A 288,358-nucleotide genomic window follows, 5' to 3' on the forward strand; every position below is an offset into this window, starting at 1 on the left:
AAGATCAAAGAAAGGAATAGTAGTCATATGTACAAAAATATTTCTAGTAGCTCCTTTTATGGTGGTGAAATTTGGAAATTGACAGGATGCCCGTTAACTGGGAATGATTGAACAACGACTGTAGTATATGATTGTGATGAAATTCTAATGTACTTTAAGAAATGCTAATTATGATAAGTTGCAGAATGATTATGATGAAATACTAGTGTGGTGTGAAAAAAAACTGATGAGGGTGGTTTCAGAAAAACCTTGGTAGACTTATAAGAAATGATGCAAAAATAAAGTGAACATAAATAAGAAAATATTGTTCAGAGTAACAGCAATATAATAATAATAACAAACTTTGATCAATATCATGATCCATAACAATTCCAAAAGATTCATGAAGAAAAATGGTATTGATCTCCAGAGAGAGAGAGAATTGATGAACTCAGTGAATACTGAAGCATAATTTTTCTTTTTTTATTTTTCTTCATATTTTGCAGCATGCATGGATAATATGAAAAATGTTTTGCATTATTTCATATGTATATTGATATATTGCTTCCTTTCTCAATGGTTAGGGGAGGAACTGGAAGGGAGATAAGTTTAAATAAAAATTTAAAAAGTATATAAAATAAATATTTTTAAAAGAGGTAAAATATCTTCACCCTAGTATCTGAGACAATTGACAATCTAGTTATAGTCTTTTCTTTTACCCCTTTTAACACTATACATTTACCCATTAACTTTGTTATCAGCACAATGGTGAGAAAAAACAACATGATATAACATAATGCAATAAAGAAGTTACATGGAGTCAAAGAAAATGAATATAAGGTGAAGGTCTGAATCTAGGTCAAAAGAAATGAGTCACAAAATGACTGTTTTGAGAGAAAAGAGCTTGGGGCTGTAAAGAAACCATAACTTGATTAAAATGTCTTTGGGGAACAGAACGAATATAAAAGGAATAAAATACCATATTAAGACAATTATTGTCTTTAAAAGTGGATATTGAGTCTCTTCTCAATATAGGAAAACTCCTAAAGAATTATATCCAACTCTCTCTCAGATATCTCTCAACCAGGTAATTGAGTAAGAAACAATCTCTGGAATATATAGAATAAATAATCATAATAATAATATTAAAGATATAGTATGAAAAAGGCATACTCACATTCCAATAGGAAAATGAGTCAAGAAAGACAGGAAGTTAAATATATTCTTTTACATTTTAACATTCCTTCTTAAATGTTGAATTTCAAACTTCCTCCCTCCCTCTACATCTCTCCCTTTCCCATTGAAAAAGCAAGCAATATGATATCAATTATACTTGTAAAGTCATACACAATATTTTTCCACATTAACCATATTACATAAAAGAAAAAATAAAGTGAAAAAAAAATTTCCTCAGAATTCATTAGTTCTCTCTCTGGGAGTTTAAAACCTTTCCACCCCCTCATGAATCTTTTGGAGTTGTCATGGATTAAAATATTGATCACATTGATTGTTAATTCTTTCCAACTTGATCATCATTACAATATTGCTAATATTACAATGATCTTATGGTTCTTTTCACTCATTTCGTGTCAGTTTATGTAAATCTTCCCACATTTTTCTAAATTTATCCCCTTTGTCCTTTTTTAACAATGGAATTCCATCATAATCATTTACTACAACTTGCATAAGTATTCCCAGATTGGAGGGAATCCCCTTAAATTCTAATTTTTTTTTACCAAGACAAAAAGAGCTGTTAGAAATATTTTTGTACATAAGGGTCTTTCCTACTTCAGGACACAGGCATAGTAGCAGTATGGATGGATATTAATAGCTTTGTAGCCAGTTTTGACATAGCTTCCATTATGAATGGTCCAGTTAGGAGTTCCACTAATGATTTTTCAGTGTTCCTCTTTTTCCACATTTCCTCCAGCATTTTCCTTTTCTGTCAAGTTAGCCAATCTGACAGGTGCAGTGTGGTACATCAGAGTTGTTACAATTTGCATTTCTCCAACTATTAGTGATTTATATTTTTCCTGTGACTTTTAATAACTTTGCTTTCTTCTACTGAAAACTACCTCTTTGTCCTCTGTCAATTAGGGAAATTTTCTTAGTTTTCTAATTTTGGCTCAGTTCCATATATATTTGAGATTAAAATGTTTATTAGAGGAAACTTTTCCCCAGTTTCTTGCTTTCCTTCTAACTTTGACTTCCTTCTAATTTTGTTTGTACAAAAACTTTTCAAGTTTGATGCAATTAAAGTTAACCACTTTGTCTCCTGTGATTTTTGTTGGTTATAAACTCTTTCATTATCATCTAGCAGGAAATATTTAGATGATCTCCTAATACGCTTATGATGACAACTTTTAAGTCTGATTCAACTATTCATTTAGATCATATCCTGGTATGTGGTATGAGATGTTGGTTTATTCCTGAGTTTGGGTCAGAGAGTTTTGCAGTTTTCCCTAGATGTCTTCATTAAATGGCAAATTCTTACCCCAAGGCTTAGAACTTTATATTGATCAAACACTAGATTACTGAGCTTGCTTCTGTATGTTATGTGTTCAATCTATTCCACTAATGAATCATTCTATTTTTTTTATCTGATACCAATTCATTTTCATGATTCCTACCATGTAATATAGATTGAGATCTGGTACTGCTAAGCTGCCTTCTTTCACTTTTTAACATAAATTCCTTTGATATTCTTGATCTTTCATTCTTCCAGATGAATTTTATTTTTCAGATCCATTAAATAATTCATTGGTTGTCTTATTGGTACAGAACTGAATGGATATTTTAATTTAGATAGAACTGTCATTTTGATCATATTGGTTTGGCCTATCCATGAGCAATTAATATTTCTTCTCTTGCTTAGATTTGCTTTTATTTTTATGAAAAGCATTTTTGTAATTTTGTTCCTGGGTATGTCTTGGCAGGTAGGAATCCCAAGTATTAAATAATACCTACAGCTAATAAATTGAAATTATCTATTTCTCCAAGCTGGCTTTTCTCAGTAATCTATAGAAATGTTAATGATTTATTTTATATTCATATTACATATATATTTTATATTTTATTTTTATTTTATATACTGAAACTTTGCTGAAGTTATTTTAATTGCTTCAACTTGTTTTTTTTAGTTGATTCTCTAGGTTCACCTGCAAAGAGTGATAGTTTTGCTTCCTTGCTGTTTATACTTATTTCTTCAATTTCTTTCTCTTGTAATTGCTATAGCTAGCCTTACTATTACAATAACAGTACTGAATACAGGTGAAAATGAACATGCTTGCTTCACCCCTGATTTTACTGAAAGATTTCTATTTTAATCTCCATTAAAGATAAAACTTGCTTTTGATTTTAGATAGATATTACTTATCAGTTAAAGAAGAACTCTATTCCTGTACTTCTTGGTATTTATAAAATTACAAATGAGCGTGTATTTTGTCAAAAAAGCTTTTTTTGTATCTTTTGATATTATCACTTAATTTTTTTTGTTACTGATTTGATCAATTTTGCTTATAGTTTTTCTAATATTGTCCTGCAATCGTGGTATGAATCCGACTTGCTCATGGTATATATCATCTTTTTTGGCATATTGCTGCAGGCTACTTTTTAGTATTTCAATTAAACGTTTGCATCAATGTTCATTCAGGAATTTGGCCTATAGTTTTATTTCTCTTTTATTACTTTACCTCGTTTAGGTATAAAAACTATATTTGTATTATAGAAGGAATTTGTTAGGGTTTTTCTTTACTTCTTTTTTTTTTTAAAAAATAATCTATATAGCTGGAGAATTGCTTGTTCTTTAAGATTTGATAGAATTTACATGTAAATTCATTCTAGAACTGGGGACTTTTTCTTAAGGAATTATTATGGCTTGCTTAATTTTTTTAAGTATTCTATTTCCTTTTCTGTTAACTCTTTTTTTTGCTAAGTTAGTTTTTGTAACTTAATTTAAATCTGTTAATTTTCTTTGTAAGTATTCAAATATTTCATTTCAATTGTCCATTTATTGGTATATAATTCAGCAAAATAGCACCCAGTCCTATGCAGAGTGCCCACAAAGGGATCCTATGTAATTTTGTTCTGATCCAAACAACCCCCTTTCTGTCTATAGATGGTGAGAACTCTTGGTATTGTTATTGCTGCTGATACTGCTACCACAGCCCTTAAACTACTGTGCTCCTGGTCAACCTCTACCCCGATGTCATAGACTCCTCTTTGAACCTTCTAAATTTTCCTAGACTGCAAAAATATCTCAACTTAACCATTTTTAGTTATGCTATTTAAGAATTCAATTTGACATGTTATTATAAAATTGTTTGGAGGGAAACAATGAGAGAATTTGGCCATTTCCCTCTTGACTCCTTGCTGGCTGTTAAATTAAAAAAAAATTCAAACTAGCTGCTCAGTATCAAATAAGGTGTAGAACAGAAAGAAATCTAGAGGTCATAGAAGAGTTCTTTAAAATAACTTATATTTTGCCCATATTAGCAAGAAATTTCAAGAGAATTAACAGTTTGCTGAGAAATGACAATAAGCTAAATATAATCTATTTTATTTGTCAGAATTAGGCATTAATGCAAGGAGAGAACTTATCACAATTTTAGACTGCAGAGAAATTAACATGATTTAGTTAACATGAAGCAGTCACCTCAGAAAAGTTCTAAGTCACCATGAGATTTAGAAGGGAAGAATGTTATAGAGTCACAGAAGATCTGTGTACTCATTTGAGTCTGCTGCTATTGTTTCTCCTCTGAAGCAAATCATGTGACCTGTCTATTCCTAAAATTTATGATCCATTAAATAGGGATACTGACGCCTGTACTACCTCATAGAATTGTCGCTGGAATAAAATAATGTATATAAACATATTTTTGACATTCACAAAGTCCTATACAAATGCATGGAATTGCTATGATTTATATTTTATATTAATAAGTTAATTTCATTTGTTATCCTATTCATGTTACATCTGCGGGTCTGGGACCCTCCCATTGATGTTTCTATTTACTGACTGTTTTTCTTTCAGCTGCTCTGTAGCATGGACAATTCCTATGAAATTCCTTATCCCCTGTTATGAATTAAGTACATTGTCTTTCTAAGGTCTTCTAGGATTTAAACCATTTGCTATGAAAATGGGGCAGTTAGATGGTAATGCACTGGCCCTGGAATCCAGAGGACCTGAGCTCAAATTCAGCCTTAGACACTTGACACTTAATGATTTTGTGACCTTGGATATGTAACCCAGATTACCTCTCATCCAGGGCCATCTCCAGTGATCTTTATTCATATCTGGTCACTGGACTCAGATGACTGGAGGAGAAAGGCTGGTGACTTATTGCTGCACCTTCCTCACTCAAATCCAATTCATGTTCATGTCATGACATCACCTCCCTAACATTAAGGTCTTCTTCAAAAAGAAAAGGGCAATATCGTGAATAAATAATGTAACAAAAAAAGAGGAAGAGCTATTGCAATGCCACAGAGCCTCACAATAAAACTTGTAGTTTCTCTGGTCTTTTCTCAGTCAGTTCTGAACTTCTGCACTGACTATTAATTATGTGGGTTTTCTTCCTTTTATCTAGCAAGAACCCTTGATCCTGAGCATATTCTTTTCCCTTGAGGTTTCTGCCTTTAATATTAATTTTGCTACTATTCCTCCAGATTCAAAGAATAGCAAAAGATTGATCAATGTATTTTAGAGGTCAGGACAAACCAACCAAGACAGATCAAGTTAGATCAGACCCCTAAATTTTCTTTAAAATGGACCACCTTTTTATTAAAGATTTAAGTTTGGAATACTTCAATCCTGCAGTTATTGCTGAGATTTCTCTCTCTCTCTCTCTCTCTCTCTCTCTCTCTCTCTCTCTCTCTCTCTCTCTCTCTCTCTCTTTGTTGTTCTCAGAAAAATTCAAATACCCCAACTCTTCCCTCAAGGTAAGGTAAGGTAACCATTGGGAGATCAGACCAGTCAAAGGAAAGAAAGTTTGAGGAATAATAGCAAGTATGACTTTGGCTATAGCAGTACTTACTATGTAATAAAAGGAGAGGAAATTCTTTCAACAAGAGTAGATGGGAATGAATATTTTCTGTGACAGACTGATAGAGTGACATTCTAAGTACAAGCTGGTAAACATATGGTTGACTTTCATCATCATCAAGATCATTTATTGTCTAATTATGAATATCTCTATTTTATTACAAAATTATTACCAGATAATTATTACAAAAATAAAAATAAGATCATAGATCTTATTCTCAATAATAATATTATATAGCACATTAAATTTTCAAAGCACTTTCACAAAATTCTATTGAGGTAGGTAGCATGTGGACATTATCATTGCAATTTTATAGATAGAAAGTGAAACTCAACTCAATCAGTAATTATTGTGACTTCTATATGGTCAAAGAGTTATTAAGTGTCAGAGACAGAATTTGAAACTAGAATTTGAAATTACTCTTGACTGTATTCACCAAACCATGTTGCTTAATGTAGGCCATTTTCTAAAACTAAAGTAATGAATTATTTTAGGAGGCTTTAGAAAAGTTCCTTTGTGCATAAGGATAAAACAAAAATATGTGCAATGCATTGGCTTTACAGCCACAGTTTTTGTATTTGGAAGAATCAAAATAATTTGATGTAAAAACACTTAAAGTAGTTATATATTTAGAGCTTACAGTACCTTCCTGGATTTCTCCTTTACACTGAGCCAAATAAATTGCCTCAGTCCATGCAGCAGGAAGATCTACATGACTACCCACACCTAGGCTGTTGAGTCCTAATCTTCTCTGTATGAGGGAAAAGTAAAATATAAAATATGAAGAGTTTGTTTTAGGCAGGGGTCAATCACAAAATGTTGCAGTTATTGACAGTTATATCTATAAAAATCTTTCATTTTTCACCCCAGAAGAATAAAAATTATTGTTAGCACTTATTATCTATAAAAATTATATTTTTAAAGCATTTGTGTCTTTGAAATAATCTTTGACAATCCTCAGATCATGTGCTATATATGTATGGCTACCTTCATTATTTTTGTTTTTATATTTTCAACATATTTTATTAGTGTTAAAATCTGATATTCTTCATCTTTTGAAATTATCACTATTATTGCTGACAATGATTTATCAAAATGTAATATAGGTCAGTTAATCACTGGAGTCATTTAAGTTTCATTTGAATCTTCTTAGGGTAAATTATACACCTGTTTTAATGTATTTATATTACATGTTGATATAGTTCTTATCTTTTCCTAATTTAATATTTTGGGTGAACATGTTGAATTGAGAATAACTACTAATATAATAAGTTTCTTAAAACTTTCCTGTGATTTCTTAAAGTTCCTAAATTAAAAAAAACCCTTTATAATTTCTGCTAAATGTGCTCTCATTTTCTTCTTGATTTTAAACGTAAGTCAAATGAAAATTTTATATTTGATATTCTAAAATCAGCTTTGTCAAAACTATACATTTATGTGACCATGGGCAAATAATTTCCCCTTCAGTGCAAGAAGGGCTTGAATGAGCTCTGAGATACCTATGATAGCAATTGCTTTCTTTTAAATACACTATTTTAAAGGATTTGTTAATTCTTAAACATAATTTTAGAATAATCCAGGACTAACAGAATCTAATGAAATAAGAATGGAAAAAATATTATATATTTAGTAGGAAAACAAATATTTTGTGTTAATTATCATTGTGGAATAAATGTCAAAGAGACAGAGAAAAGTAGTCATCTAAACTGGAGGGATTAAACTTGTCTAGAGTGATTGCAATGCCCATCAATAACCTACCCATTTCTTATTTGCTCTTAGTTGATCATATTTTAACTAACTTAATCAGGGCAAGTTTAAGAACATTTCCTTAAGTCCTTAGACCTTGAGATGGATGATATTATTTTTTTTACTTTTGGCAAGGCAACGGGGTTAAGTGACTTGCCCAAGGCCACACAGCTATGTAATTAAGTGTCTGAGTCCGGATTTGAACTCAGGTACACCTGACTACAGGGCTGGTGCTGTATCCACTGTGTCACTTAGCTACCCTGAGATGAATGATATTCATAAACAGGAGAGACTATAGAAATGAAAATATAAAAATGGGACAAAGGCCATATTATAAGATAGTGAGATAGCTTCTTGCTCATGTGAATTGGAAATTGATAGCAGGCAATTCAAGCAAAAGTCAGAGCAAAAACATATTGGAGGCCAGAGAAAGAGACTAAAATTCCTCTTTAGAACAAGCAAACTGAGTTTGACAGGAAAGATAGTGTTGTGGTTGAAAAAGGTTGAAATTTAACAGGCTGAGAAGATAGCAAGCCATATTCTGAGTGTCAATAGTTAGAACCAGAAGATTTAGAAGGTATGATATAATCTGGTCAGATCTCCTTATTTTATAGAAAAGGAAATTGAATCCTAAAAAAGCCAAGTTATTTAATCAAAGTCACATAGCTCAAAACAGAAGAGCCAGGATTTAAACCTAGATTCATCAAAATTTCCAGTACTCCTTTTGACAATGAAGTTGACACTCACATTTCAGAGCTAGCTCAGTATTTGGGAATCTCTGAAAGAAAATATGTGAGAGAGGAGGTATTAGACTGACTAACAAACTGAAGGTCTACAATCATTGTGCTGACCTCATTGTTATACGCCAGTGAAACCTGAACAGTTTATTTAAATTTAAATCACTTCCATCACTTAGGAAGATTCTAAAGATCATCTGGCAGTAAAGATACCAGACACTAAGGCCCTTTCTGGGGCTAAACTGCCTAGCATTCCAACAGTGCTGCAGAGAGTTTATCTAGGATGGGCTAGGCACCTTGTTAGCATGACAGATATATGCTTGCCCAAAAGACTATTTTATGGAGAAGTCACACAGGGCAAGCACTTACAAGGGGTCAGAAGAAGCGATACTGAGACAACCCTGAAGGTCTCATTGAAGAACTTTAGAATTAATTGTATAACATGGGAGACACCATCACAGGACCACTCAGCATGGCATGCCCTCAACAAAGGAAATGTGATATGTGTAAGTTTAGAATACCCTCCCTGGGTGTTCACATGGACTATTTATGCCCAACCTGTGTTAGAGCATTCCAAGTTTGTACTGGTCTGATCAGCCACAGTCAGACACACTGTGATTCGTCTCAAAGAGTTGTCATTTTCATCTTCTTCAATAATGAAGGGCAAGAATCAACTGAGTTATACTAGGAGTGCAAACTATACCAACCGAAGTTTCACTGTATGTAAATACTGTATTTTTAACAGGTTTCTTCAGAAGGTCCTGACATGAGACAACCTAACATTAGTCAATATCTTTATCTTCCTCTATTCAGGAAGATGTAGTAAAATACCTCAAGACAGCTTGGGAATTCTTCTAGTATTCTGGTGGGTTTAATCTCCCTTGAATTCTTGATTAATCTCTTGACCTTAATGGAACCACTTCTAAATGGCTAATTGTGTAGTCTGGTAGTTTAAGGAAAACCTATTTTCCCCTAATAAAAACTAATTGTTTGTACATTTTCGTCTCAAAAATGTTGTATTACATTATCAGAGATATGTCACTGTGATATCACCATGCTAGCTGTGTTATAGGATGATAGATTTTAGAGGTCGAAGGGATACCAGAGATCTAGTTCAATGCTTACATTTTAAAGTTAAAAAAACAAGGGATAAGAGAAGAGGAATGACATGAAAAGTAGTAAATGGCAGAGTCAGGATTCAAACTCAAGTTCTTCATATTAATAGTTCTTTCCACTGAAGAAAAAATATCAGATTAAAAAGACCTATATGATGGCCTGAATGCAAAGACATTTTTTTAATTTGATTCTTTGAGCTAAGCAACAATTACTACCAATGAATATATATTCTCTTTTGGTGAAGAGTCTGTACCTAATCTTTTTACTTTTTATAGACAAGGACTCACTTTAAAAGCTGTACTGATACAAATCATGTGCTCAACTTTACATATTTAAAGTTGATGTCACTAATAAATTACTTTCTATCATTATTCTATGAAATTCACATAAATAATTTAATACTGAATAATTTGGTTATAATCTTTAACTCTGATAATCTTTATTCCTGATAACAAGCAAATAATTATTCCAAATTTTTTCTTCCAGGTTTTGAATCATAGGTAAACTGTCATAAATGGAAGACAAAAATGAAATAGATTATATGAAATTACCTTGCATCTAAATAGTATTTTTCTAGCCTTGTCCATTAAGTGCTCCTTAGTCTCCAAATTTTCTGTCTCGTTGAATTTCATGATGAATTCTTTTGTGATTACCAAAGGTTTTCTAAATAAGTAACAAAAATATGAGCACAGCTATCATTGGTGATTTCTAAATAATCAAGTGCAAACATTAAATATAACACATTCCTAGAAAAGATATTTCATTTATCAAAATGAGCAAGTAGATCAATAATCTAGAATTCTAAAAAGTCATAAAAATTAGAAGTTAAAGTAGTATTAATGATTGTAAAGAGATGGAAAATTCCCATTCTCCCTTTAGTTAAGAGAAATTACAAAATAAAATGTCAAAAAGTTAAAATACAAATTAATTCAAATACATAAAAAAGTTTTCTGCAGCAAAAACAAACTGCCAGGTAAAAATGAAATAGAAAAATATTGTCTCTGATAAAAATCTGACAACCAAAATTTATAAGCAAATAAAATCTCTTTAATAGAAGATAGAGGAATTTTCTAATACAAAAATTATTTAAAGGATTGTCGTCATTTAGCCATTTCAGTTGTATATGACATCATTTGAGGTCTTATAGATGAGAATTTGAGGTAAACAGGGTTAAAATGATTTACCCATGATAAAATTCAATGGCAATATGGCTGCAAGGAAACAAGTATATTATTACACTATTGGTTGAACTATAAATTGGTTCAAAATTTTCTTTCTTTTTTTTTTTTTTGCAAAGCAGTGGGGTTAAGTGATTTGCCCAAGGTCAAACATCTAGGTAATAATTATGTGTCTGAGACTGGATTTGAATTCAGGTGCTCCTGATCCCAGGGCTGGTGGTTCTATCCACTGCACCACCTAGCTGCCCCAGTTCAATATTTTCAAAAAACAAAATACAATTTTCTAATGAGTTACAAAAATTTCATATATTTTGACCCACTAATATCAATACTAGTGTGAAGTGAAAAAACATTTTTGACAAGGATAAAGAGAACTGCCTAAATTATATACACCAGTACTAGTTATAAGAGCAAAAGAAGAAGCAAAATATGTTTCAATAAATGGAAATGACTAATCAAATAACAGTGTTCAAATGTATAGAATATTACTGAACCATAACAAATAATGAACAGAAATAATTCAAAGAAATATATGAAGCCATATGAACTAAAAGATGGTGAAGTATGTAGAACCTAAAGAAGAGTCAACACATTCCAATAATAATTCAAATGATTAGGGTATAATATATATAATAAGTAAAGACAACACTATAAAAACAACGAAACCTAGATAAACATAAAAGTTAATAAGAAGTCATGGAAGCAAAATATATTTTTATTATCAACTTATTTAATTTAAAACTTTAGTAAATTGATTGAATGACAATTTAGTCAATATGGGGACTCTTGGAAGACACAAATCACAACCAAGGTATTATGGGTTAATTCAAAATATGTGCTTAGTCCATCAAATTCAAGGTGTTTGTGTGTCTGTGTGTGTGTGTGTGTGTGTGTGTGTGTGTGTGTGTGTGTGTGTGTGATTCAATTTCCAACCAAGCTGAATCACGGAGGGACAATTTTTTGCTTCATGCTGGGATTTGTTGAAAGAATGATGACATGTCCCTAATATATTTGTGTAAAACACAGAGATGGAGCATGTGAAAAAAAATCTTTATAGCAAGTTTCCTGACAAAGGTCTCATTTCTCAAATATGTACAGAATTGAGTCAAATTATTTTAAAAATAAGTACTACTACCCAATTGATAAATGGTAAGTGGATATGAATACATAACTTTCAGATGAAGAAAACAAATCTGTCTATAGAATATGAAAAAATGTTATAAATCATTACTGATTAGAGAAAAGCAAATGAAAACAATTTGGAGGTACTGTCCCACACCCATGACTGGCTAATATGACTGACAGTAAGGAAAATGAAAAATGCTAGAGAAGATATGGAAAAATCTGTATACTAATTTACTATTAATGAAGTGGTCTATTAATTCAACCATTTTTTGGCAAGGGTCTCCAAACTTTTGGCTTGTCTGGACTATATCGCCCAACAAAAACATGTCAAGGAATGAGCATAGAATTTAATTTTTATTTTTAAGTACAATGTAAAAATATTACTAATGAGTATTTTCCCTAGTCTATTTATTGATTTTGAACTTACAAGTTAAAATTGGCCTCTGTTCCTAACATTCAGGAGAGGAGACAAAGCTTTTTTTACAGTGCTGTTCTTAGAATTAGTACTGAATTTTAAGAAAAGCTGAATGCTGCAGGATAGATGTCTTTAAAGTTTAGCGCTGGAGAAGACTGAGAGTCCCTTGGCCAGCAAGGAGATCAAATCAGTCAATTCTTAAAGAGTTTAATTCAGATTATTCATTGAAAGATAAAATATTGTAAATGACTTTTAAATACTTTGGTATATAATAAGAAGACAGAATTCGTTGGGAAAAACCCTAATGCTGGAAAAGATTAAAGGCAAAAGGAAACTGATATGGCAGTGGGTAAGGTTGACAGATTCAGAACATTGGGGAAGACAGAAGAGTTTTTTGGTCTATAGATGGTCAATGGAGTCATGAAGAATCACACCTGACAGAACATCTAATAAAAACAATAAAGTCTTTCCAGATTTTTTCTGAAATCATCTCCCTCATCACTTCTTACTTCATTTCCCATAACTCGTTTAGCCACTACCCAATTTATGATCACCACTTCAATTTCCAGATCTTAACCACCATAAAAAGAGCTGCTACAAATATTTTTGCAAGTCTATTTCTCATTGGGACATAGAACAAGTAGCAACACTGTTTAATCAAAGAGCATTAACAGTTTATATTCCGTTTGAGTTACAATTTTTTTCTTCAAAATGGTTGAAGGACTGGAATTCATAAATCCATTAACAGTGAATTAGTGTACCTATTTCCATATCTAATATTTGTCATTTTCCTTTACTATCTTATTAGTTAACTTAATGAGTTTGACGTGGTACTTCAGAGTGTTTCAATTTGCATTTCTCTAGTTATTAGTGTTGTAGATATTTTCTATGACTATAGGTAGTTTTGCTTTCTTCTATTGGAAAAAAAATGCCTGCTCATTTCCTTTACTTATTTACCAATCGTGGAGTAACTTATTTTGATAAATTTGATTGTTTCATATATATATATACATATATATATATATATATATATATTTGAGAAAGAAGATATTGATCAGAGAAACTTGCTGTAAATTTTTCCCCAGTTTCCTGATATATCTTCTAAATTTGGCCAATTAGTTTTGTGTAAAATCTTTAATTTCATGTAATAAAATTATCCATTTTATCTCCTGTTATACTTTCTATCTCTTATTTGGTCATAAACTCTTTCTTTATCTGTAGATCTGACAGGTAAATTATTTCATATTCTCCCAAGTTACTTCTATCTTGCTTTATGTTTAAATCATGTACAAATTTGACCTTCTCTTGATGTACAGTGTGAGAGGCTGATCTATGCCTAGTTCTCTTGTAAGAAGTCTGGTGACGGCTTTCTGGTTTTCTCAGCACTTTTTTGTCAAATAGAGAGTTCTTGTCCCAAACTTGTAACAACATGGTCATTTACTATTGTGTATTGTGTGACTGATCAGTCACTTTATTTCATAAACAGTACCAGGCTGTTTGATGTTTAATGCTTTTGTAATATAGTTTGAAGTCTGTTAGGCTGTCTTCCTTCACTTTTTTGATTCCTTTGATGTCCTTGACCTTTTATTCTTCCAGATTAATTTTTTCTTGCTCTGTAAAATAATTCTTTGGTAGTTTCGATAGTATAAATTGGATAAGTAAATTAATTTAGGTAGAATTATCATTTTTATTACATTGATTTGACCTCTCCATGAACAATTAATATTTTTCCAGTTATTTGGATCTGCATTTTTGCAAGGTTTTTTTTGGTAATTGTCTATCTAGACACACTCCCAAAGTATTATCTGTAGTTATTTAGTTGATTCTCTTATATCATCTGCAAAGAATGATATGCTAGAAAGAATGTTACCTCATAGCCTCTTCTTTCTTCAATTTCTTTTTCTTGCCCTATTGTGGTAGTTAGTATTTTGAAATTAAATTTTTTTTTGTACAACCAAATCCTTTACAGTTAAGATTACAAAAGGAAAAAATAACTTGAAGCAATTTTTGAAAGCAAGTTTTCTGGGAACCAAGATGACAGAATAATGGCAGGGACTCTGGCAAAAGCTCCCCCCAAACAACTCCAAATACCTTTAAATAATGACTCTATCCAAATTCTGGAGTGGTGGAACACAGAAAAAGACTGAGTGAAACAATTTTACCACCCAAGACAACTTGGAAGATGTACAGGAAACCCTACCAGGGTTAGAAAAGGCTCATGGTGCAGTCCAGTCTGTGCTGAAACAAACCAGCTCCAATCATTAAGGAGTAGCCTGTGGGGCATCTGGGTCTCTGAGGATGCCTGGATCCATGGCAGGGGAGGTGGCAGTTTCCAATCCTCTCAGTCCAGGGATTTTCAAGGACAACTTGAAAAATCAGCGGGGAAAACTCTGCTGCACCAGAGTGAGAGTGAAGCCCAGCCCAGCGCAGTTATCAACACAGAATCAGTCCTGGAAACTAGGAGCAGGCCTGGGCAGCCACCCAGCATCCTCAGTTCATGGAGTTAGGGAGATTGCAGAGGTTCTTTGCTCTCCCTGAGACAGGAATCCATTGCTTTGCCCGTGTTCAGTTCCAGGTTGAGTCTGGGGCCCAGACGGTCATAGTGGAGCAAGGACCCTTCTCACAGCTCCAGGGCAGAGGGGAGTGATTGTGATCATCTACAGACCAGAGCACAGGCAGAAGAGCAGTAAGAGCCTCTCATAAGACTTTGGAGGAACTGAGGTGTCTGGGAGAGGAGTGTCCTTGAAAATAGCTGCAAAAATCCTCAAAAGCTTGGGAGTGTTCTCCACACTGGAAGCAGAGTTCCACCTTAACAAATAGTTAAATCAAATCATAGGCTGGGGAAATGAGTAAACAACAGAAGAAAAAAAATCTGACCATAGACAATTACTTTGTCCTGTGGAGGATCATAATACACATTCAGAAGATAACAAGGTCAAAATTTCTGCACCCAATCCTCCAAGAAAAATATGAATCCTCAAGCCATGGAAGAGCTTAAAAAAGATTTTGAAAATGAAGTATAGGAGGTAGAGGAATAACTGGGAAGACAAATGAGAACAATGCAGAAAAATCATGAAAATCCAAATCAGCTACTTCTTTGGTAAATGTGATACCAAAAAATATTGTAGAAAATAACATCTTAAAAACTAGTTTGGGTCAAATGGAAAAAGCAGTCCAAAAGTCAAGAAGGAGAAGAATGCCTTAAAAAGCATAATTGGTCAAATGGAAAAGAAGATACAAAACCTCTTTTTTTTTGTGCAAGGCAATGGGGTTAAGTGACTTGCCCAAGGTCACACAGCTAGGTAATTATTAAGTGTCTGAGGCAGGATTTGAACTCATATCCACCTGACTCCAGGGCCAGTGCTCTATCCACTATGCCACCTAGCTGCCCCAAACCCTCTCAAGAAAATAATTCCTTCAAATGTAGAATGGAGCTAAGGGAAGCTGATTACTTTGTGATAAATAAAGAAACAATAAAACAAAACCAAAAGAATGAAAAATTAGTAGAAATGTGAAATACCTCAGTGGAAATACAGCTGACTTAGAAAACAGATCCAGATGAAATAATTTAAAAATTATTGAACTACCTGAAAGTCAAGACCAAAAGAAGAGTCTAGATGTTATTTTTCAAGAAATTCTCTTAGGAACACTGCCTTGATATCTTAGAATCAGAGGGTAAAAATAGAAATCGAAAGAATTTACCAATGAGCTCCTGAAAGATGTCAAAATGAAAACTGCCAGAAATATTAAAGCCAATTTTCAGACCTCCCAAGTCAAGGAGAAAATATTTTAAGCAGCCAAAAAGAAACAATTCAAATTTCTTGGAACTAGTCAGGATAAAACAAGATTTAGCAGCTTCTATATTAAGAGCTTTTAGGGTTTGAAATATGATGTTCTGGAAGGAAAAAGCTAGGATTACAACTAAAAATCAATCACCTAGCAAAACTGAATATACTCTTTAGGGGAAAAGATGAACATTCAATGAAACAGGGGACTTTCAAACTTTCCCGATGAAATGACTAGAGCTGAACAGAAAGTTTGATCTTCAAGTACATGCCTCGGGTGAAGCATAGAGAATGCAGATGGGAAGAGCAAATTAAGAGGGACTTAATGATGTGGAATTGTTTGAGTTCTTGCATGGGAAGGTGATACAGATAACTCATTTGAACCTTCTTATTATTAGAGCAATTAGGAGAACCATAAATGTACAAGAAACAGGAAGGAGCTGAATTAGAAGGTATATTAAAAAGATGGAATTAATGAGAGAAAAAGGAATGTACTTTGAGAAGGGGAAAGGAGAGTTGGAATGGAGTAAATTATTTCTCACAGCAAAGGCCTGAAAAAACTTTAGCAGTAGAGTGGAAGGGGGAAGGTGAGAGTGTGTCTTACTCTCATTGAAATTGGTTCAGAAAGGGAATAACATGCTATTATTAATAACAATTAATTGGGGTATAGAAATCTATCTTAATTAATAACAATTAATTGGAGTATAGAAATCTATCTTATCCTAGAGGAAAATAGGAAAGGAAAGGGACAGGTGGGTGGGGGAGTGTAGGTGATAGGAGGGAGGGAAGGTCATGGGAGAGACTAGTCAGATGTATAAAGTTGGAAAAAACAAAAATAAAATATTTTTAAAAAGAGTTTAAAAAAGGCAAATTCCACTGAGAAAAGCACATGGCAAGAAATAGGGTATATGGACTAAATAAAGTAGGAGGGGAGTAGGTTATAAGGAACTTTGAATGTCACACAGAAGATTTTATATTTGATCCTAGAGGTGATTGATTGTTGACTGTTTTCTTTTGTTTCAGACTATGGTTGGAAGTCTCTATCATAAGTCAGGCAAAAATATGTTTATAAACATATAAACATTTATATACATAGAAATGTATATGAAATATGTTTATTAAAAATGTTTATAAAAATTTGGAATGGATATGTCTTTAAATTTTGCCATCTCATATTTCTTTTGATCTGCTGTGATTCTGCTTTTCTCATAGAGTACAGCATCCTCTTTGATGCCAGCATGCCAAACTGGACAGTCCTGTAACCAGTGTTTTTCCATGTCTCACAATTACTTTCAAAGTTTTACAGAGTGACCTTGTAATGATTCTTCTGAACTGCATGGGAGCACTTATGAGTTTTTCATAAAATAGTCTTTAAGACAATGGTATGTATGTGATATTTGAATAACACATTCAGACTATCAGAATTGCATTCTGTGCAGTAGAGTTTGAATGTTTGGTAGATCAGCTCAAGAAAGAACCTCAGTGTCCAGTACCTTATCTAGGCAGCTGATCTTTAGAATCTTCCTAGGTTAATTCAAGCAAAAGTGACTAGTTTCCTGGTAAGATACTGGCATACTGCTTAGGTTTCAGAGGCAGACTACAATGAAGTCAGTACAATGGATTTACTGTAGACCTTCAGTTTGGCATATAGTTTAAAACTCTTCTCTCCCGAACTTTTCTTCAGTCTCCCAAACACTGAGTTAGTTCTGGCAATGTATGCATCAACCTCATCATCTATATGGGCATACCTAGAAAATATACTGCTAGAATAAATAATAATAGTATACACAGCAATCAGAATTTCTCCATTTGCTGTAATCAATATTACCACATATAATTGGTGAGGTGTTGGGCTGGTGGAGAACCTCTCTTTTCTTAGTGTTATCCATCACAAATGACACAGTACAAATGACAAATAATCAACACCTTCTCTTGCATCTCAGCCTCAAAGGCTGCACTGAGTGAAAACAAAAAGTCACATGCCAACTCTCCCTCCACCTTAGTCTCAGCTAATAGCCTTTTCAAGTTAAATAATTTCTGCTTAGTGAGGTAGTTGAACTTGATGTCTTTTTTCTTCTTTGTTGAAAAAATCCAGCATCATAAAAACATCATGCTAAAAAGCATGGGAGCAAAAACACAGTATGAGAGTATAGTCCAGTAACCAGAACCCACATGAGAATGACATCATAGAACTGGAATATTGTACTAAAGAACTTCAGGCAATTGAATTTTTCCTTCATCTCCCAGAAGTTCTTGACAGTATTAAAGGTCTTGGTCAGATCAATGAACACTGTATACAGAACTCTGTTTTTGCTTCTGGTATTTCTCCAGGCAAACCTTGTCAGTCTTTTATATAATACCATTTTATAGTCTGCTGCTTGCATGGAAATTATAAGTTTTGCAATGAAAGTTCTTAAAATCTATTAACCAGAAGGTTTAATTCTGATAGCCATGAAGATCTTCCTTACTAACATAAGTGTTTAAATGCTTTAGAAACAATATGAATACTTTGTTTAGTTGTTTTTTTTTTTCAGTCATGTTTCAGTCTGACTCTTCATGACCCCTTCTGGGTTTTCTTGGCAAAGATACTGGAGTGGTTTGTCATTTCCTTCACCAGCTCATTTTATAGCTGAGAAAACTGAGGCAAACAGAGTTAAGTGATTTTCCCAGAGTCACAGAGCTAATTGGTGTACCTAAAGTCAGATTTGAATTTAGGTTTTATGGATTCCAGACCCAGAATTCTATTCATTATGCCTCTTAGCTGACCAAACATGACTACAACACCTCACAAATAATACTTTTGAACTAAAATGAACTACTATATTTTCCCTACACACAAAATTCTGTTTTTTTGTATTTGCATATATATCATGCCTGGAATGCTCTTTGTATTCAACTTTATCTCTTATAATCCTTAACTTTATATTTTTTAGGTTTTTGAAAGGCAAATGGAGTTAAGTAGCTTGCCCAAGGCCACACAGCCAGGTAATTATTAGATGTCTGAGGCAGGATTTGAACTCAGGTACTCCTGACTCCAGAGCCAGTGCTCTATCCACTGCGCCACCTAGTTGGCCCTAATCCTTAACATTAAAGTTCTGCTTCCTGAAGGAAGTAATAGGGAAATTAGGAAATTTGAGTACAGGGTGATGGAAATCACTTTAGTGACTGAATAGAGAGGATGGGTAACAGTGGGGAGAGATTTGAGGCAGTCAGACTTACCAGCAAATTACTGGAAAAATTCAGGCATGAGGTGATGAAGGATGCACTAGAGGGGTGGGAGTGTCAGAAGAGAGAAGGGAACATTTGGGGGACATTGCAAAGGTGAAATCAAGAGGACTTGGCAATAAATTGAATGGAGAGGAGTTGGGGAAGAGAAGAGATAATATGAAATCAAGAATAATAATTTAGGTTGCAAGTCTGAGGACCTGGGAAATTGATATTGCCTTGGAAGTAATATGGAAGTTAGGAGGGTTTAGGAAGAAACATAATGAGCTCAGTTAGAGACATATTTAGCTTAAAATATCTACTGAACATCCAGTTGTAGATGTTAAAAAAAAGTTGGAATTCTAGATTGGATGTTATAAAAGAGATTAGAGCAGTATACACAGATTTGAGAATTATCAGAATGGATGTATATTAGTTGTACAGACACATCTCTGTGATAGATGTACATAGATGTACTATATATGCAAAATATATCTATGTAATGGTATATAAATACAAACAAAATATTTCTATGTAATAACTTATTGACTACATAAATATCTGGCATACTTCTAAAAAGAAAAATTTCAAGAGTAATATTACTAATCTATAGAAGATGAAAATCTCAGATTGTGAAAGCTATCTGAGAATCTGTGAGAGGAGATGTAATTATCTAAATGCCTTCTTCAAATACCCCTAATTTAAGAATATTTGGAGGACAAGGGTGCAGAAGGATTTGAACAATAATTGGTGTAAAAAAATTCCAGAGGTGATGACTCCATCTTCTGATATAATAAGCAACTCTTAGGAAACAGATATAAATCCTAAAATAAGGGGAACAAAATCATATTTAATGTTTAACTTCCATAATCCAAACCTCTGCAAAGGAGGTAAGTTAAACCTCATTTCTCTTTTTTGGGATCATTCATGATGATCAAAATGATACTACATTCAGTTTTAATTTTTTATATTTGTTTTTTCCATTTATATTTTTATATTATTTATGTATTGTTTTCCTGATTATGCATATTTCATTTTGCATCAGTTAATATGTATACTTATGATTATTCATTCTTTCATGTTCACCATTTCTTATAAAATAGTAATATCCAATTGCATTTATTTACTCTACTGTTTCAATCATTCTCTAGTTGAAGGACATCCATTTTGTTTCCAGCTCTTTGCTGATACAAATAACATTGTTATTTATATATTTATACTGTTGCATATTTTACTTCTATGGGTACAAGTCTGCTGTGTGGGATTTCTCGATCAAAGGAACCATGGGATATCTGGTCTCAAACACTTAATAATTACCTAGCTGTGTGGCCTTGGGCAAGCCACTTAACCCCATTTGCCTTGCAAAAAAACCAAATAAAAAAAGGAACCATGGGTGAATGGAAATTAAATCCAATATGTATTACTTGTTTGTATGTAAACTGCTCAGATAGCTTTCTTGGACCTCAATTTCCTGATATATATATATATGTATATATGTACATGTATATATATATAAAATATATATAACAGATTTGTGTTTGTGTGTGAGTGAGTGTGTGTGTGTGTGTGTCTGTCTGTCAGTCTGTCTGTTTTAAATAGGTACCTCTGATCTTGTGAGGTGAGAATTAGCTACTTGTTATTGGCTCTCACCTTCATGTAGGCACTGTCACTTTTTTCTAGCTCCCCCTTTCAGAGAGACTTTCTCTCTAACCAACTCCTTTTCACCCTGAGTAGTAGTAGAAAAACCATAGATATTTTTTGGACTTGAAAGCAGTTAGGTCTGAATTCTAATCCTCTCTCAGACACTTACTAGTTATGCAGTCCTGGTCAAGTTATTTTTACCTCTCAGACTCAATTTTCTCATTTCCAGAATAGAGGGCTGAACTAAGTGACCTTTAAGATCCATTATAACTCTAAATCTATGATCTTATGATTTACATTTACCCCCTTAATAAGTGTCTAAGTATGTACTGCCATAGAAATTTCTAGGCACAAATTAGAATTGAAAAGCCTATAGTAGTTATTTAAACACATAAACACATTGCCTTTTAGTTATTATTATTATTATTATTATTATTATTTTAAATAGTGATGAACTAAGTGATGCTAAAAAGTGATACTAAGGCATTTTCATAGTTTATAAAATAATTCACAAAGGATGGTATTTCATAATCATTTTAGTTCTTGAATTTTCAGTGGAAAATGAATAATATTTGCCCTTTTTGAATAGTGTGACCATTCCTACTAGAATTAGAATCCTTACTATATTATATAGAAAGATAATGGCTGTATTTACAAAACAAGAAATACTAGATTTTTAAAAATTCAAAATTACCTTGGACTTTCAATTTTTACTTCAGGCACACTTTTTGAATTTTCTTTCAAAAGTTTTTCATGGTAAGACGTTGATACTACTCCAAATCTGTTTATATTAGGTATCTTGCAAAATGGCATATTTTCAGGTAATCAACCTAAGGTAAATTAAGGAAAGATTTCTGAAATAAGAATGTTTTCTACATGTCTACATGACTGAGAGAAGGACTAGTACAAACCAATGATGCAATTCCTTATGTGAAATTGTCTTGGGAATCCTGCTTCTAATCTATACTACTAAGTATCTCAGAGACTTTGGAAAGCACCCCCTCTTAGAAGTTCAGAGAGCTAGGACAAGCGCATTATACTGGCTATGGACAATGTTATCCTCATCCAGAGGAAGAAAAACAAAGAAAACACACACAAAAATACCCAGCCCTCCAGAATCTGATGAACTTTATAAAAATCATCTCTTATGTATCTCTTTCCCTTAATCCTAATTCTTCATATCGAAAATAATCTGTAAACATGTTTATTAAAATACATATATATGGGGTGGCTAAGTGGTATAGTAGATAGAGCACTGACCCTGGAATCAAGAGTACCTGAGTTCAAATCCGACTTCAGACACTTAATAAATACCTAGCTGTGTGGTCTTGGGCAAGCCACTTAACCCCATTGCCTTGCAAAAACTAAAAAAAAAAAATATGTATATATAATGCTAACCTGTCAGTTCACTGCTGAGGGGAGGGCAGTGGGAAGAAAGGGTGAAAGGAAATTTTTTAACTTAAAAAATATACATGTGCATATGAATGACAATAAAAAAGGACATTGACAAACCAGAAAACCTCCAAAGGAGAGGAAGTTAAATGATAACAAGCCATAATGATCAATTGAAAGAACTAGAAATATTTAGCTTAGAGAAGATCTGGGAAGGAGGAGACATGATAGCTGTCTTCAGATATTTAAAGAAGAAAAACATTTAAAATGCCCTTCAATAAGATATACCAGTATGTGTATAAAAGTTTTCATCTTAATAGTTTCTTAATACCTCTAAATTCCTACTCTGATTCCTTCCTGAGATGTTACTGGGGTTCAGGTCATAAGATAAACATGATTGAGAGATTAGAAATTTCCTTTGATTCCCTGGATATTTGAAACTTCTACAAAAACACAAATTATGCTCCAAAGATAAAGAAGCTTAAGCTGTCTTCATGATACACACCATTCATCCAAAAGATGACTTTAAAAAAATCTTTTAGAGTGAATTCAATCAGTAATTCTCCCCCCACCCCCCACATAAAAGGTGATCACAGCGGCATTATCTTACCCTCCCACTCTTCATTCTTTCCAGAGCTGGGTGTAGATACTCTAAGACCAGAGCAGAGGGCCAGTCATCTTTGTAATGCTTCAGACTTACCTAACTTTAATCACTGGATGGGAGTTATCTCAGTCAAATGGTGACCTGGGAAAGGCCTAGCTTAAAAAGGTCAAGGTCTCCCATTGCATCTGCAGTCATCTCCAGTCATTATGATCTATATTTGGTCACTGACTGCAGATGGCTCTGGAGGAGAAAGTGAGGCTGGTGACCTTGCATAGAACCCCCTCATTTAAATCCAACTCACTTGCTTGCTATGGTATTATCTCCCTGATGTCATACTCTTCTTTGTGAACAAAGGATCATACTCTTCTTTGTGAACAAAGGATAAGGACTCCACAGTAGCAGCACTTTTAGGTCTATACACCAAAAAGTGCAAAGAGAAAGAAAAAGGACCTGTATGTTCAAAAAATATTTGTAGCAAGCAGTTATTTTTGTGATGGCAAAGAACTGGAAATGGAAAGAATGCCCTTCAATTGGGGAATGCAACTTGAAGTTGCACGTGATTGTGATGTGTTATAATAATGAACATGGTGATTTCATAAACACCTTGAAAGACTTACATTAACTGATGCAAAATAAAGTGAGCAGAATCAGGAAAATGTTGCATATAGTAATACTGATGTTGTATGATGATTAACTTAAATGAATTAGCAATTATTAGCAATAATATAGTGATATAAGACAATTCTGAAAGTTTTAAGAATTTTTAAGATGAAAAATGCTATTCATCTCCAGAGAAAAAATTGATGGAGTCTGAATTACAGATTAGAAGAGTTTTTTTACTTTATTTTATTTTGATCTGTTTACTTCTGCAATATGGTTTTCATGGAGGAAAAAAAAACAATTGATCCTTTCGGTTAAAATGTAATCATGTGTGTCAAAGTTCCTTTTATACTTTAAATGACTGTATTTGCATATGAAAAGGCCAATAATGCAGCTAAAGTGGAAGAAATGACTATATTATCTCTTGGACCTAACTTTGTCTCTGTGCCTTTTTTTGTTTTTCTGTCACTTTAGTTACAGTGGAGAATGAAAATTGGAGAACCCTATCAACAAACACGTTTGACAATTATTGATTAAATGACCAATTACCAGATTTATAGTCTTCAGAGATATCAAAAATTGGAGGTATATGGAATGCTAAACAAGTACTTGGACCAGAAATTTGAGTAAAAAGACAGTAGTAAACCTAAGGATTCTAGGTTAGCTGGGATGACCATACTTTCTGTTCTAAAAAGCTATGTACCTATAATTGAGAATCTCGTTCTCGAGATATAAAATACTTCATGAGGAAAACCTTTGTAGGAAACAAAGCAAGTAAAGCTGAGGAAAGTAATATTTTAGAATAGTTTTTTCTAGTTTAGTTTTGTTAGCTCTAGACAAGGGTTATTTACTTTTTCTATTAGAACTATAACAGGGAAAGGTCTATGGGCTTTAAAAGAACTGGCAATGTACATTCTTACTTTGAGGAAGAAGTAGCCAAGGATTTAATCTAAACCAGAAGCTGGAAGCACTGGAGCAGCATTAGTTGAAAAGTATCTGGATGGGGTTTTCTAAAATGAGCAATACAAAGAAATAGAAGAAAGCAATAGAATAAGAAAAAGAAGAGATTTCTTCCAGAAAATTAGAGCTATCAAGGGAATTTTTATGTAAAAAGGGACATAATAAAAGACAAAAAATGGTAGGGACTTAACAGAAGTAGAAGAAATGAAGCAAAGGTGGTAAACATATATAGTAGATCTACATAAGAAAAGTCTTGCAATCACTAATAACCATGATGGCTACATCTAGACCTAGACATTGTTGAAAATGAAGTCAAATGGGTCTCAACAAGACTAGTGGAGTGATAGAATTCTAGCTTGACTATTTAAAACTCCTAAATGAAGATGTTACAAAAGGACTGTACTCAAAATATCAACATGAAAAACTCAGTAGTGGCCACTGGACTGGAAATTGTTCATTTACATTCCAAACCTAAATAAGGACAATGCCAAGAATATTCAAATTACCAAGCAAATGCCCTCATTTCACACACTAGCAAGATAATATTTAAGACTCTGTAAACTAATTTTATGCAATATATGAAATGAGAATTACCAGAAGAGCAGTCTGGATTTTGAAAAGACAGAGGAACTAGAGACCAAATTGCTAACTTTTGTTGGATTATGAAGAAATCAAGGGAGTTCACAAAAAAACATCTACTGCTTCACTGACTACACTAAAGCTTTTACCTTCATGGATAAAAACAAAATTTGGCAAGTCCTCAAAGATATGGGAGTATCAGAGAATCTTATTTGTCTCCTGATAATCCTGTATGCAAGCCAAGAATCAAGTTAGAACTGAATAGGGTTGTGAACTGATTGGTTTATGATTAGAAAAGAAGTAGGACAAGGCTGTATATTGTTACCTTTTTATAACTGACAAGCAGGGCACATCATGAGAAGGGCAAAGCTGAATGAGCCAGAATTAAGGTTTCTTGAAGAAATATCAATAATCTCAGATTTGCAATAATACCACTGATAACTGAAAGTGAGTAATTAAGAAGTCTTTTGATGAGGAAGAAAAAGGAGAGTATAAAAGGTGTCTTCAATTTTAGCATTAAAAAAGGTTAAAATCATGGCAACTGAGGTATATTACTTCCTGTCAAGCAGAGGGAGAAGAAATGAAAGCATTGTCCAATTCTATATTCTTGGTCTCAAAGATCACTGGTGATGGCAACTGCAGCATCTGAAATTAAAAGGTACTTGCTCCTTGTAAGAAAAACTATAACAAATCTGAACAGCAGATGACAAAGCAAAGATAAAAGTCTGTATAATCAAAGGTATGGTTTTTCCAGTATGAGAATCGGACTATAAGGAAAACTGAACACACAGAATCAATACTTTTGAATTGTGGTGTTGAGGAAAACTTTTGAGAATCTCTTGGACAGCCAGGAGGTCAAATCAATCAATACTTGAAGAAATTAATCCAGGCTTTTCACTGAAATGTCAACTCTGAAGCTTAAATATTTTGACCACATAATGAGAAGACAGGGCTCATTGGAAAAGACCTTGATTTGGGGACAAATTGAAAGCAAAAAGAAAAGGCAATAGCAAAGAATGAGACCGGTTCTGTCATGAAAGCAATGAACCTGAGCTTGGAAGTCTGTGGGCTTCAGGGGATGATGGAGGGTTGGGCATAATTTAACATTTGAACAACCACCAGCAGCAATTAGACAATATGCAAAAATTGTGCAGCATGACATTTAAGCAATCCTAAGGGGAAATTTGCATTTCTAAATACTTTCTTCAGCAAAATAGGTAAGAACAGAGAGATGAATTGAGCATGCAATTTTTACATGAGAAGTTATAAATTAACACCCCCTAAAAAATAAAAGTAGGAATTGTGAAAAAAAAAATTGAATTGACAAATAAAACTAGAAGCTTAGGGAAAGGGTTGATAGAAATGTAATTTTCACATAATCTGATTAATAAAAAGAGAGAGAGGCAAGACTCACTATTTGTATCAACCTGATATTTAATAAAAGAAACTATTAAAGCTCTTTTTCCAAATTACATGACAAAAATGACAGCTGAGGTGATATGGTTGAATATTTACAAAAAATATGAAATACCCAAATAAATGGAATTAGATGGTTTAAATAACAATATCAGAAAATGAAACTGTACAAGACACAAATTAATCCTCTGGTGAATTCTGGCAACTATTCAGTGAACAATTAATCACAATATTATGTGACCTATTTTCAATATCAAGAAAAGAAAGAAGTCTTCCATACTCTATGATAAAATTAACCTCATACTTGCAGTGGGAATAAATATGTTAACTTAGATTAAGCAACTTCATTTTGTTTTTAAGCCTCTCTCTCTCTCTCTCTCTCTCTCTCTCTCTCTCTCTCTCTCTTTTCTTTTAATTAAAAAGTCATTGCATAAGTAGTTTTCTATACTAAAAAATAATAGTTTGACAATGATACAATGACAGATCACCTAAATCTGGTGTGTGTATTTCAAATCTAGTAAACAAATGATATACTTTGTTAATGAAATTAGAAACCTGAAGTTTTGATTTATAGTTTCTTTTCATCATAAGTTTAGATAATAATCAGAATTTCTCTAGTAACTTGTAGTCACTCTTCACCAGAATCACTAAAACTTACCAGCAGTAGTAGCTGTCAACCTTCTCCTGGGTCAAGACCAAAGCAGACTACTGCATTCCCCAAACTCAAAAATTTGAGCATACTATTTTTGTTTCAGTTGTAGCACTGATGGATAAAGACATGTCAGAATATCACCTCAGAGAGTGAAATACAGCTTCTGATTGGAGAGAAACTGGTGAGCATCAAAACATTGTCAAGATTCAAGTCAATTTATTGCACCAAGAATTTGTGATTTATTCCTAATAAATAATTGTATCAAGTGTGTCTAATCTGTGATCTGCCCATTAAAGGGAGGATGGGGAGATCAACATTTATTGTTATGTTGGGTTGCATTATATTCATGAATGGTTGTTGAATTCTGTGTGGTACCATTGAGGGGTTTTTTGTTGGATCATGTGGTCCAGAAGAGCTAAAAGTTTGGACATCACTGCTCTAGATCATCATGGATATCCAAACTTTTATCCCTTTAGGGCTACACTGTCCAACAAAAACTTGTCAAGGATCACATATAGAATTCCATATTTTATTTATGACTATAATGTAATCCATATTATTTATGAACATAACAATAAAATGTAATACAACAATTATAGTAATAAAACATGTACATTTAAAACAAAAAATAAGAATATAACATTTTTAATGTGAACACTGAATCTGCTTTTTTAATAACAGTGAATCTATATCTGCTTTGATAGAGGTTGTAGCAATGAGAATAATAGTTTCAAGATGTTCATCTGAAATTTTTGTTCTATTTTTACTTTATATATGCTTCATATAGGAAAAAAATTATTCACAAATAAACATACTCATCCAAAACAGAAGTCATGAATTGGGCATGTTTGTGAAATGCCAGATATTTTCTTTAGGCAGGTATAACCTTAGAAAAATCCAATAAAGACACTGGATAGATTCAAATGTCAAGATTTTTCATTAAGTTGCATTTCTTATTGCAGCTGTATACATTCTATTTACAAGTTTGTAGGCAACATATTACTGTCAACCGAGAACAGAATAGCAAATATACTGAAATGTAGTTGGTGCTTTCTAAAAATCTTGAAATCTATTCTAAAAATCCTATTATTGGGGTTTGATGCAGAATACTTTGAGAAAAAATTCTCTGATTTAGGCTGTCTCCCACTCAAGTCGGCTTTATTGGACATTGAAAGGCAATGGGCTAGACTAAGAGAGGCACCAGATCCAAAGATGAACTCTGGATGTCAGAAGAACTCCAGATAAGCCAGTGCCAGATTGTGCTGACAAGGGGCAGTTAGAAAAGGCAAAACTTAAAATAAAATCATAAGCATTTTTTGTTAAGGTACTCTTTTTATATCAAAAGGGGCCCTAGTGAGGCTAGGGGCAAAAGGTACTGATAAGTGTGTGGGTAAAATTAGTAATAAAGTCATAATGTAAAAAAGATAAGGGCCTCAGGCAGACTACAGTCTACAAGAAATAAAATAAATGTAAAAGGGCAGATGGTGCTGATAGGGGGCAGTTAGAAACAGCACAGTTTATAATAAAATCTAACTAGAGTGCTGGTCTCAAAGAGGAGCCTCAGAGTAGACAGGGTTGAGGGGTCTTATAACTGTAAACAAAGTAACAATAAATGCTGCAAACAATAAAGTGGTCTGTGGCAATTTTGATGAGTCCTATAATACTTTAAAATAAAGATTCTAACTCCTATGTGCATGTCTTTTGTTAAAAAAAAAATCTGGTGGTCTGTGAGACTGCACAATGTTAGTTACATGAAAAAAGTCAAGTTGTGTTAGCCAAGGGTTATGTTATACATAATGTGTCAATATTAGCACATGTGATTATCATTCCTTCATTTTCTAATCATGTGACTTGGGCTGCATGAATGGGCTTTCAGGCCCCTTGGGTTGGGCACTTAGACTTTAGATTAAAAAGTTTCACTTCATGCATTGATGAGATTGTCTGTATTAGCATATCTGTATAATATATATCAATTGGGCATGTGCCCTCTAGCCAGTAAGAAGACAGTAGATCTAATGAAAATCAATATGCAAATATTAAATAAACAACAATTAAATTACAATATATTAAAATAAACATGCATTATAATTATGATAGATATATACCATGAATGCAAAGTTGGTTCAACATAATGAAAACTAAAAATAATAGTTTGCAATAATAACAAAAATAATAAAATTTATGATTATATTAATACTAAAAAGGCCTTTGATAAATTTTGATACCTGTTTTTGTTAACAAACATTGCAAAATTCAATAAAGTAGATCTTTCATTAATAAAGACAATACTATATTTAATTTTTTTTTAGTTTTTTGCAAGGCAATGGGGTTAAGTGGCTTGCCTAAGGCCACACAACTAGATAATTATTAAGTGTCTGAGGCTGGATTTGAACTCAGGTACTCCTGACTCCAGGGCTGGTGCTCTATCCACTGTGCTACCTAGCTGCCCCAATACTATGTATTTAAAACCAAAGTGAACATTATACATAATAAATGAGAGACCTTGCCAATAAACTCAGAGGTAAATCAAGGATGCCAAATATTCCCATTACCATTTAAATACTAAATATGCTAACTATAGCATCAAGACAAGAAAAAGAAAAAAAAGGAAGTAAATACAGTCAAAGAAGAAATTAAATATTCACTCTTTTTCATATAATTCTATCCTACAAAGTAGTAATCATCATTATTACTCAGTTCTTCTTAAAACCAGAGAGAATCAATCAGTATAGAGATAAAGTACAAAAGCCAACAAATAAGGTAGCATAATAAACCCAACGATTTCAACTACATTAGTAAGAACTCAGTATTTGTCAAAACTGTTGGGAAAACTGGAAAACAGACTTGGTAGAAACTAGGAATAGACTAACTTTTCACTCCATAAACCTACATAAGCTTCATATGAATATATCAGCCATAAGAGGTAATATCAGAAATAAATTAAGTGGGTGGCTAGGTGGCGTAGTGGATAGAGCACTGGCCCTGGAGTCAGGAATACCTGAGTTCAAATCTGACCTCAGACACCTAGCTCTGTGGCCTTGGGCAAAGCCACTTAACTCCATTGCCTTCCAAAAAAAATAGGGAAATAAGAAAGAAATTGTCTAATTGTCTTTCAGATTTATGGACAGGTTAAACAGTTATGCTCAAACTAGGGAGAGAGAAAATTATGGAAGATAAAATAAACAGTTGTGGTGACAGAAAAGTTTTGAGGTCATGTCTAGGTGTAATATGATTGCCAAATGACTTCTTGTGTCAGCTTCTGCTAGTCTGGTTTTATATGGTTACTTCTGTAAGGGACATCAATCCTGGACCGGTTGTAAAATCTGCCTTAAACTCCTACTTTCAGATTTCTGTGGCTCAGTCTGCTGATCTTTTGTAATTCCTAAAGTCATAAACTTTACTCCCTTTACCTATAATGGAAAAGAGCAGAGGCCTGTTTCTTAGGGCCCCTGTGGCTTCAAGAGGGAGAAGGTCCCAAGATCTCTCTCCTTAAACCATCCTCTCACTGGACATCTAAAGAAAGTAATTATGAAGAAAGTAACCAAGATAACTGAGGCAATAAAGACACAAAAGAAAAACCACTAAGGTCTTTCAAATGCCTTCCTAGTCAATCAAAATTGCTACCTTGTCACCATATGGTTGATATATCAACCAAGTATAGAATATCTGCAAATGATCCACATTCAGTCTAAGGTACTTTTTCAAATTGTTGTGATTATCCTGGAAACAATGTTCTTCCTTTATCCAAGTCCCATAAACTAATCAAGTTCATGCATTCTGCTGATGTGCCAAACCCGTTACATTTGTTATATCAAGAATTGGAAACTACTAGTACCAATCAATTGCTGAATGACTTAACAAGTTGTAATAAATTAATATAATGAAATATTATTGTACTATGTGAAATGATGAAAGGAGTGATTTTAGGAAAATCTAGGAAGACTTTTATGAACTGATGAAGTTTGTTAAGCAGAAAGAGAATAACTCATAAAATAACAGAATAAAGTAAAACAACTTTGAAAGAATTAGAATTCTGATCAATGCAGTGGCCCATTATCATTGCAGACCAATGATGACTTATAATTCTAGAGAGAAGAGGTGTTGAAACAAGATGCAGAATAAAATCTATATTTTTGGACATAGACCTGTGCAGTAATTTTTTTTTTACCTATTAGTTGTATCAAGTGGTTCTTGACTGCATATTTCTGAATTTTGTTCTTCTTGTCATTTTTCCCTTATTAGGAGCAGGGTGAGAAATGGAGAGGTTTAAAATGGAAAGAAAAAGGGAAGAAGGTTACTAAAGCATATTTTAAAAAATTTGCAGAAGCTCAGAAAAAGCAAAGAAATTAAAACATCTTTTTAAATTATATTGAATTAAATATTATGAATTTTGTATTTTAAAAAAGCTATACATAAATTTCATAAATAATACTCTTTTCTGTTCTACAGTATATATATATGAAAATGTGATCTGGCTCAGACCTTTCTTTTCTGTCTGATATCAAACTCAAAATGTAGTTACCTTTATGTTCTTAATATTTTCACCTAAATTACTCTTGCCAGAATCTTCCCCTCCCCCTCTCAATGATTACCGATTCTTCAAGGTTTAGTTTAAATATCAGTTTTTCTTGATTCACTAACTGAAAATGATCACATCTGATCCAAGATCTTCCTGTGAAGCTATCATATTCTATTTTATTCCTTTTACCTGTATGCATTTCCCTCACATTTAATAGCACTTCCACGTAATCACATCTTCCTTGTGAGTAGTTCCTGCCTTTCTTTTTGCTTTTTTCCCCAGTGCAATGTTGCCTCTAATGGTGAAGGGAAGAAGGAATGGTGTTAATAAATAAAAACAAAATTAGTGTGTCTCTGTGAAAAAAAAACAACTGACAACTATTAAGGTTCAAAGAACACTGGTTTTTGAATTCAGAAGGCTTGGATTCTCAGCAAACTGTGATGCCTATTTTATTTTTTGTGACTGAACAAATCACTTCAGTTTCTTTATCAGTACAATGAGGCATTTGTACTAGCTGGTTCCATCAAGCCACCAAACCCACCTCAGAGTGCTTTTACACAGCAGATAAAGGTGTGTAAAGTGGCAGAAAAAAAGTTTTGGATGGTCCTTATATTGCTTATAATACTTTTTCTTTTTACCCAAGACTTGAACCCGCTATCTTTCCCAGATTGTGCAAGCTACAGCCTGCATTCATCTCTCGGGGCCAGGCGGTTAGGGAGAAGGGCGAGGTGGAGGACAGACCTGGCCCCCCAGAGCACCTGACCCAGCCCCTCAGTCCTCTCAGTACCTGTCCACCTAAGTGACTGGTGACTGGCCTAAGAGCGGATAGTCCCTTTCAGGCAACTTTTCTTTTGAACAATTTTTCCGTTCACCTGCCCGGAGTTGACCACTCACAATTGCCAAGCTTGGTTGCTAAAGGGCGCTGTTCGGTCCGGGGGCGAGTTGGGGGGAGAGGGGGAGGGGAGGGGCTCCATGCCGTTGAGATCAGAATACCAGAATGCAAGCTTCCCCATAGGCTCTTATCCTAGAGAAAGTAGAAGCCAACCGACTCACGTGAGGGAAGGATAGAAACGTAACTCTCTTTGCGAAACTGACCTTCATCACAAGTCTTGGCCTTTGACTTTTTGCTACAAAAACCTCCTACTAATGGCTTCTTTGTTAATCTATGATTGTGTATATCATGGATATACGTTGGAAAATGCATTTCTGATCTAGTGCTTTCCAGGGTTTGACTGGCAAGAGCCAACTTGCCAGTGACTATTTCATTGTTATTCCAGAGATAACCAGGTGGGACTTAGATTTCTGGTATTGTGCATCATAAAGCAGTATGCTTTCCCACTGATCATCATGTTGAATAATTAATTAGATTTTGGAAAGTATATTTACAAAGCAAGTACTGTTGTTACATACACATTCTAACCAAACTTGCTGGAACTTATATGGGGGTAAATGCCCAACCCTCAGTTACAGATAGTTCTTTTCTCCCAGGAGTCAGCACGATGGTGCCCTTGGCTTAGGGGACCCTGCTGAGCTCCATGGATTTTCCATGATGCTTCCTATTGAGTGTCTTAAGCTGCCTTTCTGGTTTGTCTAGTTCTCTCAGTGTGTCTCATAGATCACAAGGGAAAAGTTACCTAGAAACACTTCCTTTGACATTCTTACTGATACAGATCTGAATTTCTGATCTTTTGACCTTTTGAAGTTAACAAAATCATCACTTGGTCACTGGTAGGAAAAAGGAGAAAAAATGCATTCTTTCACTGACAAAAAAAGGGCAATTTCATCTTAGAAGTTCTATTTAATCCTCTCTAGGCTGCCCTGCTGTTTCATGTCCATATGTTTTCTGCACGATCCCTCCAGCTGGTATGTTCTTTGTCCCTCAGATTCTCTTTTAGCTCCCTTTTATGTGTTGTCTTCCTCTATTAAAAATGTAAGCTTCTTGAGGTAGAAACTATCTTTCTGCTTCTACAGGTAGTCCAGTGTTTAGGAGAGGTCATATATTGGGGGGGGGCTGGTTAGAGTGGACAAAGTTTTAATCTCTCTTTAATCTGAACTGGTTCAAATAAGGAAGAACATCCATATATACCATATATATGCATATATATATATATATATATATATATATATATGTATACACACACACACACACACGTACACACACGGGTATAAAAATATATCTTGCTAAACAGAAAAGGATTTTGAAAGTGCATAAAAATGGTAATGGGATAAAAGGAAGAATGGATTAAAGGAAGCAGTAATAAGAAGAAAAACAAATTTTTGAGAATAGATGGCAAAAAGAAAGAAAAGGGCAAACAGAAGAAACTAAGATGGAGAGAAATGCTCAGTAATCATTGTGAATATGAATGGGATGAAGTAAAAAAAAATCAGAGAACAATTAAAAGAAGAACAATTAAAAGAAGTAGAAACAGAAGTAGATAAAATTATAGGAAGCCAGAGTCCAGCAGAATTTTTTTATAAGATATATACTTTAAATTGACAGTTAAAACAAGAGGTTACAGCAGCACTTAATATAATTCAGCTGAAGTTAAAAAAAAAAGATAAGGTTAGCCTGAAAAAGCAGTGATAAAAAACAGACTTGATTAAAAGAGACAAGCAAAGAAATTGCATATTGCTAAAAGGTACAACAGACAGTGAAGCAATTTCAATATTATATATATATATATATATATATATATATATATATATGCACCAAATGACATAGTATCTAAATTTTGAAAGGAAAATTTAAGTATTTCAGAAGAAAACAATTAAACTATGCCAATGGAGGACCCAAACTTTCTCCTCTCAGAGCTAGATACATCTAACCATAAAATAAGAAAGAAATTCAAGAAATTAATAGAATATTAGAAAATATAGATATAACAGACCTCTGGAGAAAAAACTGAATGAGAATAGGACTATTCCTTTTTCTCAGCAACCAATGGCACCTTCACAAAATCTGATCATGTATTAAAGCATTAAAAACCTCACAACAAATGTACAAAAATAGGAATGTTAAATGTACTAGTTTTAGACCACAATGCAATAACAATTACCTCCAGTAGATTAAAGATTATCTCCAGTAAAGGAACTTGAACATATAAATTAAAAATTAATTGGAAATTAAATAACCTAAACCTAAAAAAATGAATGGATCAAAAAACAAATCATAGCAATAATCAATAATTCCATTAAATATAATAACATCAATGAGACATGCCAAATTTGTGAGATATAGACAAAAAAAGCAGTATTCAGGGGAAAATTTGTATCTCTAAACAAATAGATTATTGAAACAGAAGGGCAGATCAATGAACTGGAAAATGGAACTAAAAAAGCTAGAAGAAAACCAAATTTAAAATCTAGACTTACAAAGCAAAGTAGAAATCCATGGGAAAAATTAATAAAATGAAAATTTTAAAATACTGAACAGAAATAAAAAGGTGGATGGCACCACCAATGAAAATTAAATTTAATCAATCATTAGAAGTTATTTTTTCTAATTATAAGCTGGAAAAACTGACAATCTAAATTAAATGGATGAATATTTAAAAAAAGATAAAGTGTCAAAATTAAGAAAAGAGGGAGACAGCTAGGTGGTGCAGTTGGCAGAGAACCAGCCCTAGAGTCAGGAGGACTTAATTTAAACTTGGCCAGTTGCCTCTCCCTCCCCAAGAAAAAAAAAATATTCTTGTTGTTTTTAAATAGCATTCAACTCTTTTTGATTCTTTTTGGAACTTTCTTGGAAAATATACTGGAGTGATTGCCATTTCCCTCTCCAACTCATTTTACAGATGAGGAAACTGAAGTGTCTGAAACTGGATTTGAATTCAAGTCTTTTTGACGGCAGGCTCAGAAATTTTTTCACTAAGTCACTTAACTGCTTAAACAAGAACAAAAATTGCCAACAGAAAAGGAAAAAATATATACCTATAGAACCCTATTTTAGAAAAACAATTAAACAACTCTTAAATAAAATCATTATTCTAAAAATATTTAAGGAATGATTAAAATAATATAACATAAAATATTTGGGTACAAAAAGGTGAAGGAGTTCTACCAAATATGTAGATATGGTACATGATTTGATACCTAAATCAGGAAGAGCAAAAAGAAAGAACACTATAGATATATTTCTCTAATAAATATTGATGCAAAATATTTTTCATTAAAATTCTAGCAAGGAGATTATAGCAACGATCATATGTAATGATTAGGTAAGAGTTTTCAAGGAATAGATGCAAAAAAAGCTTTTGACAAAATACAACACATATTACTTTTCAAAGCCACTGGAAAGCACAGAAATAAATGGAATCTTTCTTGAAAGGATAAGTAGTATTTATCTAAAACCCAAAGCTACCATTATCTTTAAAAGAGATCATTTAGAAGCCTTCCCAATAAGACTGTCCATTATCACCCCTTTTATTCAAGATAGTTCTAAAATTTTTAGCTATAACAATAAGACAAGAAAAAGAAATTGAAGGATTAAACATAGGCAGCTAAGAAACAAAACTAGAGTGTGAGATGGCATGATGTTATAATTAGAGAACTCTAAAGAAGCAACTAAAGCATTAATTAAAGCAATGAAAAACTTTTATCAAAATTGCATGATATGATATAAACCATATAAATTATAAGCATTTCTATTTATTATCACCAAAACCTAGGAGGAAGAGATAAGAAAAAAATTCAATTTGAATTAACTGCAGACAACATAAAATATACCTTCCAAAACAAACCCAGGGTCTATATGACCACAGTAAAAAAAAAACAAAAAACCAAAAAAAAAAAACCCAAACAAACACGTTTCATACAAATAATGACTTTTATAAACAACTGAAGAAAAAAATTGTTCTTGAGGAGGCCAAACCAATAGAAACAAAACGACAATTCTACCTAAATTTATTTATTTATTCAGTTCCATACCATTCAAATTACCAAAGAATTATTTTATAGAGAAAGATAGAACCACAACAAAATTAATTTAGGAAAACAAAAGCTCAAGACTGTCAAGGGAATCCATGAAAAAAAATGTGAAGGAAAGCAGTACAGATTTCAAATTATATTACAAAGTGATATTCATCAAAACAATCTTGTATTGGTTAAGCTATAGAATGTTGGATTGAGAATAGTCTAACTACATGATACACATATTAGATGACCATAGTGATCTAGTTTTTTGGTAAGCCCAAACAACCAAGTTTTTGAAGCATTGACAAAAATTGCTGAAGACACTACAAAACAGCTGGACAGCTATAGATAGTGAATAAAGCAATTGTCTTGCAATTAAGAAGACATATTTCAAGAGTCCAAATCCACCCTCAGACTCACAAGTTGTGGGACCTTGGACAAGTCACTATTTGCCTCAGTTCCCCATCTGTAAAATGAAATGGACAAGGAAATGGCAAACCACTTCAGTATTTTTGCCAAGAAAAGACAAATGGGGTCACAAAGGGTTGTCTATGACTAAACAGCAACAAAAGCATCCCATACCACATAGAAAGATAAGCTCAAAATAGTTACATGATTTGGACTTAAAGGACCATATCATAAACAAAATAGGAGAATATGGAAAATTTTAGCTGTCATATCTGTAACCAAACAAGATATAAAGAGGAAGATGAGAAGTAAAAGGGATAATTTTGATTATATGAAATTCAAATTTTTGGCACAACAAAACCCATTTAGCCAAAATTAGAAGGGAAGTAAGATGTGGAGAAAGTAATTTTTTTCTGGGAAGTAGCTTTTATAAAGGCAGCATTTTTAAAAACAAGTCATTATGCAGTTGATAAATGGTCAAAGGAAATGAGCATACAGTTATCAGCAAAACAAAGCTATCAATAGTCATAAGGGAAAAATACTCTCAATTACTATTGATTAGGCAAATGGAAATCAAAACAGCTCTGAAGTGCTCCTGCACATCTATTAGATTGGCTAACATGGCAGAAAAATAGGAACATTAAATCATTTCTGGTGAAGTTGTGAATTGGTCCAAAAATTCTGGAGAACAATTTGGAAGTATAACCAAAGGACTAAAAAACTGTACATAGCCTCTTGACTTAGCAAATACTCTTTGACCTAGTAATACTACTCACCACTACTACCTAGTGCTGAAGGAGTCACGCTGATTAGTGGTAGGGACATGATCCTAGAGAGAGATGGGTTGAACACTTCTATAGTGTTTTTAACAAACTGTCCTCAGTCAATGCAGAAGCCATTGACAGTTTACCTCAAGTTGAATTTAATCTGTCCCTTGTTGAAGTTCAACTGAAGAGAAGGTTTTGAATGTCCTTTGGCTCCTTTCATGTGATAAAACACCTATTCCTGATTTTATTCCAGTTGGATTTACAAGATGGGGGTTCAGTGATGTTTTCCAAGCTATATGGCATGAAAAGATTTTCATCCAAAAATTCAAGGATGCCTCCATTGTCCATCTCTAATAGACTGTCCTGTGACAATCACAGGGGTAAAATTCTGGCCAGAAGGCTTTTCCTTCAACTGGAAGATGGTCAATGACCTGACAGAGGGTGTGGCTTCAGAAAAATATCAAGGAACACTTGATATGGTATTTGCTGCCCAACAACTCCAGGAAAAATGCCAGGAACAGAACATTTGTAAATCTGACTTTGTGGGAAAGTTCCTGGAGAAGTCCTCTCAGGGTTGAGAAATGTTTTTGTCAAGAAAAGCTTGCATTACAGAGGAGGCTCAGAGTCACTTACTTATGATAATTATGATAACACTATTTTTGCAAACTGGAAGAGCATTCTGACAATAGACGTGACTTCATTTTAGTTGAGATAATTATGAAGGTCCCAAATTACCTCACCATCTTGTGGGGAAAATATTATGAAAAACATTTCATCTTTTCTTTGTGTCTGTTGTTGGGGTAAATTTCAGTGAATAGATTTGCCCCCAAAAGCCCAGCCCATAGGCTAAAGGGGAGGACAGTTAGGGAGAAAGAAGGGGGGAATTGTTTAAAACCCAAAACTTGCTGTGTGACTCTGATTTGAGTGTGCCCTCTTGGGAGAGAGTAAAAATAAAACATTATTTTTTTGCTCAAACCCAGTCTAGGAGAATTTCTTTTAGGGTTAATTTATCCCATACAGTTTTGGTGCATTGGCCAGGAAACAATCCCCTCCTTAAGCCTCACCTGGACACAGATATGAGCAGGCACCATGCCCGATACTGTCAGCACCTTGTGATTTAGTCCCCAGGCAGATCCCTTGAGGAGCAAGGGAAGAATTCCAAAGAGAAACTTAGTTTGAGCAAAACTGAAAGCCAGAAGACCTCCTGAGGCAGCAGTGCAAGGCAGATGTCCCTGCCATAGAAGAAGACCCAAAGACAGCACCACAAGTTCATAAGTTTGTGTGCATAAGCCTAGGAAGCAAAACTCATAAGTCTGGAATTTAACCCAGACAAGACCAGTGAGTTCCTGGGTGACCTGACCCTCACCACACTCAGACAATTCAAAACTGCAGATTGAGTCTGTATTGTGCAAAAACAAAAAGAAAAAAGGCAGGGGTGGAAATACACCCAAATGATTAATACAATTTGAATGGAGAGATTCCAAAGTTCAAGTGGTTAGAGGCCATAGGGAAAAGTCAGAAGTCCTGAAAAGCCTGCTGAAATAATAATGGGGAAGAAATACCAAAGTAAAGAGGGAAAGTATGGAAAATGATTAAATACTGTTGATTTTTTCTATCCCAGCTTCTTCTCTGATATTCTGTGCTGCCAGAATGCTTTTTCCCTCTCCTCCTCCTCCCTCTCTCTGCTGCTTGCCTGCTTACAGTCCGGGCTTTTAGCTCTAGACTTTGGAGTCAGCAAAAAGGGGAATTAATTAAAAGGATGAATTAATAATATGATAATAAAAGAGAATAGTTTTATAGAGACCTGGGAAAACATAAAAATGAAAGTATTCCCAAATGAGAAAGGTATGTGTTAAATAAACAAATCATGAAAGAAATGCTATCTGACATTGAGAAAATTTCAAGGAGGAAAATTCCAGGAAGACAAGTGAGTCAAGTGCATTCTAAACTATATAATCTGATTATATAGAAACGCTAGAAAAAAGGAAACAGAATAAATCCAAATTTAATCTATGGCTACATTATAGCTTCAGGAGTTTATTAATATAGATTCTGATAATGTTAGTTATTACAGAAAATAATAGGACAACTAAGAATTTAGGAACAGAAGATTCCCCCTCCCTGTAGAAAAGATTTAGGGTTGTCCCCTTATGAGAGAGGAATTTGTTTTACTCTAGTTGAAGAGGGGGCAGGGGATATACTAATTAGGCTGTGGGATTTTTGAGTGGCTGTTTTGCCTTCTCAAAAGTTATATCAGTTATTAAGAAGTGTTAAATATTAAAACCTTTGAATGGAAAGGTATATTATAATGTGGTCTATGTAGCTGTGAAAATAAAGTTCTAAATAAGAACAATAGGAACAAGAATCAAAAGGAGCTAATGGAAAATTAATAGTGGAACAGTATATTGAAGGAAAATGTAAGTTGTTCTGTCTGAGTAATGGTTTCTGGAAGAACTAGGAAGGGTTAATTGAATAGAGTTCAAGGGAAAATGAAAAGGCATATAGAGAAAGTGGGGGTTTTTGAACCATTTGTGAAGTATGAAAATTGGTTAAAGCATGTAGAAAGAAGGAATGAGCAAGTTTGACTTTGAATAAGTACAAAGATGGAGTTTGGGAACGTTGAAAATTGATTTAAAAGAAAAGATGTAAGAAGAGGAAAAATGTAGGGAGCAGCTAGGTGGCCAGCTAAGTAGCAAAGTGGATAGAGCACCCACCTTGGAGTCAGGAGGACCTGAGTTCAAATCCAGTCTCAGAAACTATACTTACTTGGCTGTGTGACCATGAGCAAGTCACTGAATCCATTCCTGTAATAAATATTTTTTTTGTTAAAAAGAGTAAAAGAATAGAGAATTATAAGTTTATGGGGATATGTTTTTAAATAACATTAGGGATAATTTACAAATTGCATTAGACTGTCACTTTTGCATTATCTGGCAGTGAATTGATTGGAAAATAATAAACCCTATAACATGAAATGTTTGATATGAAAACAATTACTAAGTAAATATTAATTTTTGATTGTCTTATTGTTTCTCCAATTAGATAATTTTATAATGGGCTAATCTTCTGTACAAAGTAATTTGAAAATACATGTTACTGAATTAAGGATTTTGTAAAAATATACAATTTTGATTATGATATGATAATATTCCTAAATGTTTTAATTTTAAGAAATATTGATTAATAAGGATAAAAATCTCTTTTAAGTTAAAGCACTGAGAAGTTGCACTGATAGACTTCTGGCCAAGATGGCGGAGAGAAGACAGGCACAGTTCTAAAGTCTCCTGATCTCTTCCCCATCTATCACATAAAACATACCTCTTAAAAGAAATCCAACCCACAAAACCCAGAAAGAAAAGCCAGGAGAAAGAACATCTACCTCGGAATTTGTCTCCTGCCGCAGCTTTGGCCAAATTTGGGAGGGTGAGTTTGGGCTCAGAGGGAGGATCAGCCCCAGATCAGCCAGATTAACAGCAGAATTGAAACCAGGAGTCAGAGGGCCCAAGAGCAGGACCTTCTGGATCAGAGGTGGGACTGGAGGACAGGGGCTTGGGTCAGCAGGACAGCACAGGTGCTGGTGTTGGTGCTATTCCCCTGGAGCTTGGGGACTGAGCTGCGGGTAGAGTTCTGGTGCAGGAGAGCTGCAGACACCATCTCTGGGCTCCTCTGGTCTGAGGAACTCTGAGTCCCATTACAGCTTAGACCTCATCCCAGAGCAAACATATGCAAACTACTTCTGCCTCAGGCCCAGGTGTGTGAGCAGAAGAACCAGCCCAGTTGAGGAATGTCCTCAGGCCAGGGTAAAGCCCACCATTGATTGAAGGCAAAAGAATTGAATAGCTCCAACTCCTCCCTTCAAGCAAAGGGAGAAGACCACAGCCAAGGTCACAGACACCCCAGAGAAAGCAACCAACATTTCCTACTGGCCAGCCAGAGAAACTGCACTCATGGAGTAAAGCCTTAAGGATCCCAAGCCCTAGTGAACCAGCCCCACCCAACTCAAGGTCTTAGCAAAATGAAGAATGGTCAGCTGAAAGGTGGATCTATAGAACAATTCCTGGAAGGGAAAGACCCTAACTCAGAGAGACCTGGAACCTCTGAGGAGAATACAATCTGGTCTCCAGCACAGAAAGACTTCCTTGAAGAAATAAGGAAGGAGCTTAAAAATTTGGGAGAGACAATTAATACCTTGCAACAAGAAAACAAAACCTTAGAAAGTACATTTGGACAATTACAAAATGAGAATAAATCTCTCACAGCATCAATTGGAGCAATACAAAATGAGAATAAATCTCTCAGATCCTCAAATGGGCAAATGCAAAAAGAAATTAATTCTCTCAAACTTCAATTGGTCAAATGGAAAGCTCTTTCAAAAGTAGAATTGACCAATTGGAAAAGGAGTTGCAAAAGGTTAATGAAGAAAACTCCTCCCCCCCAAAAAAAGAATGGAGTCTACAGAAACTAATGACTCCATGAGACAGCAAGAGTCAGTTAAATAAAATCAAAAAATAGAAAAAAATGTAAAATGCCTCATCAACAAAACCACTGACCTCGAGAATAGATCGAGGACAGACAACCTGAAAATTATAGGACTTCCTGAAAAAACTGAAGAGAAAAAAAGCCTGGACTTAATACTACAGGATCTAGTGATGGAAAACTGCCCTGATATCATGGAATCAGAAGGCAAAGTAGTTATTGAAAGAGTACATCGATCCCCACCAGAAAAAGATCCTAAAATGAAAACACCAAGGAATGTTGTGGCCAAACTGCAGAACTATCAGATAAAAGAGAAAATCCTGCAAGCAGCCAGAAAGAAACAATTTAAATATCAAGGAGCCACAGTAAGGATCACTCAAGACCTGGCTGCATCAACATTAAGGGATTGAAGGGCCTAGAAGGAGATATTTTGAAGAGCAAGGGAGCTTGGAATGCAGCCAAGAATCTACTTTCCTGCAAAGTTGAGCCTTCTCTTCCAGGGAAAAAGATGGACATTTAATGAACTGGAAGAATTCCAAAAATTTCTGATGAAAAGACCAGAGCTAAACAGAAAATTTGGACATCAAACAGGAGGTTCAAGAGACACATGAAAAGGTAAAAAAAAAAAGAATTGCATTGATAAAGATAAGAAGAATTTTCAAACTTCTAGATTTTTGAAAATAAAAATAATTTCATTTATTTGGGATATGAGTTAGAATATATGATTATTAAGAAAAGTATAAAGAAAACATTATAATCAAAAAAAGAGATTTTTAGAAACACCTGATCTTAAAAAATTTTCTGTGTTGCATTGTTCCAGGGAGTAAAAGGAATATAAATGAAATTGAAATGTGTTATGCATAATTAGCAAACTGTATTAAAACAGATTCAAATTAAACTTTTTGAGAATTTAAAATTGTGTTTTAATAACAAACAATAAATGAATTGTGGTTTCATCTATCATATTTGTAAAAATTTATTATGAGAAAACTAGAGAAATCCTTGCCAACAGTGTATTTCTCTCAAGGTCTTTTTTTGGCCCAGAGAGTTTATAAAAAGCTTTTATTTTTGACTTTGTGTTTATAAAAGGGAATATTTAAATGTAAGATCAAATAGCTTACTTAATATGTAAGAAGAAGAAAATGTATCTATTTGAGATCTTGCTCTATTTAAATGTAAAATGGCATAGGTAAAAGTTTACATTGGGGTTTTCAAATTATCATATGTGTAAGACTAAATTCAAGGAGAATCTTATTTTCTTTTTGAAGATAGATGTATATTTAGAATAAGAAGTAATTAAGCTTATGAAACAAAAATGTGTGTAACAGATATTTGGTTATAAGGTTAACTTTAAGAGAATGATATGTCAGCATAGAAACCTTATGTTTCATGTAGGTTAAGAGTTAAATGTTCAATTTTAAAGAAGCAAAATGGTAAACTCAGAAGAATTGTATATAAGAGATTAGGAAGTATATCTTAACTGGAAGATACCCTTTCCAATAATATTGAATAAATGTGAGGCACATTGAAAAGTGATTGGGAAATTGAAAAACTATTGTAACCCATAGTTATGTAACTTATTGATGAGTAAGATGATGAAAAGTTATGTGATCTACTTCTGTAAGTAAAAGCTATTTTATTGTAATGTTGTCAAAGCCTGGGATTAATAATTGATTGCTTTGTAGGGATAATAAAGGAAAATATCATAAGTCATGTTCTTCTGGGATCTTTGAAATTTTTAAAGAATGTATTGGACCTTATCCTAGATCTGTAGTTCCAGGAATACATACAATAATGGAAAGAATGTTTTGTAAAATCTAGCAATTAATTTGTTACTCTTATTTCTGCTTTGCTACAACTGGAATCAATATGTTGAAAAATTTAGAATCCCTTAAACTGTTATAAGAGTTTGAAAGAATTCTGAAAAATCATGATTTATATTTCAAACTTGGCTAATAATTAAACATATTTATTAATAGAGTATTATTTGCCAATTATATTTATGTAAATTGGGATTATGTGGTTATGATTATTGTGATTATACAAGCATATATATATATGTGCATATATATAAATGTATCTTTGGAGCAAAAGCACCTAAGTTACATGGGAAAGATTAAAAATAATGATAATAAATTGAGGTTTTCTGTGACAATTTCTTGCTAATTGTCATGTGAGAATTCTGGAGATGATTTCCTAGGCAAAGGGGGGTATTTATCTATTATATAATACAGCAAACTAGAAGGAAGGGGGTCTAGCCAAGAGGTCCCTGAGATACCATCTTTATCTAGAAATAAAGCAGATATGATTTCAGACAAAGGGATGCAGATCCAGAAATCAGAAATTAATGTCTTCAGAGGGACAGACCTAGTTGAATTATAGAACACACTTGTGAAGTTTTTGTATATCAAGGAATACTCAGAAGCCCAGCCAAAAAACTAAAGGGAGGAGAATTAGGGAGAAAGGGAGGAGAAAATTCTTTAAAACCCAAACTTGCTTGGGTTTTTAAAGCAAGCACTCTGACTTGAGTGGAGAGAGAGACAGAGAGAGAGAGAGAGAGAGAGAGAGAGAGGAATTTCTTTTAGGGTAAATTTATCCCACACATGAACAAGGTCTTTAATACTATCAGTCATGAAGACTCATAGAAAATTATTTCAAAATTTGGTTGCCCAGAGAAGTTCATCAGTATTGTACATCAATTTCATGATGGCTTCACCAGGAACTTTCCTACCCAATACCTCTGTCTCTCTCTCTCTCTCTCTCTCTCTCTCTCTCTCTCTCTCTCTCTCTCTATATATATATATATATATATATATATATATATATATATATATATATATATATACATATACGTTTTATACCTGACATCTTCTCACACTATCCTTGATAATCCTCTCTCTTCCTGTCCTGTCCAGATGTTTTCAGCCATGTTACCAAATATGTTCACTGTGGATAACTTCAAGGTCAGTTATTACCCAGTCTTCAACTTGAAAAGGCTGCCAGCCAAATCTAAAGTGGAAGGAGTGATAGTACATGATTTTTTTTTGTTTGAAGATGATTGTGCACTCAAAGAGGCCTCTGAAGCTGAGATAAAACAAAGGGTTCTCTTCTTTGCTGCTTGTGCTAATTTTGGTCTAACAATTAACACCAAAAAAATAGAGGTGCTCCATCAGTCAGCATTGCACATTTGTATGTGGAATCATGCATTATGGCAAATGAAGAAGTTTTCAGTACTGTGGACAAGTTCACTTACCTTGGTAGTGTCCTTTCCAGGGAGGTACACATTGATAATGAGGTTGACACATTCATTTCAAGAGCTAGCTCAATATTTAGGAAGCTCTGAAAGAAAGTGTGGGAAAGAAAAGGTATTAGACTGACTACTAAATTGAAGGTCTACAGAGTCATTGTTGTTGTATACCTATGAGACTGGACAGTCTACCAATGCCATTGTCTTAGATCACCTGACAGGAAAAGATACCAGACACTGAGGTAAAACTGCTAAACATTCAAATCTTCTTATAGAGAGCACAACTAATATGGCCTGCCCACATAGTTTGAATACCAGAATTATGCTTGGCAAAAAGACTTTAATGGAGAGCTCATATGGGACAAATGTTTATAAGGAGTCAGAAGAAGCAAAATACAGGAATACCTTGAAGATCTCTCTTAAGAACTTTGGAAATTTTTATGCAGTATAGGAGACTCAGGCACAGGATCACCCCCATCAGAGATGGTCTAAGAACAAGGCAGAATTGAAGTTGTTCAAAGGAAATTTGAGGGGCAGTTAGATCGCACAGTAGATTAGAGCACCAGTCCTGAAGTCAGGAGGACCTGAGTTCAAATGCAAAAATAGCACATATATAATGAATGTCTCAGCACACACAAATCAATTACTGTTAATTGCTTCATCTTCCAAAAATATAACAAAAAATAAAATGGAATTGGAATAGGGGCAATTATATTCTTAGAAAAACAAATCTTGAAATGTAAAAGCTTAGAAATTCGAAAAGAATGATAAACTAGGAATCAGAACACATGAGGTCCTATTCTAGTTTTGTCACTTATTACCAGCTTACATGGTTGGCCTAGTTTCTCATTTGTAAAATAAGGGTATTGAATTAGATGATCTTGGAAATTCCATTTGAATTCTATTCTATAGCCATTCTTCAATTTAATTAAACCATTGCTTCGCTTCATTAATTAAAGACTCTAATGATAGAAAACTGTTTCCAACAGTCTGACAAATTTTTCTTTTAAAATTTAATGATTTTTCTGAAGTTTTACCAATACCAAACTTGCTAAAATATAAATAATATGTATATTTTAATATCATTTTGACAGTTGTAGAACAAAGTCTTTTCAGCATAAACAATTGAATGAATGAATGAACAAATGAACAAAATGAAGTCTATTATTAATCTAGTCTTCAGCAATTTAATAATTTACAATATAGTAAGTTTCCTAGTGACAAGAGAATATGTAATCACAAATATGTATAAAGGTCACAGTAGTAGAGATTGGCAGACATGAAATTTGAAACCATGGCCCTTTGAATCAGTTAATCAATTTATCACATACATGAAGCACATAGAGGATATCATGTTGGCTCAATTTCCATTTTTCTTAAGTGATACTTTAATGACCTTACATACTAACTTAATTGACTGAGTTATTAGGAAGGCCAAGAGTTCAATATTTCTGTATTTTCTTAGAATATTATGATGGAGACAGCCTTCATGAACCAAAAAATAGAATGGTACAAAGAATTTTATTATCCCATCAATATTTCATTGCAAATGGTCAAAGTTAAGGATAACAAAATCATGCCAGGATCTGGCCTTAGAACTAGAAAATTCATTTATTTAATACATATATATTATTATATAGTATATTTTATGCTATATGTATCTTCCTTAAAGAATGTCAAGGTCAAATATAAAATCATTATTCATCCTAAAATATATATTTTGTTCAATATATCTTACCTTAAGTGAAGATAATGAATTTGTCCATAATATAATAACATACCCAAAGAGATTAAGTGAAATTTCAACTTATATTCAATTCCTAGACTTATGGAACATGATGGTATATTGTATATGGTATATTGTATATATTGTATATATTGGTATATTGTATATATATATATATATATGGTATATTGTATATATATATATATATATATATATAAAATGGTATATTGTATATGTATACATAATATACAAATGGTATTGCAAAATGGTATATTGTATATACAAAATCGTGTATATAATATATTGTATATACAAAGTTCTCAAATTAGATTTTGAAAGCTAAAAATGCATTTTGGCAACTGGAAATTCAGAACTTAAAATAGCTAAGAAGATATGAAGATGTGTCATCTAATTAAAAATTGAAGTTGAAAGAGACATACTATGGAAACTTACCAATGGGAGATGACTTGTTTGAAAAATTGGTTCAAAAAATGTATTAACAGAAATCTAGATTATTTAAAATATTTTTTGTTCTTTTTTTTAACTACCTGAGTCAATGACAGTTTGTCAATATAATATTATGGATGACCAATATAATAAAACATTTCTATCTATGAGAATCATTAAATCATTAAAATGCACCTAGAGTGGGGATATAGAAATGAGGCATGCAAATAAGTAGTTTTTCTAGAAAATTCCATTCTAAGAAAGCTTCATCTAAATGAAATCTAACATTAAGTTAAGGCAGCTTAAAACATTTTGATTTTACATCTCATTAGATAGGTATAGGTGCTGTTAAAAAACTCAATAATCTAGGTAATTATCTCAGTTCTCAATTTTATTTTTCATATTGGATATAACAAGTTCAAAAACCATTTGCTGTCCATATGCAATTTTTATGGTTATGAAACTTATCATCCTGAGTTCAAATGTAGCCTCAGTCATTTTATTAGCTTTGTGACCCTGGACAAGTCTCTTAACCCTCTTTGTCTCAGTTTCCTCAATTATAAAATGGGTTGGAGAAAGAAAAGTCAAATCACTCCAGTATCTTTGCTAAGAATGGATTCACAAAAAATCAAATGCAACTGGAGTATATAACAGGGTTATTGTTCTTCATTTGAATTTTAGTAACTGGAGTTTTAAATAGAAATTGCTTTACTACTTAAATTCAATTGTAAAGTAGAGCCTTAACTCCAGAATATCTTTTTTATTCCCAAGGACAGCAAGAAATATCAAAATTTCCCACGATGTTTTCTAATGACCAAGAAAACAAAACTGTGAAAAGTCAGTTCTAATTGGCTTTTCATTGTAAATGCTATAGTATATTTATGGATAATAAATTTCTTCCTGGGACATTTTCTATCCAAGACAATGGATATTTTGAGTGGATTCTAGAACCACATACTGTGACCTGTAGGAAACAAGCATGTATAACATATATATATATGTATATATACATATATATACATATATATATATAGCTGTAATCATAGATTAATAGTTTCATATTAATAAGAAAGGAAGAAGATTCCAATAAAAAGTTCTTGGATTTTTTTTTTGAGGTGGGGAATTAATGTGTGGGAAGAGGACCAGAAAGTTCTAAATATGTCCTTTCATCTCTTTTACTTTTTTCTTTCTTTTTTAAAAAGTGAATAACATGTATATGGAAAAAAGTTAATTTGTTGCTGCTACAGTCCCCAGCTGAAGAGAATAAAGATAAACACTCCTCCCTTGACTACAAAACTCAATCTTTCTTTCTTCCCAGATTACTTTTCCTTGTTTGTCTCAATGACATTATAAAATGAGAGACAAAAGGGATTATAATTGAAGATGTTTGAAAGTTGTAAAAGATCATCTTCTTTTAATATTAAGCAGATCTATATCTTCTCTAACCTTACTATAAGGCCAAGCTTCACTCTTCAAGGACTGGGGGGCGCAGAACCCAGGGCATTTGATATGTTATCTAAGCAACGATCCTGCACATGCTGCCAAAATACAGCTTAATGCTAAATTTGATTCTTCGTGGGAAATAAAAAGTGAAGAATTTCCATATGAACTACTTTGAGAATTCAGGAAAACCTATGGAAACTATGGCAACACTAGAGGTTGGGGTGGGGGTGGGGGTGAAGGTAGAGGGTCTGGGGAAGAGAAAAGCATGGTAGGATTAAACCAAGCCACCTTCTCGGTACAAGCCGGGGCCCAGGGGCAGAAATGTCCGAGGCGCTGTGTTGCCTACCCTTTTTTGCCTCGCGTGGCTGGGGCTGCAGCGTCCGCCTGGAGGAAACTGCGCCCGGCTCCGAGGACAGCAGGATGGTCGCCCGGACCCGGGAGTCCTGCAGAGCGGACCTGTGGAGGCGGACGCCAGGGCTGCAGCGCCAAACAAAGTTGCAAAGAGACCCCCCCATTCTGTGTTGAAGCTGGGGAAGGCAGTCGGTAGAGTGATGAAAATCCAAGGGGTACTTAAAAACACTAATAAAGTGTAACAATCACTTCCACTCCAAGCAGAGCAAGGCGACTCATCCCCCGGGCCACCGCGATCTTGCCGCCCCCTCGCCCCCTTCCTCTTGGCTTTCGGAGCCAGCTCTCCGCAGGTCCCTTTCTGGCGCCTCGACCCCCTTCCAAAATCCGCTTGGTTGGTTTTGCCTTCCCGGAGGAGACTCCCCTGGAGATAAAACCCGAAAGAACACACACCCGAGGAAGTGGGGAAAAACAAATACCGATTGCAGCTGTAGAATAAAAATGACTAAGCAAAAAAAAAATTCTTAAAAACTTAAAAATAAAAATTAAGTACCGGAGCAGGAACAAATTAATACTTTTTCCTTATACGTGTTATTCACTTTTCAAAAAAGAAAGGAAAAGTAAAAGAGATGGAAGGACATATTTAGGACTTTCTGGTCTTCTTCCCACCCATTAATTCCCAACTGAAAAAATCTTTAAAAATAAAAATCCACGGGGTCAAGCGGATTTCCTCGCGGGAGAGGCAATGTTTGAACAATAACAACAAAACCCCCTCCGTGGGGAAATGTTCAGATTCGCCTTCTGGTTTCTGGAGTCACTAGTGGAATCGCGTTGTCTGAGCCGTAGTAGCGGGAGCAGCGGGGCAGTGACAGATGAAGAGCCCTGAATGCGAAGGAGCCAGGTCACAGCATGGAAAGGGAGAGCAGGGAAGGGTCTGGCGTCCCGGCGGAGCGCTGTCATCCCGGGCCAGGAGGGCATGAGCGAATACGGGGGTCGGAGGAGGGGAAGGGCAGGGCAGGGCGGATCGGGGCGCGGGAAAGAACTAAGGAAGAGATGCGGAGGCCAGAGAGCAGCTTGAGAGAAGCTGTGGCTAGGGAAGCGAAGCCTAAGGACAGCGAAGAGATGTGGCAGGAAAAAATGAGCATCAGCAGGAAAGTTTGGTGCACATGGGTGGCGGAGAAAATGGGGAAGGAAAATGAATGGCGGGAAAGAAGCGGTTTAGGGTAGAATAGGAGACTGAAGAAATGTCTGGGAGTAGGAATAGGAGATGCACGAGCGTCACTTTACTAGTAGCAGAGGCGGTAAGAAACACGTCAGTTCTCCCTAGTTCCTTTCAGCTACCTACCAATAATAATAATGATAAGTAATAATAAGTAATGATGATGATGATGATGATGATGATGATGATGATGATAATAAAACTGCCTCAGGGATATGGATTAGAAGATTTAGGAACCGCAGGAAAACCCCTTTCTTCTCAGAGCTACCCTTCCTAGTGTTATCTGCTGTCCCGTGATGGTGGTCCCTTTGGATCGGCGTTTTCACCATTTTCAGCCTTTTGCCCAGGTGGAGCAAGTGTGAAAAGTAAGGGAGGATATGCACAGAAGCGGCAGGAAAAGTTCCTGGCCAGTGAGTCCTGCTTCGGGTACCAGTCAGAGGCCAGTCAGCACTCTTCTTGCAGGTTTGAAAAAGCCACCAGGGGGCGGACGTGAGACTGAGAAACTCCAAGAGGCCCGGGAGCCGTGTGGAGGGTGGGAGGGAGGGGAGAAGCGGGATGGGGTAACGGGAAAGAGAAGAGCGAGTCTACAAACACGAGGGAGATGGGGAAAGAAACGGAGAAAAAGGAGAGGCAGAGAGAGAAAGACACACACACACACACACACACACACACACACACACACACAGACACACAGACACACAGAAGTAGGCCATGTGCTTTTTGCATTCTTGGCTATTTCAGAAAAAAAAAAAACCCAAAACAACACTGTAGGCACCTAGGAAAGCATGGTTCTCTGAAACAAGACAGTGTAAAGTAATGATAACTGGAGAATTTAGCCCCCCAAATCTGCTTTGAGTCTTATATATATTTATATACATTATATACATATATGTTTGCATGAACATGTCACACGTTTTCATTTTATATGTGCATACACACATAAGTTGGAAGTTTCTGTTTTTTCTTGACCTCAGTTGTTCAGATCTGTGATTCAGGATGCTAAATTTGGTGTGATATCTTGAAAAGGAAAATAAACTGTAAAATAGTGGTCCCTACTTTTTATTTCTTAAGATGGTGGGATGAGACATGTATATGTGTATGTGTCTGTGTGTCTGTGTGCATGCATATGTGTGTGCGTGAAAAACATTTTTTAAAAGTATAAGCAATTTGTGGAGACTAACATTTATTTATTCTTCTTTTTTTTTTTTACAAAGTGAGTTTAAGAAACTTAGGATAAAACAGTACTATTTTAACAATAAAATTTCAAAACAAACCAAGACCTTTCAAGAGCTGGTAGCACAGTAGGAAGTCTTGAGTTCAGATTCAGCCTCACTTTCTAGTTGTATGACCTCATCTTGTCTCAGTTTACTCTCCTATAAAATTTGAGTTATTATGATGATCATTTGATATAATTATAAAACATTTAGCACAATGCTTGGCCCATGGTAAGCATTATATAAATCTTAGTTCTATTACTACTTATAGAAGCATCCATGCATAGTAAGTAGGTTTTATTCCAGTATCTCATATTGGATATTCTCCTTTTCCTCTGTCATCAAACATTTCTCAGCAACCTGTTTCCAATCACCTAATCCCACACAATATTTATTCTTCATTCTGACCTATATTGTGGGTCACTTTATTCATTGCCTAAACTGTGCACATCCTGTCTCTGCCTACCCCTATTTCAGAACTAGAATTTACACACTTCTTCTAAAGTGTAACCTCAAACAATCAATCAAAAAGCAATTACTAAGTGTACTAGAAACTTCCTAAGGGTTGGAATACAAAGAAATACAAAAAGAATCCTTAAACTCTAGAAGCTTACATGCTTACATACTGATGAACCTCTGCTAGTATGAAGGGCACATGAAATAGAATGGAAAGCACTTACCAAACTTAAAATGCATTAGTTAAATGTCTCTCCTAGAAGGAGTAGTGGATAGAGCCTGGGTCATGGAGTCAGATGGATCTGAGTTCAAATTTGAGCTCTGCCAGCTCAGACACTTGACTCTAGTGTCTTACTGTGATTTTGGGCAAGTTACTTAACCCTCACCTCTAGGGTCATCTCCATTTACATCTGGCCACTGGAGCCAGATGTATCCTAGGAGAAAGTGAGGCTGGCAATTTTGCAGAACCTCCCCTCACTCAAATCTAATTTATATGCATGTCATGGAATCACCTCCCGGATTTCATGGTCTTCTTCAATGAAGGACCAACTAAAAAAAAAAAAAAAAACCAAACAAAATGAAGGACAGAAACTGTTTATTCCCAGGTCATTCTTTTTATTCTCTCTGAATATTCACATCCAATATGTGCATTTGTACTTCCTGAGATGATGCTTTGTGTTATTTTATTTGCCATTGCTTTATTTACCCAATTAGATTTAGGACCAGAAAATGTCTTTTATTTCTTTCCCTTTCTATCCATAATTCAAACCTTGTATTTCTTTTCTTTTTAATTTAATATTTTATGTTTCCTCATGTAAAAACAATTTTTAATTCATTTTTAAAACTTTGAGTTCTAGGTTCTTTCTTTCCTCCTTCTCCATGTCCCTTCATTGAGAAGACAAACAATTCAATACAGGCTATGTGTAGCCATGCAATGCATTTACATAACTGTCATATTATGAAAGAAAACAAAGGGGAAAAACCCTCAAGGAAAAATTTAAAAAGTAAAAAAACGTATGCTTCAAACTGCATTCAGCCATTTATCGGTTCTTTCTCTAGAGACGGATAGCTTTTTTCATTATAAACCTTTCAAAGTTGTCTTGGTTTATTTCAATCCTTGTATTTCAAAACAATAGATATAGTAGATATTTCCTGATCAACATGAAAGCTAAGCAGGAAATAATAAAATTTCATTTTTCTTGAGTGAGATGCGGTCAATTGATTAAAAAGAAATAATACTTGATTGATTGAATTGAAGTATTGCCATATTAGTGATGCTGGAAACAATTTTTGTAATTGGAAAAGGAATAATACAACTATGTGTCTATTGAATTTTCTTTTTATTTTGTTTTCTTAAATTTTGTTTATTCTTTGATATAAATTATACATATAAAGTCAGGCAAGCATATTTCCATATTAACTTTGTGGCAAAAAATAAAAATAAAAATCAAGAAACATGAAAGTGAAAAGGGTATGCTTTATTCTTCACTCAGTTCATCAATTCTCTCTCTGAGATAAGTAACATTTTTCATCATAAGTCCTTCAGAATTGTCTTGGATTCCTGCATTGATTAGAGTAGCTAAATCTTTCATAGTTGATTATTGTTGCTACTGTGTACAATGTGCTCCTCATTCTGCATTCTACATAATCTCATATAAATCTTCCCAGATTTTTTCTGAAGCTGTTCAGCTTGCCATTTCCTATAGTGTAATAGCATTGCATCACAATCATATACCACAACTTGTCCAACCCTTCCCCAAATGATGGGCATTCCCTCAGTTTTCAGTTCTTTCCCCTCATAAAATGAATTGCTAAAATTTTTTCATACATATAGTACCTTTTCCTTTTTCTTTAGTATTGTTGGGTCAAATGAGTGGTAGTTTTATATATCCATAGGAAGAGTTTCAAATTATTCTTCAGAATAGTTAAACCAGTTCACAAATCTGCCAACAGTACATTAAGGTTTTTATTTATTCAAATCCTTTCAGTATTTATTATTTACCATTTTTATCATATTAGGCAACCTGATAGTGTAATACTTAAGCTATTTTAATTTGCATTTGTCCAATCACTAGTGATTTAGAGCATTTTAAAAATATAATTCTTTATAATTTTGATTGAAAATTGTTCATATCCTTTGACCATTTTTAAATTGGGGACTGAATTTTGTTTTTTATAAATTTGTCTCAGTTCCCTATAAACTTAAGAATGAAGCTTTTGTTAGAGAAACTTGCTGTAAATTTTTTTCTCAGTTTATTACTTTCCTTCTTACAAAAGAAAGTAAGACTACATCTATAAAGACTACATTGACTACATTTTGTTTGTATATGTTTGTGTGTGTGTTGTGTGTGTGTGTGTGTTTGTGAACTTTTAACTTTCATGGAGCTAAAATTATCCATTTTTTCAATCTCTTGTTCATTTCTAACTTTCCTAAAATTATTTTCAGTCTATTATTTATTGTTTATTTTCTAATTAGTTTATTTTATGGTTTGGAGAGGGGTGAAATGAGGTCTCCCAACTAGTATAGTTTTATTGTCTTATTACTGTGGTTACTAATTTAACTTTTTTATGTAAGAATTTGAATGCTATGCCATTAAGTGCATTTGCATTTCAGATTAATATTACTTCATTGTCTATGGTATTTTTTGGCAAGATACAGTTTCCCCATTTATCTGGTACACTACATAGGACACTCTACAGTCTCTAATCTATATCTATCCCTCTCCAACCACAACATAAATTACAATCTCTCTATGCCATAATAATGTATTTTTATGAGTAACTAGATTAAAAAATATTCATCATCTTGAATGATCACATGGTGTTCAATCCTTTGAATCTGTGTTGATCACCTGATAAATTTGCCATTTGTTGAGGGAAAGCTTACATGCCCTCATCATAGCCTTTGCCATAATAAGACATAAAAATGAGACCTTATAGAAAATAAAACAGATTTTAATAAAAGCAAGCAGGGGGGCAACTAGGTGGCGCAGTGGATAGAGCACCGGCCCTGGAGTCAGGAGTACCCAAGTTCAAATCTGGCTTCAGACACTTAATAATTACCTAGCTGTGTGGCCTTGGGCAAGCCACTTAACCCCATTGCCTTGCAAAATCTAAAAAAAAAAGTAAGCAAACATAACCATATATCTTCTCCATACAGATTGCCTTTTCTTCCATCTCTTCTCTAACATTTCCATTGAAGGAATTATTAATGCCTACAAACATGTCATGTTACCTTCTTCCTCAAAAAACTCCAAAAAGCTATCTCAAAATCATTTTCATAATTGAACAACAAATAATTAAATCTTATTTTCTAGAAAATAAACTATCGGGGTGGCTAGGTGGTGCAGTGAATAGAGGACCAGCCTTGGAGTCAGGAGTACCTGGTTTCAAATCCTGTCTCAGACACTTAATAATTACTTAGCCATTGGGGCGGCTAGGTGGCATAGTGGATAAAGCACTGGCCTTGGAGTCAGGAGTACCTGGGTTCAAATCCAGTCTCAGACACTTAATAATTACCTATCTGTGTGACCTTGGGCAAGCCACTTAACCCCACTGCCTTGAAAAAAAAATCTAAAAAGAAAAAAAGTAAAAGAAAATAAACTATCCACTGAGTTGAATTGTTTATCCATATATCCAAATGTTTATCCATGTAAACCAATACATTTTTGTAGTTTCATTAAAAATTAAATCTATATCTTTTGAACATCCATTTTAATATAGGATCTAACATGAAATAATTGAAAATGGGGAACAGGAAACAAACTTTTCCATAGTAGAATAACTAAAGCCATTTAATCATAGAGGAAGAGAAAATGCAGGTGTATTTTCAAAGCATGAGTTAACGGCAATGTTGTTCTTTTGTCTTCTGTGCCATCATAACTTTTTTTTTTAAGTTTTTGCAAGGCAATGGGGTTAAGTGACTTGCCCAAGGCCACACAGTTAGGTAATTACTTAGTATCTGAGCCCGTATTTGAACTCAGTTACTCCTGACTCCAGGGCCAGTGCTCTATCCACTGCGCCACCTAGCCACCCTGCCATCATAATTTTTAAAAGTTTATTTAATATTTTGTTTTCTCTCAATTACATATTAAAACAATTTTTGACATTCATTTTTAGAACTTTGAATTCCAAATTCTCTCCTTTTTTCTGCACCCCACCTCCATTGAGAAGGCTAGTAATTCAATAGAGATTATACATGTATCATCATGCAAAGTATTTCCATAATAGTCATATTGTAAAAGAAAATATAGCTTAAAAGAGCCCTCAAGAAAAATAATGTTTAAAAATGTATGCAGTCTGTATTTAAACAACATCAGTTTTTTTTCTCTGGGGATGGATAGCATTTTTCATAGTAAACATATCAAGAGTTGTCTTCGATCATCATATTACTTAGAGTAGCTAAAATCATTCACAGCCTATCATCTTTTAATATGCTGTTACTTTGTGCCCAGGACATTTCACTTTGCATCAACTCATGTAAGTCTTTCTAGGTTTTTCTGTGATCATCCTTTCTCACAGAAGAATCGGTTTCCATCATACTAAAATTTGTTTAGGCATTCCTCTATTGATGAACATTCCAATTTCCACTTCCTTGCCACCAGAAGAGCTGTTTTAGATATTTTTGTACATATAGATACTTTTACATTTAAAAAAATCTCTTTTGGATATAGAACTAACAGTGATATTGTTAGGTCAAAGAGTATGCATGGTTTTATAACCCTTTCTATAGCCCTATAGCTCTTTAGAATGGTTGAATTAGTTCACAGCCCCATCAACAACGCATTAATGTCTCATTTTTTACAATCCCTCCAAAATTTTTACCTTTCTTTTTTTGTCCCATTAGCAAATTTAATAGATGGGAGTTTTAATATCACAGAATTTTTTAAATTTGTATTTCTCTAGTTAATAGTGAGTTAAGAATATTTTTATATGATTATGGATAGCCATATAAATTGGGGAATGACTTTATTTTTACAATTGATTGCTTTATAAGAAAAATGTTTAACTTTTTTCACAGTTAGTGTAAGTTTCCCTCTGTTTATTCTATTCCCTCTCCCTTTTTACCCTGTTCCTCCTCAAAAGTGTTCTGACTACCTCATCACCCAATCTTCTTTCCTTCTCTTATCCCAATCCTCTCCTACTTTTCTATGGGATAATATAGACTTCTATACCCAAATGAGTGTGTATGCTATTCCCTCTTTGAGATAATTCTGATGATAGTAAGTTCCACTCATTCCCCCTCACTCCCCCCCCCCATTCTGCTTCACCATAAAATCTTTTTATTGCCTCTAAAGTGATATGATTTATCCCATTCTAGCCCTTCATATATATATATATAAATATATTTAAATATATGTGTAAATAAATATATTTAATTATATGTGTAAATATATATTTCCATAGATATGTAAAACTATAGTAGTTTAAGAGGAAGGGTATCATACTGAAGATGATGCTTGTTAAAGAGAGGGATTCTGAATCAGAGTAGGAGTCAGAGATGAGAATGCTTTTTAATTCTGTGGTAAAGTCAGTAAAGACACAGATATGGGAAATGAAACATTACACTTGAAGAACAGAGCTCTCTTTGTCTGAAGAACAGAGCCCTATTTGTCTAGATCAAAGATTATGTTTAGGGAAGTGTTATCCAGACTATTGTATAGAAAAATTGACTGGGGAGGGGGCAGGCTGCAGACCATAATTTAACAGGTATTTGCTATGTACCAGACATTGAGGCTATTAAATACAAGGAGAGAAAAGACAAGTCCCTGTCCTGGAGGAGGTTGCATTCTAATAGAGGAAAAGAGATGGACTGGCATGGTGGCAATCCAGAGAGTCCAAAGCAATGCCAGGAAAGGAAAGTAGAATGAGTGACCTGACCCTTTCTCTAAATGGAGTCCAGAAAGGAAATCACTAATGGAATAAAGGGATTGTGGGGGCAGAGATTCTAGGGTAAGAAGGAAACTGAGGAATGGTGACAAAATCTAGAGGATCAGAAAGATAAAAGAGGGACTTATACAGTAGTCACTGAATAGGAGTATCTCATGATTAGATCTCCATTTAAGGAAAATTATTAGGACATTACTGTGCAGGAAAGACTAGAGTGGGAGGAGATTTTGAGTCAGGGAAACCATTGCAATAACCTAGGTGAGAGATTGATGAGGGCCTGAACTAAAGTGGTAATCGCATAAGTGAAGAGAAGGGATCAGATGGGACAAATATTGTGGATATAAGAAACAATAGAATTTGGGAACTGATTGGCTATACAGCCTAAGGGAGAGTGAAGAGATCAGGATAAAACTGAAATTGCATACCTTGGGATTCTGAAAGACCAATGGTTCCTTCAATAGAAAGAGGGAGAAAGAAAGGGTTCAGGGGAAAATGAATTAACTCTTAGTTGTCATGAGTTTAAGATGTGTCTGAAAAATCAAGTTTAGAACTAAGCCTGAGTTTGGAATCCCCTGGGAATCTTCTACAGAGAAATAATAGGTAAATTCATAGGAGTATTATGTTACTAAGTTAAGATATTAAAAGATTTCCCAGGACAGAACCTTAAGGAATACTCCCAATCTGAAAGCTTCATCTAGATGAGGAACCAGCCAAACTGACCAAGGAAGAGTTGTTATATGGGTAGGAGGTGTACTGGGAGAGTAGTGCTGTGATAACCTAAAGATGAAAGGGTGGAGGAGGAAGGGTAAGTCAACAGTGTCAAATAAAGTAAATGGACTAAGAAAGATTAGGATTGGGAAAAGAACTTTAAATTTGGCAATTAAGAGATTATTGTTAATTTTGAAGAGAATAATTTGAGGTTAGTGATAAGGTCAGAAGACAGATTATGGGGGATTGTGGAGTATGAGAGGGAAAGTGAAGGCAGTAGGCAGTAGTTACTCCCTCCTCCCAAGGAATTTAGTGGAGAAGGGGGAAAGAGTTATATAAAGCATGATAACCTGAGGAATGAAAGAGTCTTGTGAAGATCATTTTAATGAGAGAAAAGATCTAACCATGTTTTGCAGGACACAAGTCATTAGTCCATAAGGAGAGGTTCAAGATTTGAGATAGTAGAAATAATTGAGTATACAATATGCTAAAGAAGGTGGGAGGGAATGGGATCAAGCACATATTGTAGTGGGGGATTGACCTTGACAAGAAGGAAGGTTACCTCTTTGTTAGAGACTGAAGGAAAGGTGATAGTGGGAGATAATGTCAAGGAGTTCTGAGGTAAAGAGAATAAGAAGAGACATAGGTTTCTTTTTCCAGTAAAGAGGTATAGATCTAAGGTGGAAAGAAGGGGAGGTTGACAACTGAGAGGCTTAAGGAGGGAAAAAAAAAGATTGGAACAGATTCTGTTGGGAGAGAGATAGGGTGTCAACTAAAGAAGAATAAAATTACTGCCTTGTTTCATTGAAAGCAGAAATCATATATGATAATATGTGTAATTTTTCTAGTCAAATTGATTTGAAACTTTTTTCATTTGTGTTCAGTGCCTTATGAATGAGAGTGGAGGAGGTAGATAGTGGGAGTAATCCACAGTTTAGGTTAGAAGTTAGAGAGGAGGGGAAAATGAAGTCAGAGAAGGGGTAATAGTTTGAGAAAGTGCTGAGAGATGGAGAGATTGTAGATCTTGATGAGGGCAAAAAACAGGTTGAGTGGAGAAGCTCAAGGATAAGTGGAAAGATGGATTAGGATCAGATAAGGAATATCAGTTTCTAATTAAATGGAACATACATGGTTAATGGCAAGATCCATTGTTCACTGTTCCTGTATGTGACTGAGAAAGAGATGACAAGTAGGGCCTAGATTTAAGGGAGCTGAAGAAATGAGAATAGAGATTGTTCAGGGATTATCTGCATTGAAGACTTTTAGCATGGGAATGACAGCTAAATGTAGTGACCTTCAATCAGGAGGCACATGTTCCTGAGATCAAATCTGGCCTAACACTAACTAGCTAGAGGCGTCTGCCATTTCCTTCTCCAAATAAATTTACAGATGAGGCAATTGAGGGAAAAAAAGGGTAAGAGCCTTGCCCAGGTACATATAGCAAGTAAGAGTATGAGGTCACATTTGAACTCAAATCTTTATCTACTCTGCCACCTAACTGACTTCTTTTTGTACTCTATTCCTAAATAAATATAGGGAGTAAAGAGGTTGGAAAATACAAATTCTAAACTGTTTTTTAATGATTTCATATTTTATTTTTTTATATTTTTTCTTACCCCAGCTACATGCAAAAGCAAGTTTCAGCATTTACTTACAAAACCTTAAATTCCAAATTCTCTTCCTCTAACACTACTTGTTCCATGGAGCAAGCCAGTTACTTGGCTAAAAATGTGTAGCCATGAAACAAATTACTACAATAGTCATGTTGTAAAAATAAACACAATCCCTCCCCTCTCACAAAGAAAAACCTCATGAAAAATAAAGTGGAGGAGGGAGTAGAAGAATGTGCTTCAGTCTGTATTCAGAAACCATTACTTCAGTATTTTTCCCCCACAGTTACTATTGCTACTATATTTTACTCCATCCTATTTCCCCCACCTTCATTTATTATATATTCTCTCTCCTTTCACTCTGTTCCTCCTCAAAAGTGTGTTGTAACTGACTATCCTCCCCCACTCTTCTATCATCTAAACCTCCCCAATTCCTTCCCTCTGTCCCCTTTCTCCCATACCTTTTCTCTCTTATTTCTATACCCACTTGAGAGACTATGCTATTTCCTTTCTGATCCACTTCCAATGTGAGTGAAGACTTATTCACTTCCCCTCACCTTTCCCTTCTTTCACTCCATTATGAATGCTTTTTCTCACCTCTTATATGAAATAACTTAAACCATTCTATCTTCTCCTTTCTCTGTCTCCCAGTATATTTTTCTCTTAATTCCATCTTTTTAATTATTATACTTTCAAATTCAACTCTGCTCTGTGCCTTGTCTATATATGCTCCTTCTAACTACCCTAATAAATAAGAAAGCTCATATGAGTTATCAATATCATCTTCCCATGCTCCTGCATTTTACAAGCAGTTCCCTCATAATTTGCCCTTTCTGTCCCCATTCTCTATGCTTCAACTGAGTCTGTACTTGAAGATCAAACTTTTTGATCAGCTCTGGTAATTTCATCAGGATTGTTTGAAAGTTCCCTATTTCATTGAATATCCATCTTTTCTACTGAAAGAGTATATTCAGTTTTGGATAGTTGATTCTCAAGCTTTTTTCCTTCTGGAATGTCATATTCTAAGCCCTATGAGCCCTTGATGTGGAAACTGCTAAATCGTGTGTTATTCTGATTGTAGTTCCATGATATTTGAATTGTTTCATGTAATATTTTCCCCTTGACTTGAGAGTTCCAAAATTTGACTGTAATATTCCTGGCAGGATTCATTTTGGAATCACTTTCAGCAGAGAAATGGATTCTTTCAATTTCTATTTTACCTTTTGCTTCAGGATATCAGGGCAATTTTCTTGGATTATTTCTTGTAAAATGAAATCTAGGTTTTTTCTCTTTTTTATGATTTTCAAATAATTCAATAATTTTTAAGTGATCTCTCTGGAATCTGCTTTCCAGGCCAGTTGTTTTTCCAGTTAGATATTTCACATTTTAATTCTTTTGGTTTTATTGATTTTCCACAAAATTATAAGCTTCTTTTAGGGTCCATTCTACATTTGAAGGAATTATTTTCTTCAGAGACAGTTTGTATCACCCTTTCTCCATCTGTCCAATTCTGCTTTATAAAGCATTCTTCTTTTCATTGTTCTTTTGGACTGCTTTTTCCATTTGACTCAAACTGTTTTTAAGATGTTATTTTCTTCAGTACTTTTTTTTTGTAATTCCTTCACCAAATTACTGACTTAGTTTACATGAATTTCTGACCTCACTCACATTTCTCTTTCCAATTTTTCCTCTATTTTCCTTACTTAATTTTCAAAATCTTTTTTGAACTCTTCCATAACCTGAGACCAATTCATATTTTTGGGAGGTTTCAGATATAGAAGCTTCGACTTTGTTATATGCAGAGTATATTTTGATCCTCCATTTTGCCATTTTGGCTCTACCTCCCCTCATGTTTACTTATAAATGTGATCTATTAAAAAAAAACTTTCAAGTCATTTGACCATTAGAATATCATATACTTTTAGATCTAGTACCCAGGATTTTTTTTGCTCATGTTTGTAAGGGAGTCAAATGATTTTTAAAATTATTCCTTACTCTACTTTCTTCTTCATTTTTTTTAATATCAGAGATTTCAGATCTATTCTTCACTATTTTTTCAATCTCTGGATTTTTCATCAAATCTTTGGATTTTTTCAATCTATTATTTCTTGGTGTCTCCAGGAGTCAATGATTTATTTATGTTACTTATTTTGGTTTTCTGGGAATCTGTTACTTAAAAGTTTTCATTTTATTTTCTATACACTTTATTTCAGTTCTTTCCTCCATAGCTATCATTTCATTTTTGATCTCTAGCTACATTTCTGCTGCAAGTAGTCCTTATGGAAAATTCATTTTTCCTCCTTTGAGTTGCCACTTTAAGTTATAACAGTTATTTGTTACTTCTTTGGGGTGATTCTGTAGATTCACAATTATATACACCGATTAGTGTTTGATTTATTCCTCTCTCCCACTTTAATTCTTGAATTGGGACTTTGACCAAGAAGAGTAGGCAACTTTGTATGATCTCAGCTATGCTGAACTATACCTTCTGAGGTTAGGTTCCCATAATTTTTATTTATAGCCCTTGTTCTTCAGAGATCACTGTGAGGTCTCAGAATATTGAAGCTTCTTTACCTGGACAATTCAGATGTGAATGGTGCCACATTATTTTCTGCCATTCCCCAGGTCTTGCAAGGTTAAGCTGTGGAGGTTTATCATTATATTGGGGCTTTCTATGCACCTTGGTGCTTTCTCATCTTCCTGAACTTTTCTCTGGGGCCCTTTGCCCTGTGTCTGCCAGACACAGTCAGACATATCTCATTTTATCTCATCTCCTCCATCAGATTACACTCTTTGGCATCCCTATTCTATCATTTACCCTCAATATTTTCTTGTTTTCTTTCTCTTTCTTTACTGTCTCTAAAGTCATGTTTCTCCCATGCTCAAAAATTCTTCATCTGATTCTTCCATCTCCACTAACTGAATATCTTTTCTCCCCTTTGTGGTTGAATTCCTAGAAAAGGATGTCTAGTCAGTACTACCTCTCCCTCCCTCCCTCCCTCTCTCCCTCCCTCTCACCCTCTCTCCCTCTCTCACAATCCCTTACAATGTCTTTCAATTTCATCATTCCAGTGAAACTACTCTTTCCAAAATTGTCAATGATCTAATAATTGTTAATTCTATGACCTTTTTAACATCCTCATTGTCTTCTCTGATGTCTTTGACACTGTTGAATACTTTCTTCTATTTGAAGTTTTTATTTTTTTTTTAATTTCTCAAGACATCATTCTCTCCTACTTCTCTTTCTACATATCAAACTGCTCCTTTTCATCTTCTCTGCTGTAGCCTAATCTGGATCATGCTTTCTAATTAGGGTTCTACCCTGGCACTTTTTTCTTTAAAGTACTTCTTTTAATTATCTCATAAATTTCTTTATCCAGATGATCCTTAAATCTACCTGCCCCTTGCTACCTTGTCCTTGACTTCTATTTTACAAGTCCATTTGCTTTTCAGACATTTCAAATGTCAAATTGTCTTTTAGACATTGCAATGTCCAGTAGACATTTTAAAACTCACTATATGTTTAAACCCGAACTCATTATCTTTCCCTCTAAACTCTTCTCCCCTCTCTACTTTCTCATTACTTTCAAGGGCAGTCCTATCCTTCTAATCCCCAAACATAGGTGTCATTCTAAACTTTTCACTATCTCTGTTGCTAGACCCCTTCAATTTCATTTTTGTAGCATCTCTTTTTTTTAAGGTTTTTCCAAGGCAAATGGGGTTAAGTGGCTTGCCCAAGTCCACACAGCTAGGTGATTATTAAGTGTCTGAGACCGAATTTGAACCCAGGTACTCCTGACTCCAGGGCCAGTGCTTTATCCACTATGCCACCTAGCCGCCCCCATGTAGCATCTCTTGAATATAATTCCTTCTTTCTTCTGATAATGCCCCTTAGTATACACCTTATCTCCTCAAGTTTAGAATTTTACAATAAGACTAATGAAACTGCCCACCTTAAGTCTCTCTCCATTGTAATAATCCTCCACTGAGTCATCAAATTGATTTTCCTTAAGGGGAGCTCAAACTATGTAATTCCACTACTTAATAAATTCCAGTAACTACCTGCAGTTACCAAGTTCAAATAAAAAAATTCTTTGGAACATTCAAAAGTCTTCATAACATTTCCAATCTTCTCTCATCCTGATCCTCAACATATATTGTTTAGTGACAATAACCTCCTTACTATTCCTCAAAAAAGACACTCCATTTCTCAGTTCTGGATAGTTTCACTGCCTCACATGCCTAAAATGCTCTCCCTTATCTCTTGTCCCTTAGCTTCCCTAGCTTCTTTTACATCCCAACTAAAATCTCATCTACTAGAATCCTCTCCTACTCTCTTAATTTTAGTGTCTTCCTTCTTTTAATTACTTCTTTTATCCTATGTATTGCTAATTTATACATATTAATTTGTTTCCCTTATTAGAATATGTAAATCTTGGAAAAAAGACTGTCCTTTTCTTTTTTTTGTAACACATGCACCTCCTCCTTTTCTTCCTCCTCTTGCTTTTCCTTCCTCTTTCTCCTCTTTCTTCCTCCTCCATCTTCTACTTTTCTTGCCCTCTTTTTCTGCAACTCACATTTTCTCTTTTTTTAATTTTTAATTTTTGCAATTGTATGTAAAAATATTTAACATTCATTTTTAAAAAGGACCACCACCTCTGATGAGAGGACTGGGATACTCAATTAGATTCCTTCTCATGACTCCAAGAAGCTATATCATGAGCCATCCTCTGCCCTTGGTAGACAAACTAAACAAGATTAAGGGCAATACACAAACCTATTTATTGAGGTAGTGGGATCTCTGCTCTAAGCATGGGAAGACTTCTTCCAGAGAATGGACAGAGAACAGTTTGTTCTAATGGCAATGAAAGCATCACTGTGGAGACTTTGGTCAGACATTACCACCTACTCGAATAGTTCCATGAATCATCTCCAGGATCAAATACAAATCCTCTTTTGGAGTTTAAGATCACCTATACCTCCTGAATTCTCCTCTCAACTATTCAGTCTTCTTACACCTTATAGCCAAGCTACTCACATGTCCATTTTGATTCAGTGATAATAGTTTCCTTGATGTTTCCCACACAATGTGCTTCACTTGATTCTGGACACTGCCTGGTTGATCTTCATTCAATAATTCTCTCTGCCTCATCCTCTTCCAGCTTCCTTGAATTCCTTCAGGCACCAGCTAAAATCTTACCTTCTACATGAAGTCTTTCCCAATCCCCCTTAATTCTTATGTCTTCACTTTGCTAGTTATTTTTTAATTTATCCTGTATAAAACTTGTTTGTATAGTTTTTGCATGCTGAAACCATGTCTCCTCCATTAGATTGTGAACTTTTGGGGAGGGCCTGATTTTTATCTTTTTTTTGTATCCCCCAATGCTTGATAGACATAGAAGGTGCTCAATAAATGTTTACTGACTGACTTTGGTTACAGTGAAAATATATATCTCTTTCTACATCTTGAACTCATAGCCTCTCTGCCACAAGGGATAGTATGCTTTATTGTTTGTTCTCTGGAATTGTTGACCAGTGTTCTTAAGTCTTTCAAAATAGCTTTTCATTATTTTTTTTGTTATTCTGGTCATTTCATTATAGATCAGTTCATGTAACTTTTTTGTCATTCCTTATATTACAATCATATTAAATTAATTATAATCTGTTCAACTATTCCCCAGTTGACAGGCAACCTCTTTACTTCCCAGTTCTTTACTATGGCAAAAATTTTCATACATATAATTTTCCTTTTCATCTGATCTATTTGTGGTATAAATTCAAATTAGTTGAGCGAAGAGTATACAAAGGTTAATGACTTTTTGGGTACAATTCCAAAATGCTTTCCAGAAAGACTAGACCAATTCATAACACTGCAGATGGATGGTACAGCCTCTCCAATGATGATCATTTTTTGTTGCTTAATTTTGCCAGTCTAATGGGTAATGCAGTAAAGCATCAAGATTTGTTTTTCCCTATTTATTACTAAAAGAATTTTTTTCATATGGTTGTTGATAGATTGGATTACTTCCTTTAAAAATTTTCTATTCATAGTCTTCAAGCATTTATCTAACTTCTAAATTTAAATCAGTTTTTATATTTTATAGAATTTATGAAAAATCTTGCTGCAAAGATTTTTTCCAGTTAACTGATTTCCCTTCTAACTTTAACTGACACTGATTTATATTAAGTAATTTTTGTTGCTGAAGAAATGAAGATTCCTAGCAAGAATGCTCAGAAGTCATAAGATTTTTAAAAGTCCCAATGATCAAATATTTTGAGAAGTATTTTAAAACTGAAAAATTTATAATATTATAGTTGTTGAATTCAGAGTCCATTCAGAATATTTTTTCCTACTTTCAAAAATAGAGGCCATGTTTAACCACTATTTTATCAGATCAGGAATGCAAATTAATTCTCTTAAATAACGTTCTTTTGCTGTGTAAAGATACATAGTAGCTACAACTTAGATGATCTCAGTAAGTGTAGTAACTCATGTTTTTAAAGAATGTGATCTGTAATCTTACAAATTATATTACAGATTTGTAACAGCAAAAAAAATTGCAAAAAGTTCATTGTCATCTTTGAAGCTGAGACTCAACTATTTTTTTATTGGTATGACTCAGTAGGCAAATGAGTTTATCTGTTTGACTCTATTCCTTTGTCAATGAGTTACATTATATGAGCAGGGGCCCATAGGATACTCTTCTTCAACTGTTCTCAATGAAGCATACATTTATTTTTGCAGCTAACACAATGTTTTTGCCAAAAAACAAGGGGAAATACCTCAAAATAACATGTGACTTTGGTTGTCATCATCTTAGTTAAAGCTTGTCCTTCTACTTCATGTTTTGTCATTCTCAATCCAGGGAGACATAAAGTCTATCAAACACAGACACCCACACCCACACCCACCCATCCACCCATCCACACACACACACACACACACACACACACACACACACACACACACACATATACACAAACTCCACCCATTTGGTTCCAGAATGCTGACCACTGAGAGGTACCTCTGCCAGTTGACTGTGACAGTTTGGCAGTTGGGAAGAGGAATGAAACCCAGGCTCAATTCCCCTGATCCCCTCTGCTACTGATCATCTGAACAAATCTTGTCTTAAATGATACAGACTTTCTTGACCTTTCAAATGAGCTATATCTTTCCCTGAAAAGTGAAATCTCACCCTTTCAATCTTGTTCATTTCAGTCTATTTAATTCTTTAAAATCCGACATTGATGATTCAAGATTTCCCTTGACCTTTGTGGAAGTGGTACTTGTGTCAATACTCCAGGCAGTTTTGAGTGTGAATGTTTTGAAGGCTATGAAAGCAGGTTCATGATGATGAAGAACTATATGGGTAAGTATGGTTGGCTTGCTCTCAAAACCTGAAGCAAAAGTATCATAGACTCATTATCTTGACCCTTACCTATATCAGAGAATGCTTGCCGCATAACTGTGGACCAAGATGTACAATAAATTGATGAAACAAAAAATATGTTTCTTGCTCTTAACTCACTGAAAACTTGACATCTCAGTGGGAATAAAACAATATTAGATTTATTTATTCATAGACAATCAAACATCAACAAACCAGGTTCTCCCAGTTTTGTATTAAAATTTATAATGTTTTATAGGAATTATTATTCCTCTGACCCAAAGTTTATGACACCTTCAATTTTGGATTATTATAACTATTTGTGTAACATTTTAGTCCACTTTTCAGGGCACTGTAATTAAACATTTCTATTATCTGACCTCTTCAGTGGATATTTATTGGATAACAATTATCTTTTCCTAAAATTTTACATTCATTTAGTGAAACTAAAAATTAACATGAAGAAAGCAAAATCTATTCTTCTAATACTTGGTGCATATATCTTTCCTTGTTTAGTTTGTAATACTTTTTCATTCACCTCACCTTCCCCCCCCTCAAGCTACTGCATTTCTTAATATTTTAGTGATTTTCAGTTATTGTAGAAATTTTACTAGTTACTAGATTCTTCCAATTTTAGAAGATAAGAGGGCCTATCAGAAGTGAAAATTATATTTTCAGATACTTATTTCTTTCATTCTTCTATATTTACTTTTCAGACATTAATGAATGTGAACAAAACTCTCTACTTTGTAGAGATGGGAATTGTGTGAACACAGAAGGAAACTCTGAATGCAACTGCTCACTTGGACATGAACTGTCATCACCCCATGAGGATTTTGTGGGTGAGTTTGTAATCATAGTCAGAAAATGAGGCTTCCCATAATGCAGTTTACATATTTGTTACCCAAATTCTCTATTCCTACATTAACAATAATTTGGTTTTGGCCTAGTTCCAGGAAGAAAGACTGAGGAAAGAAAGCCATTTAGGCTAGTCATTTAACTACTCTGGTCTTCAATTTTTTCATATGCTGATAAGAAACTTAGACCAGATACTTCTTAGGTTACTTTTAGTTCTAAAGCTGGTTTTTGTATTTTCATGCTTCATTTATTTGTGTGTCATCCTTAAGTGTGGTTCATACTAATCTTCCCTGAAGGGTTCCAATTTTAGTATGTGCTGTTGAAATGAGCACTGGATTTTTTTAAAATAACATAATTTAGGTTTTAGTTATCTTAATATTATTACATCCATTTTAGATTTGTTTTACAAATTATGTTTTATTAGAAAAGAAAAACCTTTCTAATGTATACAGATTCCAAAATTCTAGAAGAGAGATTATACTGATAATATTTTCAAGAATTTTATTTGCTTAACTCATGATCTTGAGAAAATGTTTTACACACCCTCATACACATACACCTAAAAATGCTCCCTTTGCTTCCTTGCTCTCAATACACACCTGTCAAATGAGATGTTTGTGAAATGCTTAGCCTTTGGGCAATTAATAAGTTATTTTTCTCTTTCTTTTCCAATATCATCAATTTCTAAATTTTTCAGTCTTTATTATTAAAATTAAGAACAAATGTTTTTGTGTGTACATCTTCTTTTGTCTCTGCTATTCAGGTTTTTTGCTGACCTTTGGCTGTTAATAAGAAATGGAAGCACAAACACACACACACACACACACACACACACACACACACACACACACACACACCTGATATTGAGAGCATTGATGTGTCCCAATAGCAGTCGCATTATTTTGTGTCTGCCTGCTTTAACTCTGCAGACATTCAATGAATTACTTTATTATCCACCAAGGCAGTATACTATTTAAATCAATCATTAAGTGAACTTTTTAAGTCAACCACCAAATAGTCTCATCTAAGAAGGCTAAAAGTCTGCATTATCTCAACTGGTCACCAGAGGGCACTAAGACTACAAACTTCCTCATCTATTGAGCTGAGCAACTTAATATGATGCTGCTTGGGTTCCATATTTATCCAGTGATGTGAAATATTACTCAGAATATTTTTTAAAAAAGGAAATCTAAGGCTCCACCTATATCAAAGCAAAATTCTTAAAAATTTGATGTGTATGCCCCTAGACATTTCAACTTCTCATTTAGTGTTGGGAGACTAAGAGCTCTTAGATTTCCAGATAGCTTCTAAGTAAATCAGGGAAAACAACATAAGAGCAACTGTCCTCCCTTTGCTCCCTTTGGTCCAGTTAGCTGGTTGACTCTAATGGACTCAAAATTAGCACCAATCAAGACTGTAGCACTAAACTTAGGCATTCTCAGTCACAAGTCAAGAGTCTTGAGAAGGTACCATTTGTGGAGGCTCAAGATTCTATTGCATCTATAAACCCTATAGTCAGATGCCTACATATCTATATGCCATTTTCCTGTCCTTTACTATCTTTTTTGGTCTGCTGTAAATGTACTTCCCCTAAACTCCATGACTCAGCACCATCTTTATGTCTCTATCTTCACCATACCATGACCACTGACCCTAAATTTCATAATAATTTAGAATATCCTAAAGGTTTAGACAACTGGTTATATTATTTGTCAAAAGCAGGTAAGACTGAGCATGAGTAGTGAAGGAAACATCACATTACAACAACCCTCTAGTTTTTGAAGAATGACATAATAAACTATGGGATCTTTATGCCATTCTTAGAGATTATTTTAAGTGAATTATTGCAAAATATTCACATACTATATAGAAATAGAACTATTTTTTTGTTTCACAGATGTAAGCGAATGTTTTCTGAGTGATAATCTATGTAGAAATGGAAAATGTGTAAACGTGATTGGACCATTTCAGTGTGTTTGTAATCCAGGATATCTAGCAGCTCCAGACAGGCAAGGCTGTATGGGTAAGAAGTGGGCACAGAAGTAAGTGTCCTTAAATTCGTATTTCTCAAATAAGTAAAAGGAGCTTTTGCCACTAAATAGAACAAGGCATTTCCTTAAAAATGAATGAGGTCCATGAAAAACAATCATATTTCTAAGTCACTGAGCTCTCAGGACTTTTCAGAAACATACTTGTATATAGTATTCTATGATTTTCCATTGTAATAAGAAACAATGAGAATCCTTTCACTATCTTTTGAGTTTTTTATTGACATCTTTTATTCATTAACCTTTTAATTACTAAATATTTTGATGTAATTTACTTCTGCTCTGAGCTTATTAACTAAAAGTGAAGTTTTAATATTAGGAGGTGAGTAACTCCACAAGGCAACATTTCTTTCTTTGCTCTGGAGTCATAGATCTAAACTTTCAAGAGTATATTTCTTTTTTTATTTCATTGATCTTTCTAATTATTTTTCCTGATTTCATTAATTTTGGGGAAATAAGGGAAATTTCAAAAAGAATATTCTGAAAAGCAGCTATTCCTTTGTATAGTCAAATATCAACTTAGAATAGTTAAAGAAAAAAATCATATTGAGAAGTGAGTAAAAATTCAGGATGAACTGTAAAATTATTTTTAAAAGGCAAACTTCTTCAGAGAAGTACTAACAAATAATACAGTTGAAATGTTCTTTTACCAGATATTGATGAGTGTAGGATAATGAATGGAGATTTTAATATCCAGTGTACTAATTCAGAAGGCAGCTATGAATGTATTTGCAGTGAAGTATATAACTTGATGCCAGATATGAGGACTTGTGCAGGTAAGAAAACAAAACACAAGCACTTTCTCCAGTTTTGGTTAATTTTCATTTAAAGTTTGTTAAGCACCAGTAATACAAAAACAATGAAATAATCTCTGCCTCCAAATACCATCCATTCTACTATGTATACAAGTAAATGCCAAATAGACACACAAAGCAGTTCCAAAAGGAGGAAAAAAGAGGTTTATGATCAGCAAACACCCTGTATGTATACATACATATGTGAGTATGTGTGTACTTAAGCTGTCCTTTGAAGTAATATAGGGGTACTAAGAAATGTTGGTTAATGAGGGAGTACATTCTAGATCCGGGGACCACTTTGCTAAGGTGGAAAAACAGAATATATAAGGAATGAATAGCTGGGCAATTTGACTGAAATTGATTCTGAAGGGCATAATGAGAAATAAGAATGAAAAGGTAAGTGGCCTTTCCTGGCCAATCATTGTTTAAGGAATTCTTATTTTATCCTCGAGCAATGTAAGTTGCTGAATATTTTTTGTTTAGCAGGAAAGTGATGAAATCAGATCTGTATTTTAGAAATATTTGTTTGCCAGCTGTGTGGAAAATTGATGGTGAGGGAATAGATTGGAGGCTAACCAAATAGAACTGTTGAGAATTTGTAGGGATTGTGTAAGTGGAGGAGATAGGAGCAGATATAACAGATATTTGGAAATAGAATCTTAAGGAATAAGATATTCAGTGAGGAAGAGGAAAAAGTCAGAACAATCTTCAGGATGTGTGAGTGAATAAAAGGAAGATAATAACCTCAAAAGAATTTGGAGAAAGGGAGGATTTGTACCAAAAAAGGAGAGAAAAGAAAGAGTATATATAAATTTAATTTTGGAGATAATTGAGTTTGAGGTGTCTTTAGTACATCCATTTGGATTATTGAACAATTAACAACTTTGGACTGGAGTTTTGGAGAGAGATTTGGATTTGATATAGATTTGTACTCTACAGTGGGTTTTGTATTTATAGAAAGAATGGAAACTGGTAATCTTTGATATTTTCAAAAATTACTTTTATATACTGCAGTTTTTATTTCTTTAGATATTGATGAGTGTGAAAAAAATCCTGGTATCTGTGATGGTGGCCAATGTACTAACATTCCTGGTGACTGTCTCTGTTATGATAGTTTTGTGGCTCCCATGGCCATGAAAACATGCATTGGTGGGTATTCAAAGAATAAAATTTTAAGCTAGATATTTTATAAATAAAGTCATAAAATATCTAGCTTAAACAAAGGGTCCATGCTGTGGTAATGAGGAACTCCAAATTTTAGGCTACTCCTCTATCAGTAGATATATAGACCATTTTCCACCTTTTATGCTTTCTAACTTATTTAGAATCTGCCAGAGCTTGCACTCGGAAAGTAGTCTTTCAGATCTCAGGTGGGCTTTATGTTAAAATTAGACATTAGAGTAGGACTTTAGTAGAGGATACTAATTTAATAATTGAGAAATGTAAGGAAGAGTTGAAGTGTTTAGGTTATTTGTGTCCTTTAATTTCTCAATCACTGTAAAACTATCTGGGATATATATATATATATATATATATATATATATATATATATAAACATATTTTTTATTTCATGAACTTTATGTACATATATATATATTATATACAACATTGTGCTACACAAAATGAGTAGTTAAAGTATATTTTAAATGTTAGCAGTATTTTTGATTTCTACCATTAATGATCAGTTGCAGGTAAAAGGTATTTCAATATATGTGGTGATAATCATAGGTAAATGTTAACCAATACAATTATAAAACCTTATAGATGTAAATGAATGCCATTTAAATTCTAACATCTGTGTATTTGGAGAAAACACAAAAGGATCCTTCATTTGTCACTGTCAATTGGACTATTCAGAAAAGAAGGGAAGCATTGAATGTGCAGGTATGTATTAATCATGTATTATTTCATTTTTGTTTTTACATTTTACATTGCTGTCATCCTCACTGTCCTATTACATTGCTTATGCTAGGTAAACACAAATGGACTGCAACTAAAAACTAGATCACAGTATAAATGAAGTACAGCACATCCTTCTGTCTTATTACTTCTGAAAATTCATGCAGTTGACTTGATTAGTGGACTGTCACAGGATGAGTTAGCTGGGATACTATGTACATAAAGCACTAACTCTGATGTGCCTGGATCTAACTGCTTCAGTAAGATCTGTGTGTCATATCATTCTAATCATATCTAATCTTATTATATTAAGCACAATTCTAATTTTGTTAACTTTTAACAAACCTACATGGAGAAGGTATAATGAGGATAATAATATCACTCCACTATTTTAATAACTATGGGAGATATTAACACATGTTCATATTTTATTTTAAATTATGCTGATAACATTTAATTGGAATAGTGATTTTTCATAGAAATTTTATTTTAAAGTTTAAGTATTATACTACATTATCTTAACTTTTATTAACAAACTATTGTTTCTTAATATACTTGAGTGTGACTTGATTTTCACCACCACAATATACTTATTTCATGTTTAACTCTATAAGAAAGTTTCAAATGCAATTGCTGGGAAGGTTGGGTTGAAAATGGTATCAGGTGTAATGGTGAATATGCAAGCATGAGTATCAATTACTTGGAAGCAAAGTTACATTTAGTTGAATATAATGTTCTTTGCAGTTGCAATAAATGCATGGTTAAATGGTTAAAATGTTAACTTTTTAGTTAAAAAAAGTTAATTCCTATGACAAATTTCAAATAATTTGAAGTATCGAGACAAGATGTAGCATTTTATTGAGTTAAATTTGGATGTGTTTGCTTTCCTAGAAGGTGAAGAACTATATTTTTAATTGATATTTTATTTTTCCAGAGACATGTTATGTTCAATATTTACCCATATGCATATGTATATTTTTAAGTTACATAATTTCATTCCATTCTCCCTTCCTACCTTCCTTCCCTCAATAGTGAACAGTTAGGTGAAATACATATACATTTGTGTTAAACTTGTTTATAGAATAATCATTTTTGGTATGATGAATTATGATTAAAGGAAAGAAATATGTAAGAGAAATATTTTTAAAAAGCGAATATAGTGTTCATCAGATTCTGAAGGATTTTTTGATTTTTGTTTATTTTGTTTTTCTTCCTCTGAATGGGGATAGCATTGTCCATAACTGGTCTAATAGGAATATCCTAGCTCTCTGAACTGCTGAGAGGAACTGCATCCATCAAGATTTATCAACTCACAATGTTGTTAGAATGTGTAGAATGTTCTCTTGGTTCTGCTCCCTTCAGTCAGCATCAGATCCTGTAATTCACTCCATGCTTCTCTAGAGTTCAATCATTTATGGTTTCTTATAGAACAATAGCATAACATTCATATACCATAATTTGTTCAACCATTCCCCAGTTGATGGAAATGCCTCAATGTCCAATTCTTTGCCACTACAAAGAGACCTGTTATAAATATTTTGGAAATATGTAGGACTTTTCACATTTTTATGATTTCTTCTGGATATAGCCTTAGTATTAGAATTTCCAGGGCACAGGGAATGAACATTTTTATTGCTCTTTGGGCATAGTTCCATTATACTCTCCAGAATGGTTGGATTAGTTCAAAACTCCACCAGCAATGCATTCATGTCCCAATCCTCCTAACAACCTCTCCCAACATTGACCAGTTTGCTTTTTTGTTATCTTAAACCAATTATATAGGTGTGTGGTAATACTTCAGAGTTGTTTTAATTTGTATTTCTCTAATCAATAATGATTTGGAGCATTTTTTCTTATGATTATAGCTTTAATTTTTTTTGAAAACTGTCTGTTCTTATACTATGGCCATTTATCAATTGGGGAATGACTTGTAATCTTATAAATTTGATTCAATTCTCTACATATTTTAGAATTGGGACCTTTGTCAGAAATCCTAGTTGTGAAGATTGTTTCCCAACTTTGCTTTCCTTATAATTTTGGAAGCATTGATTTTATTACTGAAAAAAATTAAATTTAATATAGTCAAAACCAAACATTTTGCAATTTATAATATACTCTATTTCTTGCTTGGACATAAATTTGTCCCCTTTTAATATATCTGAGTTAGAATGTTTCTTGGTCTGTTAATTGATTTATGATGTCACACTTTATGTCCAAATCCTATACCCATTTTGACCTTATTTTGTATAGGGTGTGAGATGTGGGTTTATTTTTGCCATACTATTTTCCAGTTTTACCAACAAAAATTATTGGGAAATGGTGAGTTCTTATCCCATGGGTTTATCAAAACAGTAGATTACCATAGTCATTTACTATTGTTTCTTTTGAACCTATCCTAATCTGCTGATCCATTACTCTTAACCAGTACTGGGCAGTTTTGATCACTGCTGCTTTAGTCACCATCCTTTACATTTTCATTCATCAGTTCCCTTGATATTCTTGACCTTTTGTTGCTCCAGATGGATTGTTACTACTTTTTTCCTAGCTAAGTAAAATAATTATTTGATAGTATCATTGGCATGGTACTGATTAAGTAACTTAATTTGGGTAGAACTGTCATTTTTATTATATTATCTCAATGAAACCCCGAGCAATTGACATTTTTCCATTTATAGAACTGATTTTATGCTTTGCAATTGTGTTCATACAGTTTCTGGATTTCTTTTTAGGAGGTAGATTCCCAGGTATTTAATGTTGTCTTTGGTTACTTTATTTTTTTAATTTTTGGTTTTTGCAAGGCAATGGAGTTAAGTGACTTGCACATAGCTAGGTAATTAAGTGTCTGAGGCCAGATTTGAACTCATATACTCCTGACTCCAAGGCCAGTGCTCTATCCACAGTGCCTCCTAGCTGCCTCAAGTCTATGGTTACTTTAAATGGAATTTCTTTTTCTCTCTCATGCTCTTGGATTTTGTTGTTCATATATAGAAATGCTGATAATTTATATGAGTCTATTGAGATAATCTTATGGTTTCCTTTGGCTTTGCTTTTGATATGTTCAATTATCTTTAGTATTTTACTAATATTGAATTATCCCTTCCTACCTGATCATGGTGTATTATCCTGTAATCTCTTTGCTAAAATTTTAAGATTTTTGCATCAATGTTCATTAGGAAGTTTGCTCTATAAATTTGTCTTTTTTGGTTCTTCCTGGTTAGGAATCAGCATCATATTGGTTTCATCAAAGGAATTTGGCAGAATTCTGGCTATTTTTAAAAATAGATTATACAGAATTGGAATTAATTGTTCCTTAAATGTTTGGTGGAATTCACATGTAAATTCATGTGGATCTGGAGACTTTTTCTTAGGGAGTTTATTATTGATTTCTTTAATTTCTGAAATGGGGTTGTTTATTTTGTTTCCTTTTCTTTTAATCTGTGCAGTTTATATTTTTGTAAAAACTCCATTTCACTCAGGTTGGCAAATTTATTTGGCATACAGTTGGATGAATTATCTCTTTAATTTCCTCCTCATTGGTGGTTAGCTTACCCTTTTCATTTTTGATAATGGTAATTTGGTTATCTTGTTTTTTTTTAATCAGATTAACCAGAAGTTTGTCTATTATATTGGCTTTTTCATAAAACCAACTCTTTATTTTATTTATTGATTTGTTCTTTTTCTAACTTTTTTTGTTGCAAAACCAGTTCATTGATCTCCGCTTTATTGTATTCATTTAAACATTTAGAGATATAATTGTCTTGGCTGCATCCCATAAATTTTGGTATGATGTCTCTTTATTACCATTTTCTTGGATTTAATAATTTATTTCTATGATTTCTTTGATCCACTCAATATTTAAAATTATTTACTTTTCAATTAATTTTGATTTTATCTTTCTGTGACACTTTATTACACACAGTTTTTATTAAATCATGATCCAAAATGTATGCATTTATTATTTCTGCCTTTCTGAATTTGATTATTGACAATAATACGTGGTCAAGTTTGGTATAAGTACTATTGCCTACAAAGAAAAAAGATATATTCTTTTCTATCCCTATTAAGTTTTCTCCAGTGGTCTATCATATCTAAGTTTTCTAAGATTTTACTCACCTCCTTAATTTCCTTCTTATTTGTTTTGTGATGAGATTTATCTAGTTCTGAGAGAGGGAGGTTAAGGTCCCCTATTATCAAAGTTTTGCATTTTTTGCCTCCTTGTCATTTACTCAGCTTTTCCTCTAGGAATTTGGATGCTTTACCACTAGGTGTATACATATTTAATAATGATATGGCTTCATTACTTTTAGTGCCTTTTAAGAAGATGCAGTTTCCTTTCTTATTCCTTTTAATGAGATCTATTTCTTGCTTTTGTTTTATCTGAGATCAGGATTGATACCCCTGATTTTTTTACTTCAGCTAAAGTATAATATATTTTGTTCCATCCTTTTCCATTTTCCCTGTGTGTATTTCTCTGCTTCAAATGTGTTTCTTGTATAGAACATATTGTGCAATTCTGATTTTTAATCCATTGTACTATCCACTTCTGTTTTATGAGAGTTCATCACTTTCACATTTTCATTTAAGATGACTAGTTCTATATTTCCCTCCATGCTATCTTTCCTCATTTATATTTTTCTCTTCTCTTTCCTCTTATTCCTTATCATCATAGTTTTACTCCCTTTAACTTTTCTTTTAAAACTTAGCTCCATTTATTTTTACTTATCCTTTGCCTTCCCTTTTACTAGTCCCTACTTCTTCCCCCTCCCCACTTCCCTGTAGTCTAGGATAGATTTTTAAACCCAAGTGGGAATGTATCACATCCCTTTCTGGGTCAAATCTATTGAACAGAATTTACTCAGTGTTCACATCCTCCCTTCTTTCCCTCTAATATAATATATTTGTGTGCTTCTTCACCTGGTATTATTTATCAGTCAAGTAATAACAATAACAATAACAATAACAATAATAATAATAATAATAATAATAATCAGGTTCCATCAAAGCTTGATAAACTCAAAGTACTATTGATCAAAGTACAATCATAGATTGATTGATTGATTATTTGACAAGAAGCATTGCCTCAAAGTCACTAAGTACTCTCCCCTCTTCTATTTCCTTAGAAATATACTTCTCAAGAGCCTTGAATTATATCAAATTATAATTTTTTTACCTTATGTCCTTTTCTAGTACCCTTCAAAGATACACAATCCTCATTAGCCAAAATATCATCCAAAACCAAATCATTTCATGAACCATTTGTACCCCTCCCATCTACCCTCACTCCCATCTTTAGCTCTCCAAGGGTTCTTAAACCCTTGTTAACTGCCCCTAAAGTCACATCTGATTTAATTAATCAAATCTCAAAATGAACCTGACAATTGATTACAAAATATGGGAGACACTGGCTCAGTCAGGCCTGCCCAACATAGGATACTCTCATTAGAGAAAGTGCTAAACATTGTGAGCAAAGCAAAATCAAAATAGGTCAAAGGAAACTGATACATATAAGTTTAGAGCAAGCACCTCTCCTTTTCATCAGGAGTTTTTGTCTCAAACATAGTGAGGTCATCTTCACATTCTTCAATGAAAAGATAAGAGCCTACCATACCCATATCTTCTAAATCCGATCTCTTCTATTATATTCAACCCTTTAACCATCTTAAGAGAAATACAATTCTCAAGAATTACAAATGTTTTATCTTCCCTTATTAGGGTTGTATACAATTTATAGTCTTAAGTATCATTTGTTTTGTTTTCCTTCCTTTTTGATTTACATTTTGATGCTTGTTCAGTTCTGGTCTTTTTTTAGGGGGGGGGGATTTTTCTTATTTTGTTGAACATCCATCATTTCCCCCTCATAGTATGTGCTGAATTTTGCAATCCAAGGTCCTTTTCCTCTGATATATGGTATTCTACATGCTCCAGTATTTATTTCAGTAGTGAAACTAGTAAATACTGTGGAAATCTGATTGTATTTCCTTTGTATTTAAATTGTTTCCTTTTGCTGCTTGCAATATTTTCCCTTTTATTTGAAAATTCTGGAATTTAGCTATAAATGTACTTGGAAGTTTTATCCTGGGATTTCCTTCTGGAGGAGTTCTGTGTATTCTTTCAGTGGTTATTTTGTTGTCTTCATCTAGCAGATTTGGTCCCTGATAATTTCCGGATTCATCTTTGCATCTAGAAGTCCAATTATTCATAAATGATCTCTTCTGGATTTATTTTCAGGTTGTTTATTTTTCCTAGAAGGTATTTTATGATTTCTTCAGTTTTTTCAGCCTTCTTATTTTGTTTGAAGAAATCTTGTAGTCTCGGAGAATCATTGCTTTCTTTTTGTTCAATTCTAATTTTAGGGTTTTATTTTCTTCAATTAATTTGTGTGTTTCATTTTCCAGTTTGTCAGGTTTTTTTGGAAGAGTTACATTCTATTTCTAGTGGGTTATTTTAACTTAAAGGAGCTGATTTCCTTGGTCAATTTTTCATAATTTTCCATTATGACTCATTTCTTTTTTCTTTTTTTTTTTCTCCTTTGGCTTTTAAGTTCTTTTTAAAACTCTTCTATGAGTTTTTGGATTTGAGTCCAAATTGAGACTACCCCTGTGGGTAATTTTTCACTGTTTTCTTTTTTCTGAGGTAGTGTTATTAGCTTTATCTACATAGTAGCTTTCTATAGTGAGCACTCTTAGCTTTTTTGCTCATCTTGAAATGTCTAAGCTCCAATTCTGGATTATAGGGAGAATAGACCCAAGCTTTCTATTCTAGATTGGGTTTTGCTCCTTGGTTTGTCATTGGCCAAGATGTTGCCTATACAGTCCAGGCCTTGCCTTTACAGAGCTTTATTTCTTCCTTTATGTCCAGGTTCTGCCTATACATTGGTTTGTTCCCAACCCAGTCTTATCTTTTGTCCTGATGTTCCCAAGGTTCAGACTTTGGGTTGGGACCCTTCCTGTTGGCTTGCTATCTAGTTGCTAGGACCTCTGCAGTTGTCAAGATTTGGACTGCACTGTAGGAAAAGCCTTTCACCGACTTTCCCACTCTCCTGCCTGGCTAGTCTTTACTTCCCTTTTCCCCCAAAAGAGTCAGACCTTCACTGAAGATCTTGTATGATGTCTACCATTGAATTCTTCTTTTGATCTTGTCTTTTTCTTGGTGAAATTTGTACTTTTAATGTCTATGCTAAGAGGCAGACACATTCATATTTAAACTTATCAATTCTTTTTAATTCATCTGAAATGTTTTATCAACAGTTACCTAGATCATTTTGAAAGAACGTTAAAACTAATTGATTTTCCCCATTCACAAATGATGCACTTACATTGAATGTATAGAAAATAAACATTATTTCTATTGATGATATCATTCAATTTGGTTATATCGCCTATGCTGCCTTTTGTACATGCAAACTACTTAAATATTTGCCAAAAATAAATTATTAACTTCCTAGGGCTCACATCACTGTCATTACAAAAATGAGATGCAGTGTTTGCTATTCTGTTTTTTGTTGTATCTCCATTTTTTTTTATCAAACTAAACACCTTTATCCCTTTCCTACATTCCTTCTCACTTTTATCCATGTACTTTCTTTAATCCTCCTATTATCTATTCAGAATCATTCACTTTTATTTGTTTCTTTGTCATCTCACAACAGTTAAAAATAAATAACTATATATTATTTAAATGAATGAATTCCTTCACCCAATATAATGAAAATTATTAGGGAAGTAAATAATTCAATTAGAAAATGTCTTCATCTTGGAACAGGAAGAATTCAACACCTTTGTTATTTTACATTTTTATGCTTGATTTAGACTTTTCATACAGCTCATTTTTTTATAATTATTCAGGAATTTTCTATGGGCATTGTGGGATTATGTGCCAATATTTTTTAACAAGTTTTGCATGCTACATGCAAAGTATAATCAAAAATTATTTTCCCATTTAAAAGTTCATATTAAGTTCAAATTTCATTTTATTTTGCTTATAAATGTTCTACTATATTTTATTTTGTTCTCTTGGTATATAGATCTGAATGAATGTTGTGCTGCAAGACCCCAGTGTAGTCTTAATGCTCAGGGTGTGAATACACCAGGTTCATACCACTGTGCTTGTTTGGAAGCATTTGCTGGAGATGACTTTACTTGTTTAGGTTAGTGAAATTTCAAAGATATTTTCCAACATCTTTTAACTGGAAAACAATTTTTCTAATTTATTCCATATTTTGAAACATTGCAATGAAATAAAATCAAAAGCCTATTCTAAGGAACATTTTTAATGCTTATTCAGAGTTCCTAATATTTTTTCAAACATGAAGGTTCCTTTTTAATATCAAAATAATATTTTTCATTTCTTTAGTATAATAATTGCATTGTGAATAAACTTCTAATTTAGAAAATACAAGTGCAGAAAAACCACTATGAATTATTTTCATGATTTTTCATTTTATTATACCAGATTATATATATGAATATTTTTTTGAAAAAAGTAATTCATATTATCAGGTTAAAAAAGATGTTTTAACTTCTGCATGATTTTGTTGGAGCTAAATAATGATTGAAGTGATAATACTTATATAACCTTTATAATAAAGGGTGATTTTTCTTTTTGTTTTTTTTTTTTGCAAGGCAAATGGAGTTAAGTGGCTTGCCTAAGGCCGCACAGCTAGGTAATTATTAAGTGTCTGAGACCGGATTTGAACCCAGGTACTCCTGACTCCAGGGTTGGTGCTTTAACCACTATACCACCTAGCTGCCCCAATAAAGGATGATTTAAAAAATATAATTTGTTTAAAGCCATGGGGTTAAGTGACTTGCCCAGGGTCATAGAGTTAGGTAATTGAGGTCAAATTTGAACTCAGGTCCTCCTGACTCCAGGGATGGATGGTGTTCCACCCAAAGTGCCACCTAACTGCCCCATCAAGGAAGATTTTTGATTTTACTCTTCAGTAAATTCCAATGGCTTCCTATTGTCTTTGGTTTGGCATTTAAACTACTCAAAATTGATACCATTTATAATTTTTGGAGTTGTCTTATATTTTAACTACTTTTAAATCTACAACTGTACTGTCTTACTTGCTGTTCCTTGCACTTTTCACTCCTCTCTCTGTCCATCATTTTTGGAATGCTCTTTTCTCGTCTGCAAAATGGAGTTTGAGTAAGTGATCTTTTGAGTTTCTTTCAAATGCTAAATGCTAAATCTATAATCCTATGATCCTAAGTAGCCTTTTAAAATAATACCCACTTTAATTGAATTCTATTTAACCTTTCTTTAAGGGGATACACTTATCTTCAATTTTTTTAAAAAGTTATGATACCACATATAATATCTAACATTAGTTATAATATGATAAATGCAAAGTGATATAATTCTTTCTTGCTCATTGTAATTTTAAATATTGAAATGCTTAAAATTGTAGTAGTACTAATAATCCAAACTTGGTAATTTCATAAAGAAATAAACACCATATTTTATAATAGTACCTGAATTATTTTGAATTATTTACAACATATTTCAGTGAAAAATTGTTATCAATAAAGTGACAATAATAAATTTGATATGAAAGAAAATAGCAAATATATGAAATATACTTACAACTCCTCCAAGATAGAATTATTTTCCCTGAAGATTTAAATGCTGTATGTCATAAGTTCAATTGTCAGAATAAATGGTTTGACAAAGGAACAGATTGGAGGAATAAAAACATAGTTGCATAATAAAACATGAAAAGTCATGACAGTTTTACAGCAGTTGCATCCCTTTCTTTCATAGACGTTGATGAGTATACAGAAAACCTTAATCTTTGTGAGAATGGACAGTGCTCGAATATCCCTGCCACATTTCATTGTGAATGTGAGATGGGCTTCCTTTCCAGTTCTGACAGCAAATTCTGCCAAGGTCAGTCAGCAGTATTCCAATTCCATTTTAAAGTCTGAATTTGTTATGATGAAGCAAACCAAAAACGAAACAGAAATCTGATGTACCTCAATCTGGAATTATGCTTTACAAATAATGCTTTACATTTATTCCAGCATGGATTATTTTGCATTTTAAATAATGATGAAGCTTGCATTCATTTCTCTTCAAATTTTCCTGAATTGGAGCCAATTTGATTCACCCTTTGTTGCTAGTTTCATTTCATTTTATCATTTTTCATTTGCAGTAGCATGATTGTTTTGTTTTAATTTAATAGAAAAAATATTCTACTTTTTTCATGAATTGAAATGTAATCTATACTAAACACTAGCCCAATCTTCAAAATCTTGACTGCTTATTTTAGATTACATCTTCAGCTTTCATGTGATCATGTGATTTCCAAGTCTCATTTAGCCTTATGCCTTTTGACTAATTAATCATATTTTTCCTTTAAATTTTGATATCAGTTCTATTTCCTAGAATGGAGTTTTTATATTGTATTCTGATATTTTTTCCAAGGAATAGGATTTCAATTTTCATTTAAATTATATGCATAATGCATATACATGCAATGTAGAAGGGCTTTTCCCCCCAGAATTTTACAGGATATTGGCTACTGGAATTTTTTTAAATCAATTTTTTACCCCAGTCTTTTGATACATTTTTTGCCCCAGTCTTTTTTTTTTAGATAATTCAGGAAAGAAAATCTCAATATCTGAAGGAAATTCATTTGTTTTAGGAAGTATTTGTTGAATGATATTTGCAATTCTTGTATATGAAGTTCTTGATAAATTAAGTTGTTCATAGACAAACTGTAAATATGGCTTATTATACATAACTATAAAAATCATTTTGACCATTATATGTCAGTGGAAAGTGAAATTTATTTACTTTTTATATGGTTTAGTTTCAGTTACTAGCAAATAAAATATAGAAAAATCTGTGTAATTTAAAAATGACTGACTTTTTGCAAGAAAGCATTTTGAATGTCTGTTACTAAAGTGAGCTGCTCAACACAATTTATGCCTACCTTCTCATTTTAGTGTAATTAACTAAATCATTTTAACCCCTTTGTGAATAAATTATTATGAAAGACTAGTAGCTAATCTCAAAGTATGACCAACTGAAGAAATCCATTTAAGATATTTTTAAATTGTAAAAAAATTGTTTTATAGAAGTTTACCCTCTTCCTTTACTCATGTGTAGACAGATATGCATATACATCAGAAAAAAAAAACATAGTTATAAACTAATTTTGAAGTAGGCACAGAAAAATATCCTTGGGTTAATTGATAAGCAACAAATTAAATTTCTAGGTACAATTCAACAAAAATGTTTTGAAGAAATTTGAAATGATGGGATAGAAGGGACTCTCATCTATGATTTTAGAAACTAAAACTCTTAATGTATGCAATCATAAAATCTATATATCTAATTATTATTGTATATAAGGCATTCTATTTTTAGTTGACTGCAATATAAACAAAGCTAAATAGCAAAAAGAGTTGGAAATTAAATTTAGAAATTATAATTTATAATTTTAAATATTGTCCAAAGAAGTTTTTGTTTTTGTTTCATATATTTGTTCATTCATTTAACAGATATTTTTTGATCATTTTATGTACTTTTAGTAAGGACTTTTTGAAAATTGTGAATACATGTGTGTGTATATATATATATATATATGTATATATATATATATATATTCTATTTAATTTTGCTCTAAGCAAACATTGTTTTCCTAATTTAACACATGATTAATTTTTTGGTAATTGATCATTATTAAATTATAATTGCAGATAAAATATTCAAACATCTTTTTTTCCTGATAAATAATTTAGTTTTACAATTGGGGAGAAATCTGAATAGATTAATAAAATACACAATAAATTTATATTATCACCAAATTGTATCTATTGCCACCGTGGTAAAGAAATAATGCAATAATATATATTTATTTACCTTTAGATATTGATGAATACACATTCTAGAATATTCATATATTTGGAACATATAAAAATTTTCAGGAATGTTTCACAGTATCTGTGTGATGATGACTATGAATTATATAGTTTGTCAGTTGTTTAAAAATAGAAATTTGTTCTAAAGACATAGTTGATTGTTTTAACTGGTGTTTCTGAATTCATGGACCTATATTTAAGAAATAATAACAATGCAATTACATAAATCTTTTACTTTTTCACATCTTTTTCCCCATATGACAACTCAGTGAGGTTGGTATTGCTTTTTAGTAGATGAAATTCAGGATAGAATACATGGATTAGAATAATAATGATGATGAGAATTCTCCCCACTCTTCTCAACTATTTGGTTAACTATATTTTTAAGTTAATTATTTCCTGTTTAAGAAAAAAAATTACTATTTTTATGGATTATATCCTCATTTTTCTTAATGTTGTAACTCATATTTGGCTGAAGATTAATCAGTATAAATTTTAGATTTGGAATCCATTACTATAAGAATGCTTCAAATAATATTCCTTAGTCAATATGTAGCTATCTTAAAATGTCCTTTAAGTGAATGTTTCAAATAATGTTGACAATTTATTAAGCATATCTATGTGCCAGAAAAAATGTTCTAGGAATACAAAGAAAAGCAATAGCATGTCCCTGCCCTTGAGCAGCTCAGATTCTGATGGGAAAGACAAAATGTAAATAAAGGGGTCCATAAAAGATATATACAAAGTTGATAGAAAATAATCTGGTTGGGTGGACATGAAATTGCAAGAGACTTCCTGTTAAAAGTGAAATATTAAGTCAACAAGCATTTATTAAGCATTTACTGTGGACCTGGTACTGTGCTAAGCACTAAATATTCAAAGAAAAGCAAAGGGAAGGCAGGGAAATTAAAAAGGACAGTTGAACATTCCAGGTCCACCCTATTTGTTTCACTAAGAACTCAAGTCTTCCTTAGAACAGGTTTAGTAATTGATCTACTTCACCATCAGCTGCCTCTAGAGTAAAGGGAGAGTTTGTAGAGAAAGATGTCTGAATGATATATGTCTATACATATCTATGTGTTTGTATATATCAGAGTTCCCTAATATTAAGATAAGAGTTGAAGTGGAGAGCAAGACTATAAAGAAAGGCTGTGAACTAATTGAGGAAAGAAGAATAATGCCCTGAGGTACCAGGATCTTATTTATTAAGATAAATTTGGATAATAAAAGCACTAAAGGAAGAAATACTGCTAATTTATTTTGGCAGAGGTAGAATCTCAAAATGACAGTGGAGAACAAGGAGTCTTACTCCAAAAATTTACAAAGCATAATATTAAGCTTATTCAAGAAGACTTTAAAATATTTTTTCATGAAATTATAGAAACAAAATCATATTTCTTTTAATATTACATATTTGATACTTCAAACTGTTTATTAGCCAGCACAAAAGTTTTTTGAAATCTTCTCTGTACCTTTTCTTTCCCATTCATTTCAAACTCTGAAAATAATTTAAACTGATTTGGAATATTGGTCTATGTGGTATATTTAAAAATTGAAAATTGTATTAAAATGCTTTTCTTCTAGATGTTGATGAATGTGCTTATCCCATCAATTACATTAATGGTCTCTGTGTCAACAACCCTGGTCAATATGATTATAACTGTCCATCAAACTTCCAGTCAAATCCAGCTGGTATAGGTTGTGTGGGTATGTATAATTTATGAGAAAAATAAACAAAAATCATTTTTTTCAATTTCCTTAGAAATGAATTCTAATGTGTTCATTTTGGACTTAATTTTGAATATTTATAATTTAAATTATTTTCCCTATTCTTTTTAGCTCATAGTCAAGATTATTAAATATGTAACAATGGCCATCATTTTCCTATCCCCTTTGGAGTATTTAATATTTCCTTTATTCATGTAAGAGAGGTAGAAAGTTAAGGAAATAATACTTGTGAAGTGATTTATTTTTATAAAATCCCTTCATTTATATATTTCAATCTCAATTGATTCTTATTAGAACCATCTAAAAGGATGCAGGGACATGTTTTCATTTTTATTTTCTAAATGAGGAAACTGAGGTTCAGAAAGATATCCATGTCCTTATCCATGTCAACAGCCTTATAAAAGAACCTAAAACCTTAAATAGAATAGCTTATCCTCAATAGAGAGCTTTATCTTTTACATCCCTTTGCCTCTGAATGAGATAATAAGATGAAGTAATCAGGAAAATGTTGACAAAATGGACAAGACGTTGGTTCAGAGAAGGAAAGGATAGAATTATGTTAAAATTGAATTATAGTAATTAAAGATAAGAAAATAGAATTATATTAAAATATAAAATATAACTTTATAAGATATAAAGATACAGATGTAGAAATATATGTGTATATACATATATATGTAATGAAAAGAAAATTTTTTTCCTTCAACATTTCTGTTTGGCCCTTAAAAAGTTTTATTCAGTCATTCATTCTATCTATTCTATTCCTATTTGTTTTTTTTACCTGGTAGAGTTTTTTTTAGCTAAAATAAAAGGAATTCATTAAGAGGTCACGAAAGATGTCTTCCTGCCTTTGCAGAACTGCTGTTTCCTTCTCTCCTCAATACTTTATTCCCAGTTGATTATGGTGCAATTTATCTTGATGTGAAAAAAATACTTTCTACCATGAATCACAAGTTAGAAACATTTTAGAATTTTTAGTTAATGGGTAGTTATTTTAAAAATTTACAAAGATATTTTAGACATTGCTAATGTCATTTTTAGTTTCCATTTTTCAAAGTCATTACATTCATTGAACTCTCTCAAGGTTTATATAAGATGTTTTTCCTGTGAAAGATATGAGAGAGTTCCTTTCTGAAGTACAAGGTATTAATGTTCTCAAGGAATTCCAGGATACAAAAGGAACAAAAAGTATGGTAGAGATAATTTGAAGAAGCAATATTCTCACTGATTTTATTGTAGAATACTAAGGAAAAAATATATTAAAAGTTCAGGAAAAAACCTCACATATCAGAATCACATATCACATATATTATATAAAAGCATAATACGGCAGTGACTTGGGACTTTCACTGTCTAAAATCAGTTTGATTTTAGTCTCCAAAAAGAGTAAAGTATGTAATAATTTTCTGAGGTTCCCAAATGAAAATTTCATCCTTTAAAAGATAGGCAACAAATAAGAAACAGTCATTAAAAATTATAAGGTTAACAGTGGAAACAACCACCCCAATTTTGGATTCTATTTCTGAGGAAAGAAAAGCAAGATAATAGTCTTGATTTTAGGATTATATGAACAAAAATTTTTTCAATAGAAATCAATCCAAAATAAAAAAAAATCTACTTGTTACAACTAAAACAGGGTAAATAGGATAAAAGAAGAGCCAGTACTACTGGTCAGAATGAATGGAAGTTGAGCCTCTCAACTCATATTTTGTTTGTTTTTCTCAGGCAAAAATTATCTATTGGAGGGGAAAAGACATAAAAATATCTAATATGTTGAAACCCAAAGTAACTGGCAAGTATTACTCTGAGATCACCATTAGTGTCTTTGCTGGAGAAGAGCATATGCTCTTAGTTTTAATTATAAGAAGAGAGTTGAGAATCCCAAACTGCAGGATGCAGATTTTTTTTTAAAGGAGTGAAGTTAAGTGACTTGCCCAAGGTCAGCCAGCTAGGTAATTATTAAATGTCTGAGGTTGAATTTGAACTCAAGTTCTCCTGACTCCAGGGCTGGTGCTTTATGCACTGTACCACCTAGTTGCCCTTACAACTTAACTTTTAAACCTGACAAAATACCAAAACATATTTAGAGAATAGTTACTAGTCATCTAGAAAAGAAAATGATTATAAATGACCAGCATGATTTCATCAAATATAATCATTCATATTAATAATTTTTGACAGAGAAGATTAAAAGCTTTTAGGAAAGCATATAACAAAATCCCTTGTGCTTTGGAAAAATGAAGAATTGTAGGTTAGATCATAACCTAATTTTGTTGAATTGGTTGAATAGGAACTGGTTGAATAGAATGAATGTCCCAATGGTTTGATGTAACCTGGAAAGAATTCTATAGGATTGACCAAAGATCTTCAGAGAACAAAGAATGCATTAATATACCTGATGAGAAAATTAGAGAAAAGACATAGAAAAAGATTGGGGGCAGAGAGAGGTGTCTAATAGGTTATAAATTGTGTTTCAAAACCAGGATATTGTCATCCAAAATAGTAATACAATTTTAGGCTAATGGAAGTGCTCCAGGATTAGGAAAGTGCTAATCCTGATCTATTCTGTCTCTGTCAAACCTTGTTTGGAGTACATGTTTAGGAACATTATATATAACAAGTTATTAACCTCTAGAGAAGGGGCAGCTAGAATGATTAAGGCAATTCATTGACATTCAAAGGTAGATTTAAAGGAATTCAAGCTAGATTGGGAATTAGTCCTAGAGAACAGACATTAAGTGGAGTTGAAGAATTATTATATGAAAGAGGAAATAAGTTTGTTCTATTTGACTCCCACTAAGATTAATGCCTTCATGTTATATGCTCAGTGTAAGGAAAAACATAATAATAATAATAATAATAATAATAATAATAATAATAATAATAATAATAAATATAACAACTATGTATATAGTAGATGCTATTTTTTCCAAGTACAATTATATTAGATGATTTAAGAAGTCTTTTCCAACTTCTCAATAAAAGAGGTATTAATTTATGCAATATTCCTTTCTCCAGTACCAGTAATTACAAATTCCTATATTTTTCTACAGATAATCAAGTTGGTAATTGCTATATGAAATTTGATCCCCACGGGGAAGGGATTCTGTCCTGCAATAGTGAGATTGGTCTTGGAGTTAGTCATTCCTCATGCTTTTGCTCTCTGGGAAAGACCTGGGCAAATCCTTGTGAGAGTTGTCCACCTGTCAACAACAGTAAGTATAAATTTATTTTTTAATTTTATATAAATGTAGCAACTTTCATGTTTGAGATTTTAAGAATGGTTTAAACTGAGACAGATCTCTGTGCTACATGACATGTATTAAGCAGAGACATGCTAGCTGTCAATAATTATGCCTCTAATTATGCCAAAGACCCACAAACACAATCTCTCTAGATGACATCATGGGAATGAGATCAACATGATTGGTTACAAAGCTGAAGCACAAGGAAAAACATAATTATTGGTTGGAAGTTTGGTAATGGAGGATCTCAACACCTCCCCCGCCTTTTTCTCTCATGAGACTAAAAAAGATAAGATGCACTTAATGTTTGAGTCCAGGTGTGAAATAGAAATCCATATATTTGGAGAGCAAATGATATCCTTGAGGGATAGTTTAGTGGAACAAAGTCATGTCCAAATCCCTTTCTTTTCACATGCATTTTCTAAAGTCAGTTAAATTCCTTGAGTAGGAGAGCTGAATCTTTAAACTTTACCCATTACAGGCCAGTTGAATTCTAAACTAAGTGTAGAGACAAATAACTATGACTTAAGGAGTTACAGGACAAAGTTAACTGTAAATAGATAAATAAGAAAATGATACTGAAATGAGCTTAAAATTCTCACAATATTTTGGAGACAGATTCCTGCAGGTAGCCAACACTACCAAGAAATTTTTGAAAAGGGGGGAAAAGGGAATCCAAAAAGTTAAATCTAAATTTTAGTCTTTGTGTGTTTTGAATGAGTATATGAATGTCAAAGAAATAAAATTAGACTGTTGTTAAGAGTAACTTCATGTTTCAGTGAATGATCTGGATTTGAAATGCATTTTAATTCTCCAAAAATCCATCAAACTTATCATTTTTAATTTTCAATTGCAATGGACCACTTTGAACACACTCTTAATAAATATTACATATATACATATATAAATACATATGTATATATATATGCAAATTTCGTTAATAAACTTCAAAAGATTGACACCAAAGTTCCAACAGCAATGGAATGTTGTCCCTGAAAAAATAAAAGTTCATATTTCAAGACTTCTTCAAAAATTCAAAATGCCTTGTGAAGGTAGATTTTTCAGAAACAGGATAAATCTACCTTTATATCCATATAGACCGAAATGTTTGTTTACAAAAAGTTTTCAAGTTTCTATATTATAGTTAGATATATTAATCAGAATCAGTGTTACATCACATCATCCTATCATAGATAAATCTCTACTGAATCTTTTCTGAAGCTGTGTTACTTTATTTTTACTTTATTTCCTTCTTGAAGTTAGGCACAGAATGCCTTCAAATTCTTTTAAGTTCCAACATTGTCCATTTTCTGCACAGTACTCAGTTTTTGTTTAAAAGGAAGAAAATGGGGTGGCTAGGTGGTATAGTGGATAGAGCACTGGCCCTGGGGTCAGTAGTGCCTGAGTTTCAATCTGGCCTCGGACACTTAATAATTACCCCATTTGCCTAGCAAAAATCCTAAAAAAAAATAAAAATAAAAGGAGCAAAATGTTTTGGGGTTTTTGGGGGGTTCTCTTTTATTTCCATTATGTCTATATAATTTATTTGTAAGATTGTAACACTTTTGAAAGATTTTAGAGAATCAAGATCATATGACTAGCACATAGTGTATTAATTAGCTTCTCCAAATCACTTTAATTAATCCTTCAAAAAAAAAAAGAGGAATTATGCACCAGATGCTGAGTAATTCAATCTAAATCCACAGGAGAACAAAGATAAGGACCATAGCAAGATAAAAATGAATCATTATAAATTTATAGCCAAGGTCTCTCCCTAATCCTTAAAGCACTCAGCACCTCATATCCAGAAATACAACTAATACAACTAAAAGGTCTGAGGTTTGTGCATAAACCCCCAATACCTCCCATTGCTACTGAGATTCTACCAAAACGGCTTCTCTCTCCATGCCCACAGAAATTTTCAGACATATTCTTGAGTTCTTGTTAATGCCAATTTTAGACCCTACTCGAATTCCCTTGACTTCTTCAAGATTGGTCAATCAGCTTATCAAGTTATTTGCTTGAGGACAAAGGAAAGGCTATCTGTGGACCCGGAACACTGAGCCAACTCTGATTGTCAGTTATCCTAGACAAACATCCTGGGTCTAAGATTTTCCTGAAACTTGGTTTGTTCCCAGTAAGCTGCACCCAGAGAGTAGCTGCAAGTAGTGTAGTACAGCTAGGCATTGTCAAGAAACTAAATGCATATTGAGTTGATTTCAGGTTTAACCTTGACATATAGGAAGAAACTATGTCCCTGTGGTGTGGAATAAAAATCCACTTAAAAAATATAGATTCCTCTGAGCAAAAAAAAAAAAAAAGTTTATTTTGACTTTTCTAGAGAAAAGGGCATACTCCAAGTCTCACAAAAGTAGTGAAGATCAAGGAGCTGCCCCAAATTGACAGTCAATAAAGATTATATGGCCTAAAGCAATCCCCTTCTCCTCCCTATAGTCCTTTTCTGTTGATTTATTAGTCAGTCTTCAGAGTTACATTCTACTTGTGAAAAATCTACCCTAGCAGCAAAGAAAAGAATGAAGGGTTTTCATAAAATATCAGCTCACCATCCAGATGGTGAGAATAACCTTAAGGGTTCTAACTATCGTATTGAATTAATGTAATTTGTCTTGGAATACAAGGTCTTAGGAACCATCTACTTATCATCAAACAAGAGGAGTCTTATGAGCTTCTTTGGAATTCAAGGTTTTTCTCATGAGTAGTTTTTTTGAAAGTTAGGAAAGTGAGACACCTGTTTGGAATGCAAGGGACTTTCTTCTAGAAATAGTTTAAGAATTATAGTTTGTTCTTTTTTTTTATTTATTAACCCTGAGAGGACTTCAACTAGGAATATTAAGCCTGAAATGGTTTTATTGGGAATATGCCACTTACTGTGAAGACTTAGTGTTGCCAGTCTGTGGAACAGTGTGAAAATTAATACAAATAGGACACTGCCTAGACTTATCAAAAACCTTTCAAACCTTCATTTTAGAAGGATCAGTTTGACAGCTGAGGGGAGGATTGATTAGAATTTGAAGAGACTTGAGGTAGAGAGACCAACCCCTCCTCAGGCTATTTCAGTAGTACAGATGAGGGAAAGAGAGTCTGCTTTACTGGTATTAGGTCAGAGGACGGAAACAACAGGATTTGACAGCAGGTTGGATATGGAGGATGAGAGACAGGAGTTGAGGATTACAAGTAGGTTGTGAACCTGGGTCCCTGGGAAGAGGATATTATTTTTGATCATCACAGGTAAATTAGGAAGAAGGAAAGATTTGTGGAAGTGGGGGCACAATTTTGGATTTATTTAGATTAAAATGTCTACAATAGACCATTTGAAGGTAGAGATGTGAAATTGAAGTTTGGGTTATCCAAGAGGTATAGCATAATGATAGTTGAGTCCAAGGAAGGAGATAATATCAGTAAGTAAAAAAAGAGTAAGGTGGGAGAAAAGAAGGTGTGATCAAGATCCTGTCAAGGAGTGGTCTTTCAAGTAAGAGGAAAACTAAGAGATGAGAGAATGATGAAGAGTTACAAAGACTGAGGAAAAGTCAAGAAAAATGAAGACTGAAAAAAGTCTCTTACATCTGAAAAGATATATACTTAGGATTTCATTGTTATGGATAGTTACTGACCAATAAAGGTCAGCATATTCTCTGCAACTGTAGTCTTCAGGGCTGCCTTGAATATTGAGGGGAGAAGAATGGAAGATTTCACTTCAATAAGGATTAAGTCTCAGAGTCAGGACTTGAAGCCAGGTTTACCTGGCTTTGAGGCTGATTCTAAATATAGTGTAATGCTCCCTCTCTAGAACTTTTCAGAAGCAGCTACTGAAGCCTAGAAGTGGAGTGACCTGTTGTATAGAATACAGTCAGCTCAGATAGTTCCAAGAGCTAGCAGCCTGACCCTACCACTTTTCAGAGATTCTCCACTATGTGTTCTTCATATGTCAGATAGTTACACAGAATTCAAAAAGGTAAGGAGAGAAAATTACACGTGGAAAGTCCAAAGTCTGTCACAACTTCCCAAGTACAAGAAGTGTAATATCTTATGGTTGTTGAAAATATGCTACCCTTGGTTCTAAATAAATGTCACAGGAGGGTGTGACAAATCAGAAACCCTGAATTCAATAATGAAGAAAATAATATAAAAGAACTGATCAGAATTTATAATACAAAGAAAATCAAGAGAATCCAGGAAACTAAGAAAAAAAAAATAGAAATAGTCCAGGGACTACATGAGCTCCAATGAAGGACAAATCTATAACTATGTCGCCCAGATCTATAAACCAGAACTTGCAAGGGTAAGATCAGGAAAGACTCGAGAGAAAGAGACAACACTGCTGACTTAATAATTTGTTAAATTTTGTAGTTAAAATCAAAGAACTAAGATACATAATAAAAGCATAAAACTCAATAGCATTACTATATAATAAAAGGCAAAAATAGAAAAGGAAATCTAGATCAACTATAAAATGCCAAAAAACCCCAAAACAAAACAAAACTTGGAGTCTTAAATAAGTGCTAAAAAAACTCAAATCTACTTAACAGAGTAAAGAATGACTTTATATATGACCTGGCCATGCTAACATGACAATAAAAATGACAATAATACTGAAATAATACTATTAAAATAGACAAATTAAGTTAAGCCACCAAAGTAAACTAAATTCATTTAAAAAAGATCTAGGGTAAAAGAAAATGATAAAAGGGACTAAATCCGTGTGTGTATGTGTGTGTGTGTTTGTGTGTGTATGTGTGTGTAAAATTAATAGAACCAGGAACAGTTAAAAAACATCAAACTAAAAAAACTTGATGTTTGCAAAACACATAGAAATTGATGAGAAACTCTTTAGTCATTTTTTACATTGGCAAAGATGACACAAAAATTGCAGTAGTATTAAATTGGAGGGATTATAGACAGACACACTGCTGTTGTTTGTCCTTCATTCTTGACAGACATAATATACATGTGAAGTTGAGTGAAGAGGTTCAGTGCTAAGTCACCAATCTCACTCTCTTCTCCAAAGTCATCTGGGCTCAGTGGACAGATATGGATCAGGAAGACTGAGGATGCAAGGCAATGAGAGTAAAATGACTTGTCCAAGGTGAAATAGCTAGTTAATGTCAAGTGTCTGAAGTCAAATTTGAACTCAGGTCCCCTTGACTCCAGAGCCATTTTTGAAAAGCAATTTGAAATTACACTTACTGAGATGTAGTGGGGTTAATGCTAAGTGGGTGCCTATACTGTCTGGCACCTCGGTTAACTCCCAGGGAAACAACAGGACAGGTAGGGTTTTTCTTAGGACAAAATGATCCAGGATAGAAAGAGCAAAAACAGATAACATCAGTAGAAACTGAACTTCCAGGCTGGGTTAGAGAGGAAAATTGACTGCAGTGTAAGAGGGGGAAATGAATTATCTACACAAAATAGCAATAGCAGTTTTGGTAGAAAGACACTAGAAACAAAGATTATCTTTAACTGGGGAATAGTTAAACAAATAGTTAATAATAATAGTTAAACAAACTGAAGTAGATGTATGTAATGGAATATTAAAAAAACATTCTTTTTATATATTTTGAGTTCCAAATTTTCTCCTTCTCCTACAGTTCCCTCATTCATTGAGGGAAAAAAAGACACGTGTTACCTATCAGTTATATATGTGAAATCATAAGAGCACATCCATATTGATTGTGTTGCAACAAAAGAAAAAATGAAATGAAAAATGAAAAAATTGTTTTAATCTGCATCTGACTTTACTAGCTCTCTCTGGAAGTAAACAGCATTTTCATCAAAGACTTTAGGGAGTGTTTTGCATCATTTCATTGAGAATATCTAATCATATAATAATAATTACTGTTTCAGTGCACAATGGTCTCCTACTCATTTTCTTTTGCAGCAGTTTCTAAGTCTTCTAAAGTTTTTCTGAAACTATCTTCCTTTTCATTTCTTGCAGCATAATATTATTGCATTACAATCACATACCATAACCTGTTCAGCCATACCTGAAATGAAGGACATCTCCTCAATTTCCAATTCTTTGCCATCAATAAAACAACTGCTATACATATTTTTTGAACAGAGACTTTTATCATTTTCTTGGATTTTTTTAGAGTACAGACAGTAATAATATTGATAAATGAAAGGTACACATAGTTTTATAGCTTTTGGGGCATAGCTCCAAATAGTTGGATCACTCTACATCTCAAACAATGATGCATTAATGTCCCAGTTTTTCAACATACTCTGTCCTTTTCTTTTTATGTCATAATAGACAATGGTACTTCAGAATTTTAAAAATTTAAAATTTTTTTTATCAATAGTGATTTAGAACATTTTTTTGTCTATAAATAGTTTGGGTTTCTTCTTGTGAAAAATGTCTTTTCATGTCCTTTCACTATTTGTCAATTGAGGAATAATTTGTATTCTTAAAAGACATGATGCACTTCTTTATATCACTGAGTTATGTGGCATATATCAGAGAAACTTGCTACCCCACTCCAGTTTTCTGCTTTTCTTCTAATCTTAGCTGCATTGGATTTGCTAGCACAAAAATCATTAAATTTGATGCAATAAAAATGATCTATTTTGCCTCCATTTTTCTTTGGTCAAAAAATCCTTATCCATAGATCCAACAGGTAAATTTTTTTTCCATGTTCTCCTAATTTTCTTATGATGTGTAACTTTTGTGGCCTTAGCTTACCATGAGAAATATTGTTCTATATTGAATAGCTGCCAAAATTATTTCCAATTTTTACAAAAAAATTTGCTAAAATAGTGTATTACTGTCTTCAATATCGGGTCATTGTGTTTATTACACACTAGATTACATTTACTTTATATTGTTGCCTTTATAAATCTATTGCTTTGATTTACTACTCCAATTACTTAAATAATAACAAATTGTTTCATAGTTTGCATTTTATAATATATTATGAAATTTGGTACTGCAAGGCTGCCATTTTTTTCTGATTGACTCTCTTCAACTTTAGTTCTTTACATAAATTTTGTAACAGATTTTTTAAAGCTCTATAAAAGAACATCTTGATTGAATGAGTAAATTATCTTCTATAGCATTAACATTTTTATTATATTTACTCAGCCTTTCCATGAGCAATTAATATTTCTTCAATTGTTTCCATTTTCTCTTTATGTAAAGAGTGTTTTGCAATTTTGTTCTCTGGATTCGTATTTTCAGATAGATTCACCAGTATTTTATCTTGTTTGCTGTTATTCTAAATGGAATTTCTCTATCTCTTCCTGCTGAGTTTTGTTGGTAATTTTTAGAAATGCTGATAATTTTTTTAAACTTCATTATTTCAGTAAGTTTTTGAGTTGACTACATAGGGTAAACAATTTTATCATCTTCAAAAAGTGATATTTTTGATTTTTTCAATGCCCATTATTTCTTTTACATGTCTTATGGCTAAAGCTAGCATTTCTAATACACTTCTTAAATAATGACTCATTGGGAAGAAATCTAGCTTATTATTCTTAGAAAAATATCAATTCTAGGTAATAGATTCTATTTTAAGAAAGTCTTCATTAATTCCCTTGCTTTCTAATCCTTTTTTTTTAAATAGGAATGGGGGTTGTTTAGTTTTTTTGTATACATTGATAGGCTTTATATTGTTTTTGTTAATGATATGGTTAATTATACATAACATTTTACTAAAATTGAACTAGCTCGATATTCTGCTTCAAACTCCTCCCCCCAGGTTATTCATCTCCCTAACTTTTTTCTGATTTATTTTAAATTGTTAGATTTATAATTTAACAAATAATTTGTGTATAATTTAATATATAATATAATTAGATTTATCTAGATTAGTTTAGATTTATCTTATCTTTTGAGAGAAGAAAGTTGAGGTCCTCTCCTAATAAAGTTTTATTCAGTATTTCCTTCTATGATTTCATTTTTCCCCTTAAGAATCTGGATGTTGCGTGTGTGTGTGTGTGTGTGTGTGTGTGCATGTGTTTGACATTGATTTTACACCATTGTCTATTATCTTTTAGTAAAATGTAATCTCCCTGCTTTGGTTTTCTCTGAGAGTGTTTGCTGCCCTTGTTCGTTCTTCAGATGAAGTATTATGAAGGATTAAGTTATTTCAAGTTGTGTGTGTGTGTGTGTGTGTGTGTGTGTGTGTGTGTGTGTGTGTGTTTCAATTCAATGTGTGTGTCTTTGTTTCTTGTTGACTTTTGGTTTCTAATCAATTCTGTCAAATGCTTCCTTTTGTATTAATGATATTCACAGTTATTTCTGATAATTTTGCATTCTCCTTCATCTTATTTTCTTTTCTTTGTCCTCAAGCTTTTTAATCCTATCCTTCTTCTGTCTGTTTTACTTCTGATCATTGCCTTTTTTATCCATCTCCCTTTTATCCCTTTCTCTTATTCCCCTTATATTTTCCCCTTCTTGAATCAATTTAGGCTATTTTGTTTTTGCAAGGCAAACAGGGTTAAGTGGCTTGCCCAAGGCCAAACAGCTCAGTAATTATTAAGTGTCTGAGACCGGATTTGAACCCAGGTACTCCTGACTCCAGGGCCGGTGCTTTATCCACTGCGCTACCTAGCCACCCCAGAAACAATTTAGATGTGTGAGGGTTCTGTATCACTTGCACCTTCACTGTAAGAGCTCTTCTTTGCATACTTCTTTTTATTGAAATACTTTCCTTCAATTTTCCTCTCCATTCCCCTTCTCCAATGGCATCCATCTTTTACACCTATCTATTTTTTCTACTTCATCTATACTTGATTTACTTATTTTTCCACCCTGTTTTTATGTGGAATCCTTCTAACTTTTTTAAAATTGACAATAAATTAAAGGTGATAATATATTGTCTCATATAGAAAAGTAAACATTTTATTGAGTTCCTTATGATTTCTCTTTCATCATTGCATTTTTATGCTTTTCTTTGGTCTTGTATTTGAAAGTCATATTTTTTATACTGCCCTGGTCTTCTCGTGAGGAATGCTAGAAAGTCCTTTATTTCATAACACATCAATTTTTTCCCCTTGAAGGTTATACTCGGGTTTGCTGCATGTATTATTCTTAGTTGGTAATCTTAACTCTTTTTGTCTTTCAGAATATCATAGTCTGTTCTTCTTTTTTGGTAACTGCTAAATCTAGTGTGACCTACTAACTCTATGATATCTTTTTTTTCCCCATGATATCTGAATGGGTTCCTTATGGTTGCTTGAAATATTTTTTCCTTGACCTGGAAGCTCAGGAATTGGCCTTTACTATTACTGAGAGTTTATTTTAGAATCTCTTTCAGGTGGCATTTGGTGGTTTCTTTAAATTCTTATTTTACTCTCTGGTTCTAAAATATTGATATTAATTTCTTAAGTGAGTGTTTGATCCTCTTTTTTTTCCATTGGGTGAATTTTTCTGAGATTATTTTCCTAAATATTATTTTTGGTTACTTTTACTAACCTGCTACCTTTTAATATTATTCTTTTGCCCTAATCTCTTTACATGTTTCCCTCTAGTACTCATTTCATTTTTTTAAAAAATCATTTTTTAACTCTTCCAAGAATTCCTTTTGTACTTTTGTCTGTCTCATATTTTTTGATGCCTTGACTGTAGTTGCTTTGATTTTATTGCCATTTTCTAAGTTTGTCTTTTGACCTTTCCAATCACTGTAGTAGTTTTTTTATGGTCAAGTACATTTTTGTTATTGTTTGCTCATTTTGCCACACTATTTCTTGATTTTACACTGTGAAAGTTGGTCTCTGTGCCCAGCATGTGGGGAGGAGAAACACTGGCTCAAGGTTCAGGTTTTTTTCATAGTATTGTATGAAGAGCTAGTACTGGGTATTTGAAAGTTTTTAATATTTCCAAGTGGGTCTGATCTGGGAAGAGTGTTGGCCATTGCTTTTCTGGTCTGTATTCTTGTCCTTACCCAGGAAAGACACCTGATCCCTTTGGACTGCAATCAATACTGCTCCTCAGTTTGATCCTCAAGATCACACTAGATTTATCAGTTAGCAAAATAAGGGAGCAGAATATGATATTCTGAAAGACAAAAATGAGCTAAGATTATCAACCAAGTATAATAAATGCAGCAAATGTGAGTATAACCCTTCAAGGGGAAAGCAATTGATGTTTTATGGGAAAAAAACTGCTTCACTGTTTCTTGGTTCTAGATTCCCTGATTCTTTATGCTCTAGAAGTGAAACTTGTCCTCAGGTCTCCTGTTCCTTCTTGATAGAATATGCCCCTTTCCATATTTGAAGTGACCCAGAAGTGGTGTTAGGCAAAGGATTTGTCAACCATCATGCCCTGAGTCCAGGGCTAGCATAGGTGTTTCCTATAATCTCTTTCTTATCAGTTACCCTGCCTCCCACCTTATTGACTACTCCTCTCTCATTGCCGTCTAGTCTTACCACTGGTGCTTCATCCACATGAGTCTCTGACACCCTAAGTTATTGTGAGAAAGATTGCCTTACTCCCATTTTTTTTGTTGATCCTGCCACTACAGAATTTGCCTTGAAATGCTACTTTAAAATTGTTTGGAGGGGGGATTTTCTATCTCTTAAGATTTCTTGACTTTAAGCTTCTAATTCAAAATTGGGTTTTACTTCCAGGCTGGGTCCAATGCTCCAGGATTCTTGAGCTTCTGTAGTTCAGAGCGAGGATTTGCAAGTTTTACAAGTGTATGACCCAAGGAAAGGTGTGGTCATTGGTCTTCCCCCCGTGCTCTAGTCTTTACCTTTGCTCCCTTATACAAGTTTGAGTGCTTCTCTTGGTCTTGGAACCAGGGCAACTGCTTTCCTTTGACCACAAGTACCAATACTTCCCTCTACCTTGGAATTGAGACCAGGACCCCTGTTGCCTTGTAAGCAGCCAGAAACACTCGCCTCCACCCTGTCATTTTGACTGGGGCCCCTTGCTTGCTTTCTGCTACAAGCATTAGTACTTCTCTTTACTCTGGAACTATGAATGAGAACTGAATAATGACAGCACACCTGGGTCCTGCATCCATGGCCAGAAAATCCTTTGTGGTTGTTTATTCCCCTTACTGCCTCTGGGCTGAGATCTTGTGGACTGCTGTTACACTGTTCCATAGCCTGATGCTGGTGTTGCTTGACCTATCCTCTGGGCCCGTGTCCATTACAGTGTCATAGACCTTTCATGCTTAGCTGGAAAGTTGGACTGGGAACAATCTGATCTTCTGTTTGGTTTGACATCTCATAATTTAATTTGAATCATTATTTTAAAGTTGTTGGAAGGGAAAATTTGACTGAGTTGCTGCTTCTATTGTGCCATCTTGGCTCTACCCAATGTGATGGAATATTATTGTGCTATAAGAAATTCAGAATAGAATGAATACAGATAGTCATGTGAAGGTTCATTTATGAACTAATGCAAAATGAAATAAAAATAGGAAAAACTATATATATAATGACTAATAAAAATTAAATGGAAAGAACATTAAAAAGCAAAAAAAAAATCAAAATTGAGTTCTATAACTTTATAGCAAATCAAGCTTCTTTTCAGTGAAGAAATATGAGAAGACTCTCCTTGTTTGCTAATGGAGGTTACATAGATTTTACATGATGTCAGATTTTTCAGTCTATTGATTAGTCTTGTAGTTTTAGTTTAGTTGCATCTGACTCTTTGTGATTCCATTTGAGATTTTCTTGGCAAAGATACTGGAGTGGTTTGTCATTTTCTTCTCCAGATCATTTTACAGATGAGGTACTGAGACAGACAGAGTTAAGTGATTTTCCCAGAGTGACACAGCTAAGAAGTGTCTGAGGCCAGATTGAAATCATAAAGAAGTGTCTTCCTGGACCCTAGATACAGCTCACTAACTGCCTAGTCTTATGTAAAGCACATAGAAAAATCATTGTGCTCAACTAATATAATAATTTAGTAAGAATATTTTGATCATTATTGGCAGTCTTATTCATTGACTGTACCTTGTAAACAGGAATATCATGTGATCTCCCTCTCTCTCACACACACACTATTTTTTTTTTTTTTGTTTCTAGCTGAATATTATACTCTGAGTCCAGGAGGTGAGGGCTTTGGACCTAATCCTGTCACTATCATCCTTGAAGGTGAGTTCATTTTCCATAACCACAAATATCTGAGCTAGCTAAAATATAATACTTAAATAATTTATGTATTCTTTATGAAAAATATAAAAAGTTTTGGTATTTTTGAATTTTATTTTTTTCCAGTTACATATAAAGGGAGGTTTCAACATTCATCCATTTGCAAGTTTGAGTCCCACAGTCATATTGTGAAAGAGGAATTAGAGCTAAGAGGAAAAATGAGTAAGAAAGAAAAGTGAACATGACATGGCTTTATTCGGCATTCAGAGTATTTTTCTAGCATTTTCCATCACAGAGCTCTCAGAATTGTCCTTGATCACTGATCTGCTGGGAGGAGCTGCATTCCTTATAATAGATCAAGTCATGTTGGTTTTTGTCCCCTTTTCCTTTTCTTAATTTATTTGAAGCAATAGGGTTAAGTGACTTGCTCAAGGTCACACAGCTAGGCAATTAGGTCCTCCCTACTCCAGGGCCGGTGCTCTAACCACTGTGACACCTAGTTGCCAAGAATGTATTCTTGGTTCTACTCATTTAACGCAGCATCAGTTAATGCAAGTCTCCATGTGTCTCTAAATAAAGTCCAGTAGCTCATGATTTCTTTTAGATCTATAGTATGTTGTAATATTCAAATACTATAACCTGGTCAACCCTTTCCCAATTGATGGATATCTTCTCAAATTCCAATTCTCTGAACCACAGAAAAAGCTGCTATAAATCTTTTTGGACATTTTTAAACTCTTTAGGCTATAAGCATAGTAGTGGCATTGCTGGATCAAAGGGTATGCACAATTTTAATTGCCCTCTGGGCATAGTTCCACATTGCTTTACAGAATGGTATGATCAGTTCACAGCTCCACCAACAATGCAATTGTAGTTCAATTTTCCCACATCCTCTCCAACATTGATGATCATTTTCCCTTTTTTTTGTCATTTTAACTAATCTGATAGCTGAGTGATGGTACCTCAGAGTTGTTATAATTTGCATTTCTCTAATCAATAATTATTTGGAGCATTTTTCATGTAATATAAATTTATATAAATAATATATTTTATTTCTTCATCTGAAAACTGCCTGCCCCTATCCTTTAACTGTTTAACAATTGGGGAATGACTTGTAATTTTATAAATTTGATTCAGTTCTCTATATATATTGTAAAAAGGAGGCCTTTATTAAAAAACATTAGCTCTGAAAAATTTATTTCTCAGCTTTCCAATCATGGCTCCATTGATTTTATTTGTACAAAACCTTTTAACCTTAATATTGTCAAAATCATCCATTTTTCAATTTATAATGTTCTCTTTCTCCCATCTCATTGATCCGACAAAGTATTTCTTGTTCTCTAAATTGTTCTTTGATATTACTCTTTATTTCTAAATTCTATGCCTAGTTTCTATCATACTGTTTTCTAGTTTTCCCAGCAGTTTTTTTTTTTTTGTCAAATAGTGAATTCGTATCCCAGGAATTAGTGTTTTTGGGTTTATCAAATGCTGGATTAATGTAGTCATTTACTACTATTTTCTTTTGTACTTAATCTAATACATGGATCCATTTCTGTTTCTTAGCCATTACCGGAATATTTTGATGTTGGTCATTTTTATAATATAGCTTTAATCTGGTATGACTAGGCCACCTACTATTCTTTTTTTCATTAATTCCCTTGATATTTTTCCTTCAGATAAATTTTTTTTAGTTTTTTTTTTTTTTGCAAGGGCAAATGAGGTTAAGAGGCTTGCCCAAGGGCACACAGCTAGGTAATTATTAAGTGTCTGAGACTGGATTTGAACCCAGGTTCTCCTGACTCCAGGGCCGGTGCTTTATCCACTGCGCCACCTAACCGCCCCCAGATGAATTTTGTTACTATTTTTTCTGGCTATTGTAAAATAGTTTTTTGGAAAGTTTGACTGGTATGGTATTGAATAAATAATTTAAATTATATTAGCTCAGCCTATCCATGAATGCTTGACAACATATTTCCAATTGTTTGGTAACTTTATTTTTATGAAAAGTATCTTAGAATTGTGTATGTACATTGGCTTTGTCTTGGGAGGTAGATTCCAAGTATTTTAGATTGTCTACTGTTACTTTAAAAGGAATTTAAATCTCTTGTAGTTGGGCTTTGTTGGTTTTATAGAGAAATGCTGATGATTTAATGTAGGTTTATTTTAAATCTTGCTACTTTGCATGGTTAATTGTTCCAAGAAGTTAAGTGAATTTTATAGAGTTCTATCAATATACCATCATATCATCTGTAAAGGGGGAGAATTTTGATTTTTGCTCATTCTAATTCCTTCAATTTCTTTTTCTTCACTTTTTGCTAAAATTAGCATTTGGTAATAATACAACATTGAAGAGTATTGGTGATAAAAGGCATTATTGTTCTACCCTTGATCCTCCATTACAAAAAAATGCCTACTGATGGTTTTAGATAGATACTGTTTATCATTTTAAGGAAAGTATCTTATTAGTGTCATAGAATTTGACAGATGGAGTCAAGATGGCATCATGAGGGCAGAAATTCCCCAAAACTTGTCCCCCCCAAAAAAAACTCCCTGAACCATCAAATTGAGTCTAGCCAAAATTTAGAAGGGAAGAATCCACAAAAAGATTGAGTGAAACAATTTTTCAGACCATGACAAGTGAGACAACCAACAGAAAAGGTCTGTTTCCCCAGAACTGGGGAAAGAGCAGTCAGGCCAGAGCAAACCAGCTCCAGCATTCCAGAAATGGACCTCAGCACCCGAGTCCAGGGCAAAGAGGGCAGTTTCCAGACTTCTGGGCCCAAGCATCACTAGGGATGACTTGAAGGGGCAGTAAGAGAACTTTGATACACCAGAGTGAACACAGAGCTCTGGCCATTGCTAGTCTCAGAGCAACCCTGTGGTGGATTCCTGTGGCATGTGGAACCACCCAGCACTTCCAGAAAGCTCAGCCCACAGATGGCAAGAGGATGTGGAGAAACTACAGAGGTCTCTCTGTTATCCCTGGAACATGACTTTGCTGCTTTGCCCATGCTAAGATACAGGTTGAAGTCTGGGCCCTCATACCACCATAGAGAAGCAGGGGCCCTCCTCACAGCTCCAGGGAAGAGGGAGGATTTTTGGGCATCCACATACCAGAGCACAGGTAAGGAGAGAAATCAGAGCCTTTCATATGACCTTGGAAGAATTAAAGTCCCTGTGGGGTGTCCCATGAACCCCCCCACTCCCCACCAAAGCCTTAGAAGTGTGGTAAATTGGTCATAGACTGAGGAAATAAGAAAACAACAGAAAAAAAAGAATCCAACCATAGAAAATTACTTTGGTCCAATTGAAGATGAAAATACACACTCAGAAGATGACAAAATCAAAGTTTCTGTAGCCAAAACCTCCAAGAGAAATAGGAATTGGTCTCAGACTATGGATGAGGTCAGAAAAGACTTTGAAAAAAAGTAAGTGAGGTAGAGGAAAAATTGAGAAACAAAATGGGAGAAATACAAGTAATTTATGAAAACCAAGTTAGCAGCTTAGTGAAAAAAATACCAAAAAATACTGAAGAAAATTACATATTAAAATCCAGTTTAGGACAATTGGAAAAAGCAACCCAAAAGACAAATGAGAAGAATGCCTTAGGAGCAGCTAGGTGTTGCAGTGGATAGAGCACAGGCCCTGGATTCAAGAGTACCTGCTTTAAAATCCAGCCTCAGACATTTAATAATTACCCAACTGTGCGGCCTTGGGCAAGCCACTTAACCCCACTGCCTTGAAAAAAACCTAAAATAAAAAAAGATAGTTATCTTAAAAATGCCTTATAAAGCCAAATTGATCAGCTGAAAAAGGAGATGAAAAAGCTCACCGAAGAACATAACTTCTTCAAATGTAGAATGGAGATAAAGGAAACTGATGACTGTGAGAAATCAAAAAATCAGTAAAACAATACCAAAAGAAAGAAAAATTAAAAGAAAATGTGAAATATCTAATTGGATAAATAATTCACCTAGAAAACAGATCCAGGAAAGAGAATTTAAAAATTATCAGGGGAGGGGCAGTTAGGTAGAGCAGTGAATAGAGCACCTGCCCTGGAGTCAGGAGAATCTGAGTTGAAATTTTACCTCAGATACTTAGAAATTGCCTAGCTGCATGACCTTGGGCAAGTCACTTAACCTCATTGCCTTGCAAAAAAACACAAAAAACAAATAAAAATTATTGCACTACCTGAAAGTTATGACCATTAAAAGAATCTAGACTTCCTTTTTCAAGAAATAACACAGCAAAATTGCTGTGGAAGCAGAAGTTAAAATAGAAGTTGAGGGAATCTATCAATCACCTCATGAAAGAGACCTCAAAAGAAAAACTCCCAGGAGTATTATAGCCAAATTCCAAAACTCAGGTCAAAGAGAGAATACTACAAGCTCTCGGTAACAAGCAATTCAACTGTCATGACTCCATAAACAGGATTACACAAGATTTGGCAGTGTCTACATTAAGGATTCATAGGGCTTTGAATATTATAATCTGGAAGGCAAAAGAGCTTGGTTTACAATCAAGAATCAACTTGCCTAAAAAATTGAAATCCTCTTTCAGGGGAAAAGTCCAAGGACTTGCAAATTTTTGAAACAACCAGAGCCAAACAGAAAGTTTGATCTCCAAGTAAAGGACTCAGGTGAAGCATAGAGGGGGTGAACTTTGAGGAACTTAATATTGCTGTACTGTGTGTATTCCTGAATGGGAAAAGATACTGATAGCTCATATGAACCTTCTCATTTACAAGAGCAGCTAGAAGGCATTTATACAGACACAGGAAGGAGCTGTATATATAATGGCATAATATAACAAAATGATGAAATCAATGAGTGATAAGGGGACGTTCTGGGTGGAGTGGAAAGGAGAGGCAGAATGGGCTGAGATATTTCACATAAAATAGTCAAGAAAAAACTTTTACAATGGCGATGAAGGGGAAAAGGTGAAGAATGAGTGAGCCTCATTCTCATCAGAAATGGTTTGAGAGAAAACAACATACATATAGAAATCTATCTTAGAGGAACAGGAGAAGGGATCGGAGAAAGGGGGAGGGGAGCAGGGAGTAAGTGATACAAGAGAGGGAATATTGTGAAAGAGGTACTCAGAGACATCACACTTCTGAATAGTGACAGGGTGAAAGGACAGAGACAGAATAAATGGGAGTGAGAAGGAATAGAATGAAGGGAAATACAGCTAGTAATACCAACTGTGGGAAAAGATACTGAAGCATCTTCTCTGATGACCTTAGGATAAAGAAAACTCATCCCAGAGACAAAGCTAATGGAATCTGAACACAGACTGAAGTACACTTTTTTGTTACTCTCACTGTTCTTGAGGTTTCTCTTTTTTTTGAAGCAAAGGGGATTTATGTTTACTTTTTCAACAATATTATTGTAATAATCTAAAATAAATAAACCATATAAAGAGGAAAAAATTAGGAAGCTAAAAACATTTGACAAAACTTCACCTATTTTTTTTCAAATAGTATGTGTAGAATTGAAATTAACTGTTCTTTAAGTGGTTTGTTGAATTTACTTGTAAATCCATTTGGCCATGGAACTTGATTACTTGTTCAATTTCATTTTCTGAAGTGGGGGTTATTTTAAATATTTTTATTCTTCTGTTAACCAGAGCAGATATTTTTGTAAATATTCATTCATTTCACTTACATTCTCTGATTTGTTGGCATACAGTTGGGCAAAATAGCTCTGAATTATTACATTTACCAGTGGTGAGTTCATCCTTTTCCTTTTTGATGTTGGTAATTTGGTTTTCTTTTTTTAAAAAATCAGAATAATCAAATTTTTATTATTTTTTTTCATAAAACCAAATCTTAGTTTTGAATAGTTTTTCATTTTTATTTCTCCTTTGATTTTCAAAATTTATAATTTGATATTTAATTGGGAATTTTAATTTGTTCTTTATTTTAGTACTATGACCAGTTCATCTTCTATTCCCTTTTTTTATTCATGTAAATTTTTAGAAAAAAATTTCCTCTAAAAACTGCTTTGTCTGAATCCCATAAGTTTTGGTATGATGTCTTTTTATTGTTGTTAGCTTGAATAAAATTGCTGATTATTTTTATGACTTGCTGCTTGATCCACTCATTCTTTAAAATTGGGTTATTTAGTTTCCAATGAATTTTTAGTTTGTTTTTGCATGGTCCTAAATTGCATTTTTTATTGCATTGTGATCTGAAAATAATGCATTTAATATTTTTGCCTCTCTGCATTTGTCCAAATACTAAAGTAACATGTAAAGCAAAATGCTAAAGTATCGTGTAAAGTAAAAGCTTATGATCTTTATATCCATCCCCTCCTTCCAACAATATACAAACCTTATGAGCTCAGTATGTTTATAATCCTCAAGAGTTCCAAGAATTGTCTTACAGCTACTATTGCCTTAGTATGTGGTCGGTTTTTGTGTAAGTACTATGTATATTCCTATCCTTGCTCAGTTTTCTCCAGAGGTCTATCATATCTTGATATGATATCTTTTCTGAAATTCTATTCACTATCTTAACTTATTATTTATTTTGTGGTTAGATCAATCTAATTCTGAGAGAGGGAGGATGAGATCACACATTAATATAGTTCTTTCTGCCTAAGTCTCCTGTAATTCATTTAATTTCGCCTCCAAGATTTTGGATGCTATATAACTTGGTGCATATCTGTTTAATAGTATTATTTCATTGCCTGTGGTGACTTATAAGATGTATTTTCCTTTGCTATTCATTTTAATGAGACCTATATTTTCTTTTAATTTGAGATTAGGATTGCTACTCCTGCTTATTTTATTTCTATTGAAGTACAATATATATTGCTCCAGATTTTTACCTTTACCATGAGTGTATCTTGTAAATGTTTCTTTTAAACAACTGTTATGGGATTCTATTTTTTTATTTGCTATCTGCTTCCATTTTATGGGAGAGTTCATTCCATTCACATTTACAGTTATGATTACCAACTGTATTTTCCTTTGTTTTGTCTTCCTCCATTTACACTTTTCTTTTCCCACTCTCATAAACCCTCTGAACCAATGTTTTGCTTCTGTCTGTTGCCTTTCAATCATCACTTTTTTCCTTTTAACCATTTTCTTTTTCCCCTTTAACTTTTCTTTTTGACTTAACTTTACTTTTACTTTTGCCTGCCTTTTTAAGAGTCGCTTATTCCCCTTCTTTACATTTGCTCCTACTTTCCAGTAGGGTACAATAGATTTTCAAACCCATTTGGGAATGAATATTATTCCCTTTTGGGGCCAAATCTGTTGAGAGTAGAATTTACTGAATGCTCATACCCTCCCTTCTTTCCCTCTACTATATTAGAACTTTGTGAATATCCATGTGGTGTTATTTATCACCCAATGCTTCATCTTCTCCTAGAATAATCCTTCTATTCATATCTTGATTGTTTAACCCTGTTTTGTACCCACAACCTCTGTCAAAATATTGCTTATAAATCAAAGTCACTTCATGCCCACAGCCCCTGTTGCACTCTCCTCATCTGTCCCATTAGAAATACACTTCTTAAGAGCCATAAACATCAACTTATAATCAATTTATACCATACCCACTTTCCAATACCCTCTATAGAAATATAACCCTTATACGCTAAAGTAACTCCTAAAGCAAAAATCACTTCATCATTCATTTAGACCTATCCTCTTAAGTGCACTTCTTCCAATTGGCATCAAGTAAAGAAAAGCAAAATCACTTCATGCTCAACTTATTTCCAGATCCTCTTTAAGTACTCCCTTCCATTGTTCCTATAGTAATACAACCCTCAGGAGCTAAAGTAACATGTAAAGCAAAATCTCATGCTCCCATTTATCTCCATCCCCTCTAAGTATACTCTTTGCAACAATATTCAACCTTATGAGATAAAGTATCAGTTTAACATATTATCATTTTCATGATCAATCTATATTACCCATATTAAGTATGTTTCTTTTAATTATCCAAAGAGAATTATAATCCTCGAGTTAACAAGAATTGTCTTCCACTGTATCCAGTTTAATGATAATTGATATTTTTATCCCTTTCTATTTTTTTAAAATTGAAGATAATTAGCTGTGGTCTTCATTTAAACTCCACAGTTCCTTCTTTAGATATGGATGGTATTTTCCATCACAAGAATATTAAAATTGATTTTGATTATTGAGCTAAAGAAAGAAAGAAGTCCATCATGGCTAACCAGACCATGTTGTTGTTAATGTGTACAATGTTCTGTTCTCCTCATTTCACTCAGCATCAATTCTTGCATGTTTTTCCAGGCTTTGCCAAAATCTTATCCCTCATTATTTCTTATAGAGCAATAGTTTCATCATATATATATACATATATACCACAATTTGTTCAGCCATCCCCTCAATTCCAATTCTTTGTCACTACAAAAAGAGCTGCTATGGATTTTTTTATACATGTGGGATTTTTACCCTTTTTCTTGATCTTTTCAGAATACAGACCCAGTCAGTAGTGGTATTGCTGGATCAAAGGACATTTTTATTGCCCTTTGGGTATAATTTCAAATTGCTCTCCAGAAAGGTCAGATCAGTACATTAGTGTCTCAGTTTTCCCACTTACCCCTCCAAAATTATTTTCTTTTCTAGTCATATTGTCCAATCTGAGAGGTGTGAAGTGGTGCCTTGGAGATGTTTTAATTTGTATTTATCTAATCAATAATGATTTAGAATAATTTTTCATATGACTATAAATAGCTTTGCTTTTCTTTGTTTGAGAGTACTCAGTTCTCTATATAGTTTAGAAATGAATCCTTGTCAGAAACACTGGTTATAAAAATTGTGTCCCAACTTACATTTCTTTTAATCTTGGTTATAGTGGTTTTGTTTATACAAAGACTTTTTATTTTAATGTAATCAAAATTATCCAGTTTGGTTTTTATAATGTTCTCATTATAATGGTCAAACTGCTCCCCTTTCCATCTGGCAAGTAAACTATTCGTTGTTCTCCTAATTGAATTATAATATTTCCTTTCATGTCTAAATACTGCACCCATTTGGACCTTATCTTGGTATAAAGTGTGAAATGTTTGTCTATGCCTAGTTTCTGTTCCATTTTTCCCAGCAGTTTTTATCAAATACTAAGTTTTTAATCCCAGCAGCTGAAATCTTTGGATTTATCAAAAAAGTAGATTACTTAGTCATTTATTGCCATCTCTTTTGCATCTAATCTATTCCACTGATCCATTACTCTTATTTCTTAGCCAGTACCCAACATTTTTGATGGAATGCTTTATAATATAATTTTACATCTGTTATGGTTAGATTGCCTTCATTTTTTTCATTAATTCCTTTGATATTCTTGACATTTTGTTCCTCCATGTGAATTTAGCTACTATTTTTTTCTAGTAACTTTTTGGAAGTTTGATTGGTATGGCAAGTAATTTAAGTACTTTAATTTAGGTAGAATATTCATTTTTATTGAATTAGCTCTACCCACCCATCAGCAATTGACATTTACCCAGTCATTTAGATCTGATTTTATGTGGAAAGTGTTTTATAGTTGTTTTCATAAAGTTTCTGAGTCTGCCTTGGCAAGTAGACTCTCAAATACTTTTGTTTTCTAAAGTAATTTTAAATGAAATTTCTCTGTCTCTTGTTAATAATAAATAGAAATGTTGAGGATTTATGTGACTTTATTTTTTATCCTGCAACTTTGCTAAAACTGCTGATTGTTTCCAGTATTTTTCTTTAGTTGATAATTCTGAAATTTAGCTTCAATATTCCATGAGTGTTTTATTTTGGGATCTCTTTTTGAAAGTGATCTGTGGATTCGTCTGGGGATCATTTTGTGTTATTGTTCTAGGATAATAGGGTAGTTTTCCATGAAAATTTTCTGAAAGAAATTTTCCAGGTTCTTTTTTGATCGAAGCTTTTAAAAGGGTAGACCAGTAATTTGGAAATTATCTCTCCTGAGTCTATTTTCCAGATCATTTTCCCCATCTTTTGGTTTTGTTTGATAGAATTTTGGTGTCTCTTAGTCATTAGTTTTTATATGTCCAATTCTAATTTATGATATTTTATTTTCTTCAACTTGTTTCTGTGTTTCCTTTACTGGTTCATTTTTTTAAAAAAATGAGCAGTTTCCTTTTCCAATTGTTGGATTCTGCTTTTTTGATGAGTTACATTTATTTTTTCCAGTTGGTCAATTTTACCTTAAAAGGAGTTGGTTTCTTCAGTCATTTTTCATAATTCTCCTGCATGGTTCTTACTTCATTTCTCTATTTTTTCTTCTTCCTCTATTTGATTTTTTAAAAATTCTTTTTGAGATCTTCCAAAAAGAGATCTTTTGGGATTTGAGGTCAATTCATGAGCTTTTTTAAGATTTCACATGTAGGCATTTCATTAGTTCTTTGCTCTTCTGAAATGGTATTTTATTGCTCTTGTCAGAATAATAACTACATGGTTACCACTTGTTCATTTGTTTTCTTTTTTTGTTTGTTTGCTTATTTTGATAGTTGATCTCTGCTTCTAGTATACAGGGAGTATAGTTCCTTTTTTATTGTGCTGGGGCCAAGATCTAGTCCCTGTATTATTACTTGATATGGTATTGACTATACTGCAGTTTGTTCCCTGATTTGGACTAACCCAGCCCAGTCTCATCTGTTGCACTAGTGTTCCCAGGACTTGAACTTTGGGACCCTCATTGAACTAATGCCTTGATGAACTGTGCTGTGGCTAAGAGCCACCCATAGATTTTTCAACTTTTCTACCTTTGTGCACAGAAGAGACAGATCTTTACTGAAATTCCTTCATGATATCTTTGAAAATTTGTTGACTCTTTTTAGTGGAATCTGTAACTTTAAGATCTATGTAGAGGCTTCATTTAAAGTTGTTTTAGGAAAAAACTTTGGGAACTCTCTAGCTTCATGGCACCATTTTGACTTTACCTTCAGTATTATTGTTTTTATTTTTTTATTCGAAATTTTATTTTTATTTATTTTTATTTTTTCCAATTACCTGCAGTGGTAGTTTTTCCAACAATCATCCATTTGCAAATTTTTGAATTCCACACTTTTCTACAACTCTTATCCCTTCTCCTGCCCCATGATGGTGTATAGTCTGATAAAAGTTTAACATATGTTTAAAATATGTTTAACATATTTACCATTAGTTTTGCTCTGCAAGAATAATTAGAACTAATGAGAAAGAAATAAACCATTAGGTAGGGACGGAAAAAAAGTAAACCATGTTATGCATTCATTCATTTTTTCCCCCTCTGGATGTGGATGATATTGTCCATAGCAGGTCTCTGAGAATATACCTGAACTCTGGTCCTCCCGACTCCAGGGCCAGTGCTCTATTCACTGTGCCACCTAGCTGTCCTATAAAACAACCCAATTTTAAAAATAGTAATAATGTGGCAAAACTAGGCATAAAACCTCATCTCACATCTTATATACCAAAATACGATCAAAATGGGTGTAATATTTAATTAGAGGACTCATTAAGAGAATGAGAAGTACTCTATAATGTTGGATCTATGAAAAGGGGGGGACTAAAGAAATAGAGAACATTATAAATTGAAAAACTGATGATTTTCGACTAATAAAACCAATGCAACCAGGATTAGAAGGAAAATAGAAAGCTAAGGAACAATTTTTCACTAGTGTTTCTGATAAAAGATTCATTTCTAAAATATATAGGGACCTGTGTGAAATTTATGAGATTACAATTCCCAAATGGATAAATGGTCAAAGGATATGAATAGACAGTTTTAAGGTGAAGAAATTAAGTCAAATATAAATGCTCCATGTCATTTTTGATGAAAAAATGCAAATTAAAACTACCTCAGACCTATTAGGATTGGCTAAGATAACACTTAATAATTACCTAGCAGCATGACCTTGGGCAAGTCACTTACTCCATTGCCTTGAAAAACAAATTGGGTTGTGTGTCAGGGAGAAATAGTCATAGTCATTAAAAAACTGTAGTTTCATAGATTAAACCCATTTGCATTTCTCATATTCACTTCTGACTTCCACTCGGGAATTAATGTTTAGTGACTTAGAAAGATATATGTACCATTTGATGAAATGTATGTACTTTTAAATTCTACTTTGTGTAGAATTTCATGTTTCTTTTGTGTAGAATTAGGTCAAAATGTTTCAAATGTTTTTGAATTTCATTTAAGAGATTGAGAAAAGTGAATGGTATCAGCCAGCTGCCAATATATTAAAAGCAAAGATACACACACACACACACACACACACACACACACACACACATCTATATAGATTATAGAGATAGAGAGATAGAGATAGAGATAGAGATAAATATTTTTTATAAAATAAATGACAATAAAAATTTAATTTAGTAGTGAAAATAAGAGATTATTCATACAGAATATAAGTATTCTGTCGGTATGTTGTATGTAAAGGGATCTTGAAAGACTATTATATATTCTGTAGATTGCCTTTTTTTCAGATTCGTGGGAAACATAGGATGTGTTGGTCAGGCAAGGATCTGTGTGTCATTGGAGAGAATTCTTCCACAAATAAAATCGCAATTCATTGAAGCAGGATAAAGGCCAATTAAAAGAAAAACAAACACTGTTCTTAAAAAGTAGTTGTATCACAGGATTATCTGAATGCTGTGGAGCAAATAAGCATTTTATCATTATTACCAAACAACCCTCCCAACTACATAACCCTTTTAAGAGTGCAACTAAGTAAAAAAAAATGGTCTGGAAAACCATGTCAATTTAATATGCATTACCTTAGATGTAAATTGCAATTATGTTTATGTCAGAAGCATTCTTCCCTTGGATTACAATTGGATTCAGCTATAATTATTGCTGTTTTGCAGATATTGATGATTGCCAGGAATTACCAGGTCTCTGCCAAAATGGGAACTGTATCAGCAGTTTTGGAAGCTTTCAGTGTGTATGTCCACATGGCTATTACCTCAGTGAGGAAACTCAAATCTGTGAAGGTGGAGCAAATTCTTATAAAATACTTGCAGAAAAATTAGAGGTTACCTTTAGAGAAAAATGTCCAATTCCCAAATTCCATGAGAAATATATCTAGGTCTATTTCACTTTTTAAAAGTTTGTAGGTCCTCAAAATTACATAGAATATTTTAAAAATATTTTCTCTGAAATGTTCATTTAAATTTATTATAGCATATTTATGATGCCGATATCTATTTTTATTGTCAGAGCTTTTGCTATGTTAGGTTGTGAAAGAAAAAAGAACAGGCAAAAAAGATTGAAAAATTTTCAGACCTTATCAGTTCTTTCTCTGGAGAATTCTTTGTTCATTATATTGCTGAGAATAGCTAAGTCATTTACAATTGATTATAATATAATATTGTCATGGTTCTGCTCATTTCATTTTGCATCAATTCATGTAAGTATTTCAAGGCTTTTCTATCTTGTCATTTAGCACAATAATAGTCTATCAATATTATATGAAACAACTTGTTCAACCATTCCCTCAATTTTTAATTCCTGTTTGTTTTTTGCAAGACAGAGAGGTCAGGTGACTTGCCTGAGGTCACAAAGTAAGGTAAATTATTAAAAGTCTGGGCTTGGATTTGAAGTCAGGTCCTCCAGACCCCAGGGCTGATGCCCTATCTAATGTGCCACCTAGCTGCTCTACAATTTCCAATTCTTTAACACAACTAAAAGACTAGAAAAATATTTTTGCACATATAGGTCCTTTTCTTGTTTGTTTTTTATATCTTTCACAGTGGAAGTTGAGAGTTGAAGTGTATACATAGCTTTATAGTACTTTGGGCATAGTTCAAATTTTGCTCTGCAGAATGGTTGAATCAGTATACTACATCAACAGTGAATTAGTATTTCAATTTTCCCCCACATCTCCATTTTTCTTTTCTGTCATATTGACCAATTTGATAGACATGAGGTAGGCTTCAGAATTGTTTTAATTTGCATTTTTTTCTAATCAATAGTGATTTAGAACATTTCTCATATGATTATAGATGACTTTATTTTCCTCTGAAAAATTACCTGTTCATGTCCATTGACACTTTATCAATTCTGAAATGACTCTTTATTTGTATTAATTTGACTCTGTTCTCCATATTTTTGAATGATATATTTTTTCATGGTTATGATTACTACTCTATTTTCTGCCATCCTATTTTCACCACTTCTTATTTTCCTCTCTCTTTTCACTGTTGACTCTCAAAAGTGCTTTGTTTCTATTACCTTCCCAGAGCTACTCTTTTTTATCTCCCGTACTATCCCTTTTCTTCCTACTTCCTGTAAGATAAGATAGATTTATTTGTTCAATTTTATTATTCCTTCCCATACCTTCTATCTAAATGCCACAGAAATGTGTAAGAATGTAAAACATTTAATCTTGATGAATCATTTATGATTTCTCTTTTCCTGTTTTTTTTCCTTGAGTTCTGTACCTGAAAGTCAAATTTTCTATTCAGTTCTGGTCTTTTCATTGGGAATATTTGATAATTATCTATTTCATTAAATAACCATTTCACCCCTGAGGGATTATATTTGGTTTCTCAGGGTAGGTGATTCTTTTTGTAATTCTAGCTGCTTTTCTTTCAAGAACATAATATTCCAAGCCTTCTGGTCTTTTTTTTTTTTTTGTAGAAACTGCTAATTCTTGTGTTACTCTGTTTCTATGTGATTGACCTAGGAGCTCTGAAATTTGAGTATACTATTTTTAGGAATGACTATCACAGAGAAAATTAGAAGTCTATTAGAAGTCTACCTATCTTTCTACTCTCTAATTAGAAAATCACACTCTTTTTGGAATTTTCATTTTGGGATCTCTTTCAGGAGGTGATAAGTGGACTTTTTCAATTTTTATTTTTCCCTCTTGAAAATTCCATGAAATATGTATTTCTTAATTATCTCTCCTTGATTTATATTCCAATTCAGTTGTTTCAATTAAAATGTCCAATGTAAGAATTCACATTTTCTTCATTTTTTCATTCTTTTGTTTTCTTGATTATTTCTTTGACTCATAGAACCATTACCTTTCATTTGCCAAATTCTAATTTTTCAGGAATTATTTTCTTCCTTTAGCTTTTTTTTATGTCAGTGGGGTTAAGTGACATGCCCAAGGTCATACAGCTAGATTTATGTGCTCTTATAGTGCTATAAAATCATGTATACATTTTGACGCTGAATTTCCACTGCATAAGTAGTGGGAGTTTTTTTGGGGGAAATGGGGCAAGTGATAGGGAAATCATTCAGGAAGCTATTGCAGTAGTTTCCAGGTAAAATATTGTGAGGGCTGAACTAAGATTATTCATTATGAGTTAAAGTTAAGCTTGATGGTGTGAATAGAAAGGAGTATAGATGTGAGAGAAAATTGATCTGTAGAATGAGAACAGAGAAAGGAACTGAAGGCAATATCAAGATAATAAACCTTGGGACTAGGAGGATAGGATGATCTTACCCTGGAAAACAAAGCATTTTGGATGAGGGTGAATTTGGGAGGAACCCATAGGACTCCCTTAATCCCATCCAAAATGAAAACAGGAAAAGTCACTAATCTATCACTCTCCAGAATATAGAACTTGATTGAAAGCCCAAGAGGGCTTGAGGGCAGGGAATGTTTATTGTGTTGAGAGAGGACTCCTAATCTGTATAGTTACTGCTGTGAAATAAATAGGGAAAGGACCCATGTGCACAACTCAAGAAAATTGACATGAGGGGTTCAAACTGCGTTAAGAAATTCTACAGAGGGAAGGAAGAGATAAAATAGTGATTGTGCTGGATGTTAAGATAGGTATGATTGTACTAGGAAAGATAGGAATGAATAGGAAATAGGAAAGAAAAGATAGGAATGACTATAATAGAGAAGATTAGATGCCACCTATCTTTCTACTCTCTAATTAGAAAATCACGCTCATTTTCGATTTAAACCACAATCATTTTCTATTTAAACCATGGTCCCTTTGGAATCAGACCACCAGAATCAATTATACAAATAATGTTGCCAAGATCCAAGGTCATTTGATCCTATCCTGGATCAATTATAGTCCAATATGATCCTCATATTTAATATGAATATGGCAGAATGGGCAGAGTGCTAGTTTTTAAGCCCATAGTCTCACCAATGTCATTAAAATTATAAGCTAAAGAAGAGTTATTGGCTCCCTCGCACCCCTCTGCCACCGCGCTGTAGCCCGTCGCTCCTCCGCAGGGGGCTGGGGAGCTGGGGCTTGGGGAGATGGGGCCCTGGGGCTTGGGGAGATGGGGCCCTGGGGGTTGGGGAGATTGGGCCGTGTCTTGGTTGTGGTCTCGAGGTCGGCTCGGGCCATGGGGTGGCAGGCTCATGGGAGGTCCCAGACTTGCCTGGGTTCCTAGCTTCCTTAGACCTCACTGACACAATTTGCCTACTCCAAAGAAATTTTCACGTAAAGAGTACCCTTTCCCAAAGAAAAACACTTATATTTTAATGTTATGAAATCTCTTTTTTCAATAATTACCATTCAACAGTCCCTGGTTAGCAGTTATAACTTATTCTTTTTCTAGATTTTGATGAATGTTTTACACATAGTGGTGTTTGTGGGCCTGGAAATGACACCTACAGTTGTCATGCTGAATATATGCAAATCCATGGAGGACATAACTGTATGGGTATGTAAAGTTCTATATAATACATCCTTTATTTTATTTTTAAGATTTCATCTCATTTCTCATAAACTTCAAAAAGTCTGACATATCTTTATGACATGACAAATTTGGGAGGTGAATAATACTTCCTGAATTATGATATTGCCACAAAATCTTATTTTCTAAATTATAAAATTGATGAGATTTTTAAAACTTGTTTATTTTAAACAGAAAAATATATGTTAAAAATATTAGCAAACTAAAGGTAGTAAGATTCTTCTCAAACTGTGTTTGTTTTTACAAGATATGAACTTTACATTATAATGAAACACCTTAGAACTATAGAAAAATTTTAGAGATGAAAGAGACCTTAGTACTCACCTAGTCCAACCCCTTTATTTTACAAGAGACAATGCTCAAGAATTCTTATCTCAAATCATATTTAATCCCTCATTTGAAAATGATTAACTTGATAAAATTTAAAAACAAACAATCATAATTAGCATACTATTTAATCTCATTTTATAAGTGAAACTTTTGGGAAAATTAGAAAACAATTTAATAAAAATTAAGACAAAAAATTTCATGCCATCTGCCTATTTTAATAGGCACCAAAATGGCATATGATCTAGATACAAAATGTCATAATTAAATTAGAAGAACAATAAATAAGATATTATTCATTGCTAAAGGCAAATAAGAGTTCTTAACCAAAAGTAATATATAGAGATGATCATGGGAATTTAAATGAACAATTTTGACTATATAAAAACTACAAAAAAAGAAAAGTAGATACATGGGAGAAAATCGCCAATAAATAGAGATTTGATTTAAAGATATTTTATGGGCAGCTAGGTGGTGTAATGGATGGAGTACCATCCCTGGAGTCAGGAGGACCTGAGTTGAAATTGGTCTCAGACACTTAATAATTGCCTTAGTTGTGTGACCTTGGGCAAGTTACTTAACTCCACTGCCTTGCAAAACAAAAAAAAAAGATATTTTTATTTAAATAGAGATTTTATTTATCTATTCCACAATAGATATAAATGATCAATCATACACTTTTAGAAAAAAAAGAAATGCAAGCTATTAACCACAGGAAAAAAACATTCCAAATCACTAACACTAAGTAAAATGCACATTTAAGCAACCTTGAAATTCTAAACATCAGATTGGTAGAGGTTAATAAAAATGGAAAATGAAGGTTTTTTAGAAAGGGTATGGAAGGATCAGGATAGCTAATGAAACTGTAAATTGGTCTAACTGCTATGTCAATTTGGAATTCTTTTTAAAATTACTAATCTTTGCTTATCCAGTAAATACCAGTATTAGGTATATGACACTAAAGAAATGAAACAAATAGGGAAAGGACCCATGTGCACAAAATATTTATGGCAGTGTTATTTTTTTGGTGGTAGTGAGGGGAAAAAATCCAACTTAAAATTAAATGGAAATGCCCATAAATGAGGGAACGGCTGAAGAAATTACAGTATAGGAATCTGTTGGAATATTATTATAAGGGGAAAATTATGGATTCATAGAAACTTGTAGCTTTGTACGAACTGTACAGTGAAGAGAACAAAATTCAGCCACATCTCTAAAAGATCAATGATGATTGACAAAGAGAGGCTGAACTAACAGTACATAAAGTGACATTTTCAGACGTGGTCAATGTGTGAATTTGTTTTGTTTGGTTTGACTATTTTCATTTGTTACAAAGGAGGACTTTTTTAGGTAGGAACATTATGTTGTGAAGAGAGACTATTTGGTAAAGTGATGTGAATAAAAGAGAAACAAAAGAGCTCCAATAAGCATTTTTTAAAGTTCACAGATCATAGCTGAAAGAAGTTCAGAAAGAGACAGATTGGTAGGACAGTTTTGTAAGTTTTGAATGTAAGGAAACAAGCTATGGAAGCATACAAACATTTTTCTCTGTTCTTTGTATTTGGGAATGATCATGTGTGACATGAAAATTTTCTTAGGACACTCAAGCCTACCAATGTTTAGGTCTATAATCTGAGCTTCAACAATGGGTAGCTAATCTATTTGTCACCTTACAATGTTTTTTAATAGATATGAGAAAAAACTTTTGCAACCAGAGCAAAACCACCTGTGAAAACGAGCTGCCCTTTAATGTAACCAAGAGGATATGCTGCTGCTCATATAATTTTGGCAAAGCTTGGAATAAATCTTGTGAACTGTGTGCAACTTCGGGTGCAGGTGAGGATTCATTTTTATATATCAAAGGTTAATCTAGAAACAATTGCGCACTAAACCAAACGCAATTTAAAACCAGAGCCAGTGTGATACAATGAATTCAAGAGATGCAATCCAATACTGATTCAGACATTGACTAGTCATATGAAATTGGGAAAGTAACCCATAAAAATGAGATTTCTTCATTTGTGTAATGAAAATAGTTTTCTACTACCTACCTTACAGATTAATTGTGAGTAAAGTGTTTTTGTAGACCTTAAAGTGATACACAAATGTGAATTATTATTATTTAAATTCTTGTATACATAAAAAGAGAGCATTCTGGTGGCTAAAGGACATATAGTTTGGGATTTCAAATTAAAATGAATGGGCTATTTTGTTAAATGACTGGAAAGCTAACAGCAAATTTAGATAATCCTGGTGCATATGTCTAATAAAATTCTTCAGTTGAAACACTTTTTTGCTTTAATAAGAGCATTGGTAGTCAGAATCTAGTTTTAAAAATCAGTAAATTTGCTTTATTTTGATTTTAAAGTTGAATATAAAACCATATGTGGAAATATTCCTGGATTTAAAACATTAGAGTGTTTTAAAATAGCAAACTATTATAAGAAATCATGATTCCTACTATTCCTGATTCTGCACTAAATTTCAACTACTGAGGATTCTGAATCCAACTGAATTCTACTGACTTCTACAAACAAAAATGATTGTCATCTCTTTTTTTAATTCAATTTTCGGTTTTTCTTCTCAATTGCATGCAAACATTTTCAACATATATATTTCTAGTTTACCCATATTGTGAAAAATTACCAGAACAAAAGGGAAAAATGATTAGAAAGAAAAAAAAGTTTGTCATCTCTTGAAAGGAACTACACATTTGCTTAATTCTGAACAATTAAAACAAAACTTTTAAAAATAATTTATATTGTGATTTCCTTACCATGTTATACTCAGAAATCAAAATTTTATAAATATTGGACAACTCTCAGATTTATTAATTTTCTGTGTATCAGCATTTAATGTCTCACATTCAGAAAAATACACATTTCAAATTCATATACCTGTCAAAGAAAAATGTCGACATTTGAACATTTCTCAATTTATAGTGTTGAATTCCTAAAACAACTCTAAAAAGGAAAAACTGCATTGGGATTGTTAAATACCAGTACAACTCAAGTTGCTTTCTCTCACCCCTTCCACTCACACCAGATACAATTGCCTGGAAAATAAGTGGTCTTTGAGTAGATATAATAAAATAACATGGGGAAATGTTAAAAGATTTTTTTTGTTTTTTAATTTTTATTTTTCAGTAGCCTTTTCTTTGTCCAATTTAACTTCTAGAAGACTTTAGATTTATTTCTTTCGATGTATTTTGTTAAATTGCAGCTTGTTCTTCAAAGAGAATAATATTGATAATTTTTCATAGATGACAAAAGTTAAGATTTTTTTTTAATGTAACTAAATGACAGGGTATTGTTAGAAATGAGAGTTCACTGGGTATGCAATTAAATGTTAATTTATTAAATAGAACTTACCATTTCACCTTAATAGCTTAGAGGAAAGAATCTAGACCATGATTTAGTTGTTTTATATGCCACAAAAATATTTGAACTTAACTGACAGTGTCACCATTTCAAATCATATACACACACAATCATATAAATTGTTACAAAGAAAGAGAAGGAAGGAAAAGAAAAGCCTCAGTAAATTTGATTACATCTGTTCAATTTCAGACATTTATGAATGCAAGGAGATTCCAGGTATTTGTGCAAATGGTGTTTGTATTAACCAGATTGACAATTTTCATTGTGAATGTCCTACAGGATTCAGTTATAATGATCTGCTCTTGGTCTGTGAAGGTAATTCAAAATATAGATTTGTTGTCATCAAATCTAGTTTTATAATAAATTCTTTGAAAGAGATATTAAGTCATATGATGTGTATTTGGAGCCTTCTGTTTTAAAATTTTTATTTCATTTTCAATTTCAAAGTCTTAACCTTCCTTACCTTCTTTAGTTGGGAAGAAATATGATAATATATGTATATATATATATGTATATATATATATGTATGCATATATACATATAACTTACTAATAGAAAACATTGTCTCATTAACTATGTTCTGAAAAAAGAAAAATGAATAAAGGAAACAAATATATTTTAATTTGCATTCTAAGTTTAACAGTTCTTTTATAGGAATTTGGATAACATTTTTCAACATGAGTACTGTGCACATTGTTTTCCTGGCTGTGTTCACTTCACTTTGCCTCAGCTCATATAAGTCTTCTGAGATATTTAAGAAACTCTTTTCTACATCATTTCTTACAGCATTAATAGTAATCCACAATTTGTTCAGTTATTCCTCGATGGATATCCATCCCTTTAGTTTATTATTCTTTTCCCCCCAAGTGTTACCATTTATTTTTGGTACCTATGAAACCTTTTCGTATCAGTATTGCTGAGTCAAAATTCAATTTTATAGCTTTTTAGGACATAATTCCAAATTGTTTTCTAGAATGTTTGGACTAATTAACAATTCCCCCAACAGTGCAAAAAATATTGTCCCATTGTTCCCTATCCCCTTCAATATTTGCCATTTTCCCTTTTCAGTTATCTCAGCCAGTCTGATGTGTGTGACACCGTGGTACCTCAAAGATGTTTTTATATGAGTTTCTTTTATTAGTGAGGGCAGACAACTAGATGGCACAGGTAGGTAGAATGCTGGCCCTGAAGTCGGGAGAACCTGAGTTAAAATTTGTCTCAAACTTAATTAGCTGTAGGATCCAGTAAGTCAACTAATCCTCTTTGCTTTAGTTTCCTTATATGTAAAATTAGGTGGAGAAGGAAATGGAAAGCCTTCCTTATCTTTGCCAAGGAAACACTAAATGGGGTCATGGAGAGTCAGATGTAATTGAAATGATGGAACAACAACAAAAATTATTAGTGATTTAGAGTGTTCTTTCATGTGAATATTAATAGCCTTGATTTTTTTTTTTGATTTCTTCCCCCTGAAAACTGGTCGTAAAATTTGATCATTTATCAATTGAAGGATAAATATATTTTTTTTTCAAATTTTGGCTCAGTTCCATATATATTTGTCTGTGCAAAATTCTTTTTAAATTTTAATGTCTTCAAAATTATCCATTTTTTCCTCCTGTGAACCTCTTTCTCTCTTGTTTGATCAAGAATTCTTCCTCTGCTCTATTTTACAAATAATTTTTTCCATTCTTCCCTAATTTGTTTATATCACCCCCTTTCTCTAGATCATATACCCATTTTGTGCTTCTCTTAAAACATAATATGAGATGTTGGTCTATACCTAGTTTCTACCAAACTGTTTTCCAGTTTTCCCAGCAATTTTTCTCAAATAGTTACCTCTAACATTAGTAAATACTAATGTGCATTGTGTACCTAATGCAATCCACTGAGCACCACTTTTATTGCTGGCTTAAAATGAGGTACTAAATGGCTACCTTCTTTCACATTTTTTATGAGTCTTGATATTAGTGACTATTTGTTCTACCAAAAGATTATTGTGATGTTTTCTGACTATAAAATAATTCTTTGGTAATCTAATTGATATGAAACCAAATAGTTTAGTTAATTTCGGTAGAATTGTCAGTTTTGCTGTATTGACTTAGTTTTTCCATTGAGCAATTAATTTTTCTCCAGTTTTTTAGATCTGTATTTATATAAAAATCTTTTGGTAATTGTGTGTATATATAGTTTCTGGGTATTTTATACTGTCTGCAGTTTTTGTAAATGTAATTTTTCTATCTCTTGCTGCTGGATTTTTTTTGGTAAAATATGGTTATGCTAATGATTTGAAGTGAGTTTTTAAATATCTTGCAATTTTCCTAAAAATTTTAGGTGCTTCCATTTCTTTTAGTTAACTAAAATTCTCTAAAGATATTGGCATATTGGCAAACAGTGAAAGTTTTGTTTCCTCACTGTCTATTTTTATTCCTTCAATTTTTTTCTTGTTATGGCTAGCAGTTATGATATAATTTGAAAAAAAATGATAGTGATAATGTGTACATACTTATTTCACATCTGATCATATTGGGAAAACTTCTAGATTATCCCTATTACAGATGATGTTTGCTCTTGATTTTATTATTATTATTTTAAGAAAAATTTCATTCTAATTTTCTAATGTCTTCAATAGGAATGGGTGTTGTATTTTTGTGTCTTTTGATAAAGAACTTTTTTGTTTATGTTATTGATATGGTAGTTTTCTTAATATTAAATCAGTTCTGCACTCTGGTCAAATTCAGCTTGATCATAGCATATGATCCTTGAATTATATTGCTGTATCATACTTCATAGTATTTTATTGATAATGTTTGCATCAATAATCATTAGGAAAATAATAAGTGTTCCCAATAAGTGGGTTTTTTTTAAATTTTCATTGGTGATGCATGAATTTTTCATTATTATAAGTGGTGTTTTTTTCTTAACTCAAAAGATGATTTATTGAGTTTATTTTCTTTAATAAAACCAGATACTGTGCATAATGATCTTTACTATGATTTTCTGAATATCTATATGGTTTTTTGATTGAATATTTAAAATTCTTTTCTATAGTTATTTTTTGCAGCTTATCTGTTTTGCTTTTATTGATGTAGCATTTTAAACTTTTCCCAAGTGCTGTTTTAGCTGTAGCTCACAAAGTTTGTATGTTGTCACATTGCTTTTATTATTTTTAGATTATTTAGATTCGAATTTATTTTAAATCTGTGCTTCCAAGGCCCTTAACTGAATGTCTTTGCTTTTATTGCATTGAGATCTAAAAAGGGTTCATTTAATATGACTCATTTTCTGCATTTGCTTATGTGTTTCTTTTGCCCTAATGGTCAATTTTTGTGAAGTGTGAGACTTGACTAAGAAATATGCATACTCCTTTTCATTTCCATTTAATATTTTCCAGATGTCTATCCTATCTTAACTTTTCTAAAATTCCATTCAACTTCTTAATTTTTTTTTAGGGTTATATATTTCTAGATCTGACTATATCTGAAAGGTTTTCTTCAAGAATCTGGATGCTATGCCATTTGGTGCATATGTTACTGTATATAAATATCTACCTATGATATCTTTTATACTGTGCTCCCATCCAGCCCTTGCCACTGTACCTCTGTGTCCACAGACCAATTTGTCTTCCTAAGCTGCTCTGGTCTCTAAAAATTTATCTTTGTGACTTTCTCTTGGTTCTATCAATTTGAATTCTGTTTGCTGTTTTTTTTTTTTTTTTGTTGTTGTTGTTGTTGTTGTTGTTCCTTAGTTTTTGCTTTTGGTTTTTTGCAAGGCAATAGGATTAAGTGACTTGCCCAAGTTCACAGGGCTAGGTAATTACTCAAATTTGAACTCAGATCCTCCTGGCTCCAGGGTCAGTGCTTTATCCACTGTTCCACCTAGCTGCCCGGCACCCTGTGTCATGGTTTTTAAAATTATATTTTAGAAGGTTGTATTGGAAGAGCTCAGACAGAATACTCTATGATACTGACTTTTCCCTGATAAATTCTCAGTTTCAAACCTCTTCTATTACATACTCTTTGCTGCAACAATTAGAAAATAAGTATTTTACTCATGCTTACATGTTCTAATGAATGAACATTAGAGGCAGAAATCAGACCTAGGTATTTTTGATTAAAAAACTAGCAGTGCTATAGTTGGTTGGATTGACTTAGGTCAGATCATTTAAGTTCAAAACCATAATATGAGAAAACAAAAGTTATTCAAGGGAGATTACTTGGTCACATCAGGGAAAAGATATTCATTAAACTTGTCTATCAAGGTCACTAAATAGATACAGCTGAATAAATTTACCCTCCCTCTGTGTAGCCCATCTTGGTCCAATATATACTCCTCCAAAAGATACTGGAATTTCTGATTTTTTTTTGGAAATTATTTTAACAGCTTGATTTTTTGGTACCAAGCCAATAAAATTTAAAAAAATTCAATAGTTTTTAGTGAGAGAATCTTTATGCTGATGGCATTAAATATTGGAATTTGTAGAATCTTGAATGATCTCCAACCACTCCATCTTAAATATTTTCACATGAAAAGCATGTTTATTAAGAATGCATATTGCTGAGACTGTGATGTTCAAGTGGACACCCCATGACTTGATCCATTGGTACAAATATATTAGAAATATGTTGACAGGACAGTAAGTTAGGATGAGAATTGAAAAGGAAATGGAGTTTATATTGATCATATATCCTTTTTTTTTAATTTTAGATTTTTTGCAAGGCAATGGGGTTAAGTGGCTTGCTCAAGGCCACACAGCTAGGTAATTATTAAGTGGATTTGAACTCAGGTACTCCTGACTCCAAGGCCAGTGCTTTATCCACTGCACCAACTAGCTGCCCTGATCATATATTCTTAAAACACAGTTCTTTCTTTTTCCTACTTATGAATGCTGTGAATCATATCTATATATAAAATATATATCTATATGTAAAATCTACTCAGATCCATATGGCAGACCCTGTTGATAAAATTGCACTTATAAAGGTAGCTATGAAATAACTCATGATTATAATGCCAGGTAAAGAGCAATTTCTCGACAATGGACTGTCGATTGAGTTCCCTGTCCTGTACTATAAAAGATCCTCTCTTCCATTGTACTTTCATGCTTCAAGTAAAGGACCCCAGGAAACCTGTGTCAGCTACAGGGGTTTATGAGAAATAATAATAAATAAATCTGGCAAATTTATTCTTTAGCACAAAAATGAATAAATAGACGCAATAAAGTGGGAATAAGGCTAAGGAGAATTGGGGCCCTTCCTTTCATCTAGGCTGACTTGTTTCTCCCAGGGTTCTAGTGCTGCCATGGTACATCTCTTTATCTCTCTGTTTTCCCCTTGATTATCTTTTTCTTTAGTGTTTTGGAGGTGTTTTCATAGTTTCTAAGTATGCCTTGGCAGGTAGACTCCCCAAGTATTTTATACTATCTGAAGTTATTTTAAATGGAATTTCTCTTTCTCTTTCTAGCTGTTTCTGCTGTATCTTGTTAGTAATATATAGAAATGTTGAGGATTTTTGTGGGTTTATTTTATATCCTGTGACTTTGCTAAAGTTGCTAATTGTTTCTAGTAGAATTTTAGATGATTTTATTAGTATTCTCTAGGTATAATATCATGTCATCTGCAAAGTGAGATTTGTTTCCCAATTCTCTCTACTTTTTCTTCTCTTATTGATGAAGCTAACATTTATAACACGATATTGAATAGTAGTGGTGATAATGGGCATCCTTGTTTCATTCCTTATCTTATTGGGAATGCTTCTAATTTATCTCCATTGAATATAGTACTTTTGATGGTTTCAGATAGATACTGCTTATCATTGTAAGGAACAATCCTCCATTTATACCCATGTTTTCTAGTGTTTTTAGTAGGAATGGGTGCTATATTTTGTCAATGGCTTTTTCATTATCTATTGACATAATCATATAATTTGTTAGGTTTGTTAATTGATATAGTCAATTATACTAACAGTTTTCTAATCCTGAACAAACACTGCATTCCTGGGATAAATTCTGCTTGGTCATAGCATATTATCCCAGTGATAACTTGCTGTAATCGCTTTGCTAAGATTTTATTTAAGATTTCTGCATCCACATTCTTTAGAGAATTTGGTCTATCATTTTCTTTATTTCTTTCTTTCTCTGTTTTGACTCTTCCTGGTTTAGGTATCAGAATCATAATGCTGAAATAGAAGGAGTTAGGCAGAGTTCCGTCTTCACCTATTTTTCCAAAGAGTTTATATAGAAGTGGAAACAATTATTCCTTAAAAGTTTGATAGAATTCACTTGTGAATCCATCTGTCCCTGGAGATTTTTTTCTTAGGAAGCTCAATGTTAGCTTATTGAATTTCATTTTTTGAGAAACATATGTATTTAATTTCCTCCTCATTTAACCTGAGCAACTTAAATTTTTGTAAATATTCATCCATTTCACTTAGATGATCAAAAATTATTGACATACAGTTGGGCAAATAATTTAATAATTTAATTTCCTCTTCATTGATGGGGAGTGCAGATTTTTCATTTATGATACTAGTAATTTGGTTTTATTTTTTTTTTCTTCTTTAAACCCTTTATTAGACACTTAAATAAGGCAGAACTCTGTTCAATGGCTGCTCAGCCAGGAAAAAAGACTCCTAAGGAGGCTCAGATGATGACCTTCACAGGGCAGATGCAGAAGTAAAGACTGAGTCAAGGTCCCCAAAGAACAGAAGTCTTTGAAATAGGAGCTCTTGGTTTTTTACATACATATCATTAAAATAGGGTCCCATATGAGAGAATCCCTACTATACATGTTAAATGCACATTTTTGTTTGCTTGTTTCACATTCTGGCTCTCAGGTTGCTGATAGCTAGGACCTCCCCTGCCTAATTTCAGGTTAACTCTGTTTTGTAGTTAAGACTGTTGATCTTGGAAGTTTGAGAAAGGGGAGTTCTAGAAGGCAGAAAAGGAGTGTATCACAGACTGTTTTGGATTTCTCCGCCTCCCAATGGTTTAAATATTTGAGACATGGCCTGGGGGATGAATCATGAGTTTATATGGTATTTCTATCAGGCTTCATAGAACAGAACTGTGACCCTTTTTGGAGATACTCCAGCCCCTAAGCTGTTACAGAGCAGGCCACAAGGATAAACTGATTATCTTCTTCTTCCTTCCCCTTCAGCAGAAACACTCCATGCTGGCTCAGACACGTTCCATCTCACTCAGAAAGTTATAGAACTGAGGCAGGGTTAACTCTATATAAACAGTTTCAGTTTGGTTTCCTTTTTTAACCACCAACTTCAATTGTAAAAAAAAATACTCCCCACTTTCTGCAGTTCAATGCTCCCTGAAGTCACTCCAAATTTCCATTCCATATCTATAAGCTGGTTGATCATCAATGTCTGCTCTATTGCCCATCTTGCAAGTGTGGGAGATTTCTGTTTCCACTTCTCAGAAAAATAAGTGGCTTTCTCTTCACTGAACCCCAGAGTAATGAAATCTGCTCTGAACTGCTCAGCAGTCATATTCTTCTTCAAGGCACCATTAGGCACTAGGAGAAGGCTTTTCACAATATTCTTTAAAGGCCGGAGGCTGATCTGATTGGTGGCAGCAAAATCAGACAGTTTAGCCAGGAATGTTTCAACCTCCTTGGGTTGAACCAAAAAGTAGAAAATCCCTTCAGTCAGTGTTGCACACTGCTCCGTGCTGAGCTGGTTCAGATGCAGCATGTCGCTCCCTACGGATTTGGAGACGGGGTCCCGCGTGAAGTTGAAGGTGCCCCATGGCCACACGCGCGTGCTGCCCCCTGCAGGCTGCAGCTTCGCCCAGATGGCTGCCGCAGCCACCGGCCTCGGTTTCGCCACCACCTGGTTTTATTTTTTTAATCAAATATTTGTCAATTTTATTTTTTTCATAAAGCCAACTTTTGGTTTTATTGATTATTAGTTCAATAGTTTTCTTGTTTTCAATTTTATTAATTTCTCCTTTAATGTTTAGAATTTCTAATTTGGTATTAGGGGTTTTTAATTTGTTCTTTCTCTAATTTTTTTAGTTGCATGCTTAATTCATTGATTTCTTCCTTGCCTAATTTATTCATGTAAGTGTTTTAAGATATAATATATCCCCTGACAACTGCCTTGGCTGTATCCCATGAATTTTGGCATGTTGGCTCATCATTATCATTATCTAGGATAAAATCCTTAATTCTGTCTATAATTTGTTGTTTAATCCACTCATTCTTTAAAATGAAATTTAGTTTTCAATTAGTTTTAGGTCTGTCTCTCCATGGACCATTATTGTACATGATTTTTATTGCATTATGATCATTATGAAGTATTCACTATTTCTGCCTTTCTGCATTTGATTATAGGGGTTTTTAATATGCTAGTACATGGCCAATTTTGAAGTGCCATGTACAGCAGGGGAAAAAAGTGTATTTCTTTCTATTCACATTCAATTTCCTACAAAGTTCTATCATGTCTAGGCTTTCTAACATTCTATTTACCTCCTTCTTTGTTTTATGGTTAGATTTTCTAAATCTGAGAGAGGGAGTTTGAGATCTCCTACCAGTAGATTTTTGCAAGGAATCAAGACACAATCAAACAATATCAAAAGAATAAAAAACTAGAAGAAAACCTGAAATATATTATTGAAAAAACAGATCAAGAAGAGACAATTTAAAAATTATTGGGCTACCTAAAATCATGATCAGGAAAATAGCCTTGACTTCATTTTTAAAGAATTTCTACAGGAAAATTATCCTGATATTCTAGAAACATGGGGTAAAATAGAAATTGAGAGAATCCACTGATCTTCTACTGAAAGAGATAAAAAAATCTTCCAGGAATATTGTAGCCATGTTCAAGAACTCCCAAGTCAAAGAGAAAAAGCAGCCAGAAGAAAACAATTCAAATATTGTGGTGCTGCAGTCAGGATTACCCAGGACTTAGCAGCGTCCACATTAAGGGCTGATAGGGCTTGGAATATAATATTCCAGAAGACAAAAGAGGTTAGAATGCAACAGAGAATCAACAACCTAGCAAAACTCCAGTGGCAAAGATGGACTTTCAATGAAATGGGAATTTCAAATATTCTTGTTTAAAATACCTGTTCACGGTGTGTACATTAGTCACCATAAGAGTTTTTACAATAGTTTCTCCTGTTTAGGTGAAATAATAACTGTGAGATATGTGAATGTAATATTTTTATTTTTTTAGCATGCATCCTTATGCACATGGTCATTTTTAAATTAGAAAATTTTCTTCCACCCTCCCTTTCCACCCCCCTTTCCACTCAGAAGCAAACAGTTAGGTTATCATTGAACATATATACTTTTGATAAACATGTCATAGCTTAGTCATTTTCAGTATGAGGAATTAAGATTAAGGGAAAGAAATACATGAGATAATTTTTATAAAATGTTCATCAGATTCTGAAGGGGTTTTTTTTTTGTTTTCCTTCTTCTGGATTGGGATAACATTGTTAATAGCTGATCGAACACAGTTGTCCTAGTTCTCTGAACTGCTGAGAGGAACTACTTCCATCAAGCTTGATATCTCACAATGTTGTTGTTAATGTGTACATTGTTCTCTTGGTATATTATTTTTCTCTAAGAAATTATGAGGACTTCCAGGGTAGAACCAAGATGGTAGTGTGAAGCTGGCATGCTCTCTGAGCTTTTACCTACACAACAGCTAAATGAAGCTTTCACATAAGCAGTAAAGCTATCAATCCCACCAAAAAATAAATAAAATGGAAAGAAGTTTCCAACTGGGACATCATGGAGGATTTTCAATGACGGTGTGTCTTTGGGGGAAGAGAAGTAAAGCTCAGCAAAGCTGGAGAGCAGGAAAGACTGCAGGAGGCTTTTAACCACAATGCAGTTCTCAAAGCTAAACAATAGCACAGGTCCCAATGGTTAGATAGCAAGTCAGCAGGGAGGGTCTGAACCATGGGAACACTGGGGCACATATCCAACCTGGTTTGGTAACATCACTTTTTAGGTAGAACCTGGACATAGAAGAGAAAACAAATTTTTGCATAGGCAATGCCTGGATTGCATAAAGCAACATCTTGATCATTGAGAAGCCAGGGATCATATCCCATCTCCAGCATACAAAGTTTAGGGATTATTCTCCCTATGTAGCCCAGGAGCAGAGCTCAAACAATCAATCAAAATGAGCAAGAAGAAAGGAAGAAGAAAAAATGAAAAAAAGTAATGAGAGCCATGCAGGAAAATTATGAAAAATTGACCAAAGAAATCAACTCTTTTAAAAATAAAAATAACAAGAAAAGGAATATAGCTTATCTAAAACTCAAACTGATCAACTGGTAAGGGAATGCAGCTCAGCAAAAAAATAAAATTAAGCAAATGGAAAAGGAAACAAATCAAATGAAAATAATGAACTAAAAATTACAATTGGACAAATTGAAAGCAATGAATTTATGAGATACCAAGATTTCATCAAACTAAGTCAAACACAGAAAACAATAGATCCAAAAGAGAGAATATGAATTACTAGTCTTCTAGAAAGCCTAGATTTAAGAAAAAATATCTTGAAGGAACATACTGGGGAAACCTCTCCAAATCTGCCAGATCAAGAAGACAAAATGGTTACAGAAAAAATATGCAGAAATTTTCCAGAAGATATCCCTGAATAAAAAACTCCAAAGACTATCATAGCCAAATTCCAGAATTCTCAGATAAAGTAAAAAATACAGTAAAGAGCCAAAAAAAGCAATTTAAATACAAAAGCTCAATTAGCTTTAACTTTAAAGAATTGGAGGACATGGAATATATTTTGGGGAAAAGGACCATGAATTACAACCAAGAATTTGCAGCATATTCTGTCAGGAAAAGATGGATATTCAGTGAAATAGAGGACTTCCAAAATTTCATGATAAAAAGACCAGAAATGAAGAGAGAATTCAGTCTTCAAATATTAGACTCAAGAGATGATAAAAAGGTAAAAAGTATAGTGGGGGGAAAATCAATGTTAGTCAAGAACATTAAATAGTATACAACCCTAAAAAGGAAGATAATATTTGTAACTCTTAAGAATTTTATTTTTCTTAGGAGAGTTAAAAGGTTGAACAGTGAAGAGATTGTGCTTAGAGGATAAGGTTGAACTTTATTGAAGAAGGAAAAGGGGGTGGTTGGTTCTTGTCCTTCATTATTGAAGAAAACCAAGATATCACTGTGTTTGAAAAAAATTACAATGCATCTGACTGTGGCTGATCAGACCAATACATGCTCAAAATACTCAATCTCAGATTGGGCACAAATCATACAGAAGAACACCTGGAGTGTTTACTCCAAACTTATATTTCATGTTTCCTTTGAGTTATTGCTGCCTTGTTGAAAGAGCTCATCAGATGAGGACAATCTATGCTGGGTTGTTTTACAATCAATTCTTAAGAGAAATCCCCAGAGTGCTCCAGTATTACTAGTACTTAAAGACTCTATACAAAATTGAATCAGAAGTAACTTTACATTACTAGTTACTTTTCTAGTACCAAGGGGGCAGGGGATAGGAGGAAACATAAGAGTTTAGGAAGTGATCTTATCTTAGTCCATACTTTAGTTAAGGAGGGTTTTAGTACCATGGTTGGGGTGCTAAAGGAACAGAGGGAGAATTTAAAAGAAAAGTTAAAGGGGGAAATGTAGCAAAACATTGGTGAGGAATAGGAAGAAAGAAAAGTCTAAATGCAGAAAGATTACCATCTAGGGAAAGAATCAGTAATCTTAATAGTAAACATGAATGGAATGAACTCTCCCATAAAACAGAAGCAGATAGCAGAATGAATTAAAAAACATTATCTTACAATGTGTTTACAAAAACAATTCACAGTTGAAGCAGAGAGGTAAAGGGTAAAGCTAGAAGTGGAATTAAAAAAATATCAGGGTAGTGATCCTGATCTCAGACAAGGCAAAAGCAAAAAGATCTCATTAGAAGGTACCATAGGCAATGAAGTTAAATCATCATTAAACATACGTGCGCCTAATGGTATAGTGTCCAAATTTTTAAAGAAGTTGAATGAAGACAAAGACAGAACAGCCATAAAAATGGGAAATCTCAACCTCCCTCTCTCAAAACTAAATAAATCTAATTTCAAATTAAACAGGAAGTTGGTGAGTAAAATCTTAAATCTTTGAAAATTGGAGAGAGGAATATTCTGAGAGACCTGTTGAGGACAATGGTATTCACTTCCAAACAAAGAAAAATAAAAGAAATAAAACTACAGAAGCTGAATGAATATTTATGTTTATTTTTTAAAAATTTCTCATCCCATTTCATGGGTTTTTCATAAAATGTTCACCAAACTGCTCCACTAAGGGGAGGATGATGGGAAGGGAAGGTGGAAGGAAATTATATAAACTTATAAATATGCATATACAAGTGGGTGAATATTGAAAAACTCAAATAAAATGTAATTGGAAAAATAAATCAATAGAAAAAAAAGAAATGAGCATTATAGATTCAATGAAGTAACAAAAGACTTTATGAACTATTGCAAAATGAATTATGTAAAGTTAGGGGAAAAAAAGCCACAATGATTATAATGTAAATTTAAGAAACCTCAACAAAGCAAGGCTGAACTCTTTTGAGTTCAGAGTAACACTGCCTTTTATTTGAAAATACTTTTAGAAACATGCTTGTCTAAAATCTCATTTGACTGGGAATCCTTTGGAAATGAGGGTCTTCTCAAAAATTTGATGTTAATTTGATTAATTTTTGTTTTAATTTTTTGTTTTAATTCCTAAAATTAATATTTTTTAAAAAAATTTCCATCAATAACTACAAGATCTTGTAGTTAATTCTTTGACTAACAACTACATTGTGGCATAACTGAACTCTCATCTTCTGACTCTCAGTACAGTAATCTATTGACTGCAATAGGAATCAAACTATACAACTCACCATATAATATTGTTACTTAACCTAACCTTCCAACTATAGCTTTTTTTTGAAATGCACGTTCCTAGTTTGTGAATCATAGGTTCTCTAGTTACCCATTATTGTACATTAATTGTTAAGATTAGCATAGTTATTCAGAATTTCCTCAAGTTCTTATGGAAAGAGAGGGAATTTTTAAATGCTAATCTTTAGGATTTTTGTATAATGGAATCTTCTTCTCTATCTCTGATTTCTAGTCTTCTAAAAAGGCTAAGTTTCTATTTGCCATACTACTAGTTTATTATTTAATATTATTATATTTTGTTTAAAGTGTTTAAGTATTGAATAATACAATTATCTGAATCTTTGAAATTTTAGATTTTAAATTTTGTGTGTGTGTGTGTGTGTGCGTGTGTGTGAAATTGGACTGAATGTGTAGGCCCAATTTGTTACTTTAAAATAAATCATTTTAAAATTAATAATTTTCAAATAAGAATCTTAAAATATTAACAAGCATGACAAAATGTTCCATGTAAATCATTTAAAGCCAAACATTTTAAGTCAATCTTTTCATTAAAAACAATGAGATTTTCACTAACAAAAGACAGGTCAGAGATGGAGGGACTTTGGAAAGAGACAAACTAATGTTTGTTAGTGGAGCTGTGAAATGTTTCAGTCATCTTGGAAAGCAATTTAGAATTACATTTTATTTGCTTTGTCCATAGTTTTGGACTCGGAGATGCTACTATATAGGCATATACTTCAAGGTGTTCATTGATAAAGGTTTCATCTGTATCAAAATGCCTTTTATGGTAGCAAAGTACTAGATAATGAAATCCTCATTGATTAGGGAGTTAAAATAGTGAATGTAATGAAATTTTTCTAAAGGAAATAATGAACATGCTAGACTCTGATGTATTTAAAGACATGAACTGTTGCAAAGTGACATAAGCACAGCCAGAACAATATCCAAAATGATTACAATGCAAATAAAAATAAACACAGTGGAATAGAAAGAACATTGAGTTGTAAAATTTGAATAAACTAAGCTTACCTCAGAAAAAGAGGGGGGCAGCTAGGTGGCACAGTGGATGGAGCACTGGCCCTAGAGTCAGGAGTACCTGAGCTTAAATCTGGCCTCAGACACTTAATAATTACCTAGCTGTGTGGCCTTGGGCAAGCCACTTAACTCCATTTGCCTTGCAAAAACAAAAAAAGAAACATGAGAACACCACTCAACTATTTCTTATAGTGATGATGAAATATTTCATATTTTTTTTTTGCTCACTGGTTTTTCCTATACTTTATGTTCATTTCTAAAATTTCTTTGTTAGAAAGGGTCATGAGGTAGGAACACAAGGGAAATATAAGTGATAAAAATGTTGTTAAAATCTATTTTCTATTACAAGCTTTTAACAACCATATGAAAGATTTTTCCAAACCACTAATTAAAAGAGATAGTTCAATTCAAAAAAATTCTAAGGTTTCACCTCATATGCAGTAAAAGATAGAAATAGTCAATGTTAACACAAAATATATGCCAATATATTCATAATAGTATTTTTTGTGGTAGTAGATAGCTTAAAAGAAGTAGCATAGACTTGGAGCCAAATAAATTGTGGAACATAATATAGTATTTTACATTTTGTTTTAGATTGCAATGAATATTTGGAAATTCCCAGTGTCTCTAGTCATGGCTTATGTATGGATTTACAAGGAAGTTATCAATGTGTCTGTCACAGTGACTTTAAAGCATCACAGGATCAATTCATGTGCCTGAGTGAGAAATAATTTTAGAATTCTTACAAATTTTCAAAAATAATTAAACTGGAGAAAATTTTGTCTTTCATTATGTATGAATGCTTGTAATATGCCTCATAGGTGAGGTAATTTCTTTTTAAAAATTTTTACTTAAAGCAATGGAGTTTTTTTTAAGTGACTTGCCCAAGGTCACACAGCTAGGCAATTAAATGTCTGAGGTCTAATGGAAATTCGTGTCTTCCTGACTCCAGGGCCAGTGCTCTATCCACTGTACTATCTAACTGCCTTGAGATAAATTTCCTGAAAGCTGAAAATATTTTATTAAGCTGTTCTCAGGAATCTTAGGCATAGGTTTCTGGGCATTTTTAATAATATTAAGAGCAGTATAATTTCAACTGAAATTATAGAAAATAGGATTCACATTTATATAATGTTAGGGATTTCAAAGCCCTTTTATTAGAATATTGTAGTGGACAGTATGAGCATTATTATCCCCATTATCAGATACAGTCAAACCCAGATTTCTATTATACCACTATGTCAAGAACATCAAGAAATTCATTTGTTCATTTTCTTTTTCTGACCAACTCTTTGCCATGTCACTACTGTCTCACTCCAACTAACCCTCTTTCTAGTTCTAGCTTCATTCCTAAAAGGATATGTAATCATTTCCTGGTGACACTAATTCTCATTCCCTCTCACTTCTCTCACACTCTTCCTGACCACTAGTACATATGTATTGATTCCTCCATTACTGTAGGTTCTCAAGGTCAGGATTTGTCTTTCTTAATTGCATTGTTATCTCCATTCCTTAGCTTAGTGCCTTGTTATAGCAAGCACTTAACAGCTTTTTCGGGCAATTATTGAGATCCTATTAGTGGCATAAGTTCATACTAATAGACCTATAATGGGGGAATTAGGGTGGGGCTATAAAGGATTATATCTTTTTTTTCCCCTCAAGTAACTTAAATATATCCTGAGGAAGTAATACATTTTTTTCTAATTTTTTCCAGTATTATCTAGTGAAAGTATCATTACTTATGACAGAAAAAAACTCTTAAAAATGCATAAATGTGATTCATTCATTCATTCATTCATTCATTTGTTTTTCATTCATTCATTTATTTATGTTTATTTTAGTTTTTACAAGGCAATGGGGTTAAGTGCCTTGCCCAAGGCCACACAGCCAGGTAATTATTAAGTGTCTGAGGCCAGATTTGAACTCAGGTACTCCTGACAACTGGGGCTGGTACTCTGCAGCACCCACCTGCCCATAAATGTGATTTATAAAAATTTTTTTCACCTTTAATGTACTACCTCATGACAAGGACCTAGGTGAGATCAAACATTCATTCAATATACTGTCATTGAATTAAATGCTAGCAAATTGAAAAAGAGGCAACTAACGATCTCATGAAGAAGGCACCTTGCAAAGAAATATATACAAAGCAAAAGATATAGGGTAAATAGGAAATAATTGATGGAAGTAAGGCACTAGAATTAAGAAGAATTGGAGATTTCCAGTAAAAGATAAGATTTTAGTATGTAACATAGAGAGTTCAATAGTCAGAGCAGGAAGGAGGAGAATATTCCAGGCATGAAGGACAAGAAAAAATGCCCAGAGCTAAGAGATAGCTACAGAAGGTTGGAGTCAGGTTGTATGGACCTTGGAAAGGTAAGTATTGGGGTTTAATATTCTATCCCTGTTCTTCATCCTTCATTTTCAAAGAGTATCAATGACTTCTGTGCATTGGATTTAAATGAGGCAAAGTTGTACAAGTTGTTGGACTCACTCTTTCTTCTTAAGTCATCAAATTCCCATGACAAGACAAAAGTCAAGATGAGTAATGATGGCTCAGGATGTAGAGAATGATGTTGAAGTCATCTTCAGTGTCTGACATTTTATCCTAAAGGCAATAGGAAACAATTGGTAATATAAGGAAACGGCATGGTCACATTTGTGCTTTAAGGAAAAGCATTCTGGCATCAGTTTAAAGAATAGTTTGGAGTGGGGAGACCAACTAGGCTATTGCAATAATCTAGGCAAAAGATGATGTCAGATCTGGCAACAAATTGCATGTGTGAGGTGAAGAAAAGGTCATAGTTTAAAGTAACCCTGAATTTTTATTAAAAGGCAACTAAAGAAATAAATGCAATGACCAATTTGATCCCAGTGAACAAATGATGAAAAGAGCATTCTCACATTGGAAGAGAGGTGAAGGAATATAGATGCAGAATGTGTGGTTACAAGGGAAGTCTATATCAAGAACATAACTTATATTTTTAAAAAGATAGAGGTAGAAATTTGTAGTGTTTTACATTATGGTTCAGTTTTCCTCCACTCTAGTGAGTCAATTGTTAGAGGTATTTTTATTCCGATTTTACAGGAGAAAAAATTAAAGATCAGAGAAATTGATACTTTTTGGTAACTGTTTTTAAGTATCAAAAGAATAAATGGTTTTGCTTTCATTCATTATAATTTAATGGAAACTAGAACATAAAGTGCTATGGTTTTCACCAAAGATCAGCATTGACTCTATTTAGATTCCTTGACAAGTTTAATGGAAACAACTGTATTGTGATTATTCATTAATAGTATTATTTTTTGAATTTAATCATTCTAATTTATAAAAGTGACCATTTTAATTTGGAGATCAGTGAAATGCCATTAATCTCTATTAAGTAAATTTTATGCTAATTTCACATAGCTTTTTTTACACTTCTTAACTCAAATTCATTAAAAATATTTGTTACCATAGTTTTAGCTATCTTATATTCCAAAAAGAATAATTTTACTAAATTCTATAATTCTAAGTTTTCAATGATTCAATGTTAACTTTTCCTCAATCTCATATGTGAAAAATTTTATACTAAAGCAAATTGATTCATAGATAAAGTTTGTTAATGTTATTACTATGTTTGACATGGAGAAAAGCTTATATAAATATTCTTTGTAGATGTTGATGAATGTGAGCATCATCTATGTGGCAATGGAATATGCAAAAACACAGTTGGATCCTATAACTGCCTGTGTTACCCAGAGGTTGAACTTATTGATGATAGTGATTGTCTGGGTAAGTATTTAAATTTACCTTTTTTTCAATCATTTCATTGTTGTATGCTTAATAAAAATTAAATTAAGGGAAGAAACAACTATAAATCAACACAAATGTTTTTATATTATATGAATAAAATAAGTTTAGAACAATCATAATTAATGAACATTTATAAAATCATACTCTATATCAGACACCGTGCTAACTTCTTCTGGCCATAGAAAAAAGAGGTAATGTGACTTTAAGGAGAAAATAATCTGATGAGGGGAGATAACATGCCAACAAAAACATATGAAAGGCTATGGATAAGCAATCAAAAACAAATTGCACCAACCTCTCCTATCAACTAGGAAAGAAATTAAATGAAAAGGCAATTCAAGATGACTACTTTATCACCAATAAATTCAGTCAAAACATTAGATCCTAAGATTCTAAAATTAGAGATTGAAGGAATCTCAGAGTGAGTCTTTTGCAACCCCCAATTTACAGATGAGGAAAGAGAATCTCATGGAAGTTAAATGCTCAAGATTTCACAGGTAGGGTAAGAGATGCAATTTGAACTCAGTCACATCTTCCATGTATCTTTATTTTTTATCCATTTATTCCTCTGCATACAATTGTGACCCTTTTTATACAACTATAATCAGTGAATGCTCTTTTAATTTGTTACTTAAGGAAATTGGTTTTCAAAGAAAAATAATACATTTAAACTTTAAGAAATTTTGTATATAGCCTAGGAAGAGCTATGCCTCACCCATGTATTAACCAGTGAAAACCTTATGCTTATGTCGGGATTCTCTAAGGCTTTTTGGTATATTTATAAAAATAATTATTTCATGGATCCTTGAAGTGTCCCCAGAAAATGATTTAAGAATTAGTGTTAGAAGTGACAGAGTGCTGCATGAGGAGTTAGGAAGATCTGGATTCAAATTGTGTTTCAGACACTTATTAGTTATTTGATGTTTAGGGTTTCTCGGACTTTGCTTCTTCATTGCAATATCTCTGGTCCTTAGTTTTTTCATCTATGGTGGGGGAGAGAACTTTCCATAATATATATATATCCCTGTATCGATAATCCTTTGATTCATTTTTTAAAGAAATATTTTATTTGAGTTTTACAATTTTTCCCCCATTCTTGCTTCCCTCCCCACCCCCCACAGAAGGCATTCCATTAGTATTTACATTGGTTCCATGTTATACATTAATCTCAGTTGAATGTGATGACAGAGAAATCATATCCTTCAAGAAGAAAAATAAAGTATGAGATAGTAAAATTACATAATAATATAATGTTTTTGTTTTCTAATTTGACAGTAATAGTCTTTAGTCTTTGATCAAAGTCCATAATTCTTTCTCTGGATACAGATGGTATTCTCCATTGAAGATAGTCCACAATTGTCCCTTATTGTTGCACTAATGGAATGAGCAAGTCCATCAAGGTTGATCACCACCCCCATGTTGCTGTTAGGGTGTACAATGTTTTCTGGTTCTGCTCATCTCACTCAGAATCAGTTCATGCAAAACTTCCAGGCTTCCCTGAATTCCCATCCCTCATGGTTTCTAATAGAATAATATTGTTCTATGACATACATATACCACAGTTTGTTAGGTCATTCCCCAATTTGGAGTACATTCACTTAATTTCCAATTTTTTGCCACCACAAACAGGGCTGCTATAAATATTTTTGTACAAATGATGTTTTTACCCTTTTGCATAATCTCTTCAGGGTATAGATCAAATAGTGGTATTTCTGGGTCAAAGGGTATGGAAATTTTTGTTGCCCTTTGGGCATAATCCCAAATTGCTTCCCAGAAAGGTTAGATGAGTTTGCAGCACCACCAAAAATGTATTAGTGTCCCAGATTTCCTGCATCCATTCCAAAATTAATCATTGTCCTTTTTGGTCATATTGGCTAGTCTGAGAGGTATGAGGTGGTATCTCAGATATGCTTTAATTTGCATTTCTCTAATAAGTAATGATTTAGAACAATTTTTTTTATGACTATGATTACTTTGATTTCCTCAGCCGTGTAAATTGCCTTTGCATATCCTTTGACCATTTGTCAGTTGGGGGATGGCTTGTTTTTTTGAAAATTTGACTCAGTTCTCTGTATATTTTGAAAATATGAAATACTAGTTTATAAAAATTGTTTCTCAATTTACTACAGTTCTTTTGATGCTGGTTACGGTGGTTTTGTCTATGCAAAAAATTTTTAACTTAATGTAGTCAAAATTACCTAGTTTATTTTGAATAATGTTCTCTATCTCTTCCTTGGTCATAAATTGTTTCCCTTTCCATAGATCTGGCAGGTAAACTACTCCTTGATCCTCTAGTTTGCTTACAATATTGTTTTTTATGACTAGATCCTGTATCCATTTGGATCTTATCTTGGTATAGGGTGTGAGGTGTTGGTCTAATCTAAATTTCTTCCACACTATTTTCCAATTTTCCCAACAGTTTTTATTGAAGAGAGAGAGTTTTTATCCAAATAGCTGGACTTTTTGGGTTTATCAAACAGCAGATTATTGTAATCATTTCCTGCTAATGCACCTAGTCTAACTGATCCACCACTCTGTTTCTTAGCCAGTACCAAATAGTTTTGAGGACTGATGCTTTATAATATAATTTTAGATCTGGTAAGGCTAAGCTGCCTTCTTTTGCATTGTTTTTATTGAATTCCTGGAAATTCTTGACTTTTTATTTCTCCTTATAAATTTACTTACAACTTTTTCTAACTCATTAAAGTAGTTTTTTGGAATTTTGATTGGTAGGGTGGTAAACAAGTAGTTTAGTTTTGGTCGAATTGTCATTTTTCCCCTTTTAGTTCAACCTATCCATGAACAGTTGATGTTTTCCCAGGTATTTAAATCTAATTTTATTTGTGTGAGAAAAGTTTTGAAATTGTTTTCAAAAAGTTTTTGAGTTTGCCTTGGTCTCACAGGTATTTTATTTTGTCTGACGTTACTTTGAATGGAATTTCTCTTTCTAGTTCTTTCTACTGTATCTTGCTAGTCATATATAGAAATGTTGAGGATTTATGAGGGTTTATTTTATATCTTGCACTTTGCTAAAGTTGCCAATTATTTCTAGTTGCTTTTTAGATGACTTTTTTGGATTCTCTAGGTATTCCATCATGTCATTTGCAAAGAGTGAGAGTTTTGTCTCCTCTTTACCTATTCTAATTCCTTTCAATTTCATTTTCTTCTCTTATTGCTGAGCTTAAACATTTCTAGTATGATAATGAATAGTAGTGGTGATATCGTTGGTTCACCCCTGATTTTATTGGGAATGCCTCAAGCCTATCCCCATTGCATATAATGCTTGTTGATGGTTTCAGATAGATACTGCTTATTATTCCAAGGAATAAATCATTTGTTCCTATACTTTCTAGTGTTTTTATTAAGAATGGGGTGCAATATTTTGGCAAAAAGTTTTTCAGCATTTATTGATATGATCATATGATTTCTGATAGGCATGTTATTGATATAATTAATTATAGTAACAATTCCTAATATTGAACCAACCCTGAATTTCTGGGATAAATCCTATTTGATCACAATGTATTATCCTAGTGATATCTTGTAATCGTTTTGCTAAGATTTTTGCACCTATATTGATCAGGGAGATGGGTCCATAATTTTCTTTATCTGTTTTAACTCTTCCAGGTTAATATATCAGCACTATATTGGTGTCATAGAAAGAGTTAAGCAAACTTCTATCTTCACCTGTTTTTCCAAAGAGTTTATATAGAATTGGAACCAATTGTTCCTTAAATGTTTGATAGAATTCACTTGTGAATCCATCTGGCCCTAGATATTTTTTCTTAGGGAGTTCAATAATGGCTTGTTGAATTTCGTTTTCTGAGATAGGGTTATTTAAGTTTTTAATTTACCCTTCATTCAATTTGGGCAACATATTTTTGTAAATATTTGTCCATTTCATTTAGATTGTCAAATTCCTTGGCATAGATATGGGCAAAGCAATTCTGAATTATTACTTTAGTTTTCTCCTCATTGGTGATAAGTTCACCTTTTTCATTTATGATATTAGCAATTTGGTTTTCTTCTTTCTTGTTTTTAATCAAAGTGACCAGAGCTCTTATCAATTTTATTGCTTTTTTTCTCATAAAACCAGCTTTTGGAATTATTTATTAGTTCCATAGTTAATTTTTAGTTGCATATTTAATTCATTGTTTTCTTCTTTCTTTAATTTATTCATGTAAGCATCTAAAGATTTAATATATCCCCTGACAGCTGCCTTGAGTGTATCCCATAGGTTTTGGTATGTTGTGTCATTATTGTAATTATCTAGGATGAAATAATTAATTCTTTCTAAAATTTGTTGCTTGATCCACTCATTCTTTAAAATGAGGTTATTTAGTTTCCAATTAGTTCTGAGTCTATATCTCCATGGCACAGTATTGCATATGATTTTTATTGCATTATGATCTGAGAAAGATGTATTTACTATTTCTGCCTTTCTGCAATTCATTAGCTTTTTATGTCCCTAGTACATGGTCAATTTTTGTGTAAGTGCCATGTACGGCAGAAGAAAAGTATTTTAAAAGTTTATTATAAAGTCCTTTCCGCCCCCATTCATTTTCCTCCATTGGTCTATCATATCTAGGTTTTCTAAAAATCTATTTACCTTCTTAACTTATTTCTTGTTTGTTTAATGATTCAATTTATCTAAATCTGAGAGTGGGAGGTTGAGGTCTCCCACTTGTAGGGTTTTGCTTTCTATGTCTTTCTCTAGCTCTTTCAACTTCTCCTCTAAGAATCTGGATGTTTTCCCATTAGGTATGTACATATTTAGTATTGAAATTACTTTACTGTTTATAGTACCTTTTTGGAGGATATAGTTTCCTTCCTTATCTCTTTTATTAATGCTATCTATTTTTGAAACTGCTTTGAGATAAGGATTGCTATCCCTGCTTAATTCATTTCAGCTGAAGCAAGACACATTTTGCTCCAACCATTTACCTTTACTCTATATGTATCTCTTTGCTTCAAATGAGTTTCTTGTAAGCATCATATTGTAGGATTCTGGTTTTAATCCACTCTGCTATCTGCTTATATTTTAAGGGAAAGTTCATCCCATTCACATTCAAAGTTATAATTACTCTGTATTGTCCTTCATGCTATCTTACTTCTGTTTGTATTTTTTTCACTTTTTCTCCTTTGTCCATATTCCCCAGTGTTTTGTTTCTGAATACTGCTATCTTCAGTGTGTTTGCCTTCTTATATCATCCCCCCCTCCACTTTCTTTCCCCTTTCACTTTACCTTTTATTCCCTTCCTTCTGTTAGTTCCCCTTTTTCTCCCCTCCCTGTCCACCCCTGCCCTTTTCCCCTTTTAATGCTGGAAAGGTAAGATTAGTTTCTTAACTTAACTGAGTGTCTTAAGTTAACTTTAAGCCAAGTCTGTTGAGATGCATATTCAGGCTGTTCTGATCTCCTCCCCTATTCCATTCCATTACAATAGGTTTTTTGTTCCTCTTGATATAATAAAGAGATTTACCCCATTCAGTCTCTTCCATCCTCCCATCTCCTTACTGTCCCCCTTTTTAAGGAGGTGTTGTTTCTAAAGCATTCTGAGTTACAGAAAATTTGTGACTATCCATCACTTCTGGCTAAATATATTCTCTCTATTAGAGTTACAATTCTCACGAGTTATGAGACTCTTTTTCCCAAGTGGGTATATAACCAGTTTCATCTTATTGGATAGCAGTTTTTTTTCCAATACCCACCCCCCTTTTTTAAACCTTTTCACATGTCTCTTGAGCCTCCTGTTTGAAGTCAAAATTTTCCATTTAGCTCTGGTCTTTTCATCAGGAAAAGTTGTAAGTCTTCTATTTCATTAAATGTCCATCCTTTCCCCTGAAAGAGAAGGCTCAGCTTTGGTGGATAGTAGATTTTTGACTGCATTCCTTGCTCTACAGAATATCTCATTCCAGGCCCTTCAATCCCTTACTGTTGTTGTGGCCAGGTCCTGTGTAATCCTTACTGTGGCTCCTTGGTATTTAATTTTTTTTTTCTTTCTGGCTGCTTGCAGGATTTTTTTCTTTTATCTGGAATTTGGCCAGAACATTCCTTGGTGTTTTCCTTAGGATCTCTTTCTGGAGGGGATTGATGTATTCTTTAAATAGCTATTTTGCCCTCTGGTTCCATGACATCAGGACAATTTTCCATTACTAAATCCTGTAATATTATGTCCAGGCTTTTTTTTCCTCTTCAGTGTTCTCAGTAAGGCCAATAATTCTCAGATTCCCCCTTCTTGATTGGTTCTCAAGGTCAGTGAGTTTTCTGATGAGATATTTTGCATTTTTTCTATTTTTTCAATCTTTTGATTTTGTTTAACACAATCTTGTTATCTCATGAAGTCATTTGTTTCTGCCAATTCCATTCTTTTTTCAGAGAAGATTTTTCTTCATTTATCTTTTGCAACTCCTTTTCCAGTTGGTCTATTCTGTTTTTGAAAGACTTTTCAATTTGCCAAAATGTAGTTTTGAGAGAACCATTTCCTTTTTGCATTTGCCCAATTGATGATCTGAGAGTGTTATTCTCATTTTGTATTTGTCCAATTGTATTTTCCAAGGATTTGTTTTCTTGTTTCATGATGTTAATTTTCTCTTGAGTTTCTTTTCACAATTTTTTCCAATTGATTTTTAAACTCCTTCCTGATTTATTTAAGGAAGTCTTTCAGATCCTCTCCTCTCCTCTCCAGGTTCACTCATGGACCCCTGAGACAGACCTTCTTGGTAGGTGTTATCCTGGCTTCTCTTTCTGGGTTTTGTTGATCAAATTTCTATTAAGATGCTTCTCTCATGTTCTTTCTGAGGGGAAAGAGGAGCACTTAGTCACAGTGCCTTTCTTCTCTCCATCATCTTGACCAGAAATCCTTTGATTCCTGTTTGATTTTCAAATATAGGCTGTATTCACCTTGTGAATAGATAGCTCTTAAATTTTCTATAGTTTTCAACATCCTTATTTTAGCTGAGGACTATGAAAGGGTATACTTTTTCTTTAAAAACACTTCAAAAAATAAACACTTTATGAAAAAAACATTTTACATTCTTAGTTTCCAAATCTACTGTGAATTTAGCAAATATATATATATATATATATCTATATGTATAGATATATATATACATATATTCCATGTATAAGCCAGAGTGATTTATATAGTATTATCTTTCATATGGCTTAAAATGGTTTACCAAAGTAAAGAATGGTAATTTTTTTAGTATATAGCCAGGTGAATAAGACTGAAATATAAATCAGTGAAATTTGCATTTTGGAGTTTCAATTTAAATCCATACAGATCTCTTTTGCCCTTAAAAGTATATATTAGAGACAAGGATTGATGTTTTAATACCAGAAACCAATGCATGCTTTCCTAGCTATAAAATTTTAGATTATAGTCTTATTTATTGAGTATTTTAGGTGATGGCATGTAAATTCTTAATACTTTGACATTCTAAATAATTATTCCTAAATGTTTCTTGCACCTAAAAGTTCACAAAAATTATTATCTTTTATTTTTTTTCAGATATAAATGAGTGCAGTTCCTTTTTTGGACAGGTGTGCAGAAATGGACAGTGCTTTAATGAAGTAGACTCTTTCAAGTGTAATGAAGGATATGACCTTACTCCTGATGAGAAAAGATGCATTGGTAAGTATTCCATAAAAATAAACACTAGAAAAATCCTTCACTAAAAATAAAGAAAATGTCCTTTTTTTGAAAAAAAAAATAAAAAATGAAGTGAATCATTAAGAACACATGAATTTTGGTAGATTTTTATATTAAATCATGAATTTGATAATTAGAAGATTAGGGTGGAAAGACAAAGAGACAGAAACAGACAGACAGATAGATAGATGAAATATTAGAAAAATAGTATAGTCACAACATGTGGATCCTAACTCCATGAAAGGAGGTAGAGGAAATTATTTAATAAAAGAATCCTAACACCAAGTACGAAATTTGTAATGTATATATCTAGTGTATTTTTAAATCTGATGAGTAAAAATATCATTAAACCTATGTGGAATTTCTGTTGCTATAAATTTGTTGGCAGCTTTTTGGAATATCTGTCACATACTTAAAATGTCTACCTCTGTCTCTGTTTCTGTCTCTCTATTTGTCTTTCTTTGTCTGTGTCTGTATGTCTCTATCTCTCTATATTTCTGTCTCTGTCTCCACTTGTGTCTATCTGTGTCTGTCTTGTCTGTCTCTGTCTCTATCTTTCTGTCTCTGTCTCTTCTCTTCTCTTCTCTTCTCTTCTCTTCTCTTCTCTTCTCTTCTCTTCTCTTCTCTTCTCTTCTCTCCTCTTCTCTTCTCTCTCTCACTCTTGCTCTCACTCTTGCTCTGTCTCTCTCTCCCCTCAAGATACTCAATGTGTTATCCTTCTGAGTTCTTGCCTGTCAGAATCTGAAAGGATCATTTCAATATATCTGTCCTCCAGATTATGAAGTGAAAAATGGAAATTGCATTGGTAAGAAGTTTTTTCTGGTACAAATTGGTACACACTTAATGAAAATAAACTAAAAATCATATCAATACAAACTTCCAGTTTTAAAAGGTAGTAATGGTTTAATCTTTGCATAAATCAGCAATATACATGTAGTATGTTTGATTAAACTTTTAGAAAAATTTGCATATAGTCTGAATAAAAGAAAGGACACAAACATCAAACCATGTCTACTACTGCCTCAGAGTGGTGGAAATAGAACCAGCAATGTAGGGAATAGTATCCATAGTCCAGGGAAGCAACACTTTTATAGATATGACCTGGCAACTTCGTCCATATGTGGTAGAGATCCTGCCTTTTCAGAAGTAACATTTACTAAACACTCAGAAAAGAAAGTAGAAATGCCTTAGCATTTTCAAAGGCTTAACCTTTAGAAACAAATCTAATTTTATTTTAGAAAATAACATTAAAGAACATCTATCACCACCTGCTTTACCACTGCAACCTGAAGATCATTTTTTTGTTGAGCTGAAATATGTATTGGCTCCCTATTAGAATCTACCTGAAACCTTTTCTACTTGTATATTCTCTTTGCATAGTTATTTGTAAAAATTAAGTGCTTTTCCATGCATGTTTCTATCCTATAAGGGAGTATAGGGCAAGTTCAGAAGACTAACTATTCTGATCTGAGAGCTGGCTAGACCTGTTTTGGTACTGTTTTCCACTTTTGGGGTCATCTGCCTTTAATGTTCCCCTTTGGTATCCACTTAATTCACCCAAATATCACTTGTGGCTTCCAGAAGCAGTAATAGGTGTAAACCATTTTGGGAGATGGTCTAAACCAGGTTGTGAGCAAGCAAGGGGTCTCAAATCTAAAATTGAGTTAGCAGTGTCTATCCCAAATATGTGAAGACTTGCCCTGGTAGAATGGGCAGATGAGAATAATTGCTTCCAATAACATGAAGGTGGTTTAAGCAGACATTTTAGAGCACATTTTGGAGTTTGGTTAGACATCAAAGACATGCCATCCACTGAGTCTTGAGACACCAATAGTAATATTGTCTTGTCATGGTCTTTGCCAACTTCAGAAGAAAGCGAAGCCAACAACTTTTTTCAACTAGTTTATGTGTAAATCAAACATAACACATTCCATTTAAAATTTTTTACCTACCTCAATGTGATGGGGTGACAAGTGATAAAATAACATGCATATACATTGGGTGTTGTCACAACCTTGCATACAAGTGGCCCAGGACTTAGGATCATCATCTTCCTGGACTGAAGCATAATTGGTTTTCTGAGTAGTCTTTTTGAAGAACCACACTCCTCCATAAGGAAGGGACTAGAAATGGTGCCCTAAAAAGTGCATGCTTCATGTAGGTTAATCCTGACCTGCTTAACTTAGCTGGCAAAGATCCTTCCTTGTGGTGAAACACACAAAATAAATGAAACTTTTGAAAAGATAATTCCACTCACTTTGGTACATTGAATATGTGCATACATAAGAACAACATGAAGTCCAGTAGATCTGAAAGACAAATAGTACTTGTTGTGGAAGGACCTTTGCAGGTATCACATCCAAGTGTAACAAGACTGGCAAATGAAGGCCAGCTTACGGAAGAGCCATATATACATTTTTTTTTCTGTACTGGTCACTGGATTTTTAAATCAAAATAATATAGTAAAGAAGCTTGTGTGCATGAACTTGCTCATGATGGTAAGGTTGACATTTCCAAGGAAGCTCCATACCAATTTGGTGAACCCTATGTCTCCCCAATGAGGACAGAGAAAAATTTTTTGAAGATCTGGAGGTTCCCTCATTATCAATGTGCCAAAAGAAGGCAAGCCTATAATTAAGTCTCTTTAATAAAAGAGTTGGCATAGATAACCAGACATGGCAAATAGTCCTTGGGAAGAATGGTGTCAGAAATAGCAATATTCACTGACAGGTCAGAATGTTTTACAATTATCTAAGTGCAATAAAAAGTTATGGATGCACCCTTGCAGCAAACATTGGTATTTAATAGTCTGTCATTGTAAGAAGAGACAGAGATGATGTGATAATGACAAAAGTTTATGTGACAGAGAGTGCCAGATTGATCATAGACTTATACTCTCCAAGCTAAATATTCACATTCAACAGAAGCAGCGGATCCAGGGCAAAATGACAACCAGAAAACTTAATGAAAATGGAGTAGAGCACTTCTCAGAATGAGAAGACTTTGTTGCTAACTTCGTAGAAAAAACTTGAGCCAATGGTTGATAACAGTGAAGTAGGGCACAGTTTACTCAACTGTATAAAAGCATCAACATGAATTCTTTTGACAAAAATGATGAAGAAATTCATGAGCTATTAAACAAAAAAAATAAGAACCCTACAGGTTTTACCAAAAAATAATATCTAAGAAAGTATTTTCCAGGTTATGTGGTATAAGGCCTTAATTGTCCATCTCTATAAAAGTAACAGATGTAATAATTTGTTGCGTGAAAATCATGGGGGGGGGGGGGTAGGGGGCAAGAGAGTCTCTCTCTTAATTATTGCTGACAAAAATTCTTTCCAGTCCTCCTTAATAGACTTTACCTGGAAGATGGTCATCTACCTGAGAACCATTGTGGTTTCAGAAAGAGCCAAAGAATGGTTGACATGATGTTTGTTGCCCCCAAAACTGCAGAAGAAATAACAGGAGTAGATCAGTTTACATATATATATATGTTTTTCAATCTGACCAAGGCCTTTGTTACTATACTACAAGTCATGAGGGCTTCTGGAAAATTATGGCAAAATTTGGGTGACCAGAGAAATTCATCAGTATTGTTGTCAGTTTCATGATGGCATATTTGTACAGGTTGGGGATAATGGACAGTACTCTCCCACTTTCTCAGAAACCAAAGGAGTGAAACATGCTTGCTCTGATAACTTTTCTGCATAAGATTTTCAAAAATGCCTAAAATGAGGATAAAAAATGACATCAAGGTCAGCTACTACACTGACTCTGAATTATTTAATTTGAAAAAGCTATAAGCCAAGATGAAACTAAAGGGAGAGTTAGTATGATTATTTTTTGGTTTGCCAATGATTGGGCACTCAAGCCTCTGAGGCCAAAATCTATCAAACTATCCATCAATTCTCTGCATACTTGAATAAATTTGCCTAGCAACAAATATCAATAAAACACCAAATTATCCATATGTAGAACTATAGATTATAAAAGATGGAAAAATAGTGAATGCTATGGATAAATGTTCATTTACCTTGGCAGTTAACTTTCCAGGGTCATACATATAGATGATTAATACATGTACAGCTAGGTGACACATTGGATAGAGCACTGACCTTGGATTTAGGACAGGAGTTCAAATCCAGCCTCAGACACTCAGCACTATGTCACCTTGAAGAAGTCATTTAACCCTGATTGCCTCACATCAGGAGGCATCTGCAGTTGTCCTGATTCATATCTGGTCACAGGACCCAGATGGCTCTGGAGGAGTAAGTGAGAATCGCGCCTTAGTCCAAACCTCCTCACTGAAATCCAATTCATGTGCTTGTCATGGTATCACCTTCCTGATGTTTTGGTCTTCTTTGAAAATGAAGGACAAACATTAGATTAACACACATTGCCAGAGGGAGCTCAGTGTTTCCGAGATCATGAATGAGAAAGTGTGGGAGAGAAGAAATTTTAGAATACCTGCCAAACTGAAGTTCACAGAGATGTTGTGTTGAACACTTCATTGTTTGCCTGTGAAACATGAACAGCACCAGGAAACTGAATCATTTCCATTTAAATTGTCTTAGGAAAATTCTGAGCATCACCTGCAATATAAAAATACTGAACTGCCAAACCTTCAAATTCTACTAAAGATAGTACAATTCCAATGGATTGGTCCCATTGTTCAAATGCCAAAAGTACATGTGAGAAATCACATAAGGAAAGTGTTCCACATGGAGGTCACAAAAAAACATACTAGGACACTCTGGAGGTTTCTCTGTAGAATTTTGAAATCTCTTCAATGATATTGGAAATAGTCATAGCATGTTTGCATCAAAGATTGTACTGTGCTGTATGAGTAAAGCCGAAATGCAGTTGCTCAAAACATGAGATGTAAGAATTTCTAGACAACTTTACTGCAAATATTTCTGTATACGTTTTTGTGCTTGGCCTGTGGCTTTGACCTTCTGAGCTCATTTTGATCTGATCAGCCACAGGCAAATACCATCTTACTTTCCACATAGTGATGTCATTTTGATTTTCAAGAATGAAGGATACCAAATCAGTTTTCCCATAAAATTAATTTCCATTTATCATTAAATCAGGAAGCCATTAAACTTTCATTATATCTGAACTAGCTGTGTGACCTTGGGCAAGTCACTGAACACCAATGCCCTGCATCCAGGGTAATCTTAGTAGCCTCTGCTTCAATTTCTTCAATTCAAAAATGGGGATAATGCTTGTTTCCTGTTTTGTGCCTCTCTAAACCTTGTTTTTACTATTTTTTCCCCCTGTTGAAAGATCTGTTTTTGACATTTTTCAAAATTCAAATAGATTGCTTCTTGAGATTGATTAGACATCCCTCATCATGTAAATATCATAGGATTAGGGTTTGGAACTGAATTTCCAGGTGAGAAAACTGCCTCTATCAATGTAGGTCAGAAATTTTTCTACATTTAGAGTCTTAGAGAATTTTTTGGTCACAAGAACCTACCCAAGACTATACAGTATGTGTCAGAGACTGAATTTGATCACATCTTTTAAAATTTGAAATTGGTTCTTTATTATGTCATATGAATGGGTATATACAAATATGTTTGTGTATATGTGCATATATGGTAGCAGATATCATTTATAAATGTACATAAATGTAAAATGGTAAGGAAATTTCATTTTTAGTTTTGAAAAAAGCATAGAAAGTTATTTAAAGATAAGAATAGGATTTAAACATAATAAGCTATAGAAGTTTTTGAGATTTGCAAAACCATTTTATATATCTTAACTCATTGGATATTCACAAAAAAAGCAACCCTTGAGGTAGATGGTGTTATATACCATTTTAAAGCTGAGTCACAGAGAAATGAAGTGATTTGCCTAAGTTGATATAGCTAGTAGAATCTAAAGATTTCAAATTAGCTCTGATTCCAAATGTAGTTTTATCTACTGTTACTTTTTCTTTTATTTTTGTCTTGCATTAAATGTCTTAGGAAATAAACAGAATTTTAATAAAACATAGAATTCATTAAACTGACATCAGGAAAGGGAATTTTGTATCTCTTTTTTTCTAATATTTTATAGATATAAGTAAATGCAAAGAAGATTCCAGCATCTGCCTTTTTGACTCTAACACAAATCCTCTAGGGAGTTTCCAATGTGTCTGCCCTACAGGTTTTATATTGATTGACAATGGATGGAGATGCTTTGGTAAGGTTGGAAATGATTATTTAGTGTCATTATTGATCTATTTGTTATTATTTAATTCCATAAGGAATCCTTGTTTTCATCATTGCATATGTGAACTATATATACTTGCTGCAAACTCTCCATGCCTTATTTGATGTAGTTCTTGTCTAAGTTTTCAATATATTGTCCACAGAGAATAAGACCAGGGTTACCTGTGGTTCTTTTTAAAATGGGACCATCATCTTATTCTTATTGTTAAGTTCAGTTCTTTCTTGTGCAATCAGATATAGGTGATATATACATGACATAGATGTATATACATTATATACATTCACATATACTTATACATACACACACACACACACACACACACACACACATATATATATATCCTTTTTATCTCAGTACCCTTATTTTCCCTTTATTTTCATACATATGCACATGCATATTTTTCAGTTTAGCATTTTACATACATATTTGGATCAAAATAGCTACAAATTATTGCTTTAATTTCAATTTCCTCTCAATTGATGATGGATTCACCCTTTTCATTTTTGATAGTGGTAATCGGATTTTCTTCTTCCTTTTAAAATCAAATTAACCAAAAATATATTATCTTTTTTAGTTTTTTTCATAAAATGAACTCTTAGTTTTATCAATTGAGGTGTTTTTGGAATGCTATCTCATTCTTGTCATTGCCTTGATGGAGATTCTTCTATGATTTATTGTTCTAATCATTATTGAAAATTGTTACTTTGTTTTCAATTACTTTTTTGTTTATCTTTCCATGGCTGTTTATTATACATAATTTTTATTGCATCATGATCTATTATATTTCTGCCTTTTAACATTTGCTTATGAGTTTTTAATGCCCTTATCCATTATCAATTTTTGTGAGGCTGCCATGTAGCACTGAGAAAAAGGTATATGCCTTTCTATACTCATTTAATTTTTCCAGCTATCTCTTATGACTTAACTTTTTAAAAATTCTATTCATCTCCTTAATTTTCTTCTTATTTTGTGATTAGATTTATCTAATTCTGAGAGAGGGAATATGAGTCCCCCCAATAGTATAATTTTGCTGAACATATCTTCCCATAAGTCATTTAACTTCTGTAAGAATATGGATGCTATACCACTTATACATCCACCCATACATCCACATATATATATATATATATATATATATATATATATATATATATATATATATATATAAAATCTCATTTTCTATGGTACCTTTTCAGAAGTTGTTGTTTCCTTTTTTACCACTATTAATTAGGTCTATTTTTGCTTTTGCTTTGTCTGAAATCAGTATTACTATGCTTACTTTTTAAACTTTAACTTAAGGATAATATATTCTGCTTTAGTCTTTTTACCTTTACTCTGCATGCACTTAATGGCTTCAGGATTTTATTGTTATTCCACTCTGTATTCATTTCTATTTTATGAGATAGTTAATTGCATTTACATTCACAGTTATGATTACTAACTCTGTATTTCCCTCCATATTATATTAAATTAAAGAGAAAAAATGTATTTCTATCTGTGTTCTGATACCATCAACTCTGTCTCAGGTGGATCACATTTTTTTTTAGGTTTTTGTGAGGCAATGGGGTTAAGTGGTTTGCTCAAGGCCACACATGTTTTTCCTGTATCTCTCTCATTTCTTCTCCAAATTTTTCTTTTTTTACATGTCTGAGGCCAGATTTGAACTCAAATACTACTGATTCCAGGGCCAGTGCTCTATCCACTGCACTACCTATTTGACCCCTGGATTAAATTCTTTACTTCCATATTTTTCCACAGTTGTTGTTGTTGATTGTAATTCCCTCCATCCATGCCTCCCCACTACCATATATTATATTTTTCTCTCTCCTTTCACTCTGACCCTCTTCTAAAATATGCTGTAGGGTAGCTGAGAGTTGCAGAAGACAGAGCACCAGCCCTGGGGCCAAGAGGCCCCAAGCCCACATACCACCCCAGAGATCCAGCAGCCACCTGGCCCCACGGCCCCAGAAAGGTCACCCAATCCCAGCATCTTGCAAAAAGTAAAAAAGAAAATGTGTTATATATGACTATTCTGTCCTATTCTGTCCTCTCCTCTATTACCGAAATCCTTCTCCCTTCCCCCTTCCCCTTATCTCCTTTTTACTCTAGATGTCTTTATTCTATTGAGTATAAATTCTGTTTCCTCTCTGAGCCATTTACGATGAGAGTGAAGGTAGCCTCATCTCCCTTCACATTTCCCCCTTCCATATCTTTGCAAAAGCTCATTGCAAAAAAATATCTTTTATAGGAAATGTCTTAGCCTATTCCACCTCTCCTTTCTCTTACTCCCAGTACATTTTCCTTTTAGCTATTGACTCCCTTTTTACAATATATTATATCTTCAAATTCAGCTCTCTCTTGTGCTTCATCTATAAAAGCTACTTCTACCTGCTCTATTAAATGAGAAGGTTCATAAGATTAGTATCAGTATCATTTTTCCATGCAGGAATGCATGTAGTTCATCATCATTAAGTCCCTTTTAACCATTCTCATCCACTCTCTCTATGCTTCACCTGTGTCCTGTGCTTGAAGATCAAACTTTCTGTTCAGCTCTGGTCATTTCAACAGAAAGTTTGATCTTTTGAAATTCCCATTTCATTGAAAGTCCATCTTTTCCCCTGGAAGAGGATATTCATTTTTGCTGGGTAGTTGACTCTCAGTTGCATTCCAAGCTCTTTTGCCTTCCAGAATATTATATTTCAAGCCCTAAGAGCCCTTAATGTAGTTGGTGCTAAGACCTGTGTGATCTTGACTGCAGCTCCACAGTATTTGAATTGTGTCATCCTGGTTGCTTGTAATATTTTCCCTTTGACTTGGGAGTTCTGGAACTTAGCTATAATATTCCTGGGGGTTGGCTTTTTTAATCTCTTTCTAGGGGAGATGGGTAGATTCTCTCAATTTCTATTTTGCCCTCTGCTTCCAGGATATCAGAATAATTTTCCTGTAGGGATTTTGTAAAAATGTGGTCAAGGCCCTTTTCCTGATCATGACTTTCAGGTATCCCAATAATTTTTAAATTACCTTTCATGAATCTATTTTCCAGATCTGTTTTTTTTCAGTGAGATGTTTCACATTTTATTCTAATTTTTCATTTTTTTGGCGTTGAAGTATTGTTTATTGATTTCTTGTAAAGTCATCAGCTTCCTTTAACTCCATTCTACAAATGAGCAATTTGTTTTCATCAGAGAGCTTTCTTTTTTAGGTTTTTCAAGGCAATGGAGTGAAGTCTTACCCAAGGCCAGCTAGGTTATTATTAAATGCTTGAGGCTGGATTTGAACTCAGGTACTCCTTACTCCAGGGCCGGTGGTCTATCCACTGAGCCACGTAGCTGCCCTCTTATCTCCTTTTCCATCTGACCAATTCTGGTTTTTTAAGGCATTCTCCTCAATAACTTTTTGAACTATTTATCCATTTGACCCAAGATGGTTTTTTAACATGTTATTTTCTTCAGCATTTTTTTGGATTTCTTTGAATAAACTGCTGACTTCATTTTCATGTTTTTCCTGCATATCTCTCATTTCTTTTCCCAATTTTTCTTCTATCTCCCCTACTGGATTTTCAAAATATTTTTGGAACTCTGTCATAGTCTGAGCCCAACATTTTTCTTGGAGAATTTAGATGCAGAAACTTGTACTTCCTCATCTTCAGATTGAGTATTTTGATTCTCCTTGGGATCATACACAAAGTATTTGTTAATGGTCAAGTTCCTTTCTTTCCTGCTCACTCATTTCCCCAGCCTGTGCCTGGTTTTGGGGTGCTTCCTGAGCTTTTGAGTTTTATTGGGACACCCTCATAAGGACCTCAGTTTGTGAGACTCTGACTGCTCTCCTGGTCTGTGAATGACCACAAGCATACCCCTCTGTCACAGTGTGGGGAGGGGTTCCTGTTCTATGGGGGAGCCTAGACTGTGATCAGGATTTGAATGTCATCAGAGCCCCAGAGTCCTGTACTAGGGACAGGGGACAAACCGTGGAAGACTCCTTCCTCTCCCTTACCTTCAGTGGGCTGAGAACTCAGCTGCCTAGAGGCTCCTGTTTGCCAGCTCCCTTTGCCTTCTTGCTTGCTTTCGTGTCCTGAATCTTGGCTGTTGGTCTTGCTATGTGCTGCACCTGTGCTGAGTGCACTGATTACTGTGACCACTCTCAGGGCCTGGGCTTCGCTCTCATTCTGGCAGAGGTCTCCCTGCTGATCTTCCAAGTTGTGCTTGGTTCTCCCTGGGGTGCAGGTCAGGAAGCTGCTTCTGCTTCCAGGAGCCATGGCTCCTGGATGCCCTGGGGCTGTTCCTGGGATGCCAAAGTTTCCTGGGTGTCACCCCCTCTAACATCAAGGAACAGAATTCTTCCACTATTTTCCAAGTTATCTTGGGCTGGAGAATTTCCTCACTGGATCTTTCTGTGGGTTCTGTCTCTCAAAAATTTTAAGATTTTTGAAATATTTTGGAAAGAGCACTTAGGAAAGGTTCTTCTCATGCTACCATTTTGGCTATGCCTCCACTATTCTCTTCTGAGATTGTGTTTTGGTCCTCCTTTTCACCATGGTAGTTTTCTATAGTAAGGATTTTTTCTGATTTTTACTCATTTTTTAAACTAGTTCATGGTTTTTAAATTTGAGTTCTTTCTTGAGTTACAGAGGGCATTGTCCCAAGCTTTTTGTGCTGGGTTCCAGAAGTCTGCTCACTAATTTTCAGCACTGGGACCTTAGGAAGTAGTGGCTTGGCCAGTGCATTACAGTTGCTTTGCCTGGTCACACTAGTTGTGGGTTCTCTGGTTTGCAATTTGCCTTCAGTGCTGAGGCTAGAGACTTCACAGCTAGTCTGTTGAGCCAGGACCCCCTTGGTCCTGGCTATTGATCTTTGCTGAGGCTTAGAGCCTCCCTCTAGCTTCCCTTGAACCCATAGTTATTGGGCCATGCTCCCCTTCACCTGAATGAGACAGACCTTTGTGAAGTCCTTCCAAAATTATCTTAATTGGAAAATTGATCTACTTTGTCTTTTTGTGGGTTCTGTCACTCTAGAATGCATTTAGAGGCTTGATTTAATGTTGTTTGTAAAGAAAACTGGGAAATGTCTTATTTCTCTCCATTATCTTCGCTGAATCTTACAAAATATTTATAGCAGGACCCTGTGTGATAAGAAAGAAACTGGAAACAAATGTAAGTTTATCATTTGGAGAATAAGCAAAAACATTAATTACATTAATTCATTCAAATATTATTGAGTAATTTCTAATATATTGAATTAGGAAATTATAAGAATATTTGTAGAAATTGATCCAGAGTAAACTAAGCACAGCAAAAAATATATACATAATGTCTATAACAATGTAAATAAATAGATGACTAGAAAGTAATAAAACTCTTGAATAAATAAAAAAAAAATTAAATATTGTTAGATTTTGAAGCATGCTTTCGTTACAGCAGATGAACAGGATTATTACATTCAGTGTAAGTTGTCATCACAGATTTTTTTTTCTTTTTGTTCCAAAGGAAGGGTTCAATCTGGAAGAGTTGGAAGTGTTCTGTTTTGTTTTTTTTTCTGAAAGTGATTGTTATATCAAAACAAAGGGCATCACTAAAATGCATTTTATTATAATATTTACTGGGACCCCAATTTTATCATTGCAGGGGACTCTTGGTGAGGAATAATATTTTTATTCTCATGAATTTGGGGGGGGGGTGCTGTTTGCATGGCAGTCCTGCTAAGTGACTTGCCTAGAGTCACACAGCTAAGTAATGTGTCTGAGGCCGGATTTGAACTCAGGTCCTACTAACTCCAGGACTGATGTTCTATTTACTATGTCCCCTCATGAATTATTTTTTTTTAAAAAAGGATGACATAACCCAAATGCTATCCTAGTACACAAAGAATGCTAAAAGTCCTAGAGAAAGGTCTCTAGGATAAGGGGCAGATAACAGAACTTTTATGTGATACATTGAGAAAGTAAAGAAAAAATAGTCTTCACTGTTTCAAAAAGTATCCTTATCAACAAGATCACACATCCTTTAAACTACTACTTCAAAATTTTTCTTGACTTCTTTTTTTTCAACATGGCTAACATGGAAATACATTTTGCATGATTTCATATGTATAATGAATATCACATTCCTTGCCTTGGAAGGAAAAGAGTATTTGGAACTCAATTTTCTTAAAAAATGTTGTGAAATAAAGAATAGTATAACAATGATAAATACTATGTTCATCACTGATACTATACTGAAAATTACCCTCTTGGTTCACTTCTAGAACTTTGTTACTGGTGTTTTATGCTGTATTTCACATATGTTTGTGGTAAGGATTAGCATTCTGTATGATTTACTTCACTGAATGTTGTATCCTACTTTCTGGATTTATATGATATTGAGAGAAAAAATGTATTTTTTTGTTAGGCTACAACATGACAATGATAGAAAAAGGGTACACAAGAGACAGACTGCAGATTATTTATGACATGTTATCATTGAGGAATGCATCACTGTAAGCCACTGTAATCAACATGATGCTGAATCTCACTGAAGTTTATACCTGAGATGACAAAATTAAGTCCATCTTCGAGCATATCTAGCTGGATAGGAACTGCTAAGACATACAACCTAATAAATTAGCCTTCAAGAAACCAATAGAACTTGAATAGGTAAGGGGAAGCTGGGTGGTGCAGTGGATAGAGCACCAGCCCTGGAGTTCAAATCTGGCCTCAGACACTTAATAATTACCTAGCTGTGTGGCCTTGGGCGAGCCACTTAACCCCATTTGCCTTGCAAAAACTAAAAAAAACCTAATAAAAAGAACTTGAATAGAACTTGAATAGATATTGTTTAGTTTTATTTACATGAGTCTTAATTTCTTTGTAAAATTTCACAAGACAAGCAGATATTGCCATTTTTCTATAGAGTATTAAGAGTAATAAAAATAAGTGGTTTGGTCCAAAATAAGGTGCTTAAACTGCTAAACTGTATGCAACTAACAACTTTGAATTAAACCAATTTCATACTATCTTCTTAAATAATTTACATTTTTTTAAAAAAAAAAAAAAACACTGCTTAGATACCCACCGGAGCTTCTGCTTCAAAAATTTTGAGAATGGAATTTGCACAGTAGCAAAAGCCTTCAATACCACAAAGGCAAAATATTGTTATAACAAAATGCCAGGAGAGGACTGGAGTAACCTTTATGAACTGTGTCCCAAAGATGATGAAGGTATGAATTTTAAAGTACTGCTGATTTTTGAATGGGAAAAAACCAATGTAACTGTTAAAATGAAATTTTTATTTAGGTAGTAGGTATATTTCATTGAATAATGATATAGACAAGCTTCTTAAATTAACAATTTGTCCAACTATATGAGTAATATACAATTCATGATCACTTAATAAAACTTAGAATTATCTGTCTTCAAAGGAAGAATTTAGGAGGTAGAAGACTGGGGTAGAGAAATTAATGTTACAAATTTCATTAAAGTTTTCATTTGGTATTGCATCACAAAATAGCTCATAAATTGAGAAATTATATATTGTAAACCTGAATTAGTATGGGAATTTTTCAGGAAGATAGAAACAATATCATAGATCTACTTTCATTTTGGAGAATAGGAAGTAAGTTATAGGTTATTTTGTATCAAATTCAAGGTCATTAGACCTATTTCTTCAGATGGGGGAAAAAAGCAAAGTTGAATTGATATATTCTGGGGAAGTACTTTTTTTAATACTGGTCCCTCCCTCAAATATGTTAGGCTTTGCTTTTGAAATTGTAAATAGAAGCAAAACACAGAGTTTATTTTTTAATGGAAAATAAGTATTCATTAATCAGGATAACTGGGAATTCTTTTGCAATATTTCTCTGCAGTTACTTTCCAGGATTTATGCCCATATGGCCATGGAATTGTCCCTAGTCTTCAGAGGAAATTCACAAATTTTCATTTAACACATGACTATTCCTGTTACTCTGCAAAATACATCCATCTACTTAGAAAATTGTGATGCCAGTACACTTACATGTCTTTTAATATCTGAAAATTTTCTTGAGCCCATCCAGTTTGTCAAATGAAAAAATATATAGAAGACTGGGAATTTTGTTTTTCAGATGTCATTGAATGTTTTGAAAACCCATGCATTTGTTTAAATGGTCAGCATATCAACATAGATGAATCATTTGACTATGAATGCCCCATGGTTTACAACCTAGATTATTTTGCAGTCCACTGTGTGGGTAAGTCCCCAAAACTCATAATATTAGATTGGAAAATATATTACAGAATCTCAGACATATAAGATACCTCTTCTTTAATCCACGGTTCTCACTGCAATATCCTGAACTAGCAGCAATCTGTTACTTAAACATTTGTGATAAAAGGGAATCATACAGTAAATCCTAGAATTTTTCCCTATATTAATCTAGTAGTTTCTGATAAAGAACCCTATAGTAAATCAATTATATTTATTAAGTATCTGTTCTGTGCAAGTTAGTACTGAAAAAATGCCCCAAAGAAAAAAAGTAGGTTATACTACCTCTCCTTATCTACTTTGCATATCTCTAATTTTTATAGCATTCAGTTCAGCCCTTTATATTACAGATTAAAAAATGGGTGCATCAAAAGGTGAATTGACTTCAAATGACTAGTAAATTCCTGAGCTGGAAACTGAACTTCATTTCCAAGTATATCTTATATTTTCACTTCATCTTTCTATAATGTACATACTTAAAATCCACTTATTTAAGTCCAGGAAGAGGTCTGTCAGGTAACCAATGTAGAATATTTTCTGCTTCTTTCTTTTATTCTGTACTCCAACACTATCCTATGGACCAGATAATTGCCTGAATTCTGTCCTCAAACAAAAATACCAACTATATGATCCAATTTAATTGTTCACTCATATATATATATATATATGTATATATGTATATGTACATATATATATATATATGAATTACAAAGACAGAAACAAAAAGTTCTACTCTCAAGTTACTTACAGAGATACAAGAAACAAGTAGATACAATATGTAAATAAATAAATGTAAAAGCATTTAAATATCTCTTTCAATCTCAAATCAAGCTTCTATTAAATGGAGATTAAAAAGAAGGGTGCCTTCCAGAAAGTAAAGGCTAGAGAAGGAATGGATAATTCATGAAATAAATTGACAACTTTCACTAGAACATAAAGTCTATAAAGCAGACTATATAAATCTAGCTGGATTTAGCTTATGAGAGGCTTTCGAGTTTTAGTAGTTTATATTTTATCCTAGTGGCAAAAGAGTGACATTGAAGATTATTGTGCAGTGTGTTGATATGATCATATTTGTCTATTAGAAAGATCATTAAAGCATCTATATCAAAAATAAGAAGGAAAAGCCAGGAATCTATCAGGCTAGACACAAGAAGACTATTGCTATAATTGAAGTGAAATGCTGAGGACCTGTAGAAGATGAGCAAAAAGAGAAGTGTGTAAGAGATGTTATGGAGGTTACATATAAGAAATGGCTCAGACAGAAAAACACACAAAGTCTACAAAGTTGGAAGAAGAACACATATGAAAGTCTTTTTCCCATTCTTCCTCTGTTCTGCCCAGTTATATTGATTTTCATGAATCTACTCTACTGTAATCTACTATCTTTCTCAGAGACCTGAGTGTGAATATGCATATGTCTTAAAATAATTATTCCAGATTTTCTTTCCTTCCAGATACAAATGACTGTTCAACTGGGACTCCATATGGAAATGGAACGTATATTAATGTATTTGAGAGTTTTGAATGCAAGTGCAGTGATAGATTTGAGCCAAGTTCCATGATGAATACTGAAGGTAAGCCTATATTTTCCTGTGCCTTGATCCCCACCTTCCTTGTTATTCAGAAGTTCTTTGCTTGTTTGTTTTGAGGTAGGGGAAGGTCTATGATTTCATCAGTATGGTTAATTCTCTATAAAAGGAATTCCCTTCCATTGATGCAGATGAAAATTTTTTGTGCAAAATAAACTGAGACTTGCCTACAGACACAGAGGTAGAAACAAGACATGAACCTAATTCTTCCTGCCTACAAGAAGTGCCTGTATGAAACAGCATGCTGCCTCTCAAATTTTCTTTAATTAATTATATCCTTCATATATAAAAATACCAACTATCAAAATAGATCTCTTGTATATTATCAATACAGCTATTCCTCTTAATATCACTATTCCATGACCACAATAGATATTATCACCATAGTGCAGGTTTAAAGATGTTAAATGATATGTTGAAGATCACATCATGTTCAATGAATCATGAAACCATGAACTTGAAGAAAGGTATTCTGACTTCTCATTCAGTATTCTTTCCACTACACCAGATGAATAAGTGTTTTTTAGATATGTGGTTAACCCATAACCTCAAGAAGGGTTGCTTTGCAGCTGTCACCACCATCACATTTTTAAATCTACTTATTTTTTATCTCATCTCTTTCATATATCACAATGAGATAAATTGGTCATTTTTCTACTTTATATTCACTCTGTTTATAATTATATCATATTGTCTGCATCTTCTTCAATGTTCCTTTTTCCATCCTTTGATTACCAAGTTCAAAGGCAAACACATTCACTCAACTGAATGTGTTTGGGCCTCAGCTAGGCTTAGGCAAATTTAATGTGAAATGTATTAAATAAGGTTAGTCACTGAGAAATAAAACATATAAGGCACAATTCCTGGATCTTACAGTCTAAATAGAAGGTAAGGGCACATATAGAGGTGATTATAATGCAAAAATATGTGATAGCAAATGGATATGTGCAAACAGCATTGTGTGAAATCTAAGGGGTAAAAAAAATGAACATTACTTGAGTAAGAGACAGAGCCTAATGATCATCCATCATTTCATTAGACCATCACAATGAACATGTATAAATGTGTTTGTTTTTATTACTGTTCAGATATCAATGAATATACCCAGAATCCATTGTTATGTGCTTTTTTGCTGTATAAATACCTTTGGTTACTATGAAAGTGCTTGTCCTGCAGGCTATATCCTTAGGGAAGATCAAAAGTTGTACAAAGGTAATAATATATAATAAGTAAAACCTATTTATATACTTAATCTTGTAAAAGATTATCTATCTATCCATCTATCCATCTACATCTACATCTATCCATTTATATATCTCTATCTCTATCTTTATCTCTATCTCTATTTAATCTCTATATCTCTATCTCTATCTCTATCTATATACTCTTCTTAGCTTCATGTCATTATGATTATTTTTTTAGAAGTCTGACAAAATTGCTTTAGGCATCCTAAGGGGTTGATGGAAAGGGGAGAGTTTTTTTTCTTTAGACAAAGGAGATTCAGTCTAAAAAAGAAAAATAAAATTTTGGTTTATAGAGCAAAAGAGTTATTTTAAAATGCATCTTCTTGCGCTTTGAACCTGAACCTATTCCCAAGGTTCCTTTTGTTAGCTATAAAGTTTTTTGTTTCTTACAGACTCAGATGATTATGTTGAAGGTTTATGCAACTATGAATCCAGAGGCATGATGTGTAAGAATATGATTGGTACTTTTATGTGTATCTGCCCCCCTGGAATGACCCAAAAGCCTGATGGGAAAGGTTACATAGGTAATGTTTGGAAAAAAGATAGTGATATTCATTTTTAAAATCAAAAACAAAAAAGCTAAGATCAAATTGAGTAGTTTAGTTCAACAAAACATACTCCCACCATAGACATTAGTCAATAAACATGAGCCCACAAAACAATTCTATCTTTTTTCATTAAATAGTTTGTTAAATCTGCAAAATTATAGCTTCCAACTTTTTTCTCTTCTTACTCCATAGCCATTCTTAGTAAACAGAACCAAATGTTGGTTGCTGTATCTTTGGCTAATTATTTCATCTTTAACTTAAATGATGCCAAGTGTTTCAAAGATATATATCCCTTCTGAAGTTTCTATTCCCCTTAGATAAATTTGCTAACAAATTGGTATTTAATATCTTAGTATATTTCATTTTTCTTAAAAATCTTCCCAAGTTTTAACTGAAAATCATTTCCAATAAACTATCCCTGGGGACAAAAAATATTTTGATGTTTAGTTAAAAAACATACCAGATTGCTATTTTGGGATTTTCTGTGTGAATAATAGTATATTCTGGCATAGTCTCAGTAAGAAATTACTTATGGTGGAGACAGGATGGTAGATTAGAGGTAGAACTCTTTCAACATTCCCCTCCTAACTACTTTAAAATGACACCTCAAATCTTGGAGTAGAGCCCATAAAAAGTCAGAGTTGAAGCATTTTTCCAGTCTTAAAAAAAGTCCACCAGAAGGAAGGAGTACACAAAAGTACAGTATCAGAGGTGAAAGCTCCAGATGCAGCTTCAAGAGCTTTTTGACCAAAGATGGTAAGGGACTCCGACAGTGGTCAGAAAGAGATTATAAGGGACCCTTTGCTAACATTGGGTACAACTGGCATTATTTAACAATTTTATTGCCTATTCATAGTTCTGATAGGAACACTGAGGGTCTGTTTCCAAAGGAGCAGAGTCCGTGGTCTCAGTTCTAAGGAAAAAAAAAATTCTGTTTGTGGCTACATGTGGAATTGGGACCCTTTCCAGTTGAAGACCAGAATTAAGACCATAACTCTCTCAATATCACACCACCTTGGAGCACCCAAAACTTGCAGATACAGAAAACTAACTCCGAAAACAGCAGTACCACAAAAAAACCTTAAGCTTGGGACAATGTCTTCCCATTCTTAGGTAATAAATTTAGCATAAATTTCCATCAAGAAATGGAATGAAAATTTGAGCAAAGAACAAAAAAGATAACTTGACCATAAAATTCTTCTATGGGGTAGAGAAGACTAACATAAAAAATTTAGAAGACAAGATACAAACAAAAAAAAATATACAAAAAAATACAAAAACCAAGAAAAATGCTAATTGGACCCAAGTCAATCAAGAATTCCTGAAAGAATTGAAGAATGATAAGCATGGTAGAGGAAAATATGTTGATGTAAGAATGTATAAAATGAAAAGTAACAGCTTGGGAAAAAGAAAAAAAAATCCTGGTAAAAAGCACCTTGCGGGGGGCAGCTAGGTGGCATAGTGGATAAAGTACTGGCCTTGGAGTCAGGAGTACCTGGGTTCAAATCCGGTCTCAGACACTTAAAAATTACTTAGCTGTGTGGCCTTGGGCAAGCCACTTAACCCTGTTTGCCTTGAAAAAACAAACAAACCTAAAATAAAGCACCTTAAGCAAAATTGGCCTGAATTGGCTCAAAAATTGACTGGAAAAAAAGCTTCTTTTAAAAGCAGAATAGGACAAATAGAAAACAGTACAAAAGTTCACTGAAGGAAAAAAATGCTTAAAGATTAGAGAAATGGAAGCTAATGCTCCATGAAACATTTTACTACCTTCACAGATAAAAGACTGAAGAGAGAGCAAGAAATGGTAACTGAAATAGCCTAGATTTCATCTTTTACAAAATATAAAGGAAAAATATGAAATAGATATCAATCTAAAAATCATTTCCTGTAAAAGATCCCAAAATGAAAACTCCCAGAAATAATATAGCCAAATTACAGTGCTCCCAGTAATAGTGAAAAATGAAGAAACCAGAAAGAAATAATTCAAATATTGTGAAGCCACAGTCAGGATCACACAAAATTTAGCAGTATCTATTAATAATATCTATTGGGGTCACGGAATAGTGCTATTAAGAAAGATTGGCTGTATTGATAATGCATAAAAGATCTATTTTTACATATGAAAAAGAATATGAATATGACTTGGAATATGACATTCTGGAAGGCAAAGGAACTAAGATTATTTAAACAAGAAACACAAAACTAGCAACACTGAGTTTACTCCTTCATGGGAGAAAATGTATATTTAATGAAATAGAGAATTTTCAAGTATCCTGATGAAAAGTTGAGTGACCAGCAATGAATTTTTTAAAAATGACATTCAATGGGGCAGCTAGGTGATGGCAGGGGATAGAGCACTAGACTTGGAGTCAGGAGGAACTGAGTTCAAATTCAGCCTTGGATGCTTACTAATTGCCTAGCTGTGTGACCTTGGGCAAGTCACTTAACCCCATTGACTTAAATAATTAAAAAAAATAAAAATTACATTCAAAACAAGGCTCAAAAGAAGCATTACAAGGTACACAATGAGAGAGAAATCATAGGATTCTTGATATATAAACTCATAATGGATTTTAGAAATGTTTACATTTCTATTCAGGAAGAAGAGTATGTAATTCCTAAGACCATTATCCTTATTATGGCAGTTAAAAGGAGTTTACATAGAAGACATAGATATGATTTGATTATATTGAAAAAATTCCCCTCCTCAAAAAAATGAAGAGGTTTAATGGGAAAAGTTTTCTCATATAAAGGAGGTACAAAGTACTTTGACAATGAATGGAAAAGTATGGGAGGCAGGCAATGCTTAAATATCACATTGGAATTGATGCAAAAAGGAAAGAAAACTATATATGTATATTTGTATGTAGACAAGTTGTGTAGAGAAATTTGACTTACCCACGAGGGAAATACAAAGGATGCAATGTAATGTAATGCAATATATTATGATAATACAAGGTAATAATAGAAAGTAATATAATAAAATGAGGAAGAGGGTGATAAAAGGGAGGGCAGATTAAGGAAGGCAATGATTAGAAGCAAACTAGGCTTTTGAGGAGAAACAATAAAAACAGAAGAAAGAAAATGTGACAGAGAGATACAAAATTAATAATCATAACTATGAGTGCTAATGGAATGAACTTGCCCATTAAATAATGAATGGATAGAAACCAAGATCTAATTTTTTTTCAACAAAAGACACTCTTGAGAAAGAAAGACGCACAGACAGTTAAAATAAAAGTCTGAAACAAAATCTCATATGTGTCAGAGAAACTAAAAAATAACAGGGATAACAATCATGATCTCAGGCAAAGCAAAGGCAGAAATAATGACAATCAGGGAAGCTACATATTGCTAAATGTTATTATAGGCAATGAAATAAATCAAAAAATTAAGGCTAGTTTCTTTGATAAAATATAGATTTGAAAAAAGGATATCAACAGGCAGTTTCCAGAAGACATCAGAGCTATCCATAGAGAAATGCAAATTAAAATAACTCTGATGTACCACATCATACCTATCAGTTATGGAAGAAGAAACAGATCAAAAAGAAAAAGTCATAAGAAAGAAGAAAATACTGGAAAAAATAGGCTTCGATATGCATTGATAATCCATCATTATTAGCTCTTTGGATATGCATAGGATTTTCTTTCGTGATTCCTTTACATTATTCTGGGTTCATTATATTGCTGAGAAGAACTGAGTCATTGTAGTTGATGGTAGATGTAGATGTTGCTGGTACTGTGCACATCATTTTTTCTGTTTCTACTCATTTCACTTTGCATCAGTTGGTACAAGTCTTTTCCGGTTTTTTATTATTTCTTATTGTACAATAGTATCCCATTATATTCATATACCACAGCTTTTTTAGCCAATGCCCCAATTGATGGGCAACTCTCTATTTTCAATATTTTGTCACTATAAATGGGCTGCTATAAATATTAGTATCTTTTTTTGGTCATCTTTGGAATACTGACCTAGTGGTTTTATTGCTGGTTTAAAAGTTACTAACAGATAAGTTGCTCTTTGGGATTTGCCAAAACTTTTTCCTTATCAGCTATTTTCCCTCTATTTTATTGTTTGCATGATATTTTTCTAAAGGTGAAAATGAATGCTGGACAAAGTCAGGATTCTGTGAAGATGGTCATCATAACGTTGTTGGGAGCTATAAATGTGAAAGTAAAGAAGGATTCCAGTCAAGTTCATCTGGGATTGATTGCCTTGGTAGGTTGATATATGAATACACATATGTATGTGCATATATGTGGAGAAAATATAATTATGTGTGTAAATATATTCTCATAATAGAAATATTGATCCTGAATATTTCTTACAATTAGATGGAATTCATGGAAAAATTACAGTGGAGCAATAAATTATTTGTGTATAATGTCATATATGCTAATATTAATGAAAAATACACGTGATACTTCTGAACCAGATTAATTTTATGATGCTTATGACATACAATTTAAATTTTGGAGATTTAATGTTATTAGTCAGAGCTAGAAAATATACATTGTGGCAAAATATTTCACCAGGAAGCAAATATAGTGTGTAGATTTTTAAGAAAATGGGAATTGAGTTTTAAAATTAATTAAAATCATCTTGCACAAAACAATTATTTATTGTTCAACCCTTAGAATGATGCTAAAATGCAATTATCTGCCCACTATTCAAATTCTAAACTGTATACACATATATTAGTCACTGAAATTAGTTTAAAATTGTATATTGCTCTGTTGTTTTTTTTATCATTAACATAAATGAGCTATCTCTTTTCAAATTTGTAATATTGACCCACTCTCCAGTTTGGGAAAAAGAATAACTGTTCCAACAGACAGGAACTGCAACCAAAACTATCACATGTTAATGCACCTAGTACAATCATGATTGTTCATGTATCGTGCTTTCTTGTGAAGTTATATCATTTTGAACAAGCACTACCAATGAATGTTGTGTAACATTGCCCTTACATAAAGAAATGAATAGGATTTAGAGACATCTGCAAAATTAAGTAGCTAGACTAATCCTTTTTTGGGGAGTTTGCAAAACAATGGAGTTATATGACTTGTGGAAGATCACACAGCTTAGTAAGTATTAGGTGTCTAAGACTAGATTTGAACTCAGGCCCGCCTGATTCCAGGTCCAGTGCTCTCTCCATTGCACCACCTAGCTGGATGAAATCCATGCTTACAGATGAGAAACCAAGGTATTAAGAAGCTTAACTTGTCAAGTATAAAAGTCCCAAAATTACTCATCTCATATTTCCTTAAATTCGCTTTTCTCAAAACCCATTTTTTGTTGCATGAACAATCTGTGATGCTTTAAACAAGTTAAACAGATCCCTAACAGTCCCCTATGATTTTATTATATAGGAAAACTTATGCAAAATAACTTTCTCTCTCAAAGGAAAATTTTCTGGCTTACTAAAAAGCTAAATAACTTGCACAGGAACAAACAGCCCAGAGGTGGGACTTTGACTCTAAATCTTTCTGACACTGGGGCTAGTTCTCTCTCCATTGTGCTATGTTACCCTATGCTACCAAATTTAGAGTAAATTTCTTCCAGATTCATTTTCCATAGTTGTCCCATTTCAAGTACAAAGAAAAGATTGCAAGTTGTGACATGTTTTGGGACTTGAGAATAAAATCATATATATAGAAGGGACTTCAGAGACTATCTAGTCTTACTTTTTCCTTTGTTAGATAAGAAAACAAGGTGCAGGGGATACTTCTCCAAGGTTGCAGAGTTCTAACTCTAGAGCCAGAGATCTTTATCCTACTATGCTCCTCAGCCACCCCAAGGGAGTTATATCTTAGTTCTCATTAAATAGCAAAGAAGTTCTGGGGCAACTAGGTGATGCTATCTGATCTTGGACAAGTCACTTAAAACATTGCCTTGCAAAAAAAAGTATTCTACTTGAGATCCTGAATTTACAGTCTCCTGCTTTAACCCTCCTCAATATTCTCTCTATCCAGTTCAGGATCCCTGGTTCCTTAATCATACCTTAGTCTCCAGGGCAGCTAGCTGGAGCAGTAGATATAACTCTGACATTGGTGTCAGGAGGATGGGATTTTGAATCCAATCTCAGACACTTTACACTTACTAGCTGTGTGACCTTGGGCAAGACACTTAACACTAGTTGCCTTTCATCCTAGGCCATCTCTAATCATCCCGATTCATATCAGGCTACTGGACCCAGATGATTTTGGAGGAGAAAGTAAGGATGGTAACTTTAGCATAGCATCCCCTCACTCTAATCCAATTCATGTGCTTGTCATGGCATCACCTCTCTGATGATGTGGTCTTCTTTGAGAATGAAGGACAAATATCATCATCATCATCATCACCTTGGCCTCCTAGTACATTATCCATTAAAGCACTGCCCTTATTTAAATCTCTTGCTCTTCTTTTTTTTCCCTTTCAACATATCCCTTTCTTCTACTTTTTTCAAATCAGGGTTGCACTTCACTTTTCCTTTTAATCAAAAATCTGAACATTGAAGGAGGAAGAAATCAATCAAGAAATCAGTCTTAAGTTCCTGCTGCCATGCATTATAATACTAGAAATACAAACCCAGGAAATGAAACAGTTCCTATTTTCAGAGAAGATCATTTATGTTTAAGATATAGAGAGATTATACAACAAAGTGTGTATACTTATCTATATCTGTATATACCAAATAAATATATAGAATTAATGGAAAATATGTACATGATTGTTAAATATATTGACTGTATCCACTAAAGATGGAATTTTCTGATCTCAGCTAGGCTCTCATTACTGCATAGAAATTCTACTAATCATGGGTGTTCAAGCTTTTAGCTCTTCTTGGCCATATCACCAACAAAATCTTGTCAAGGGCCACATATAAAATTTAACATTGATTTATTATTGCAGTGTAGCCAATGAGTATTATCATAAAATGTAAGAATGTCACATGAATGCACCAAGGGTTTCATGCTGTCTGTGGAGCCATGGGTTGAATACACCTGGTTTTAATCATCTAATTGATTATATATCATATACAACACATTGACAGTCTCAAATTCTCTCTTCTCAATTTGCTGACGACTCTCACTATCTGATTTGTCAGCAAATTACTTTACTTCCTACTTTATTTAAAAGATTAAAGCCATCTGCCATGAATTTTCTGATTACCCCAATACTGACTTCCACAATGATATTGCAGGAACTATAACCATTGATAGCAGATTTAATTACTTGTCATCTATAGGAGTTGCATTTTTTTCTTTCACGTAATTTGGAGTGAAAAACAATAAGTACCAGATGTTTATAGTCCAGATTTGGTCATTTACAACTGACTTCTTAACCTGAATCACATATTGGTTGTTTGCCTTATGTAAGAGACAGAATAATGTAGAATCACAGATTATAAACTAGGAACTAATTAATAGAAATATAAAAATATACTCTTATTTCTTCCTGATTGATGGAGAGGACCATCTGCTGGTGTTTTGCATGCTACTCTTTTTGGGAAAATTAAGTCTTAGTTGTAGATAACAATATTCTACTAGTATACCATTTAAGAGAAATGAGTCACAGAGGAAAATATAAAAGCAAGTATAGCAATATAACCAGTCTGCTCCACAGAGTTGATGAAAACTAAACATCAGATTAAAGTATGTGGAATATGTCAGAAAGTCAGTACTGTATTGTTAGATAAAATCAACAAGCATGTTAAAACAGAACTTTCCTCTTAAATATTTGTTCAATCATATAGACTGTACTTAGAGAATTTAAAGCAAAATAATAGTTGAATACTTTATATTAGTATATATTAGACATATTAGTGGTTTTCTAGTAGGGTCATTTGTCAAGGACAATTTAGAGAAGATTCTTTTCCCAACAAAAGTTAAAACTAAAGGAATTCTGAGAACCTGTCTCTGACAATCACCTGAAAATCAAAATTTTATTTATTTATTTAACTTCCCTGGGCCTACGTTTACTCATTTGTAAAATTAGAGAGTTGGATTAAATTTCCTATGGGGTCCTTTCCCGCTTAACTATGATTATCATCCAAATTATTTTTTCCTCTGATTTAAAAAAAAATTTTTGCCAGTTAAACTCATTCATTTGTGATTTCTCTTATTTCTCTTCTCTCTCTCTCTCTCTCTCTCTCTCTCTCTCTCTCTCTCTCTAATTTCTTTCTGTCTTGAATACAAATATATTAATTTCTTGGCTGAATCCAACCTCTCAAATTATCATTCTATATTTTTTCTCCTTTAGAAATGGTAGTCTATATTCACTGTCTCCAATTTATTATGCACTCCTGAGTTACTTGCATTCTGACTTCAAATCTTACCACTGTTCTAAAATTGTTCCCATGGTTATTGATAAAATATTCCTATTTGCCCAATCAGAAATATAGAATCTCAAAATTAGGTAAGACTCCTATTTCAAGTCAAATGTGAATAAGAATCTCCTCTACAAAATAACCAAATAGTAATCCATAGCTCATTTCACTTTGAACTAGGTCTAGCAGTTAAGATTTTACTCTGTTTCTACAACATTGCTCCTAATTCTGTTCTCTGGAGTCAAACAGAATAAGATTATAACTATTTTCTAGTTAATGTAAATAATGAATCTCTTGAAGTTATGTTATTCTAATTTGTTCTATATGTATCTATTGCACTGAAAGCAATGCTCATAGTTTATATATTTATAAATTCTAGCAGTACAGATTTGAATACATGTGACCACTCCTTTGAATTCATTATTCAATTCAATTAGGATAGATAAGTTAAAATAGATATCTATCACATGCCCCCCTAAGTATTCTCTTCTCTAGCCTAAACATCTCCACCATTTCTTCAACCTGACAATATATGGAACATACTATAATTTCTTTACTAGTCTAGTTGTGTTCCTTTGAAATTCTCTAGCTTTTCTATATCCAGCCCTTCAAATGCCAAGAGACTTGCGCAGCATCCAGAAGTCCTATTTTCTATCAAATCAGGCCATGGAGTGAAATGGTTCTGAAAAAGGCAAGTGAAAAGTATATCTTTGTACAATATTCCCCTCACTTATAATAAACATAATTTTCAAGTCTTGCCACCATTACCTTACTTAGTGTGATCCTCTTCAAATTCAAAGGACAATTATTATTATGTGGAAATACTGTTCACAAGATATAGTTTGATCAGTTCTGAGCACAATAAGACTTGCCTAATAAAGTCCTGCACATGATGCTTTTTAAAATTTTGTTTTTTCAATTACATATAAAGATAGTTTTTAACATTTATTGTTGTAATATTTTCCACCTCTCCTTTTCCCCCTCCCCTTCCTAGGATAGCAAGTAATCTTATATAGGTTATTCATGCACAGTCAAGTTGTACATATTTCTATATATGTAATGCTGTGATAGAAGAATCAAGAAAAAAAGAAAAATTCTGAATAAAATAATGAAATGATAAAGAAAACAATGACAATAGTATGCTTTGATCTGCATTCAGATTCCAAATGTAGTTATCTTTCTCTAGATGTGGATGGTTTCTTTTATAATTAATCTTTGATTACTGTATTGCTAAGAACAGCTAAGTTTCTCAAAGTTATCATCACACAATGTTCTGATACTGTGAACAATGTTCTCCTGGCTCTACTCAGTTCACATCAGTTCATCTAAGATTTTCCAGGTTTTTCTGAAATTTGCCTACTCATATTTCTTGTTATGCAATTTTTCATATTATATACCACACCTTGTTTTAACCTTTCCCCAATTGATGGACATCCTTTCAATTTCCAGTTCCTTGCCAACACAAAAAGAACTGTACATGTGAGTTTTCCCCCCTTTTTATGATCTCTTTGGGATGACAGACCTAGTAGTTACTATATTTTTTCTTAATGAATCCAGGCTAATATAAACATTGTTGGCTTCCATTGCCTAACACTGACTTTGTAGCCTTTCCAAATGTTTCTTATTTAGAACAACAACTTGCTAGCTACTTACCCCATGTCTTAACATCTGTGAAATTAATTTTTGACCCCAAGTATTACATTTTCATATTAAACTTATTAGATTAAACATTTGCAATTTTGAATTCTGACACCCTTCTAAAATGTTATCTCTCCTAGTTTTATCTTATATGAAAAGTACATAACCATGCCCTCTATGCTATTTTCAAAGTCATTGAAAAAAATGAAAAAGTTATTGACAAGCACAGAACAAAACAGAGAACTATTGATACTTCAAAGCTTACATCAAACCTGTAGTAAATATTCTTTGGATCCAGTCATTAAAACAGTTCCAAATCCATCCATTTATACTGTAATACAACTATCACCACACACACACACACACACACACACACACACACAACATTCTGTTGATCTTCCAGCCTAAAATATAAAGGGTCAATCTGACATGACCTGTTCTTGATGAAAGTAAAGTGACTCCTTGTGATCTTTTATTTTTCTATAGCTTTTCAAAAAGCATTTATTAAAGCATTTATTGTAGGCCAAGCACTGTGCTAAATTTTTCGGAAAAAACAAAACAAAACAAAACAACCACAGTAATACAGTCCCAGGAATTACTTGAATTGTGGAGATAACATGTCTGGCCTTCCACAGTTTGTAATATTTTCTCCTTCAAAGTATGTGGGAGGGAAATACTCTCCTTGTTATTCCTCAAATGATTTCTTCTCAGTGGTTTGACTGAAGGTGTATATTGATAAAACACTAAACAATTCAAATACTTTATGTAACTAATTTGATCATTTTATACAAAATCCACAGTGATAGACCAAGTTTCCTCAGTCAATTCAAACAGATTTGCTGCTCAAATGTTATTCAGTGGAGATGTCTTGTTCATATATGTCATACCTCTGATTGATTTATTAGGTCAAAGTACATCTCAATTGAATTAAAGTATCAAGATATGACATCTATTTTTTAAATTTCATTAAGTGAAATAGTTCAATAATCATTCTTTTCATGAACACTTTGTATCCCTCCTTAATCCTTATCACATGCCACTCTTTAGCATAAAATTTATGTACATGTCATAGCCTCCTTATTTCTTTGCAAGCCTCTTGAATTCAAGGACTTGTGTCTAGTAGATAACAGTCCTTTCTTTTATAAAAGACTTTTAATAAGCTATGATACAATTACTATCAATTGAAGAATACTGGAAATATTGGGCTTCTAAATAATGCTTAAATACAATTTAAGAATAGGATCTTTTTTTTGGAAAAACAAATCATATATAACTAGGTTATTTGTGACTAAGAATGCATTTTCTATTAAAAAATGCTATCAACTTCAAAAGAGTTACCTCAGTGACCATAGGAACTTCCTTTTAGTCCTCATTAATGACCTTGGTAATTCTTACTCTCCTGATCAGGAAACAAGGAGGAAGGAGGCAAAAATTAGCTTAATTATTCTAAATGGGAAGGTAAACAACAACCCATTTTCCCAGACAACTCATCTTTTAGTTTCCGGCTATTTTCCAGGTGGAGAAGGCGAAGGCAGCATCTTTGTGGCCTCTATTCCCAGCTCTGCCTACCTTCATGGTCTACAAGGTCTCTCAACATTATTTCACAGAAGATCCCTATCCCACAGACACAGCTTTCTTCTCCTTTCCTTCAGACTTGCCTCTTTAAAAACATAAGCTCTCTTTAGTCAGAGTATCAAAAATCAATTGAATATTCCAGCAGGCTTCATTTTGGATGAGGGATGGAGGTTGTTCCTGCAAAATAATGAAAGTAAGAACTCTCTTCCATGCCAGTAACTAATTGAACACCAGCAGGATAGAGACTGAGAGAATGAAGTGAGAGGGAGAAGGAAGGGATCTCTGGAAAGAGAGAACAAAGATGGGCGTTGAGAAACTGAGACTATGGAAGGTAGCAAGAGACCAGTAAACTTAGACTCCATCTCTGACAAAACTTGGACCAAGGCTATGACTGTGGTGTCAGGAAAATATAATAGGCAACAACTCATTTAGGTGGAAGAGAAAGAGTAGGAATTACCAGAGTCAGTAATGAGGACTGAAAGGAAATTCCTGTTGTCACTGAAGCAGCTCTTCTGAAGGTGGTGGTATTCAGAAATAAAACACTGGGGAATATGGATAAAGGGGAAAAGGGGGGGATACAAAAAGAGGGAAGATAACATGGAAAGCAATAAAGAGTTAGTGATTATAACTTTGAATGTGAATGGGATGAACTCTCCCTTAAAACATAAGCGAATAGCAGAATTTGTTAAAAACCAGAATCCTATAATATGCTGCTTATAAGAAACTCATCTGATGCAGAGAGATACAAATAAAGGTTAAAGGTTGGAGCAAAATATATTTTGCTTCAACTGAAGTGAAAAAAAAGCAGGGGTAGCAATTCTTATCTCAGAAAAAATAAAAAGCAGCTGCAAAATAGATAGTGTGAATAAGAGAGATAAGGAAAGAAACCATATCCTCCTAAAAGGTACCATAGAAAATAATTTCAATACTATATATGTATGCACCCAATGGTATAGCACTCAAATAATTAGAGGAGAGGTTGAAGGAATTACAGGAAGATATAGACAGCAAAACTCTACTAGTGGAAGACCTCAACCTCCCACTCTCAGATTTAGATAAATCTATCTTATCAAATTTATTCAAATCTAGTAAACTTTTTATTTAAAAAAGATTTTTGTTTTTGCTTTAATCCTTGTGCTTAAACATACATGTAAACTTCCCATACTAAGTGTCCATGGCAACACTATCAAAAGACTGAAAGAAAGATTATAAATAATCTAAGAGAAAATTTCTATAATATATTAAATAGTGCTTTTGCAATATATAGGGATTGTCCTTGGTAAACTTTTGGAAGAAAAGAATAATTATAGCAAAAGTACTCACTACAAATCATTTTGACAATTAATGACAGATACATAGATTTCTTTATAAACATTGATAACAAATACAAATCATAGACCTTTATGGTGATAGCATTTTTCCTCCACTTTATTCATGTAGACAGCAGAAAAGGATTCTGCCAAAATCTTGTTCCAAAGTCAGAATGGTGCTGTCATGGATGGGGCTGGGGTAACCAATGTGAACTTTATCCACTTCCTGTAACTACACAGTACACAAAGATTTATCCTCATAGTCCAAGCTATGTGACAGATGGAAGAGGTATGAATCTGCATACAATTTATGACAAGTAAGACTTTACATATTTCATATATTCAAAGCAAAATTAACATTTCAATAAATTCTTTTATTTTTTGCAAAAAGATGCTATAAATTCAAGCTAAGTAAATTAATTACTAACAAATTATTCTGCAAGTAAAAGAACAATTAGATCTGTTAGATAAGTTTTTTTTATAATAAGCAACTTCTATTTACCTAAAATGTGACCAGAATCTTCAAACAGATTTTCTCCATTTGTATTTTAATTATACTTAAACAGATTACATACAGTTATTCCTTCCACAAAAAATTCACAGAGACCCCATGACATGGAAAATGCATGTAAATTTTTTGATCCTCCTTCACACCAGAGAAGTTTGATTTCTTTTCTTTTATACAGTGTTTATAGTACCTTATTGTAATATTTGAGTTAAGTATTTGATCATAGCCTATGTGTAGGTCAAAATAAAAAAAATGCATGAAAAATAAATTTAAAACACAAACCTAAAAATGTTTAAAATAAAATGAATTTAAGGATACTGGTACTGAACATATTGCATGTTTAAAAATATCATATAATATACATATATTGATGCATTTCTTTTTAACTTTCTTTTTATTAAACATGTTATCTGAGTTTTACAATTTTCCCCCTAATCTTAATTCCCTCCCCCCATGAAAAGCAATCTGTCAGTCTTTACTTTGTGTCCATGTTGTACCTTGATCCAAATTGGGTGTGATGAGAGAGAAATCATATCCTTAAAGAAGAGTCAAGAAGTCTAAGAGATAACAAGATCAGAAAATAAGATCTGTTTTTTTTTCCCTAAAATAAAGGGAATAGGCCTTGTACTTTGTTCAAACTCCACATCTCCTTATCTGGATACAGATGGCACTCTCCTTTGCAGACAGCTCAAAATTGTTCCAAATTGTTGCACTGATGGAATGAACGAGTCTTTCAAGTATGATAATCACTCCCATGTTGCTGTTAGGGTATACAGTGTTTTTCTGGTTCTACTCATCTCACTCAGCATCAGTTCATGCAAATCCCTCCAGGCTTCCCAGAAATCCCGTCCCTCATGGATTCTAATAGAACCATAGTGTTCCCTGACATACATATACCACAGTTTGCTAAGCCATTCCCCAATTGAAGGACATTTACTTGATTTCCAATTCTTTGCCACCACAAACGGGGCTGCTATAAATATTTTTGTACAAGTGATGTTTTTACCCTTTTTCATCATCTCTTCAAGATATAGACCAAGTAGTGGTATTGCTGGGTCAAAGGGTATGCACAATTTTGTTGCTCTTTGGGCATAGTTCGAAATAGTTCTCCAGAAGGGTTGGATGAGTTCACAGCTCCACCAACAGTGTAATAGTGTCAAAGATTTCCCAAAACCCTTCCAACAATGATCATTATCCTTTCTGGTCATATTGGCCAATCTGAGAGGTGTGAGGTGGTACCTCAGAGAATCTTTAATTTGCATTTCTCTAATAAATAATTATTTAAAGCATTTTTACATATGGCTATGGATTGCTTTGATCTCCTCATCTGTAAATTGCCTTTGCATATCCTTTGACCATTTGTCAATTGGGGAATGACTTTTTGTTTAAAAATATGACTCAGTTCTCTGTGTATTATAGAAATGTTTCCTTTGTCAGAATCATTAGTTGTAAAGATTGTTTCCCAATTTGCTACATTTCTTTTGATCTTGTTTACAGTGGTTTTATTTGTGCAAAAGCTTTTTAATTTAATGTAATCAAAATCATCTAATTGGTTTTTGGTGATGTTCTCCACCTCTTTCTTAGTCATAAACTGCTCCTCTTTCCATAGATCTGACAGGTAAACTAGTCCTTGGTCTCCTAATTTGCTTATAGTATTTTTTTTCTAAGTCCTGTAACCATTTGGATCTTATCTTGATAAAGTGTTTTAGGTGTTGGTCTAATCTAAGTTTCTTCCATACAAACTTCCAATTATTCCAGCAGTTTTTATCAAAGAGGGAGTTTTTATCCCAATGGCTGGACTCTTTGGGTTTATCAAACTGCAGATTATTATTATCATCATTATTATCAATTTTTTCTAACTCACTAAACTAATTTTTTGGAATTTTGATTGGTAGGGTACTAAATAGTTTAGTTTTTGTAGAATTGTCATTTTTATGATATTAGCTCTACCTATCCATGAGCAGTTGATATTTGCCCAGTTATTTAAATATGATTTAATTTGTGTGAGAAGTGTTTTATAACTGATTTCAAAAACATTCTGAGTCTGTCTTGGTAAATATACTCCCAGGTATTTTATATTCTCTGAGGTTACTTTGAATGGGATTTCTCTTTCTAGCTCTTCCTACTGTATCTTGCTAGACATATATAGAAAAGTTGAGGATTTATGAGGGTTTATTTTATAACCTGCAACTTGCTAAAATTGCTAATTGCTTCCAGTAGTTTTTTGGATGATTTCTTGGGATTCTCTAGGTAGATCATCATGTCATCTGCAAAGAGTTAACAGTTTTGTCTCTTCCTTCCCAATTCTAATTCCTTCAATTTCTTTTTCTCTAATTGCTTATGCTATCATTTCTAATACAATATTGAATAGTAGTGGTGATAATGGCCACCCTTCTTTCACCCCTGATCTTATTGGGAATGCCTCTAGCCTCTCCGCATTGAATACAATGCTTCTTGATTGTTTTTAGATAGATACTGCTAATTATTTTAAGGAGCAGTCCATTTATGCCTACACTCTCTAGTGTTTTTAGTAGGAATGGATGCTGTATTTTGTCAAAAGCTTTTCCAGCATCAATTGATATGATCATATGATTTTTTATAGGTTTGTTTTGATGTAATTGAGTATACTAACAGCATTTTCCTAATATTGAACCAACCCTGCATTGCTGGGATAAATCCTACTTGATCATAATGTATTATCCTAGTGATGACTTGTTGTAATGGATTTGCTAAATTTTTATTTAAGATTTTTGCATCTTTATTCATCAGGGAGATAGGTCTATAATTTTCTTTCTCTGTTTTAACTCTTCCTTGTTTAGGTAACAGCACCATATTGGTTTCATAGAAAGAATTACGCAGAGTTCCATCTTTCCTTATTTTTCTAAAGATTTTATATAGAATTGGAACCAATTGTTCTTAAAGGTTTTGTAGAATTCGTTTGTGAATGCATCAGGCCCTGGAGATTTTTTTCTTAGGGAGTTCAGTGATGGCTTGTTGAATTTCTTTTCCTGAAATAGGGTTGTTTAGATAGTTAATTTCCTCTTCATATAAACCAGGAAACTTACATTTTTGTAAATATTCATCCATTTCACTTAGATTTTATACTTTATTGGCACAGAGTTGGACAAAATAATTTCAAATTATTACTTTAATTTCCTTCTCATTGGTGGTGAGTTCACCTTTTTCATTTATGATACTAGCAATTGGTTTTCTTCTTTGTTTTTTTAATCAAATTGACCAGAGGTTTATCAATTTTATTGGTTTTTTCATAATACCAACTTTTGGTTTTATTTATTGATTCTATAGTTTTTTACTTTTGATTTTATTAATTAATTAATTATTAATTTTTAGAATTTCTAATTTTGTATTTAAATTGGGGATTTTTTATTTGCTCTTTCTCTAATTGTTTTAGTTGCATGTTTAATTCATTGATTTCCTCTTTGTACAATTTATTCATGTAAGCATTTAAAGCTAGCCTGAGAGTAGCTTTGAATGAATCCCATAGGTGTTGGTATGTTGTTTCATTGTTATCATTATCTAGGATAAAATGGTTAATTCTATAATTTGTTTTTTGATTCACTCATTTTTTAAAATGAGATTATTCATTTTCCAATTTGTCCTGGGTCTATATCTCCTTGGCCCAATATTGCATATGACTTTTACTTCTTTGTGATCTGAGAAAGATGTATTCACTATTTCTGCCTTTCTGCAGTTGATCATTAGGTTTTTATGTTATAGTACATGGTCAATTTTTGTATAAGTTCCATGTACTGGAGAGAAAAATGTATATTCCTTTCTATACCCATTCAGTTTCCTCTATAAGTCTACCATATCTAATTTTTTTAATAATCTATTTACCTCCTTAACTTCTTTCTTGTTTATTTTATGATTAGATTTATCTAGATCTGAGAGAGGGAGTTTGAGGTCTCCCACTAGTAGAGCTTTGCTGTCTATGTCTTCCTGCAGTTCTTTCAGCATCTCCTCTAAGAATTTGGATGATATCCCACTGGGTGCATATATATATATATATATATATATATATATATATATATATATATTCAGTGTTGAAATAACTTTATCATCTATGGCACCTTTTAGGTGGATAAAGTTTCCTTCCTTATCTCGTTTAATGCTATCTATTTTTGCAGCTGCTTTGTCTGAAATAAGGATTGCTGCCCCTGCTTTTTTTACTTCAGCTGAAGCAAAACATATTTTGCTCCAACCTTTTACCTTTACTCTATATATACCTCTCTGCTTCAAATGAGTTTCTTGTAAGCAGCATATTGTAGGATTCTGGTTTTTTAATCCACTCTGCTATTTGCTTACATTTTATGGGAGAGTTGATCCCATTCACATTCAAAGTTAGGATTATTTATTCTGTATTGCCCTCCATGAAATCTTCCCTTTGTTTGTATTTTCCCCCATTTCCCCCTTCTTTATTCATATTCCCCAGTATTTTGTTTCTGAATACCACCCCTTTCAGTGTGTTTGTCCTCCTATATTGCCCCCTCCCCTTTCATTCCCCTTTCCCTTTTTCCCTTTTCCCTTCACTTCCTTTTGTTGGTTCCCTTTCCCTTCTCCCCTTCCCTTTCTCCTTCCCCCCTCCCCTTTCCCCCTTTTAATACTTGAAAGGTTAGATGTTTTATAAGTTAACTGAGTATGTGTAGGTTGACTTTAAGCCAAGTCTGATGAGAAGAAGATTCAGGTGTTTCTCATCTGCTCCCTTCTTCCCCTCTATTAACATAGTTATTCTGTACCTCTTAGTGTAATGAGATTTACCACATTCAATCCCCTCCCTCCTCCTGTCTCTTTCCTGTCCCCTTTTTAAGGAGGTAGTGTGTTTTTTTAGATCATTCTATCTGAGTCATAGAAAATTCCAAGTATCTGTCACTTCTAGTTCAGTATATTCTAATAGAGTTAAAATTTTTGAGAGTTATTAGAGTCTTTGTCCCAAATGGTGTTAAAGCCAGTTACATCTCTTTAGATAGCAGTCTCATCGATAGATCATGGATGTCCATCATTTCTGGCTAGGTATATTCTCTCTGTTAGAGTTACAATTCTCAAGATTTATGAGAATCTTTTTCCCCATGCTCAGACAGCAGTTTTTTTTCCTTTTACCACCCCCCTTTTTTTTGACTTTTCATGTGTCTCTTGAACCTGCTGTTTGATGTCCAAATATTCTATTTATCTCTGGTCTTTTCATCAGGAATTTTTGGAAATCTTCCATTTCATTAAATTTCCATCTTTTTTCCCTGGAAGAGAAGGCTCAGCTTGGTGGGATAGTAGATTCTTGGCTGCATTCCATGCTCCCTTGTTCTTTGAAAAATCTCATTCCAGGCCCTTCGATCCCTTAATGTTCATGCAACCAGGTCCTGTGTGATCCTTACTATGGCTCCTTGATATTTAAATTGTTTCTTTCTGGCTGCTTGCAGGATTTTCTCTTTTATCTGATAGTTCTGGAATTTGGCCACAACATTCCTTAGTGTTTTCATTTTAGTGTCTTTTTCTGGAGGGGATCAATATATTCATTCAATAACTACTTTGTCCTCTGGTTCCATGATATCAGGGCAGTTTCCATCACTAGATCCTGTAATATTAAGTCCAGGCTATTTTTTCTCTTCAATGTTTTCAAAAAGTCCTATAATTCTCAGGTTGCCTCTCCTCGATCTATTCTCAAGGTCAGTGGTTTTGTTGATAAGGTATTTTACATTTTCTTCTATTTTTTCTATTTGATTTTGTTTATCTGGCTCTTGCTGTCTCATGGAGTCATTAGTTTCTACAGATCCCATTCTTTTTTTTTAGAGAGGAGTTTTCTTCATTAACCTTTTGTAACTCCTTTTCCAATTGCTCAATTCTACTTTTGAAAGAGATTTCCATTTGACCCATTGAGGTTTTGAGAGAATTCTTTTCTTTTTCCATTTGCCAAATTGGGGTTCTGAGAGAATTATTCTCATTTTGTATTTGTCCTATTGATGATGTGAGAGATTTATTCTTGTTTTGTAATTGTCCAATTGATGATATAAGAGATTTATTCTCATTTTGTATTTGTCCGATTGAGGATCTGAGAGATTTAGTCTCCTTTTGTATTTGTCCAATTGTACTTTCTAAGGATCTGCTCTCTTGTTGCAAGGTATTAATTGTCTCTCTCAAATTTTCCAGTTGATTTTTAAGCTCCTTCTTTATTTCTTCAAGGAAGTCTTTCTGTGCTGAAGACCAGATCGTATTCTCCTCAGAGGTTCCAGGTCTTTCTGAGTTAGGGTCTTTCCCTTCCAAGAATTTTTCTAAGGATCCACCTTTCCGCTGACCCGTTTTCATTTTGCTAAGACCTTGATTTGGGGAGGGGCTGGTTCCCAGGGCTTGGGATTGCTAAAGGCTTTACTCACTGAATGAATTTCTCTGGCTGGCCAGTAGGAGGTACTTGTTGCTTTCTCTGGAGTGTCTGTGACCTTGATTGAGGCCTTCTCCCTTTGCTTGGGGGGAGGAGTTGGAGCTATTGAATTCTTTTGCCTTCACTCAATCTTGGGGTTTACTCTAGCCTGAGGTGTTCACTCTCAATTGTCAGCTGGGCTGATTCTTCTGCTCACACACCTGGGCCTGAGGCAGAATTACTTTGCAAATTACTTTGCAAACTTTCCACTGAAATGGAGGCTTGGACTCAAGAGTTCCTCAGACCAGAGGAGGCCAGGGATGGTGTCCACAGCTCTGCTCCACTGGAACTCTCCCCCCAGCCCTGTCTGCAAGCTCCTGAGAAACAACACCAACACCAGTGACTCTGCTCCTTAGTTGACTGAAGCCCCTGCCTTCTAGCCTTACCACTGATCCAGCAGGTTTGGCTGTCAGGCCCTCAGAATCCTGGCTCCACTTCAGCTGCTAATCTGGCTGTTCCTGGGATGAACCACCCTCTGAACCCAGACTCACCCGCCCAAATTCAGCCAATGCTGCTGCTGGAGACAAATCCTGAGGTAGATGTTCTTTCTTATTTCTTTTCTTTCTGGGTTTTGTGGGTGAGATTTCTGTTAAAAGGTCTTTTTCATATAATAGATGGGGAAAGATCAGGAGACTTTGGAACTGTTCTTGTCTTCTTTCCACCACCTTGGCCAGAAGTCCTATTTATGCATTTCTAAACATTGTCTGTGTCATCTGCTGGCTTTCTCATGTCCTCTGAAGCTTCTGCAATACTTCCTCAGAATTCTTAAGTTCTTTACACTGACCAGTGATATATCAAAACCATAATGGTAACAAACAGGCAGCAGGTACCTTGCTCTGATGCTGAATGTGTAATCAGTTATATCATGGACTGATGAATACCTAGGCAAACAAGGCAGACCAACAGCAATCCAAAAACTTTGTCTTTCTCCCTTGGAGTGTGATTCTTGGATTCATTTGACAGACTTGAGATGGAAACTGTAACTAAATAACCAGAACAAGGGAGTACAAATTGGAGGAGAGCCTGCATTTCTTTCATTCAGAAAGTACAGAACTTGCTGCTGGTTGATTTTAGCCAGAAAACTAGGAATAAGGCTTCATTTTAACCCTTAGTCAGGAGCCTGGTCAGGAAGACTGAGATCAGATCACTTCATAAATTAGCAAAGGTAGAATAGACTGGAAAGTTTGCATTTGATTCTTGAAGAATTACAATTCTCAATAGCCATAGTAAAACCTTTACAGGACTCTAGATGATATAGATCAGAATCACATAAAAACTCAACATTTCACCCAAAAATACAAAAATAATTTCCCTGACAGCAAGTGCAAATTGAGGATATAATTCTCAGAGAATAAGTAAACAAAATGACACTGATAATAAAGTGCCCAAGGCACTCTTACCCAGAAGAAGAGAATAACTTCGCATCATAAAGTCATAAAGAAAAACAAAACTTGGACACAAGGGCAACGAAAATTCCTGGAAGCAATGAAGCAAGAGTTTGAAAATTTATATCAATGAGATATGCACTCCAGATGAACGAAACACAATGTTCTCTAAAATTAACTATAAAGAAATGTAATGATAGTAATAATAATAATAATAAATATGGATACCTAGTATTTATGTAGCACCCACTATATTCAAGGCATTACAAATATTACTTTGCTTGCTAGAAGATGAAATGGGCAAATAAAGGGTAAGTATCTTTCAAAGAGTTACAGGGCTAGCAGTTGTCTGAGGCTGGATTTCAACTCGGGTCTTCTTGAATTCAAGTCTAGCACTATATCGAGTTAACCAGATATCTGAAGGTTCAATTGAGAAGACTTGGAAGAATAGTCACAGGCTTACTATAAGTAATGCAATATAATAGATTCACTGAAAATTCAGCTGGACCAAACTCCATGATACAGTAAGATAACTCAGGTGAAAAAAAAATGAAAACTGTCATTTTTTTTTTATTGTTGTATCTCTGCTTCTAAGGAAGTTGAAGATAGTTTGATCTCTTGAGCTCAGGAATTCTGACCTGCTGTGGCACAAATTAATTGGGTATCTGCATTGAATGTTCAACTAATACTTTGAACTTCTGGACAGAAGACCATTGGTTTTGCTTAAGAAAAAAATCAATTCTCAAGGCAAAAAGGGGAGTAAGTTTGATTTGAATCAGGCTTTTCTGGGAAAGATAAGGAGATCAGTTTCAAAAAACAAACAAAAACAAGAATATTACTGACATGGAAAACTAGAAAAATCATTAGACTAACATGAAAACAATTATCAATTAAAGTCTGTATATATGGTTCAAGAACTCATGAATGAAAGCTGCTCATCTCTAGGATACTAAAAAATATTAAATGAAAATTCACAGGAGTTTTACAGTGAAATTACAGATATTTCATGTCAGAGGAAAAAATATATATAGCTAGAAAGAAAGGATTCAAGTTCCAAGGAACCTCAGTCATGATTGTACGGTACACATAATTACTGTAAATGAGAAGAGAAGATCGGAGTGGAAACAAAGTATAAATCACAATTGTTGGTCACACTTCTTTTTCACTGACATCTTCATTATAAACAGGACATGGAGGATTGAAAGTAGTATTTAGAGAAAATATACAACTAATTATTCTAACTCTAAACATAAGTAAAATGAATTTACTCAAAATAGAAGAGGACTAGTAGACTGAATTAGAAAGTGGAATTCAAAACATATTTACAAGAAACACAAACTTTAAAAATTAAGATTCAAAAGGTGCAAAAGCAGGGTTAGCTATCATGAGGTTAATCAAAGTAAACATGCATTAAGTACTTATTACTTCCAAACACTCTACTAAGTGAGGCACAAGACAGTCTCTGATTCTAAAGGAGCTACAATCTATAAGAGAGACAACATGCAAATACCCCTTATAGCAAAGGCAATAATATGAAAATAAATTTCTATTGTACAAAAGCAAGTTATATATGCAGGAGAAAAGGAACATAGAGGTTAGGGAAAATTTCCTATAGAAACTTGAGAGTTGAAGTCAGGGAAGTGAGTAGTCAGGAGGAGGGAGGGAGAGAGGGAGAGACAAAGGAGGGAGAATACTCTGGCAAGAGGGAAAGCTGCAGAGAATGCCCAGAGTTGAGAGAACAGTATTGGTTCTTGTCAATAGGAAGTCATTGGAGTTTATTAAGAAGTGGAGTGACAGGATCAATCTTGTATTTTAGGAAAATCACTTTTGATTTTAGAATATAGAATGGAGAGGGGAGAGACTTGAGGAAGGCAGACTATTATATTGAGGTGATAGGGGTATGTACTGGAGTGATGAAAGAAGAGGACACATTGAAGACATATTCCAAAGGTGAAACTGGAAAGTCTTTTAAGGAAGAGAAGGGCAAAGGAGGGTGGATTAAGAAAGTGAGGAATTCAGAATGACTCCCTGGTTGCAAACTTGAAGGACCAGGATGAATATGTCCTCTAATCTGCCCTATAAAGAGGGTAGGAGATCAAGTTAGGGTTTAGGGAAAAGTTCAATTTGGGGTATAATGTGTAAAATTTCTACTAGATATCCAATTTGAGATATCTGAAAGGCAATTGAATATTTAACTGTCAAGCAAGATTGAAAGTTGAGAGTTTGGGGCAGGATATATTTGAGAATCATCAGTTATTTATACCAGTAATGCATAGGTATTTCAGGATAAGGAAAATTAAAAAGTAAAAACAATAATGACTACATTATTAAAAAAATCACAAGATATCAATAGAAAAAAAGATCTTTGTTCAAAATATAATACTTTAAAATTCTAAAAGTTATGGGAAAAATTGGATCATAAAATAACTATTTAAAACCAAGAGTCAGTACTCTGTGGAACAGAAAAATCATGGATAAAGCAAGGATTTAATTATCACCTTCACTATTTAATATATTCTAAAAATGTATGGCAGAAGAAAAATTGAGGGAACAATATATATTCTAAAAGGAAATGAAACAATTGTTTGAAGATAATGTGATGACTAACTTTCAGAATCCTAAGTATATTCATTAAAAATTCAGTGAAACTTCAACAAAGTTTCAGAATATAAAATCTGAGTAAGTCATCAATCTGTATGTTACCAACAATATTCATCATAAAGAGAATTAATTGCTCTTGGGTAGGTCAATATCAGATCTCAAACCAGTCTATCAAGCAGTTAATTATGAAGAGAAAAAAATACATTCATATTTCAGCATTTTTTCAGAAATAATTTTCATTTTTTCATGATTACATTAATATAAATGAAAAGAATGCTAATTGAAAATGCTAATTGAAAAAATAGATCAAATACTCAATAGATCAAATATTTTCAGTCATTTTCTACTTGATGAGCACCCTTAGTTTCCAGTTCTTTGCCCCTACAAAAGAAATTGCCATAAATATTTTTGTAAACATTTCTTTAATCTTTCAGGTATTGTCTTAGTAAATGGTTTCAACTAATTCAAAGGACATGCATGATTTAGTGACTTTGGAGGCTTAGCTCCAAATGTTTTCCAGAATGCATAATTTTTTCATAGCTCCACCAGCAATATATGTCTTTTTTCTGCAACCCCTCCAACATTTGTCATTTTTTCATCATGAAAATTAAGTTACTTTCATTTGCATTTCTCTCAATTTACAAATTATCCAAAACTAAAAATAGTGAAAATATTTTTCATTTATAAATTCTCTAAAATTAAAAATAAGGAAATTATTTTTAATATTTTATTGATAACATAAAAATGTTTTTTTGTAAACATCTTGTTCACATCTCCTAGCATTGATACATTGGTAAATGAATTTTGTTCTTATAAATTTAAATTTAGAAATAAATGATAAAGATAGATTTGATTAAAATCCTTTTTTATGCAACTCCAAAATTTGTTCTTCACAGATCAGAAAATGGTCAATAAATTGCATTTACTTCAATTTAATTTTCTTTTCCTATAGATACAGATGAATATAAATTCTTTCAAAACTTGTATAATAATGGTCAATGTATTAATACTGTGGGTTCCTTCAGATGCTTCTGTAATGTTGGATATCCAGCTGATATAAGAGGAGCATCTTCTGTAGGTAAGATGTTCAACTTTCCCCTTTGCTGATTACATATTACCTATAAGTCTTTTGTTTTAATTAATGTCAAAATGTAAGTTTTGATAGAACAAATGTAACATCCATTTTTTTTTTACAGTCATCAAGTTGCATGTCTGAATATGATAACAAGATTTGTTGGGCTAGAAAATACTTCTGTCCCAGAAAATATAAAATGAAAGGGAAAAAATCAACTACAACAAATAGAAAGAAATAAATTTTAATATACTAAAATGATTAAATTACACACATCATTTCTTACTAATATTTCTTTCATTCATGTACTGAACTTTGTTTAACCATTTTCCTATTTGTGGGTATTTACTTTCTTTCTATTTCACAAAAAAAAATTGTTGCTAGAAATATTTTAAAGAATTTGGGATTTTCTGCTTATCAATAATTTCAATGAAATTTGAGGAACCCAGTAATTGAGTTTCTTATTCAAAGACTATAGACTTCTTAGTCACTTGATTTTTATTTAATTACAAGTTGCGTTCCAATTATAAGCTATATTTAACGGTCAAGTGTCTTATAATTCTGTAAATAAAAATTGAACAGATTTGGAGTAAGAGATGACATTTGAACCTTTTACCTAGGTACTCAATATTTGTTACCTACTCATTCATTCCTTAGATTTTGATGAGTGTCCCCCATCTCTTAAACCTTGCAACTTTATCTGCAAAAATACTGATGGAAGTTATTATCAATGTTTTTGTCCTCAAAGTTATATCCTGCAAGAAGACGGAAAGATATACAGAGGTAAAATAAAGAAAACTGTGCTTTATTTTGAAATTATTCTCATCTATAAAAGAATTTCAATATAAGTCACTCCTCAGCATTGTCTAATTTCAGAAAGCAAAACTTGATGGAATCATCCATGATAACTATATAGCAGAAGTATCAGTACTCAGGCAGGCACAACACTGCCCAAAGTAGTGCAAAGTGTAACCCAAACCTGATTAAAATTGGGAAATATTTGACTAAATAAAATGCAATAAAATATTTGATTTGATTTTCTAAACTATTATGTGATCTGCAATCATTCTTACATATAATTTGAGTTTGTCTTAACTGCTATAATGCGTACCTCCAAATAACTATATTGATACCTTTGAAGTTGTTATTTAAATATTGATGGTCTAATCAACAGACATTTTTAAATGTGTACTAAGTTCTAGGGAATTATCTTTTAATAAGAAAGAAAATATATAAGTATTTAGATAGAGAAAAGATATATCCAGAGAAGAGGGAAGGCAGTTGGGGGTGAGGGTTAGAAAGTTCCCCTGTAGCAGGTGGAATAGCAGCTAAGACTTTTAAATTCAAGTTCAAGTTGAAAATCAAATGTAAAGATGAGGAGGATAAAATATCTAGACAAGAAGTTGAAAGATGGGAGTATCATGTTCAAGCAATAGCAAATATTGTTGAAATATATAGTGTGGAATAAAAGAAGACTAGAAAAATAGGGCAGATCTTTAATCATAGACTATATGATAGAATAGCTTGGAAATCTTAACTTGAAAATCCCAGATCTTTGGCCTTTCCTTAAATCAGAATCCCATTATTTAGTCCAAATTAAATAAGATGAAATTTTATTAGTATCAATGTAATTTCTACAGTTTAAAAAATTCAAGTACAGCATAATGGTCAGTTTCTAAATATCAGTTCCTTAGAAGAAAAAGTTTCAATGCCTCCCAAGCTTCTTGTAAATTAGTAATGGAACATGGCAGAAAGACATGGTAATATTTTCCTATATTACATTAAGAGGCATTGTGTTCATAAAGAAGAAGAGAATGGTACCCTAAATTGGTTGAATCATATCTGTACTACTGTGTTCAGTTCTGAGTATTAAATTTTATAAATATGGAATGTGTTTCAAAAAGGCCTCCATGTTAGTGAAAGGACTGGAGAATATATTGTATGACATTGGGCAAATCACTTCTTTGGGCTATACTTTCTGAATCTATGTATTGAAGGGATAGAACTAGATAATATCTAAGGGTGTTTCTAGATATAAAATAAAAAATGGTTAGTATCTTTTTGCCAATTTTGATTTTATTCAGTATTTTCAGCAGAATTTTGATGCTGTATCTTAAAATAGAATGTAAGTTACTTTATAAGGATTTTGCTTTTGTTGTATTTGTATCCCTAGCTGAGAGCTGTCACATATAGACACTTAATGATCTAAGAAACTTAGTAAACTTAATAACAATAACCTGGGATCTATTTTTGAAATTGAAATTACACCATCAATAAGCAATGAGTACTGAAAATAATTGTTCTTAATTGCTTTCTCAAATATAGAACTGTGTACAATAATGATTAAGTATTAGAATATTTGTGACTTATTCTTGACTGTCATCATTTAAGTTGTTGTTCAGGATACCCAAACCTATAATTTAAGAATTTTGAAAATTTTTTGGCTGTTTAACAGATCATTTGTTCATGAACATGGGCATACTAGAGTTCCCTTTTTAAAGATAGGGATGATCACATGCTATCTTCACAGAATCATAGAATTTCAAAGTTGTGAGTAACAAGCAGAATCCAACCTTGATTGAATAAGAGTCTTCTCTACAAAACACCCAACAGGTCTTTGAGAAAATTCCATTCCATTTTAGATACTTCTAGCTGTTAAGAAAGCTTTCTTTCAATCAAACTTGCATTTACTTCTTTGTAATTCTTTCCATTAGTTCTGGTTGTGCTATTTGGAACTATGGAAAAGTTGGAAAACATTCATGTTTTATGTGGAAAAAAAGTAAATGCTTAGAAGTAAATAGTATTGTTTTGAAAAGAGTAGAGGTCTGCTGTTCAGATAATAACTTCAGAATAATTTCTGGTTTTGGAATCTTGAAAAGTATTTTTAAAAGTAGATGAGAATAAAGGAAATAATGAAAAATGACTTCATATCCTTTTTATCTCATTTAAATTTTAGAACTTTGTTTTCCTCCATATAGTAGATAATGATATTTAGAAATCCATTTAGGGAATATAGCTCAATGTTTACATTTAAGATTCTTTAAAATTTTCCTAGAAAAGAGTATAATTATAATAAGTTATACTCTGCATTTAAGAGCTTTGTTCAATGTGAGAAAGAGCTATGTATATATGAACAGTTTCATAGGAGGTTTTGTTTTGCTAATTCCAAGAAAATCACAAATTAAGATTAAATATTGTTCTCTTGACTCCATTGGCTTGAACTGTGAAAAAAACTTCAACAAGTCTGTATTTAATGCTAAATATTGTCCTAAGAGCTGAGGTTACTGTAATACAAACTACTATTTGTATTTTCATATAGTAAATAGGAGAAAAGAAGCTGCATACCGAATGAAAAAGGAAACCTATAAAACTTTTAGTAATACATGAGTAAAACACTATGATAGATATAAATTTTTTAGCTTAATGCAAAAAAAGATCTACGACCAGAATTCTCTTATCAAGTTAAACAGTAATGTCTGGCTACTTTCAGATCTTGATAAATTTCAGTCCAAACAACACAATAGTCAAAATTTTGGTGGGGGTTGGATGGAGAGGGATTTCATATGCAAATACCCTCTTGGATTATAAAACCAACAATATACTGCTTATATTGATAAGATTCACAAATGTGAGTTTTACATTTTTGTTGCTTTTTAAACAACTACATTTAATAATAAACACCTATGAATATCTATTTTTTCTTAATTCATGAATGCTGATATTAGCTTAAATATGTCAAAATATTTTATTATTTTAGATTTTTCAAAAATGATAGAAGTTTTCCAAAAGAGAAAGGATGGGAGAAGTTGCTAAACCCATCCATAGTAGGCATTTTTCTAGTTACATTTGTAACTGTAACCTTATGTACATTGATAATTAATTGAAGGCTTAGCATAATCAAGAGCACATTAAAAAAATTAAATTCTCCAGTGTTGAATTGTAGTCTTTGATTTTTAGTTATGATTTAGTAATCTAGGATATTTTCTACAGTGACCCAGTATATTCGGTTTTAAACTCAACATTCCCTGTTTGCTACTTTATTTCCTTACTTAGACTTGAACTAATATAAAAACCAATAAGTTATGCAGTGAATGGAGTTCCCAATGTGAAGTCAGGCAGACTGACCATTCTGATTTCAAATCTGAACACTTATTATGTGGCCCTCTGCAAATCCTTTTAACCCTATTCGCTTCAGTTTCTCATCTGTAAAATAAAGTGGAGAAAGAAATGGAAAACTAATATCTTTGCCAGGAAAATCCCAATTTGCATCACAAAAAGTCAGACATTACTGAAAAACAAGTGAATAACAGTAACAACAAAATTCTACATCTTAATCTCCATCTACAACTAATAAACAAATTCATTTGCCATGATTATATGTTAGCATTTGCCTTTATTTCCTAGGTAACAATGAGTGTGCCTCTCAACCATCATTTTGTGGGACAATGGAAATCTATCAGAATATTCCTGAGAGCTTAAGCTGTGAATGTCAGAGAAGATTCTCTACTAGTTTGAAGTGTGAAGGTAAATTTTCAGTTCAATTTGGCTAACGTTTATTTAGTTCCTGATAGGTGGTATGATATATTGTGCCAAGAGGAGAGAGAAAGAAATCTACAGGGTGCTTGCCAAATACTATACTGAGTCTTCAGTTTATGTGAAAACAGGTAAATAAGATGATAACTCATCTCAAGGAGATTATATTGTAGTGGACAGAAAGAAATTATAGTTAGAAACTAGAAAATAAAAAAGAGATAGAGAAGGTATACATAGAGGGAAAATAACTTCCAAAACATCAAAAAAATCCCAACTTATCTCATATTGCCTAAGATGGAAGAATCAGTGGAATACATTAGGAACACAAGATTCAGTAAGTAGTAAATGACCATAACAATTTACTATCTGATAAATTCAAAGACCCTGACTTTTGGGAGAGGAACTCACTATTTTACATAAACTTCTGGGAAACCTGGAAAGCAATTTGGCAGAAACTATAGGCCAACATCTTATAGAACATGTTCAAAATGAGTACATGATTTAAACATAAAGGGTGATACCATAAGTGTTAGGAAAACAAAGAATAATTTACCTGTCAGATTTAGGGGGAAGGGAAGAATTAGTGAAAGAATAGAAAGCATTATAAAATGCAAATTGGATAATTTTGATTATGTTAAAAGTTTTTTTTTTTTCCCCAAACAAAACTACTGCAACAAAATTAAAAAGAAAACAGAAAGCTGGGAAACAAATTTTATACAAAGTTTCTCTAAAAAAGCCCTCATTTCTCAAATATATAGAGAACTGAGTCAAATTTCTAAGAATACTAGTCATTTCTGAAGTGATAAGTTTTCCAACATTATGAGCAGGCAGTTTTCAAATGAAGAAATATGTATGAATGTTAAAGTGAACTGAGAGGAGAAATACAATAAGGTAAAATATTGCTGAGCCTAGACTAAAGAGGATTTTTGAATGCCAAACAGAGAATGTAGTATTTGATTCTGGAGATAATAGGGAGTTGGGAGGGCGGGATGATATGATCAGACTAACATTTTAGAAAACTCACTTTGATAACTGAAAGGAGGATGATTGAAGTGGGAAAAATCTTGGGGTAGGCAGACCAAAAAGCATGCTATTGCAGTAGTTCCAGTGTGAGATGAGGGAAATACAATATAAGATGGCAGAAAGGTACATATTTGAGAGATGATACAACAGGACTTGGCTAGGTATTGGACATGGGGTGGGGGAGAAAATGAATGAGAGAAAGAAACCTAGTTTGTGATAACTGAATGTAATTATAAATATAATTCTATCAAACTCTATGATAAAACTTTTGAAAAAGGATTAGCTATTTCTATTCTAGTTGAGAAAAATATATTAAAATTACTCATTTTGATCATTGTTAAGATACCTGTGACATTAAAAGTATGCTGAATTTATAACTACTTATGACCATTAACATTTCATTCTATTAATTATCTCTTTGGTACGAGAACAATTTCATTGTATTGCTAACAATTCAGTTTTTATTCCAAATTGCCTATGTGTATGTGAGACAAAAAACTATGATAAGTGCTTTATAAATATATATATATATCTGTATATATATATATAATTGTTTGTATATCTGTATAAACTATGTCTGGGATTAATTCCATATATGTAAAAAATCCTCATATTGTTTTCAATAAAAAGTTTTTAAAAATCTAATTAATTATTGTAGAATTTTGTCCTACAGAATATAGTCCCATTGATGTTATTGTTTTCTTAGAAGTAAGATAATTATTTTTAAAAACTGATATAGAAAGTATCAAAGATAATATGAAATAATTAAAATAAAATTCTGTTGTTACAGTTGACTTGCTAAAACTAATACTTTAGATGTTTGTACATGGAACAAAAATGGAATATTTTGTATAAAAATGAGCATCATTCTCAGTGTTACTACAGTGTAGATTGTCTTTAAAAATCAAAGGGCTTCAATTTCTTCAAAAATGTTAAGTATATTGGATCAGACCAACACCTCATTCCCTTTACCAAATAAGATCCAAAATGGTTACAGGATTTAGACATAACAATACTATAAGAAAATTAGAAGATCAAGGACTAGTTTACCTGTCAGATCTAGGGAAAGGGGAGCAGTTTATGACTAAGGAAGAGTTGGAGAACATCACCAAAACCAATTAGATGATTTCGATTACATAAAATTAAAAAGTTTTTTACACAGATAAAACCACTGTAAACAACATCAAAAGAAATGTAGTAAATAGGGAAACAATCTTTACAACTAATGATTCTGACAAAGGACTCATTTCTAAAATGTACAGAGAACTGAGTCATATTTTTAAAATAAAAAGCCATTCCCCAATTGACAAATGGTTAAAGAATATGCAAAGGCAAATTACAGATGATTAGATCAAAACAATCCAAAGCCATATGAAAAAATGCTCTAAAGCATTAATTATTAGAGAAATGCAAATTAAAGATTCTCTGAGGTACCACCTCACACCTCTCAGACTGGCCAATATGACCAGAAAGGATAATGAACATTGTTGGAAGCATTGTGGGAAATCTGGGACACTATTACATTGTTGGTGGAGCTGTGAACTCATCCAACCTTTCTGGAGAGAAATTTGGATATATGCCCAAAGGGCAACAAAAATGAGCATACCTTTTGATCAAGCAATACCACTACTGGGTCTATACCCTGAAGAGATGATGAAAAAGGGTAAAAATATCACTTGTATAAAAATATTTTTAGCAGTCCTGTTTGTGGTGACAAAGAATTGGAAATCAAGTAAATGTCCTTCAATTGGGGAATGACTTAGCAAACTGTGGTATATGTATGTCATGGAACACTATTGTTCTATTAGAAACCAGGAGGGATGGGATTTCAGGGAAGCCTGGAGGGATCTGCATGAACTAATACTGAGTGAGAGGAGCAGAACCAGAAAAACACAGTATACCCTAACAGCAACATGGGGGTGTTGTTCAACCTTGAAGGACTCTCTCATTCCATCAGTGCAACAATCGGGAACAATTTTGGGCTGTCTGCAAAGGAGAGTGCCATCTGCATCCAGATAAAGAGCCATGGAGTTTGAACAAAGTTCAAGGACTATTCCCTTTAAGTTAGAAAAAAAAACAGATATCTTATTGTCTGATCTTGTTATCTCTTAGACTTTTTGTCTCTTCCTTAAGGATATGATTTCTCTCTCATCACACCCAATTTGAATCAATGTACAACATGGAAACAAAGACTGACATTGCTTTCTGTGGGGAGAGGGAAGTAAGATTGGGGGGGGGATTGTAAAACTCAAATAATATCTTTAATAAAAAAACATTCCTCAAAAATGATAAGTATATTCATATCAGATATTGTTTACAAATGATGTAAGAACATTATTGGAAAGATCAAAATACTCATATAACTTGGATTGTTCTTGCAGAAGGGGATGAATATGATGTAAATCCTAAGTATGAGCAGGGCCACCAAAACATCCTTGGAGGTTACAAGTGTGGTTGTCCACAAGGGTATATTCAACATTATCAATGGAATCAATGTGTTGGTAAGAACAAAATTTCTGTAGAATAATTGAATTTCCTTGCTTCAAATACTTTTTTGAGTAAAAACAAATTAGATAAACAATTCTTCTAAGGGGTTCTTTTTTAGTGTCAGAGACCCTTTGGGTTATGAACCCAATTCTCATAATAATATATTAAATGCATAAAAATATAAATAAATAGAATTAAAAAGAAAATATACTAAAATATAGTTATTAAAATATGTAATAAGTTTATAACAGCCAGATTAAGAACCCATGCATTACATAGTTCTTGATCATTAGAAAAAATGATTAGGACATCAAAGTTTAAAAACAACAGATTTGCTCTATTTTAGTAATCATTTGTTAAATATATTGATCATTATAAATTACATCACAACACCCTATCACTGAATTTATATCACAAATACTTCTCTCCTTTAAAAAATAGTAACTACTAATGGATTTCATTCACTTTTACAAAGATGCAAAAGGTAGAAGTACTTTATTTTATGTAAAATGTTTGCTACTTTGTGTTAGCAATTTTCACTTGATTTTGTGACTTGTGAAATGCCAATAGAACTTTCATGGATTTGTTTTAGCAATGATCATATGTTAAATAAAAGCATGTGTAAAATAGAGGGAATATGAATTTACCCACTTATTTTAAAATAAATTTTAAATTAATATATCAAAATTTCTATTTCTACTTTATATGTTGTGATGAAATTGAAGAATAATAAAACAGAAAAGTTGATAAAAATTCTTCAAATAGTGATTTAGTTAATAACTTCCATTGCAAGGAATAGATTTGTAAATTTGGAATTCTTTTAATCTGAGCTCCACTTCCCTGTAGTGAAGGCAAAGATTATATATATGAAGAGAAGGGAGGAGGGAGGTGCATTACAGCACAGTAAGACTTGAGGGGTTTCTCATACAAGCCCAGTAGTGCAGGACAATTCAAATTTCCTATGGAATCTGTTAAACTGATTGTTCAGTCTTGGAGGTATTTTTTAATTTTGAATGCAAACTAAGTTATACAGTTTACGATATACTCAACACAAACAGACACAGAAAGAATTCAAACCTACATAATGTTTTTAAAAGATTTTAATAAACATACTTAAAATGTTCCCTTATAAAATTTACAAAGTACTTTTTAGTATGTTTAAAGTCAATTCATGAACATAATTTAGTGGCAAAATGATCTATCCTCTATCATTTTTTGTCACAATCTCTAGCTTTGTTTTTAAAAAAAATAGTTCATTTTTGTTGAATTGCATCTGATGAAGATTCCACATTAGAAAATACATGCTACATTCAGGTGTAAGAACTAATTATAGTGCAGTCTAGTTACACTAATAGAAAATGTAATAATTCAATAGTATAATTTCTTGAAATAAAAAAATACTATCTTAAATGCAGTGAGATAGCATTCTGTAGTCTGTAGGGATTTCTTACAGATTCTGTGAATCGATGTTAATAGCAAATTTGTTACCAAATGATATTTACTTTTTTGTTAACTATATACTTACACTTAGAAACTTTACAGCTATACTTTAAAACCTATTCAAATGTACATTCGATTCCAAGGGAAATATTCAGAAATGTAAATCATAATGTACTTCTTCAAATCCCAATGCCTCACTGCAAATAGATCAATTGGAGCACATGAAAAATAATTTGTTTAGATTTTATAGTGATATTAATATATTAAGTCTACATTTTAGCATCCAACATAGATACTTGGAAATTACAAAGTATTCCTTGAAGCTAAATGTGAATTTTTCCCAGGATGAATTTTTGATTATAATTCTTTCTAGAAGTATGCAAGATGCATCACTTCTTTGTGATTGGGTATGTTCATATTAACTATATAATTAAGTATGGAATCATAGTACTCAAAGACCAAAATAGTCGAGCTATGATTCTATACATGTTTGCAAAATATAAAGTAAGTCCCTTTTCAATATTACAATGTTAATAGTCTTGAAAATAAAAAAAAAAAATCAATGTTTTGATGAGCCCTAGCTGTGAAATATGTACTTGAAATAAGATTGATGTATAAGCAGGTAAAATAATATTCAGATAATGGCTATTACTTCTCATCATTCAACTCCTTAAACATAAAGATCAAGAATATTCCTGTCAAAGAGGCAATAATATTGAAATAGTTATTTTAAAAGGAATTATTAAATAAGGTAAATTTCAAATTCTTTCAGAAGATTGTTAGTATAGCTTTAAAATAAAAAAAATCAAAGGATTTTAATGTCAAAGTCACACTGACATAGTTTTTAAATTTCCAAAGTCCTGATGGAGTTGAAAACACATGAAAAAAAATTTCCCATTATTTCTTTTAAAATTAAGGCTTTTGGGGTTTATTTGTCATATATTTTCTTCTTGAATAATAGTCCTCTGTTTTTTAAATAGATGAGAATGAGTTCATCAGTCCAAATGTTTGTGACTCTGCTTCCTACAATATCCTTGGAAGTGACAAGTGTACTTGTTCATCCGGATTCTCTTTTGACCAATTTTCCAGTGAATTCCATGATTTGAATGAATGTTCATCAACAAGCAACGCATGCAATTATGGTGGTTTCAACACAGAAAGTGGTTATTTCTATGACTGCCCACCTGGATACTTCAGAGTCAGACAAGGGTGAGATAATCCCATCAACAACATTAAGAGTTTTGTATTCTGTTTTATATGTGATGCTGAAAAAGAGATACTAATTATTATGTGAAAATTTTATCCTAATAATTAATGGTGATATGATACAACCCAGAATACAATTTATAGACAAAGGAGGGTGTGAGGAAAGGCAGAATCAGAGAATATCAGCCAGGTTGATATAAAACAAGGATGTCCTAAAATTTCTATGCTAGCTACAAAATCCTGGAAGATACCATGTAATGTTTGGTAGCAGTAATACCATCGATTAGGTTGATACCCTGCCACTGCTATGAAATTCTCACAGGAATTAAGAAATAAATGGGGCAGTAAGCTAGGCTTACTTGAAACTGTCATGATGATCACCCTGTCATAAAGTCCTTGATACTCTGCTACTCCCAAGAATCTACAATGGAACAAATCAAAATACTAATAACTCACCTGCTAAGAATGCTTCAGGGGAGAGATGACCCTATTACTATATCATAATAAAAACAGATATAGCTTTCACCAATTAACAGGTGAATGATTCATTCTGCTTTTTATCAAAGCTCATATCTCAAAGAACCATGCATGCTGACAAATACAGAGCAACTTCATCCCCAAACCTAGATTAGATGATGCAAATGATAAAATCAAGACAATCCTAAAAATTCGAAGAGCTAAAAATTGAAGACCCTAAAGTCATAGAAAAATTTAATGCTGAATTTTTATTGATAACAAAAGAGATGACAAAAGTAGCACCAAAATGTCAGTTGATTATGAAAACATTTAGGTATGCTTAGATAATTCTGAAAACATTTTTGAATTTGAAACCATGAATCCCACTGGCAGATTAATCTGTTAGAATTATTTCAAAACTGTAATCTTTTAAAATCTGATACTTAACTTTTTAATGCCTACATCATAAACAGTATTTGACAGAAAGTATTAAAATGTTTCAGGGTTTCCACACTTCAGGATATTGTATGGACATTGTCAGGATAAGAAGGATGGAAAGAAAGATGGAACTAAAAAGGAATATACACTTAAGGAGAGGGACCAAAGCATTGCTGTGACAGAAACACTTTGAGAGAGCTATTGGTACTTGAAGTTTACAGCAATAGCTAACTAGCACATACAATAGAAAATTTGAAAGCCATATCATCTCTTTAAAGGCAACAAAACAGAAGCCTTTGAAAAGAAATCCAGAAAATAAAAGCATATCAGAAATTCTAAATTATTTTAATTAGCAAACAATAGCTAAATTGTAATGTTCTATCAGGAGGCAAAGCAGCACAGAGAACAAATCAAACAAATTTAAATTAAGAATTTTACTGAAGAGACAAGAAATAAATACAAAAGAATAACTAAAGAAGGACATTAATTCTGCTCTGTGTGGTCACAAAGGTCCAAGGCAATATGCAGGCAAATTGGATCATGAAAAATAGAAAGTTTGTGTATTGCTAATGTAATGAACTTCAAACTATTATAACAAGGGAGATGAATGGAAGCCCTGCTTTTTTCAGATACTCTAAAAATAATGAGATCAGTTAAGATGGATAATTTAGAGCTAAGAAGTTTCAAAGTGGTTCATAAATTGCTAGCAAAGCACTTTACCAGTTTTTCCACAAGCCTTTATTAGAAAGCAAAACAACTTATTAATCACTTGATTTACATTTATAGCATCAAACTATATGATTACACCTATATATATATATATAATATATATATAGAATATATATATTATATATATATATATATATATATATATATATATATATATATATATTGTTCAACTCTTACTTGATCTCTGAAAACTTGATCTCTGAAATCTTACCTTTCTCTGAAACCATATCAAAGTGTAATAAGTGTTAAATTCTTAATGAGCACTAAGGAAAGATAGAGACTGAAAGCTATAAACTGAAATCAGATCGCATTGAATTAACAGATAAAAATGAAAACTTAAGATATCTTGAACCCTTCCAGGCAAACACATTTGGAATAGATTTATCAAAGAGAAGCCTATGACTGAATATCTTTATACTAGCCTCCTAAATTCAAAACTGAATGGGAAGAATACATTTAAAGAAATTTCCACTTCTATATTAGTCTTAAGGTATAAAATGGCTGTAGTCAAAAGTATAAAATGAGTCATAACAGATTTGGAAAGCCTATAAACTCATACAATATTAATGGAAATGGAGAAGGCATACTTGATAGCTCAAAAATCTATAGAAATACTTTTGGAATAAGATTATTTCACCAAGAAATAATAAAGGCTGATTAAACATAACATACCACTGAGTTCCTTGAATGTAACTAAATATGATTTAACTACAGATGAAGTCTGTAGGCTAGAATCCAAGAGTTAAATCAAAAAGAAAGCAACTGATCAAACAAGTCTTGTGGAGGTATGTGGAAATGAGTTTATAATGGCATTTTGGACCAGGTCTTTGCCACTAAAATTACAGAAGTGTCATTATCAGGTTGTAAACCTGATCAATATAGATTATGCAAAGAAATGGCAAAAAAAGTATAAAACATTACCATGGGCTGTAAAAAAATGACCTTACAAAATGTTAGCAAGATAATACCTGAGAGCTAGAAATATACATCAAAAGGATATTATCTTTCACTAACTGACTGATGACACATCACCATACTACAAATACAGTCTCCAAAATATCCTGGCAAATTCAACAGAGTAAACTAATAAATCATCATCACACAATCTCCCAGATAAACTTAAATATTAAATAAACTTAAAATTAAGACTTATTTTCACTTCTAAGTCCTTCCTAATATTTGCAACTATATCAAATATTTGTAATCTGCAAGCTGCATAGAAAGAAAAGATCTCTGGATTTCTTTGAACAAAACACCTATCATAGAAATGACCTATAAAATCAAAGGGTATGTCTCCACTCACCTCTCTCTACCTGGGCTCTTCTTCAGTAGTTAACATGCCCATTCTTTTTATTTTTATTCCTATTCCAAGGTTCCTGATCGTCTTACTCCTTTAGCCCCAGCCACTTCAAGCTTATCTTCTCTTGAATTTATTTAGATAATTCAAAACTACACCATTCCTTGATGTTTGTCCTTCATTTTTGAAGAAGATCATGACATTAGGGGAGGTGTTGCCATTCCAGGCTCATGATTTAGATTTGAGTAAGGGGGTGGTTTTATTTATCTGGCACTGAACAGATGAATTGACTTAAACAATTTTACTATTTTTATTATATAAATCTATCTATGAGCATTTAATATTTCTCCACTTGTTTAAGTCTTCCTTTGCTTGTGTAAAGAGTGTTTTATAATGATGTTCACATATCTCCTGTGTGTCTCTTGACAGATAATATTTTTATGGCAATTTCATTTAAATTTTTTCCTTTCTTGTGTTCCTGGATTTTTATTAATATATAGAAATGAGGATTTGTGTAGGTTTATGTACTGAAATTTTGCTGAAGTTTTCTATTGTTTATTTTTAGTAGACTATAGAATTCTCTAAATCATTTGCAAAAAATGATATGTTATAATATTTTTGTTTCTTCTTTGTGTATACTTCAATTTCTTGGTCTTATTTTATTGCAGTAGCTAACATTTCTAGTACAATATTATATAGTAAGAGTGATAATGAACATTCTTTATCATTTTGATCTTAATGGAAAAACTTAATGGATAACCAGCTCAGGCTTTAAGATAAACACCAATAAATCATTAGATGGAAAGCTAATGTCTGGTGGTTTAGCAGAAATGGGTGTTGAATTGTGTCAAAAGCATTTTCTACAACAATTGAAAAAATAATGCAATGTTTTGTAAATTTTGTGATTAATAACAAATATTATGTTATGTATAATTATAATAGATAATATAATATATTATAAATATTAGTAACTTATAAATTATAGATTTCCTAATATTGACCTAGCCCTATATTCTGGACAAAAGTCCAATCTGGTCATAGCCTTTGCATTCTTTTGCTGTAATCTCCTCGCTAATATTTATTTATTTATAATTTTACATTATTTTTTATTAGGCAAATTGGTTATAACTTCCCAATGACATTTCTATTTTCTTTTTTTTGTAAGTCAAATTAATAGCTTAATCTATTTTGTTATTTTTTAAATTTGCAAAAATCCATCTTTTAGCTTCATTATTAGTTCAACTTCTTAAAAACTTTGATAATCTGCTTTTTTAGAATTGTTATTTTGGTATTTAATTGGGAGATTTTATTTTGTTGATTTTCTGTGATTTCTTTTAGTTGTACACTGAATTCATTTCTGTGCTTCATCTTTGTCTTATTGATGAAAAGTTAAGGAAAAAGTAAATTTCGCAGAGTATTGCTTTGCTATGTCCTACAAATTTTAGCTATGTTATTTGGTTGTCATTTTCTTTAATAATTCCTTTTTCTGTCATTCTTCAAAAGCATTTTGCTTCTGACTACTCCCTTGCATAATCTGCCCTGCCTTCTATAACCCACCTCTTTAGTTCCATCTCCTTCCTCTCCTACTTGTCTTGCCCTTCTTTCACTTCACTTTAAAAGCTTTTTCTTGTAAGGTTGTAAAAACTTTATCTTTTCTTGATCAGTTTTTCACATCCATTGTTTTCCTAATAGATATTTCACATTCTATTTTTCTTTTTGATAGTTTTTGGCTTTGTTTTATTATTTGATATCTCATGAAGTCATTAGGTTCCATTTAGCCAATTAAAAGGTTCAAGGATTTCTTTTTTTCCAGTTTAATTAATTTAATTTAAAAAATAGTCTATTGGCTTTGTATAATTCCGAATAGCCCAGGAATTGCAGAGGTTAAGGGATTGTGTGGATGATACCTTCATTATGTTAGACAAAACTAAATGTTTACCTGGCTCAAATACCTGCAATCCTGAACCAGCTCTTCCTAGAAAAACAAATGTTATTACTGAAAAGTTATCAAAAAAGACCACTCTAACAAATCATAAATGGAGGTTATTTTAAGGAGGAACAACTGCTTCAGGAATCTGGCAACAGGAGAAATAATACTCTTCATTCCACAGGGAAAAAGGCCTCTGAAAAATGCCTCCCTACTATTTCCCTGGATAAAAGTTCTGATATTTTGAATATCATCAAATTTAGTAGTTCATTGAAAGTGGTACCTCTGACTTCTAAACAAGCATTAAAACAGTTTAAACATTAACTGACTCCTTATGAGAAGATAGAAATCAATTTCCTGAAGTTTATTTTGTGAATGCAAATGCCAAAAAAAGGCATAGTGTCATTGGTGGTCCCAAAAGATGGAATTCTGATGATGGTGGGGAGACTTTTTCCATGAGTCTCAAGACCACTTATCTTAAATGCCAACTAGGATCATTTTGCCATCCTGATAGATGAACTATGACTATCTATGAACCTCTACTAGAGGGGAGAATGAGATTTTGCACAACTCTGCCTCACTTGAATACAATTCCTTCCAAGTCATTACATTACCTTCAGATGCCAATGGCTTTTCCCATCATGAAAAATAATTTGCAAAACCAGCTTTGGGCAGTAAACTAGAATCTATGACCACAAACTTTGCCAGTATGTCTCTCTGAAGATGATTCTCAATGAAAAACACTTTCTAAGGACAAATAAAAAATCTAAAGAAATAAAATAAATAAATAAATAATAATTAAAGAAAGAAAGAGATAAAACAGGCAGCATAAATTCTGCCTTTAAACTGCTAAGCAGAAATCTCTATGAAAAAGAAAAGTTGAAGCTATTGTTTAATCTATCTTCCAAATCCTGAATGCTTACCACACAAACTTATTCATCTTGGCAGCAAGCCAGTACAACCAAGGTCATTTAAGTTTCTGCATACTGGAAACCATATATATGTACATCCACTCTCATTTGTCCAGAAAACCAGAGATTATCTATTGATGTTTGGAGTTTTGGCTGCATTCTCACAGAAATTTTGACTGGTCTTCACTGGATAAGATGGATATCAACTGGCTTGTAATAATGGAATTTTTAGGGATACTTCTTCCAAAGCATCTCCAACAAGTTGTGTTAAAATACTTAACACCAAAAACCAGCCTTCGTATTACAAAGGGGTGACTAAGACAAATGAGAGAGCCATACTTGGGGGGCCAGGAGAGGAGGTTGGTGTTCACTCTTAGCATAGAGGAATGCAGTCTTCCAGACAACAAAAACAGAGTGATAGTAACAGGATGTGATAACTAATTGTTTATAGAATTCTTGAAAAGATGTTCTTATTAGGCCCACCTGACCCCAGCTCAGGTCTTAAGATACCCTTAGATAAGTAAGCTTATTCCCAGACCTTTTACCACAGACAAAAAGTCATGGAAATGGATAGGATAAGTGAATTCTGTGAATGCTTTCCAGGATTATGTTCCAAATTGCCTCCAGTCAGAGGTGACAAGCTTAAATTCAGCAATATCAGAAACTAATTGTAGTATATCTCTATGCAGAGTTTTGCCCCAACTCATCACCCTAATAGAAAGTGACATGTGGAAATATTTTTAATGATCTTTAAAATGATCTGAGAAATGGAAAATATAGTCCTTGCAAGTCCAATTTTTGTCAGACTAATTTTTTTAAAGGCAAAACTTTTTCTAAAGATATATGTTTCAAGGGGCGACTAGATGGCATAGTGGATAAAGCACTGGCCTTGGAGTCAGGAGTACCTGGGTTCAAATCCAGTCTCAGACATTTAATAATTACCTAGCTGTGTGGCCTTGGGCTAGCCACTTCACCCCATTTGCCTTGCCAAAAAACCTAAAAAAAAAAGATATATGTTTCAGTGACATTGGAATACCTCCCCATGGACCTCTCACCCCACAGAAATGATTTGGACCATTTTTTCATACAATTGGGAGAATTGTTTATAATATAAACTTTATATCTATTGGTGAATGCTTATTATATATAAACATACATACATACAGATGCGTATCTATGTGTGTCTATGTATCTTGGATTCCAAATCTTTATCAAAAAAATTCAATGTGAAGTTTTTTTTTTAACCCCATTCAGTCACTTTTATTCATTAATTTTGGCTTTATAGTTTTTCAATCAAAGTTGTCTATTTTATCTTGTTCTCTCTTGTTTAAGAATACATCTCATGTCCAGCAATATGAGATGTAGATCTATTCTTTGCTTCTGTATTTCATTCCTCCTTTGTTTCTTTTTTCCTGAGACAGTTGGGGTTAAGTGACTTATTTAAGGTCACACAGCCAATAAGTATCAAGGATCTAACACCAGAACTGGCACTCTATTCACTCTGTCTCCTAACTGTTTATTTGCTAATTTTTTTGTACTTCAGCCTTTAATATACATTTTAGAGTATGTATTGTGCAGTGTTGTGTTATGTTTTGGCTTAATGCTAATTTTATTGTTTAAAAAAGTTTTATCAGAGAATTTGTTTTCTCAAGGTAAGCAGCTTATTATATGTATTAATACATATGATGCATTCCATTGGTTTTAGATAGATGTTTTTTGTGATATTAAGCATTGCGTCATTGAGTTCTATTGTTCTGAATCTTCCTTATGTAGTCTGTTCCATTGATTTTTCTTCTAATAAATGATTTTTCTGACTGCTACTTGATAATATAGTTTGAGGTCTGGAAATGCTATTATTCATTTATCATCATTTCTTTCTATATTCTAGATAATTTGTTTTTAGATGAATTTTGTTATTATGAAGCTGTCTAAAGTATCCTCTTAGTTATTGAAAATGTAAATTAATTTTGATAATATTGCTATTTTCATTACTTTGACATGGCCTAGTAATGGACACTGAATATGCCTCCAACTTTTTAATGAATGTTTTGTAATTAGATCTATGCCAGCCTTTTGTATGTTTTTAAAGGTTGATCTTCAGATAATTATTAAAATTTTTAGTTATTTGGAATATGATTTTCCTTTCTATTACAACTTTCTATCACTACTTATATTTTTATTATTATTATTATTATTATTATTATTATTATTATATAGAAATGCTACTGATTTCTGAGGATTTATTTTGATTCATACAACTTTACTAAAGCTATTGCCTCAATAGTATCTTTGTTGATTCCCTGGAATTTTCCAAATAAGCCATTATATCATCAGTATAATTTTATTTTTTCTTCTATTTCTTTTAATTCCTTTCTCATTTTTCTGCCAATCCTAATATTTTCAGTACTATACTGAAAATAATAATTAGAATGTATTAAAAAGGTTTTATTATAGTATATTCTTTTTATGATATTAAAAAGGTGCCTCTGTGACTATGCTAGGAATTTAAAAAGATTAAGTATGATAATTGTTTTTCTAAGATTGAAACATTCTCTTATCCCTGCTATAAATTCTTCTTGATAATAATGATTTCTTGTATAAAGTGTTGTAATGTTTTTGATAAAATTTTTGCATTAAATGTTTTGGTCATTATTGATGAATAATATTGACCAATATTTTTCTTCAGTATTTAATATTTTCCTGGTTTAAATAAAAGGGTTATATTTGTCTCAAAAGAGAATTTTGGTAGGTCATTAAATAGATGGTTTTGTTTGGGGGGATGGCAAAAGGGAGTTTCAATCTTTTTAAAACAAGATTTATTTCCTTTCCTTTATATTAGGTTTTTAAAAATCTGGTCTGCTGATAGTTTGGGTAATTCATATTCACATTACTCTATTTCTATGCTGTTCTCAGTTTAGTTTACACATAAATGAGCATAATACTTTCTGATCATTCTTATTTCTTTCGGTTTTGCTGTGATTTCATCTTCCTCATTAGCTATTTAATTGATTTTATTTTCTGCCCTCTTCTTTTGAAAGATTGGCTAAAGCTTTAACAATTTTATTACTTTTTTTAAAGAAGCAACATTCAGTTCTAGTCATCATTTCTTTGTTTATTTGTTTATTTAATATTTTTCTCACCTCAGCATCTTCTAAAGAATAGCTCTGACCAGGTCTGAGCTGCCCCTTGCTCAGTGAGCTTCAGATTAAATATAAATAATATAAATTGTCATTGATAGTCACATAACTTCATAGACTGACTTCTTACCTTTCCAGTCTTCTCATGCTTTACTCTTTTTCTATGAACTCTTCATCCCTTCAACATTGGCCTACTTTTTCATACTTTCTTTTTTTTTCCTTTTGGCTTACTGACTACTTTCAAACTCGAGTACTTATAGTTACTAATTCTTTCCTTCTCCACTTTAATGGTTGTTCAGTCATGTCCAACTCTTCATAATTCAATAGGCCATAGAATACCAGACCCTTCCATCCTTTACTATTTGAAGCTCATGCTCATTGCTTCCATGATTCTAGCTAATCCATCTTATTCTGCAGCTCCTTTCTTCTTTGCTTCAAATCTTTTCAAAAATCAATGCGTTCTGTCCTCTTATTATATGGCCAAATTATTTAAGCTTCAGCTCTAGTATTTGACTTTCCTGTGAATGCTCTGAATTTTTAAAAATAATTGACTAATTTGATCTTAATTTTCAAAAGTCTCTTAAAGCCTTCTTCAACACCACAATTCAAAAGCAGTTATTCTGTAGAACTCCATTTTCCTTATAATCCAACAGCCAAATATTTCCACTTAGAAAACTATAGTTGGAGTAAACAGACCTTTGTCAGCAAGATGATGTCACTGCTCTTTAGTATGCTGTCCAGATGTGTCACAGCTTTACTTCAAAGGAGCAAATGTCTTTTAATTTCATGGCTGCAGTTGCCATCTGCACTGCACACGGTTTCCATTTCTCACCTCTGTATTTGCCAGGAAGTGATGGGACCAGTTCCACCTACTCTCTATAACACACACACACACACACACACACACACACACACACACACACACGCACACACACACACATGCACACACACACACACACTCACTATTATGCATCATATGTGTATGTTTACATATATATTTAATTAGCTATTATATTAGAACATAAGTTCCTTAGATGTACAGTTGTTGATGTGACAAGGATGTTTTCAGTAGTCCACATCATATTTCTATTATTCATCTACCAAAAAAAATTTTCAACCTAAACAGAAAAGAGTTAACAGATAATTTAAAATAATAAGAAACATAATAGATTAGTGAATATATCTATAGGAACACCATTCAGAAAGATAGATTGGGGGCAGCTAGGTGGCAACTAGGCCTAATAGCCAGGAAGATAGCAGGACTGAAATGGTGGTAATGATGGTGACATTAACAATGATTAACATAACATTTGAGAAGTATTTTGCATATATTATCTGAATTTTAACCAAGCTAGAGTATCAAGGAATTCTCATTTTTTTCTCTTTTTTTTCCTAGTAAGTACAGCAGTTTTTTTTAAAAACCCAATGACAAAAGCAATTGGAATAACTTTTAAAATAGAATGACAAGAATGTATCTAGAATATATGGCATTTCACAGTTCCACTTACCTTAAACATATCATTTGAGCTGTTAGTTAAAATAAAAGGATAATAATGAAAGTGTAATATTTTCCACAATTATAATAGCATTATGATCTTGTCCCTCAAAAAATTAATTCAATAATATTTCATATAATAGTCAAGATATCACTTAATTTAAAGGATTTGATTTATACTATAGTCATAAAGATTTATTATAATGGTTCTTTTTTGTTATTGAAGTATGAATTTAGAGGTTCTTCCTAAAACTAGGATAAATAACAAACTGGAAATAAACAGACTTATAAGCATGACATTTTAAAGCACTTACAGTGAAAGGTGATTTTTCTGCTTTTAGGTTCCATGTGTACAGAGACATCTTAATATTTTTATTATAGGAAAATGAAGAAATAAAAATATAACATCATAGTTTAAGTCATTCCAAATAAGTTTTTCTTCCAATAGTATATAAAATGTTTTGTCATGGTTAATAAAAAATAGTAAGAACATTAGTTTTCATGGGGCAAACTATCTGTTCCTTTTCATAAATCCTTCTGAGAGAAATCTAGGAAAAATGCCAAGCAAATATCACATTATGAGCTTCAAAACTTGTATCATTCACATGCTCATTTTTGCCAACAGTCACTGTGTCTCAGGAATAGAATTTAACAAAGGCCAATATCTATCAATGGATACAGAGGTAGATGAACAAAACATTTTTCCTCCTGAAGCAGGCAAAATAAATGACTACCCTAAGAAAGAAAGCAAAGAAAAAGAAAATATTAATAAAATTGAACCACCTGTGGTAAGTAAAATTATTACTTAAAAATTTCACATTATATATCCCCTAGATTTTATCTATTTAAGAAAATGGCATTAATATTTGTGTTTTATCATCTTTAGTAGAACTCAATATATCATAAATTGTCATGGTTGTTGCAATAGATAAAAGCTTTCAATGCTAAATAGAATTCAAGTGCTAAATAAAAGTTCAAGTTTCTAAAGGGAAAAAGCATGAAAAATGATTGCTTAAGATTATCCATTGTAGTATTTAAAATAGTTCTAAAAGGGATCATAAATTTCATGCTAAATTAACAAGTTAACTTTTAATCGATAGATTTTTGTTTGTTTTTGGTCCAAACTTGTGATTTCATCAGTGTGGAAACTTCTCCCACCAAATCAAATTGGCAATTTATTGACTAGAGTCTCCTAGAGATAACGTACTGTAACTTACTTTAAAAAATGTGAAGTTTAAATCATATATGTCCCATTTTTTTAAGGAGCTTGAAGCCTTGTATCAAGTACGACGTTATAAAATTAGAAGAAATTTTGGATTGGAAGATTTAAGTTGTTGAGCTCATTTTCTTGCTAGGTTCATAGTAATACAGGGATATCTCTTGGGAAAATCAGAATTGGCAGTTCATGAACAGGATATAAAGAAATCATATAACCTTAAGCACGATAATTCACTATTCATAAAAGTTTGGCCTATAAAAAGTTCATCCAACTATCTTTGGTCATACAGTTCTCAATATACCTGAAGATACCATTAGTAACTGAATGAAAGAATGAATGAAAAAGCACTAAGTATTAAATACTGTTCAAATAGAAACTGTGAAGCAATTTCAAATCTAGTTAAAAAGAGTTCAAAAGACAGCACAAAAAGAGAGTTCCAAAGAGTAAATAAAGATTAGATACTAAACCAAGAACCACCTCTTACTCAGGACTCCTTAAAGGCAAAGAACCCAGCATCTGGATCTTTATAACTTTTCAGTTTTATTAGAGAGATTTTGATGTTCCCATTCTGAGCTACCTGTTATTCTATAAATAGGAAAAATTATCTTGTCATAGGAAAGAGGGAGAGTGATAATGAAGGAGTGAGACCCATTTTCTTTCTTTGAAATAAATACCCATAAATTTTCCCTTGATGTCACATCATCTCTCATTAAAAATCTCTTTATTACAGAAAGAAAATTCTGATATAGATTTTTGTGATATTTTCCTGTAGAAGTAATACATCAATAATATAACTTACTGCAGGCCACATGGAATTGGGATGCTCACTTTTGCTTTTTAAGAGGCTTCTCTTAGCACTGGAACAAAGATATAGATGGATTACTTCTTGAAGAGGTTTGACTCAATACCACCTCATATTCTGTAGCTGAGAATTCTTTACCCTAGAGTCCCATAAAGCATCAGTTTAGAAACTTAGATTTGACTGATTTAGATTGTAAAGGTATTTTATGTACTTCCTTTGGGTACAAGATATTTGTTTACCATATATTTCTTAAATGTGTTGATGAAAAAAAGTCTCTATAAATAAGCAGCAACAATTATTAAAATGAGACATTTAGATTGCTTTATCTGAATTTTACCTCTCCTATACTCTTTGCATTATCTGAACAAACTCCTACAAAGTTCATCTCTTCAGAAAAGACAAGCAAAAAAAATTGGGGCTTTTTCTTCTAAGATCATTTTCTCTGAGGAAAGGCAATGTTACAGAACACTCCTCTAGTTAGCAATAAACTAAGACTGAAGAGAACAAAAGAACTCCTGACCCCTCAAAACAATAAGGTTGTCTCTAAACCTGAAAATGTCTTAGAATGACCATTAAGTCACCTATGTTTAGCAAAGAACATATTAGAGGAGATGGCTAGGACTTTCAGATCTAGTCTCAAATTCACGCCCCCCCCCCAGAGGTGGTTCAATTTTATTATTTTCTTTTTGCTGATTATCATCAAGGGACAGTAATCCCTTTCTTCAAGGATTAAGGTATAGACTCAAAACTTTCTCACTTATAGAACATAGAATCCAGCCAATCCCCCTTTATTCATTCCCACAAAGAAAGGAGAAAGAGACGTCTATTTGACAGGGTCACTCTCTTTAAGTTCAACTGAATATTCAGATTTTTTGTAAGACAAGAACTGTGAATCAGTCTTTTCTCTTTGTGGTATCCCAAAAAAGGTTATCTTTTAGTACTGAACGTCATACCTGGCCCACTGAAAAGTATCAGAATAAACGCATCACTGGAAAGAGTCCAGTTCGAGGTATTCTCCATGTATTATGCTTTATCTGAACAAAACCATAGTAGACAAGTTAGTTTCCATGATTACACTCATGGAAATTGAATGAAAAAAAGGCTCAAATAAGGTTTTTACTTAAGCAACCAAAGAATAAATATAATGAAAACAATGATAACAGAAGTAGGGACAAATATGGAAGAGTAGAGTTTTCTCTGTAAGAAAGAACATTAGAGGGGTAGTGAAGTGGATAGAGCACTGGCCCTGTAGTCAGGAGGATCTGAGTTCAAACCCAACCTCAGACACTTAATAATTATCTAGCCCTGTGGCCTTGGGCATGATGCTTAACCCCATTACCTTTCCAAAAAAAAAAAAAAAAAGAAAGAACATTAGGTCAGCTATGTGGAATAGTGGATAGAACACTGATACTGAAGTCAGTGGGTCATGAGTTCAAATCCAGCCTCAGACACTTAATATTTAGCTGAGTACCATTGGACAAATCAATTAATCTTATTGCTTTGCAATTTTTCTTTTAATTTCATTATTTTAGACTCATGAAAACTCAGATTTAATGATAAAAAATCTCTGAAAAGCAATAATGTTATAATATTGTCCCTCTTAAAGTCAATATTTTACTTTTAAGATACTGCTTCAGAACATTACAACTTTGCCTGTTTTACAGTACAGTTTTCTCAGACTCAATTATTGTCCCTGAGAATACATTTTGTGTATAAGTATGATGATACAGATTTTTTTTTTTGCAAATGAATGCTCCACTCAGGAGCTCTGGAGACTCTCAGTAATTTGTCCTGATGTGGTATTTATAATCCTCCATATACCAAATCCTTTAAATACCAAACCTTCTAAGTAATCATACAAATTAGAATTAGAATTTCTAGACTATCCAGCAACAGTGTAGATCTAATTTATTCTCTAGCAGCAGTACATTTTGCTTAATAAATGTACTTTTTTCATTGCAAGCAGATTACATTGCAACCCACAATTAGTAAAGTCATAAAGATTTTACAAAATTTATAGAACATTAACAGTTCTCACAGTTAAGGGTTTCTTCAAAATGTATTCAGAAACCAGGAGTAAGAAGGTTGATTAATTAATCTGATGTTGCAGTCAAAGTCTCTTTTTCTCTAACTCTTATGGTTGTGTTGCCCTTATTTCTGAAGATTGTTATCTCCTTTTTCTCAGGTTGAAAAGATGGTCTTAGAGAGTATAGATATGGACACCATAATAAAAATGAAATTCAACCTTTCCAGCCTGGGCAATAAATTACACATTCTAGAATTCCTGCCTGCCATTGAGTCACTCAACAACCAAATTCAATATATCATCTCCCAGGGTAATGACAACAGCATCTTCCAAATCGACAAACAGGATGGGCTAAGCTACATTCATGTAGCCAAGAAAAAATATGTGCCTGGAATATACACACTGGAAATTACTAGCATTCCTCTTTATAAGAAAAATGAACTTAAGAAATTGGAAGACAGTAATGAGGACAGCTTTCTACTAGGGGAGCTTAGTGAAGCTCTCAAAATGAAGTTGCATATTCAACTCTATTAACTCCTTTATAGACTTGGTTCAGTACTCAAATCATTGAATAATCATTTATAATGTCACCTATTTAATCCACTTGAGCATATCTAGTCTTTAAATTATAAGGAGTTAGTGACTTTTTTAAAAAAGAAAAAGAGACCTTTATTCTTCCCTCCCTTCCCATTTACCCTTGTCCCCAGATATACTTTAAACTCTGCTGTGGCCAAAAATTTAGGTACAAAGAAACCATGGTTATTGTGTTTTTGTATAATTTCACGTTAAAATACATTTAAAAAGCAACCAAAATGTTAACGAGATCAGCATATGGCACTAAATGCACGAAAATAATGTGAGCTTTTTTTTTCTATTGGCAGTCTGTAACAAGTTAGGTATTTTGCTATAGTTGCTAATTTTAAAAGTATAGATTTTTATTTATTTTTAATGCAGTAATAGATGAAGAAATGAACAGACTAAATAAGAAGGGAAACTCAATTGTTTTGTGTTTATTTTTTAGATTTACAAATTTAAACTATTACATTTTAGAGGTGATTTTAAAAAGAGAGATGTTTCCTTTTATTCCCTGGTCATCTAACCTGTCTTAAAGAGAGCCTTGTAGAGCTGAAAGAAAATAATTTTAAAATGAGAATTACATAAGACTCTGTAAAGAAGGATCTAAGTCAGAACAGCTCACTGTGTTTGTGTTCTGTATCACCAGACACATAAATAGAAGCACAACTCCTGTAGCAAAATACCTTGACTATTTATAATACCATTAGCATTGCAGACCAGATTGAATTATTTCCTTCTCAGAATCTAAAGGAACTACATATGCTACCCACAACACCTCATTCTTAAAAAGGATGCTCTACATATTTGTGTTACTGTATGTAGGCAGCTGAAATGTCATTCCTTTGAAAGGAACTCCTGAAGTTTCCCAGGGTTTGGTGCTAGCTTAGATTAATGGTGCATTTACTATGATCAAGCTATTTCAGGATTGCCGTCTGTGCAAACTAATCATGCAGTGCAGCCAAGGAAATATGTGGGTTTTTGAATTTTTTTAGGACTTTCATTAATGTTGTAGCTATAAACTGTATACTTTATTTTGTCATAGTCTATTAATAGTGTATGAAAAGTATTTGTACAATTAATGTTTAGTTTTCTTTAGTCTTTTTTTAAAAAAAGCTATATTATTATGTGCTAATAAGACTTATGTCCCCTCAGTGCTTTTTGACAGCTATAACCTTTAAGGACATATAACCAAACCTCATATGTAAAATAACCAAAGTACCTGCATACTCCAGGTTTGTTTCTCTCTCTTGTACCAGTGCTGACCCAAGATTATTAACCAGTTTTCCAGTGTTAAATTTTGTTTTGTTTTGTGAGAAAAGAAACATTATAAATTTGTAATCAAGTGTTTGTGAGGAAAGATTTTTAGTTTTGTTTGGTTTTATAGATATGTATCAAATATGAAAATATTTTAATTGCATTAAAAGCTTATTTTGGGGTAGATTTTCTGGATTTACCTGTATTTTAAGAGTAGTAAACCTTGTTATTTGACATTTATAAAACATATAATTTAATCCACCTTTCCTAAGTGCTCTTTCCAAAATATTTCATTGTCCTCAAAATGCAACTTTTTTTTTAAGATACAGCTTTCAATCAGGAAATAGCCATCATGTGTCTTAGATAAAGTGTTAGGCTCAAAGTTTAAAAGATGTGGGCTCAAATCATCCCTCTTGCAATGTGACCCTGGACAAGTAACTTTTCACTGATCTCAGACTACTCTAATAAATGAATAAGACTACTCTAATAAATAAGTTTCAATTATTAAAGTTAAATGAAAACAAAGTTAAATTATTATATTTGGAATAAAAATAAATTTTAAAACATCTTTCTAAGATGCTCTGAAATGTATCTTAGAATTAAATACAACCTTTGAGGAATCATATATATTATGGATCCAGGGAACAGGGAAAACAGGGCAATTTTACAGTTGATCTCTACTAATCTTAGCCAACTAAAAACTGGCTTAAGTGAGAAATGAAAGCATTTGCCTCTGGATATTTTCTAAAACTTCTCTATGTACTTAATTTTATCTGGCACTGTTGCATTTTGAATAATGTAATTTGAAATTATATGAAGTCAAATTTGACTTTAGTGTTGAAATTTTAACAAGTAAAAGCTATTATGATTTAATCTTTCTGAAGAAATGAGAATTCACAATACTGAAGAGAGAAACTTTGTATATATATATATATATATATATATATATATATATATTCTATATCACAATGAAAAGTACCATTTTGAGACATTCTTCATCATAGAATTTGAGTTCCTTTTTTATAGTCTCTAACATCAAGTTAAATTCATGTTTGATAAAACTGTTTGCTAATGATGTTTTGCTTTTATCATTTCTGTTAACAGCTTCTGAGATGAGATCTGATTTTAGATGTGCTCAATTCAGTGATTAATGTTCAATCCTTTTAGAGGTAAATTTTTTTATAACCCAGATTGTTTAAGTCTTTGTATTCTAATGTTCAACTAAAGTAGTTAAAATTTATTTGGGGATACACATATCATGATTTCTATAAGTCATGGAAGTCAATTCTATTCTGTTTTGTTTTGTTTTGTTGTGTTTTTTTTCCTGTTGCTAAGATGATGATCCTAATTTGAAGATTCATTGAGTTTCAAAGTCATGAGATGCTACAAATTTATCTACGAGGAACATTAGCCCAAGGACCTATTTTGATTGCTAATATGTAATTAGGCATTCTAAAAATGATTACAAATGTTCACTTTCAGAATTTTGAGTTCACAGGATGTCAGTTTTCATTTTTACTACATTCCATATATTGCTTATTAAATGAAATCAATTAGTCATCCACTGATGAAAGTCAGTATAACCTTGGATTTAAGAAGCTTGGAAAAATCTCACATAATTCACTTTTTAAATTTACAGTAACTTAATGAAAAACAAATTTAAGAATGGGGAGGAAACTTTAGAACTCATCCAATCCGCTCACATTTTTAGCATTCATTGTTTTGAAGCTTAGATTTTTAAGACATAATTTTTATAAGGTGTTCATCAGATTCTGAAGGATTTTTTTGTTTTGTTTTTATTCCTCTGGATAGGGCAAACATTGCTCATAGCTGATCTTATATGGTTGTCCAGTCACTTTATAAGTAAAGAAATTGAGAAACAAAGAGAAAATTATTTTCCTGAGACCACATAGGGGACAGAACCTAAACCTGAATTATAATCTGACTCCCTAGTTAGAGCTTAGAGAGTCGAATATTTTCATTTTATGGATGAAAAAAACATAGGCCCAGAAAATTTAAAAGAATTGCTGAAATATCCAAGGTCATATATATTTTACCAGAATCAGGATTTGAATCTAGGTCTTCTATCTAGTGCTTTTTTATGTTTCCTCCGGCAGTCTCCATTTCTTGTTTTAACATTCTAAGATTCTGAGGGCTCAATACACATTAACTAAAATATACATTTGTTTGGTGCATAATATTGTGTGAGTCTTGAATCCCCTGCTGCTGGAGCAGCTGAAGTGGGGAGATCTGAAAGTGACAATTCTAGTTTATTTTGAGTGATGAAATCATCAGACTGACTTGGGAAGGTAGAAAAGAGGCATAGACTTTTAATTTACAGGTTATTGCAAAAAGTTAAAAAGTTAAAAAGCTCACAAGCTATTATAATTCACAGAATTGCTATGAGGGGAAAAAAAACTCATTGATCCCTAAATAACTATGAGCTAAAGGGAAAGAGACCAAGGTGCAGGAAATGACTGATCTCCAAGCAGAGAAGTCAAAGGATAATCTAGACCTAAACAACCATAAGAGTTTGAACACTAAGGAAAGGTGTAGGGGAGCAGAACAGATTGTGACATCATAGACCTCCAGAGCAGGTTGCACTCCAAAGCAAGGAGGGCCAGCAGGTGATTATACAGGAAAGTGAATAGTGGTGGGGGATGAAGGGCATAGCACCATTGCAGGAGTGGTATGGGGGGTTGGGGAGATGCTCCTCATGAATGGGTTAGCTTCACAGGAAGATGGCAGGAATGAGCAGCTTTTTTTTAATGGGCAGGAAGATGAGAGCTTAATTTGGGATGTAGAAGGATGGTAGGCTTCAAGCTAAGGCAGAGATCCATTGTTTTATTGATAGGGGCTGGGGGTAGGGGAGGTCACTGTTAATGTAAGGTATATGGTTAGTGCAAAGGGAATAGATTAATAATTTATCTTTCCATTATTTCCCATATTTTCTTCCCTACTCAATTTAGCACTAAAATCATTTGGCATTTGGGGCAAAAGTCTCATTTCCTTTGAAGCTACTTCCAAGCTATAAAGGACAAATAGTCAAAATCCAAGGGACTAAGTCAGGATCCAAGGGGACTGGCTCCTAGGTTCCAAAACAGGATGATATTCTGTTTGGGCCACTAGAATAAGACATATGGCCTGTAATCTGAAAGAAAATTGACATGAAAGGTTAAACTTTGACTCCCAGGTTCAGATAGAGGCTAGTAAAGAAAAAAGCCAGAAGCTCCAGGAGGAGGTATCTGGGCAAAAATAGCAATGCAAGAAAATAAAAATCCCAATAAAGTTTGAGTCATTGGTAATTAGTGTACATAACTTCTTTAGCAGTTCCCAATCCATGTCCTTTTCAGGATGCAGGGCATAAATGTGTGTTCAACCTTGTTACACTTGTCTCCTCTCGACACTTTGTTTTGATTGTGGGGATTTACCATAAAGGGGGAAAAGCTGGGACATGGCTAAACAAAATAGTTTTTGATGAGCTAAATGCATAAACAGTGGGAGAGAACATCTGATTCAGATAAGAGTCATAATCATGCAATAATACTACCTGAAAGTCATACTTGGGAAATGAGTGAGAACTACTCCTTTTTAAAGGAACACATTAGGAAACTTAAGGAAAAGACTCTTAACCTTGAGCTGAGACTCAAGATCATTTCTCCAGCTTCTTTTTTTTTCCCCGACCTCCCTTGTCTTACAATTCTGAGTGGCATTTTTAATGGCATTTTTAATCAAATGGTGAATTACTGATTTAACTATCCATCAGAGAACTATACCTGAATTCAAACCTCAAAATCAATTGTCCCAAAGGCTTTTACCCAAATGGTAAAATTCACCAAGAGCAAGTTAGGGCTGGATAATTATTTTTCCTCTCAAGGAGTTAGAACCAAAGTTTACCAGTTTGTAAATTTTGTTTCAAATTTGTCTAGGTATCCAGATCAAATCATTAACCAATTACCAATTTTAGTTAACATTACAAAAATAACTTGAAATAACACTTTCATAAGTGATAACCTTCATGTAGCATTTGCCTTAAAACATCATAGTGAGGACCTTCACTATGATCCAGGGTAGGGCTGTTCAAAATATAGTTAGCATGCAGTGCAATTTTATGTGGCCCATCTGTGGATTTTAATTTTCAGGAGGTACAAAATAATTTGCAAATGTATGCATATGAATATGTATTAGATTTTTTAAAATTCCATCACTAATAAACTTAATATTTTTTTGGTGTTTTTAAGCAGTGTTAAGGAATATACAGCATAGAATTTTCAATCTGTAGGATGTATTCTGTGTTTAAGTATGCACCTAACTTTATCCTATTGTGTTATTGTTTTGTTTTTGCTTTCCTGCTTTGCACCTTCCTGTTGGATTGTCATGCAAATTTCCTCACTTCCTGAGAAGTTATGAGGCAGCATTTTCTTTGGCTCAGAGCTGTTACATATATCCACTAAATGTGGATTATATTTTTTGGAGGGGGAAATGATTATTTTATTTTAATGCATCTGTAAGATAAACTAAGGTTGGGGAGCACTGATTTAGGGGATAGGTTCATTTATTTTACAAATCACAGAACTTGGCTTAAAACCTCATTAATAAATTTCATTTAAAATATATTACACTTGCATGTGTTTCCCCAATATTACAGTAGTTCAATTTATAATTTAAATTTAGTATTATCTTTGCATAAAAACTATTAGTGAACATATAGCAAAAGTCTGAACATATGGTGACCTCCATATTGATTCCTTAAAACACTAAAATCCCTGTCTCCACTTGGAAACCTAGCAGAAAAAAAATTACTCCAATTACCTAAACTTCATTTTAACCTCAAAATACTTAGAAATGCATAAAGTTTTACAGTCTCAAAATTTTAAATTTAAAACAATAATGGAAGAATTTCACACTGTTTAAAGACTATTTTATAAAATCCCTATTTTCCCCAAATTAATGGTATGTTCTTTGCCTTAAATCTAAAGGGATTAAGTCTTTGAGCTATCACCCTCATCTACATAACCCTAATTACCTCATCTCAGTCCTCCCCCGCCAAAAAATAAGCTTTCACAAAGCTGATTCCTTTGAACTCTAGCCAACAACAATGTTCTGACTGGAAGGAAAGGAAGTGATTTATGAAGGTACACCCACTTCAGTCATTCAGTCTCCCATAATTCTGAGAGAGATCCTCTGGAATTCTCATCTCATGCTTCCTCTACAGCTAATCCCTGGGGTCAAGAGAGGAGCAAAAATATATAGGTCAGGTGGAGAGGGATAGGTGTAAAAATGGGGGGAGGCATTTCTCACCTTCCAGAGACTTGAGAGTAGTGATCAAGCTCACCCAGGGACTCCAAAATGCTGGGATAGAAAGGTCTGAGAGAGAGCTCTGGTTCATTTTGATGATGAAATCACCAGACTGACTCAAAAGGGAAAGAAAAAGCATAGTTTGATTCACAGTTTGCTTCAAAAGTTCACAAGCTTCTACAAAAAGTTCACAGGTTGCTAAAGGAAAGAAAGACTAAAAGCAAGAAACTATTAATCCCTAAGCAGCTGTGAATTAAAGGGAAAGAGACTAAGGGGCAAGAAACTACTGATCCCCAAGAAGTGAAGAAAACCAAGGGTAAAAACAACTTAGACCTAAACCTCCTAGCAAGTCAATTGATCTTTTAAAGGGGTAGGAAGATGAGTTAATTAAGACATAATTTGACGTATCAAAGAATGAATCATAGAAGTAATACTTTCATTAAAGAAAATTACAAAATAGTAGTCAAAAAGGTACTTTATACCTCTAAATGCTTGTCAGTAAAATGAAGATCCGATCAATTAATTGAACATGCCATTATAAAAAATAGAAAAAAGAAAAAAATTCAAAAATTCTTAATAAGAACCCCAGATTGAAATAAAGATGGCAAAGAGAAGTCAAGTTGTTGCTTGAGCTCTTCCCCACTTCTCTCAGAAACAATAGTAATAAATCCTCTAATGGGATTCTGGAGAGACAGAACTCACAAAAGACAGAGTAAAGCAATTTTCTACTTTAAGATATTTTGAAAGGACTTCAGGATAGGTTTATTTCACTTGGATGGTGGGGGAATATATTCCAGCTCACATGGATTCAGGGAAGCTAGGAGTTTTTTGGTTGCAGCAAAGATCAGCAACCAAAGTCTCTGGATCCTAATCCAATAGGCCAGGGCCACCAGAGGACAGTTGCAAGTTATTCCTTCCCAATCCAGAAAGTGAATTGAGATTCCCAGAACCCTGGTGCAGAGACCAGAAAACACACTGAAGTAGGTAAACCTCTAGGAACTGAAGCTGCCATGTTGAAAGTCAATTATCAGTCTCTTGGTCTCCAGTACAAGAAGCTCAGGATTGGGCTCCCAGGAGCAGATCTCAGTGTGTTTTTTTAAATGAGCAAAATCTTCTCAGCAGTACAATTATTAAAGAAAATTCTAAAGTAATTGTAATGGAAAATACCATGTACAATCATAGAACTATGAAGTTCTATGAAGTTCCATCTCAATGCAGAACAAAGCATACTATTTTCAATTTTTAAAATTTGCTTTATGCTTTCATGTTTTTTTAGCTTTGATTCTTCTTTGAAAACATGTCAAATATGTTTAGCATAGTTACACATGTATAACATCTATAATATTACTGTTAATGGAATGGGGAAGGGAGGGAAAAACTTGCACTCAATCTTACAAAAATGAATATTGAAAACTTTGCATGTAGGTGAAAAATTTTTAAAAACGTAATGAGAAAATTTTAAAATAAAAAACCAAAAAATTTAAAATGAGCAAAATATCCAAAAAGAACCCTGACTATAGAAAGGCGACAGGAAAGATCAAAACATAAAATCAGAAGAACACATTGGCAAAATACTCACACACACACAAACACACACACACACAAATCTCTTAAAAGAGTTTTTAAAAAAGAATTTTAAAAATCAAGAGAGATAGAAAATTGTGAAAAGAAATGAATTATGTCAGCTATCATGAAAAAAGACATAGCTTGGAAAAGAAAAATTGGCTGAAGTTTCTTTAAGAAGAAACATCTTAAAAATAGAATTGGTCAAATTGGGGGAAAAAAAATCACTGAAGAAAACAATGCCCTTAAAAGTAGAATTGATCAAATGGAAAAGGAGATTAACTGAAGTTAACTGAAGAAAATAATTATTTAAAAATTAGAATTGAGCAAATTGAAATTAATAAATCCAAGAGACATCAAGAATCCATCAAACAAAATCAGAAAATTGAAAAATAGAAGAAAAAGTACCTCTTTGAAAAAACAATTGACCTGAAAAATAGTTCCAGGAAAAATAATTTAGAAAATTTTTTTTTAGGTTTTTGCAAGGCAAATGGGATTGAGTGGCTTGCCCACGGCCACCCAGCTAGGTAATTATTAAGTGTTTGAGATCGGATTTGAACCCAGGTACTCCTGACTCCAGGGCCAGTGCTTTATTCACTGATCCACCTAGCAGCCCCAGGAAAACTAATTTAAGGAAATTGAGGGAATGTACAAAATTGGGGAATGATTGAACAAGTTATGATATATGAATGAAATGGAGTGCTATTATTCTATAATAAATGATGAACAGGTTTCAGAAACAAACCTGGAACTGACAGAACTCAAAAAGACAATTTTCTACTTTAAGATATTTTGAAAGGACTTCAGGAAAGGAAACTGATACCAAATGAAATGAGCAGAAGGAGAACATTGTGCATAGTAACAGCAACACTGTGTGATAAATTGTGATCAGTGCAGTGATCAAAGGCAATTCTAAAGGCCCTCTGACAGCAAATTCCATTCACATCTAGAGAAAGTAACATAGAATCTGAATGCAGATAAAAGCATATTATTGTACCAAGCATTTAAGGAACAATTTCAATTTTATATAATTTATTTGAAAAAAATAAGTAGTTCTGCAAAATTCGTTTCATACCAATATGGTGTTGATGCCGAAGCAAGGAAGAGCCAAAACAGACAAAATTATGGACCAATTTCCCTAATGAATATTGATGAAAAAATTTTTTAACAAAATATTAGCAAAGAAATTACAGCAAGTTATCATTAGAATAATATAATATAAACAAATAGGATTTACACCAGGAAAGCCAGAATGGTTGAATATTAGGAAAACAAGCAACATAACTAACCATATCCAAAACAAAATTAAGAGAAATCATAGGATTATATCAATAGGTTTGTTTTATTTTTTAGGTTTTTTTGCAAGGCAAATGGGGTTAAGTGGCTTGCCTGAGGTCACACAACTAGGTAATTATTAAGTGTCTGAGACAGGATTTGAACTCAGGTACTCCTGACTCCAAAGCCAGTGTTCTATCTCCACTGCACCACCTAGCCAGCCCATCAATAGGTTTTTGACAAAAAACAGTATCCATTACAATTAAAACCACTACAGAGTATAGAAATATAGTTTTCCTTAAAATGCTGAGCAGTTCCAATCTAAAACTATCAGCAAGCTTTTCTGTTATGGGGATAAGTAAAAAGCATTCTCAGTAAGATCAGGGATGAAACAAGGATGTCTTTTATTACCATTATTCAATATTATAGTAGAAATGCTATATAACTGAAAAGATTTGGAGAATTTAGAATAGGCAGTGAAGAAACAAAACTATCACTCTTTGCAGATGATTGGAAAATTTATCTTGAGATTCAACTAAAAACCTACTTGAAAAATTAACAACTTTAGCAAAGTTGAAGATATAAAATAAAATCACATAGATCATCAGTATTTCTTTATATTACCAACAAAGCACAGCAGCAAAAGATAAAGAAACTCCATTTAAAATAACTATAGACAATATTGTAAGAGATTGTTGAGGGTCAAAGGAAGTTCATTGCATGACTGGGAATGACTCCAGGGCCGGTGCTTTATCCACTGCACCACCTAGCCACCCCTGAAAACTGAAACATTGTTGATTGATTTGTGAACTGATCCAAGAATTCTTTAGAAAAATTTGGAACCATGTTCAAAGGATAATAAAACTGCATACACCTTAATCCAGCAATACCTGTTATTATAGGGATGACTAGGTGGTGCAATGGACAGAGCTCTGACCCTGGAGTCAGGAGTACCTGAGTTCAAATCTGGCCTCAGACACTTAATAATTAACTGTTTGGCCTTGTTCAAGCCACTTAACCTCATTGCATTGCAAAAAAAAAACAACAAACTAAAAAATAGTATAAAAAAAGGAAAATGACACACATGTACAAAAATATAGCAACTCTTTTTGTAATGGCAATGAATTGGAAATTGAGATAATGCCCATCAGTGGAAGAATGGTTAAGCAACTTACAGCATGTGAATGTGATGTAGTACTATTATTCTGGAAGCAATCAGGAGTGGCTGAATTTCAGAAAGACTTCCATGAACTGAAGTGAACAGAATGTTGACTATATTAACAGCAACATTGGTTGATGATCAACTATGATGGACTCAGATCCTCTCAAAAGTTCAGTGATCAAGGAAAATTAATTTTTAGGATTTTTTTTTGAAAGGCAAATGAGGTTAAGTGGCTTTCTCAAGGCCACACAGCTAGGTAAATATTAAATGTCTGAGGCCAGATTTGAACTCAGGTACTCCTGACTCCAGGGCCAGTGCTCTATCCACTGTGCAACCTAGCCACCCCTTCAAGGAAAATTTTTAAAAGACATGATGGAAAATGCCCATTTCCGGGGGGGGGGGCAGAGTCTGAATACAGAGCAAAGCGTTTGATATGTTAACTTTTTTGAATTTATAGATTGCATTTTTCTTCTTTCTCACATTTTATCCTCTTTAGTTCTAATTCTTCTTTCACAACATGAGTGACATGGAAATATGCTAGACATGATTCTACATTTACCAACTATATCAGATTTCTCACTGGCATGGGGAGGGAAGAAGGAAAAGAGGGGGTAGAAAAATATGGAGCTTAAAAGATTACAAGATAACATTGAAAACTAACTTTCCATGGAATTAGAAAAGTAAAAATAATATAAAAACATAGTATTGTCACTTTTTTCTTTCTTTTTTGAACTTTCATTCTTTTTTTTAATATTAATTTGATATTATTACAATAAACTTGTTGTGAGGGTACTAACTGCCCCCCCAAAAAATGTGAAACCTCAAGAATAGAGAGGAAAAAAATATACTTTATTCTGTGTTAAGATTCCAATGGCTCTGGCTCTGGGATAAGTTGCATTCTCCATCATAGTCACCAGAGAAGTTGTTCAATATTTTTCCCACAATTGCTATCACTAGCTGAATTTCCCTCCACTCTATTTCCCCTCACTCTCATCTATTCCATTCTCTCTCTCTCCTTTCATGCTGTCCCTGTCCTAAAGAGTGTTGTATATGAATACCTTCTCAGATGATTGCTCTTCTCCTCTACCACCTGCTCCCCACTTCCCTCCCCCATTCCCCCTTATCCTATCCCTTTCCTCTCATTTTTCCCTAGGGTGAGATAGATTTCTATACCCTATTAAGTATTTTCTTTCCTCTCAGCCATTTCTTTTTTTTAAATTTATTTTTTATTAAAGCTATTCTTTGAGTTTTACAATTCCCCTCCAATCTTAATTCCCTCCCCGCCATGGAAAACAATCTGTCAGTCTTTACTTTTTTCCCATGTTGTATTTTGATCCAAACTGGGTGTGATGAGAGAGAAATGATATCTTTAAACAAGATCAGACAAGATATGTTTTTTTCTAAATTGAAGTAAATAGTCCTTGAACTTTGTTCAAACTCCACATCTCCTTATCTGGATACAGATGGCAGTCTCCTTTGCAGACAGCCCAAAATTGTTCCTGATTGTTGCACTGATGGAATGAGTGAGTCCTTCAAGGTTGATCATCACTCCCATGTTGCTATTAGGGTATACAGTGTTTTTTCTGGTTCTACTCATCTCACTCAGCATCAGTTCATGCCCTCCAGGCTTCCCTGAAATCCTGGCCCTCCTGCTTTCTAATAGAACAATAGTGTTCCATGAATTACATATACCACAGTTTTCTAAGCCATTCCCCCAATTCTTCAGGATATAGACCCAGTACGGGTATTGATGGGTCAAAGGGTATGCACATTTTTGTTGCCCCTTGGTCAGAGTTCCAAATAGCTCTCCAGAAGGTTTGGATGAGTTCACAGTTCCACCAACAGTGTAATAGTGTCCCAGATTTCCCACAACCCTTCCAACAATGATCATCATCCTTTCTGGTCATATTGGCCAATCTGAGAGGTGTGAGGTGGTACATCAGAGAAGCTTTAATTTACATTTCTTGAATAATTAGAGCATTTTTTTATATGGCTGTGGATTGCTTTGATCTCATCTGTAATTTGCCTTTGCATATCCTTTGACCATTTGTCAGTTGGGGAATGGCTTTTTGTTTAAAAAAAAATGACTCAAGGAGCGGCTAGGTGGTGCAGTGGATAAAGCACCAGCCCTGCAGTCAGGAATACCTGGGTTCTAATCTGGTCTCAGACACTTAAGTCTAACTGTGTGGCCTTGGGCAAGCCACTTAACCCCGTTTGCCTTACAAAAAATGATTTGACTCAGTTCTCTGTATATTTTAGAAATGAGTCCTTTGTCAGAATCATTAGTTGTAAAGATTGTTTCCCAATTTACTACATTTCTTTTGATATTGGTTACAGTGTTTTATCTGTGCAAAAGCTTTTTAATTTAATGTAATCAAAATCATCTAATTGGTTTTTGGTGATCTCCAACTCTTCCTTAGTCATAAACTGCTCCCCTTTCCATAGATCTAACAGGTAAACTAGTTCTTCATCTTCTAATTTGCTTATAGTATTGCTTTTTATGTCTAAGTCCTGTAACCATTTGGATCTTATCTTGGTAAAGGGTGTTAGGTGTTGGTCTAATCTAAGTTTCTCCCATACTAACTTCCAATTATCCCAGCAGTTTTTATCAAAGAGGGAGTTTTTATCCCAATGACTGAACTTTTTGCGATTCTCAAACTGAAGATTATTAAAATCATCTCCTGCCTTTACACCTAGTCTATTTCACTGGTGCACCATTCTATTTCTTAGCCAATACTAAACAGTTTTGATGACTGATGCTTTATAATTTTAGACCAGGTATGTCTAAGCCGCCACCTTTTGCACTTTTTTCATTAAGCTCCTGGCAATTCTTGACTTTTTATTTCTCCATATGAATTTTTTGTTTTTTAGGTTTTTGCAAGGCACATGGGGGTTAAGTGACTTGTCCAAGTCCACACAGCTAGGTAATTATTAAGTGTCTCAGACCGGATTTGAACCCAGGTACTCCTGACTCCAGGGCCTGTGCTTTATCTACTATGCCACCTAGCCGCCCCTCCATTGCAATTTTTTCTAACTCATTAAACTAATTTTTTGGAATTTTGATTGATAGGACACTAAACAGATAGTTTAGTTTTGGTAGAATTGTCATTTTTATTATATTATCTCTACCTATCCATGAGCAGTTGATATTTGCCCTGTTATTTAAATCTGATTTAATTTGTGTGAGAAGTGTTTTATAACTGTTTTCAAAAATATTCCGAGTTTGTCTTGGCAAATAGACTCCAAGGTATTTTATATTGTCTGAGGTTAATTTGAATGGGATTTCTCTTTCTAGCTCTTCCTGCTGTATCTTGCTAGACATATATAGAAAAGTTGAGGATTTATAAGGGTTTATTTTATAACCTGCAACTTTGCTAAAATTGCTAATTGTTTCCAGTAGTTTTTTTGGATGATTTCTTGGGATTCTCTAGGTAGACCATGATGTCATTTGCAAAGAGTGAGAGTCTTGTCTCTTCCTTCCCAATTCTAATTCCTTCAATTTCTTTTTCTTCTCTAATTGCTGAAGGCAACATTTCTAATACAATATTGAATAGTAGTGGTGATAATGGGCACCCTTGTTTCACCCCAGATCTTTTTGAGAATGCCTTTAGCCTCCCCCATTGAATATAATCCTTGTTGATAGTTTCAGATAGATGCTGCTAATTATTTTAAGGAATGGTCCATTTATTCCTACACTCTCCAGTGTTTTTAGTAGGAATGGATGCTGTATTTTGTCAAAAGCTATTTCAGCATGTATTGATATGATCATATAATTTCTGATAGGTTTGTTGTTGATATAATGGAGTATACTAACAGTTTTCCTAATATTGAACCCATCCTGCATTCCTGGAATAAATCCTACTTGATCATAATGTATTATCCCAGTGATAACTTGTTGTAATCATTTTGCTAAGATTTTATTTAAGATTTTTGCTTCTATATTCATGAAGGAAATAGGTCTATAATTTTCTTTCTCTGTTTTAACTCTTCCTGGTTTAGGTAACAGCACCATATTGGTTTAATAGAAAGACTTAGATTTCCATCTTTCCCTATTTTTCCAAAGAAGTTATATAGAATTGGAACCAATTGTTCCTTAAATGTTTGGTAGAATTTGCTTCTGAATCCATCAGCTCTGGAGATTTTTTCTTAGTGAGTTCAATAATGGCTTGTTCAATTTCTTTTTCTGAGCTAGGGTTGTTTAGATATTTTATCTCTTCTTCATTTAACCCAGGCAACTTATATTTTTGTAAATATTTATCTGTTTTACTTAGATTATCAAATTTATTGGCATAGAGTTGGGCAAAATAATTTTGAATTATTACGTTAATTTCCTCCTCATTGGTGGAGAGTTTACCTTTTTCATTTATAATACTAGCAATTTGGTTTTCATCTTTCTTATTTTTTTAATCAAATTGACCAGAAGTTTATCAATTTTATTGGTTTATTCATAATACCAACTTTTGATTTTATTTATTAATTCAATAGTGTTTTTTGCTTTCAATTTTATTAATTTCTCCTTTAATTTTTAGAATTTCTAATTTGGTATTTAATTGGGGATTTTTGATTTGTTCATTCTCTAATTTTTTTAGTTGCATGTTTAGTTCATTGATTTCTTCTTTCTCCGATTAATTCATGTAAGCATTTAAAGCTATAATATATCCCCTGAGAGTCTCTTTGAATGAATCCCCTTGGTTTTGGTATGTTTTTTCATTATTATCATTATGTAGGATAAAATGGTTAATTCTTTCTATAATTTGTTTTTTGGTTCACTCTTTTTTTTAGTTTTTTTCAAGGCAAATGGGGTTAAGTGGCTTGCTCAAGGCCACACAGCTAGGTAATTATTAAGTGTCTGAGATCAGATTAGAACTCAGGTACTCCTGACTGGACACTTTATCCACTACTCCACCTAGCTGCCCTATCCACTCATATTTTAAAATGAGGTTATTCAGTTTCCAATTTGTTCTGGGTCTATATCTCCTTGGCCCAATATTGCAAATAACTTTTATTGCATTGTGATCTGAGAAAGATGTATTCACTATTTCTGCCTTTCTGCAGTTGATCATTAGGTTTTTATGTCCTAGTACATGGTTAATTTTTGTATAAGTTCCATGTACTGAAGAGCAAAAGGTATATTCCTTTCTATATCTGTTCAGTTTCCCCCATAAGTCTACTATATCTAATTTTTCTAACAATCAGTTTACCTCCTTAACTTCTTGCTTGTTTATTTTATGATTCGATTTATCTGGATCTGAGAGCGGGAGTTTGCGGTCTACCATTAGTAGAGTTTCTCTGTCTTTGTCTTCCTGTAGTTCTTTCAGCTTCTCCTCTAAGAATTTGGATGCTGTCCCACTGGATGCATATACATTTGGTATTGAAATAACTTTATTGTCTATGGTATGTATTAGGAGGATAAAGTTTCCTTCCTTATCTCTTTTAATGCTATCTATTTTTCCTGCTGTTTGTCTGAGATAAGGATTGCTACCCCTGCTTTTTTTTACTTCAGCTGAAGCAAAATATATTTTGCTCCAACCTTTTACCTTTACTCTATATGTATCTTTGCTTCAAATGAGTTTCTTGTAAGCAGCATATTGTAGGATTCTGGTTTTTAATCCACTCTGCTATTTGCTTACATTTTATGGGAGAGTTCATCCCATTCACATTGAAAGTTATGATTACTAATTCTTTATTGCTCTCCATGCTATCTTCCCTCTGTTTGTATTTTCCCCCTTCCCCTTTTATCCATATTCCCCAGTATTTTGTTTCTGAATACCACTCCCTTCAGTGTGTTTACCCTCCTATATCACCCCTCACCTTTCTTTCCCCTTTCCCTTTTTCCCTTTCCCCTTGCCTTCCTTTTGTTACTTCCCCTATTTCCCCTCACTCCCCTTCCCTTCCCTTTCTCCATCCCCCCTCCCCTTTTCCCCTTTTAATACTTGCAAGATTAGATGTTTTATAAGTTAACTGAGTAGGTGTAGGTTCACTTTGAGCTAAGTCTGATGAGAAGAAGATTCAGGTGTTTCTCATCTGCTCCCTCCTTCCCCTCTATTATCATAGGTTTTTTGTACCTCTTAGTGTAATGAGATTTACCCCATTCAATCCCCTCCCTCCTCTGGTCTCTTTCCTGTCCCCCTTTTTAAGGAGGTAGTGTTTTTTAGATCATTCTATCTAAGTCATAGAAAATTCTGAGTGTCTCTTCTAGTTCAGTATATTCTATTGAATAGAGTTAAAATTTGTGAGTTATTAGAGTCTTTCTCCAAAATGGGGTTAAAGCCAGTTACATCTCTTTAGATAGCAGTCTCATAGATAGATCATGGATATCCATCATTTCTGGCTAGGTATATTCTCTCTGTTAGAGTTACAATTCTCAAGATTTATGAGAATCTTTTTCCCCCATGCTGGGATATAGCCAGTTTCAACTTACTGGATAGCAGTTTTTTTTCCTTTTACCCCCCCCCTTTTTTGTACCTTTTCATGTTTCTTTTGAACCTCCTGTTTGATGTCCAAATTTTCTGTTTAGCTCTGGTCTTTTCATCAGAAAACTTTGGAAGTCTTCCATTTCATTAAATGTCCATCCTTTTCCCTGTAAGTGAAGTCTCAGTTTTGCAGGATAGTAGATCCTTGGCTGCATTCCAAGCTCCCTTCCTCTTTGAAATATCTGGTTTCAGGCCCTTCAATCCCTTAATGTTGATGCAGCCAGGTCCTGTGTAATCCTTACTGTGGCTCCTTGATATTTAAATTGTTTCTTTCTGGCTCCTTGCAGGATTTTCTCTTTTATCTGATAGTTCTGGAATTTAACCACAACATCCTTTGGTATTTTCATTTTAGAATCTTTTTCCTGGAAGGGATTAATGTATTCTTTCAATAACTACTTTGGCCTCTGATTCCATGATATCGGGACAGGTTTCCATCACTAAATCCTGTAATATTATGTCCAGGCTTTTTTTTTTTCCTTCAATGTTTTCAGGAAGTCCTATACTTCTCAGGTTGCCCCTCTTCGATCTATTCTCGATATCAGTAATTTTTTTTCTAGGTCTTTGCAAGGCAAATGGGGTTAGGTAGCTTGCCCTAGGCCACATAGCTAGGTAATTATTAAGTGTCTGAGACCGTATTTGAACCCAGGTACTCCTGACTCCAGGGCCAGTGCTTTATCCACTATGCAACCTAGCCTAGCCACCCCTCCACTATGCCACCTAACAGCCTCTGAGGTCAGTGGTTTTGTTGATGAGGTATTTTACATTTTCTTCTACTTTTTCTATTTTTTTTTTTTGACTTGTTTAACTGGCTCTTGCTGTGTCATGGAGCCATTAGTTTCTGCAGACTCCATTGTTTTTTGGGGAGAGGAGTTTTCTTCATTAAACTTTTGCAATTCCTTTTCCAATTGGTAAACTCTACTTTTGAAAGAGCTTTCCATTTGACCAATTGAGGTTTTGAGAGAATTATTTTCTTTTTGCATTTGCCCAATTCGGGATCTGAGAGTATTTTTCTCATTTTGTATTTGTCCAATTGAAGATGTGAGAGATTTATTCTCATTTTTGTAATTGTCCAATTGATGATCTGAGAGATTTATTCTCATTTTGTATTTGTCTAATTGAGGATCTGAGAGATTTAGTCTCCTTTTGTATTTGTCCAATTGTACTTTCTAAGGATTTGTTTTCTTGTTGCAAGGTATTGTCTCTCCCAAATTTTCCAGTTGATTTTTAAGCTCCTTCCTTATGTCTTCAAGGAAGCCTTAATGTTCTGAAGACCAGATCATATTCTCCTCAGAGGTTATAGGTCTTTCTGAGTTAGGGTCTTTCCCTTCCAAGAATTTTTCTATGGATCCACCTTTTTCACTGACCCTTCTTCATTTTGCTAAGACCTTGAGTTGGGCAGGGACTGGTTCACAGGGGCTTGGGATCAATAGAGGCTTTACTCACTGAGTGCAATATCTCTGGCTTACTAGTAGGAGGTGGTGGTTGCTTTCTCTGGAGTGTCTGTGATGTTGATTGAGGTCTTCTCCCTTTGCTTGAAGGGAGAAGTTGGAGCTATTGAATTCTTTAGCCTTTAATAAGTGATGCTCTTTATCCTTGCCTGAGGTCATTGATCAGCTTGCCTGGTTTTTCTGCTTACACACCTGGGTCTGAGGCAGAATTAGTGTGCAAATGTTTGTTCTGGGAAGAGGCCTCAGCAACATTGGAGGCTTGGACTCTTGAGTTCCTCAGGTCAGAGGAGCCCAGGGATGGTGTCCGCAGCTCTCCTGCACTGGGATTCTCCCCCTAGCCCTGTCCGCAACCTATAGAGGGGCAGCACTAACACAGTGCCTCTGCTCCCTAGTTGACTCAAGCCCTTCCTGTCTAGCCCCACCACTGATCCAGCAGGTCTTGGGCCCTAAGTCTCCTGGTTCCAATTCAGCTATTAATCTTGCTGACTGGGGCTGATCCTCCCTCTGAGCCCAGACTCACCCACCCCAATTCGTCCAGTGCTGCTGGGGGAGACAAATCCTGAGGTAAATGTTCTTTCTCCTGGCTTTTCTTTCGATGTTTTGTGGATCGGATTTCTGTTAAGAGGTATATTTCATATGATAGATGAGGAAAGATCAGGAGACTTTACAACTGTGCCTGTCTTCTCTCCACCATCTTGGCCAGAAGCCCCTCTCAGCCATTTCTAATGAGAATGAAGGCTCACTCATTACCCCTCTTCTTCCCCAGTTCCACTCCATTTTAAAAGCTTATTCTTGACTTTTTTGTGAAATAACTTAGCCCCTTCTTCCTCTCTTTTCTCTTCCTCCTAGTACTTTCATTTATTACCCATTGACTCCATCTTTTGAGTATAATATACTATTATATTCAGCTCCTTCCTGTGTCTTGTCTATATATGCTCCTTCTAACTGCTCGTATGAATGACAAAGTTCATATGAATTATCAGTATCTTCTTCCCAAGTAGGAATACAAACAGTTCAACATCAAATTCCTCATCATTAGTCCTTCTCTTCCATCCCCCTCTATGGTTCACCTGAGACCTGTACTTGGAAAGCAAACTTTCTGTTCAGCTCTGCTTCTTTCAATAGGAAATTTTGAAAGCCCCCTGTTTCATTGAAAGCCGATCTTTTCCCCTGAAAGTGGATGTTCATTTTTGTTTGTTCATTGATTCTCGGTTGTAAACCAAGATCTTTTGACTTCCGGAATGTCATATACTAAGCCCTATGCGCCCTCATTGTAGATGCTACCAGATCCTATGAAATCCCAACTATAGCTCCATGGCAGTTGAATTGCTTGTTTCTGGCAGTTTTTAGTATTTTCTCCTTGACTTGAGACTTCTGGTGTTTAGCTATAATATTCCTGGATATTTTTCTTTTGGGATCTCAGGAAGTGACTGGTGAATTCCCTCAATTTCTATTTTGCCCTCTGCTTCTAGGATCTAAGGATAATTTTGCTGTATTATTTCTTGAAAAAAGTCGAGGTTCTTTTCCTGGTAATGACTTTCAGGCAGCCCAATAATTTTTAAATTATCTCTACTGGATCATTTTTCAAGGTCAGTTGTTTATCCAATGAGATATTTTATGTTTTCTTCTAATTATTTTTAGTACAGTTTTGTTTCTTCTTGAGTTCTCACAAAGTCATCAGCTTCCTTTAGTTCCATTCTACATTTGAAGGAGTTATTTTCTTCAGAGATTTTTTTAATCTCCTTTTCCAACTGGCCAATTCTGCTTCTTAAAGCATTCTCATTTGCCTTTTGTGTTACTTTTTCCATTTGGGCTAAACTTGTTTTTAACATATTATTTTTCTTTATTTTTTTGTATTTCTTTCACCAAATTGCTAACTTGGTTTTCAAGATTTATCTGCATCGCTCTCATTTCTCCTCCCAATTTTTCCTCTACTGCCTCAATTGCTTTTCAAAGTCTTTTTTGATTATCCATAGCCTGAGTCCATTTTCTATTTCTCTTGGAGGTTTTGGAAGCTAAGATTTTGTCACCCTCTGAGTATGTATTTTGATCCTCCATGGAACCAAAGTAATTTTCTGTGGTCAGATTCTTCTTTTTCTATTGTTTACTCATTTCCTCAGCCTATGACTGGTTTACTGCACTTCAAAGTTTTTGAGGGTTTTTTAGGACAACCCACAGAGATCTTAAGTCCTCTAAGGTCTTATGAGAGACTCTGACTGCTCTCTTGCCTTTGTTCAGTCCCCTTTCCTTTGTGTGGAACTGTGAGGATGGTCCCTGCTTAGCTATGGTGATGCAGGAGCCCAAACTGCAACCTTGATCTGCCTGTGGACAAACAGTTGAATCCTTCCCCACAGAGAGCAGAGAGACCTCTGCAGTCTCCCCCAACCCTCTTCCCATGGATGGATAGACTGAGAGCTCTGGATGTGCTAGGAGGCTCTGCTGTCTCTTGCTGCAGGTTTTCACAACAGGGCTGCTCTAAGGCTGGAGTTTCGCTCCACTCTCACTCTGGTGCAGCAAAGTTCTCTCACCACCCCTTCCATCTGTTGCCGATGATTAAACCTCTCCCTCTTCCATGGACCTAGGTGTACACCCGGCTGTATTGGGCTGTTGCTGTGGTTGTGCAGCAACTTTTTTCAAACCCCAGGTGGAACAGACCTGTTCTAGAAATCTTCTAAGTAGTCTTGGACTGGGAAACCATATCACTCAGTCTTTCTGTGGGTTCTGCCCCTCTAGATTTTGGCCAGAGGCCAGAGTCATAATCACTTTTGGAGTATTTTTAGGGAATGAGTTTCCTGGAATTCCTGCTTTCACACCACCATCCTGGCTCCAACCAGATTGTCACTTTTAAAATTTGTATCTTTTATTCTTCCTTGTAGTTGTTCCTTTTTGTTCCGATTTCATAGCATGACTAATATGAAAATTTATTTAGCATGACTGTGCTTGTGTAATCAATTTCAGATTGCTTAAAGTCTTGGAGAGGGGGGAGGGAAGGGAAAGAAGGAAAAATAATTTCAAAAATGAATTTTGAAGACTATCTTTACATGTAATTGAAAAAAAAAACTTTAATAAACTGGGAAGGAGCCAAGGTGGTGGCATGAAGCTAGCATGCTTTCAGAGTTTTTCCCTACATAATGATAAGTGAAACCTCTACACAGACATTAAAGGTACAGATTGCACAATGAAAAGATCAAAACAACCTTGTTGAGGATCTTCAGTGAAGCAGGGGAAAAGAACAAGTGAAGACCAGTGAAGCAGGAAAGCAGAAGGAGACTTTTAGCCATAGTGAAGTCTAAGTCCCAACAAATGGATAATAGCATAGGTCTGGGCACCTAGAAAGCATGCAAGCAGGGAGGGTCCATGTTCCAAATAAAGTCTTAACCCTGGGAATTCTGGAGCAAAAGACAGGACTGGATTGGTAACAATCTACTACATAGAGCCTGGACAAAAAGAAAGAGACAAACCTCTGAATGGGCAAGGCTTGGGCTGCATGGGCAACTTCTTGGCCAGCAGTAAACCAGGGATCAGCCCCAACTCCAGCACAAAAACCTTGGATCTATACTCCCTTTATCCCAGGAACAGAGCTCTAACTCTCAAAATAAACAAACAAAAAACAACTAAAAGAGTACCAATCATAGAAAACTATTATGCAAATAGAGATGATAAAAGTGTCATCTCAGAAGAAAGCAGTGAAAGATAAACTACATAAGTCTCAAAGGAGTCTATGAATTGGATTCAAATCCAAAACTTCATAGAAGAATTTTAAAAAGAGGATAAAAAGGAGAAGGCTAGGTATTAGTGGATAAATAATACTAAGTGAAAAGGTACAAAGACCTGTTTTAATAGGGGAAAGAAGGGGAGGGTGTGAACATTGAGTACAGCCTATTCAATAGATTTGACCCAGAGAGAGAATAACATACATTCCCAATAGGGCTTACAAACTCTACCTAGAGCGAAGTAGCAGGGGAAATGGAAAGGACCAATAAAAGGGAAAATGAAGATATAAATGAGAGTAAATTGAAAGTTAAAATTTAAAATAGAAGTTAAAGGGAAAGGAGAGCAAAACATTGGTGAGGATGAGTAACAGGAAAGAGCAAAGTATAACTGGGAAAAGATGACATGGAGGGAAATTAAGAATTAGTAATCTTAACTGTAAATGTGAATAGGATGAACTGTTCCATAAAACAGAAGTAGCTAGCAGAATGGATTAAAAACCAGAATCCTACAATATGTTGATTACAAGGAACACATTTGAAGCAGAAAGATACATACAGGGTAAAAGTAAAAGACTAGAGGAAAATACAACATGCTTCAACAGAAGTAAAAAAAAAATCAGGAGTAGCAATTCTGATCGCAGACAAAGCAAAAGCAAAAAATAGATCTCCTAAAAAGGGATAAGGAAGAAAATTGCATCTTCTTAAAAGGCACTATGAAGTTATATATCATAATTAAACATATATACATCTAGTAGTGTAGTATCCATATTCTTAGAGAAGAAACTGAAGGAGACAAGCAATACTATAATATTGGGGGTCCTCAATCTCTTTTAGAACTAGACAAATCTAACCACAGAATAAACAAGAAAGAAGTTAAGAAGCTAAATAAAAATATTAGAGAACTTAGATATGATAGACTCTGGAGAAAACTGAGTGGGGATAGTAAGGGATATTGCTTTTTATCTGTAGTACATGGTACCTACATAAAATTGCATTAAAAACCTTACAAATGCAGAAAGACAGAAATAATAAATGCATACTTTTCAGTTGATAATACAATAAAAATTATATATTTGGTTAATCTCACTGAAACAAAAAAAAATTATCAGTATCAAAAATTAAAAGAATGAACTCACCATCAATGGGGAAGCAATTAAAGAGATAATTTGGACCTATAATGTCCAACTGTATGCCAATAAATTTGATAATTTAAGTGAAATGGATGAATGTTTACAGAAATAGAAACTGCTCCAGAGTAACAGAAGAGGAAATAAAATACTTAAATAACTTAAATTTCAGCAAAAGTAATTGAAAAAACCAATAATAAACTCCCTTAAAAAGTCTCCATGTCAGATAGATTTACAAGTTAATTCTACCAAATATTTATTAAGGAATTAATTCCAATTGTACATAAACTATTTAAAAAAATAGGAAGAGTTCTACCAAATTCCTTTTATGACACCAATATAGGAGTGATACCTAAATCAGGAAGAACCAAAACAAAGAAAATTACAGAGCAATCTTCCTAATGAACAGTGATGCAAAAATCTTAAATAAAAATTTAGCAAAGAGATCACAGCAAGTTATTACTAAGATAATATACCATGATCAGATAGGATTTATATCAGATTGTTAGGGATAGTTCAATATTAGGAAACCACTCAATATAATTTGACTTAATAACTAAACCAAAAGAAATCATATGATTATCTCAATAGATACTGAAAAAGCATATGACAAAATATAACATCAAATATTATTAAAACACTAGAGAGTATAGGAATAAATGGAGTTTTCCTTAAAATGAAATATCTTTCTAAAACTATGAAATATCTTTCTAAAACCATAAGCAGTTATTATATGTAATGGGGATAAGCTAGGAGCATTCTGATAAGATCAGAGGTGAAAAAAGTATGCCCATTCAATATAGTATCACAAATTCTAGTTTTAGCAATAAGAATAGAAACAGAAATTGAAGGAACTAGAATTGGTAAAGTGGAAGCAAAACTTTCACTCTTTTCAGATGAATTGATGGTATGTTTAGCCCTAGAATATCATCTAAAAACTACTTGAAACAGTTCAAAAATTCAGCAAAGTAACAGGATATAAAGTAACCCCATAAAATTATCTCTATTTCTATATTTGAACAACAAAGCCCAAGGGAAAGAGAAATAGAGAAATTCCATTTAAAGTAACTGCAGACAACATTAAATACTTGGGAATTTACCTCCCAAGACAACGCCAGAAATTATATGAACTCAATTGTAAAGCACTTTTCACTCAAAGTCAAAGTAATGGTCAAAGGCAATTGGAAAAATGTCATCTGCTCATGTTTAGGTTGACTTAATATAATACAAATGACAATTATACCCAAATTAAATTACTCAGAGTCATACCAATCAAACCAACCACTAACTATTTTACTGAGCTATAAAAAGTAGTGACAAAATTCATCTGGAGCAACAAGTTGTCTGATAAAAAATGTAAAAGAAGATGACCTTGTTCTACTGGATCTAAAACTATACTATAAATGTGGCAGTCATCAAAAATGCTTGGTACTGGTTAAGAAATAGAGTAATGAGCTAATGGATTAGGATATTTACAAAAGAAATAATAGTAAATTACTATAGTAATCTACAGTTTGAAAAACCCCAGGACATTTGGTTCTGGGTTGAGAATTTACTATCTGCTAAAAATATTTGGGAAAACTGGAAAATATTAAAGCAAAAACATGACACACACACATGTATCATACCCTTTACCAAAATAAGATCAAAAGGGATTTAGGATTTGGGCATAAAAGGTGATACTATAGACCAATGTACAGATCAAGAAATACTCTATCTTTCAGAACAATGAAAAGGGGAAAAACTTATGACCAAAGAAGAAATAAATTTCATTCTAAATTGCAAAATGCATGATTTTGACTATGTTAAATTACAAAAAAGGCTCTGCACTAATAAAACCAATGTTACCAAGATTAGAAGGAAAAGAGAAAGCTGGGAAATAATTTTCATAACTAGTGGTTCTGATAAAGGTCCCATTTCTAAAATATGTAGAGAAATGAATCAAATTTATGTGCTTACAAGTCATTCCCCAATTGGTAAATGGTCGAAGGATATGAACAGGGAGTTTTCAAATGAAGAAATTAAAACTATAGGTAATCATAGGAATAATAATCCTAATCATTACTGATTAGAGAAATGCAAATTAAAACAACTGAGTTACCATGTCACACTAATTAGATTGGCTAAGATGACAAAAAAAGGAAAATAGTTAATGTTGGAGAGATTGTGGGAGGATTGGGACATTTATGCATTGTTGGTGTTGTGAACTGCTCCAACCATTCTGAAGAACACTATGGAACTATACCCAAAGAGCAACAAAACTGATCATACCCTTTTGACCCAACAATAGTAATACTAGGCCTAGATCCAGAAGAAATATTAAAAAATTGGGAAAAGTTCAACATGCTCCAAAATATTCATACCAGTCCTTTTTGCAGCGGCAAAGAATTGGAAATTGAAGGGATGCCCATTAATTGGGAAATGTTTATACTAAATGAATTTTATGGGGTGATATTATACTATATTATTGTATCATATTGTACTATGTTTTACATATACATATTATTATGGATATTTATAACATCATTCACAGAATACATTTGGTCAAACAGTTAATTAGTTCACCCCTAAAATGTTACTAGATTTATTGAATTTTGGGTCCTGTTTGAGGTTGCCTTATCAGCACCAGATCAAGTTCCTTATCTCTGTTCTAGTGAATAGCCTAATTAAGTCTTTAAATATTGACTGATTTAGGTCTCCTTTCCATTCAAGGGGCTTTCAAAAGTCTTCCTAAGTCCCACAGTTCAAAAGCATTTATTGTGTTGTACTCAGTTTTCCTTACAATTCAACTTTCACAGTCAAATGTTGCTCCCAGAAAAACATGGCTTTGACTATATGGAATTCTATCAGCAAGACATCTCTGCTTTTTCCGTACGCTATCTAGTTTTATTGCAGCTTTTCTTCCAAGAAGCAAGTGTCTTTTAATTTGATGGCTGCTGTTTCCATCTGCTTTCCATTTTACCCAAGAATATAAAATTTGACAATATTTCCATTTCTTACCCCTTTATTTGACAAGAAGTGATGGAGCCAGTTACCAAGAGCTTTGTTTTGATTTTGGTTTGTTTTGGTTTGGTTTATGTTAGGCTTCAAGCTAGTTTTTATACTCATGCCTTTTATTTTTATTAAAGGACTCTGATTCCTCTTCATTTTCTGACATCAAAGTGGTGCAGAGCTAGCTGGTGCAAAAATGTCTATTTTCTTGGTCTTAATTTTGAAGCCAAAATTAGCATAATTGGCAGATAATTGACTCAAACTACTGTATCTTACCCTCAGAAGCTGCTGTACCATCATTTATGAACAAGAAAATCATGCACCAACTCTCCCTCTGGTTTAGTCAGCAACTTTCCAGGTAAAATAATTTCTTCTTAGTGTGACAACTGACCTCGATACAATTTTTATCCTCACTGAACATTTGTCAAAATCACTGAGAATATAATACTAAAAAGCATGGGAGCAATCACTTAGCCTTGCTTCACTCCTCAAATGACTGAGAAACCATCCATTATCCAGTAAGAGTGCAAATATGCCATCATGAAATTGACAAAAATAATGATGAACTTCTGGCAATTAAATTTCATCATGGTCTTCCATAAACCCCCATGACAAACTATCAAAGCCCTTGTTTACATTGATAAATATTAGGTACGGACCTGTATTCTGATCCTGGAATTTCTCCCTGAAGTTGTCAGACACCAAACACCATGTCAATCATTGCTCAGCCACACCAAATCTCAGGTAGATGACCATGTTCCAGTTGAAAAAATTAGCTAATTCATGAGGATTGTGGCAAGAATTTTGCCAGTAATAGCTAAGAGAGGGTTCCCCCCCTGTGATTGTCAAAGGAAAAACCTAATTCCACAGTGGAAATATCCATGATCTTCTGGGAAATAACCTTTTCTTGCCATATAACACAGATTTTTGCCAACTTTTATAGGAGCAGTGGATCCCCTCCCATGTAAGTCTCTGCTGGAATGGAATCAGCATAGGTACTTTGCCACACATGACTAATGACATGTAAAAACCTTTCTTCAGTTAGGCTAAAGAGGAATTGACTTTAGCATGACATATCCAGTCAGTGTCTTCAGCATTAGTTCTTGACAGTTGGCTGAGAATTCTATGAAGCCTATCTCTCTAGCATCATGTTCTTTTCATTGATGACTCCTATTTCATCAGTACTGAGTAACTTAGATGCACCAAAGGTCTTTGGCTCACAGCCTTCAGGGCATTATAAAGGAACTTTGGATTATTATCAACATAGAACTGAATTTCGTTTGTCTTCTTACTGAGCCAAGAATCCTGTCTTAAGTTTTTGCTTGCACTTTACTTTTGTTAAATACTGCTTTCTTTGAGACAAACTAGCTTCCTTGTAAACCCAATGGAATTCACATTTTTCATTTAGTAGCTTCTGAATTTCCACATCACTTTGTGAAACTAATCCTGATGTTTGTGAGTGTTCTGGTTCAGATGAATAAATGCAGGACTGCACACCAAATCTCTGAAAGCTTCCCACTTAGTTTCTGCTCCACTGTTAACCAGCTGTTGGCTTATCTTTCCCTCCAAATTATCAACAAACTGTTCACAAATGGAGAAGCTTTTTAATCTTTTGACACTAAGACTTCTGATAGTCATCTTACCTTGTGGTTACCACTATTGCTGAATGTGGAATGTTTATCTTGGAGAGGATGAGTCAATGATCAGTTGAGCATCCTACACCACTTATCACCTGAATTACATTTGCATCCTATCTGTCTCTTTAATGAAATAAACTATTAAAAACAATGTTTTCTGTGAGGACATATCCATGAAATTTTATTTCATTTAAGTAAATCACAATGGAGATGAGGTCATGTTCAAATATTTTTTGGGTCCATTCCTCCCATGGACTCCCTACCACATCTGCTAGTCTGTGCCTAGTCTTGCATTAAAGTCACCCAGAATTATTAGCTTGTTTTCTTTTGAGGAGGATCTCTATTTCATAATAATTTTTTTAAATCTCATCAGGGCTGATCAGAGCTGCCATTTGGGAGTTATAAGTGCTGAATTCTCTCACAACTAAAGCTGTTCATCTTTCTGGTATAATGGATTTTGAATTGTTCATAAGTATGGTAAATGGAATCAACTTTGCAAAAGTTTTGTACATTTTTTATTTCAATTACAGGAATAGGTCCATGCTGTTAGGCTAATTTAGGTGAAGCAGATAATTTTTAGGGTACCTTTTCTAATCCCTTTCAGATATTTGGAGGTGAGCATTATGATCTTTAATAATCTAGAGAGTAGAATTCATAAAAGCCTAGAAAGATTAGCTTGAACTGAGCTAAGTGAGAACCAGGAGAGCACTGTACACACTAACAATAACACTGTAAGATGATCAACTATGATGGGTTTGGCTCCTCTCAGCAGTTCAGTGATTAAGGATAATTCTAAAAGAATTATGATAGAAAATGTCATCCACATCCAAATAATAAATGATGGAGTCTGATTGTAGACCAATTGTAGATTATTTACACTTTTTAAAACTTTTTCCTCACATTTATTTTCCTCTTTACTTCTGATTCTTCTTTCACAATATGACCATTACCTATTTCAGATTACTCACTGTCATAGGAAGGGGGAAGGTAAAGAAGGGTGGTAGAAAAATATAGAACTCAGGAGCTTACAAAAAGAGGAATGATGAAAGCTATCTTTGCTAGTATCTGAAAAAAATATAATAAAAACATTTTAATAAAAGGCTGCACAGACACTCAGGGGATTGTTGAATCCTACTGCTGATCAGAAGATCATCTTATTTCCCTCAGCAACTTGTGTGCAGACTTGTGACTACAGCTTTCCACCTCTGCTTCTTCTTTACTAGCCTGTCATCATAGGACTTTGAGGTAGGAAATAGAAACGTAGTAAAATAATAAAATAATGAAATAGTAAAATGGGAAGGGTGATTTATGCCTTCTGACTTGCACATAAATTGGATTTAAGTGAGGCAGAGTTATGCAAAATTGATAGTTTCACTTTTTCTTGCAGTTATCAAAATCCAGCGACCAAAAAAAAAGACAGGGTAACTAATGCTGGCTCCATGATGGAGTGGATGATTTCAGCATCTTCAATGTGTGACCAAGCTCTAATGGTTTGTTTAAATAAGTTGTTAATATCCACCTATTCCACCAGAAAAAAGTCTTCACATTTTGGGGTAAGACATCTCCCTAAGTCAACAATAGGTTTGAGGCCCCTTAGTTACATTCAATTTTTTTAGCCCATCTAATGGTACAGTTTCACCAGAGTGTGGCCTCTATGCATGCTATAGTTTCTTGGAACCACAGGGAGAGTTGTGACAGGTCTACACCAATGGTAGATAAAGAACCCTTCAAAGGATTCAGTAACACTCAACAGAGGTACTAGTCCTCCCTGGATACTTCATGCAACCCCTTTCATATCAATTAAAAGACGTATAGATAGCCAAGAAATTAAATGTCAAAATTGAAAATTTTAATAAATTAAAGAATAGATAAACAATATTGAAAACAGCAAGACTACAAACCTATTTAAATAGAAAAATAAAAATGAAGGTATTTAGGGAGTTCATTGGGACCAAATAAAATTCATACACTATTTCTAAAAAAGAGATAGAAAAAAAATAGCTATTTTCAAAAATGTTAAAGGAAAAATTGCAATTAGAGGAAATTATTAGAAACTATTTTGTTTAGTTATATGTCCAAACTGACAGTTTAAATTAAATGGACAAATATCTTAAAAAATATAAAGTACTTAGATTAGAAGTAGATATAAAGAATTTAAATTACCTAATCTCAGAAAAAAAGAATTAAACAAGTCATAAACTACACAAAAATCCTAGAAAAGTTGAATTTACAAGTGTATTTTATCAAATATTAAAAAATAATTCAATATTGCAGAAAGTATTTGTGAAAAAGGAAAGAATTTTATCAAGTAATTTCTCTGATACACACTTTGATATCAGAACAGAGACACAAGTCAGAGAGAGGATACAATAAACCAATGTCACTATTAAACATTATGGTTAAAATGTTAAATAAATTATTAGCAAAGACATTCTAATAATACATCATAAAGATTGTACATTATAAGGTATAATAAAAACTAGAAATACAAGAAAATTTGAATCAGTATTTAAAAAGGCCTAAACATGGATGAAATATTTTATCTATTATTTTAGTACTTCCTTAAGTACCAAAGCACTCTTTGCCAATCTATTCTTTTCTTTTAAGTTGTATTGAAATTATTTCATAGGAAATTATTTCCTCCTTCCAAAAGGAATTCGTATTTCTTTTAACCCACTCTGTTTTTAAGTAAAGATTTTTTTTTCTCTTTGTTCATGTCTATAACTCACTTCTTGAATTAAGACTTCAGAAACATCACAGTGTTGTGTTATTGGATACTGTGGCTGGCTTCAGGTGCTATCTCTCATTGCAGGCCCATAGTGTGAGGTTGTTGGGATGGTGTTATTCCAGGTTAGGTCTGATCTTTGCTCCAGTCTGTAAGTGCATATAGTCTCTTGTTGAGGAACTGTATAGGAAAAATCTCTGAATTCCAGAATACTTTTCTGAAATCCAAGTCCTGGTTTGTGGTCAAAAATTGGACATAATGTTAGTAACAAGTCCCTCCCAAAGATCTCCATTTTCATCTTGCTGAAAACTTACTATTGACTTGTGACCAAGAAGTGGACTCAGAGTTGATGCCAAGCTTCTCCTACAGTCCAAATCTTTGTCTTTTCCCTGGATTAGTTTCTTTTTTTGCAATGTCTACTAATAGCTTTAGGCCTTAGTACTTGAAGCAAGGGTCAAATCTCAGATTGGTTCATTCTAGATGCTTACTTGGTGGCTCCAACCCTATTCAGTTGCCAAAGTTCTGCAGCTTCAATTCTTAGCCCTAAAATAGTACCACACTAGAATCTTCACTGGTTTTAGTTGATCTTCCAGAAAGTTTTCAGATCCAATGAATAGTTATTTTTTCCCTGAGCTTCCTCTGTAAGAAGTCCTCAAGCTAAGAACATAATTGTTTCAGGTCCTGTCCTGTCATTTATGGAAAAAAAATTTCAGCATTTTGTTATTTTTCATTTTGGAATTTCATTTGATGAAATTTCCATTATTAATGGATGTTCTTCATGGATTTGTATTGTATTTAAACTTTTCATATTTCCATATTTCCTGGAAATTTTTGTATTGTATTATTAAAAGAATATATTTTCACTCAGCAAGAATATTGTACTTCCTGACCTAAGTATTTTTCTGGGCTTCTTAATGTGGCAATAGATTTATATTAGTTAAATTATTATAATCATGGATGATGTTATTTCTCTTCACAAATTACTCTTTTGCCTTATAACTTATTACTTTCAGAATTGAATTGTTTTGATTTCAAGAATTATTTGAGAAAAGAGAATAATAGAGAGGTCAAATTGTCTTTTAAAGTATCTAAACAAAGACTAGAATTCAGATTTTCTGACCTCAAGAATATTCCAATATATCTTGCTTCCTCTACTATTCTTTAAGTATTTGAATCTAAATAACATCTTCAATAAAACTTGTTTTTTTCCCTCTTTCCATTTTCCCTTTCTTTTCCCTTTCTTTACTTTTTTCCCCTTTCTATTACTGAGATGATTTTTAGTTCCTTCTCCACAATAACTCACTAAGATATAAAATAAACTTATTCTCCCCAACTATTATTGCAAATGACCCAGCACTGAATGGCATGCCAAAAGCTCTCTGTTACGCTTTAACCTGCAAGGCTAGTTTGGTGGAGATTTGTTTTCAAAGAATAAACTAGTTCAGATACCACTATACAACTTTTCCTCTTAGCACAGACTGGTTTTGAGTGATCTGAGAGCATTTCTAATTATCTGAATATCCCATGAATAACAGCTTTTTTTGGGCTGGGTTACTTAACCTCTCTGTGCCTTGGCACAATCTGTTGAGTATAAAACAATTATAGTACATAGTTCACAGGGAAACAGTCCAATATGAACACAATTATGGACATTAGGCATTTTCCAGAGAAAGGAAGAATGTATTTCTTTTTCCTTTTGCCATTTTATAATCATCACTATAACTATCACATTATGTCTGCAATCATAAATAATTTTTTGGTAGTTTTAAAACTTATGATAGTGAGTTTCAAGAACTTTCTGAGCTGCATCCTATTGACATCCAAGACTTATTTCAATAAAATCAAGTCTAAACCAACAGCACCTTGGCCAAAAGGAAAATCACAATTATTGTTGAGAACAGCAAGCAAGAAAATCAGGGTTATAATCTAATAGGATGATAATTTCAGTTTTTAATCTGTTGAGTTAGTTGCTTCCTACTGGAAAGCTAGCTGAAATCACTACCTTTTTGTCCTAAAAATATTAGAAATGAAAATCAATTAGATTGAAGCTGTAAATTCAGATGGGCCTCTAGATGGCATCTAACTATTAGAATTCAAAGGCAAACATGTTGATAAGAGTGTACAATATTATCCCCCCCCCCAAGTTCTGCCTCATTTTGTTGCAGCTCACAATTGTAATGAAAGCACAAAATAGAAAAAAAGAGAGAAGTGGCTTGCCCATATGGTCCCTGGTACACTGATGGCTAGTGATTTATGTCGTCTAATCATTTTTCAACCTTCTAAGAACAAACCTGGAAAATATAAGAAAATCTGAATCTCTTTTCCATTTGCAAACAAGTCATTTTAGCAAAGTGTGGCCCCAACTATTCTTCTCTTAGCATTTATGTTTGTGAAAAGATCTGCTCAAATTTCTGGTCCAGGAGCAGCTGTTGCTTAGGCGAGACCACTACCGGGGCCCTCTTTTCACTTAGCTCCTGTCATTCCCCTCCCCTTTGCTCTGTCTCTCTCTATCATGTGTTCTTTTGTCTCTGTCAAAGCAAACTCCCCTTTGACCTCTTGGCTAGCTCCAGTCTACCTCTTTTGTCAGCTTCCACGTACAAGTTCCACCCTAAATCAACCATTGTCTGAGCCTGCAGAAGCCAGCACGTGCCCACATCCCCCTAATCTTTTAATTTCACTCTAGGAAAAGGCAGCTGTTCGGGATACGCCATGCACAGCTGTCACTGTGGCCTGCTGCCTGCTCTGGAATAACAATGATGCAGTTAAGAAGTGGAGTGGAGGGACCAGAAGCTATGGATCTCTCTCCACTTTCTTTTTCTCTCTTTCTTCCTGCAACAGTTGGACACATATGCTATGAAATGTTGTAAGTTCAGAAAATAGCCCTTTGCCTCCCTGCTTCTCCTCAACTAGCCCCTTGCTGGACCACAGCACTCTCCATACAGGCATCAATTTTTTTCTAGACTGCAACCTGCACCCCTTTAGGAAACATATGTTTCAGCTTCAGGAAGCAGAGTTTGTTGTTATGTATTAATATTATCCCTTAGCTGCAAAATTGATTATCTATTCAATTATAGGTTATGAAGGAGACAAACATAATGCATAGTCTGCATATGGCTCCTCTTGATGCTGCAGTTTCTTTTTAGTTCTTATTCTTTAGTCAAAAGCATAAAGTAGGGATTAACTATTTATTGGTAAATAATGGTCATTAGACTAATTTTGATGTAAATTTGATAGGTCAACAGGAGTAAGAATGAGATAGCAACAGGCTACATTCCCTTAATCTTTAAATTATTTTCTCCTTCAATGTAAAACATTGGATGCTTCATTTGAAAGGAGAGTTAAATAAACAAATCTGGATTAAATTATGTTTAATAAATTAAATTCAGGTTTACCTAAATCAAGAAACAAGAAAAGTCTTTAAGAATTTTGTGAATCTCTCCATATTCTGTGAACAAGCCCTATAGTAGAATCATCACTTCCCTTATCCAAGGCTCAGTTTCCTCATCTGGAAAATGAAGTATCTGAACTATATGATCGTTAACCAAATTTTCTGTACAAAATCTTATTCATGATACTATTTCCTGTTTCAGAAAATGGAAGAGGAAAAGGAAAGTCCCAAATTGTATGCAACTTGATTTGTCCTACCAGAAAAGGAGATCCTTGAAGTGATTCTTTGTGATGATTTTTTGTTTTTGGAAAATATAAGGTTTTGTCTCCTTTGGAAAAAAAATCAATTTCAGAAGTTACTAAGTGCTGTATTGATTCCTTATCTGTTGGGTTCTGTGCTTTTACTTATTTTTCCTTCTCAGAGGTCGGACATGATAATTCAGAGTTCTGGAAGTACAACCCTAGGAAGCTTTACTATAACAGAGTAAATTAATACCAAGAGATGACTTGTGCAGGTCAAAGATGCTGAGGGTGGGGGTGGGGACGACTGGTTTCAGGGAGTACTTGTCACTGACTTTATCTCACTCAATTGATAATTTTAAAGTCATTTAAAGAAATATGAGCCTAACCAGAGCATATGGTAGATTGTGCACCTGCCTAGAGCCTTGCACCTGCTTAGCAATCTTTGGCAGCCTCAGCTTGTGTTAGGGGCCACAGGGCAAAAGCATTCCAGCTCATTTGCATACTGGACTGCAGCCACGTGCCTGGACTATTGGACAGATTTGACATAACATATCATTGCTTTTAAGATCAGCAAATCTGGAGAAAGCTAGCAGTATTGGTAACAAAACAGATGCCTCATTACAGATGAATGCTCAGACATAATCACACAGACAGGCATAGATACATACACACCAACACATCATAATTATTGCATAAAATTGCATATTATACAATGCATAAATAAATTATATTTAGGAGTTAGATTTCATAAAAATAAACAAACAAACAAATAATAGCTTGCTTAAAGCAAGGAGCAACAATGCAAATTATCTAAATCTAGGCAACTATATGTTTAACTCTCTAGCTGGTTCAAAAAAGTATCCTTTAAATATCTAATTGCAAAATCATAGTTGAGGTAATTTTTTAAATAAAAACTGCTTTCTCTATTTCATCAGTTTTTGCTATATGTACTTTGCAGAAAAATAATTTTAGAAATATTCCAATCTGATATCCACAGTTAATTTTCCAGCATTTTGAAAACACGTAAAATTCTCTTTTAGCAGTATAGTTTAATAAATAGATTACTACACTTGAGAGTCAGAAATCCATGTTTTAGCACTTATTCTAAGTAACCTTGAACACAGCATTTAACTTTTTTTAAGTTTCAGTTTCCTGAGCTATAAATGAATGACCAAGACATATTTCATAGGATTATTGTGAGAACACTTTTGAAATTGTAAAATATTAAATAAACATATTCGTGAAATTGTTACATAATAACCATACATAATATTATGTATCATTCCACAAAAGGGGAAATATGGAAAATAATCATCTGACTTTGCAATCAAAAGTAAAAATTAATATTTATTTCAATAAAAATGAAGAAAATCACTTTAAATATTGTGCTTTTTCTGTTGTCTTTTTTTAAACTCTCTAAAAAACAAATTTGTTAAAACTTAAAAACTAGATCTCTGGTTTTATGTGTTAACTTATTAAGGTTCAAAGTCGTTAGGAAAAGACAAAAGTGTAGTTTAGCTATAGGAGAATTTCATCCATACTATCTTAAAACAATAACTTTCAATATAACCCAGAATTACTCAAGCCAAGTACAGATTTGACTCTTAGATTTGACTGCTAGAATCTACGGTGATCTATTAGTTTGTGCCTAAGGGACTGAGTCTAGCATTATACTAACTGACTCCCCATCTGTCATAGTATCTAGGGCATTTTTGCTGCTTGATTGGTACAGGACTTGAAAAGATAGTACAAGATAGGCCATGTGGCAAACTGGACTCTTTATGTGGGGAGGGAAAAAAATTTAAATAAAATATTGTGACATGACTGGTTAATCACAGCAGCTGATGGTACTAGAGTTCTATACATCCCCTCGAATCAAGATCCTACATTCCTGGCAGTTCACTCCTTACATTATTAATTCAGAGTCATCCCCTTTAATTTGGAGCTCAGATTAAGATTTTACTCCATGGAGAACAAAGGTGGAAAAGGCAGGCACACATTAAGGCCATTAACTAGAACAACGGGAACTTAAAGGATAATTTGAAGGAATAGAAGAATGAAATTGGCTTATACCAGAGCTTCAGGTTTAGCTCATTATACCAGACAGCAGATGGAGAGTAGCAGTTGCTGGGCAGAATTCGGGAGATCTGTAAGGATGGAGAAGAGAAGTGAAGTTTTTCAAGTGCCTTTATTTTAATCATTAGAATTAGCAGTGAAAATTAACAAATTGATTGCTATAGTGTAAGTACTACTGTTGAGTGAAAAAAATCTTTCATAATTTAGAAAAAATATATGTAGTGCCACTCACTACATTTATATATATACATATATATATATATATATATATATATATATACATACATGATTTAAATGATTTATTATGATTTATTTGCCCAGGTATTTACACACACACTTACTTTCATACTCACTAGGTCATCTCAACCAACAAAGAAAAAAAAGAGAAAAGAAGCAATTCACCAAAACTAACCAATAAATTTACTTTGACTCTATATGCTACATTCCACATCCATAATATTACATCTCCACAATGAAAAGAAATTCATTCTTTCACTTTTTTCTAGGTTAATCTTGATCAATATAATTATACACATCAGTTCCAAGAACTATTTTGTTTATGTGTTTTTAATTTATGTCTTCCTATTCTTTCCTGACTTCATTACATTTATTATTTCTTATGTGCAATAATAACATATTACATTCATTTACAATTTGCTTCCCAATTTATAGTCACCTAATTCTTTCAATTTCTTTGCTAATCAAAAAGTGCCACCATTAATATTTTGTTTATATTTATATGTGTCTTTTTTGTCTATGTACATAATATACATACATATATGCATGCATATGTGTATAATCTTTCTGTCTTTGAATGTCTTGAGTTATACATGTACTGATAGGATCCTTAAACCAAGGCATAGTCATTTTAATCACTTTCTCAGAAAAATTTCAAATTGCTTTTTAGAATGGTTGAACTACCTCACAATTCTACTGAAATCCATTCATGTACCAGTGTCCACAAAGTCTTCCAAAATCTATCTTTAAATGCAGCCCCCATAACTCCAGTTATTTTTATAGAGATATCAGATTCAGGAAATGGCTATTAAAATCAATCAGAACTTTTTTTCAGAATCCATCAGTCTTGACCATGCCTTGGAACATAGGAAATACTTATGAGAAGACAAAGGACAACTTCTTTTTGGAACCCCCTCAGAGGAGGGGTAGGGGGGAATGAACATCAGAGTATGACTAATACATAGAGTTTTTCTTCCCAGTATACTTCTTTTGGAATGATCCCGTTTGTGGCTACTAATATGGTGATACTAAATCATGAAGCAAAATTTATTGGACAGATTGGATAAGACTACTGCACAATAGATGAGTCTCATTCCAATACTCCCTCCTGATCCCCTTACCTTATTAATTGGAGCTCAACTGAAATCTCATATACATACTAGAGTTTTAGGAGACCTCTTCAATGTCATCTTCTTGTTCAGTGTGAGAAAAAGCAAACAGGAAGAAATGAATGAATTGTCCTTGCTGGCTTTCCAGGACAAAGTTGTCAGTGCTCATACTTTTGCAATAGTGTACATTTTGATGATATTTCAACTGCTTCAATTGAACTGGAAAAACTGGTGCCAATTCTGACTAGTGAAACTAATGATATAAAGCTAAACACAAAGAAACCAGGACAAGTAATTTTGTCTTTTGTCTTTATATTTATATATACATATATATATTTATATATATATATATATATATATATATATATATATATATATAATTATTCCTTTTCATTGTGAAGTGAAGTGAGAGGATGGGTAAGAATTTTTGAATTTTTTCAACTCAAAACATCATCCTCTGTGTGATGACAAAATGTAGGATTAAATATTTTCTTAAGACCTCATAAACTTAGAAAAATAAGTTTCAGATTTTATATGGTTTTCTTCCCTCCACAAATGGAAGAAAATATAATCACTTCAGAACAGTCATTATGTCAAGATAAAGGAATTCTAACAAGATTACAAACTGAAATTAAAACAATGAAATATAAATACTAATCTTAATATACTTAATCAATGTCCTTCCCTCATGATTTTCCATGTTTTAACAGGAAGGCAAAACCCATCCCAATGGCTCCATTTAGCTTTTTTTTTTTCCTTTTGCTTTTGTTGCTTGTCTTTGCCGGCAAATCCTACCCTAGCCCTCACTGTATCTTTCTGTGATAATGAACAGTAGACCTTAAATCCTCCCACACCTTTGCAGAGGAAGGCAAGTAAATGAAAACAGAATCAGGGAGTTATCAGCCAGAGAACTAAAAGGCATGGGGGGGGGGTTAAGATGTCAACTTGAGGTGATTGAAAGGGGGGGAATGAAAGGGGAAAGGGAGAACTGTAACAAGCCTAAAGGTAAGTGGATTGGCATACAAAAGGGGCTAATTTTGTTTTTTCAAAAGTCACTTGGGGCAGAGAATTAGGTCAGTGAAAAGTGAATTTTACAATTTGAGAAAAGACTGAAATAGTTTTGAGGTCCAAGTCCAAGTAATCCACTATCCAAGAGGGATGAATTAGATTAGATTGCAAACAACAGAAGAATAGGAGGAAAAAAAGAGCAAAATTTTCAAAGAAATCAAGAGAAAGAAAAGTCAGTTAAAAACAATTTGGACACAAGTACATAAATCGACAGAAAGACCTCTAAATGAGTCCAGTTATCTATAAATAACTGTTTTAATAAAAAGAAAATTCATAAATTTTTCAAAAGGCAGAGGACTCTGTATATTTCCAAGAGAACACAGAACTACAGCATAATGTTTATAAGGAGTTCAAGAGAGAAATCAAAACAGTGAAATAGAAATTCAAAGTGAACAAATGGAAGAATTATGGTCTGCAAAGTAGAAATAATTAAATGCATAGGAAAAACTTGATGAACCTCCAAAAAATGAATGAGCAATTGATAGGAAATACAAGTATACTGGAGGATACTCTGGGAGAAGCAAAATTCATTAACCTTAAAACCATATTAATCTTGAAGGCTGGATGCATAAGAGAATTCAATAATATTATTTCCCAGAAGAAGATGATAAATCCAAAAGCTTAAACACTATAACACTAGAAATAAAATGAGAAAACTGAAAATGAAGCAAAAGATTAAGGAGAAATCTTACCAGAGAGAAAAAAAGAACCCCCCAAATCAGAAAATGAAAATATATTAAACACAAATGCATGAAAATATAAATTTAATTCTTACAACTTTAAATATGAATTGATTAAATAATCCCCAAACAAGACATTGACAGATTTAATAAGAAAATAAATGTATGTTTATATGAAATATTTAAAAAGCAAATAGACAAAATAAAAATAAAATTTATTATGCATCATATGAATCCAAAAAATTAGTAACTGTCATTATGCTTTCACACAAAGGAAAAACAAAAATTCACCAAAAAAAGAGAAATATGAGAAAAATACATTATGCTGAAATGAAACATAGATAACAAACCAATATCATTAATAATCTTATGTGCTTCAATGCTTTAGCATAAAAATTCACAACAAAAAAAATATCTGATTGACAAGAAGTAAATAGACTAATATAATAAGAAGAGGCCATAATATCTCTTTCTTTCTTTTGGTTAATCTAGGTGGAAGATCAACAAAAGTAAAAATATCATCTCACTTCTTTTCCAAAAGTTTCTTGTGATACTTTAGCCTTTTTTTGATACTTTAGTTTTAAAAATCCTTTAATCTTAAAAATACCATAAATCTCATAGCTCTAGTTTCTCTAGCAGTTTTTCCATTCTATATTTTTACTTTTGTTAAAAAATATGAAACAAATATTTCCTTGCTATTCCTGTTTTTCATATTTAATAGAACCTAGTTTTCATAGAAAAATAAGAATCAAAGGATAGAAAAGCAAATAAGAATGGGAAAATAAATGCTGGAATAAAGCAGAAAAAATCATTCCTACCACTATTTATTTAATGAAATCACAGAAATGCTAACAATAACAATGATAAGGAAAAACATGAAAAGTTGTTGAGTAAATAAAACTGTCTGTATCTGCTGATGATATCCCAGGGAATCAGCAAGATATTAAGATAAATAATAACTTCTGAAAATTTGTGGAAAATAAAAACTTACAAATAAAATAACATTTCTAAATAATAGCAACAAAAATAAAAAATGCAATTATAGGAAAGAAATAGGAATTCTAGTCAAAATAGTTATAAAATGCTTAAAATGGGGGTTGGACCATAGAGATCTGATATCTGACTTGTCCTCCTATCATTGGCACGATTGTTGGAATATACAGATGAGGAAGTGGAGCCCCAGCTAGACTGACAGGCTGAAGGACATAAGGCAACAGGAATTGTGACATGCCCAGATTGTGTGCAAACATTACATCTACAATTATCTCTACCACAGTTCTGGCCCAGGAGAGCTTTGAAGAGTACTGATATAGGACAGCCCAGCAGCAAATTAAAGTTGCTGCTATCAATTCTGAAGATTAAAGTGACCCTCCAACTTACAAGATGCCTTCCCTTCACTTCGTGAAAAGTCTGCTTGTTTGCTCTGGAGTCAACTGGAGGCCTGGGACAACAAGATCCAGCCCATTAAAACCTTCATTATTATTGAGGTTTTCCATGTGCCTTGGAGGAGAGGAAGTAGAAGCACACGAACCAGTATGGGGAAAGGGATTAGACCAGGACCTACCTTGAGATCATGGAGAGGACCGTTGTTCACTTGGAGTTATTCCTGGTCAAAGACCACAGCTTCTCTATCATGGCCTCTGGAAAGCTATAAGTTGTCATGAAGACTCAGAAGGACATTGTGGCAAGTTACCAGGCATGGGCTTTAGCAACAGTGGCCACTCCCAAAGAATACTGTTGCTCTGTCTTTGGCAAGAATAGTGACACACTCCAGGATTTAGAGCTTAAGACTAATGAAGATACCTCTCCCAGGTATCCCAGCAACTAGATAATGATCACTAACACCAAAGAGGGCATAGAGAAAGATGAGAAGTTCTGATGATCTGGACTAAGTAGGATAAGTGTGTGGTGGAGAGGCTCGAGGTGAAGAATGTATTGCACTCTTTTATCATGGAGCCCAACAACAAGCTGGTGGGTGAGATCATGCAGGAGATGGGGACAAGCATCAACATCCCACTGCCCATTATGAACCACAGTGAGATTGTCTTCACTGTGGAGAAGGAGCAGCTGTCTCAAACTATGGCTCACATTAAAAAGATATGAAGAGTAGTAAAAGACCACCACCATTGCAGTGGAGGTGAAGAAGTCTCAGCACAAGTATATGTCTTCAGATCCAAGGAGATTTGGGAGAGAACTGGAATGTCATGGAAATCTCACCCCCAAATAGTAGTTAGGAGAATATGAATTTAAGCAGTGAACTGAGAAGTTAGGGCAGGTGCTCAATGAAGTCTATGCCAAGGCCAAAACTTTTATAGCCTCTGTTCCATCTTTGCTTCACCATTTCATCATAGGAAAGAAAGGGCAGTACCTGGCCAAATCACTTAGCAGAAGGCAAAGATTCACATAGAATTTTCTAAAAGGAGAAGACAAGATCCCACTGGAAGGACCCACTGAGGATATTTTGGTGGCCCAACAGATCGAGGCCATAGTCAAGTTCCTGATGAACAAGATGGATTATGTTGAAATCAATATTCACCACAAATTTCACAAACAACTGATGGGAAAAGAATGATGCCAACATAAACAGAATCAGATGAGAACAAGGTCTCTGTGAGAATCCCTCCTGATAATTAAAAAAGCAATTTGATATAAATCCAGGGAGACCCTCAGGGCATCCAGTAGGCAAAAAAGATCTGCTGGAACTCATAACATGAAGAAAATGAATGCACGAAGGGTTTAATCATTGAGCAGAGATTTCATTGAACAATCATTGAGCAGAAAGGTGAATGAATCTGTGAAATTAGTGATAAATTCCCAAAAGTTATCATCAGTTTTTTTTCCAGACCCAGCTCAAAAAAGTGATATTGTACAATTCAGAGGTCCCAAGAACAAGGTGTAAAAATGTACAAAATACATGCCGAATGGTGGCAGATCTACTTGAAAACAGCTGTTTCATTTCTGTTCCAGTCTTCAAACAGCAGAGGATTACTTGCTGGGCCACCAAGCATCATTGGAGTCCAGGGCAAGACCAACCATAAAATTATGAATAAGGTCAAAGTAGACATCCATATCTCATAGAATGGAACCCTGATCTTAACTGTTTGACTGTGATTCAACTTTCTGATAATGTGGAGGAAGTCACTGAATACATTCTCAACTGGAAGAGGAATAACTGACTGATGTGGTGGACACTGAGTTTCTGTAGGCAAACATGAAGAACTCCTGTCCATGAAGAGGTCAAGGAGTGGTCAAAGGGCTTTGTGGTGAGGTCACAGCCCCTGGGCTGACATGAACAGCTCTGAAGGTTGTCTAGGACACCCTTCTTGGGGCTTCAAACAATCATGATCAGAATGGTGAAACATCTCCACTTGGCAACCTGAAACTACCTACCATGAATAGTGTGTCTTAATCTGACTCAGTACTCGAATTTTGTGTAAATTGTGTGCCCTCTCCCTGTCTGCCCCGCCCCAAGAGGTAAAGCCTGGAGTACAGAGACCTGAGTTTTGGCCTTGAAGTTCACTGCCTTACTTAGCCTCTGGTTTGCACTCACAATCTGTGCCTTGAAATTTCCATTTTGGAATAGGCTTTCCACTATTTGAAGCACTAAGAACAGAAGTGAAATGCTTCATAATAAAGTAACTGAGATTTTCTAAGCTTCATGGTCCACTCAGCCTGTCCTTAAACATTCTTAACTTTCATTATGAGATCTGCCCAATTGAGTGAGAATCTACTTCCTTTGTCATGAATTCAGAAAGTAAATTTCCTTGACTTTCTAAAAGTCAAAAAATGCTTAAAATATATGGGAATCAATATAATAAAGCCTCAAAAAGTACTCATATAGATTCAATTACAAACTACTGTTTAAAGAAAATTATTTGAATAGTTTGAGGAAAATTTAGTGTTCTTTATTAGACCATGACAATAAAATAAAAATAGCAATACTACCATGTTCATTTACAATTCTAAGACTATGATAAGTAAAAATCAAGTCAGCAGGGATTTTTAGTTAGTTATATATAATTCTTTATAACTACATTTGAGATTTTCTTGGCCAAGAAGCTGGTTTGGTTTGCTGTTTCCTTCTCCAGTTTATTTTACAAGATGAGGAAATTGTGGCATATAGGGTTAAAAGACTTTCCCAGGATAATATAACTAGTAAGTGTCTGAGACTGGATTGAAACTGAAGAAAAAGAATCTTGGGGCAACCAGGTGGCACAGTGGATAGAGTGCCAGCCCTGGAGTCAGTAGTACCTGAGTTCAAATCTGTCCTCAGACACCTAATAATTACCTAAATGTGTGGCCTTGGGCAAGCCACTTAACCCCATTTGCCTTTCAAAAACCTAAAAAAAAAAAAAAGAAAAAGAAAAAAAAAAGAATCTTCCTGACTGTAGACCCAGCCTCTAACCACTACATACCTAATTGCCCTTGAGCTGTCCCACAGTCCCACAGTTTAGTAATATTTTGTTCAGCTGTAAGTGACTCTTAAGGACCCTAAGACAGCAACATGTTGAAGAACTGAACAGTGAAAATCAATGATGGCTTCAAGGTGAAACCATCTTTTATTTTTTATTTTTTTCAGGTTTTTGCAAGGCAATGGGGTTAAGTGGCTTGCCCAAGGCCACACAGCTAGGTAATTATTAAGTGTCTGAGATCAGATTTGAACCCAGGTACTCCTGACTTCAGGGCCGGTGCTGCATCCACTGTGCCACCTAGCCGCCCATGGGGCCATCTTTTATTGGGAACTTTTGTAATAAGATAGGACACTTCATAGAGGTCAACATCAGCAGATTAGATTGGGCCTTTGCATTTCAGTTCCTCCCAAGGTAGGAAGGAATCTGTGACAGTTTCCAGGTAGATGGTGAACTGAATGAGTAAAACATTAGCGGAGTGGGTTAACGCTGATTGACAAGCATGTTTGGGAACAATGGATCATCAAGTCAGAACAAATTACAATAACACTTTGCAATTCCAGGACCAATTCCACACCCTCAAATAAAAATAGTGATGTACAGATATAAAAATGAACCAAAAAATACTAGTCTGCTCTCCAGTTGTCTGATTGTTTTTGTTCCTATATTGTTTCATCAAACAACTCATATTTTCCTTAATTTGCATTTTTCTATTAATTTATGTTATTACCTTATTGAATATACCAAAAAACATGATAGTTTTGAAAATATTGGATAGATTATTTTAGGTACAGAGTATATTATGAGTCCAGTAGATCTCAACTTCATCTGTTGGAATTCTCTCACTGTAAAATACTGGTCTGGTTTAATTTCTCTCTTTCTTAGTACTAAATCAATTTTTTTTTCATATTTCTAAAGATAGCCCAGATGTTCAATATCTGAAGTCACAACAACTGGGCTATATTTAGCTTGGGACCTGAAGGACAGGCTATGTCATTATATTAATATTAATAATTAATTAAAATAATAAGCTTGTATTTACTACATTATACTCAATCTGAGTAATGGAGTTTGACTTGTTTAATGATAGAGAGCTAGTCTTCTCCAAGTTAGAAAGCCCTATGTTCAAATCCCATCTCTACTACATATTAACCCTTTGATTCAAGACAAGTTGATCAAATTTTCAGTTTAAAGGAACTCTTTAAAATTCTAGTTACAAAATAGTTGTGAGCCTGCATAGTTCCCCCCTTTTGGCATTTAAAGCATTTCACATTTTCTCTATTACTTTGCCAGTTATTTCACAATGTGGTTTAAATTTTCCTTTCCATATAGAGTTTCCTCAGGAGTTCTTCCATATATTATTGAAATGACATGGCCATATGCTCCAGAAAAATATTAATTTTAGATGTGTTAGAAACACAAAAATACAGTGTGTTGTAGAGTAATAAAAACTTAAAAAAATTAGGTAGTTAATGGAGAATAATTAATAAAACAGAAAGCATTTCTTTTTCCCTTTTTCTTTCTTTTGCCATTGATTGTAAAGGTATTTTCAACATTTATATTTTGGTAAGAATTTGAGTCCTCAATGCTTCTGCCTTCCTCCTTTCCTATTCCCCTCTCAATGACACTGGGTAATCTGATATAGATTATATATATATATGTATATATATATATATATATATATATATATATATAAAATCATGTTGAACACATTTCTACATTAGTCATGTTGTAAGAGAAGAATCAAAATAAAAGGAGAAAATGATAAGAAAGAAAAAAGCACAAAACAAATTTTAAATACTGAAAATAGTATGTTTTGGTCTGTGTTCAAAGCCAATAGTTTTTTGCTCCTTTGGATGTGGAAGGCATTTTCCATAACAAGTCTTTTAGAATTATCTTTGCTCATTCAACTGCTGAGAGGAGCTAAGTCTATCATAGGTGATCATCACACAATGGTGCTGTTAAATGTTTTACCATGTTCTCCTAGTTCTGCTCACATCATTCAATATCAGCTCATACGGTTCTTTCCAGGATTTTCTGAAGTCCATCTACTTTTGATTGCTTATAAAACAATAGTACTCCATGAAATTCATATATTTTGTTCAGTCATTCCTCAATTGATGCTTGTCTCATTTTCCAATTCTTTGCTACTACAAAGAAAATTGCTGTAAAAATTTTGTACATGTGTGCATAACCCTTTGTATTATCTTTTTGGCATACAGACCTAATAGTGTTGATGTTGTACCAAAAAGTGTGCACAGTTTGATTTTGTCCTTTGGACATAGTATCAAATTGCTCTCCAGGATGGTTGGATCAGTTCGCAATTCTACCAACAGTCAGCTTTCCCACACCTCCAACATTTATCATTTTCTTTTGCTGCCAATCTGATAAGTGTGAACTGGTAACACAGAATAAGAATAATTGTGAGCCCAGTTTATCACAGGCATTGCACTTAGTACTGGGGGAGCAAAGACAAAAATAAAATAGTCCCTTTCATTAAAGAGTTTACATTCTCCCAGGGGAAATACATTCTTATATGTACACAGTAGAGTAACTTAATTAATGAATTGTGATTTTCCTAGTGTAGAGAGCTCCCAGGGAGGAGTATACACAATGGAATTTATAACGTTAATGAGTTTGTCTAGAGTTCGGTGTTAAACTCAAATAGAAACAATGGTGGGGGTGAGTTGGAGTTGAAGGGTATTGTGAAAAGAAATGGAGAGGCTGGTACTAAACCATTATAAAAATCCCTGTGAGCAACATATTGACTTAAATAAATCACGTTAAATAATTTCCTGTTATATTTTAATCTGGTTTTGGCTCCACTCAAAAGTATTGCAGGGTACAATGCTACTAGTCCGAAGTTTTACACCTGTGGTATAGATCAATGAAAGACTAAGAAATTTGTCCAAGGTCATAAAGCCTGTATAAATCAGAATTAGCAACTGAACCTCATCTTTCAAGGTCAGTTTTGATCCATTTATGTGATAACTTATATATATATATATATATATGTATATATATATATGTATGTATATGTATATATATAAAGTGATATAAGTAAACAATGATTAAGATGTAAAGTTTTAAGTTTCAAATTTTATGTAAGAGTTTTAAAATTTTAATGGAAAACTAATAAGTTTACATATATTATCTCAAATGATTTTCACAATTACCTTGTGAGGTAGTTACTGTTATTATGTCCATTTTTTAGGTGAGAAAACTAGAACTTAGAGGTTATGAATTGTCTAGCGTCACAGGACTGAGAACTGTCTGGAGCAGGATTTACAGTTAGATCTTCCTGACTCTAAAATAAAAGGAAATTTCAATGCGATTGTAGTGAAGAAATTAACAGCTAGGGAGATCAGGAAGGGTCTCATGTAGAAAACAGCTCTCAATCTGAACAATGAAAGAAACTAGATATTATAAGAGTGGGAGATAAGGCAGAATGCCATTTTAGGTTTTAGAAAATGGCCTTTATAAAAACATAGAAATAAATAACATGGTGGTTATGAGGAATCATAATAACAATTTTTCATCTTTGATTTCCTTTTATTAAATTATATTATTTGTGGTGAGACCAGAGCTGTTTCTTCTAGTTAGGAGGTATTTGAGCTGGCTGAAACCTATGCCATGGGTTGTGAAAATTCTCTTAAAGTAGTAAGTATTCCTCAGATAAGAACCTAAAAAGGGAGTTAAGGGTCTCCAGCTAATATGACTTGTGGAAGGATTCATCCAGCACCAACTCAGGCGGTATGAAAATCTCTCCTCTCAATCAGTTCATTGTGAATTCTCCAACTATAGTTTAATCTATAGCCTGATTTACCTAGGTTTATTTCCTTAGTCTATGTATTAGATTATGCTCCTGTTTAAATTTCTCCAACTTTTTTGACATTGAATAGATCATGGGATAATGAATCTATCTTTTTTCTTTTAAATTTTTATGACTTAAAAATATGCAAGATTGCATTTTGTAAAACAAGAAAATTCTTATTTTTCCTCTCACTCTGATGTAACTTTGTCAGTAAGAAGCTTGTTAGAAGCATGGCAGTTGTTCAGAGATTATATACCCTTTCCTCCAGCCTCAAACTATTCTTAAGTATAATAAAATCTAATATTTTTGGCCTATATTTTCTGTGCTATGATAGATCTTTATTCAATAACAAATTTGACTAACGATGAAGACACAGAAAGTAAGGTTGGACAGAATAGAGCTTCTACTTCAGAAATTCCAGTTGCATATTTTAGTCCCTTGAGCACATATTTTGGAAGGTTGAGAAGACAACCTTGTAAAGGCAATTGCATGAGTTTCCTGACTCAGTTTCCTCAGTGATATTTCCTTTCTGAATAGGATAATTTCCCACCTGGTAAATTTTGAAATTGGCTATTACATTTTGTAAATATTGTGAAACCTTGTTGTAAATTTTTTTAAAAAGTTGGATATTTCTCTTACCTGGAATCAAACAGAGATTTTAAAAAAAATCTTTATCCTGTTAAACTTTGTCAGATCAGTCTGATTTCCTGAAGGGGCAATGTTGACTTAGTTATAATTTCTTGCATTCATAGAAATATTCTATAACCAGGGCAAGCAAATTATAACATTTTAATGATGAATCCTGTTGTTGCAATTCTCAATAATCTCTGAATTGTTATATAAAGATGCAAGTATGAAAGATCTTAATGAATTGGTGGTCACAATTTGTTTTAATTTTATAACCTAAGTAAGTAGGTAAATGAATGCTTAGGCTTGTCATCTATTCTCATGTTAATGATTATGCATCCATGTGTAGCATTGTGTTTGCACAAATATCACCTAGATACTGTGATGATGCTGTGTATATGTGTATAATATATATGTATACATATATACATATATATTATATGTATGTATTACTCATGCACCCTCAAAGGTGATCTAGGAAAGAGATGTGATGTGATTAAAATGTAAAAGTTTTAAGTTTCAAATTTAATGTAAGAGTTTTTAAATTTTAATGGAACAGTAAACTTCACTTTGAGGAAAGCAATAAAATAAGATTGTTTCACTAAGAATGTATTTATATGTGTGTGTCTATAGATGGATAGAAAGATATAGAAATATAAAGATAGATACACATATATGGTCAGCTTGCAAAAATTTCTGTCTTAATAAGATAATGACAAGAGAACTTGCAAACATGACCATAAATATATATTGCATATATACACACACACATTTTATAAATATATGGGTTTTTATATATAATTCTTTATTACTATCCTTAAGGTTATCAAGTACAAGATTATGAGAGAAACAAAGAATTGAACATTCCTTCAGGTATAAATGAAGATACATAAATTCATTTTTTTGTAAAAAAAGATGCTTTGTATTTTTCCTGTGATAATAAGCTCTAAAAATCAGAATGTGGATTTTATAATTAAAATTGAATTAATGAATGATAATAAGTTTTTAAGTTATTTCCCACAGTTTACAATCTCGATTTGATAATATTTTCAAACCTTAAATATTTTATTTATTTTTAATTTTACAATTTTCCCCCTAATCTTACTTCCCTCCCCCCACCCCCCACAGAAGGCAATTTGTCAGTCTTTACATTGTTTCCATGGTATACATTGATCCAAATTGAATGTGATGAGAGAGAAATCATATCCTTAAGGAAGAAACATAAAGTATAAGAGATAGCAAGATCAGACAATAAGCTATCAGTTTTTTCCTAAATTAAAGGTAATAGTCTGTGGTCTTTGTTCAAACTCCGCAGTTCTTTCTCTGGATACAGATGGTATTCTCCATTGCAGACAGCCCCAAATTGTCCCTGATTGTTTCACTGAGGGAATGAGCAAGTCCATCAAGGTTGATCATCACCCCCATGTTGCTGTTAGGGTGTACAGTGTTTTTTTTGGTTCTGCTCATCTCACTCAGCATCAGTTCATTTAGGTCCCTCCAGGCTTCCCTGAATTCCCATCCCTCCTGGTTTCTAATAGAACAAAAGTGTTCCATGACATAAATATACCACAGTTTGCTAAGCCATTCCCCAATTGAAGGACATTTACTTGATTTCCAGTTCTTTGTCACCACAAACAGGGTTGCTATGAATATTTTTGTACAAGTGATGTTTTTATCCTTTTTCATCATCTCTTCAGGGTATAGATCCAGTAGTGCTATTGCTGGAACAAAGGGTATGCACATTTTTTTGCCCTTTTGGCATAGTTCCAAATTGCTCTCCAGAAAGGTTGGATGAATTCACAGCTCCACCAACAAAGTAATAGTATCCCAGATTTCCTACAAACCTTCCAACAATGATCATTATTCCTTCTGGTCATATTGGCCACTCTGAGAGTTGTGAGGTGGTACCACAGAGAACCTTTAATTTGTATTTCTCTAATAAATAATGATTTAGAGCAATTTTTCATATAACTATGGATTACTTTTATCTCCTCCTCATCTGTAAATTGCCTTTGCATATCCTTTAACCATTTATCAATTGGGGAATGGATTTTTTAAAAATTTGAGTCAGTTCTCTGTATATTTTGACTCAGTTCTCTGTATACATCTAATAATATTGAGGGAAAGAGGATCATTAGGTAGATGGTGCAGTAGATACTGCATGGGCCCTAAAGTCAGGAACTGAGTTCAAATTCAGTTTCAGACACTTGACATTTCCTCTCTGTGTGATCCTGACCAAGTCATTTAGCCCCAATTGCCTCTCAAAAACAAACTTCTTAGGTGCTTATGAACCTTTTTTTAAAGATTCTTACTTCAACCTGTAGAGAGCATTATTCCTTTCAAGTAGAGAGTTTGGGGGTAAAAAAAAAGCAAATGATATATAAAAACTTTAATTCTGTGAACTTTTAGGTGAACTCCAGTTTCCTAATTTGATATTCTTGATATAGCTATGTTGTTAAAAATGTTGGTTCCATTAGATTTGAACATTTGAGCCAAATGAACCAAATTTAAGAAATTGTTTTAGATGTTGTTTTTAAGTCTTAACTCTAGGTGTTAAGGACTAGGAGGAACATCTTTCCAAAGCTACTTCAGGAATAAAGCCTATTCTAGAATTTCCAAGGAAAACCCAACATCAGATGGTAATATGGGACAGCAAAAATCCAAAATGGAGAATGTTGATTAAATGGATATTTAGAGTGAATCAGCAGGAATAAACTAGATCAAGGAGAACTCATTTAATATTGATGATTCTTGTTGTATTACTTTTGCTTTAATGTTTCCTGGTGCTTATGTATTTATATGCAAATATGTATGCCTAAATTCTAATGTGGCCTCAACAATTTATGAGTATAATCAACGAAAAGTATTTACAGACCTCGTTATGATCAAAATGGAGAATCATAATATTTTTTTTCATTTTTAATTTCCTTTGATTATTTTTATTATTGAGGGTAAGTCAGGATCATTTCTCCTAGTGTGGAGATAAATGAGATGAATGAAAATTATTCTAAGTGAGGTGCAAATTTGCTTTCAAACTGAAACATACCTAAGATAAGTCAAAACGGGAATCTTCTTCCTAAGTACTTAGATTTGAGGAAGGATTCATCTGACACACCTTCTCGGTAGACATGCAACTGTCTCTAGAATTATTAATAAATCAACCCAGTATGAATCCTGTAGAGAAGATCAATGTGCAATCTGACTTAATTTACTTATAGAGTTTGTTTAACTATGTTTGTTTTCTTAGTGATATAGGATATTATGATTCAATCTAAAGTTATTCAATTTTTAAGGCATTTCATAGGATTTTTAACTTTTATAGCTTAAAAGAATGCACAAGATAGTAATATGCACAAAAATTATTTTTTACTTTCACCTTGACATAATTTTATCTATAAATTTTAATTATTGTTCATGGGATATTTCCTTATCCTCCATCCCCACCCCAAACCTATCCTTAGGCACAATAAAGTTAGTTTTTAATATATAATATTTGTGTTGCATTAACTCTATTTTGATCCTTCTAAAATGTAGGGAAAGTGAAAGATATGGGTGGTGGTGGTGGTGAAGAAGTGAAAGTATACAAGGCATTCTAGGCATTGGGATCAGAGAGGAGAAAAAAGTTAAGAGAAAGGGAGAGACATACATACAGATAAGAAAACCAGAGATAGGGCAAGAGAATCCCTGAAAATGGAGGTGATTATTATAGTTTCTTCAGAGGGGATTATTACTCTACTGCATCAAATAGCCTTGAAGAGCAAGGTAAAATAAAAGGAGATCAAATAGGAAGATTTTGTGAAAACAAGGATGGTGATAATATGAATGGAAAGAAAGGAATGAAGGGAGAAAGTTGTAGTTCAGGTAAAATCTACAAGATTCAGCATCTGATTACATATTCAGCATGAGAGGTAGAATGAGCTGAATAAGATTCTAAAATTGTGACCTTGGTAACTGGAATGATGGTAGTGCTCTCAATTGATTGAGGGAAGTACAAAAGAAGGGAATGTGGAGGTGCATCTGAAGATAATGAGCTCTGTTTTGATCATGTTAGATTTGAGATGAATATTGGTATCCAGTAGGATATGTAGGAGGAGAATCAAGGGGGTTCAAGAAGAGATACAATAGTATCTGGGGAGAGTGTTAGTGAAAGGTTCAAATGTTTCATAGAGGTCAGTCTTATTGTATTATCATTATATATTTTACATATGCAAATATATACAATTACATATACAAAATGCATATTCAAAGAAACATTTGAGATTTAGACTTCAGATGAACAGAAGTAAACAGTAAATATCATCATCATATACCTAACATTAATTAAGAATACTTTATGTATGACAGGTTAAATACCATAGAGAATATGAACAATCATTCTGAGCACATGTACCTTCTGTACCCATTAAAGTCAGTATCTGTCTTAATAATGATCCTTAAGGACATATTGAAAAGCAGTGCATTTTAATGAAAATAACACTAGACTTGAAGATTTAAGAACTCACTTCATCTCCTTGGCCTTCAGATTTCTCAGCATAAGAAATAGATGATTTTGCTTCTTTCAGAACTCAAGCAACAATTTTATGAAGGCACATAAAATATATGTGAAACTAGCAATACAAATATATATATATATATATATATGTCTCAGTTCCAATCAGCATATTTTGTTGACTTATTGATTAATGCAAGAACATGCAGCATACCTCTTTCAGCCTTAATCTGCTTTAAAATTGGAACCCTACCACCAGACCAGCTACTCTGCTTACTCTATTGAAGCAATCTGAGGTACAGGTGATGAGCTAGACTTTGAGTAGTGAAAGAATTTTGTGACTCATGACTCAGGGTGATAAGGGACAGATAAATTTTATTTCAAAAGTGCAATGTAATTACATATGGGCTCTCCCTTAAAGTTTAGAATTTATATAGTGTTTGAGGCTATAGCAAATATGCTAGGCAAGTTGCAGGGGATCCAGAAGGTGTAATGCAAAGGATTATGTCAAGATATTCAGGGGGTAGTAAAATCTCTTTTTAGGAAACAAAGAACTCACAATGTTATTATATTGCACTTCTGCCTCTATTTCCTTGTCTTTGTAGGATCCTCCCAGCCAGGGTCTCTATCTATCTGGCAGGAAAAGGGTACCCAGATGGCTGTTACCAATTCAAGATCTGGTATAGAGGAAGACTAGTCTCAAAGATAGTTTCTCAAAAGGGGTAGCAAGGAATATTACAAAAACCTTCAGCATATCTCATGATATAAGCTACTATAGAAAGGCTCAGAATTTAATTTTTTGCATTTTGCCTAGCATTTCCAGGGTAACTTTGTCAATGTATGAGTCTGCATGCCTAACACTATAGCTTACCATCCTTCACCAATCTGCTTTCTGGTAGCAGTCATCCTCTAGGCACAATTCGCAAAACCAATTCCTATGTAGCCTGAAAGTACTTTCTTTGTAGAATCTTTTCCTACTTTTTCCTTGAAGCATTTTTTCTATATTGGTTTCTCAACTTGCTTCCCAAGATCTGCACTTCTCCAAAGCTTGAATCTTTATTGCCATTGGAATTCTCTGTATCTATGTTGGTCTGCTTCTTGTTGGAAACAATGTCTCCTATATTTCCAGTAACTCCTTTTTAAAGCTAAAGCTAAGCAACTTGGTGGGAGTGGGAGGGCAGGAGAAATTCTAACTCTCCATCTCTCTCTACAGTCTTCCTTCCTTTCTAAACAAAGATTTGAAAAATTTTCCATTTTTTACACTCTGAAATTCTTCTGGAGCTTAAAGGCCCCAAAGGTATGACTGTTTTCTTTCTGATGTCAATCTCTTACTTTGAGAAGTATTAGCCTCTCATAAAGGATAAGGACATAGACCTAACTCTATAATCAGTTTTACAACTCATGAACACCTTGTGCTTTTGATGTAATTTCTCTTTTTATTTCTTTTACCCATGACTGCTTTCATTGTTGATTTGTCTGATATTGCTGCCCTCTCAGATGCTCACTGTCACCAGACCAATTTCATTCTCTAATGGAGCTCATGTCAGTGCCAATTCTGATGCCTGTTGCTACTGGAATCTGCCTATCACAATCTCTGGTGAGTGGTGCTTGGTTACACTGCAACCCATGATAATGCTTGCCTTGCAACTTGCTTTCATTGCTTACCCTCCCCCTGTTGGCAACTAGTGATGCCTCCATATGTCAGGTCACACAGTCATAGTACCCCCAGTTCTGGATGACTACTAGAGTGAGAGCCTTGACCCTGATATCTTTCCAAGTACTGCCACCAACACTGCTACTATTGTTCTTCATGCTACCACTAATCTCCTCTGCTGTTCCAAGGGTCTGACCTCTGCCTTCTATACTGACACAAAACTGGAAGCACTGCCACTATTTCCTTGTTTCTCCTTGTTCTGGTGGCATGATTGCTGTGTCTGAACTCTTCCCCATATTCTCCCCACCCGCACCCCTGACCATACTGAACTGTATACTTTCAATACTGTCAATAGTATTTTCCAAGTCTAAATACTGCCACCCTGTACCAGAGCTATAATAATATTGTGGGAATTCTAGAATGCTACTTACTTTGCCTGGAGCATTTTGTTGATGAAATAAGGGATGGCTACTCAGAGTAGCTTAGGAAACTATAAGGTGTACTCCAACAAGCCAAGACAGATTTGGAGTTCATCTTCCTATTAGTGACCATCTTCTCTGGTAAAGGGAATTCCTCAGATTGCTAAGCAGATCTGGTTAGGAATATCTAGCTCAGAAATTGCTCATGTATTTTTTAAGAGACAGAAAGCAAAAGTGAGAACCATAGGCACATTTTTTTAAAAGAAAATATATTTTGTTTTAATTAACCAAGATTCATTTTCTCAACTTCCTAATCTAATCTCCCCTCACAATAAAAACAAACAAATGACAAAAATGTATGAAAACAAATTTCCATATAGGCTATGTTAAATATTTTTTCTTATTTTGCATTCCAAGTCTTTGTTTTGTCAATTTCCCTTTGAAATCTTGGTCACCTTAGTATTACAAAATTTATTTAGCAATTTCCTAATTTATGGTAACATATGAAAATTCCCAGTCTTTATCACTTCAAAAGAAGGTACAATTTTTTTGTATATTTTTACATTCCTAGTATTTGTTTTATTTATAACTAATCCATCCTTTTTCCCTCCCCTAATTTCCCTTTTTCCCTTTTTCCCCCTTTCCTTCTAGAGAATAAAATATATTTCAATACCCAACTATGTGTGTGTTTGTGCATTTCATTTTTATTCCTATGTTTAAACATCAAAGTTTCTCCATAGCTCTGATTTTTCTCCATTAGAAATGTCCTCTATTTCATTAAAGATGTACTTTTCCTCTGTAACAGAATACTAAGTTTTGTTGACTATGTAATTATTGCTTTAAATATTTATCCTTTGTCTTCAGGAATATGATATCCAAGTTTTCTTCTCATATATAGTGGTGGCTGCTAAATCAGCTAAATCATGTGTGATTATGACTGACTCTTCAGGAATTCAATTCTTTCTTATTTTGGCTGTTTGCAGATCTTTGATCTAATGGTCTCTGAATTTTGACTATGAGGTTCCTAACAGTTTTCATTTGGGACTTTCTTATATGAAATGTCTGTGGATTCTTTTAATTCCCACTTTGTTTCTAAGCAATGAGGATAGATAAAATGTGATTAGGTAAAAATAGAAGGAACCCATATGTTCTAAAATATTCCTAGTAGCTCTCTTTGAAGTAGTAAAAACTAGAATTGCATGGATGTCCAGCAATTGAGAAATAGCTGCAAAAGTTGTGGTATATGATTATGATGGAATACTATTGTGCTATAAGAAATGATGTACTTGAAGAACTTAGAAACACATGGATAGCTATACAAAATAATGAAATAAGTGTCTAAGGCTGGATTTGAACTCATGAAGATTAGCCTTCCTGATTCCAAGTTCACTACTCTATCTACTGCATCATTTAACTACCTAAAATTATGTTTGTATTTAAATAAATAAGTATATGATATCCACAATTAACAAAAGCTCCACTGTACTCTGATCAGTCATATCATTTGAAGTATTATCTTCAATTGAGAGCAACATATTTTAGAAAGTACATTAAGAGACTGGGGTGTGTACAAGATGGTGAAAGGTTTGAAACTAAATCATATACCAATTTGTTTAAGCCACTGCTTTTATCTTCTTGATGACTTCCTCTTCCCTCTCTCCTTTTCCTCAGATATATTTTTATTATTTAAAAATTTTTTTCACATTACTACAATAAAGAAGTAAAAGTAAACATAGCCACCCCCACAAAGAAAGAGAAATCTCTTGAAAAATGTGAGAGGAAAAATAGTTGTGTCAGTCTGTGTTCAGATACTATCAACTTTGTCTTTGAGATGGATAGCATTCTTTATTAGAAGTCCATCAGAGAAATTACTTCAATATTTTTTCCCACAACTGCTATTGCTAGTTGTATTTTCTTCCATTCTCTTCCTCCCCACTCCCATTTATTTCATTCTCTCCTTTCACCCTGTCCCTCCTCAAAACTGTGTAATATCTGGCTACCCTCACCCATGATCTTCTCTCTCTTCTATCCCCTCCCCTCTCCTCTCTCTGTTTCCTTTCTCTCATTCCTTTCCTTTCTTATTTTCCTTGAAGATAAGATAAATTTCTATACTCAATTGAGTGTGTTGTTATTTCCTCTCTGAGTCACTTCTGATGAGGGTGAAGTTTTACTCACTACTCCTCCCCTTTTCCCCTTCTACTACATTGAAATTTATTCTTGCCTCTCTTATATGAAATAACAGCCCATTCCACCTCTCCTTTCCTTTCCTACCAGTACATTTTTGTTATATTATGCTTTCATATTCAGTTCTCTGCTGTGCCTTATCTAGATATGTGCCTTCCAACTGCTCTAATAAATGACAAGATTCATATGAGTTAAAAGTATCATCTTCTCCTGAAGGCATATTAATATTTCAACATCATTAAACCCCTCATAATTTACCCTTCCCATCCACCCTCTCTATCCTTTATTTGAGTCCTATACTTAAAGCTCAAACTTTCTGTTCAGCTCTGGTTGTTTCAACAGGAAAGCTTGAAAGTCCCCTATTCATTGGATGACCATCTTAATCTCGGCAAGAGTATGTTAAATTTTGGTGGGTAGTTGATTCTAGTTGTAATCCAAGTTCTTTTGTATTCTGGAATATATTATTCCAACCCTATGAGCCCTTAGAGTAGAAGCTGCTAAAACTTGTGTTATCCTGACTGTAGCTCCATGATATTTGAATTGTTTCTTCCTGGCTATTTGTAATTTTTTTCCCTTGACTTGGGAGTTCTGGAATTTGACTATAATATTCCTGGGGCTTTTCATTTTGGGATCTCTTTCAGGAAGTTATCAGCGGATTACCTTAATTTCTATTGTACCCTCTCTTGTAGGATAACATGGAAATTTTGCTGAATTATTTCTTGAAAAATGAAGCCTAGGCACTTTTTATGGTTATGAATTTAAGGTAGCCCCATAATTTTTAAAATATCTCTCCTGGATTTGTTTTTCAGGTAAGTATTTTTTCCAGTTAGCTATTTCGTATTTTCTTCTAGTCTTTCATCCGTTTGCTTTCATTTTATTGTTTCTTGATTTCTCACAAAGGTATATGTTTCCCTTAGTTCTATTCTATAGAATTATTTTCTTCAGAGAACTTTTTGTATCTCCTTCTCCATATTGTCAATTCTGCTTTATAAGGCATTTTTCTCTTCATTGACCTTTTGAACTGCTTTTTACATTTGATCTAATTTGGTGTTTAAGATGTTATTTTTTTCAGTAATTTTTTTTGCATGGCCTCCAAGCTGCTGACTCAGTTTTCATGATTTTCCCACATCACTCTCATTCCTCTTTCCAATTATTCTTCTATCTCTCTTACTTTACCTTCCTCCACCTTACCTTACTTTTTCCATAGCTTGAGATCAATTTATATTTTTCTTGGAGGCTTTGGACACAGAAGCTATGATTTTGCTATCCACTGAGTATATAATTTGATCCCACATAGAGCTAAAGTAATTGTTTATGGTCATATTTTTTTCATCTGTTGTTTGCTCATTTCCCCAGCTTATGACTTGATTTTTAAGTTTTTGTTAAAGTGGGGTTCTATTTCCAGGATGGTGAATTCAGGGTCTCAAGCTTTTGAGGTTTTGTTTATGCAGATGTCTTTGGGGACAACCCATAGGGACCTCAGTTCCTGTAAGGTCTGAGTGTTCTCCTGACCTATGGTCAGATTTATGGATAACCACAAACACTCCCCTCAGCCCTGGAATTGTGAGAAGGGTCCCTGTTCAGCTATGAAAATAAAGTTCCTTTTTCTAATACTAGGTCCTGGATCTGAGCATGGACAAAGTCACAGAATCTTGCCTTAAGGATAGATAACAGAGAGACCTCTGCAATCTTTCCTGGTTCCCTTACCTTGAAGTCAGGAGGACAGGAGATCAAATCCTGCCTCAGACTCTTGATGCTAATTAATTGTGGGACCTTGGCCAAGTCACTTAAGGTTGATTTACTCCAGAGCCATCTCCAGTTTTCTTGATTCAAATCTGGCCACTGGACCCAGATGATTCTGGAGCAAAAAATGATACTGTTGTTTTAGCACATCCCCCATTCACTCAAATACAATTCATATACTTGTCATGGCATCATCTCTCAGATGTCATAGTTTTCTTAGATAAAGAAGGACAGACATAAAATCTCATAATTGCTAATAAAAATTTTCAGAGACACCTTGAGAGTGTAGCACTTCTCTTTGGGTAAGCACATGCCTTGTATAAGCTCTGAAATAGTCTTTTAGGTAAATATATATTTGGCATTTGGGTTATGTGACTAATTATAATTGAGAAATCACATTTCTTTAATATGATCTTTGGAAATAGAAATAGGAGAAATGGATGGAAGTCACATTTTTTTAATGTAAGGAAAAATTTTCTTTTAATTAGGGAATGGACTTTCCCAAAAGGTAGTAAATTTTCTGAAGATCTTTCCAAGGTTAGATAACTAATCTGCATTGAGGGATTGTTTACATTAAATTCCTATTCAAGCATAAGTTAGACTAGCTAGATTGAGGTTGTCTCTTGAAATCCTGAAATTTTATTAGTTTATGAATCTCTAACTTTTCCAAGACAATACAACTAGCCACACAGTTAGAAGCTAAACCTAATGCTCCTTCCATTTGACTCAAAAATAGAATCATTTAAAAAATTCAGCTGAATCAGAAAAGTGATCATTTTTATCATTAGTTTTAAACACAATTCAAAGAATAGGGTGATAGAAGAAATATAGTGCAACATTTTTTTATTAAGCTTATGTCAAGTATTATGTTAAATACTAGGAATAGGAATACAAGGAAAGAGACAATCTTTGCCCTCAAAGAACTTATATTCTAAAAGGGAAAGCCAGACACATGAAAGGGAGATGAAAAAACAGTCATAGGGAGTGGAAAGCACACTCTCAATAGAGCTTAAAACAATGACCAAAATTGGGGATACAGGAAGAGGTGGAAAAGATGGACAAAGTTCAAATAGCATGATGTGAAGTGTGGCAGAGATCTGGTTCTAGGCACAATAAACTAAAACATTGGGAAAAACTAATCATGAACAGCTTCAATTGTATTCAGTATACTCAATGATTCAAACCTTTGTCAGTTTTACCTCTTCATTTAGATAACAAGAGATATAAACATTCTATCAATTAACAAGCATTTAAGTGACTATTTTGTACCCAATTCTATAAGTTGAGTTCTGAGGTTGCAACTACAAAGAATGAAAAAAAATTCCTACTCACAAGGAGCTTATAATCTAATATATAACTTTCATCTTTGACCTTAACTTTTTCATACCAAAAATTATAATTAAGAAAGAGATAAGAAAGGAAAAGGAACAGATATTTTCTTTGACTTAAGAAACTTTGGCTGGAGAGCAATTTGGAATTATGCCCCAAAGGCAACAACATACCCTTTGATCCAGCAATACCACTACTGGGTCTATCCCCTGAGGAGGTTATAAAAAAGGGTATAAACTTCACCTGTACAGAAATGTTCATAGTAACTCGGTTTGTGGTGGCACATAATTAGAAACTGAGGGAAAGCCCATCAATTAGGGAATGACTTAACAACTGTGGTATATGTATTTGATGGAACACCATTGTTCTATTAGAAACCAGGAAGGATGAGAATTCAGGGAAGCCTGGAAGGATTTGCATGAACTGATGCTGAGTGAGATGAGCAGAACCAGAAGAACATTATACACTCTAAAAGCAACATGGTACTTATGGATCAACCTTAATGGACTTGTTCATACCAACAGGGCAACAATCAAGCACAATTTTGGGATATCTGCAGCGGAGAATGCCATCTGTATCCTGAGAAAGAACTGTGGAGTTTGAACAAAGACCAAAGTCTTTAACTTTAAAAATATTATCTTATTATGTAATTCTATTATATCACATACTATATGTTTCTTCCTTAAGGATTTGATTTCTATTTCATCACATTCAATTTAGATCAATGCATACTATGGGAATGATGTAAAGAGTAACAAACTGCATTCTGTGGGAAGTTGGAGAAAGGGAAACAATATTGGGGGAAAAATTGTAAAACTTAAAATAAATAAAACCTTTCTAAAATAAAAAAAAGAAACTTTGGAAGTCTCTAATGAAACTATGACTCTTTTTCTTCATTGTGGCTCATTGGAGCCAGCCCCTCTACCTGTAACCTTGATTCCTTTCTCTCTTTTTTTTTCCCTGCAGATTTTTTCCCCATTATTCATATTGTATCCCTTTCTCTTTAATCTCAGATTCTTCCTATCCACTGATTTCTACTCTACTGCCCACACTTCTCCATGCTTAAGAAGATATTTGCTTGTACACTTTTAAGCCAAACTCTCTGGAAAATACACCTGTTATTTCCACGTCCTCGCTTTTTTTGCTCTTTTTGACTTAACCTATTCAATGATTTCTCAAAAGGTACCAGTGATCTCTTACCTGCCAAAGCTGATGACTTCTTTTCATCCCCATTCTTTCCAATCTCTGTGGTATTTATTTGACACTGATAATCACCTTCTCTGTAGCATTTGATACTGATGTTTAGCTTCTCCTACATATGTTCTCCTCAATATGTTTCATGATAGTACTCTCTCATGGATCTCCTCCTACCTGTTCTTTCACAATCTCTTTTGGTGATTTTTCATCTAGGTCTTGCCCCTTTTGAATTCCCCAAGGACTGGTCATTAATCTTTTTCTTTTCTCCCTCTATGCTAATCTTATTTGGTGATCTTATCAGATCTTAGGAATTCAACTATCATCTCTACCTCAGACAGGAATAAGATCTACATATTTAGTCCTAACCTCTTCCTAAACTCCAGTTTCTCAGTCATTTTTTGAATAATCCATAGGTATCTAAAACTCAGTACATTCAAAACAGAACACTGCTCTTTCTTGGTTGTTCTGTGGTAGAAGAAATTATCCATATGTCAATATGCCCTTCAATATGGACTAGACTAGTTCTTTTACTTAAAAGTGATTGGGACTATCTTTAAGACAGTTTTGAGGTCTGGAACTTCCTGATTGCTTAGGTAAAAAAAAAAATAGAGGCATATGCTCCTACTCCCATAGATTATCATGGGCAGCAGAGAAACAGAGAATCAAGGCCAAATCTTTGTTGAGATGCCTTTCCAACTTATAAATGTCATTCGTTTGCTATGGCAAAGTAAACTAGGCCATAAATGTTTCATTTTTATTTCAGTCTTGAATATGAAGTACCAGTCCATCTAGTCTAATATGAGGTCTGGTTTTAGATTATTAGAATGTAAGCACTTAAGGGTAGAAATTGTCTTGTTTGTTTTCTCACCTCTCTGACTACTTTGTTTACCTTCTTAACTTCCTTTGCAAAATTATCATTTTTATCACATTAATTATTGTGGGTACATTTCTTCTCTCTTTACATTCTCTTGGTGACCTCACTGAACCTGATGTTTAATTATCATTTTCTTTTATTATTCGCATCTCCATCATTTAACACAGTATATAAAATAGAATGGGCACTAATTAAAGATTTATTCACTATTGTTGACTTAATTATAGTCTTTAGAGGGAAAACAAAAAAATAGAGGTCAATAGAGTGATATAGGAGCCTGAAAAAGAAAAAAGAAATTCTGCCTCTGTCTTCAAAGAGCTTATAATCTAAAGGGGGAAGACAATACAACAGTTAAAAAAAAGATGGATAGGGGATCAGGATTAAGAGAGTAGGCAGTTTTGCAGTATGGAGTATAGTGCCCCATAGAGTCAAAACCAAACAAATCCAATCAAGGAAAATTAAGAATTCCCTGTAAAGTTCTAAGTCCTTTATAAAGGAAAGTTTTGGGAACAGTTTTGCCTTTCAGACTTCTAATCAGAGGAGGAAGGCAGTTGGGCCTGCTTAGAAGTGCTTGAAACAAACCCCCAAAATACCCTTTTTCCAAAGGGGTGCCTTGGTTCCTAATAATGAAACTTAGCCTAGAGTAACAGAAGGTTTATGTATTTATTCTACATTTCCTACAGGATACACATACTCTACCTAGTGAGAAGTACCCCAAAAAGCTACAACAATGTCTAGTCCTAGATATGATTTGGAAGGTCTTTTCCCCTCTCTTCAGAATCAGAATAGGTCCTGATCAACAAGGGTACAATTTAATCAATATGTCCACCCTGTACCACCCTTAATATATCCCCCTCCTTGTCATATGATACATGTTATGTTAATAAACCTCAATCTCACAGAGGGTGTGCAATTTAATATTCATGAAACTTTTTTAAGCATGCATATTTGGGAAAGGTCAGAGACCTTAAGTGATCCCCAATCAGTTTGAGCTGGTTTAAAGATAGGAGCCTTTAAGTCAGGTTTAAAGAATTGTAGCGGGGTGGCTAGGTGGTGCAGTGGATAAAGCACAGGCCCTGGAGTCAGGAGTACCTGGGTTCAAATCCGGTCTCAGACACTTAATAATTACCTAGCTGTGTGGCCTTGGGCAAGCCACTTAACCCCATTTGCCTTGCAAAAACCTAAAAAAAAAAATAATAAAGAATTCTACCAGTTCTATGATTGGTTGGGATCATATTTATATTGCTTTTCCTTTTATCTTGTTTCCACATTCCTGCAACTATGCCTGTATCTTGAAGTCTAATCCATAGCTCAGAGAACCCTGAGCTATTGTGATGTACTATTCTGACAATTAAATGTGAAATTTTAATTGATAAGCATCTTTTCACCAAATGAAACAACCTTTGGAAGCCTAACAATCAGTAATTTCTCATAGAAGTTATTGATTGCCAAAGCCAAATCATTCTAGTTGCTTTTGAGATTTCAGTTGTTGAGCTAATTATGGAGATGCTCATGGAGTTGAAACTAAGCAGTCACTGAGGGGAAAATGAAAAATATCAACATTCCTGGAAAATAAATATCATTCAGTTGCCTTATGACTTCATTCACTATCATTGTGACAAAATTATGGCAGAGACAGAAAAAGAATTCTTTCATATATTATGTTCTTGCCCATTCCTCATAGCCATAAAAAGTGGAGAAAAAACAGACTCATAATCCAGTGCTTCCTTCAATATCATAGAAGCTAAGCAAACTTATTTAATGTGTCATAATCTTAAATTAGTTTATAGGTTAAGCTATATTTAGAAAGTTCACAAATAAGCAGATTGATAGAGAAGATTCACTTGTCACCAAGATAATCTTGAACACTGGCATGAGGGAAACACACACATAAGGGAGCTAACAAATAATTAAATCACTTGGGGAACTCAAACTCTCTTTTGGTTTTTATCAAAGGAATATAAACAGTCTTCCCTTAAGATTCTTATTTTGGGAGTCAGTATTTGGTCAGATTAGGCTAAAAGTAAAAGAAGACTGATTTATAGTTAATGGATCAGAATAATCAAAATTATAGAAAAGGAATAAAGATGCCCATAATATGTATATTTGAATAGGCATAGCTTTGAGTGGAAAAGTGGAGTGAATGAATGAACAGGATAAAGAAACAAGGTAAAGTAAGAGAGGAAGGAAAATAATAAAGGATTTATTGGGTTTTGAAATTTTGGGAAGGGAGTGAGAATTAAATTTTGGAAGCTAAAAAAAAAGAAAGGGAAAAGAAGGAGAATAACTTGGACTGAAAAAGTCTTGAACATAATAAAGAAGAGACTAGGGAAGATTTGAATAAAATAAAAACCCTGATAAGTTCCTGAGGGAAAAGGAATATAAGGAAAGGAAAAGGAAAAGACTGAGGAAAAAGATCTGTTTGTTTAGCAGGGATAATAAGAAAACATTATTTGTTTGCTAATGCTTGCCAGCTGCTGGAGATATGGGCAAGAGTTGGGGAAGGGTGAAAGGTGCCTAGGGTCAAGTTCTATTACCAGGTCAGGGAAAAGAATCTATTATGAAAGCAATTATAATTTATTGTAAATTAATGTGATAGAAGATTAATTGCCTTCAGAGATACCTCTCTAGTTAGAAATTAAGCTCTTTGTATTAATTACAAATTTAGGAGAACAATATTCAGAATGTGAGGAGGAATGTGCCTCCAGGCAGAGTCAAGAGAAGAATACAGGAAGAGATATGAAGATAATCATCTTTGTAGAGCAGTTTCTGTTAGAGATATTGTGCAAATTCCTATGTACAGATCACAGAGGAGGCTAATGATTTTTCCCCTTTTCCCCAATGGGATAAGAATCTTCTCACCCAGTTCTGGGTGATCATCATACCATGGTCAATATTAATTGTAAGTTTCCTTGGTAAATCCCAGAAAATAAAACTTCATCTCTATTTTTCTGTTATGTTATTTCAACCCTATGTTTTTAAGTTCTTACAATTTTAGGATTCACACTACCTATAATCTATCTGTACACACATTACATATATATATATGCATATATATATATATATGTATATATATATAAATGCATGTGTATGTACACACACACACATATCCTCTCTACTCCCTGTTCATCTGCTCTACAGCAGCATCTTGATAATGTTTATACTGAACTCTTTCAATTCTGGATCCATGATTAAATCAACTCTGCTCTTAATCCTCAAAGAGATATGCTAATCTACTCCTTTATGACTGAGGGCTGGATTTGGAGCCAAGAAGACTCATCTTCCCTAGTTTAAATCTGTCCTTAGGTATTAACTAGCTAGTCTGGACAAGTCATTTAATCCTGTTTCCCTCAGTTACTTTCTTTTTTTTTTGAGATTCTTTATTTTTTTTGTCATCCATATGGGCAAGTATATTTTAAATTACAAAATTTCCTTCAACCCTCCCTTCATACAACACTCCCCTCAGCAGCAAACTGTCAAGTTCACATTGTACATACATATTTTTGTTAAACATATTTACAGATTAGTCATTTTCAGTATGAGGAATTAGGATTAAGGGAAAGAGATACATAAGAGATAGTTTTTATAAAGTGTTCATCAGATTCTGAAGGGAATTTTTTTTGGTTTGGTTTGCTTTTTCTTCCTCTGGATGGGGTAACATTGTCCAGAGCCACTCTAGTACAGTTATCCTAGCTCTCTGATCTACTGAGAGGAGCTGCTTCTATCAAGGTTGATCATCTCACAATGTTGTTAATGTGTACATTGTTCTCTCAGTTCTGCTCCCTGTGCTCAGTATCAGATCCTGTAACTCATTCCATGCTTCTCTAGAGTCTGATCATTTATGGTTTCTTATAGAACAATAATATTCCATAGTATTCATGTACCATAACTTGTTTAGTTATTCCCCAATTGATGGGCATCCCCGCAATTTCCATTTTTTTCTCACTACAAAAAGAAATGCTATAAATATTTTGAAACATGTGGAACTTTTCCTATTTTTTATGATTTCTTCTGGATATAGACCTAGAATTGGAATTGCTAGGTCAAAGGAAATGAACAGTTTTATTGCTCTTTGGTTACAGTTCCATATCGCCCTCCAGAATGGTTGGAACCATTCACAACTCCAAAAGAAATACATTAATGACCCAATCCTCCCACAACCTCTCCAACACTGATCATTTTCCCTTTTTTGTCATTTTAGCTAATCTGACAGGTTTGAAGTGATATACCTCAGAGTTGTTTTAATTTGCATTTCTCTAATCAATAAAGATTTGGGACATTTTTTCAAATGATTATTTTATTAATGTTATTATATTAATTCCTTCATTTGAAAACTGTCTATTCATATCCTTAGACCATTTATCAATTAAGGAGTGACTTGTAAACTTATAGATTTGATGCAATTCTCTATAAATTTTAGAAATCAGACTTTTATCACAATTCCTTGTGAAGATTGTTTCCCAGCTTTCTGCCTTCTTTCTAATTTGGACAGCATTGATTCTATTAGTGAAAACAACTTTTTAATTTAATATAGTCAAAATAATTCCTTTTGCAGTTTATGATATACTCTAATCCTTATTTGGTCATAAATTTGTCCCTTTCTGCAGATCTGATAGAGTATTCCTTGGTCTATTATTTTATCTATGGTGCCGCCCTTTATGTTTTAATCATATACCCATTTTTGCCTTATTTTGGTATAGGATGTGAGATGGGGGTCAATGTCTAGTTTTTGTTATACTATTTTCCAGTTTTTTCAACCATTTTTGTCACAGACTGAGTTCTTATCCAAGAACTTGATGTCTTTGGGTTTGTCAAACAGTAGATTGCTGTAGTCCTCTACTGTGGTTTCTTTTGAACCTGTCCTAATCCACTGATCCATTCCTCTATTTCTTAATCAATTGCCAGTACCAGGCAATTTTGATGACTGTCACTTTATAGTATTGTTTTAGATCTGGTAGAGCTAGGCCACATTCCTTTACATTTTTTCCATCAGTTGCCTTGCTATTCTTGACTTTTTGTTGTTCCACATGAATTTTGCTACTATTTTTCTAGTTTGGCAAAACATTTATTTGGTAGTTTGTCCCTCAGTTTCTTGAACTGTAAAATGAGCTAGAGAAAGAAATAGGAAATTACTCAAGAAATTTGCAAAGAAAATCCCAGATGAATCACAAAGAGTCTGGCACAACTAAAAAGGACTGTATGACAACAAAAAAATGACTTTCCACTCAATAGACTTGTATGTTGTCTCTCCTTATTCAAATTCAAGCTCCTTGAGGGAAGAGACTATTTTTGCTTTTGAAGTTGTAACCACAGGGCTTAGCTCAGTGATTAGAACTTATTAAGGACAAATATTTTTGTTCATTGATTTATTTAAAAAAAGTGGAAGATCTGCAGACTTTCAAGTCACATGATAAACAATATGGCAAGCTATATAGGTTATCTGATTTCTGTGACCTCTTTAATCCCTCCAGAAGAGAAATTCTGCAAAAAACATAGAATAATTTCAACTGTTTCCATGGTCTAAGACACTTAGAATCTAAAATAAGGCTATCTTCCCTACCTAGTAATGGATATTACTCTGAAATCATTCAGTACCCCTCCTTCATCTCCCATGCTACTAGAAGACTCAAGAACATGACACAGGCTTACATTAAAACCTAAACTTGAATAGCCCTTCCTCTTTCCAGTGTCAAGGAGACCCAGACTCAAGGCTGTAGAAATTTCTACTGTTCTTGAGAGCCAGCATGACCAAACCATTTCAGAAACAAGCACCAGTACCACATAGCTCTAAACTGCTGGTGCTGAACCAGAGACCCCAGAGGATCTGGTTTTTGAAAAGTCTACTTGTGCTGGGAAGGGGGAAGTTAGAACCCAAGGGACAAGTGGAACCTTGAGAAGTGGGAGAGGTTTTCAGGGAAATGTAGATTAAGTGTCAACAAGAAAGCTATATCATCACTGATAGACTTTTTATATAAAGGAAGTAGGTGGTGGATGAGGGTCCTTACCTTGGATTAGTATCTTTTCTGACACCTGAAATAATTTTGATTGTTCTGGAAGTGAAAAACAATGGAAAAGATGATTCCCTGAGGCAAACCTTATTAGGTAGTGACAGAAGGTAGAAGGTAGAATCTAGGATGGGTACTTAAGAAGCTTTGATTATATAAAGAATACGGAGAAAAGAGAGACCAGACAATTATAGGGTCATCTATCAGAGACTAAGGGTCTAAAGTAAACAGAAATGAAAAATGAAGAGAATTTGAAACATGACTTTTGGAAAATGGAAGCATTTGTTTATCCTCCAGATTATAATGATGTGCATCCATCAGGCCATCCAGAAAGTGTCAGAGGAAGAAGAGATTTCTAATGATAGTTGGTAACACTGATGAAGGATACATAGTCAGCTTGAATTAATACTTAAAGAGGACTTTAGGATGTATCTAGTCCCAAATTCTCATTTTATATAAGAAAATTCACTGATACAGATGACTTGCCCATGGTCACATAGGAAGAAAATGGAAGAGCTACATTTTAAAATCAGATCCTCTAACTCCAAAAGATCCCTGAGATTAGGCCATCTGAGGATTTATAGAAGAAATAAGGAATAAGCTTGGAGAGATTTCAGGGGAATATTATGCCTATCTTCAAATTTTTGAAGAACAGTCACATGGAAAAGTAATAGACTTGTTCTAAATGTCTTCAGAAAACAGAACTAGAAGTAGTAAATGGAATTTTGCAGAGGAAAAAAATAAGCTTGATATAAGGGTCCTATACCTGAGGAATACAAGGATAAGACTGTTTTTATTTGTCCAGTAGGATTTTCCCAATACCTTTTTATTGACTGATAGAGAAAGGTGTTGGGGACCTCAACTACTTGGATACTGAAGGAGAATGAGGAGAAACTGATGGCAAGTAAACTGGAAGAAGCTATAGTCTTCCTTAAAAGATCTTGTAAACCATGATATCCTCAGTCTTAGGAAACAATTCTTTGATAGTCTTATCTTCAGAATATCGAGGACTTTATTGCTATTGTCAGGGGGAAAAGCAGATGGAGGTATTGTACAGTGAAGATAGAGTGATCTTTAGGGATATAATAATTAGGCTATAATCATTTATTAAAAAGCAAGTAAATGAATCAGAAGCAATTGAACTCAATTCAATGTTCCATATCTTGAGAATATAAGTTAATTGAGGAAGAAGTTCCTATTTGACAAGAACTGATAGGAAGACTTGAAGTCAGTATTGCAGAAAATAAATTTATATTAATTTCATACACAAGCTGCAAAAGCAAATGAAATCTAAATTTTAAAGATCTTTCCATAAAACATTAGAATCATAATAGGTCTCTTTCTTATTTAATTTAATGTTTTATTTTTAATTACATTTAAAGCAATCTGTAATATTCATTTATAAAAATTTTGAATTACAAATTCTCTCCCTTGCTCCCTTCCCTAAAGCACTCACACTATGCCATAGAACTCAAGCAATTTATATAGTTCATTTATATGCAAAATATATGTCCATATTACTCATGTTGCAAAAGACAGGAAAAAGATAAGAAAAATAAATTAAAATAGTATACTTAAATCTGCATTCAAACTCTATCAATTCTTTTTCTGGAGATATTTTTCATTATCTGTCCTTCAAGATTGTCTTGAATCATTTTATTTTGGAGAATAGTTAAGTCATTCACAGCAGATCATTATACATTATTGATGTTACTATATATGATGTTCTCTTGATTCTGCTCATTTCACTTTGCATCAGTTCATGTAAGTCTTTCCAGGTTTTTCTAGAGCATCTTGCTCATTATCTCATAAAACAAAATATCATTCCATCAAAATCATATACAACTTGTTCAGCCATCCCTTATTGATTTATATCTCCTCAGCTTCTAGTTCTTTTCCATCATTAAAAGAACTGTTAAAAATATTTTTTCAAAGAAACTTGTTGTAAAACTTTTTTTTCCACAATTCTGATTATTGTATATTTCTGTCTGTCCTGTTTCCCTACTCTTTTTCCTACTCTCTCCACCCTGTCCATTCTCAAAAAGTATTTTACTACCTCCCCAATTCATCATCCCTTTTATCAGCATCCTCCCAGTGTGCCCCTTCTTTTTCTCCTTTCTTCTCCTACTTGTCTGTCTCAAAAGAATATGTATGTTATTTTCTTTTCTTGTCTATTTTTTTTTTTATCATTTGAGCCATTCTGCTTTATAAGGTGTTTTTTAGTGTGTCTCCTTTAACAAACTCTTAACAGTTTTTTCATGATTTTTTCCACATCACTCATTTCTTTTCTCAATTTTTCCTCTATCTCTATTACTTATTTTTTAAAATTCTTTTTGGGGTTTTTATGGCCTAAGACCAATTCATATTCTTCTTTGCAGCTTACGATGTAGAAATTTTGACTTTGTTGTCTTCTTCTGACTTTATCCTTTGATCATCCCTGCCATAGTAAATTTCTATAGTCTAGATATTTTTAGATTGTTTGCTCATTTTTCCAATCCATTTTTTGACTTTTAACTCTATGCTAAAGAGGGTCTTTGCTTCAAGGATGCAGGGAGCACTTCGGGACTGTAAGTTTTCCATTTTTCCATAGTGATATGACCTTAGAAGAGGTCTGTTTACTACTTTTCTGTCCTGGTCTTTGAGTGACCATAAGCAATCTTTTCTACCTTGGAACTATGACCAGAGTACCAACTTACCTGCAGTGACAAGATTTGGAGAGCTAATACTCCTTCTTGTCCCGGTACTGAGAACAAAAATTGAGAACCAAATAAATCCAAGTATGGGCATTGTGACAGTTTAAAGTCCCCTGTAACTTCCTGACCAATTTATGTCCCTTTACTGTCTTGGATACTGGCAGGTTAAGAAACTGCTGCTGTCACTGATTTCAGTTACCTCCAAGGCCTTCTAGTTTGTTGGGCCCAATCTGTGCTGGTGTGGTTAGACTGCAATCCATTCTCACCATGGTGCAATAGACCTTCCCGTTAACTCCCTACTTTGTTTTGGGCTGAAAAATTGCTTCACCCTATCTCGTTTTAGGTTCAGCTGCTTAGGAAATGTTTTGAGACATTATTTAGAGCTGTTTGGAGTTTAGAAATTCAGGTGAAGGTCTGCCTTTTTGCCATCATCTTGAACTTCGTCCTTTTCATAATTGGTATCTTTCAAAGAAGCTTTGACTTAGTTGAGATTTCTTGACCATAAAAGGAATAGAGGTAATTTGGATAAAATAATTTTTGTTCATGTGGAATTAAAAAATCTCTTACATGAATGAGATGGAAAAGCAAATAAACTGTCATTGGGAAGAAGTCTTTAAAATAAATGGAAATTACACAAATAAATAAGACAAAGAAACATGATCAAAAGTTATCAAAATAATTATGAAGCAAATCATGTGAAATAATCCCAATTACAAATAAAACATTATTCTTCACATGTAGCACATTTGTAGATGCCAAAATATGGCACTAGTTAGTGCTGAAACAGATATGACAAGAGAGTGGCATACACCATTGATGGAACTATGGTTTGTTTGAATGATTCTGTAAACCAATTTCGAATTATGCTAAAAATAGAGTGATCAAAATATCCATAACCTTTAACTTAGAGTCTTCTAAATATAG

The 288,358-nt window shown here is 33.5% G+C and overlaps 2 protein-coding genes, 1 non-coding gene and 4 pseudogenes across 15 annotated transcripts in view; 4 read left to right on the forward strand and 3 right to left on the reverse strand.

Moving 5' to 3' along the window:
• Positions 1-32,671, reverse strand: part of TMEM232 (transmembrane protein 232) — a 196,505-nt gene extending 163,834 nt beyond the window's left edge. Inside the window, exons 1-7 of one of the 4 annotated variants that reach the window (XM_074202034.1) lie at positions 32,480-32,664; positions 31,882-31,987; positions 31,342-31,407; positions 27,180-27,284; positions 21,665-21,800; positions 10,174-10,285; positions 6,669-6,774 (exon numbers count right to left, since the gene is read on the reverse strand). In XM_074202034.1, the coding sequence (XP_074058135.1) occupies positions 6,669-6,774; positions 10,174-10,285; positions 21,665-21,783 (337 nt within the window). In that variant the 5' untranslated portion in view covers positions 21,784-21,800; positions 27,180-27,284; positions 31,342-31,407; positions 31,882-31,987; positions 32,480-32,664. Of the gene's footprint in view, positions 1-6,668; positions 6,775-10,173; positions 10,286-21,664; positions 21,801-27,179; positions 27,285-31,341; positions 31,408-31,881; positions 31,988-32,479 lie in introns of all 4 variants that reach the window. The other 3 variants (XM_074202033.1, XM_074202032.1, XM_074202035.1) reach the window with 3 other exon arrangements.
• Positions 32,672-67,621: 34,950 nt separating this feature from the next.
• LOC141499840 (fibrillin-2-like) lies at positions 67,622-218,692 on the forward strand. Of its 10 annotated transcripts, XM_074202606.1 has the most exons (30): positions 67,622-67,931; positions 68,666-68,791; positions 70,705-70,830; positions 71,509-71,631; positions 73,417-73,536; positions 81,575-81,697; positions 83,317-83,442; positions 87,006-87,128; positions 90,203-90,364; positions 102,392-102,460; positions 115,280-115,405; positions 118,950-119,054; positions 121,104-121,250; positions 122,984-123,109; positions 137,316-137,441; positions 140,380-140,496; positions 148,029-148,151; positions 154,236-154,361; positions 161,432-161,584; positions 162,467-162,592; positions 164,064-164,183; positions 170,095-170,217; positions 178,967-179,125; positions 190,710-190,835; positions 191,487-191,612; positions 195,234-195,353; positions 198,767-198,886; positions 201,293-201,521; positions 212,534-212,696; positions 216,115-218,692. In XM_074202606.1, exons 1-30 carry the CDS (start codon positions 67,910-67,912, stop codon positions 216,487-216,489), a joined length of 4,056 nt encoding a protein of 1,351 aa, XP_074058707.1. In that variant the 5' UTR covers positions 67,622-67,909; the 3' UTR covers positions 216,490-218,692. The 10 variants fall into 10 exon arrangements, with proteins under 10 accessions (XP_074058707.1, XP_074058711.1, XP_074058710.1 ...); XM_074202610.1 differs by lacking the exon at positions 178,967-179,125; XM_074202609.1 differs by lacking the exon at positions 137,316-137,441.
• Positions 69,035-69,137, reverse strand: LOC141503781 (U6 spliceosomal RNA). The gene has a single exon (XR_012473092.1). It is a non-coding gene; the product is annotated as a U6 spliceosomal RNA (small nuclear RNA).
• LOC141503364 (COMM domain-containing protein 7 pseudogene) lies at positions 129,942-134,756 on the reverse strand (annotated as a pseudogene).
• On the forward strand, positions 204,635-206,883 carry LOC141503368 (dual specificity tyrosine-phosphorylation-regulated kinase 3-like; annotated as a pseudogene).
• Positions 207,054-208,345, forward strand: LOC141503371 (dual specificity tyrosine-phosphorylation-regulated kinase 3-like; annotated as a pseudogene).
• Positions 218,693-246,096: 27,404 nt separating the features above from the next.
• On the forward strand, positions 246,097-258,100 carry LOC141498947 (vigilin-like; annotated as a pseudogene).
• The last annotated feature ends 30,258 nt before the right edge of the window (positions 258,101-288,358 follow it).

This window comes from Macrotis lagotis, chromosome X, assembly GCF_037893015.1.
Source record: "Macrotis lagotis isolate mMagLag1 chromosome X, bilby.v1.9.chrom.fasta, whole genome shotgun sequence".
NCBI classification, from domain to species: Eukaryota; Metazoa; Chordata; class Mammalia; order Peramelemorphia; family Peramelidae; genus Macrotis; species Macrotis lagotis.

Bases quoted from the DNA above. Each gene is read 5' to 3' on its own strand.
- LOC141499840 (XM_074202606.1), top strand. From the start codon at position 67,910: ATGATGATGAAGAACTATATGG. The intron at 102,461-115,279 runs GTGAGTTCATTT...GCTGTTTTGCAG, and splicing joins TGTCACTATCATCCTTGAAG to ATATTGATGATTGCCAGGAA. The intron at 115,406-118,949 runs GTGGAGCAAATT...TTCTTTTTCTAG, and splicing joins GGAAACTCAAATCTGTGAAG to ATTTTGATGAATGTTTTACA.